Source organism: Rhineura floridana, chromosome 17, assembly GCF_030035675.1.
Source record: "Rhineura floridana isolate rRhiFlo1 chromosome 17, rRhiFlo1.hap2, whole genome shotgun sequence".
Classification (NCBI taxonomy): Eukaryota; Metazoa; Chordata; class Lepidosauria; order Squamata; family Rhineuridae; genus Rhineura; species Rhineura floridana.
The window spans coordinates 29858224-30146581 of NC_084496.1; the positions used below are offsets into that span (position 1 = coordinate 29858224).

The window sequence follows — 288358 nt, forward strand, 5'->3', positions numbered from 1 at the left end:
ACATGTAGAAACTGAATTCAGTAATTCAAGCAATATCTCTGACAGTGAGAAATGGTGACAGTGGTAGAGAACCAGAAAGTATTCAAGCCTGGCCAGATTATTCTTTAATCTTAGAAGGGGCCATGGCCGTGAGGAGGCGTGGCTGTGGCTATCAGGAAGGGACCCCACTCTTCTAAATTTGCCACTGCATGACTGCATGTAGCTATTTCCCATCTAATATGTTGCACTTTGTCTCAATGGGCCAAATCTATCAAATTTGCACTTTCCAACACAATATGAGAAGCAAAACAAAATGTGCACTTCTCTGAATTTTGCTATGCAGTTCTCTATCCAAACAATGTTTACAAAAATGCATATATTAGGGGAAAACTTGCATAAAATGAATATATTAGTCAAAATAGCATACAAAATGCATTATATTAGGTTGCTTGCTTTAATGTGCTGCCATCAGCACTGTTAAAAGAGCGATTTAATAAGACCCCTGTTAATGAACGGATATGTCTGTGTGCAGCTGGAGCAGTAGAACCTGTCGAACATGTTCTTCTGCGCTGCAACCTGTATAGTGAGTGTAAGGGACAGTTAGTTGTCCCCATTAACAGCTTTTCCAGGAAAACCCCTTGTAAGTTCAGTACTGTTTTGTCTGAGGGATGTGTTGCCTTTTGTTACTGAAAGGGTTGCTAGTTTTTTTCTGAGATTGATGCAGATCAGAAAACACCCCCCCCCCTGTTGGTTTCTTGAGTGATGGAATTGTATAATTTGTACTTGGTTTTTAATCATTGTGTTTCCTGCATTTGCATTGAATTTTGCAGGTCTGTGACTGTAATAAATGACTTGACTTGACATTCTATTAGGAGAAAGTTGTACTAAAATGCCAAGGAATTTTCATGAGGGTTTTTAAAAAAATGGCAGAAAAGTGGAGAAGTTAATTTAAGGCTGGAAAAACGAGAAACTGAAAGAACTGAAACCAAAACTGACAGATCTTTCCATCCCTAGCTGCAACTGACCACCTCGTTATTGTGTTTTGGAGTCAGGCTGTGTATATACTCCCCTGTCCTTGGCGTCCAGTGAGCTGGTTTGGGAAGCAGTGTACACACGATGTTAGCCACGTTCCATATTTATCCAGCATCTGCCCTGTTGTTTCTTACAAAATACTGCATTTTGATGTTTTTTCCCAAACCAGCTTCAAACTAAATTGAGAAAAAGAACAACCTTGCTCTGTTTTAAGCCAGTAATATGTGCACAGCCTAATGGCTGATTCGTAAGTCAGCCACTATGTTGGGATCACCTCTTTCATGTCTGGGTCTGCGCTGCCTGGATCCAGAAACCACTTGGGGCCAATGGATGAATGGGTTCCTTCCCGTGGTGAGATGGAGCAGGGGTGAAGCGGCACCACCTATTTCACAGCATGGACTGTGGTCTCATTGCTCAGGTGCCATTTGCCAATCCACGACATGCCAAATCAACAAGCTTTTCTCAGAGAGAAAGCTGCCAGATAAACTAAGGAGAAGGAAAAGTAGTTTACAATAGCATGCATGGCTAAGGATTTAACTGCAATTGTTATTTTGAAAAATTCCCAAGTCCCCATATTATGATCAACCAAAATGTCCCAAAATAGTGAGCAAGCTTTTGAGTTTACCAGAACTCTTCATCAGGCTGAATGTTAAGCAAAGCTGGGTGCAAGGGGAGAGGGGGGGAGGGAGAGAGAAGCTGGCTTGGTGTTGCAGCTAAGATGCCTACCATGGTAAAAATCATTTTCGTTGTATAGTCTTAGAAAGGTTGTGGCTTTGGGGGTTGTTGTGAAGAGGAGCAATGGTCACTTCCCAAATCCCAGGCCAGAGTCTCTCCATTCTGCTGGCACAGAAACAATCACACTGGCCCAATGTGTATTGTTCCAGTAAACAGACGTTCCTTGTGTTCAGTGAGGCTAGATCTGCAGAAACAAGGAACAGAGTGGGATCATATGAGTCACCTCTAAGCCAGTTAAGACTTTGTGCTGGGAACACTGAAATATCTCTCTCTCTCTCTCTCTGTGTGTGTGTGTGAGAGAGAGAGAGAGAGAGAGAGAGAGAGAGAGAGAGAGAGAGAGCGCAGTGTAATAAACATACTGTGCAGGTCTGTTATTATGGATGCTAGATTCAGGGGTTATAGCCTTAATATTATCCTATTAATTTCTCCACATGATGATCAAAGCTTCCTGGAAGAGTTGTGTTGGGGCAACAAACGTGTCAAGGAAACAGAGGCAGAAACTACAACAGTATGATGAATGCGTTAATGCAAACCCACGCATATACCCAAGCTTAGTCCTTGTTATGTCACTACTTAGATCCTAATCTTAATATTCAGAAGTAAGTGCGTGTTCTGCAATTTCAGACAAATTTAGGATTGGGCATTAGGGTGAAAAATTCAGTATCCTGAGAATATCAATTTCATCAGCATTATTATTTTTTAAAAAAGAAGTTTCTAGGCCTCAAGTCTGCAAAGATAGACTTGAAAGTGGAGAAAATTCAGGTCTAAATCTAACGCTGTCTACTTGTGGCTACACTGTGCTATGTCCTTTTTTTCTGTGCTGGGTTAAATCAGCACAGGACACCATTATGGTACCCTCAGCTGATAACTTTACACCTCCGTTGTCAATGCTGCTGACAAAAATTAGCTGAAATAGATTGGAAACCACCCCTCCAAAGTAATTGTGTCAGTCTGCTAAGGGCTGTGACAAACTTGTTTTGTGTTCCTCTATAGAGCAGTAGTAGAACTAAACCACTCTGGATTTTTAAATGAAGAGCAGGTTATAAATAAAAGGAGAAGGAACAGCAGCAATGACTAGTGGGTAGGAATTGCAAGCAAACAGATTTTAGCTAAAGATTAGGGGAAGCTCCCTAACAGTAAGAGAGCCAGTGTGGTGTAGTGGTTAAGGTGCTGGACTATGACCTGGGAGACCAGGGTTCGAATCCCCACACAGCCATGAAGCTCACTAGGTGACCTTGGGCCAGTTGCTGCCTCTCAGCCTCAGAGGAAGGCAATGGCAAACCCCCTCTGAATACCACTTACCATGTAATCCCTATTCATAGGGTCGCCATAAGTCGGAATCGACGTGAAGGCAGTCCATTTCCATTTCCCTAACAGTAAGAGTTGCTAGACAATGGAACAGTCTGCTTCGGGGGGGGGGGGTGGCCTCACCATTACTAGATGTATTTAAGCAGAGGCTGCGCAGCTATCTGTCAGGAATGCTGTAGATACAAGATTCTGCAACGAGTGAGGGAGCTAGACTAGATGACCTCCAAGGTGTTTTCCAGCTCCAAAATCCTGTGATTCTGTTTCCTAATATTTTGATAGTTTTGGTCTATCAATCAAAACGTTTTTACTTCTGGAGTTTGGAAGAATCTAATTCCTGTTTCTGCAGGAGTCACTGATCCGACGTGCCTCCTAGGTCCAGAGGCTCAACTCTGCAGTGTCACTATTATCCAATGAGCTGAGCAGACATTCAAATCACAGAATCATAGAATCGTAGATTTGGAAGGGGCCTATAAGGCCATCAAGTCCAACCCCCTGCTCAATGCAGGAATCCAAGTTAAAGCATGCTCAACAGCTGCCTCTTGAAGGCCTCCAGTGTCGGAGAGCCCACCACCTCCCAAGGTCATTGGCTCTGGTGTTGTGCTGCTCTAACAGGAAGTTTTTCCTGATGTTCAGTTGAAATCTGGCTTCCTGCAACTTGAGCCCATTATTCCATGTCCTGCACTCTGGGATGATTGAGAAGAGATCCCGGCCCTCCTGTGTGTGACAACCTTTCATGTACTTGAAGAGTGCTATTATATCTCCCCTCAGTCTTCTCTTCTCAAGGCTAAATATGCCCAGTTCCTTCAGTCTCTCCTCACAGGGCTTTGTTTCCAGTCCCCTGATCATTCTTGTTGCCCTCCTCTGAACCTGTTGCAGTTTGACATAAGGTGTCTAGAACTGGACGCAGTACTCACGTTGAGGTGCCACATAGTACTTCATGCAAATGTGAATCTGGGATCTGAGCCAGTCCTAACTAGAGACCGGGGTTGGGAAACCTGTGGCCCTCCAGATTTGTTGGAATACAACTCCCGTTACCCCTGACCACTGGCCACAGTGGCTTGGATTGATGGGAACTGGAGTCCAACTGTGGCCCCATCTGCCCTCTATACATTTAAAGCACTATCATGCAGCTTTAAGCAGCCATGGCTCCCCCCAAAGAATCCTGGGAAGTGTAGTTTGTAAAGTGTGCTGAGAGGAGACCCCTCTTCCCCTCACAGAGCTACAATCCCCAGAGTGGTTTAGCAATTCATTCCTCTTCCCAGGGAATGTACCAGTTGCTGAAGACTGCAGGTGGGCACTCGGGTCCTGCTGGTGGGCTTCCCATAATCGGCATTTGGTTCACCTCTGTGAGAACAGGACGCTGGACTAGAAGGGCCACTGGCCTGATCCAGTTTTAGGGCTCTTCTTATGCTCTGAGAACTGTAGCTCTGTGGGGGAAACAGAGACCTCATAACAACTCCCAGCACCTTCCCAGGATTCTTTGGGGAAAGGCACAACTGTAGTGGTGTAATAGTGTGGATGGGCCCTGCATCTAGAGGTCCACAGGTTCCCCCCCCCCAGACTCTGTCCCATGCTAGCTCTCCCACAGTCATCCATCCTTCTTGGGCCGGGGCTTTTTTGTGATCCACATCCTGACAAATCTGATGCCAAGAGCTCGTGAGCCTGCTGCATGGTATGCAATTAATCCAAGTAACTGCCCAGTAATTGAATTTGTACGAGTACATTAATAACATTCCCTCCCACTCCTAGCAAAGACACATCATTTGCTTTGTGGCAGGCAGTGGCCTTGTGGGATTACGCATAAAGCAGTCTAGAGAGGACACTTAATTTCTCCCAGAGCAATTATGGATCCTGCAAGGGGCGGGACGGGGGGATCTTTCCAAGATTCAGGTTTGCCCCTTTTTCCTTTGCAGATATTGTGCCTTGCACAGTGGCATGACAGGCATAATCCCAGCAGGGCAAGCTTCTCCAATTGCTGTATTTCCATACTGGGGTAAATATTTTCCTGAAGCTCAGCAACACAACCCTGAGCTGCTTGGAATATTTCATTTCTTCATCCATTATCTCTGGCCGAGTTCTCTGGAAAAGCTGCTCCTTGAATGCAAAGCCATGTTATCATTGCCTCCAAAGAACCCGGGGAGGGACACGGGGTTTCAGCACATTTCATCCTCCCAACAACCCTGCAACCCAATTATTCAGAAACAGCATAGATTTTCTCAATGCTCAGAAGCACAGGCGGGCTCATTTGAAGCTTATTTAAACTCTTCTTGCTCCCCTCTGTTCCTATGGATGTTTTTGGCTAAGCAGGATCTTCCATATTCACCTTGATTTTCCATAACAGGGATGGTAGCTGTTTTGGGAAATCTGAGGGGAGACCAGGTTTGTCAGAGGCATGCATTGCCCCCTGCTGGGTAGGTAGGAATTTGCAAGCTCAGAGACTTTAAAAGCATCAACCTGCCCGTCTGGAAGACCCAGAGGAGCCTCTCGCCCTCCCTGTTCTTTTGCCACAGGATGGTGCGTTTCAGCCAGACCTTGGCACTGGCTAAGGACCCATATACTGGCTAAGGACCTGTGCCCCCAATCTCATTTTGCACCGGACACCCAGGATGGTCAATGACTTGCGCACTCTGCCTCTTTCCTCATTCAGGTTAAGGGGCCTCACTTTGGGAGACTCCCTCCTCCCAAGGAAACCTGGCCTCCCCAAAATCTGAAGGTTCCCCCAAATCTTGCTGGCACTGCACCCTCCCCCATTGCCATCTGCAGGCAGCAACCGAGAGATTAAAAATTAAATTGGAACATGGCATGCGTTATCTATAGGGAGCACAGTGGTTTCTCCCAAATTTTAATCCCCGGAACTAGCCCAGGTAGCTGTGGCTGATGGGGGTTGTAGTGTGAAACTTCCCAAGGGCATCAGGTCAGAGAAGGCTGCTGAACACCACTTCATCCATGCTGGCAAGGCTTCCCTTTAGTTTCTGCTGACCTCAGAAGCTGCCGCCTTTTTTGTGTGTGAGGTGACAGAGCCTCTGCGTGCCTGGCAGAAATTCGACTGGTGATTTTTTCCCCATAGCACAGAGATGTAGAGATGGGAGCAGGGATCTCCTGTTGGATCTCTACCCGTCATGCAGCTGCTTGAGGCAAAGGAGCCCTGCCAGAGAGATGCTGAGAAAGAGAGAAAGAAAAGAGATACTTTAACCTAATTAGAAATTGAATGCCATGCTGGTTTCATCATTATTCTTTCTGAATCCCCACAATTTCGCTTTCCAGAGACATGGTTTCCTCTAAGCAGTATGTGACCCACAGCCCCAGTTCCTTTGATTTGATATGCTTTGGGATAGTGTAGGCTGCTTTTACTTCCTCTTCTGGTTCTGCGAGATATTAACTCCCGCTGCGGCATCTCGAGTTTTAACTCTGCCATTGAAAGCGATAAGCAATTGGCTGAACTTGAAATAAATGGCACAGCATCAGGCTTTTAACCACAAGCCTTCATGAGAGGCTCATTTACACTTATGGTAGGAGCTGGGATATCAGAGGAACGTTATTATTTTAAGTCAAGGATGGGGAAAGTGTGGCCCTCCCAAAGTTCCTGGATGACATCTCTCATGATGCATTGTTCTTTAAAGACATTTGCAGTGATTTTCGGTACTGTTTTCATTCTGCTGTGTATATTACCCTGAGACTTATATATGGACGGTTGCAGTAGTGGCCTCTTGATGCCGCCCTTCATGGTTGCTAATAGGAGGGGATTGACTCGATGGGTCCAGGGAGTGGTCAGTGCCTCGCTACCGGAGGGAGTTATGCTCACTGCATTGAAAATGGCAGTGGTGTGGCCCCTCTTGAAGAGGTGCTCCCTGGATCCAGAGGTTTGAGAAAACTACATTCCAGTCTCTATCATTCCCTTCCTGGGCAAGGTGATGGAGAGGGAAGTGGCCAGCCACCTGTAGAAATGCCTGAAGGAAGCAGATTATCTAGATCCATTCCAGTCTGGCTTCTGGCTGGGTTTAACCACAGAAACAGCCTTGGTGACCCAGCCTGCTCCACGAGCTAGAGGGAGCCCCAGCTGACGAAGCGTCAAGGCGAGTTAAGCAGCAGAGCGAGTTCGGCAGCAGGGCGAGGAGGCCAGGGCCCCCCACTCTGCCCGTCTGTTCCCTGACCTCAACTAAACCGCAGTCTCCAACCCATTGACGTAATAAACCTTAAACAAAACTATGCAGGTAAGAAGCCAGCAGGGGTGTGGGGGCTTTCCAGTGTTTTGCACCGCCTGCAGCATGTACGACTATCTGCCTGTTGGACAGAAGTCGTGGATGTGCTCTCGGTGCAATGAGCTCCTGGCTCTCCAGGAACAACTTCATTTCCTTGAGGCCAAGGTAGCGGACCTGGAAAAGCGGAGAGAGGCAGAGAGGTGTGTGGAGGAGGCCTTCAGGGACGTTATAGCTGTGTCCCACTCCAACGATGATAGCTCTCCTGCTATCATGGAGAACGATGGTCTCGGGGAAGGAGAGCATCCAGTTGAGGAAGAGGGAAACGATCCCTTAGAAGGGACCCATTCCTTGGGGGATGAGCAGCTATCCTCTCATGCCGAGGATATATCTCCAGGGGGTGGAGGGATCCTTGTAGTGGGTGATTCGATCATTAGGAACATAGACAGTGGGGTGTGTGATGGGCGTGTAGACCGCAAGGTGTTTTGCCTGCCTGGTGCGAAGGTTGCGGATATCGCCCGTCGTTTAGATAGTTTGGTAGACAGTGCTGGGAAGGAGTCAGTGGTCGTGGTGCACGTTGGCACCAACGACATGGGGAAATGCAGCCGTGAGGTCCTGGAAGCAAAATTTAGGTTGCTAGGTAGGATGCTGAAAGCCAGGACCTCCAAGGTGGCTTTCTCTGAAATGCTACCAGTTCCATGCGCAGGACCAGCCAGACAGGCCCAGCTTCGCAGTCTCAATGCGTGGATGATATGATGGTGTCGGGTGGAAGGGTTTGGATTTGTTAGGCACTGGGGAACATTTTGGGACAAGCCGGGCCTGTACAAAAGGGACGGGCTCCACTTGAACCAGAATGGAACCAGACTGCTGGCACTTAAAATTAAAAAGGTAGCAGAGCAGCTTTTAAACTGACTGAGGGGGGAAACCCGACAGGAGCTGAGAAAGGTCCGGTTCGGAATAAACCTCCCCCCTGGGATAAAGACCAAAGAAATGATGAAATTTTAAAAGGGGTAGGCCTAGAAGTAGGCATTGTGAGAGCAGGGGCACAGCATATAAATTCAGAAGAGCAAAATTACCACAGGCCTAACCACAAGTGCCAAAGACACTTGAAGAGAGACACTGCTTACAAGTGCCTGTACGCTAATGCTAGGAGCCTCCGAACCAAGATGGGAGAACTGGAGTGCTTGGTCTTAGAGAAGAGCATTGATATAGTGAGCATAACCGAGACCTGGTGGAATGGAGAAAACCAGTGGGATATGGTTATCCCTGGATATAAACTATATCGGAAGGACAGGGAAGGACGTATTGGTGGCGGAGTCGCTCTATACGTGAAAGAAGGCATTGAATCCAGCAAGCTCGAAACCCCAAAAGAGGCAGACTCCTCCACAGAATCGTTGTGGGTGGTGATACCATGCCCCAGGAGCGACTTAATACTGGGAACAATCTATCGTCCCCCTGATCAAAATGCTCAGGGAGACCTTGAGATGAGATATGAAATTGAGGAAGCATCCAAACTAGGAAATGTGGTAGTAATGGGTGACTTCAACTACCCGGACATAGACTGGCTGCATATGTGTTCCAGTCATGACAAAGAAGCAAAGTTTCTAGATATTCTAAATGACTATTCCCTAGACCAGTTGGTCATGGAACCAACCAGAGGGATGACAACCCTGGACTTAATCCTCAGTGGGGACCGGGACCTGGTGCGAGATGTAAGTGTTGTTGAACCGATTGGGAGCAGCGACCACAGTGCTATTAAATTAAACATACATGTAAATGGCCAATTGCCAAGAAAATCCAACACGGTCACATTTGACTTCAAAAGAGGAAACTTCACAAAAATGAGGGGATTGGTAAAAAGAAAGCTGAAAAACAAAGTCCAGAGGGTCACATCACTCGAAAATGCTTGGAAGTTGTTTAAAAACACTATATTAGAAGCTCAACTGGAGTGCATACCGCAGATCAGAAAAGGTGCCGGCAGGGCCAAGAAGATGCCAGCATGGTTAACGAGCAAAGTCAAGGAAGCTCTTAGAGGCAAAAAGTCTTCCTTCAGAAAATGGAAGTCTTGTCCGAATGAAGAAAATAAAAAAGAACATAAACTCTGGCAAAAGAAATGCAAGAAGACAATAAGGGATGCTAAAAAAGATTTTGAGGAGCACATTGCTAAGAACATAAAAACCAACAACAAAAAATTCTATAAATACATTCAAAGCAGGAGACCATCTAGGGAGACAATTGGACCCTTGGATGATAAGGGAGTCAAAGGTGTACTAAAGAATGATAAGGAGATTGCAGAGAAGCTAAATGAATTCTTTGCATCTGTCTTCACAGTGGAAGATATAGGGCAGATCCCTGAACCTGAACTAACATTTGCAGGAAGGGATTCTGAGGAACTGAGACAAATAGTGGTAACGAGAGAGGAAGTTCTAAGCTTAATGGACAATATAAAAACTGACAAATCACCGGGCCCGGATGGCATCCACCCGAGAGTTCTCAAAGAACTCAAATGTGAAATTGCTGATCTGCTAACTAAAATATGTAACTTGTCCCTCGGGTCCTCCTCCGTGCCTGAGGACTGGAAAGTGGCAAACGTAACGCCAATCTTCAAAAAGGGATCCAGAGGGGATCCCGGAAATTACAGGCCAGTTAGCTTAACTTCTGTCCCTGGAAAACTGGTAGAAAGTATAATTAAAGCTAGATTAACTAAGCACATAGAAGAACAAGCCTTGTTGAAGCAGAGCCAGCATGGCTTCTGCAAGGGAAAGTCCTGTCTCAGTAACCTATTAGAATTCTTTGAGAGTGTCAACAAGCATATAGATAGAGGAGATCCAGTGGACATAGTGTACTTAGACTTTCAAAAAGCGTTTGACAAGGTACCTCACCAAAGGCTTCTGAGGAAGCTTAGCAGTCATGGAATAAGAGGAGAGGTCCTCTTGTGGATAAGGAATTGGTTAAGAAGCAGAAAGCAGAGAGTAGGAATCAACGGACAGTTCTCCCAATGGAGGGCTGTAGAAAGTGGAGTCCCTCAAGGATCGGTATTGGGACCTGTACTTTTCAACTTGTTCATTAATGACCTAGAATTAGGAGTGAGCAGTGAAGTGTCCAAGTTTGCTAACGACACTAAATTGTTCAGGGTTGTTAAAACAAAAAGGGATTGCGAAGAGCTCCAAAAAGACCTCTCCAAACTGAGTGAATGGGCGGAAAAATGGCAAATGCAATTCAATATAAACAAGTGTAAAATTATGCATATTGGAGCAAAAAATCTGAATTTCACATATACGCTCATGGGGTCTGAACTGGCGGTGACCGACCAGGAGAGAGACCTCGGGGTTGTAGTGGACAGCACGATGAAAATGTCGACCCAGTGTGCGGCAGCTGTGAAAAAGGCAAATTCCATGCTAGCGATAATTAGGAAAGGTATTGAAAATAAAACAGCCGATATCATAATGCCGTTGTATAAATCTATGGTGCGGCTGCATTTGGAATACTGTGTACAGTTCTGGTCGCCTCATCTCAAAAAGGATATTATAGAGTTGGAAAAGGTTCAGAAGAGGGCAACCAGAATGATCAAGGGGATGGAGCGACTCCCTTACGAGGAAAGGTTGCAGCATTTGGGGCTTTTTAGTTTAGAGAAAAGGCGGGTCAGAGGAGACATGATAGAAGTGTATAAAATTATGCATGGCATTGAGAAAGTGGATAGAGAAAAGTTCTTCTCCCTCTCTCATAATACTAGAACTCGTGGACATTCAAAGAAGCTGAATGTTGGAAGATTCAGGACAGACAAAAGGAAGTACTTCTTTACTCAGCGCATAGTTAAACTATGGAATTTGCTCCCACAAGATGCAGTAATGGCCACCAGCTTGGATGGCTTTAAAAGAAGATTAGACAAATTCATGGAGGACAGGGCTATCAATGGCTACTAGCCGTGATGGCTGTGCTGTGCCACCCTAGTCAGAGGCAGCATGCTTCTGAAAACCAGTTGCCGGAAGCCTCAGGAGGGGAGAGTGTTCTGACTTCCGGGAAGGGTGACTTAGCCTGTGCCTGCTTTTGAGACGGGCTCCTGCCTCAAAAGAAGCTTATTCAGATATATCAGTCAGTTTTTTCTTTTTTTTTTGACTGATTAAACTTCTCCCGGGTAGGGAGAAACGAAGAGATTAACCTCAAAGCCTATTTTTGTTGGGACGACCAGATCTCATTAATTTATGGGACGAGGTCCAGCCGACGAAGGTGGGACGGATTTTCAACAGCAAGCTCTATCTGTTAAAGCGAACGTTCATCTTATCTTCTAAGAGAGAACGCACTAACAGGCAAGCACCCTTCTTTCTATATTTTTCTTTCACTTGACTTAAATTGTTGCTGTTTAAAAGAGATTTGCCAGATTGATCGGTTTTTGACATCTCACTGGGGAGCCGTAACTTCTCTCTGCTACGCACTAATTAATAGCTTATCTCTGTTTTTGTTGCAAAAAGCTGTCCTGGATTTGCATTCTAAAGATATACACAGAAGAGGGATTTCTATTCCAGATTTTTATTTTGAAAAATATTATACTGTTTTGAGACTACTCTCTTTTTGGTCTATTTTATTTTGACGAATCTGTTTCTTGACGATTGCCATTAATTGTTTCGATCCTGGGAACTGCATTTTGTTTACTTAACTATTGGAGAGATAAGGCTGTCTGCTCTGTTTATACTGTGATGTCACCAAGTTTGGAGTATTAACCCAATTGTTGCTGAAATAAGAAGTGGTTTTCCTATATTTTTCTTTTAAAATGGCAATTAAGAAAGTGGCTGAGAATCTGGAAATAACTATGTTTCAGAAAATAATGGATGAGATTGAGATAATGAAAATTGAATTGAGTAAAATGAAGCAGGAGATTAAAGATATAAGGGTCCCTGTGAGAGAGGTGACCCTGGAAGGGGTCCCTGTGAGAGAGGAGACCCCGGAGATTGGAACAGGGGTCCCTGTGAGAGAGGAGACCCTGGAGACTGGAATAGGGGTCCCTGTGAGAGAGGAGATCCCGGAGATTGGAACAAACGTGGAACAGGAACAAGATTTGGAGTCTATGGACTTTAGAAATAAAATCTATTGTTTGGAACTCAATGTTATCTCTGAAGAAATTAATGAAGATTCTAGAGATAAAGTTATCAATGGCATGGACTATCTTCTGGACTGGAATGATGTGATGGAGCCCAATATAGAGAAAATCTATGGACTTAACTGCAGCCATGTGACAATGGAAAAACTTTTAAGAGATGACCCAGTGTATTTTGAAAAAAAGAACAGAGATATGATTTTACAGCAGTATTTCAGCAACCTATTCAGAATGGATGGCAAGAAAATATTTGGGATAGAGGTAATTCCCATCAGACTCTTACTATATGACTATGGCTTTGACAGCAAGATTATTATGGAATACTGATAATGGAAGATTGGATATTGAAATTACTGGACTTAACAAGACTACTGAAGATGGAAGATGGAAAATGGAATTACTAGAGATAATAGAACAATGGCTACTGAAATTACTGAACCTAACAGATTCTGATGTGATGGATTAATTGAAATGTTTATTTTGACTATGGTTATGACAATAAGATTATCATAATTAGTAATGAGATGGATTAATCGATATGCTTATCTGGAAAAAAAAATTGATAGATATATTTCTTAAAGAATTGAAACCTCTCTTTGACTTTTTGTGGAAAGAATAAAGTAATGTTTATGAGATTTGATGATTAAGTAAGATAACTACTGGAGGAAAGTGATTTTATAATATGACTTAAGAGACAGGATTGTTATATATTATAGACTTATAACTGATTTGATCTTTGACAAATGGGAAGTCAATATTTTACTCTTTATTTTTTATTTTTGTTTTTTTTTTTTTTTTTTCTTTTTGTTTAACTATTTTTTATTTTGTTTTTTGTCTTTGAATGTTTTATGATTTTGTCTTGTATGTTTTATGAAAATCTGAATAAAAATTATTGAAAAAAAAAAAAAAAAAAAAAAGGAGGGGAGAGTGTTCTTGCACTCGGGTCCTGCTTGCGGGCTTCCCCCAGGCACCTGGTTGGCCACTGTGAGAACAGGATGCTGGACTAGATGGGCCACTGGCCTGATCCAGCAGGCTCTTCTTATGTTCTTATGTTCTTATGATGGATGACCTTTATCGGGAGAGAGACAGGGGCAATGCGACACTGTTGGTTCCCTTTGATCTCTCAGCAGCTTTTGACACCATCAACCACGGTGTTCTTCTATAGCAACTGAAGAAGGCGGGAGCTGGAGGTACTGTGTGGTAGGGGTTCTGCTCGTACCTGCAGGACTGCTACCAGAAAGTAGCACTAGGAGATTGTCGCTCGGCATCATGGCTTTGGGGCTGTGGGTCCACAAGGGTCCATTCTGTCTCCTATGCTATTTTACATCTATATAAAACCCGTTGGGAGCTCTCATCTGGGGATTTGGAGCAAGGTATCATCAGTATGCTGATAATATACAGCTCTATCTCTCCATTCCATCTGAATCAGGAGAGGCTGTGAAGATGTTGGACTGGTCTCTGGAGGCAGTGATGGGCTGGATGGGGGCCAAACAAACTGTTTTTCTGATAAGACAGAAGTGCTGTGGGTGGGTGGTTCCTATGTCTGGGAATGAGGTGTACAGCCTGTTCTGGGAGGGGTTGCATTCCCCCTGAAGGAACAGATTTATGATCTCGGAGTACCCCTGGATCCCAACTTGTCACTAGAGTCCCAAGCGGCTTCTGTGGTTAGGAGTGCTTATGCTCAGCTAAGGTTGATTCACCAGCTACAGCCGTTCCTGGACCGGGATAGCCTGGCCTCAGTTGTTCATGCTCTAGTGACTTCCTATCTGGTCTACTATAATGTGCTGTATGTGAGGCTGCCCTTGAAGACAGTCTAGAGGCTGCAGCTAGTAGAGAATGCAACTACTAGGCTGCTAAGTGGGGCAGCCCAATGGGACCATGTGTCACCGGTCCTGAAAGCACTGCACTGGCTGCCAGTGAGCTACTGGGCCCAGTTCAAGATGTTAGTGCTAGCATATAAAGCCCTAGTTGGCTTGGGACCCAAATACCTAAAAGAGGACCTTCCCCAGTATGAACCATCTCAGACCCTGAAATCAAGGCCTTGGTGGCAGTACTGCCACTGGGGGCTGCCTGGTTGGCAATGACACACAACAGGACCTTCTTTGTGGTGGCTCCCCGCTTGTGGAATGCCTTGGGCCGGCCCTGGACATGCTTCAGTTTGCCAGCCACCTCCTTAAAATGTGCCCCTCGGGACTGGACACAGTGCTCCAAATGTGCCCCAACTGGCTCAGCTGCAGGAAGGTGGCTGGGAACTTCCTGCTCTCTTAGGAAGCCCTGCCCTGCCACTGTCAGGGGTGTGACTGACAGGCTCGAGAGACCTGGTGGCACCAAATCTTTGGAATGCAACACTCACACACACACACACACACACACAGAGAGAGAGAGAGAGAGAGAGAGAGAGAGAGAGAGAGAGAGTTCTGTCAGGCTCCCTGGCCCCTTTCCACATCTAGAGGAGCTTGGCTTTGAACAGCCAACGACAGCTGCTCTCTTTGGGTGGAGGTACGTCTCCCCCTCTCTTTTCTGCACACGATGCTAGCCAAACCCTGCCCCTTTTTACGGTAACACCTGGTTGGATCAGCTCGAGTGCTTTTTTTTTGTTTTTAATTCAGCTTCAAAGAGATTTCCCAACTGATCAGCAGGTCGACCCATTGCCTCTCCAGGTGCTTTGCTGTAGGCGATGAGTGTGCTCACAGCTTTTATTTATCTGTCTGAAGCATTTTTCACTCTTCTCTTCAGCCAAAAAGGTCCCAAGGCAGGCTACATAATAAGAATCAATCAAAATCTTATTCCGGCTCACAGTCTGAAAAGCGTGATGCAAAAGAAGGAAGAGGAGCCAACCAAGCCCAGGCACCAAGTCCTTCTGAACATATCAGAGAGGTCCTCACAACAGTCGGCTGGAATCGAAGCAGTGTCGGCGCAGCCGATGGTGTGGGCCTTGCTCTCTCATCTCTCCTTCTCTTACCTGCTGATGGGATGGCTGCTGCCAGCTGAGGGAAGGACTCAGTGGAGCTATTCTCTCAGTAGCAGGGCTGATGAAGTGGTCCTGCTGTTGTCAGAGTTTATGCTACTATTTAATTCGTTGCAATTAAGTTAATTTAATTCATTGCAATTAAGTATGCTTTTTATTTTAAAATGTTTTATGCCTTTGCAATGTGTGTGTGTGTGTGTGTGAGCCACTTTGGACACAGTCTTCTCCACAGAAATGTGGGGTATCCATTTGTCAAATAAATCGACTGCAGCTGCAGCAGCAAATCAAACATGCTCTGTCTCCGCTATAGTTGTCCTAGGAAGCTGCATATGGTGACCTGGTGACACGACCAACCCTCTTGCCAATGCCAAAGCAATTATGTACACCAGCCTTCCCCAACCTGGTACCCTCCAGATGTTGTCGGACAACTCCAGACATCAGCCCTGATCGTTGGCCATGCTGGCTGGGCCTGATGGGAGCTGTGGTCCAAAACATCTGGAGGGCATCAGGTTTTGGGAAGGCTGGTGTGCACACTGACATGAAACCACATACGAGTGCAGAATGAACGCTGTTCCCCCTTATGCAAATGATTTCTGAAGGTTCTGATGGTGTCTTGTGGGCTGTAAGCTTATTCCTTGGGGCTCCGCTTTTTTAGGATTGGCATTCTTTCTGTCTATAGAGCACCAAGGAAGAAAAAAACCACTTATCTTTCAGATCTGGGCGTTCTCTTGACAACAGGACAGAGTGATGGATGTGCTGGGCCATCAATTCATCAGAACATCAAGGCACAGGTTGGCTCCTGCCATTCATTCTTGTCGTTTGAATCCTCTTGATGTGCAAGATTATATTAGAATCCTGAAGCAGAAGAGCTTGGCCTGTCTCCTTGTCAGAGACGGCGCTGCTGGTTCATCCGTCAGGTTCAGGAAACTAGGGGGTTAATCAGGCTGTTTGATCAAGAGGAAGGGAACATGGAAAGAGTCAGAGGAGGGTCCATGCCCCCATTTCTGGTTATGCAAAATGAGGTACATAGCGAAGACAATGTGTATGAGGAGGGGAAGTTTCCCTACATGGCTTCCTAGGCTCATGCTTGGGACACTGAAGCCTCCAGCACTGGTCGATTCAGCTGGTGTGATGTTATGTGATGTCCACAGACTTTCCAACTACTACAGGCTCATCTACACAGTGGTTTAGTGCGTCTTTAGTGCTACTCACATCTCCTTTTAATTTGCATGGTTCACACAATGTTACTGGTAAACAGAAGCTATCACGAAGTTTCCCCCCTGTACATCCGTACTATCCCAATCCACTGGTAATACGAAACGTTTAGAACAATACAGCTCCACTCCACTCCACACGTCTTTGAAGACGGTTTGCTTCAATGGTTTTTAATGGGCAGGTGAATTGTCACTTTCAGCTCTTCCCCTTTCTCCACCCACTAACTCTCCCATGAGTTCCATTTTGTTTCCAGTGGTTTATCCAGCAATCTCTGACTGCTCTGCCCTCCCCTCTTCACAGTTTGCTGTAGCCCTCCCTTCTTTCCTCCCTTCCTCTCGGATTAAACTTCCTTCATTCCTTGTAACTAGCAATGGGAATTGCAATTGGATTTTATCATTCTTTCTCATATTCTCAATCTTTGCAGAGAAAATTTTGAAGTAACCTCTCTGTGACTGGTTTCCGATCCCCCCCCCAAAAAAATCTAAAGTGGATATTTTTTTAAAGTCCCCTCAAAAATATTGATATTTTATTTAAAATATCAATATTATATTGATTTGTTTTTCCAGCAGGGAAAAAATAACTCAGAAAAAGCAAGGGGCAGCAGAGAAAGGGAAGGGCAGATGACTCCACTTCTTTTCATCTGCGAAACCTCAGGAAGCGATGGGCGCAGGAGGGAGTGGAAATACTGTGCAGGTCAAAAATATTTGCACATGCCCAGTAACTGAGCAACCAGGGGGAATAAAAATGTAAAATTAGAGGGCAGGGCCACAAGGAAACAGCAACACTAATCCTTCCCAGAGGAACGCCTACTTGTGTGAATGGAAAAGAACAGATTTGCAGCTACCATTGAGCACGAAGCATGGACCTTGCAAATCTATTATGGCAGTAAAAGCAATGTATTTGCTACGAAGAAATGCTCCCATGTGGATACGTCCTCTGCTATAAGCAACAAAAAGGTTGCATAGAAAGGGGACCATCGAGTCCAACCCCTCTGTTTGGTACAGTCCTCTATTTGAAGGGCTTATTGGCCCAACTCCAGTTTAAAGATAAAGAAGGAAGGGATACCTTGACATCTTGAGGTTGCCCTCCACAGCGAGCACCTGGGCTGTGGACGGAGCAGGCAGGCAGCAGCTCACCTGGCCACAGTGTCCCCCACTGCATTAGATTCCTATGTAAAGTGCAGTAATTATTTTTACATTTGCACCTGTAAATGGTATGTTATTTATCATGTTTGTGAGCTACCTTATCAAATGTCATTGTAGAAATAAGCAGAAAACATAACGAAACCGCAATACACTTAAGAGATGGTCGGCATAAAAACCCATATATAGAACTAGCGCTCTACAATACTTCCTGCATACAGCACAGTACTAAAACAGCGCTTTTGTGCAAACCTGTCTTGTTTGGCAACACACAAGTGGCCACCCTACCTGATGAGCTTCCCTGGGGAGTGAGGTCATAGGAACTTAGGAAGCTGCTGTATACTGAGCCAGGCTGCTGGTGCATCTAGCTCAACTGGCTGGCAGCAGCACTCCAGGATTTCAAACAGGGGACTATCGCAGCCTTACCTGGAGATGCCAGAAATTGAACCTGTGATCTTCTACACGAAAAGCAGATGCTCTGTGACTGGGTTATGGGTCTTCCTTGTCCAAACGGACAGGAGGGCCAGTATGGTGTAGTGGTTAGTATGTTGGACTGGGACCTGGGAGACCAGGCTTCAAATCCCCACTCAGCCATGAAGCTCACTGGGTGACCTTGAGTCAGTCATGGTATCTTTGCCTAACCTACCTCACAGGGTTGTTGTGAGGATAAAACAGGGGGGATCATGCTTGTATGCCACCTTTTGCTCCTTGGGATCTAAATGCAATGAATAAATAAAAGTAGGACTCCATGACAGAAGAAACCTGAAACTGGGTACCCTCCCACCTCACTTAAGGTACACGGCCCTGCAGAAGTGTCTCCAGTAAGGATCTTAATACCCAGGCAGATTTATGTCGAAAGATTTTACGCTATTCTGACCCTAAGCCATTTACAGAACGCAAAATTAAAACCAGGATCTTTGTGCTAAATTTTCAAGTAGCTCGGTAGTATGGCCTCCCATAGAGACCTTGTATGGCTCCCTTAAACAAAGCAAGGATTTCAAACAGATGTGATTTCAAATCACCATTTCAGACTGTTCCAGTATACACACCTTTTTATACAGGGCTCAAGTACGGTAAATGCCATCCCTCTAAAATAAAAAGCAAGGGAGTCAGACCTGCAATTTGGGTCCTGTACTGCCACCTGGGGGTCAATGTTGTGAGCAGCGGAATGAGTGAGCCAAAGCTACGTTCACTGCAAGGCAGAGAGGGTCAAGTGGTGGGACCCCAAAGAGAACCCCTGGGAGTTTTCGCAGCCTGCTTCACAGCTAGATTGAGAGATACAGTATCATTATGGCTAAGCAGCTGTGAACCAGTAAGATCCCAGTTCAAATCTTGACACAAACATGCTATTTAGTTTATGCATCATTTATTCATTATGGGGATTTCTAACCGGCCCATCAAATAATTTCCCAAGGCATCTAAGTGAATAGCTTTAGGCAAGCCACCATTACATTTTTTTTGGTTTTAATTGCTTTAATTGCTTTTAATACTGAATTTTAAACTGCTGTAACAAAGGGCAGGATGACGACGACGATAATAATATCACCCCACACCCCGCTTCTATAACTCCATCAGGGGTGTGTGGCGGCAGCAGCATGGCTAGATGTTATATCAGGGCTCCAGCCTAAGCTGACTCAGTCAGTTGGCCCTTGGTCATTAGAGGCTCTTGGGAGGAGCCTGCAGGTTTGTGTCCCACGTGCTCAGCTGGTAGGATGGGGAAGGGAAGCCTGTGGCTTTCAAGATCTTTTAATTTATCAATTTATTAAATGAATCCCTTGCTTCCCACAACCAAAGGAAGTCCCAGAGCGACTTACAGAAAGAGAAATAAAACATCAGGATAGAATCTATGGCACTGTAACCATTAAAACCAGGTTGTTCTGTTATTTTGTCTTTATGGTATGATATATTCAGTTCTGTTCTTAACAATGTTGCAAGACCTTTTGGGTAATAAATCAAATACATCAAGCAACAAGTTTCAGTTGCTGGCCATTGCTGGACTGGGATATCCTGAGCACTGCTGTTTGTGTGTTGATAATCTCCAGGAAGTTGCAGTTAGTGCAAAATGTGGCTGCTCGACTGCTCCCTGGGGCAGAACATCGCCATCATAGTATGCTGGTGCTGAAAGAATGGCACTGGCTGCCAGCTACTTACCAGGCTATGTTCAAGGTGCTGGTACTGGTGTGCAAAGCCCTCTACGGCTTGGAACCAGGATACCTAAAAGATTGTCTCATCTCCTCCATGCCCAAGCGATCACCGTGTTCCACAGGACAGGGCCTCTTGCAAATGCCAGCACATCGAGAGGTCCATTCCCCATGAGGTCAGAATCAGGCCCTCAGTGTGGTGGCACCTGCCTTTTGGAACTCCCTCCTGTTGTATATCAGACAGATGATGTCTCCATTGTCCTTCCAGCACCTGTTGAAGGCTTTGGCCGCATTCACAAAAGATGACACCGATGTGCATAAAGGTGGCATATGCTGTGTGTCACATGCAAATCTGTGCCCTCTTTTGGAGGTGGAGTGGAGGGCCCAAAAATAAATCAGTGGCCACACACATGTAATAAAATGTCTGACAGGTAGAATATGAACAGGTGAAGATTTCCCCAGAAATCTATTTCCATACTAGAAAAGTCTTAACTTGTTGAACTTCTGCCTGCCACACAACTATTAAAAGCAAAAGGATTTTCCCCAATGTCAACCCCAAACCAAAGTCTAAGTTGCAATCCTGTACCCACTTACTTGGGAATAACCCCCTAAACACAAAGAGACTTACTTCTGGGTAGACATGTATACCATTGTGCTGTAAATTAACTATACAGTGAATTCTTAATGAATGCCTGGCCTTTAGCTCCTGCATAGGAGGAGAATGCCCAAGCCTGTTTGCAAAGTTTCACATTTTGCTTTTGGCATTTTGTGGGGGATTATTTAACATCTACCCACGTTTACTGTGTAATAATATTTGCAGAAAATAACTAAGATCAGGACTACCTGATCTTAGATAACCCCACCACAGGAAATACGCACCCTGGTTGCTAGGAAAAAAGGAAGGGCAAACGATGGAGATTCCAAGGACTGGAAAATGAGACAGAAGCAGGAAAAGTGCACGAAAGGGGAAGGAAAACAGCAGCTGTTCAGGACCCCAGGGATTCCTATTGTCTCATGTTCAAACAAATAACTTATCAATCACAGCTCTGACTTTACTCGTTGGCTAATAACACTGACAGGAAGGAGCAGCCAAGCTGGCTCATCTCACAAGAATAGCTTAGTAGAGTACTTGCACATTGTGCTTCAAAACTTTATTTCTAGGAGGACTAGAGGCTTACTTAAAAAAATTTAAAGAGTCTGGCAGCCCTGCTGGCTCTGATCCCAGTACATTCCCTGTACCTGCCTCTCAGTAGCCCTGCCAATAATGCCAGACTCCACTTGAGTACAATTATAAGCATCTAATTTTGTTACTTTGCAATCAAGGTTGGTCCCCAATGAATCAATGAACACAGCGCTTTCCCTTCTCCAGGCAAGGCTGTGCACTTGTTGCCAAATTAGATGCATCAAATCACATTCATTTTTTCCTCCCTTCTGAATCCAATGAGCAAAGAAAGGGGGGAGCCTTTTCTTTCCCCCCTCTAAACCAGATGTTATTTTCGTGCTCTGATAACTCCGAAACAGCTGGATGGATTTTCTTCAAACTTCTTGCACATTTTTAAAAAAATCACCTTTGGGCTGAGAACAAGCATGAGAGATTGCAGTACAAAGGAGAAAGGTTGTAGAGGGACATTACACAGAAAAGTTTTAAGGATCTGATAGAAGCTCGGAATTGAATTTGGCTGCTGGGCTGTTAACGCCACCATCATGGAGCAGTTGGTGTAATGATTCCTTCTCAAAGGACTCGCCAGGCAGCTCTCTTGTAGGTCCAGCTACTCACATAATTGGTTGTCTCATGAATTAGACAGTTTCATAGAGGTCAAGTTTATCAACAGCTATCAGTCCATGTTCAGAGGCAGTGTAGTTCTGAACAAAACCTTTGTTGTTTTTGAAGAGCTTTCAAGTTGAATAAATATTAACAATGTATTAAATTTTTTAGTCACCTGCCACAGGACAGTTTCTAGGCTGCTTACAATCAAACTTTTAAAAACACAAAACTGTTAAAAACAGCAATCAAAATTTAACAAATCAATGCATAAAACACCAGCAGACTCCACAGAAAACAGAAACATTGGCAACCCAGAGCAACACTAACATAAACCCTTGAGGTAGGTTCCATTAAATGCCTGGGAGGAGAGGACAGTCTTAACCTGATGCCAAAAGGATGTATCAGCACAGGCTTCACTAGGGAGAGTATCCCACAGGTGGGGGCTACAGCAGAAAAGGCTCTGACCCTTGTTGGCATCCTCCAAACCTCTTTCAGGAGGGGACACCCAGATAGAACCCTGAGAGGGCGATCTTAGGGTCTGGGAAGGTTCCCACCAGAAGATAATACTGTTATAGGATTGGGGGACTGGTCTTTGAATTCCCTTCAATCCTATAATTCTGTAACAGTCGGGATGAAGTTTGCATAGAAGGGAGTGCTGAACTAGTCAAGCCAGTTTCTTTACTAAACTAATAGGTCTGGCCAAGTCTGTCCAGTGTCTCCATTAACACGTCTAAGGATTTGGTCAAGGGCAGATGTGTTGACATAGGAATGAGGAGAGCCCTCTCCCCTCACCTGGTTGGATCAAAGAGTAGATTTTGTGTTTTAGTCTGGTGTGGAACTTGGATCTGGAAAGACACAGAGAGGCTTGCCTCGCTCTCTGTGCTGAATCCAAGGCCATGGATTTAGGGCACCTCACTGGAAGCCAAACGGGGAAGCAAGATCAGTTGGGGTGTTAATGTTGAGAGCCCTCCCATCGTACACAGGTTGTATATATGTGTAAATAAAACCATATATCCTAAAGACACCACCACAGTCTCCGGTGACCTTCATTCCGAGGAAGCAGAACCCTGGGTAAGCACTGAAACCCTTGGAAGCCCCACAGCACTTGGAGATTGGGGTGCATGCAACAATCTGTTTCCTTTGTTTCTTAAGGCCTCTTTGGGCAAATAGAGCACACTGTCAGGTCTGCACTGATGAACCCTAAGAGGATGGACCATAGCTCAGTGGTACAGCATCTGCTTTGCAAACGGTCACAAGTTCAATTCCCAATACCTCCCAGTGGGGTGGGGAAAAGACCCCTGCCTGAAATCCTGGAGAGGCACTGCCAGTCAGTGCTGACAATACTGAGCTAAGGCAGCTTCCTGTGTACCTACCTGTATGCAGCTGTCCATGCGTAGGCAAGGAGTAATGGGCAAAGAGGGGCTTTAATTACAGTCTTATCTCTGCTTTTAAAAACTGTGTTACTTTTTTTAGATTGCTTTGGATGGTTTTAGCTGTTTTTATGTCCTTGTCTGAATATCATAAGCTGCTCTGAATATCACTGGTGATCCAACTTTGGCCAAGAAATATTACTGTTCAATAGAATTCCAGGTAGGCTGTATCTTAGGAAGGACTACAAAGGCATCCCGTTCAGGATGGAATCTTGCCTAGGCAATACCAATATATGATCTCCACCATGCCCCCTCCCTGACAGGCTTCCGCCGAGAACTGAAAACATGGTTTTTTAGGCAGGCATTCGAGACCTCTGTCTAATTTAGTTTAAATTTTTGTATGATGGGGGTAGGTTTGGATTGAGTATACTTATTGTTGTTTTATATTATATGTTATATTTTAGTCTATGTACGCCGCTTAGAGTGGCCGTTAATTCGGCCAGATAGGCGGCCTAGAAATAAAATTTTATTATTATTATTATTATTATTATTATTATTATTATTATTATTATTTGCTATAGTTACTTATTTGATTTATTTCCTGCCCTTCCTCCCAGTAGGAGCCCAGGGCGAATTTGCCTGCTTTTGTTTGGCATCTGCCTACAGCCCCGTGCTGATATGTTTGAGCCCAGCAGTGGTAGAATCCTGGGAGGGTGGAGGCCACACTTGTTATTTATTCATTTATTTGCAGATTTATAAACACCATCACAGCAAAAAGCCACCCAAGCGGTGTATAGTCAGGTAAAATGCAAAAGATTACAGACTCAGTAAACGAAAAGCAACAAAACTATCTCTACAATTGCACAGTTTGTATGAAATAAAATGACTATTATCACTGTAGCACTTCAGATTGCAGGTGGGGGTGTGGTCACAACCTGACTTGACACTCTGAACATATAATGTCAGTTCTGACTTGCCTGCACTGGGCACACAGTTTGTTTCTGAGCCCAAGTCTAAGTGCTGGGCTTGACCTATAAAACCTTGTCTGGCTTGCAACCCCAATACCTCAAGGACTGCCTTTCTTCAGATGAACCTGTGCAGACCCTGGAAAAAACAGCTGAAGTTCTTCTTGTGCCTCTTCCAAGAGATGTTCAAAGGGTGGCAAAAAGAGAATGAGCCTTTTCTGTGGTGGCCTCTCCGGTTGTGGAATGCCCTCCCAGGGAGGCTTGCCTGGTGCTGATGTTATCATCCTTCTGGCACAAGACAAGGATGGTTTTATTCTGCCAGGCACTTGGACAGCATAAGGTCCCAGGGTCTGAAGGCACATGAGACCACCACCTTGCTGAAGCTAAGCATGTCTGGGTCTGGTCAGTGCCTGGATGGGAGACCAAGAACGACATGTATGTTGCCTTGGGTTCCATGATGAAAGAAAGGTGGGATATACTGTAAGAAAATAAATAAAACAGTGGTCTGTAGCTATTGGTTGTTTATATTATTTTGTTTGCTTATTTAGTTTTCTGTTTGGAGAGAGATGTATAATGGAGCATTAAAAAATGTGACACGCACCTGCAATCTGAAATCATACAGCCTAGCCCCATCCCACCATCTCAGAACTGTGCCACATCATCACTGCCTCATTCTGTTGCAGGTGCAAATACAGGCTTCAGACCCCATCAAATAATGACCGTTGTTGCATGTCATATGTCAGATGCTATTGCATGTTGATAGCTCCTGCAAATCTTGGGAGGTCAAACGCTTAAAGCCAGGCATTCATTGCCGATTTGCCTACACAAAGAATATCAAGAAATGTTCACTATTAAAAATGGCAGTCAGGAATTTGGGATGGGGGAAGGGCACAAATTAATTATTTGGCTGTCCAAACAATTTCCTCTCTCCATGGCCTCCTCCACTAAGTTTGCATTTTGAAATGCTCCCTTTGACCTCTTTCTGTTGCTGATGCTGACACACTCCTCCTCAGTTGCCTAGCAATCTCTACAATATTGGAGAGGCTCTGCTGCAGTCACAGGTTTCACCAGCTGCTAATTCCACTCGGAAGGTGTGGAGGTGGACAGAGGAGAGGGAGCCTTTCAATGTCAGTTCACTGCAGTCTTTGGAGCAGAAGAAAATATGAAATAATTATGATGGACACAGAACAACAAAGACTCCAAACTGGATTTCTAGGAGAAAAAAGAAAGGGGGAGTCCCTCCCAGGGCTGGGGAGAAAGACGCCCCAACAAATATTTGCACATGCTTCAAGGCTGAGAAAATAAATTCCAAAGGAAAGCAGAGTGATTTGATTGAAATGATCAAGCAAACGGTTGATATTCAGCATTTGCCCTGGAAGTTTTGAATGAAATGGATTTAGATTTTTTAAAGTCCTTGTGAAAAAGAGATTATAAGAGTAATGACTTAGGAAGGAATTAATAGTTCAAAGCGGCGGCTTCTGGCAATTGCTTGTGGGGTATAATAATGGCTTTACCAATCAGCATCATGTGTACATGAAGCCCTGGTGGAAAACAATGCTTGAAGGAAGAGCTTGTCTGTTCCAGTAAATTAGACACAACACGAGGCCTGCAGCCAAAGGTTTGGCTGGTTATTTCCAATCAATATGTGAACCTGCGTCTTCTTCGCCTCTGCAGCTCCTGGCCATGCCTGTAATTCTCCTTTCCCAGCCCAACTGATTCACATCCTTTCAAATGAAGATTGGGGCACCATTTTCGCTGAAATGTTAAGGTGGGAAAATGCTCACTTTGGTGTGGAGCACATGTGTGGGGCCCTTGCTGAACTACAACTCCCAGCATCCTCGGCTGCTTGCTGAGGCTGATGGGAGTTGTAGTTCAGCAACCTCTGGAGGGTGAATGTTTCCCCACCCCCGGTGCAAAAGCATGAGATCTGGTCCAAATGTTGGGTCATGCTGACCAAAATAGGTTATGGGGCCCGTGACTGCCCAGCTGCCATAACCAGCCTGTCACACTCCAACTTAATGCTTGCCAGCACCTCTCAGTACACCCTAACCCTTGAGCAAGAGGAGCCAGGGTGGCATCAAGGGGTGGCATGGCTGGGTACCTGTCAAGGGCCCACATCCCAGCAGGGGGCCCAGTGACAAGAGCACCTTGGAGGAGCTCCTCCTCTTCACCACTGCCAGCTGCGTGCTTGATCATCCACCTTTCACTCTGGCCCAGGAGATAAGCAACCAAGCTGGTGAGACAGAGGGAAAGTAGCTACCACTGCCTGCTTGCTCAGCGCACCCTTCTGCCAGGCAATCAAGTGGTAAAACTGATGAGGAAAAAGCCAGTGACTCATGGTGAGGAGGGGTAGGATCAATGGGGCAAAGGGGCCCATGGAGGTTGCCTTGCCTAAGGGCCTCCCCCCCAAAACTGGAACCAGCATTGAAAGGGACTACTATGAGCAGCAGGCTAATTTGCAACCCAGGAGGTGGCAACAACCATCTAAGTCTCCAGTCACCACTGAGCAAGTTGGTCAGTGCCTCTAGCATGGAAGCTGGATCTGCACGCAAGGAAAAGATTCTTGCTGGGCTGGCTCAAGAGGTTGGCCAGGTTGGGTGTTTGCCTGTGGCCCCAAGACCAACAGAGGGCCCACCACCTTACCTGGGTGTTACTGTTTCCACTTTGCACAGAGTATCTAAGAAGGTCAGATGTAGCCTGATTACAGAGCTTTCATACACCCTTCTGCTAGGTTAGGGAAGGTGCTGTGTCCCAGAGGGACTCCCACCCCACCTAATCTTAGAGCCAGCACCCAATCCTTGACTTGTCAAAAGTAAGCAGTCAATTACCTACCTGTTGGGTTTCAAATTAAGATGTTTTGTTAAGATTAGGGAGGGAGATTTAAGGGACGACAGACAGGTAGCAGTAGAAAAGAACCAAAGCAGTTTACTCTCTAAGATTGGAGGAAAGTCCCACATAGAGTTGTGCTAGAATTCTGCCCAGTTTGGATTTGGTACTGAATTTTCCCTTAATTTGCTTATTCTCGTCGAGGATTGGATTATAACATAGCAAATTTCCACAGCTAATTTTGAAAACAGACTTTAAAAAAAATCTGACTCTATTAAGAATATTGATATTTCCTTTTAAAATATCAACATTAATATCAATATTTTTTCAAGTAGAAAAAAAGGATAAAGCAGATAAAGGAAGAACTCAAATCAGACGGAATGCTTTCGAACTAGCACCAGCCAACGGATCCCACGCCTAGTCCCACAGAACTCAGTAGGGCTTATTTCTGAATAGGCAAGAGTAGCACTGGACTGTAAGTAATCTAAGCAAGACAATCTTAAACTCACCTGGAAGGAGCAAAGATCACTCACAATACTCAACAGTCAACAAATTTCCATGGGAATAATCCCAATTTCTTAACGCTGTAGAATCAGAGGAAGGGTTTGATGGGTAAGGAGAATCCTCTAATCAAGTGCAGCTATGTAGGCTTGCCATCCCTCTCTGGGCACAGTTTTGCCACTTAGGACATGCCATGTCCAAGCCCAGTGGGGAAGAGATGGGCAACTGGAACCTTTACACCGCTCAGGAATGTGTATGGAAAAGCTGAGAACTGAGGGAAATTTCTACTCCTGGCAGACAAGCAACATCAAGAGGGGATTCATAAGAACATCAGAAGAGACTTGTAGCTGGACCAGACGAAAGGCCCATCTAGTCCAACAATCTGCTCCCACAGGGGCCAACCGGATGCCCCAATGGGACGCCCAGAAGCAATAGCCCTCTCCCACTTGTGACTTGGTCCCCAGCAATGGGTATTCAGAAATATGCTGCTCCTACTCCTTCCAGCAATACACCCATCGAGACTAGCAGCCACGGACAGCCTTGTCCTCCTCCATGGATCTGCCCAGTACCCTTTTAAAGCTAAGTTGGGGCCATCTTCTGGCAGTGAATTCCCGCCTGCGTGCACACAGGATGCTTCATACATGGCGGGTGGGTTGCTATGCATTGGGGAAGCCAGGCCGCTAGGCTAGAAGAGCTGCATTTTATCCTCAGGGCCTTTCTCCATAGCACCGCTTTGCCCAACCTGGTGACTTCCAGATGTTCTTGATTGGAACTCACACAGCCCTAGCCAGCACAGCCAACAGGTTGGAGCACGCTGCAATAGAATGGCCATCCTAATTTTGCCAGGTTTGGCGGTGGCAGCCAACTGCTACACAAAACCAAGCTCAAAACGGCGCTATTTATCAGCTTTAAAAAAACCCCACACACACGTTTTGAGTTAAATTTCGTGTTTCTACTAGATGAGTAATTCTGGTTAAATATGACCCTTAATAGATATACCACTTAGTGGTGAACAGATGGGAGACAGCGCTGGCAGCAGGGGGTGCCCTTGTGATTCTTCAGAAGAAGCGCCTACAGCAGGCAGTTCTTCCCACCTGACTGGTGTTATAAAGCATAAGTGGGCTTCCTTGCGAGGTATGCATGCCAAATGGACAAAACCATTCATCTTAAAAGGTGTCATCTGTCCGTGTGACTGTAGACGACCTTGCTATAATTAAAAGCAAAACAAATGCATTGCATTTATGAACATTTCCAGGACTGAGCCTTTGAATCTTGTTGTAAAAAAAAATCTTGCTTCCCTCCCCTCCAAATTTTTTGGCTCCCTGCATATTTGAAATGGTGACAGCGCTGGAGATTCTGGAGGATTAAACCTGTGACATTACTTACGGAATTATAGAAGTGGAAGGAACCTTGAATAATCTATAACCCCCCGATTTCCCAGTTTTTATTTATTTTTAAAAAGTAACATTTGTAGCATTCGTAGACCTGAGGTATGATACAAAATGTACAGAAATTATTCATTTTTTGAGAAGTTAGCCTGCTCCCCCCCCCCCCGCCGGCAAAACATTCCTGTGGATGCCCATTCATGGAGATCTAGTCCAATTCTTTGCTCGATGCAATAATCCTGCAACTACAGCATCCCTGACAGATGGCCATCCAGCCTCCACTAAAACATCTCCAGCAAAGGAGGTATTTAAATGCATGTGCTCTACCGCCGACCTCAGCCTTCTGGACTGGCATGGGTACAGACCCTGCAATTCTGCTACTGCTTGAGCTGAGGCTTCAGTTGTTTGAACCTGCAGCAACCCAAATCACCCAGCAACACAGCGGCTGGAGACACCTTTGATGCTACAAGCAAGAAGAAAACAGAGCCAGAAGAGGAGTGGGCAGATTGGATTCAAAAACAACAACATGCTTTTGCTTACAGTCATCTGAGCAGGCTTTTAGAAAAACTAATTTAGGTAAATAAATCTGTTGGCAGCATATGATTTTTGCAGCTGGCCCCATGCCATTAATATGGTGCATTGTCATTGCGGCGCTAATGCTACTTCACAGCTATTGTAAGAAATTTTGTTGGCCTTCTTTTTGCAGGAAGGGTTTACAAGGTCTTTTAATGCACATTTGGTTCCCTTGAACTCCTTTTAATATACAGTACGTTCCTTTGCCCAATTACAGTGGATCAAGAACGGTAAAATGGTTCATTTCACCATCGCCATACTTCTCTCTCTCTCACTGCCTCCCCCGCATTTTCACTCCTTTTCAACTCCTGTTAAGAGAATTCCACACACACCCCGCCTTTGCACATACACACACAGTATGAAGTCAACACACTTGCATTAAGGAGACAAGCAAGAAACTGTGAAAAAATGTTGGCAAGAAAAGCAACTCTCTGCAGCATTCCAAGTTCTGAACACACGGCTTCTGTCCAATTATTTTACTTTATTTTTTAAAAGAGAACTTATTGCAATAATATATTCTTGATGTGGGTAAAAAAGTTACAAGAATCTAAGCAGTAAAAGCTAAGCAAACTGTCAAATAATATTTTCAGACACTAGATTTTATTATTACACAGCAAAAGCTATTTAAAAATCTATAAAGTATGTTTTTTTTAAAAAAAAGTATTTCTCTTAAAGCTGCATATATAATCATTCTCATATGTGCAGTCACAATGCATCATGGGTACTTGCACATGAATATTTTACCGGAAGTTGCACTGCAACATGGATTTTGTAGCCTTAAAGCTGCAGAAACATTCTCTTCATTTGCACGTGTGCAGTTTACTCTAGATTGTACGTAGGTGTTTAAGAGATAACACAGAATTTGTTGAAATTATAGAAGCTTGATAAAATATTGCAAAAACATAGGTAAGAACATAATTCATAATGCTTGTTACCATAACCAACAATAAAAACTTCTTAAGTCAAAGGCACCAGGTTGGGGAAGGCTAGTCTTTGGGTTCAGCGTCTGAAGCAGAATGGGAGGTTTTGGAACAGCTGTCAAGTTTCAGAGCAGTCTTCGGATTTGCCAAAACCAGCAAATTAAATGGGAATTTTATTTTTTACTACTTCCAACAGCATGTTCAGCTTGCACTTTGAAGATGTACCTTCTTGGCTAATCAGGAGAATGGACTTGAGGGACTGCAAGGTGATGTATGCCTAAATCTGTGGCATCCTTTTACATTTAATAAGTTTGCTGTACATCAAAGTAAGAGTTTTGCTTAACAAGCCTCTTGTGCTTGGTCAACCTGTGCTCATTAGGCTAGCTTCCCTCGTCTAACTAGTGGGGAAATGCATCTTCGCATTGAACTGAGACGCTTTCTTGCAGTGCAGAGGTCAGACTTTGTTTTTGTTGGTGCTGTTCAAAAGGGATTTGAAAATAAAAATACATGTAATTAGCCCTGTTTGCCAGAATGAGCAAATCTAACTCATCTTGGACCATTTATCTCGCCCAAGCATGAGCCTGTTTGCTTACTTAAACATACACACATAAGGAAAATCCTAGCTTTTTATCACTCTTTCCACAAAGCCCTTCTGTTTGCACAGTGCTATGATACAGAGGCACGGGGTACTCAGTCAATACGGTGCAACATGGCACACTTCATCTCTCACAACGGCCAGCTCTACACATGGCTTCAATGCCCAACATCTGGAAACAGCCTTCCTGGCCTTAAGCTGTTTTCAAACCAGTGGGGTGACTCTAACAGTGGCTCCCATGAGTAGGACTGAGGCCCTCAACAGAGTGCCTTCAAGTAAGCCAATGCTCCTGGTAGGCAGCAGTGTCTTTAAGCCACCATTAAAATGTCCCACAATGCCCCTGATGTTGGCTCACTCTGGGCCAGTGTGGGAAATGTACATGGTTGGTGGCTCAGACCCAGCTTCCCAGAGCAGTGGGCCCCACTGGACTGTTACAACAAGAAACCAGATTTCAAGTGAACATCAGAAAAAGTCACCTAACTGTAAGAGCATTACAACTATGGAACCAATGACCTAGGGAGGTGGTGGGCTCTCCAACATTGGAGGTCTTCAAGAGGCAGCTGGACAGCCACTTGGTGGTTATACTTTAAGTTGGATTCCTGTGTTGAGCAGAGGGATGGCCTTATAGGCCCCTTCCAACTCTATTGTTCTATGATTCTATGACCTGGTAGCTGCCCAACCGTGCCATGGGCTAACACCAGGCCTGTCCACCAGCAATACTAAGAGTGCCCCTTAGTTTGGCATGTGTTTGGCTGCCTGTGGGGGTTGATAACACTGCAAACTTTGGCAGATGAGCAATGGTCATCCTTGGAGTAGACTTCAGGATTTGAACCAAGAACCTTGTCCACTTACATATCACAAAAAAGGGCACAGATTTGCATACAATTTGCATATGCTAATTTACATGTACAGGTGCAAATTTAGAAATAGTTACCATAATTAAGTAGAAACACAAGACAGTCTGCTGTCCAGGTGCTCACTAAGGATGGGCAACTTTAAGTCCCTCCCGGCTTTCCCTTTTAAGAGTTCTTTATCTTTAAAGCAGTCTTGGACTGGGCAGCCCTTCAAATAGAGGACTATCCTCTATAGAGTAGGACACATGGCCAGCCACTAGCTTTTTGCTCAATCAACAGAACAACACCTCCCTCTTTAGAGTGCTTCAGGCTTTGCTGCAGCACCTGAGACCTCAGCAAGCTTAACTCAGAACACCTCTGAATTCAGAGACAGCCACCCACATACCCAGCCTAGCTCTGAAGATGCCACCTTCCTTCCTTCCTATGACCTCTTATGCGAGTCAAAAGAGGTGAGCCAGAGGCCCTTAACCTTTGAAGAAAGGTAGGATTTAAATCAGGGCTGTGAAGTCAGAGTCATAGAGTCAGAAGCAATTTTGGGTGGAATTGGAGTCAGAGTCGGTAGAAATGTACCGACTCCAACTATGGCTTCAAAATAAAATTTAATTTTTTTGTTTTAATGTATTTTAAGGTCTTTTTATGATGTCTTAAAGTGTTTTTAGCATTTCTGTTTGCCGCCCTGGGCTCCTGTTGGGAGGAAGGGCGGGATATAAATCAAATAATAAATAAATAAAATAAATAAATAATCTACATTTGCCATTTATGAAGGAGTCGGAGTCAGAATCAGACAGTAGAAATATAGAGGAGTTGGAGTCTTGACGTAATGACTCCACAGCCCTGATTTAAATGTAACAACAGTAACAAAAAAATAAAACAAACATCAAAGACACCAAGACACCAGCACAACTAAATAAATCCCATTATCATTTTGGTAAAGTCAGATGAATACAGGCCTGTTGAAGGGCATCTTAGATCTTGCTCCAGGAATTGTAAAAATCATGGCTTAGGTTTCAACTGCCCTCTTTCTAAAATTAGATCACAAAATATTGTTGGGGTGTGTGTGTTCTGTTTGAACACTCTCCCCAAAATCCAGTTTTCTTGGTGCTCCATTTGGATTAACTTTTTGGATGTAAGTACCTCTAACTGGTACACATGTCCTGTTTGTGAATGGTCTTAAGAACTCCAGTGATAACTAGGCTGCTTGAATGGGATTTTATAAGTTTGGTATTTAAAGTGAGAGCTGTTAAGATGTGTGGTTTCTGAAATGAGCAAAGCAAATTAAAATGCCATCGTGTCCAGCAGGTTCAGTAAGGCAAAATCTGTCCTATGATGCATTCCGATTAGGTGAAATCTCCTTTAACCCTGAGCTTATTTGTGCATTAATCATTTGACTGCCTGGACAATTTACATATTAAGCCCTATTGTGAAAGCCTTTGTAGGCTCAGCTGGTGAGGTTTTGACTTTTAAAAATGATAAACATATATAGTTGACTGCAACTACATTGTAATAAACCTAATTAATTATATTTGCATGTATAATGGTTAGCATTTTCATGTAATTGTGGTAATTTGTTTCACAACTCTGTTACAAATGGAGCATCTATTTACATCATTAACTTTTAAAATCTAATTTTATTGAGAGGCTACCACATTTCTGCACGGTCTAGGTCGATCAAGTCCACAAAATAATCACTTCTGTGTTAGGTCAGGAAACACACTAGCAGGTGTGATATACCGGTCAATGTATATCGGTTGCAATAACCTGGTATCGCCAACATGTCACCCTGCTGCTGAAAGAATTGCACTGGCTACCAATTAGCTGCCGGGTTAAGTTCAAGGTTCTGGTTTCAGTGTACAAAGTCCTATGCAGCTTAGGACCAGCATCCATCTTATCCCTTATATACCTGATATACCTGGCCAATCACTGCAGGTGAGGGCCTCCTGCAGATACCATCTTATCAGGAGGTCTGTCCTGCACAACACTGGAAATGGACCTTTAGTGTAGCGGCACCTACCGTTTGGAATTCTCTCCCCTTAAATATTAGACAGGCACCATCTCTGTTATCTTTTTGGCACCTACTGAAAACCTTCCTCTTTCAACAAGCCTTTTAAGTAGAGACCTTATCCCAGTCTGCATCTGTGTTGGAACTGCTTTTTAATATGTTTTTAAAGCTTTTCTTTTTTAAATATGTTTTTAAATATGTTTTGTTTTAATATGTTTTTAAGGATGTTTTCTTGTAATATATTTTAAAGTCTGCTTTTATAACGTTTTAGACTATTTCTAGTGCTTTTGTTTGCCACCCTGGGCTCCTACTGGGAGGAAGGGCGTGATATAAATCTAATAAACAAATGAACAAACAATACAACTGCAAAATCAAATGGCATGCTTACTTATAGATTACTTAATTTGAGCACTGTGGATGCTGTGGAAACGCATTCCCTGCATTTTGTTCAGACATACTCATCTCTTTGGAACACAAACTTCAAAGGGAGACCAACATGAAATTGCTCAAATTCAATTCATAAAGAGTTTCAGTGCTATCACTTGTGAACTGAATGTGTGTGTGTGTGGCTTACCAAGATGTTTTTTTGTGTGTGTGAGAGCCACTATTAACAAAATAATTATCCCTGCCTGTACTTTTCTGCATGCCGTATCCTTCTGACCTCACCGCTTACAATCTCTTTCCCCACCCCTGGCCAGCCATGAGTACAGATGTACCTGCAACTCAGGATAACACTTCATGGACCTGATGAAGTAAAGGACCATAGTCCTCCACAGCTTATGCTGTAATCAATTTATTAGTCTTTAAGGTGCCACCAGACTGTTGCTTTTGCTGTAAACCAACTAACATAGCTACCCCTCCGAAAATCATCTCAGTGACTGAGCTCTGAAGAATACTCCTGTGAACGTGTGGCAGAAACAGGCTGAATACTGATTGGCTAGATAGATAGATAGATAGATAGACAGATAGATAGATAGATTATAATATTAATAATTGGCTTGTACCTGTACCATCATGACACATGCATGCACACAAACACAGCACATGCTTTTTCAGCTAACCCCCATCTCTATTATTTTGAAAGCACCAAATGAACTTTTAATTGCATTGTAACGTAGGCAGAATATTAAAACAATGGGGAGCAGTGGATAACCCACCTGAAGTGTGGAGGAAAGGGACACAAGGCTAACCAAGCATTCAAACTGTTAACAAATTCAGCTTATGATTTTAGCAAATGGGGGGTCTTCTAGCTTTTAAATAGATTTGTACACACACAGCCTAATTTTGAAACCAGACTTAAACTATACTCTTGCACTTGCTTACCAGACAGTAAGCTCCACTGAATTCAACTGGGCTTACTATTGCATTGTTAGTCCCAGTGGGTTTTGTCCAACTCATCTCTGAATCAATTAGAGCCCTTTGGGGCATTACATGAAGAGTGTTTTCCTCCTCGTAACCACAACTTTCCTCACACTTTGGGATGAAGACAAAAGAGCTTCCAACCAAGCCTGATCCTAGACATTTTAGGGCAGCCTTCCAAAACCTTGTGCTTTTGAGATGTTTTGGACTACAACTCCCATCAGGCCAAGCAGGCTGGAGCTGTAGTCCAAAACATCTGCTTCAGAGATGGCTGCTTGAGGAACAAAGACATTGCCTGTACATGTTCACAGTCATGCCTGCATGCTCACACACGCTACTCAACAAACTGTATTTACATGTTCTGACACCTAAGGATGCAATTAGATAACCGTACACAAAGACTTGTGTAAGCCACATGGGACATTAGGGTGAAGGACAGATAGGAAATAACAAAAATAATAAAATGTATTCAGTGACACCATTGTTCTCATGTGCCCAGATGTGAAGCAATGTGCCTCGTTCTATGCGTAACACTTCAGGTTGTGTATTTGGGACAAGCCTGTGCTTTCAATTCACAAAAGCATCATTTTCACAACCTGGACAGAAATAAGGAAGACACATGGATGGATGTAGTTTTGTGCACCTCTACATGTTCTGCTGCATCCAGGTGTAGGCTTTACACACTGGGGCGACTGAGCTTTACATGGTGGGTCACCTTATCTCCTGGCTGTAATGGCTCCTGTGTTTTTATGGTACTTGTATGATAGGCAGATTGAAACACAGCTTTTCCCAGCATGGAGATGCAATGGTTGACATGGGAGCTTCTCTTGTCTATATCTACCTTTTTGCGAATATGTTTAAAAGCAACGGGAGTCCTGCCATTGCTTCTTTTTCTGGTAGGGCTTCTAAGCTTTCAACTTTCCCAGAGGCGGCAGTGATGTCCATGAACTTGGAGGGTTTTAAAAGAGGATTAGATAAATTCATGGAGGAAAAGGCTATCAACGGCTACTAGCCACAATGACTATCCTCTGCCTCCACAGTCGGAAGATGCTTCTGAATACCAGTTGCTGGAAACAGCAGCGGAGGTGTGCTCAGGTCCTGCTTGCAGGCTTTCCATGGGCATCTCGTTGGCCACTGTGAGACCAGGATGCTGGATTAGATGGGCCACTGGCTAATCCAGCAGGCTCTCATGTGAACTGATCAGCACAAATTCAAAATCCAAAGAGTCTCGTGCTACCTTAAAGATGAACAAATTTCTTATGACGTCAACAAACCAGAGTGCAGTCTGTAAAAGTGCATGCCATAATGTTTGTTTCTAAAGTGCTACAAAACTTTGTTGTTTTTACTCCAAATTCAATAATTTAAGCTTTGCCCAATGAAGAGGTGTAGTGATAACAGTATATACTTCATTTAACAAATTTGTACTGTCTTGCAAGAATGAAATTCTTCAGGCGGTTCACATAAAATGCAGCAATGAAATAGATAACATTTAAAAAAATCTCAGTAAAACAATCCTGCATTAAATCTAACAATCCAGCACAGGAAGGTAGACCTTTAGTGTAGTGGCACTGAGCCTTTGGAATTCCCTCCTCTTAAATATTAGACAGGTGCCATCAGGGCCAGTGTTGTCATTAGGCCAACTAGGCAGCCGCCTAGGGCGCAGACCTCAGAGGGGCACAGTACTGGTCTTTGAGTGGCACAGTTTTACAGATTAGTTTTTTTTAACCCTTAGGAAAAAATACAACTGAAATAAATTTAGCAGTTTCAAGTTTTGTGCTTTTCATTTTTTCTACAAGACATCTGTTTTTTAAAATTGAAGTTAGCAATTTTGGGTGTGTGTGCAAGTAGTTAGCCTTGGGGTGCAAAATAGCCAGCACTGGGCGCCATCCTCTGTTATCTTTTTGGTGCCTAGTGAAGACCTTCCTCTTTCAACAGGCCTTTTAAGTAGAGACCTTATCCCAGTCTGCGTCTGTGTTGGAATTGCTTTTTAAGATCTTTTTAAAGCTTTTAAAAAAATGTTTTTAAAGATGTTTTGTTTTAATATATTTTAAAGTTTGTTTTTATGATGTTTAAAAGTTTTTTTTCGTGCTTTTTTGTTTGCCGCCCTGGGCTCCTGCTGGGAGGAAAGGTGGGACATAAATCAATCAAACAAACATGTAAAAAATACAGCATTATTTCTTAGCCACCTGTCATCAAAACATTCCAGGGCACTTTGTACAAAAATGTGAATAAAATTATTTTACACAACATATAAATACAATTTAAAACCAACAAGGAAACACAACAAAATACAAGTCACACAAACAAAAAACCCCAAAGCTAAAATCAGAACTGAACATAGCTCCAAATAAATAAATAATCTGCTATTTACAATGTCTGCTGGGCAAATAGGAAGGTCTTCACCTAACGTACATGGCAAGCCATCTTACTTGGGGAGGGTTATATATATATATCTTTATTGTTACGGTCGGTGACCAGCATAGACTTGGGGAGGGCTTTCCAAATATGGGATGCCACCACAGAAGAGGCCCTCTCCTTTGCAGTAGCAGAGCACACCAGTACTAAAGAGAGTATTTGCAGCATGGTTGGTACTGTGGCTTCACCAGTATAAGGCTACTCAGTAAGTTCATTGCAGACACAAGATCTGAACCACTCACAGTTCACACTTAGGTTGCAATCCAGTACATATCTACTCAGAAGTAAGCACCATTGGGTTCAATAGGACTTACTCTCAGGTAAGTGTATACTGGATTGCAGCATTGTCACTATAGCAGTGCCACGGGGATGGGGGTGGGCTTAACCTGCTGAATGTCTGCTTGCTTTTATTGTTGTTACATGCCTTCAAGTCGATTACGACTTATGGCAACCCTATGAATCAGCGACCTCTGATAGCATGTTACAAACCACCATGTTCAGATCTTGTAAGTTCAGGTCTGTGGCTTCCTTTATGGAATCAATCCATCTCATTTGGCCTTCCTCTTTTTCTACTCCCTTCTGTTTTTCTCAGCATTAGTGTCCTCTAGTGAATCACATCTTCTCATGACGTGTCCAAAGTATGATAACCTGTATTACCATTTTAGCTTCTAGTTATAGTTCTGGTTTAATTTGTTCTAACCCTCAATTATTTGTCTTTTTCACAGTCCATGGTATGTGCAAAGCTCTCCTCCAACACCACATTTCAGACAGCTGTAATCATGGGGTGGGGTTTAGCCTGCTGAATGTCTGCCTGCTAGACAACTGTAATCATTACCGGGTAACAGCACAAAACCCTTCCCCCTCCCTTATTAACTTTGTAGGCTTTGTTCTCCCTACTGTTGATATGTAGACTGTAAACTCCTGGGGCAAGAGCCTGCCTTTGCTTGCTTATGCAAAGCAATGGTGGTATCATATTACATACCAGGCATTTAAGTCTTTGGGTATGGCAAGCATGGTTAAAATGTGTATGTTGAGCATATGGCTGTACTGATTCTAATTTTTGACAGATGGAGTAATTGTTGTGATTTTTCATTGCATTTTGGTCTTCTGGTTGTTGTATTTTAAATTATTGTGACCTGCCCTAATATCACTTATGATGAGGGGTGGGACAGGAATTCTATAAATAAAGTTTTAAAAATAGATACATAAATAAAGGGAACAAACCCCTGAGGGCCCACCTACCCCCATCTGAAACAACACCTAAAAATGCAAATCCTAAATCCACAGATTTGATAGTCTCATCCCACTGAAAATATGAGGAGTGAAATGTGTAGAATTAGGCTACACCTACCTTTCACTGCAGTTGCACATACTAATTTTGTTTCTTGTCTTTGGCTTTTATTCTAGTGGCTACTTACAATTGTAAGTTCCTCAAGGGCAAAGACCATGTGCGGGTTACTTATGTATGGTGATGGTGCTCTATAAACAAATTATAAAGCTCCACACTAAACATTCACAGGATTTCAGACTTAGATGTTGCCTCTGGGCATGTGAAGAGCCACTGTGCCAACTTGCTCTGTGTGTGTGTTTCAACGTCACGTGGCTGCGGTTATTTCCAATCGCTGGTTGCACAAATGTGCTCCACAGCCACAACCATGTCTTGTTTTCATCTGCAAAACATCTCTTCCCTTTCACAGTTGTGGTGCATTTGTTTACCGCGTTACGCGGATCCTCGACTGCTCCCTTGTCGCTTTCTTGAGCCACTCTCGCAGGAGAAGGAATGCCGTCCGGCGAACACACGCGCAGCCACATGGTTCCACAATCGCATCCTTGGTGGGTGTGCTACGGGGGGGTATCACGCTCGCTTGCTGTCGTGTCCTGCAACGGGAAACCAGGAGGAGCTAAAGCACGTGCTCTCGCCACACAATGTCACAAGCGCCTGTCCCCCCCTTCAAAATTCGTTTCACACACGCGCCACGCTCGTGTGCACAGACACACACACCTCACTGCTCCCCCCCCTGCACAGTCCGCGAGGAAAGGGGGCTCGGGAGAGGGGGTGCGTACATGTGCGCACGCTTGGCTTTGTTTGTTTTCCGTGCCACGCGGTTGCCTTTTCGGCTTCCACCCATTGCACGAGTGTGTGTGTTTTACACCCACGATTGCCCTGCCACAGGCGAGGAGAAAGAAATAGACCGCGGAGGGGAGGAGTGGGGGAAGAAGCCCTTGGAAAACAGCACACGCGCCGGAGCGTTGCGCATAAAAAAATGTGCCAAAGCGCGGCACCTTTCCCTCTCCGCCGCAGGCGTTAGGCTGCGTCGCCGGATCCCGGATCCCAGGCGAGGCTCTCCGCAGCAGCTGGGCCGCTCCCCGCCTGCGGCCCCGCCCTGGAGGCCGGCGGTGTCGGCTGCCTCTGCCTCCGCCGCCGCACGTTGGCTGGGAACATGGCTGAAGTCGGGGAGGACAACAGCGGGGCGCGGGCCTTGCTGGCGCTGCAGCGCTCGGCGCCCTGCAGCCCCGCGCCGCCATCGGCCTCCAGCTCGGGCCCGCCGTTGCTGCTACTGCAGCCGCCGTCGGCGCCCGCGGCCTCCTCCTGCTCCTCGTCGGGCCCGGCGTCGGCGCTGCCTCCGGCGCTGGCGCGCCTGCAGGGCCGCGACCTGGAGTTCGTGATGCGGCAGGCGTCGGTGACGATAGGCCGCAACTCCTCGCAGGGCTCGGTGGACGTCAACATGGGCCACTCCAGCTTCATCTCGCGCCGCCACCTGGAGCTCGCCTTCCGCGCCCCGCACTTCTACCTGCGCTGCCTCGGCAAGAACGGCGTCTTCGTCGACGGCGCCTTCCAGCGCAGGGGCGGCCCGGCCCTCCAGCTGCCCCCGCAGTGAGTGTCGTCGGAAGGGACGGGGTCGACTCGCGGGCGGGCGAGCGGGCAGAGAGGTCGTTGGAAAGGCCCCTTGACCCGCGTGCTAGCTTTCCCTGCCGAGAAACAAAAGCAAAACAAAACAACAAACGCGCGCGCGTGGGTGCCCCTTACAGGGCCGGCCCCCCGCCTTCCAGCCCCGTTCAACCCTCGTGGGCGAGCCTCCCTCCTCCGCGAGTGAGGGCTCCCCCTTTCCTCCCTCTGCCCATAGACAGCCGCACCACAGCGCCACGCATGTTAGCTTCTCCTTTTCCTTTCCACGGCGTGCGCCGCGGGGAAGGTTCCAGGCTGTGGTGCGTGTATTGGCAGGGGGCCCTCGCGTGTACGAGGGAAGAAAGGGAGCCCCGCTGGCCTGAACCACGCGGGTGGAATGGGGCTGAAGGGAGAGGCGCCGGGTCTGTAGGGGACACCCACACGCGCATGTTTTTATGGTTCTTGGCAGGGAAAGCTAGCACGCGGGTCGAGGTGTCTTGGGAAAGGGGGTTGAAGGAAGGAAGGCGAGCCCCACTGTGAGGAGGGGCGTTTATATGCCTGGGTTTCATGTCTGTGTTGTGGATGGGTTGCTAGGTCTTGGGGAAGGGAATGGCGCGCGGTGGGCTCATTCTCAGGAAACTCCGTGGTGGGTTTAACGTGGTTTTTAAAAGCTCACCACGTAGCGAGGGGAGGCATACACACGTGGAGATGGGAGTGAAACTGGCATGCTTTAAGACAGAAAGCCGGCTTTAGGTTTTGGCGCGGGGGGGGGAGGGGTTGGGGAAAGAAAAGGCCCCACGTTGGGGGGATGATAAGCTTGCATGTGTGGGTTTAAAGCGTCTTGAGAAAGGGGGGCAGCCTGAAGGGAAACATACCCGTGGGCAGGGATATTATTATTTTGCTTCTGCAAATATTTCTAGGCTGCCTTTCTGGACTAAGTCCACCCGAGGCGGTAAACAAAATAGAGGCATAAAAACATAGCATATTATTATAACAAAACTGCTACAACATCAACAAAAGCGAGAATTTTTCATTCAACCAGTGTGTGTCTGTGTATTGGCTGGGAGAGCTTTCACGTGGCTTCATTGGTCTTGTGAAAGAGGGTGTGGGGGGAGAAGAAGCAGGAGCGCAGCTCTAGGGAAGGAAACTTCCCCATGTGGGCTGAACTGGGTGTTAAGAAAGGAGTGCCCATCCTGGGGGGAAACGCAAATGGGTGTCTGTGGGAGTGAAAGCACACCCCTGCTGTTAGGCCCACATGTGGGTTTACTGGTCTTGGGAACGGAGCTGGGGGAGAAGAAGGGGCAGCCCCACTTTGGGAGAAATCAGGTGTAGCTGGGCAGGCCTTTAGTGTAGTTTTTTGGAAGTATTCTCTTCACTGGTTAGCAGACTTGGAACAGTTTGTATCCTGAAAGGCAGGATATCAATAATGGCAACTAAATAAAGGGGTCACCCCTCTGTAGGAGTGAAAATGTGTCCTTTGAGAAAAGAACCCACAGGTGAGTTTGTGGGTCTTGAGAAAGGGGAATCTATTTGTGGGAGGAAGTTCACATGTGAGTTTAATGTGAAGAAAGTTGAACCTTCCCTGAAGGGGAGGCTGCATGTGCGTGTTTGTCATATGTCTTGAGGAGGGAAAATTAAGGCCTGTTCGGGGGGGGGGGAGGCTGTGTGGGTTTGTGAGCCACTCTCGGGAGCTTGCTGTGAATTGAAACCTGTGGGTTTCATGGGTCTTGAGATAGAGGTGCCTGTTCTAAAGGGAAATCTAACCACTTGTGTGTTGATGTGCATTTGATGTGCCAGTTGCCATCTTGAATTGTGAGGCACTTGCAACTCTGACCATTTCTGGCATTTAGATGGTGGGTTAAGGACACCCAAATAATCTGTGATAAATTTCAGCTTTAATTTCAAATACCCCCCCCTCCCAAATGGCTTGCGCTGGGCAACAATGAGACAAGCCTGAGCTTGTGGGGCGGATGATGGGAGTGCAGGTTTTATCTAATGAAGAACAAAGACCCATATGGGCATGTGAGAGAGGAGAATTCCAGCAGTGGAAATAGGAGATGACTACTTCTGTTCGAGGCCATCCGTGGAGAACGGTAAACCATGGTTTAGTACTGCATGGCTAAACTGCAGCAAGGCCAAGCAAAGCAATGGGCTCATGAATTCCCCCTCCATTCTTCCTGAGTGGCAGGGTGGAGGGCTTCTGTGGAGATTCGGTTGTGAAGAACATGGTGCCCTACTAATTCTGACTTGCAACAAACCCTGATAAGTTTATGACAAGCCAACTTCAACCTGGGGGTTATGAAGCTGACTTGCCTAAGCAACCAGAGTTTAAGTTTAAGAGATTCTTGGTTTGTTCAACATGACAAGCCAACTTTATTTGAAAATGAAACTAATAATCTACAGAAGTCCTCTTCCCAGCTGCATGGGGTGGGGTGGGGTGGGGTGGAGGGGAAAGCAGAAGTCTGGTGCCCTGCTTGGGCTCAATGCACTTGTCTATGTAGCGCTAAACTGTGGTTTACCATTATGTACAAATGCTGCCAATGTCTTTGAGATGAATATACAAGAAGGAAATTGATTTTTGAGTTGGAGGGAATTTGAAGGAGGAAAAAGTCGCCTTGGGTAGCAGCAATGCAAGATAGCTATTGAAAGTGTGGGGAAGGTGATTATTTCTGTGACTTAAGAGCATAGTTGGTTATCCTTAATTAAATATTAGATGGCAGTAAAAGAACACTCCTGAGGCATGCCTTGTAGCACTGGGTATCTCTGCTCCATGTGGGATAGGTGGTATGTGTTGGAAGAGAGGGATATTGGTTTGTGAGGGTGAGGGGAAAATTCCACCGATGGAAAAGGGGCAACAGCTGTGGGTCTATCCCAAGGGTGCACTTTGCCTGACGAAATGGGAATGGAAAAATAATGTGTGGGATCCCATGGCAGCTAATTGTGTACTTGCTGCTGATCATGCTTGTATGTATGTTTTTTTGCAGTGCCAGCATGATGTGATTTTAATCAGAATGCCATCCCCTACTCCCAGTTTAGCCTATATTTACAATTTCTACATTTAAAAACTGGGCTGTGGAGTCAGAGTCAGAAGCAATTTTGGGTGGAGTCAGAGTCAGAGTCGACAGAAATGTACCGACTCCGGCTTCAAAATAAATTTTGATTGATAAATTTTTAAAAATATAAATTCAAAATGTCAAAGAAGCTTCCCATGAAGTCAGCTGTAGTTGAGCATTTCACCATAACTCAAGATGGAAAACATTTTGTGTGTCAGTGTATGACACAGGACCCAGATGAAGACACATGCTGTGATGCCAAGATCAGCGCATATTCAGGCAGCGATAAAAATGCTCCTATGAGAGCTTCCAATTTAAAAAGACATTTATAGCCCTTTCCAGGGCCTTGTAGTTGGAAGCAATTTTGGGTGGAGTCAGATTCGGACAGTAGAAAAATAGAGGAGTCGGAGTCGAAGGTTTGGCGTACCGACTCCACAGCCCTGTTTAAAAAGAACCGTATTGGACAGTCTGCAGTAGGTCTGGATTAAATGGGGAAATGATAGGGGACGGCATTTTGATAGGGATGAGGATATGTGGACACTACGCAAAACTTGCATGTGTGAGCAACTCAGAGTCCACAATGGAGTGCCATGTCAGAGCGCCTCCCTAAGGGAGGATCAGTAATAGCTGGCAGGCATCACTAGTGGCTGTCCCCTGGTACACAGGTTGTGCATGTTTCCTCAAGTACTCACAGTTCATGCAGGGCGGTGACAAGACCCACAAAGGTTTGGCCAGTGCTCCCTTTGACTTGAACATGAGCCTAAGAACCTGTCCCAGAATCTTTTGTCTTGTGTAGAGTTGCCACAGTTGTGGACTGGCAGACAGACACTGTGGTCGATGTGAAAAGTGTTGCTTGAAGGTAGAATGTTTTTTTGAAAATCCCTGGTGAGTCAGTATGATGAGTGGTATTCAATGCTAATCCTACTCAGAGTAGATCCATAGCACAGTGGTGAGGAGAGCCTGGCTGGGCGTCCAGAGTCTGTGAGTTCAAATCCCCGCTCCTGGGTGTCAAGGGCCAGCTAAAGATCACTCCACAGTGAGTGGCTCAGGGGTTACGTGCCCTGCCACCTGTGCAGCCGTGGGCAACTTGCACAGTCCCAAGGAGCCCAGTTGCCCCCCAGCTGGCAGTTGCGGACAAGGAAGGGGCTGGCTTGTGCAGCTGTGGCAAGCTGAGCAGGCCCTAGCCAGTTGGGGAGGACTAGCCTCAGAGGGAGGCAATGGCAAACCCCCTCTGAATACTGCTTACCATAAACATTCATAGGGTAGCCATAAGACAGGATCGACTTGAAGGCAGTCCATTTCCATTTCAACTTCAGTTCTTTTTTTGACAAAATATTTTGTCAAAAAAAAATATTTTTGACAAAAATTTGTCAACAGATATGGAAAACTAAACAATGGCCCACATACTGAAAGCGTTCAATATACATCCCAATTCCAAAGGGGATCCCAGGGAATGCAGTAATTATCACAGTATTGCGTTAATATCCCATGCAAGTAAAGTAATGCTCAAGATTCTACAACAAAGGCTCTTACCATATATGGAGCGAGAAATGCCAGACATCCAAGCTGGATTAGAAATGGAAGAGGGACCAGAGATCATATCGCAAGCATACGTTGGATAATGGAACGGACCAAGGAATTTCAGAAGAAAATCACCCTGTGCTTTATAGATTACAGCAAAGCCTTTCACTGTGTAGATCGTGAAAAACTATGGAATGCTTTAAAAGAAATGGGGGTGCCACAGCATCTGATTGTCCTGATGTGCAACCTATACTCTGGGTAAGAGCCTACTGTAAGGACAGAAATTGACTGGTTTCCCATCGGAAAGGGTGTGAGACGGGGTGTATTTTATCATCCTATTTGTTTAATCTATACGCAGAGCATATCATACGGAAAGTGGGATTGGACCAAGATGAAGGAGGTGTGAAAATTGGAGGGAGAAACATCAATAATTTAAGATATGCAGACAATACCATACTACTAGCAGAAACCAGTAATTATTTGAAATGAACGCTGATGAAAGTTAAAGAGGAAAGCACAAAAGCAGGACTACAGCTGAACGTCAAAAAGACTAAAGTAATGACAACAGAAGATTTATGTCATTTTAAAGTTGACAATGAGGACATTGAACTTGTCAAGGATTGTCAATACCTTGGCGCAGTCATTAACCAAAATGGAGACAACAGTCAAGAAATCAGAAGAAGGCTAGGACTTGGGAGGAAAGCTATGAGAGAAGTAGAAGAGGTCCTCAAATGCAAAGGTACACTGAACACTAAAGTCAGATCATTCAGACCATGGTATTCCCAATCTCTATGTATGGATGTGAAAGTTGAAGAGTAAAAAAAGCGGATAAGAGAAAAGTCAACTCATCTGAAATGTGGTGTTGGAGGAATGCTTAGCGCATACCATGGACTGCGAAAAAGACAAATAATTGGATGTTAGAACAAATTAAACCAGAACTGTAAGCTAAAATGATGAAACTGAGGTTATCATACTTTGGACACGTCATGAGAAGACATGATTCACTAGAAAAGACAATAATGCTGGGAAAAACAGAAGGGAGTAGAAAAAGAGGAAGGCCAAACAAGAGATGGATTGATTCCATAAAGGAAGCCACAGACCTGAACTTACAAGATCTGAACAGGGGGGTTTGTAACAGATGCTATTGGAGGTCACTGATTTATAGGGTCGCCATAAGTCGTAATCGAGTTGAAGGCACATAACAACAAACTTCAGTTCATTAATTTCAGTGGGTCTACTCTGAGTGGGACTTAGCAGAATACAGTCCAAGGTGACATAGCACTTTTTAATATCTTCCAACATACTTGTAATAAGGCACATGTAAGCAACATTGTGCATCTTAAAACATGACATCTTAGCATTTGGTGGGGTGGGGGATAGTACAATTCGTCTTCAACACCAGTGACCTAAGGGCGTGACTCTTGCTCGCTCGCCTCATATCTAATGGATGCTTTTTTAATAAGTTACTTTTTCTGCAGGCTGTTTTCTGGTGTTTAGTAATTTAGTTATAAATCCCCAGCCGCTTTCTTTCTTTGAGGCACTTGGGCTTTGAAATGTTTCTTTTTAGAAGGCGATACCCTTGCACTGTGTCAGTATAATTAATTTCTCCTTGTAAAACAAGCTGCTTTCTCTCCACCCGCCCACCTTTCCTTTCTTGGGGAGCTAGGGGCATTTTTGTACTCTCCCGTAAGTTGTTGGTTTACTTGTGTACATTTCTTCTGTGCCTTGTTATTTTCATTTACTGAATTGTAAGCGTGGTGGCAAATGACAAGAGCCAAGCAGGCAGCCTCTATTTATGTTTGAGGTGGGAGAGGACCCTTTCTCCTTTTTGAGCTCTTAAAAGGGACGAGGCTTATGCAGTAAGGAACCCTGAACAATAAAATGCCTTCTCAGCCACTGTTTATGATCACAGTAAATAAACTCTTTGCCCCTCCCTTTCTGAGTTGTAAAACAGATGATGCAACCCCCCTTTTTCCTTGAATGGAATTTGCCCTCTAGCTTCTTAGAGGTAAACAGTTCCAGTTTTTCCTGTGTTCTTTAGAGCATGCGAGAGTTCAGGCCTCAAAACGTAGAAATGTTTCTTGCTGCCTGTTGGTTCACTCAGCCATGGATAGTGCATGGGTAGTGAAGTTTGCTTGCGTCTTGCTTGTGGGGAGGTGGGGAGTGCATGGGGCACGGATGATACTGCTTACAGTGAACTGTGCATAGCTGTCATATTTAACAAAGAGAAAAATGTACGGGGGGGTTCAACTTCATCATGTACCTTCCGATGTCTGACTTTGATTTTGGTCTGATCCATGAGACCCCTTCCTGTGCTTTTGAACCTTACCAGTCACTGATCAAGCACCAATTGAACCAAATGGTGGGAGGCAAGATTGACTTTTAATGTGCAAAGTATTATATATGATTACTGTTACTCTGTGAAGTAGGTGATAATTTCTATTGTACAATCTTGGGTTTGGGGCTCAGAGAGGACAGCCATTGAAGTACACAAAGAGTGCATCATCACAGTGCTCATCAGCAGTTCTTGGCTGAAGCTGGTTTCTCATTCTGTGGTTTCCACCATAGAGATCCCATGTGTATTTCTTTGCCCCTGGCATCTTTCCATTTGCGCGAGAAGTTCAGGCTGTGTGTCACTCTAGCCATTTTATGTCTCTGTGATGGAGAAGGGATTTGAATCCAATTCAATATTTTTATGCTGAAGGAAGATGCTGGTTTTGTGTTGGCGTTCACTTACTGTCTCCTTGAGAATATTTGGTATAGTTTGCAAAATGGCAGGTTGCGTACTTCTGGTGTAATCTTATTCTGCAGGCTAAATACTTAATATGAAAATACTTAAAGCAACACCAAAAAAACTACGCTTTAATTATTACTGTAAAGATGTTGTGAATTGTATGCACACTTGCAGGTGTAGTAGAGAAGCAGTATCTGTTTCAAATATGATGCATATACTCTGAGGAAACATTAGAGAATCCCTGTGCAAGTCTAATTATTTGCACGCGCAAACAAAAAAATGGCTGAACTTCAGGAAATCTCTGCCTTGTCATGTTCATAATTTACATTGGCTCCATTATGAAAATTACATTATTTTGCTGTCTTTCCTACTGGAAAGAGTGTCTCTCTGGATACAGCAGAATTTTTACAGCTTGATGGAACCTCAGGAGGCTCTGCTGCATTTACGCTCTGCTTGAGACAGAGTGTCACAATTGATCAGCAGGGTTATCTTTCACAGCTGTGTTGTCATTGGATTTGTCCACTTCGCAAATGAGACAACACAACTGTGAAAAATAATTAAAGCACAATTACAGTTACTAAAGGGAGGCAATTTCCTAGAGGTCATTGATCAATATGAAGCAAGCTCAGCTAGAAGGCAGGTCTTGAAGTAAAAGCTAATGTTTTTAACACTGACGATTAATCAGAAATTCACATTCTGTTGGACGCTATCGGTTCTTTAAATAGGCCTGTTTATATTGTATACAGGGAGCATGGAACTTTTTGTGAGGAATTTCTTTTTGCAACTCTCACCTTCCATTATTCCCCCACAGTTCCCCATTCCCAGCCAAGGGCACAGCATCAGGTTGGGATAGGACATGATGCCTGTGCTGCATATGGCTTCCGTTACATTCTTTAGTCCCAAAGTGGGCAGCAGCTCACACTGATCTTCACTTTTCCACCTTTTTCACCCCTCTGGTGGTGACAACAATATTTTGAACTCTGCAAATATTTGATTCACATTGGTTTGGATTACAAAATTGCTTGATTTTTCTACTCTTGTGGGGAAAAATGGGGCTTGAAACCAGTTTGGGTTTTTTGTGTCAAATTTGTAGGGGTGTTTGGAAGGAGCACACACATGTGGATCATTTGGACATTTTTCTGCAAAAAAATGTGGTTAGCAGTCTTTTGGGTCCCCAGATGTGACTGGACTACAACTCCCATCAGCACCATTCCAATGGTCAGGAATGGTGGGAATTGTAGTCCAGCAACATCTGGGGACCCAAAAGATTGCTGTAAAGCAAGCAAATAACCACTTTTTGGACTGCAACTTCTACCAGCCCCAGCTAGCATTGCAGGCACCATGTTGGAGGCAAATAACCACCTACGATAACCCTGTGTGTATTTTGAGACATAGCTCTCTGTTAATGGATTCCAGAAAATCCTGAAATATATAACTGAATAGGGAGGGTCATATTAGATAGATAGATAGATAGATAGATAGATAGATAGATAGATAGATAGATAGATAGATAGATAGATAGATAGATAGATAGATAGAAGAGGTGTTTCTTCAGAATACAGTATAATGAAAGCTATACAGTGAAGGTGCCAGACCCACCTCTGCCAGGCGCAGACGGGCTGCCACAGAGGATGCCCTCTCTCAGGCCACCACCCTCTGAATATTGGAGACATGTTAAAACTTGTTTTGCAAGCCAGAACTGAGGTAGACCTTATTTCCCATGTAACTTTTCTTTATGGTTTTGACATGAAAAAGCATGACTTTGGAAGACCCAAAATAACTTATGCAATCTTTTAGCTAGCAGGTGACGTCTGCTCTCTTGTGTTTTGATGACCTCACAAACCACTTGGACGCTCTATTCTTGTGGTTAAAATGATGTTATCAGGATGCACACATGTGTGTTTGTGCCCAGGATGATAGAGACTAGCAAGCCTTGTTTCTGAGGAACAGCTTTTACCACATAACCACCAGTGCAAAACCAAAGCTCTTTCTGTAGTACTCTGTACACACCTGTTTTCTGATCTCATTTTCTTCCGCTGTTCTGTTTCCTATGACTGCACAGTAGAAGGTCATGTAGCAAAATTTCAACCCTCTTCTATTTTTCTTCCTCTTAAGATGACTCTGTGTTCATGAGTCTGTTGAAACAAAACTACAACATGATCTTTTGTTTACTTTTGTTCTGTTGATTTCAGCAGAGAGCTAAACATCTCCTTAAATATTTTCCATATGTCAATGGTACATAAAAGTGCTTAATTTTGATTGGACTGTGCCCCCATATTCTTAAAGGTGCACCCTGTGTGTATTTACACTGTCATGGCTGTGTTGTTGATTTGCCAATGCATTGGCATTTTACAATGCAACATAAAAAAGGCAGATTTCTGCCTTAAGGTGCTCACAATATAAGCGTTGATCAGAAAAGCATACAACATAGGGAGGTATTGTAGATCTGGCTTCCTGAACGTTTAAAAACTATTCTGGAAGAGGACTGCCCATTTTTGCAGAGCAAGTGAGGTGATAGTTCTGTTGATGGGCGCATTCAATAATCGTGCTTTCAAAACTGTGCCTTTAGGCAAAAATTGAGATTACACTGTATTGGTATTTCTTTGTATCTTTGTTTTCATTATTTATAAAGTTAAGGGAAGGTTTAGAGCGGCCTCCCCAGTGTGGCACCCTCCATAGGTTTTGGACTTCAACTCCCATCAGCCTCAGCCAATGCTGGATGTCTGGAGGACACGGGTTTGCTGAAAGCTGGGTTGGGTTGAAAACTTATCCAGCAACTTGAAAAATGATGCATGCACCTAGGGATCAAAAATATTTCTTCAACTCTATATAGATCCTGGCTCATAAGAATCTGAAATATTATTTTGTTTCCTAACCCAGTTCTGGAGTGGGGGACTTCTGCAGAAGGTCTAGTCCTGCTCCCTTAATGTCCTGATCTCACTAGGCTCCTAAGGAAGCCGGAGACTTCCCAGCATCAACACCAACGTGGGCCGCATCAAGGCAGTATCCAGAGCCAGTCCAAAGTCAGAGTCTAAACAAGCAGAGTCCACAACAAGGGGATTCAGGCAGGAGGCAAGGTCACAGCAGTCCAAAGGTTAGGGCAGAAGCAGGGCAAGTGCAAGTCAACAGGCAGATCCGGGGTGGCCCGTGGTCAGTTCTGGAGTCAACTGGAGATCGGCAAGAATGCCCAGCATAGGGCTGGTGCATAGGACTGGTGCATAGGACTGCTGTTCCAGCAGCGCTTCCAGCCGACCACTGGGGTTTTTGAGCTGGAGCTGCTGGAACCACACCCTCAGTCTCAGCTGACTCCTTTCAACCATCTTCAGTAAGACCTTTACTCCTGGAGAGACCTTGCCTGCAGTTGGGCCCCTCTCCTGATGGGCTGGGTCACCTGCTGGCATTTGAGGCAACACCTCTCTCTTGGGCTTAGGACTTATCAAGCCTTTATGTCAGAGGCCAAGCACACCCTAGATGCAGGAAGCCCTTCCTCAGCCTCGTCGCAGGACCCTGGCTCCTCACCCCCAAATGGGACCTGACACTTATGTTGTGTGGCTGTGCAACGACAGTGCTTTGGCAAGACCCCAACTCTCATTTCATTTGGGTGTGAGAGTGTGGAATTGGATCAGGCTCCCCAAAGAATTCTGCAACCAAAAATGGATTTTGGGGGGCGGGGGGAATTACAAATTATATGCAATTATTTATTTTGCAACCATAGCTTTTTTAAAAGACAGAAATTGATTTTTCTTGTGTAGAATCTTAGGGTTTAGCCATGATACCTTAAAGGAAAAAATCCGCATTCAAATGCAGTGTACCTCTGAATGACGGGTGTTAGGATGAAATGGGGAGTGGGAATATGGTGTACTCCACCTTGAGTGCCTTGGAGGAAAGGTGGGACATAAATGTAAGAAGTAAAGAAATTAGGGGCAAATAATAGGGCGGGTGCCTTCATACCCAGCTTGTAAGCTTCCCAGAAGCATGTGGCTGGGGCTCCAGCCAGGAAATAATATTCTAACTTAGATGGGCCTTTGGTCCAATCTATCAGGGGCTCTTGTTATGTTCTTTTTGGAAACTACAAAGATTGGAGGAGCCAAGTTTGGAATGTTCTTTCAAGAAAGAAGGAGCCTTTAGGTAGTGGTTAAATAATTTTTGGGAATTGGACAGCTGTTTCTAGCTGTCTTTGTTTGTTCTGGGACGGACCTCTCGAAATGCCCAGCCACCACATCAAACCACCTAATGTGTGTGCTGATCTGCTTTTCAAGTTGCCTCTGGCGCTTCATCTCCGAGCCAGCAGTGTCTGTGCGTTCTCTGTTAGTGGAGCCAGAGGGTGCTGTATCCTGAAACCCATAACAGAGCCAATCCCCGTTTGGCTTAGAGCTGTACAGATGTGGACGAGCCAGTTTCCTGTCTCCAGTTCCGAGTGGAAATGTGGCATCTGTGGTTGAGAACATGTCTTGTGTGCTCGGGAGCGTTTGGGAGTTTCCCTCTGACTCCATTGCCTTGTATGTCAAATAATGCAGCCACAAGTAGCTCCTGTTGGTGAAGTCCCATTGAAACCAATGGATTCGCACAGGGTGAGCCAAATAGACCCTTCAATGATTTGACTTTTAAGAATTATTTTAAAAAGCTAAAGCAACAACAACACAAACAGCAAGTTGCCAGTTAAAATGGGCTGCACATCGCTTCCCCTTTGCCATGTAGCTCTCTTCGGGCTTATAGTAGGGTGCATATTCAAGATGGTTTAAGATATTAGTTACTCTTTAACATCCTTGAATGGCCTTAATTGTACTTGCAGTAAGAGTGGCTAAGGTAGATTCCCCAGCTGCCACTTCTTTGGTGCATGTCAAAAATGGGCAGAGTCTGCAAGGAAGAATTAACTTTGTTAGGTTTACACAGACAACCCACAGGGAGCCTTTGGATTGTGCCATCCTCCTCTTGCATGGCTACAAGAGGGCAACTAGAAGCTTTGCATGCATTTTAGATTAAGCACACTTTAGTGTTGTGTCAGTGGGAGAGAATCTGCAGAAGAGTAATAGAACATGCGCTCTTGCCAATGTAGGCATTGTGTACACATTCTACCTGATTTTAAGGGGGAAATTGATTTAAGTCTCACATTTGAAAATACTCTTGTGGTACATTATTAAATCTGTTTAGCCAGAAGTTAGTTTCACTGAACTCTTTAGGACTTACTCTCTGGTTATAGTACTTAGGATTCCAGCCTTACTGTACTAAACAGGGCTGTGGAGTCAGAGTCGGGAGTCGGAAGCAATTTGGGGTGGAGTCGGAGTCGGTAGAAATGTACCGACTCCGGCTTCAAAATAAATTTTGATTGACAAATTTTTAAAAATATAAATTCAAAATGTCAAAGAAGCTTCCCATGAAGTCAGCTGTAGTTGAGCATTTCACCATAACTCAAGATGGAAAACATTTTGTGTGTCAGTGTATGACACAGGACCCAGATGAAGACACATGCTGTGATGCCAAGATCAGTGCATATTCAGGCAGCGATAAAAATGCTCCTATGAGAGCTTCCAATTTAAAAAGACATTTACAGCCCTTTCCAGGGCCTTGGAGTTGGAAGCAATTTTGGGTGGAGTCGGAGTCGGACAGTAGAAAAATAGAGGAGTCGGAGTCGGAGTCGAAGGTTTGGCGTACCGACTCCACAGCCCTGGTACTAAACAGTACAATTCCAGAGTTGCTCCTTCAAGAGCCCACTTCTTACAGTTTTACAGGAACTTTACAGGGATTTTGGCTTTTGGAATATTTTCTGAGATAGATCCAAATGATTCTGTGCTTTAGGCTTGAGGAGGAGATGAGAGAGGTAGGACATAGGCCAAGCTTTTATAATTGTTCATTTTCTATTATCCGTGAACACTTCTGCACATCAATCTCCTTTTTGAAGACTTCCTCTGAAATGGTTCACTGATGTGTGATTGTACATTCCTTATGGCGGTTAATTTTTTTATGAAGCACACATTTTTATTAGGCATTAAAAGTGTTTTAAAGATCTTAACAGGGTAATTAATATGTTGGGTAGTTGCTCTGTTATTGTCTCAGTGTGATTTCTCCTACCTATTCCTGTTACGAAGCTGTCTTGTGCCCCAGTTGCTTTTATCCTTGATCCTCGATGGAGTGAAAGCTAGATATTACTGTGTGGTCTGTTCCCATTAAAGTCAAGGGGGTTTAGAAGAGTTTCCTACGGTATACTGCAGTGAGCCCAATGGGGCTTACCCTTTAGTAAGCATGTTTAGGATTACAGCCTGTGCACATTATATTAAAAGTGTCTCCATATGTACCAGATTGAGGCACAAAATGGCTGTTCAAGAAGAACATTTTAAGTCACGGGTTCCCAGTATATGTTCTGAAGGAACGTGAGGCCACTTGCCACCTTGCTGAAGCTGTGCGCATCTGGGCCTAGTCAGTGCTTGGATGAGAGACTCAAAAAGCAATTTCAGATCTATTTAGAAATTATTATAAGAAATGGTTATGCTTCAGATAATCCTTCCGAATCAAATATTGATTTTCTAACAATTCTGAAAATACCAAAAAAGTTCTGTGGAAAATAAAAGGCTGTTAGAAGCACCCTTTATGCTTGCAGAACTGCGAGCTATAATAAAAGGCTTTAAAGAAAAATAAATCCCTGTGTTCTGATGGATTCCCATCTGAGTATTCTCAGGCTGTTACAAATAAATTGGAAATACTCTTATTAAAAACAATAAATGAGTCAATATGATTAAAGATGCTGCCTAACTCTTGGAATATGACTAAATTGTTGTATTGCCAAAACCCAGTAAGGACTTTTCTAACCCAAAAGCCTATAGACCAATATCTTTACTGAAATAGGACTTAAAAATATGGTCATCTATGATAACAGCAAGGTTAAAGCTGGTGATTAGAAAATACCTGTGTTAGATCAAACAGGTTTTATAAAGAAAAGGAAAATGTCAACTAATATAAAGTGGCTGATTAATATAATGAGAAGATCACAAAATATGAACTTAGAACAGCATTGCGTTTTCTAGGTGCAGAGAAAGCATATGATAGGGTAGAATGGAATTGTCTCATAAGAGTATTGGATTTTTAACTTTTTAGTCAACAGTTTAGGCAGTGGATCCAGCTTCTCTGTTTAAGCACAATGGCACAAGTGTCTATTAATAATGGTCACTTATCTATCTGTCTTTAAATGTTAAAAGAGAAATTAGGCAGGGTTGCCCCTTCTCTCCTCTGCTATTTGCTTTAGCAATTGAATCAATTTAACGCTGTTTTGTTTTAATGTATTTTAAGATCTGTTTTTATGATGTTTTAATGTTTTAGCGCTTTGTTTGCCACCCTGGGCTCCTGCTGGGAGGAAGGGCGGGATACAAATCAAATAATAAATAAATAAATAAATAAAATCACTTGCTATTAGCACAAGAGAGAATCTTGAAATTACCGGAATCTAATTTGGCTCACTGAGTAAAATTTTTTTGTTAGATGCAAATGATATTGTTTTGACCTTCTCTTGTAAAATCATAAGTATGTTAAAGACATGTTAGACAAGAACGCTAATATATCTAGATATAAAGTCAACTCTAAGAAATCGGAACTGCTGGGTAAGCCTCCCAGAAGAAGAAAGCAAAGGTTAACTGATATAACGAAAAGTCCTTGGTCATATAAACCAGTAAGATATCCTGGAGCCTGGATAATGCCTAATTTGAAACAACTGGTACAATTCAATCATGAAAAATTATTGCTGGAGGTAGAAAAAGAACTTGGATTTTGGCATACTTTGGCATCCTAGATGGGCCTATTGCATCTATTAAGATGAATATTCTCCTGACACTATTACTTATGTTCATTAATATACCACTTCAAGTTAAAATCTTAGATAAATGGCCAAAAGTCATGCTGAATTTTATGTGGGTTAAAAAACAACAACAACCAAGAGTTGCAGGAAGAGTCCTATATAAAAGAAGGTCAGGATGGAGGAATGGGAGTGCCTAATGGGATGGGTTATTATCAAGATTATTTAAAAGATTGGCTTTATATAGATACTGTTATACAAGCAGAAAATTATATTTTCAAAAGGCAAACAAAGGCTGTGTTGTATCGTGAACCAAACTGGGAAAATATTACAGAATTGATGCCATCTGTGAAGACTGGTTTACATGTCTGGGATAAGTAAAAATAAAAACTTTCTTCTGGGTTATCACTTATGCTTTTTGTAATGAAAGTTTGTTGCATATACCAGGCACGTTCGAAGATTTGATGTCATGGTTTCAAGGGGAGCTGGATGAAATATGAACGCTGATGCATGGGAGTATTGTTATGTCGAAATCTCTAATTTAATGGGTAATATTAGTCCACAACTTTTCCAGTATTTTCACATTAGGTATATTGAGCTTAATTAGAAAATTTGGCAAAGTAAGAACGGAATCTAAAGCAGGGAAGTTACTTTTATCAGAGTATGATAAAGGCTTAATTAGTGAGTTCTGTCTGATACTATTGGATCTAGAGAAGTCATCTGTGAATTTTATGTGAAAGTGGAATAGGGATCTTCATCAAGATATCTCTGTAGATGAGTGGAATTGCAGTTGAGCTAAAAGAGAATTGATTATAAGGTTATTATTGTTTATTATATTTAGTCACTTTTTTCAAATTGAAACTCAAAGCAACTTACAACTTTGAAATTATGTATCAATGGTACTTAACTCCATATAGGTTGAATAAAATATATAGTGGGCAGATATTGGTGATGCAACATGTCAAATGCTGATCTATTGCATTTATTTTGGAGCTGTCCAAATATTCAGGTTTATGGGAATTTGATCTGTGACATAATTCAGGATATGGTGGGCTATACAATACCAAACAACCCTAAAACATTGCACTTAGGTTATTCAAGAGATTTAGTCCTTTAAGATGATTTAGAAATTGTACAGAATCTATTGACTGCTGCAGAAATAAATATTGCAAATGCTTGGAAACAGAAAACATTCCCCCTACCATTTTAACATAGCCAGTGTGGCATAGTGGTTAGAGTGTTGGACTACGACCTGGGAGAGCAGGGTTCGAATCCCCACACAGCCATGAAGCTCACTGGGTGACCTTGGGCCAGTAATTCCTCTCAACCTCAGAGGAAGGCAATGGTAAACCCCCTCTGGATACCGCTTATCATGAAAAATCTATTCATAGGGTCGCCATAAGTCAGGATCGACTTGAAGGCAGTCCATTCCATTCATTCCAACATCATCTAAATGGACATTACAAGAAAGAGGAGCAGAGCAAATTGGTTTATGGAACATTGGCTTTTTTTTAATGTACAGGAACAACACATTTCAAGGTAATGTGCATCCATAGAATTTGTTTACTTTATTGTAAAAAGTTCATATATTCATGTAAACTTGTGTAAATAATTAAAAATAAGAAACCAAGTTAGGCAGCTTTACTGAGGAAGGAATCTTCCATGAAAGTATTAAATCCTATCTTCCGGTGGTATAAGAGCCTGCTCCTCCACTTTAGGTTCTTGTTGTTGAATGGCTAAATTCTGCATTCTCCAGGTCACACAAAAAGGAAAGATAGCCATGTTGGTCCATACGAAATATTCCAAAATCCTCATTTGGGTAATACCTTTATTAGGCCAACCAAAAAGTTACAAATAGTGTGCAAGCTTTCATGTTCTCCAAAAATCATCATCAGCCTAGATGGTAAACAAAGCAAGACTCAATGGCTTCACCATCAGCCAACTTTTTTCCTCACCTTTGCTTTGTTTACCATCTACCCAGAGGTAACCAACATTTTGGACTACAATTCCCATGATTCCTGACCTCGTGCCGTGACAGCTGTGGGAGTGATGGGAGTTGTAGTCCTCAGCATCTGGAGGGCACCACATTGGCTACATATGATCTAACCTGATGAAGAGTTCTCAAAAGCTTGCACATTATTTTGTATTGCCCTAATGTAGATTTTGGAATACTTCTTATGGGGCCTGCGCACCTACCTTTTGCTTTTTGAGTGTATACAGTTTTGTTCAGGTAGTTTGGATTACCTGACTTGTGAATGAGGCTATTAGCAACCTTTACTCTATGTAACGGTTAGTTAACTTCTTTCCATGCATAGAGAGAGTGGAATGAGTTTGTGGATTACAGATTTCTCTATTTCTAATTTTACTTCAGGGTAATTCCACAGCTTTTTGAAACCTAAGATGTTTTGGGAGACCTCTGAGGGTGAGCAGCTGGTTCCTTCAAAGCAAACTTTGCAGTGATGAATGGGCCATTAAGAGAAAGTTGATGGCATAGCAAGTGTAATTTACATAACAATTAAACCAGTCTGGTGCATCCAACAAAGATGCTAACACAATGCTTCTCCCTTGGAGATTTTGCTATTAAGCTACTTTATGAACTGGACTCTTTTAAATGGTTGTATTTTCCTTTTCCAGAGTATGAAAATGCCTGAGGTCTGGGGAAGGCTGTATAGTAATAAAAAGTGCCCCACCACACATGCAAATCATTAGAAGCACCATGTTCAAGAATATTATGCGCCCTCTTCCTTATGTGCTTTGGGGAGAGGAGAGTGGGGAGTGCATCCAGTCTTTGTTGGCTCTGGAGTAAGAAGATGGGTAATAAACACTGGGATTGTACCAGCTAAGCTTTGCTGAGAGTACGCCTATTGAAATTAATGGACCTGAGGCAAGTATTAATTTTGAGGGGTGTGCTCTGATTGTGACTTAACACGAGATGCTTTCCACTAAGAGGGCAATGATCCCTCTCTGCTTGACAATAGGCAAGCATGAGCACATTTGCAGGTATACACCTAATGTGAACTGAAAGTCTTAAGTCGCACTAGATGTGCACACGCAAATGTAGAGCATGAATGTCTTGGAGGTGGAGAGCATAGAAGCTGTCTTAATGCCCTACCAGACGGTGCATCCGGATTGCGCACTCTGGCTGGGGGGCAGCTGTCCAGCAGCTCTTTCCCTTCACCTGCTGCTGCCTGAACTGTTTAGCTGCAGATGCCAGGGGCTGAACCTGAGATCTTTTGCATGCAAAGCAGGTGCTCTGCTCCTGAGTTATGGGCCTTCCCTGTTTTGTAAACACATTTTATAGCACAGGAAAGCTCACTGAGAAGCCAGGATTGGGTGCACCTCCTGTCATGAGGGCGGCTGATGGCAATCCAGGCTTTGCTGCCTTCAGGTGTGACATGGTCTTAAGTGTTGGTTTGAATATGTCTTTCCCACTGCCAGTAGGAAGCCAGATCATATGTTCACCGCCCAGAGAGCTATCGCTAGTCGGGCGGTATATAAATTTAATAAATAAATAAAATAAATAAATCATCCATGGAGCTCATGTTCACCAGCTCAAAATCATAAGGCGGTGCACCTCCTCTAGGCTTCCTGCCGAAGCAGTCTAGTCCTCCTGCTTAATCTCTCCCCTCCTTCATCTCTTCTACTTCACTCCTATACTGAGAGCTGCCATGGCGAAGTCAGCTGACTCTTGGAGGCGCAGTGTTCTCCCAGTGGGGCAACAGCGGTTGATTTGTTATTGAGCCCTTGAAGGGGAATAACCCATCACTGTCTTTTCCCAACAAACTTGGTGTGTGTGTGTGAGTTGCGGCCCTTGTGTGGTGGAAGGCGGGCTATAAACCATCAAACTTAGACGTTGCCTCTAAAGCCAATAATGAAAAATGGAAATGGACTGCCTTCAAGTGGAACTTATGGTGACCCTATGAATAGGGTTTTCATGGTAAGCGGCATTCAGAGGGGGTTTACCATTGCCTCCCTCTGAGGCTGTGACTGGCCCAAGGTGACCCAGTGAGCTTCATGGCTGTGTGGGGATTTGAACCCTGGTCTCTCAGGTTGTAGTCCAGCACCTTAACCACTACACCACACTGGCTCTCAAGCCAATAATACAGGCGCAGTTAAATACATACATATACAGAACAGTGAAATCCAGTGTGGTATAGTGGTTAGAGTGTTAAGACTAGCACCTGGGAAATCAGGGTTCAAATCCCCAATCAGCCGTAGGCCAGTCACAGTCTAAACTCCTTCACAGGGTCATTGTGACGACAAAATGGAGAGGAGAATCATGTATGCCTCCTTAAGCTCCTTGGCGTGATATGCATGTAATAAATAAACTAACAGTCTCACTTGCCCAGTTAAATGCGTTGCACACTTTGCAGCATCTTGGTGTACTGGGAATATAGTTTCTTACACAAGGATTACATAGGCAAGGAGCTTTGCTCTGTATATCCAGCTGCTTGAGGGTATGCCGGATGGAAACTGTGCAGTGACCACAGGAGGCCGGGAGATTCTGATAACTGTTTTGAGTAATGGGGGCTTTTGTTGTGTATTTGGACACACAAACTTTGTTCACGCAGCCTCTGAGCACGAGAGCTACTAGCTGCGACATACTATTTCCAGTGTCAGTACTGAGGAGCACGAGTTGTGAGAATAGTGTTGTGCTTTTATCCTGCTTGTGGCTTCCCAGAGGCAACTAGTTAGTCACGGTTAGAACAGGATGCTGGACTTGATGAGCCTGTGGCCTGACCCAGCAGCCTGTGGCTGTTCTTACGTGTTTATGATGCAGCAACCTTGTTGGAGCTCAGCAAGTCTGGGTCTGGAGGGGAGAAACAATTGAGGGCCTTGATGGATGAAAGTAAAGACGTAAATGTATTAAATAAAATGTCACTTCAAACAGGGAGGGGAAACCCTACCATGGAGCACTGGGTTTGTTGATCTCTCTCATTTTGAGCCTCTTGTGTTCGCCTTCAGTCAGAGCCCTTCGTCAGTTCCTGTTCTTGGGCTTGTTTATTTATTTATTTTATTTATACCCTACCCTTCTTTCCAGCAGGAGCCCAGGGCAGCAAACAGAAACACTAAAAACACTTTAAAACATCATAAAAAGACCTTAAAATACATTAAAACAAAACTACGTTAAAAACATTAAAAAAACATTAAAAGCATATTTTTAAAAAAGGGTTAAAGATATTAAAAGACATATTAAAAGCAATTCTGACACAGACGCAGACTGGCTTGTTCAGATCTGTTTATTATTAAACATTGTTCAAACAGCCACATCAAGATGTGTTGACACAGGAAGGGTTGGGAGGCAGAGTACAGAAAGTGATCATGATCTGATATTTCCTGGCTCACCTGAGGGCTGCTGTAGTGTAATGGGTTAACAGCAAGGGCTAGAATTTTTTTAAAAAACAGTTTTAAATCTTGGTTTAGCTCTGTAGACCGAATGAGTGGGTTTAAGCAAGACATCCTTTCTCAGTCTTCTCTACCTCCTCAGTGTGGGGCTTGTACATTACCATTGTTGTAGGAACAACTGAGATAATATCTACAAAAATTGCAGGTAACCGTATTGGTGCATTGTGTGTGTGGGGAATCCAAATGTAACTATAGAGCAGGGTGTACAGAAGATAGAGCAGGATCTGCCAATAGGCATCTCAGTAATTTGCAGTAGACCACCAGGATTTCTGACCCCCAATTGTTTAACAAATAGTGACAACTTTTTCCCCTTAAAAATGAGGTTGCTGAAATGATGAAAGCCAACCGAAGAGTTGTGGTTGCCTGGTCCCGAGGCTTACCAAGGCTTTGGGCTTTTGAAGCTCAGTGCTAAGTTGCCGTGCTTGGAGCTGAGGAGGGGGCTGGGGGACCGATGGAAGGGCAGGGGGTGCTCTCTCCAGCCATCTCAATGTCCACGCAACTGCTGGAACAGCCTCCTACTCTGATATCCAGTACATATTCAGGCTCAAGAGGAGGACCCAGGGTCTTATTTCTAACGTGGAATTTCTGAGATGTTTAGCACGCTTTAGATGTACAAGGGGACGGTGGTGCTCAGTTTCTCCCCAACCCCCAGAGTGGGACATTTGCCATGATGAATATTGCAAAGGGAGTGGTGAATCTTGGTTCTTAATGAGAGAATAAAAAATTTAAATCAGTGAATAATGGTTATGCATTATAATGGATAATTAAGTGCCTACCTATGTGAATGATTCACTGAACGCTTCTCTTTGGCTTTTATCCTGGAACACCAGGGCCAGGCTGTCAATTTTTTTAATTATTGAAATGTAAAACCAAAATAAAGCAAAGTAATAGCAACTATTAAAAGAGCGAAAGTCGTTTTCGAAAGGGGGTTGTGCTAAACGGGCAGCAGGCCAATTTTTCAAGCATCAGCCTGGTGGCTTTGAGGGATACGTGACCATTTATTTTATTTATTTATTTATTTATTTATTTTATTAAATTTCTATACCGCCCCATAGCCGAAGCTCTCTGGGCAGTGCACAAACAGGGTAGCGGAGTATACAGCAAAGTGCAGGATCAGTCAGATCCCAGTCACACACCCCTGACAGCAAAAGGCAGAGTTTACTTCTTCCCAGCCCAAAAGTGCATCTTTGCATCTAAATGATTATATGCAAATCTGTGCCATGGACCTATACCCTGAATATTTTAAATGCCTAGCAATGCCCAACATCATGGGATACACAGATTTAGTTCCTTTCCTCTGCTTGCTAATATCCACAGCTTATTTCCAGCCCCGAGTTACTATTTTCTTCAGTTACCCAACAGCAAATGAACCACTATGGTCAAGACAGTAGGTCAGTTGACGTGTGTCAATCCTAGACTTTTCTAGGTATGGCAATTGAAAAAGCCCAGTTCTGCAGTGTGTAAGATGGAATGAAGAAGGTGCCTTGCAGACCGGTTACACTAGGGCAGCCTTTCCCAACCAGTGTGCCTCCAGATGTTGTTGGACCACAACTCCCATCAGCCTCAGCCAGCATTGCCAATGGTCAGGAAAGATGGGAATTGGGGTCCAACAACATCTGGAGGCACACTGGTTGGGAAAGGCTGCACTAGAGATTGACACTTAGCAGTCCTCCCAGTTGTTGCTGGACTACAACTCCCATCATCCTTGATAGTTGGCCAATCCTGACCGGGGCTGAGTCCAGCAACATCAGGAGGGCCATAAGTTCCCTCGTCCCTGAGTCAGGCAGTGCTAGGTGCAAAATCTCAGGTTGTACCAAAGACTGCCAGGAGAAGGAAATTATTTTTGAAAAGTAAATATTTATTAATTTTACTATCTTGCTTCCTGGCATACCGCTGTTGTCTCGTGTATTGTACTGAATGACAGTTGTCTGGCTGCTTCGTTACATTGTTTTCAATATGTTATCTGTTGCCTGGAGGCTGTAGCAATTGGCGATAAAATTGTAATAATGTTCAGCCTTTTGAAGGAATGGAACACTAAGGATTTAGGGGGAAATGTGATACAAATTCAAAATATTGTTAAATGGGGTGGCAGATGTGGAACCTTGAGACATGGCTCTTTGGTGAAAGCTTGAGAAGGAGAGGCTATATGCTTTAGGAATCAACTAATAAATGCAGTCTGTTGAGAAGCGAGGTAACTTGAAATATCATTTCCCTTCTATGATATCATAGCCAGTCTGGAAGGCCACTAGCCAAATGCTGGTTGCAAGCCGTATACATGGATGGGATAAAATTGCTTGATGGCTGTCTTTCCTCCTCCTTTGTAATTGACCTTTCAGTATATTTTATTTATTTATTTATTTATTTACATTTCTAGACCGCCCTATAGCAGAGAGCTCTCAGGGCGGTGTACAACAAATAAATAAATAAATAAATAAATAAATAAATTTTTATGGCTTTGTATTTGTTTTTTAAAAAGAATAATCATGAGTGTTGTATCTGGTCCTTGGGAATTTGATTTCCAGCTCACCTCAGTCATGATTTCACTCACCTTGTCTGGCTTGCTGCTGTCTGTCAGCTTTTAACTCCCACCTGTGTAAAATAATGACTGACTGACTTGTATAAATTCTAAGTTGTTATTGTTGAAGGTTTAAGGCAGCCTTTCCCGACCAGTGTGCCTCCAGATGTTGTTGGACCACAACTCCCATCTCTCCTGACCATTGACAATGCTGGCTGAGGCTGATGGGAGTTGTGGTCCAACAACATCTGGAGGCACACTGGTTGGGAAAGGCTGGGTTAAGGTGTGAAAAGTACAGAACAGGCAAGGGGTTTGAGGCCGAGTCTGTGAGTTTGAGCCAAAGAATAGCTCTCCTGGTTGTAAGATTTTGATTACTGAACATAGATAATTCTTCTAGCCTTCACCAACCTGGTGCCCATCAGGTGTTCTGGACTACAACTCCCAAGCAGCCCCAGCCAACATATATGAGTACAATTAATGTGTGTGTGCATGCCTCGAAAGGGGTACTGCTGCTTTTAACAGGGGAAGGGATGGAATTGTGTTTTCCTTGGAAGGTGTGTAGATTTTTTTATTTTTATCAACAAAATTTATATACCGCTTGACATTAAACATTAAAATTGACATTTAACATTAAAATTATCAGTAAGACATTTAAAAACAAATAATTAAAAACATTGTTAAAACAGCAACAGACTAAAAAGATTAAAACACATCAACATATATGTGTCTGGATGAGCTTGCCTAAACAGAAAAGGTTTAAGCAGGTGCCGAAAGGAATACTGCGAAAGCACCTGCCTGATGTCAGCAGGCAGGGAGTTCCAAAGAGTAGGTGCTGCCTCTCTAAAAGAACAGGTTCTTACAAGTGCAGAACGAGTACTATGCAGCATCCGTAACAGAGCGAGTTCCACAGATCGAAGCACTCATTGCATGTGGGGTAAGGCGATCCCACAAGCAAATCATAGTAAAAATAGATAGGTAAAGTATTACAAAAAGTTAGGAAGGTAGGCACATAGGAAGCTGGTTGATAGAGACTCGCACCACAGTCTATCTGTATTGCACACACTGACTGGCAGCAGCTTCTCCAGGCTTTCAAATGAGGGCACTCCCAGCCCTACCTGGAGATTCCAGCGCTTGAACCCGGGACCTTTTGCATGCAAAGTAGATGCCCCGGCGACTGAACTGCGGCGGTCACAGCATCATATCTGTGGACTGTTGTGGGAGGTGGCTTCCGCAGTTTTCCTGTATCATTTCCTCTCTGACCCATTTCTTTCTCACTCGTTCGCCTGCACTCTTACTGCTATAGCCAATTAGTTACGGTTACTACTTACTTACCTATATATGCATTTAGGAATATAAGAACAGGCATGCCGCATCTGAACAGGATCCATTTCTTCTGGTGTTCTGCCTCCAATAGGGGCCAACCAGATGCCACCTTAAAAATATTATTGTTATTTATAACTCATCTAAAATGTACTAAGCACTGTACAGATATTAAAGAGCAAGGCAGTCACTGTCTGCAGCCGCTTCATTTAATAAACACAAGAGGAAAGGGGAATGGGTAAGGAAGAGGAAACCAAACAAACTTGGACATTAATTCTTAAACTTATAGCTCTTCTAATAACTAGTTTCAATGAAAAGAGGAGAAGAGCTGAATGGCAGCTGGTCTCTCAGCCAAGCAGATGTTGTAGCCAGCTGTGAAACTAGGTGGATGGATCTGTCCTCAGTGGATTTTGTCCAGTTTGGAAATTTTGGTAAGTTGAAAAAAAAATACAGCTGTTGAATATATTACTACTTAAATTCCATTTACTTCAAAGAAGATACAGGAAGAATCTGCAAACATGGAGACAAACTAGGGTAGGGATGACTCATGTGGGCTTGTGCACACCCGTGTACCTGTAGGGCCCATGTCGAGGGCAAGCATGGCCCCACCGTTGGTGGCTCTCCTTTCTCCTGCAGCAGTTTCCCTTTCATTCTTGCTGTCTTGTGGCTGCCTCCTTCCGCCCCTCCATTCTTTTTTTCTTTTCTTGCATATTTCTTCTCCTCTGTCCTTCATTGCTCACACCAAAAGTCTTCTGTGGCCGCATCTGAGGAACTATGGACCTAAGCAGGAAGGAAGTTTGGTGCACCTGTTGCAGCTTCAGTGCAGCTTCAGATAGGAGAGTGAACACATGTGCAATTGCACTGGAAGTTTCCTAGAAAAGCTGCCCTGTCTGGCTCACCCTTGCTTGTTTCATTGCATTCTCCTCCACTTCCACCGCTTTGAACACAACATTCTCACCCAAGAACACATTGTGCCTGGCTTTTGTCTAATAGCGATGATTCTCATCTTCAGCAAGCACAGTTCTGAATGAATGAAACATGATGAAATTGGTGCTGGTATTTTGAAATCAGACACAAACGTGCAATGCAATTATAGCTCTTCCTCTTCTGTTCCCTTGTGTTGCCACTGATCAGACAGGCACCATAGAACTGCCAAACTGTGATGATGTGTGCATTTCAGAGGGTGGTTCCTCTAACGGCCGTCAGTGAGTCATCACACCACAGTGCAAATCTTCCCTCTTAAGAACTGCTGGAATCTAATGGATTCTGATTTGGTTTTAGGAACTGGGATGACCTTGAAAGGGGTGGTAGCACCCTTCAATCCTATTCCCAGGGTAGTGTACAAAAATCGAAGCTTTGAATGCACGAACTCAGCCTCCAAGAATGATACTATTAAGTGGACCTTTATATATGCAGAATTTCAGCTATTTCAGTGACTTGAGAAAATGGATGACTCTGATTTCAAAGTGTGCCTTCTGCTGCTCCTGGGCAAATAACTTCAGCTAAAGTATGCTGGTGACCTCTTATGTCCAATGGCTAGTGGGGTTCCCAGACCTGCTAATCTGCTTGTCTTGACTTTGGTAGTCCCTGCTGAGGGGTGGAAAAGTGCTAAGCAAGGATTAAAACCCATATTCAAGGTCTCTTCAATGTGAGTCGGATCTTAACACCATGGGCCACCCTTCTGAACTCAAATCAGGGTGAGATGCTGTTCCTCTTGGAGATTGTTTTCTAGTATTTCCTCCACGGCCTACCAAGATAACCAGCAAGTCTGCTTCCTCCTTTGCCCTCTGTGTGGTTTCCCCCTTTCTCTTTTCAGGGTGGAGCACATGCTTTGCATGGAGAGAGGGCCCAGTTCAGCCCCTGGTATCTCTAGGTAGTGCATGGAAAGGCCTTCGTCTGGAGAAAAGAAGAAGCGTCAGTCAGAAGACTTTACTGAGCTAGATTAGATGGACCAGTGATCTGGCTAGGAATAAGGTAGCTTCCTCTGTAAAGATGGCTACTGCATAAAATAATGCTTCATTGATTGTCTGTTAACTGATTAATCAAATAACTGTCCTGTTGTCAAAATCTCAATAATAGGGGCCTTTCTGAGGTAACACACAACTTAATAAAGAGTTGCTGTTTGGTTGGTAGAAATAAATGCCCCTTAATGTTCGTTTCTGTTATTTTTGTTCCCTGTTACGTTTGCACACTAGAACGCAAAATAGCCACAAAGCAAGAAATACATTTACTCTTAAATCAGCTAAAGTTTCATTTATTGATTAACTCCTTTGTTTGCAGTCCTCCTGTTCTGCTTGATCTTCACTTACTGGCTCTTCTGTGGCTAATGTCCAAAGAAATTAGAGCTCCCTCCGACAGAGCTGTAATACTTGGGACCAGTCCTGGCAAGGAGGCCTCTATAGTTTTGAGTAGATCATCCAAACAGATAATGGCTTTGTGAACACAGGGTGGATAAACAGAAGCAAAAATGCCTCCAAGCAGAGCAGAATAATTTTTTTAACAAAATTAACTAAAATATTCCTATCCTTTCTTACGTCCTAACCTAACCCTGAGCCTCAAATCTGCAGTAGGAGGTAGTCGAAAGGAGAAACTTCTCTGTGCTTTGACAGCCAGAACCAAGCACATAAATGGTATCGTTCAGAGGGTGCCCTTGGTGGATCTCTGAGATCATAATGGGCACATGGGAGCAGGAGATCTCTCAGTGCTACAGTCAGGGAACTTTAGAGCTGAAAGGAACCTTGAAAGTCATCTAATCCAACCCCTTGCGCAGTGGAGGATCTGCAGTCTTGCAGTTACCTCATCCCTAGGAGAGACAGCCATCCAGCAAAGGAGAGCCTGCTACCTCCTAAGGTAGTCTGTTATGCTGTCAAACAGCTTTTACTATTAGGAAGTTTCTCATCATGTTAAGTAGAAAGTATGCAATTTCTACACATTAGGTCTAGTTTTGCTCTCTGGAACAAGTTCTTTGTTCTGTATGACAGCCCTTCAGGTATTTGAAGACAGCCATAATAGCTACCCTAGATCTTCTTTTCTCCAGGCTTAATACCTAGCTTTCAACTGTTCATCATAGGATGTGGTCCTCAAACCCCTTGTCACCGTGGTTGCCCTACTTTGGAGATACAGTACTCCAGTTTGACAGAATCCTTCATAAAATGTCGAGCTCAGAAGTGGATGCACTACTGCAAATGCAGCCTGACCAATGCAGAATAGAATACAACTATGAATCTGTTCCTCCTTCGAATTCTAGACCATGGGTCCCCAAAGCATTTCACACTGACACTGAGAAACTTGTTTTGTTATATTGCCTTGTTTGGGGTCTGTCCTGGAGGCAGGAATGGAACCTCACCTACTGTCCCCTGTTACCAGCAACTATCTGTTTCCTGACCCACCCAACTGGCGCTCATGAGCCACCATTTTGTGATCATTGTGTTGGCAGTTGGTTTACAAAATGTCTCTTTCAAGCAAGCTCATGGAAAGTGCTTGAGTTCAAAAAAAAACCTGAGTGGGAAATTTTCATTGCCTCTAACTTAATTGGTGTTCATAAAAGAGAAATTGCTGTGCATAATTAGAACTTATGGAGGATAACATGAAGGCATGCTCACTTCGCCTGAACATGTACATTGCTTTGCTGAAGACTCCTCAGCAATACACAATCAAGTCTTGCATTGTGTGGTTTGTCAGGTTCCTTTTGTGTGTGAACATGTGTTGGGAACAGGGTCTTGTGCTGTATACACACTTTGTGTGTGTCCTCTTCTTCTGGTGAGAGAAGTCAGTAAAATACATTTGAGTAAAAATAATTCGTAGTCCTTAGATTTATTTTTCAGAAGTAAAGATGTGTTCTCAGTTTTGTGCTCTCTTTCCTCCCCCCACCCCCCAAGACTTGACGACCAAACATTGGGTGCTGAATGCTCTTGTGCATATAGTCTGTCGGATCATCACCTCCCAGTTGGAGCTGCACACTGGCACCAAAATTCCTTGCAAACACAATCAGTGTGTTGCTATGGCTGGATTGCTAAGGGAAGATGGTGCATGAATGTTTACGTGAAATACAATACATGTTCAGGTTGGGAATTACGCTAATTCAGTTTGCATTGACCTGTGATTTCTTTTCTTTCTTTTTTTTGGAATCATTGTTACATCAAGGCTTTGTTTTATTGAAGTCAGGGTTCCCAAACATCATTGCACTATATAAAACCTATCTAAGCTACCTTCAAAGATCATTCACACAGCTTAAAAATTCAGCAGAAAAGCAGTGTCACTAAAAGTATAGGGTGGATCCAAACATTTGCTTAACAGCCCAAGAGAATAAAAAGGCCTTCAACTGCAAAGACAAGAAGTGAGCCCCTAAGAGGAGAACATTCCTCAACTGTGGACCTTTCCACAGTAGCCACCCATCATACCTCACTTGGTGGGAGCAACCAGAAGGTTGCTCTGAAGACAACCTCAAGGTCAAGGTAGGTGCCCGGAGAAGATAATCTCATTTCCTTATGATCTTTTTCTGTTTTACTGCAGTTGTTTTTGGCTATTGGATTGCTAATTTTATTAATTTATTCTTTCGGGTTTTTTCCCCTAAGAACAATGATCTAAAATCTTATTTTCCAGGCCACTTGAGCACAAACTGTGGAATGAAAAGGTAAAAATATTTAAAATAAAAAAGATTAAGTCACTATTAATCTAGTGGGCATATCAAGGTCCTATAGACACAACAGGATGTGAAAAGCATACAGCTGGTCAGCCTAAGAGAGAATGGCCTACTTCATACATCATGCTATGCCAAGCCATGGCTTCGCACGAGCGTGTGACCTCCTAGAGAGGAGATTGCAGCAGGTTTGTGCCTCGCTGGCGTTCTCCTGGTTTGGCTTAATGTGTTGTCTGAGCCTGTTTCTCTGGGGCCTTCGCTTCCTATCCTGTGAAGATTAGTTAATCCTTTTAGACTCCAGCCTGTAGGACAGCTGGGTAGGAATAGGAAGGTCAAAACATCTTCCATCTCTTTGAAGGGTAATCCTATAGAGGCGATTCTTGAAACGTGCCAGAGTAGATGTTTTGGTTTTAAAAAAAAAATGTCTTGCATTTTCCAAAGAACTGCAAGCTAATATCCATTTAAAAAACTCAATAGATTTTAAATATGCTTCCAAAATTGCATTTCAGTTCTGATAACCATCCATCCATTCAGTGGCTGGCTGAGAGAGGAGGGATGGAAGCAGGGTGTGTAGGTTTTGATTTTAGAAACTCCAGACTGAAAGCATCCCATAGTATCTGGCACCACCTCTGTTCTTCTCAGTGCCAGGTGAAGGAAGAGCTTTCTGTTCACCAGGCCTTTTGAATAAGTCAGGTAGTCTGGGCCTCTCAGTTCTAAATCATGCCCTTTAATTTTGGGGCTGCAGTGAGGTTTTCTTTCCTTGTTTTATTTATGCTGCCTTTTGGTTCTAGGGTTTTGTGTCTTGTTTTGTATTTTGTACAATAAATGCTTATTTATTGTAATCCGTCTAGAGAACTTTGTTATGGGGTGGCATATAAATGTCATAAACAAGTAAAACACAAAAACCTGGGCTCTTTGGTTTAGCTCTCTTGGACAAACCATAAACTATAGAACAAATCTATGGTGGTTAATCTGGAGAGATGTAAACCACGAACCCAGGTTCAAATGGCACACTAAGCCAAATCATGGCTTAGATCCCCAAGATGAGCAGCAAAACAACGGGGGTAGAGCAAAGAGGCTGCACTATACTCTTCTAGAGAGAAGCATGTCTTGTGGAGTGCATTTGTGCTAAACCATAGTTTTATTTAATGTTTACCAGGCCAGTATTACATTAACTGAGGTGCCATTCCATTGTAGGTGGAACAGGCCTCTTCTCTGGTCCAGAATTTTGTTTGTTGGTTTTTCTCTTTGATATATGTAAACATATCAAATATAAGAGAGACTGCAAACTTTGTCATCACTGTATCTTGTAGGGGTGATAAAAAGAGATTAACGTAGCCCCACAGCCTTTCTGTATGTAGTGTACGTTGTCACTTGGAAAGCTCTGCACAGTGTATGGCGACTTAAGAAAGAAATGCTTCCTTCGACTGTTAAAACACAATCAGAACAAAGATGATCTTTCAGAGTTGAAATTTTGTTCTGTGTGGCCCAGATAAATAGGTCACCTCCAGGGTTGCTAAATTTTGCAGCAGTCGCTCAACACAGGAGGAGGATGCTTGAAGATAAATGAAGATCTCATTGCAACAGTTGCCTCATCTCCCTTTTGGAAAGCACTTATTTTTTATTCTGGCAACTTTAACTATGAGTTTTTTTAACGTTGATACTAACAAATTGTGCTTGTGGCATTTAAAAAGGGGGGGATACGAATCATTGTTTGACTTGCTTGATTAAACTGGAATGAGTGCATGGTAAAGGACAGTGATATTCTTAAATACCTTTCCTCACAGAATAACTTGGGAGCGGGGAATGGATGCACTCCTACAACAAAATATAAAATTGCAACTTTCCTCTTAACCCCTTTCAGTTTTATTCCTTTATCTAATAGCACAGGAATGTAGATAGCAATCAGGTTCTGTGAGATTAGAGGCTAATTTAATGGCAGACACCAGAGGCCCACCTTAGCCAAGTAGGCATCCTCCAGATATTTTGGACTGCAACTCGCATCAGCCCCAGACAGCGCAACCATGCTACCTAGACCGATAGGAGTCCAAAACGATGGCCAAAACATCTGGAGGGCAATAGGTTTTTGAAGGCTGGATTAGGTATATAATTCAGCAAGGCAGTTTGTAAATTTGTAATGGCCATCCAAATCTTTGTCTCCTACTAAGTGCTTTGGTAACATGAAAAGGCCCCTCAGTAAAACAGCATATTAGCGTGTTTGCAGAATTCTGCATCCCAGTGGCGTTTCTCTATTTACAAATACTCCCATCGAGGATTTAATCTTAAATTATCTAACTAGAAGATGTAGACCTTTCTAGACCAGAGGTTCCCAAACTGGTCTGTGGGCCACCAGTAGCTGGCGAGCTTCATTCAGGTGATCTGTGGCTTGTCTGAATTAAATACTCATACTTATTTTTAATTGTATTTGTATTGGTTCTTTTATGTCTTGTATGTTTTGATGGTGGGGGAGCTGTTATCTAGAGCTGGCTTCTAAAACTCCTATGCTGGCTGAAATATACTATAGCTGGTGAACAATTGCAGTAGCAGAACATGAATGCAAAGTTTATTGTATGCAGCATTTGCAGAGTGGTGTGTCCACACGCTAATATCTACTTTGCCTAACTGAGAAGGGGGCATGCTTTACCCTTGCAGGAAAATGATATGCACACCCCACTCCCAAGCTATAAGGGGCCAAGGATGGCCCATGTGCCCTGACCACCTCCTGCCATGGATATCCCTCAGAGTAGAGTACATGTGCTTGAACCTTAAGCTTGCAGGGCTTTGGGATTCAGGAGACTGAAAACAAGCAGCTCCACTGGATGGCTACTTGAGGATGCGATGGAGGCAGAGAACTGGGCCTTCTTCACTGCCCTCACCGCCACACAGTAGACATGGTTATGATGTTTTACGTGTACCTGCTACAAAAGCTTCCTTTAAGCCTGGGAAGAGACTTTGCTATTTTGAGTCTTTTGGGGGTTTGACTGAAATTATCCTTTCAGCCAGAACTTTTTCCATGCTTAGTTTCAGGCCAAGAGCAATTTTTTTTTTGCCAGATTGAACAAAAATGTAATTGGAATGCAAAAAAGCAAACAGTTTTGCACTTCGCTGTATTTCAGGTTTTTTCCTTTCCCCTTCAGGCTTAGATCACAAAACTAGCTTTGTGCTGTAGAATGTTCTTGCATGTCATGTGCTTTTATCAAGGCCACATACATTTTGCATCATTCTAGACTCTAGAGAGTAAAAAGGAATGAATTTGATCTGTCAGCTGTCTGCTTGAGGCATGGAATATGCACAACTTCCCATAGTGGTCAAAAAGTATTAAAATTTGACAAGTTTAAAAGTGGAAGTAAATCAGTGATGTGTTGTGGAGTTTGGGGACCTTAATCTACTGCATATTGATCTTTTTGAGTTAGGGATAATTATTTGGTCTGCCTTTAAATAAGCACCAAGCTCCTAGTGATTGTTTACCGTCTCTTGAATTAAAGGACTCTGGATGTTATGTTTATGTAGTTAGCCTAAATATTTTAAATATATTACAGATAATTTAAACAAGAGTACACACAAATGCTGCAGCAGCATCCCATTTTAACAGTAAAAATCACTTCCAAGTTACCTAATTCCTGCAACTGAGAGAGCTAAAACCTTTGGCAGTGAAAACTGGAATTCTTAGTAAAGTAATTGGACCTTAGACACTGTCTTTTTAAATGTCCCATGTATACATAAATCTGAGACAGATTTCTTCCTCATCATCTCAGTAAGTTGACTTTCTGTTAACCTATAACTGTTAGAATGTTCTTTAAATCAGCAGCTTAACTTATGTGTTTGAGTCGCATGCCATCACTACAGTAATTATTACGGTAATTAAAATGCATTGGTCAGTTCACAATTCATACAGTGATGGATTCTGTTATTCAAGGGCTCACACATTTGTTGCCTGTTGGTGCCATGGCCCCTATGAAGTTATTCAGTGGCACCCTAGCAGGTTGTCCAGAATCTCAGCTTTCATTAAAAATAAGAGTAAGTCTCTAGCCCTCTAGAAAGATGTTCAGGTACCCTTCTAAGCAATTTATGTGAAATGAGCCAGCCTTGCTGCTCCTGCCTGTTAGTGTTACTAGCCACTGAATGAAGTCAGTCAGAGCTGTCATTGATCAGTGAGTTGTTTGGACATCAGGTAGTAGGAATCTGGGGCCCAAAACAGCTGCTTTTTTGCCTTCCTTTTTAGTGAACTTGCTTCCATTCCCCCCCCCCCCCACAGTCCATGGAATCGGCATAATTTGCCCTTCTTTTTCCCTAGCAACCAGGATCCATCTTTCCTGTGTTGAGTTCATCTGAGATCAGATAGTGACTAGAAATAATTTCTTGCAAATCCTACTACACAATAAGTGTGGGTGAATGTTAAAGAATCCCCTTCCCCCCAATAAGCAAATATGAAAACATAAGACCAGGAACTCATTATGAATTCACTATATAGTTAACTTACAGTACAGTGGTATACATGTCTACTCAGAAATAAGTCTTTTTGAGTGTAATGGGGCTTACTTCCGGGTAAGTGGGTACAGGATGGCAGCCTGGGCTTTGGTTTAGGGTTGGCTTTGGGGGGGGGGAATGGGGTTCTTGTGCTTTTAACAGCTGTGTGTCAGGCAGAAATTCAACAGGTCAAGCTTTTTCTAGTATAGGAATACAACTGTAGGAAAAGCTTCACCATGACTACTCTCTAATTTTGTGTTGTACCACACCACCATGGCAACCATTTTGTGTTACAGCACACTCCCATGGCAGTCATTTTGTGGACTGGTGCTCCCCCAGCACTCTTCTCAAAATTTGAAATGAGCCTTCTGGCCCAAAAAGGTTTGAAAGTCTTTTGTTTTTAAGATGTGTTAAGAGTGTTTTTAGTGGTGGTGTTGGCTGCCCTGGGCTACTTCTGGGAGAAAGGGCAGGATACAAATTTTATTGTTGATGATGATGATGATGATGACAATGATGATAAAAAGAAGGAGGAGAAGGTTGGCAATCCCTGTGTTGCTCCATTTTATTTATTTATTACATTTATATACTGCCCCATAGCCGAAGCTCTCTGGGCGGTTTACAGCAATTAAAAACAATAAAAACAAATACACAAATTTTAAAACACAAAAAACAATTTAAAAACACAATTTAATTAAAAAAAAACACAATTGCTTTATATCATTTTATATTCCCCTCCATATTATGTTGTGGCCCATATAGAATTTATTTGAAGTAACTGCCTGCCAACAGTTTTGAGATAAGTTGTAGAAGCAGCTTCCTATGACTAGGGCACAGAGGATTTCCCCTCCACTTGTCATACCTCCTCACACCTTGCATAAAAAAGAGCCTGCTGGATCAGGCCAGTTGCCATCTAGTCCAGCACCCAGTTCTCACTGTGTCCCACAAGGTGCCTATGAGAAGCTTGCTATCAGGACCTGAGCACAGGAACACTCTCTCCTCCTGTGGTTCCCAGCAACTGGTATTCAGAAGTGTACTGTCTCTGACAGTGGAGGGTAGAACACGGCCATGATGGTTAGTAGCTATTGATAACCTTGCCCTCCGTGATTTTGCCTAAACCTTTTTTGAAGCCATCCAAGTCGGTAGCCATCTCTGCCTCTCGCAGGAGCAAACTAAGCACTGTGCGAAAAAGGAGTCCTTTCTTTTGTCCGCGCCGAGTCTTCCAACATTTGGCTTCATTCAATATCCCCAAATCCTAGTGTCACGAGAGAGGGAGAAAAACCTTCTTTTCTGCCTGCCAGTATCTCCCAAGTCTATAGTTTCCTCTTTCAATTACATTTCCAGCATGCTCTATTTTGGTATGCTGACCATACAATCCAGGCTGTTGTTTTTCTCGGTCAAAAAGTCTTGGGACCCATTTGCCCAAGCGCTGGTGTGTGTGTGGAATTGAATGTGGAGGCAAACTCTCCGGGATGTTTGGTTTGCTCCAGCCCCCTGTCATTCTGCAAAAGAAGGGAAGGTGCATCTCTCACAGCCCATCCCATAATTTTAGTGTGGGGTTTAAATAATCTGCACCATAGCAACCTTGCACTCAAAAATGGAGTCATCTGTTTGCTAAACTGGGATTCCACAGCTTCATTCATGATGTTGCTGTGAAGGTAGACCGTATGCAGTGCAAATGCATCAGATAACTCAACTGGAAAAATGGTAGTCCTTGCCCAGAGACGTCAATAAAGGGTACCGTTTGAACACCCCCAGCATAGGTCCGGCAAGGATTTTTGTCTAAAGATGACATTACTGAGAGGGACACCTTTGAAACGGCCTCTAGATCCTTGAGTGTGTAAACAAGCTTTTACAGTGCAAATATTTTCAAGGATTGAGCAATGTAAGATGCCTGTAGAATTTACAGTTCCACAGTGATTTATAGAAGCCTTCCTATTTAGACAGTCTTGTTTATAGCTCCTGTTGCTCAGCGAACTGTAAAAAGGTGTGCTTTTAAAAATAATAGTGGGGTGGGGGAGGCCCTGAGTCTTTTTGTCATTTGATTCGTTTTTAGCTTCTTAATTCCCCCTCCCCCGGGTGGTATAGTTAGTTAATTTTTTAAAGTATTACTTTCTTCCATTCTTTCTGATCTGTGGTTTTCAGGCACTGCTATTTTCTCTTACAGCCCAGTCTTGTTTTGTGTTATGCATGCATTCCTAGCATCAGTTGCTGAATTTTGAACATTGCACAGAAGGAGTTCACAAAGAAATCAATTTTTGCAATTTTCCCAAAAAGCTCTTCTGTCGCTGTCTTCCATTATGTTGCATTAACCTTGATTGATCCTATATTGGTGGGTATTTTAAAAGGGTAAATTGTACTGCTTTGCAAAGTTAGTAGGCACAGGATTTTTTTTCTTTCTTTCCAGTGTAACAACTGAGAACGAATGACATATGAGGTAAAAATGCATACTTCTGAAATAAATAAATAAAAAGCAAAGTAGTTGCTGCTTGTTTTAACCCATTAGCCTAATTGCTTCATATGATGCTGTTCTGGAGCATGTGGGCCTGTGTATTAATGTTATTTGGGTTTTTAATTTTGGGTAAAAAGATGGTATTTTTCCAGCACTAATTTTCCCCATTGAGGGATTGTTTTGTTATTTTATGCAAAAGTGCCTTGCTGTTCATGGGTACTTCTGTCAAATAGGAAACGGAGTGATAGGGAGCAGACAGGCTCATGAAGTGGTGGTGTTCTGCAACCAGAACATGTGAAACCAGGGTGGCATTGTAGTACCCTTCGTTCCATCCTGTCCTACAGTGGTATCACAGTTTGCTGACTGAAGTGTGCAAACGACTGGGAAGTTGCTGGTGTGGTTGGGATTAATATGGGGGAGGGGCTATTTCATTCCAAGGTCCACATTCCCTCATGAGCAACCTTCTGGGGGCCACATGCTGCTGATGGATGGGGCCAGAAACTAATGTAGGTGGAGCAGTAGATGCATCTTGTAATGTTTGTACAGTGGGCTGCATTTCATACATGCAAAAGCCAGAGGTTTACACATACACCTCTCCTTCATGCAGGCAGTCAAGAGGTTCAGGGATACATTTCAGCCAGGGAAAAGCACTCAAGAGGGTGCAGAGCACGGCAAGTTAGGGTGTGTAAACTTGAAGGGTGGGTGTGGTTTGGGGGATTAAGATGCCTGGAGCGTAGAATTTGGCCCCTGGGCCTGAGGAAGCTAATTTCACATATTGATTTATTTGGCTATGGACTTCTATTAATTATGAAATATTGCAAAAGCAGTAAGTTTAAATTGAAAGCCTTCAGGTGTTCCTTATTACGGAGGTCCAGTATTGCATGTTTTGGAAAGCATTACTGTATTTTGGAGTTGAGAAGGGTATGTATCTACAAAAGTTTCATACTTTTTTCTGTTTATAAATAGTCTACTTAACAAGATGACATTATCGGGAAAAGGACGGGGGAGTGCGGCCCAGTTATTCTTACATGATCTCTCAGCGGCTTTTGATACTATTGACCATGGTATCCTTCTGGGCCGACTTGGTGAGATGGGTATTGGAGGCACTGTTTTACAGTGGTTCCAATCCTATCTCCAAGGTCGTTTTCAGAAAATAGCATTGGGTAACTGTCTTTTGGCCCCATGGCAGTTGTGCTGTGGGCTGCCTCAGGGTACCATCTTGTCCCCCACATCTATATGAAGCCCTTGGGAGCGGTCATCAGGAGATTTGGAGCGAGGTGTCAGCAGTATGCTGATGATACCCAGCTCTATTTCTCTGTAACATCTGAATCAGGAGAGCCAATGCAAGCCCTGGACCGCTGCCTGGACTCGGTGGTGGGCTGGATGAGGGCCAATAAACTGAGTCTGAATCCTAGCAAGACGGAGGCACTGTGGGTTGATGGCTCTCGAGTTCGGATAATTGGTCAGTTGCCTGCTTTGGATGGGGTGGTACTCCCTCTAAAAGAGCAGGTCCATAGTCTGGGGGTACTCCTGGATCCACCTTTGTCACTAGTGGCCCAGGTGACCTCAGTGGCTAGGAGTGCCTTTTACCAGCTTTGGCTGGTAAGACAGCTGTGTCCGTTTCTGGACCAGGGTAGCCTGACCACTGTTGTCCATGCACTGGTAACCTCCAGGCTGGATTACTGTAATGTGCTCTATGTGGGGCTGCCCTTGAGGTTGGTCTGGAATCTGCATCTGGTGCAAAATGCTGTGGTGAGACTGCTCATTGGGGCAGAGTATCACCAACATGTCACCCCGCTGATGAAAGAATTGCATTGGCTGCCCATTAGCTACCGGGCTAAGTTCAAGGTTATAGTTTTGGTGTACAAAGACCTATACAGCTTGGGACCAGACAGATTGTCTTACCCCTTATATACGTAGTCGATCACTGCGCTCTGCAGTTAAGGGCCTCCTACAGATACCATCTTATCAGGAGGTCCGTTCTGCACAACTTAGGAAACGGACCTTTAGTGCAGTGGCACCCTTTGGAATTCCCTTCCCTTAAATATTCGACAGGCGCCATCTCTGCTATCTTTTCGGCACCTGCTGAAGACCTTCATCTTTCAACAAGCCTTTTAAGTAGAGACCTTATCGCAGTCTGCGTCTGTGTTGGAATTGCTTTTTTTTTAAAGATGTTTTTAAATGTGTTTTGTTTTAAGAAGTTGTTAAAGTCTGTTTTTATGGTTTTAGAGTGTTTTTAAGTTTTTTGTTTGCCACTCTGAGCTCCTACTGGCAGGAAAGGCAGAATGTAGATTTAATTAATTAATTGATTAAAAATAATTTGTTAAGCATAATAAAGGATGCCTAACAGAAAAAGGATTGTGAGTCCAAGAAATTGGAGTTCTACTCTTGGCATTTCTGTTCACAAAATATTACTTTCTCTGCTATTTTTACCACTTAGAATCTCTCAAATCTGGAATTTCAATCTCACATTCTTTAAGAGGCTGCCGTTGGAGAGATGCATACGGGTAACAATAGCCTAGGCAAGGCGCTCTTAGCAGTCTGGCAAGGAAAATGCATCGGCAGAAAATTGACTTGTATGCTATAATGCCCATGATAACTCTGCTTACTTATAGCATGTAAGATGTCTGTGCGGCCAGTTACAATCAGACACAACTGCTGGTGGAGAAAATACCAGCTGAAACAGAGTAAGCCTTTTCTTGAGCAAAACAGCACAGTGTTTTGGTTTCGTAGCAAGTGTGGCTTTTATAGGGGATTTTACAGTGATGTATTGCTCCCAAGGTGGTGGTACAGGCTGAAAACTTGCTTAGTTTGTTTGTTCTTTGCTTTTTGGAAAATGCCTAGAAATGCTAAAAAGTTCAGACAAGTGCCGATTTCATCAACTTTTGTTCCAAACGCATAGGCAGATCTACGCTTCTGCTGGGATGGAACAAACAGCTCCATTGCTGCTTGTAATATTGTGAGACAGTATGGCAGAAGAGGGCTTATTACACAAAACAGTTGTTGCGTTTACTGGCTCAGAACCTTACTCTGCAACACTCGGTATGGATTATAAAGCTTTCACGTTCTGGGAGGGAAGTTGTGGAGCATATAAAAGCTTAAAAATGCGAGTGGCAATTCAGGAAAAGCTTATAGGTCGAACTGTGCTGCAGCTAGTAGGCTTTCCGCTGCCTGCTCCCATTTGCAAGGGTTGATCCCGGAGCCCTGTCTTCTTTTTTTCAATCCCCAGGCAAAATGAATGGCACTAACAACAGCATCCTTCCCTGAGGTCCGAAGCACCCGGCAAATCTCCTGGGGATAGAGGGAGCTTATGTCAGAAGGATAGATGGAGGACAGCCAGGCAACACTGAGGAGGCTTTATTTTCCATTTGATGGGCCTATTCTTGAAATGATTTTGGTGCAAAACAAAACTCTTGCCACGCTCCTCTCCTGAACAGCTGAGAGAGCTTCTTCAAGATAAATTGGGAAGCAGGGTAATTTTGCAGAATGATGGCTCTGCATCAGGGTCCGAGGAGAACCCTCCTCCTCCTAATTGCTGCACCATGCTGGGTGGAGGTGGGTACTCCAGTTCCTTGCTATAGATGGAATGGAGCTGCACTGACACTTCCTCGCTAGCACTAGGTGCAGAGGAGGTAACGGCACAGGAATCCGCGTCTTCCGAGATTTTGCTGCTCATGCAGCAATTGGGACAGGCTACAAACAGCAGGGAGTAGAAAAAGAGGAAGGCCAAACAAGAGATGGATGGATTCCATAAAGGAAACCTCAGACCTGAACTTACAAGATCTGAACTGGGTGGTTCATGACAGATGCTCTTGGAGGTCGCTGATTCATAGGGTCGCCGTAAGTCGCAATCGAGTTGAAGGCACATAACAACAACAACAAACTTTTGCTTTGCTTGACCCACCAGCGAAACTCAGTTTGAAGCTGCAGCGAGGGTTTACAGAGGGCAGGTCTTCACAGATATGTTTCAGGATTCTGATGTGCAACTTAAATAGAGCATATCCCATCGCTCCAGGCATCACAGGGATATTGTGTGGCATGGCCTGGAGTGATGTGGCAAAGGGCTTCCTTTGCAGCTCAGAGGATTTGTGCAGTCAGTGTGAGTGAAGCAAACGGAACAACAAACGAAGAGGAAAATCCCCCCCCCGCCCTTTAGGCATGTTGCATTAGGGGAGGGGGCATGACTCAGTGGAGGAGCCCCTGTTTTGGGTGCAGAAGGTCCCAGGTTCAGTCCTTAGCATTTCCAGTTTAAGGCTCCCAAGATGGTTAGGAGTGTAGGCCATGGATAGGGAACCCTCCAGATGTTCCTAAGCTATAACTCCCATTTCCCTGGCCATTGGCCATGCTGACTGGGGCTGATGGGAGTTGTAGTCCAACAGCTTCCGGAGGGCCACAGTTTCCCCATCCCTGGTGTAGACAATCGTGAGCTTGAGAGAGCACTGGCCAGGTTTTGCATATAGCATCCTCTTATTATCCTATGCATTCTGAAAGAGGAGCCTTTCCAGAGCCACAAATGGAGACAAATCAGGGCGAAGGTGAGACAGGGGCTCCTTGTGGCTGTGGGGCAACAGTGCTCGCAGGAGGAAGAAGGATGCTTTACCTGTTCATCAGTGCACTTTGGGAGCCAGGTTAGGCGTTGCTGGAGCAATGGCAACTACAGGAAGGAGTTCATTGGGGGAGTGGATGGGGAGAACATACCTCTGTTGTAGGAGAGGGTTTTTGAGGTGGGTGTTTCAGCAATGCCGGCTTTCGCACAGACCCCAGATGTTCCACCTGTTAATCTGGGCCTCTTTAATTTGTGTCAGATATTTGACAGTCTTTCCTGTAGTGTCAGGAAAGTTAGATTCCCCCTTCCTCCCTGCTCCAACTTAATGGGAGTCACAGAATCAGCAGTTTTGAATGACTTCTCTGGCTGCATGTTCCAACTGTTGGCTCTTATATTTCGCAGGCCGCTTGACCCCTCTCTTTCTCCTCCTCCTCCTTCCTCCCCAGGTGTACCTTCCGGTTCCCTAGCACAATAATCAAGATCCAGTTCACATCGCTCTACCACAGAGAGGACGTGAAAGAGGAAGCTTCGTCGCCTCCACTTCAGCCGCTCTACCCTCAAATATCGCCTCTTAAGATACACATTCCGGAGCCGGACCTCCGGAACTTGGTCAGTCCCCTGCCGTCCCCCACTGGCACGATCAGGTAAGGGGCTCCATCCTGCAGCAGCATGTTGTCATTGCAACCTGTTTGTAGACGCTGTCGTGGCTGCCTCTGCTTTCCTAAAAGATGGCCATCATATGCTCAGTGTGTCTGATATGCAAAGCTGGAGGAATGCCTATTGTTATGATTGGGGGGGCAGTGGAGAGAGGGTTTACGTTGCAGGGACCAGAAACTCAGTTCTCTCCCTTCCCCTTGGGGGAGGCTGGGCCTCTTGTCCTCAGGTACAGCCCTCCCCCCATAGTAGTGAATAGCAGAGCTGCATTTATGTGGGGGGAAAGTAGTGGGCTGTTCTCAACGACGCCATTGTACTGATGGTTAAAGTTGCCCCTGCTAACTCCACTTTCTTCTGGCAGGGGGAAAGCAGGCTTTACCATCTCCAGCTGAACAAGATCCATAGCAAATCGTGATCATGTTCTGCTCCTTGGTCACACACGAGTGTGACGTTCATGTCTGACCAGGAGATGGGATCTGGGGACTGCCTTTTCTATAGAGGATGTCCCGTTAAGACAACTTGCTGGATGCTTTGGTCTAATTCAGCCCTGGAAATGAGCTCATAAAAGTTGTTACCTTGAAAGAAAACAAAATTGACTTAATCTGCTAAGAAGCTAGTAGCCTGTGTTTGCATAGATGGGAAGGAGGCATCTTCTCTGAAGCGCTGGCTAGTGTGTGAAATGTCTCAAGTGGACCAGCAGAGGAGGGACAGTGCAATTGGCCACTGGCCTGCTTGATCTTTGTGCTGGTTGAGAAGCTGTAGACGTTCCTTCCTCTTTGATGGGGAGCGAGGAGCCACTTTCATCATGAGGGCCGCATTCCTTCCTGGGCAGCCTTCCAAGGGCCACATGTCAGCAGTGGATGAGGTCAAAGGCAACAGTGGGTGGTGCATCAAATGTAAACCATACCTTTCTACAGTAGGCTAGGTTCTACACACTCACTCAGCCCTCCCTCTGTCCTTTATCTAGGCAAGCCAGAGGTGCAGTTTGAGTTTAAGGCCACATTTTGGCCAGGCTAAAACCTCCAAAGAGGGTGCAAATCGGGGCCAGTGAGACGTGTGCGCTGGGGAAAGTTTCGAGGGCCAGACAGAGAGGATTAGAGGATCACATTTGGCCCTTGGCCAAAGGGTAGAGTTCCCTATCCTTGTTCTTTAGCTAGCATGGAAACTAAGGGGATTGACTGACTGGAGGAGGAGGAGGAGGAGGAGGAGAAGACAACATTCATGATACATATTTTGTCTGTTCTTGTGCCCTGAAGCTCTCAGGCCCCGCTGATCAGAAGAGCGAGGTCTAAATAGATTACTTTGACTGTATCTGCTAACATTTTGATAAGTAATCCAGTAACAACTCTGACCTACTCTGTTTCGTTTTTTAAACCGCTTCTGCTTTGCATGGAGGATGTGATTTGGTTTGAACCTTCACATGAAGAGGGCTCTGTGTCAAGCTCTGGTTTTTAGCTGTTGGCCCTTGTACACGACTAGGTTTCTCAGAACTGCTAGGAAACGGGGCCCATCTGCATCTGGTGCTTGTGCGTGGTGGTGGTGTTAAGCGAGGGGAGTATTTTCTGTCACAGTACTGAGCCAGTGTGAGGAAACAGTTACTGAGGATTGTTGGACCTGAGTTCAGACCCTCACAAAACCATGAAATGTGCTGAACTGCTATCCCTCCGGTTAAGTTCTTCTGAAGATAAAGTGGAATAGTTCCTTGTATGCTGCTCTGACTTCATTGTGCGATACAAAGGTGATAAGATGAAGGGGTGTCAGAAAAATGACACCTACCCTTCATGTCCCTTCTGTGCAACACTTGGAGGACCAGGAGTCTTGTGAGTCTGACTGGGCAGTACTGGCTGTCAGTGGGAGAGGACATGCTTTGCATTGAGAAAGCCTCAGGTAAAGGCCTCCACTTGTGAGGCTTTAGAAAGCCACTGTTATTTTATTTATTTATTTATTTTATTTATATACCGCCCTAAGCCAAAAAGGCTCTCTGGGCGGTGTACATCAGAAATAAAACAAGCACAATATATAAATACAATAGATATAACAGAATCAAAAAAACAAACAAACAAGCAAGGAACCAAACTACACCAAAATACAACAATAATGCAATACTGTTAAAATACACTATAAAATACACATAAGATACAGTTTAAAATGCCTGGGAGTATAAAAAAGTTTTCACCTGGCGCCGAAAAGATAGCAGCGTCGGCGCCAGGCGCACCTCATCGGGGAGACTATTCCACAGTTCGGGGGCCACCACTGAAAATGCCCTAATTCTAGTCATTACCCTCCGAGCTTCTCGATGGGATGGTACTCGGAGGAGGGCCTTAGATGTTGAGCGCAGTGTACGGGTAGGTTTGTATTGGGAGAGGCGTTCCACCAGGTATTGCGGTCCCATGCCGTGTAGGGCTTTATAGGTCAAAACCAGCACTTTGAATTTAGCCTGGAAACAAATAGGAAGCCAGTGCAGACGGGCCAGAACAGATGTTAGTTAATAAAACAATCCAGAGCCACGATCTGTCACAATGTAAGGGCAGCATTAGATGGCGCAAGTCTTGCACAAGTAATGCAGTATGAGACTGAGGTAGTTAAAATCATCCATTGCTGCCATTACCCTTTCCCAAAATTAATGCGAGAGCCACAGTGGCCAAGCTTGAAAGGCAGAGGCTGCTGTTGCTTTTTCTTTCTGTGATTTGTCTCTTGCAATTCAGCATTTGCACATTTAAGGTGGTCCTTCCCTTGGTTTGCTGCTGACATGTGCAGGCCTGCGCTTGCTGGGGCAAGCGGAGTCAGAACCCTACTGTGGGCAGGACCCTTGCCAGCCTGCAAGAGGAAGGGGCCTCAGCTCCATGGCAGACCCCACGCTTTGCTGGCTGAAGGTCCTGGGTCCAACCCCGGCACTCCCAGTTAGAAGGATCAGGTAGCAGGTGATGGGAAGGATGTTTCTCTGCCAGAGACCCCGGAGAAAGATCGCTAGCCAACCTGGTGCCCTCTAGATATTCTCGGCTATAATTCCCACCAGCCTCAGATCAGCACCGCTGTGCTGGCTGGGGCTGATGAGAGTTGTAGTCCAAAACATCTGGAGGGCACCAGGTTGGCGTAAACTCTACTGGACTAGACTGACCAGGAGTCTGACCTAGTATAAAGCAGCGTTTCCACTTCTGGCTTGGCTGGTGGGAATGAAGAAGCCAGAAGTGGCCTTTGTCGCTACATTTCGGAGCTTGCATGTGCCCTCAGTAAAAACAGGAGAAAAGGGGGGGGGATTAGGTTCTCTTCTTCTTTTTTCAAATCTACTAGTCACTTGACACCAGAAGGTCCCCAAGCGACTTGCACACTGTTAAAACAAAAGCCGATAAAAGACAAAAAGGAGCAATAGGACTAGCACCCCCTCGCAGCCACAGGAAGATCTGGCAGCGTACTAAAACAAAATATCAGTCCCTTTCACAGCAGCAGCAGCATTTGTGGTTTTTATCATCCGACACCCTCCCTTTCTCAAGCATAGCTCTGTCAAGAATTGCACCTTGCCAACATGCGGTCATTGGTTTCCATGTTACCACTTTTGGGGGCAAAGCAACCCAGCACGTGCCCTGTGTCCTTGATGCTGCTCTGTACGCTAATGCTAGATTCCCCCCCACACACACACACACTCTCACACCTGCAAAGAGAGAGTGCAAGGTGCCCTGACTTCTGCCCAGTCCTGCAGAAAGATGCCTGACTCTTTAACATCCGTTGGGGCTTTAGCAGAAGCAAATCTATCTCAGCTTCTTGGAAAAAGGAAAACCTCAAAAGGCTTGCTTGAGGTTTTCTTCTTCCCCCCCCTTTTTTTTTGTTCTCAGTTCCTTCTTGCAGGGGAGGGGCTGCCTTGTTTATAAATATCCCCTCGCTGTGTGCACCTCACAGGATTTTTTTTTGTTCCCTGACTTGCTTTCTTTTCTCAGGAAGTGAATGAGATTGGTTGCTTTCAGGATATTTGAATAATGTGTTATTTATATAGCACTCTTTGTAAACGTGCAATCCTTTTTTTTATATGTCACCAGCTTATGCAGGCAATTGAGAAAATATCTTTCTACAACAGTTAGTGAACTGATTTCTGATGTAATTTTTTTTATATGGTTTTATTCTGTGTTTGTGTATGTTGTAATGTAAACCGCTTTGTGAGGTCTGCCTGAAAAGCAGCATATAAATGCCTTAAATAAATAAATAAATACTCTTTAATATCCTTTAAATTTTACTTACATGGCTTTGGGCTGGGAAGGGCATAGCTCAGTGGTAAGGTCCCAGGTTCAGTCCTTGGCATCTTGAGGTGAGGCTGGGAAAGGCTTCTTGTCTGATACCCTGGAGAACCTATCCCAGTCAGCTTCTTAGTCAATTATCTGTCAGACTAACCTACCTTGCAGGGCTGTTGAGAATATAAAATAAGGAGGAAAGCCCAGAGAAGATACTGAGCTCCAGAGGTTTTGCAGTATGCCTGGGGCTGAAGTGGCACAACTTTCTTCTTCTGATTCTTGCATTTCATTGTTTTTAACTTGCAAAATTGCTCCCCTAAGATCTGATGATGGCCACTGACTTTGATGGCTGTGGAGAAGATAAATCCATGGGGGAGTAGGTCTGTTCAGCTGCTATTAGGCATGCTGGCTCAGTGGGGCGCCCACATTCAGAGGCAGTGTTCCTCTACATGCCAGATTCTGGAACTAAACAGAGTAAAGACAGCTGCTGCTTCCATACCCTGCTTGCAATTTTCGGGGTGCTTTCGGCTGACCAGTGTTGGAAACAGAATACTGGGTTCCGTGGCCCGATCCAGCAAGGACAGTCCTTGCCTGCTGAAGCCCATCGGCCCTCCATGCTTCACAGATAAACCAGACTTTCACAACGTGGCTCTTTGGGCCCAGCTGCTGCCAAGGCATCGCCTCTTCAGAGGTGGTTTCATAGCAACATCTACATGACTTCTTTGAGGAATGTCAACAATCCTTCTAAGAAGGCAGGGGCGCTCACAACCCTCCCACCCTATTCCCACCCCACCCCACCCCTGGGAGGCTGATCTCGCTAGCTCAGCTTTCCTCTCTCTTCCACGCACACCCTTGCTGGGGCAGCGTTCACTTGCCTAATTTGGTGCGCGTTTGCCTCGCTCTTCCCTGATTGGCTGTCGGGGAAACTTGCTGTAAACTTTTGCAGGTCCTAAGTTAGTTTCCTTTTTGGAAACTGGAGGCTGCCCCTCCCTTCAGCCACTTCCCAACTCCCCCCCTCCCCAAGTTAAGGGGCAGGTTTTACTGTGCGAACAGGAACACGAGAGCGCAGCAGAAAGAAAACAGGCCTGGCCCAGCCCAGCCCCGTTGACCTCTCTGCCTCTTGCAGCCTGCCCGCCTCTCTGTTTACTTTCTGGCTTGTTTCCCCAGCAAGTTCTCCCCTGTGAAAGAAGCCTTTTTAGTTTTCGTTTTTATTTTCTCTCTCTCTCCCACCCCCCCTTTTCTATCATTATGAGGGGGAAGGTTCACCTAGAGAAAGGTTGTTAACTAAACCAAACATGATCTGCCCACTTCAGCAGTTCCACAATGTGAAACAACAACAACACGGTTGCTTTTAGGATATAATAACCTTCATCCTTCTCCCCCCCTTTTTTTTTTTTGCTTAGTCAATTAACTGCTTTGCCTTCAGGTGACACTGTTTAAATAATCCCATATTGTTGTTTACTGGGTTTAAATGGGGGGGGGGGGTGATCAACCCTTGCTGGACTTAGTTGTGATGTCAATATTTTGCCCCATTTTATTTCGAATTTGTATTTTTTTTTAAAAAAAGCTTCCTTTTAAAACTTATTTTGCTGTCTTGCACAACTGAGGAATATGGGATTCAGCCCTGTGTAGAAAGCCAGTAGAAACATCCTGTCTATGAGATCATGCATGCTGAGAATAGCCAAAACAGCAGCCGGTTTCAAGCAAAGATTCTGTAGAAATGGTTAGCCACTGTAAGACTTTGCGGTGGGGGCTGATCAGCCCCTTTTGGAGTCTCTAACTGTGGCCTGTTGGCATTTCTCCCTCACTCCAGCACTAAATCAACTTTAGGGCTTGGTAGTCGATCTGTTCTCAAGGGCTCACTCATCAAAGGCTGCTAATGCAAACCACAGCATCAGCCCTCCTGCTCAGTTTGTTCCTTGGACTGGTTGTTCCATGCAGCGAGCAGGGCTGTGGAGTCGGAGTCGTGGAGTCGGAGTCGGGAGCAATTTTGGGTGGAGTTGGAGTCGAAGGTCTGGCGTACCAACTCCACAGCCCTGGCAGCAAGCAGGGGTGGGAATGAAGTGGTAGAATGGGTGCTGGTGGAAGAGGTTGTCACTTCCCCCCCCCCACTCTCTCCAAGAAGAAAGCCAGCACATCTTCCGTGTACCTCCTCCAGAGGGAGGCACACAGGGCAGCAGCTAGAGAGCAGGCCTTTTCAGTGGTGGCTCCTTGTCTGTGGAATACTCTCCCCAAGATGTTTGCGTGGTGTCAGCAGTGCCAGCTTTTAGACACCAAGCAAAGGCAAATTCTTATTTCCCTAGGCATTTGCATCTTCATGTAGTTTGAGTTTTAGCTCGTTTTTGGTGTTCACCGATTAGTTAGGTGTTACTGATTCCTGGTGGATGAACAGTTTTTAGTATTATGTATGGTTTTAGTGCTTTTGGCTATTTTATGGTAGTTTGGCATTCTCTTACATTGTAAGTCACTTTTTTCTGTAAAAAGCAACTATTACATTTTATAAATAATAATAAATAAATAAATACCCACAGGAACCAGAAACAGGTTGAGTCTAGAACCTTTAAACCTAAGCTTTACTTCCAAGGAATGTTTTCTTTTTCATTTTTTTTACTCACAATGGACAAAAAAACATTTATAAATGTTTTTTATAAATGCTCTGAAGTGGTGCAGTCCGCTCTGCCTTCTCACTCTGCTGCTTGTGCAGATCAAACCTGTACTGGCAGTCTTAAACGTGTGGCCAGTAGAGGAGGGCGGGAAGGGATTTGCTTGCAGCAAGCAAGGATGAAGACTTGGATGATGGGGCAGGTTAGGTTGGGAGACCAGGGACAAGGGGCAGGCAGGGGGATTTTGGAGGGAAAGCAATGGGCGGGTGGCATGACAGGTAAGAGAGCAGAGTTTGGAACTGCTGGGAGGGAAGGAAGGAATTTGTGTGCTCAAGACCAAGCAAGAGCCTGAGGGGTGACGGTGGTACTGGAGGACAGAAGAGGGAGCTGATGCGTTTCCTCTGATTGGACTGTCTAATTGACGTAGAAAAGTTGTGGGCATAGTCAAGGTGGGGATTGGACTCTCATCTGTTTCACTCAGGACAGTTCTGCTGTAAGAATGGAGAGACCCTGTAGTTTAGCTTCGAGCTCTCACACTCCCCCCTCTTCCTCCAGTGCAGCCATTGGAGGGACTGTGTGTGATTGAAAGCTTCCCATTTTAGATTAACCACAGTTCAGTGTTGCATCTGAAGCCTAACGATGACTAACCCTAACTATGGCTAGTGAAAACATGTCAGCTTCATGAACTCCAATTTTGAGAAGTTGGGTGGCTTCCATTAACCATAGTTAAGACTAACCCAGCTTATCTGGGTGCCGATGACATGACAAGCTGGGGTTGATCTAAAATGGAGGCAAAAGCTCTCAAACCTTGCCTCGACTGCTGCGCTGGATGAGGAGGGATAACACACAACTGAGACTTGCTGCAGCTCAGCCGTGTAATGTTAAATCATGGCACCTCACTCCACCAAAATAATGAAACACAGAAAAAGGAGATAAAACAGGCAACCTCCCCTCCCCACCAAATAACCCCCCAAAAGATTTTTTTTAAAATCCCTCAATTTGCCACAGACATGCAAAAAAAAATGCCCTGGGATATGTCTGAGGGTGCGTGGTGCCACAAGCACCAGCACATTGGGGTCCACACAATTAAATTAATGCAGTGGGGAGCAGGGCTGTGGAGGTGGAGTCGGAGTCAATTTTGGGTGGAGTTGGAGTCAGTAGAAATGTACCGACTCCGGCTTCAAAATAAAAACTTTCATAGGAATTTAGGAAAGTTTTCTTTTTCAGAAATTTTAATCAAATATATTTTATGTTCTATCAATTTAGCCTGATGATTCATGTGGTGGTGATGAAATGCCTTGTGCTACCATTTTACTACAGTAAATTTGTTATTACTAGTTAATATACATTTGCCATTTATGAAGGAGTCGGAGACGGACAGTAGAAAAATAGAGGAGTTGGAGCCGGAGTCAAAGGTTTGGCGTACCGACTCCACAGCTCTGGTGGGGAGGAGAGCCTGGTTGGGAGTCCAGAGTCTGTGAGTTCAAATCCCCGCTCGTGTCTCCTGGGGGTCAAGGGCCAGTTAAAGATCCCCCCACAGTGAGTGGCTCAGGGGTTACATGCCGTGCCACCTGGGCAGCCGTGGGCAAGCTGCATAGTCCCAAGGAGCCCAGTTGCCCCCCAGCTGGCAGTTGTGGACAAGGAAGGGGCTGGCATGTGCAGCTGTGGCAAGCTGAGCAGGCCCTAGCCAGCTGGGGAGGACTAGCCTCAGAGGGAGGCAATGGCAAACCCCCTGTGAATGCCGCTCACCATGAAATCCCTAGTCATAGAGTCGCCATAAGTCGGGATCGACTTGAAGGCAGTCCAGTCCAATTCCAAACGGATTCTGCGTAACCTTGAATGTTTACCTGCAAGCTCTGAGAAGGACAGGTAACGATCCCAACCTGGAATCCTCAAAGGTGCTTTGCGGGTATTGTACCAGCAACTGTATGGAATATAGGGAAGTTCCCTGTGTGGACCACAGAGGGTGAATGCATTGCTGGCTCGTTAGAAATGGGAAAATAAAACTCTGCAGATGCTCACCAGAAACAGAAATGAGTGACTCAGAACGTGAAAGGGAGAAGGTGGGTTTAAATGTGTACAGCGTCAGTCTCAAGTATAGATTTGATTCTGGGGATATCGTAGGCTCCAAAAATATGCTTTTAATCTAACTGCATTGCTTTCTCTTCAGAGATGTGCGTACTGTTCAAATGGGTTATGCAACTGTTTTTTGCAATCTTCCAATGTATGTATTCTGTTTTTCATAATGTACATCTAAATTGAATGCTGTCCTAATTGGAAACAGCATGTTTTCATGGAAAAAGCATGAGGCTAGAATTGCTCGAATTATCTTCATTGCTTTTTTATTTTATTTGTGTCGCCTTGGCAAAGCCTCCTAAGAGGTTCTGCAGTTCTGTGGCCAGTGTGTTGCATTTCAATCTCATGGATCCAGGCTCACAACCCTGCTCAGGTTTGCTGTTGGCCTTGGGCAAGCTTTTGGCCACAACCTGATGAAGAGTCGTGCGCCTTTAACCCTACCAGTTCCCATAGCCTTAAGCAAACGTAATACTGTGCTGGGATTGTAGATATTGTCTTTGGGCCTTAGTTTTGCAGCTCTAAAGTGGGAATAAGGGGAGCCTTTGCAGAGTTCATTGTGAGGATTTATTTATTTATTTAGAAAAATAGTTGTACACCACTCTCTTGCAAAAAACCAAGATAGTGTTCAACAACGTAAAAACATTTAAATAACAAACGATCATGAAAATGAATGGCTTCTCAAACAATTTTAAAATGCTGTGTAGGCCTGTCAGCACAAAAAGAGCCTTCAAGAGATGTCTGAAAGTCAAAAGCGAGGTTGCCTGCTGAATCTCTCCTGGAAGAGGGTTGCACAGCATGGGACTGGCAACACTAAATGCCTGACTTCTGGTTGAGGCCAGTTGGGCCTCTGGAACACAGGGCACAACTAACAGCGCTCCTCTGGAAGATCTCAGTGGCTGGGCTGGGCTGGGATAGGATAGAAGGGTTCAGACAGTCCTTAAGGTATCCTGGGCCCAAGCTGTTCAGGGCTTTGCATATCAACACAAGGACCTTGAACTTGGCCAGGTAGAATGAATGAGATCATGATAATGTACTTAACACTCTGCAAGTATTATATAACTATTATATCAAGTTTCTGCATGTAATTAAAGGGGGGTCATCTAAATCAGGGGGGAACCTGCGGCCCTCTAGAGGTTGCTAGACTACATTTCCCATCAGCCTCAGCCTGCATTACCAATGGTCAGAGTCAATGGGACTTGTAAGCATTCCATATAAATATGCTGTCTTATGAGTTGTGTTAATTTTATTGCAAGTTTTCTTTAAGCTTATGTTTGGTAAGGCCTCAACACTTTTGGCTGAAGTCAGACATAATGGCAAAGCACGGTTTGATGTTGCATGCATGCTGCAAGTCTCAAGTTTGCAAATTGGCTGTGCTGAGATGTAGTACTAAACTATGGTTTAGTGTTAAGAGGACTAGACTATAGCAAGCCTTAGGTTCACAAGCTCCCTCTCCCACACGGATATCAAAACTTTCTGATTCTGTGTTACATTAAATTCAGTTTAGCATGTCATCTGAACCCAGACAAAACCTTAACTGGGATTAGTTGAAACAAGCCAGATTCATAAATGACGTTTTGAAGTTGGATTGTTTCAACAAACCATAGTTAACATTAAGTACGTTTTGTTCAGGTTCAGACATCATAACAAGTTGCTGTTAATCTAAAGCAGAAGCAAAAGCTTCTGAACTCCTTCCTCAGAGCCATGTCGCTGGAGGAAGAGCAATTGCATAAGCCCAAGTCTCACTGCTGCTCATTCTCATAACTATGGTTTACCATTGCATGTAAATGAAGCCACTCTCTTCTTCATCCATGTGTGAGGGGCGAATATTAGAAGCTTCTGGTTCTGGTTTGTGGTAAACCATAGCTTTGCCATTTCATCTGAACGTGGCAACTATAATGCAAACAAACCATAATTTCCCCACAAATCAGGATCTTTTGTGTGTTCCCCCTTCTATAGCTACTAGCAGTTTAATGAGGCAATTTTAAATCTGAGAAGCAGCCGTGATCATGTCTGCTTCGCTCCCCCTCTAGTACCGCTATGCTACCCACAGCAAAGCCATGGTTTGACTTAGCATTAATGTGCAAGCCTTGGCTCACAGTTTGTCTCCCCCAGACAAACCATAAGGAGTAAACCAAGAACAAATCTTGGTTACAGCTCATAGTTTGGAGAGAGAGTGACTGACGGACTCTCTAAGCCAGGGGTTCCCAAACTTTGGTCCATGGAGAGCTTCATTCAGGTGGTCTGTAAGAATACCATTAAATACCATATACCATCTAGCACTGCATACTACAGTTGCTACAACAGGCAGAAAAATAATGAAGTGATCCGCCAAGACCCTCAGCAATTTTCAAGTGGCCTGTCAGAAACCAAACCTGGGGAATTCCCTACTCTTTCCTAGCCATGGTTTGGCTTGGCATGACATGTGAACCAGCCCAGTATTAGAGCGGGGGAGGGCCTATATGTACCTGAGTGCAGCACATACTTTGTATAGCAAAGGCATCTGCTTCCCTTGCCAATGGGAAAGTCTTCTGCCTGAGAAGACCCAGAGAGCTGCCTCCGTTCAGGGCAAGTGGAAGAACTAGGCTCGAAGAACTATTGCTCTCACTTTGGTATAAAGCCGCTCTTACAGGTTGCTCCTTCAAGAAGCGGGGGCTGTGACTTCTCAGGTAGCGTGCTCTTGTTTTTATGCTACATTCACTTTATTTATCTGTTCGTTGCATTTATGTCCTGTCCTTCCTCCAAGAAGCATGGGGAGCTTTTGGAGAAGGGCTGGAGCTCGACGATAGAGCCCGCATTTCGCATGCAGGAGATCTCTGGTTCCATTCCCGGCATCTCCAGGTAGGTGGAGAGCTGCTGCTAGTTCTTCATACTTGGGTCCCCAGATGTTGTTGGACTAGAACTCCCCTCACCATTGGTTAAACCGGCTGGGGATGGTGGGAATTGTAGCCCAACATGGAAAAATACTGGTGCAGACATCACTGAGCTGCATGGACCAACAGGCTGCCTCTGTATGAAGCAGCATCCTATGATCCTGTAAGGTGTTCATGGGGTTATTCGTGGGGCTGTGGAGTCAGTACGTCAAACCTTCGACTCCGACTCCTCTATTTTTCTACTCTCCGACTCCTTCATAAATGGCAAATGTATATTAATTTATTAATATTAATAAATTAATATTAAAATATTAATTTTATTTTGAAGTCGGAGTTGGTACATTTCTTCCGACTCCACCCAAAATTGCTTCTGGCTCCACTACTCCGACTCCACAGCCCTGGTTATTCCATTTCCTATTTTATCTGCACAACAACCTTCTGAGGTAGGGTTAGGATGAGAAAGTGGCCAGGGTTGGACGATTTCCCCCCAGGCTTCTTGTGCATGTTTTGATTCTGGTTTGCAGCTTTTGGGAGGTATTTTTTCCCAGGTTTTTTTTTTTTGGTGTGTTTGGGTGCCCACATGCCTGGCAATACCTCCCTCTTGTGTATATAGAGTGCCATTTTTTGAATAAAAATAAGCACCTTGATAATAATTTGGTTATTTGGTAATTTGGTAACGTAGGGCTGCCCTTGAAGACTGTTCGGAAACTCCAGCTAGTGCAAAATGCGGCAGCCAGGTTGTTGATGAGGACCTATCGGTCTGCGCATATAACACCTGTCCTGGCCCGCTTGCACTGGCTACCCATCTGTTTCCGAGCTAGATTCAAGGTGCTGGTTTTGACCTATAAAGCCTTATACGGTGTGGGACCGCAATACCTTGTGGAACACCTCTCCCGCTATGAACCTACCCGTCCACTTCGTTCAGTATCTAAGGCCCTCCTCCGGGTACCAACTCATCAGGAAGCCCGGAGGAATGTTGTTAGATCTAGGGCCTTTTCTGTGGTGGCCCTCGAACTCTGGAACAGCTTACCTGAGGAGATACGCCTGGCGCCTACGGTACTTTCTTTTAGGCGCCAGGTTAAGACCTGGCTATACTCCCAGGCATTTTAATGTTTTTACGTTTAATTTTTTGTTAGTTAATTTGCTGCTATGTGTTATTGATTTTATTATATTATTGTATTTTAATCCAGTTTTGTACACCGCCCAGAGAGCTACTAGCTATGGGCGGTCTAGAAATGAAACGAAATAAATAATAATAATAAATATAGGATTGTTGATTAAAGATTAACCTTTCTATCTAAATCTCCCCCCCCCCCCGATAATTTTCTCTGATGTGTTTTTAATATGTACGGCAAGCCTGTTAACCTGTAGAATTATTCAGTAGTTAATGCCGGGTTTATAAGAAGATCCATCCTAAACCATATGGCTCTTGATTTGGTTGGGGCTTCATGCATTTGCTTGTTTGCTCTATGTAGCGTATGCAAAAGCAAGTGTGTCTGTGTCTCATAGACCAAGTTTTGTGCATGAATGTGCCTAATTCTTGGGCAAACTGACACATGCAGGGAGAAGCTAATCATAGCTGCCTAAGTGTGTTGTCAACTTCTAGTGTTTTTCCAACAGTATGGATTCCAGGAAAGCGTGTCTTGACAGTGAGCAATAGTGCTTTCCCACCTAGCCTCCTACTCAGACTGGGCAACCAGACTGGCAGCCTTAGGCCACTACCCAGCTGATGGAGAGAACCAGAGGGTGAATACAGCCAGTAATACAGTTTAGTGGGAAACGTGGTGTTGATATTGATGCACCGCCTGTTTCCTTGCATGTTTGCATCCTGCATGCCACATAGACCCCAAATATCTGAAAGAGTGCCTCCTTCCCTACCTCTTGGGCAAGGGTGGGGAAACGTTTTGGCTCCATGGGCCAGATCCTTATTATGATGGGCCTCGTAGATGGGGCCACTTGACATCATTTTGACACCAATGACTGATGGGTAGTTTGTCCCGCCCACCTGGCAGAATCCCTTGGTGGGATTCCCAAGCACCCACTGCTGCTGAGGGAAGCCCGAGAGAGTAGTCGTTGTGATGTCAGCTGATTGACAGGTGAGTGGAGTTTGAAGAAAATGGCCTTGTGGGCCAAACTGGACCCCCTGGCAGGCCAAGATTGGAGGTTTCCCACCCCCTACTCTGGTTAAGATCAGCAGAGGGGGGCCCTTTTGGTAGTTCTGTCATCCTTAGATGTTTGGGGGTGGCGATCCAGGAGAGGGCATTCTCTGTGGCAGCCCCTAAACTGTGAAATTCCCTCCCTACAGAGGTACATGTGGCACCTTCGTTATGTTTTTGTGATGTGTGGAAGACACACCTCTCTATCGTGGCCTTTGACACCGAGAGAGAGAGAGAGAGAGAGAGAGAGAGCGCAGTTGATGAAGGCAGAAGCCGAAACGTTTTACTAGTAACGTACAAATCTCTTGTTTCGTTAACCATTCTTATTGTGGACCCAGCCCTATTTTCTTGACTCTCATTTGTTTTAACTAATTTTAATATTGCATTTTTAAATTGTCGTAACCTGCCCTGAGGCCTCATGATAAAGGGCAGGTAAGAAATCTATTATGATTACTATTACTTTTATTTTAATAATCCTATCACTGTTATCATCATCTGGGAGGCTAATAGCTCAAGAGGAGTTGAAGCCCCTGTTGAAGAGGAGGACGTTGAAGGAAGGAAACGAAAGCTAAGGGGGGGGGAGGGGGCAAACTCCTGCCAAGTCCCAGTGTGCTCCCTACTAGCACTTTCGGTATGCACTGAAGTGGTTGCCGCTCTGACTGCCAATGCCTGGCATGTAGGGCTTTCATCATAGAGATGCAGGGACAGAGTGACACCCCATCTGTGTTCATAAAGAGTCATGGCTATTGGTGGTTTTGAAAGTCTGGACTGTGTCACTTTGATATTTCCTTCATCCCTATGGCTCTTGCAACCTGTTTAGGTGGGAGGATTTGGGAATTGGTCAGTTTACACTGTACCTTCTTGCACGACCAATTCCGTGCTGTTTGTTTGCAAACCTTGATCTGTCAACATATCCCGTTATTCCTGATGAGAGATGACAGGGCCTTCTAGAAATCATTTTTCTCCAGTTAGAGCCTTGCTGCTTCAGTCTCTGAGCACCATTCGCCATCCAGACTAACTCGGATGATCTAATCTCCAGCTGTTGCGTGCTGCGAATCTGCCCTGTTTTCCTGCAAGCTAGTAGCATCTATCCTTTGCTCATGCATAATGTCACAGGAAGCTGCCTTGTAATAATCAGGCTGTATGTCCATCTAGCCATACACTGTCTTCTCTGAGTGCCACCGGCTCTCAGGTAGAGGTCTTCCCCATCACCTACTTCCTGGGGTTTAAGCCTGGGATCTGCTGCATGCAAAACACATGCTTGGCCACTAAGCTGTGGCCTTTCTGGTCCCTGCCACGGAATGGACAAGGCTGGTTCCCAGTTCCGTTTTCAACACCAGAGGTGGTATAAACAGCCTGAAGCCTGGACGGACACCTTTTGCATCCCAAAACAAGCGTTTGGACCAGCTCAGGGGAAGGCCTTTGTCTCAGTGGAAAACCATGTGCCTCTGCATGCAGAAGTTCAACCCCCAGCATTTCCAAATATGCTGGAGGATACCAGGGGTGTGGAGTCAGTATGCCAAACCTTCGACTCCGACTCCTCTATTTTTCTGTTGTCTGACTCCGACGCCTTCATAAATGGCAAATGTATATTAACTAGTAATAAATTTACTGTAGTAAAATGGTAGCACAAGGCATTTCATCACCACCATGTGAATCATCAGGCTAGATTGATAGAACATAAAATATATTTATTTGATTAAAATTTCTGAAAAAGAAAACTTTCCTAAATTCCTATGAAAGTTTTTATTTCGAAGTTGGAGTTGGTACATTTCTTCCGACTCCACCCAAAATTGACTCCAACTCCACGACTCTGACTCCGACTCCACAGCCCTGGAGGAGACTCCTGCCTGAAATGTTTGGAGAGCCACTGCCATTCATGGACCAATGATATGTTCCAGCAGAATCTCCAGGTATTTTTATACAGTGCATTTTAACATGTGATTTATGCACACCCCTCTCAGACCGATGCGTAAGCAATAAGGATTTGGACATTTTTATTTTTTACTTTTTATAAAACTTTTCCCCCATATGCTGTGTATAGGTAAGTCACCGATACCCAGAGCAGGTAAGTAATGGAGTGCACATACAGGCACATGATGCAGCAATAATAATCCAACATATATAAGCAGAAGGTAACAATAGTAACAAATGTCATAGTCCCCTTCCCCAAATTCAGCTGGATAGAGAGCAGGGCCGGGGGGGGGACTGCTACCGGGTGGGTGGGTGGGAGTATGATTTGGGGCGGCCTAAAGGATGTAGAAGGATGTTTTTTATCTAGGCTGCTTGTGCGCATACATTGCATGAGGAGAAAGGAACCAGGAATTGGCTTCATCCTCGTATGAAATGTCAAGATGTTCTTTGGGATGGTCAGGATTGTGTCTTAAAGTTATGTTGAGAAAGTTAGTGCTGTGGGAAGCAGCAGCTTTTGTCTGTTGTTGGCTGGGTTGAAAGAAAGAAACTGCAGCAGCTGAAGCCAAAAGGGGAGCCGCACAGATTCCCCTCCTTCTCTTCCACTGGATCCCTTTGTCAAGGATACATCACTTTTCTCTTCCGAGAACTCTCAGACTGCACGGCAGATCCCTCCTTCTAAACATGCGCGTGCGCAGACACCCCCTTTGAAGTGGGAACGTTGGTCTTGGAACCCTCACTTCCTCTCTGGGGTTTAGCAGTTCTTCTTTGTGTCTTGCCATTTGTAGGCAGAAGTATTTTTTGCAATACTTACCTGTGTTCCTGACTTCTTTCTCAGACTTCCATTTTGCTTAGCTTTTTAAGTGTTTGTGTTGAAAAACTGAGGTTTGTGGGGAGAGAGAGGATATATCAGGACAGACAAAAGGAAGTACTTCTTTACTCAGCGCATAGTTAAACTATGGAATTTGCTCCCACAAGACGCAGTAATGGCCACCAGCTTGGATGGCTTTAAAAGAAGCTTAGACAAATTCATGGAGGACAGGGCTATGAATGGCTACTAGCCATGATGGCTGTGATCTGCCACCCTAGTCAGAGGCAGCATGCTTCTGAAAACCAGTTGCCGGAAGCCTCAGGAGGGGAGAGTGTTCTTGCACTCGGGTCCTGCTTGCGGGCTTCCCCCAGGCACCTGGTTGGCCACTGTGAGAACAGGATGCTGGACTAGATGGGCCACTGGCCTGATCCAGCAGGCTCTTCTTATGTTCTTATATTGCATGTAAGTTCACAGAATAAATTTCAGATTCTTTCTCTGGTGGTGCCATTTAAACAGTGGCAATCTATTTTCCTAATCCTATGTCAGATGCATGTAGGAACTCAGAATATGCACAGCTGTCCTGGTGTTCCATTCAGACTTGTTAGCTCTGATGCTGGGGCATGTGCCTTTGCAAGGTCATAGGCCAAGAAAGTGCTTGGCACATGGACTTGTCCCCCTGCAATCCAGCCCCCTAAAAGCATTCTTACCCGGTTTGATCTTCGGTCTTTACTTGCTTATTAATTGTCCTGCAGCATGGCTGCTCCTGTTTTTGTCTGAGAGATGCAGGAGTTTTAAGCAAGCGTTCATTATTTTTCTCTTTTGTTATTTAGATTTATAGCTTGTGCCATGAGCGCCATCTTGTGGCACGTCAGTGATTCTCCACTTTCATTAAGCTACTGAAAACACGAGTAGCAAAGGAGATGGTTGGAAGTTGTATCAACATCTGCAGTCCCCACTGATGAAGCTTAAGGAGTCAGGCGTCTGTTTAGGCCTGTGATTTTCAAATTCTGTTCAAGGGATTCTTTTCACATCAGCTTGTCTGCCATGCATGTCGCGTAGGTTTTTGAGGCACATACTATTTCCGATCTCTGTATGGATGTGAAAGTTGGACAGTGAAAACGGAAAATCAACTCATTTGAAATGTGGTGTTGAAGGAGAGCTTTGAGCATACCATGGACTGCTAAAAAGACAAATAATTGAGTGTCAGAACAAATTAAACCAGAACTATCATTTAGAAGCTAAAATGATGAAACTGAGGTTATCATACTTTGGACACATCATGAGAAGACATGATTCACTAGAAAAGACAATAATGCTGGGAAAAACAGAAGGGAGTAGAAAAAGAGGAAGGCCAAACAAGAGATGGATTGATTCCATAAAGGAAGCCACAGAGCTGAACCTACAAGATCTGAACAGGGTGGTTCATGACAGATGCTCTTGGAGGTCACTGATTCATAGGGTCGCCATAAGTCGTAGTCGACTTGGAGGCACATAACAACAACAACAACATCATATTTTGGAAACATCATGAGAAGACATGATTCACTAGAAAAGACAATAATGCTGGGAAAAACAGAAGGGAGTAGAAAAAGAGGAAGGCCAAACAAGAGATGGATTAATTCCACAAAGGAAGCCACAGACCTGAACTTGCAAGATCTGAACAGAGTGGTTCATGAGAGATGCTCTTGGAGGTCACTGATTCATAGGGTCGCCACAAGTCGTAGTCAACTTGGAGGCACATAACAACACTCAAGTTACACAGTGCTCTGGCCAGATCTATTGGGGATTGACCTGTGTGAACCAGAGTTCACCCTAAAACACACCCAACATTTCCCTGTGGCTATGAATTTCATGGGAGACCTGTAATGAGTAGGCAAGCTGTCTTTTAGGAATGCTTTTCTGCCTTTTTTATCTGACTACGTCATGGAGTAGAGCAGCCTTCCCCAGTCTGATGCCCTTCAGATGTTTTGGACGACATTCCTGCGTTGAGCAGGGGGTTGGACTTGATGGCCTTATAGGCCCCTTCCAACCCTACTATTCCATGATTCTGTGAACTCCCATTTTTCTCAGCTGTATGGCCAAAAGTCATGGATGATGGTAGCTGTAATCCAGAATGTCTGGAAGACGAGGCTGGGGAGGGCTGAAGTGGACTCACTGAAACCAGTGTTTCATGTTGTACACTGCCTTGAGCTCCTTGGAGGAAAGATGGGATATAAATGTTGGTAGAGCAGAACCCAGGGAATCATAGAATCGTAGAACAGTAGAGTTGGAAGGGGCCTATAAAGCCATCAAGTCCAACCCCCTGCTCAATGCAGGAATCGCACTAGTGGGAGTGGAATTCTGAATATGACTGGTCAAAAAAGATTTGGTGAATTAACTGGTTAAATATTGTAAAATTAGCATTTGTTAAACCGTTAACCTTTTTAGAACAATATGTATTTTTTGTTAAATATATATATATCACCACTAACTACAAAATCAAATTTATAGCTATGAAACAATGTAATGGACTTTAAAAAAAAGAATAAAAAAGGCAGTGTGGTGTTATAATATTTAACACAATGTTAGGTAATGTTTTCATGAATGTGAATGATTCACTTAACAGTTCTTTCCTTGGCTTTTATCCTGGAGCATCAGCATCAGCCTGCAGGTCCAAAATGAATTTAAAGCAAAGCAGTTGTTGTTATTGAAAGTCTGGTGTACTAAGCAGGGAGCAGGCCAGTTCTTCAGGCATCCATCAGTGTCATGGCTTCATAGATAACATTTAGTTGGGCATGGTTTCATGATAGTTGGCGATGTTGACTGGTCAGTTGATGAGTGTCCCAGCTCTGAGCTAGTCACTTTGCAACCAAGGCGATTAGCAGAGCAAAATGCACTGGGTGCTTTGAGGCATCAAATGGCAGCTGCTAGCTTCATGATTAAAGGTTAGAGTTTTGGAGAAACTTTGCTTGGGATTTACTTAGGCAGTCGGAAGCTTCCTGCTTGACAGTCCCCGTGACACCATGTAACACCTACCCTGGCAATGTCTGCTATTTACCAATTTGCTTCTGGGCACTATTCAAAGTATTGATGATTTCCTTTAATACCCTCTATGGCTTGGGTCTATCCAGGACACCATCCTGCTCACTCCCTAAGATCAGAAAGAGAGGCCCTTCTCTGTGTCCCTCCGAAGCTGATAGTGAGAAGAGACAGGGCCTTCTCAGTGGCTGCACCAACATTGTGGAACACCTTGCCCTGTAAAGCATGGAGGGACCCAGTGATGTGGGTGGAAAATGTTTCATAAGTTCATTAGTAACATAAGAACTTCTTTGTTGCTGTCCTGATTTTGTTTTTTAAAAAATGAAGAATGAATTGGAAAGCAGGCTCAGAGACCCGCTATTTCAGAATTATCTCTGCAAAGAGAAAATATCAGAAATAATAATGAATCTGATGGCAAATCCGATTATTGCAGAAACGGAGCCCATCAGTCTGGGAGCAGGGAGACCCAGGTTCAAAGCCCTGCTCAGCCATGACACTTCCTGGATGATCTTGAGCCAGCAACACTCTCAGCCTAACCTGGATCATGGGGTTCTTGTGAGGATAAAATGGACAGGGGGGAGGGCGGCAGTGTATGCAGCCCTGACCTGCTTGGAAGAAGGGCAGGATAGCAATGGAATACGTGACTATTATTTCATTTATGTGATAGTTTATAAAGCCCTAAACAACTTGGGACCCAAATGCTTAAAAGTCAGCATCCTCTCATATCGACCTCCTAAGATCCTTGGAGGAGGCTGTCTTAGCTGTGCCACAGTGGAAGGGCCTCTTGTTACGTGGCAACCTTCAAGGGGCCTTCTCCGTAGTAGTGATCTGTCTGTGAAGCACCTTCAAGATACTGTTGCTGTTGACTTTTAGAGTTTTTTATGTCTGTTGACAAACGCATCAGCGTGCACAGGCTTGTGTTGATTTGGCTGGTTGGTATTTGGATCATTTTCGCTTCTTTGTTGCTGTCCTGATTTTGTTGTTCTGTCTGCCTTGTTGATAGAGATGATACTGTGCTCATGGTCTCCCTTTGTTTTGTTTAAATGTACCCCACCTTGGAATAATTTGTTCAGTGCAGGAGAGGGAGTTAAAATATTTATAATAAATAATATAACAATGTTGCTTATAATAATAAATAAATAACCTAAGAATATTTATTGCAGATCATTGCGTTTGGGAACACAGGTCCCCTACTCAGCAGCAATCAGGCTTTCAAATTCTCTAGATTTGCTGAAGCGTCTTGCACAAATACTGCAGCGGATCATCTGATCCCAAGCAGGAACCTGTGTTCTGAAATGCGTTGAGCTGTCACCTTTGAGGACAAGTTTGCATTCTTTCTGGTTCTGTGCCTCTTCCTGATTTTTGTCTTGTGAACATTAACACATACTGTTCTTTCTCTGACAGTGTTCCCAACTCGTGCCCGGCCAGTCCTCGTGGTGCTGGTTCCTCAGGGTATCGCTTTACACAGAATATTACCTCGGATCTGCAGTTGGCAGCAGAATATGCGGCAAAGGCGACATCTGAGCAGCAAGCGGATGCATCTGGCGGGGACAGCCCAAAGGTTCCAATAAACTTTACCTGCTCTTTTGCACCCTTGCAAAGGCCATTATGCCTGGCATTGCATTAATCGCTGTACATGCATAGCTGTCACTTTCTCCATTATATGGTCAAGGGGTGGGCTCCTATTCCAGACAGTTGAGTAAATTGTAGATAAATTCTTGCCAAAGGTTTCACCCCAAGAAATGAATAAGAGCTGCTTATTCTCTGACTAGCAAATTATAACATTTAATACAAGATTTCCAAGGGTGTTAGACTCAGTGGCCTTGCAGCTTTGCCCCCTTACTAGTTAAAATCATCACACGTGAAAAATATTGAAAGCACAGTATCTAGGGTCATTTCTGCAGGAGACATTTAAGCTGTTACATATCTGCATAAGAGTTGCTGTACAGGACCTGATCAAAGGCAGTCTAGTCCAACATCATGTTTTTCCACAGTGGGCCAACAATACCTTTTGAGAAGCCCACAAGCTGGCCACGGAGACATTCGTCCACACCTACTGCTTCCACCACTAAAAGATTGTATGTGATACCCTTTAAAAACAAAACAGATTTTTTCAACCAGTGGCTCTGTGGTCACGCGGAGGATTTATGAGAAGGGGAATTATGATTTGGCCTTAGAAGCAGCGATGTGGGGAATTTTCCACTGAGAAGCTGTTTTCTGGGGATGTTTTGTTTGTTTTTACCTTAGAAGGCATCTGCTTGGCTGGCTCCTACCTTGTTTGACAAGCTGTGTCCCAAATTATTAATGAACTGTGAAGCTGGTTAAAAATTCCCTTGTGTGTCTGTGCTTGTGTTGCTTGCCTGCAGGATGAGTCCAAGCCGCCGTATTCGTATGCCCAGCTAATTGTTCAAGCTATCTCGTCAGCCCAGGACAAGCAATTAACACTAAGTGGGATCTATGCCCACATCACCAAGCATTATCCATATTACAGGACAGCTGATAAAGGGTGGCAGGTAAGTGCCTTCCTTGGGGATCTGCACAGTTCGTTCATATTTTTAAAAAACTTCACTTTGGAGTCACAATTTTTCCTCCCTCTCCTCCCTGCAGAATTCCATTCGGCACAATCTTTCCTTGAATCGTTATTTTGTTAAAGTCCCACGTTCTCAGGAGGAGCCTGGGAAGGGCTCTTTCTGGAGAATAGACCCTCCCTCGGAAGGCAAGCTGGTGGAGCAGGCATTCCGGAAACGTAGGCAGAGGGGCGTGTCCTGCTTTCGAACACCCTTCGGGCCACTCTCTTCCCGGTGAGTTTAGTTTGACAGCAGAAGAGAGGAGAGATGGCTGGGTTTGGTGGGAGTTGTAGTCCAAACTGTCTGGCGGCACCAGATTGGTGACAACTGGGGTAGCTGCAAAGGGAGAATTCTGGGATTATGTACCAGATGCAGACTTTTTTGGGCTTTTGCTTCAGGTTTTGTAAACTGAAGTTGGGGACTGTGGAAAGAGAAGTAGAGCAAGAGCCCGTCGAATATAGGTGTGAGCAGCTGACAAGGCTCATGTTTGCTCTGCGCCTTGAAAACCAGGAGCCTGCTTTAGGAATGCACATTCCCTGTCTGGTGTAAAGTCCCTTCCTTTATCTGCCGGAAACGAATTAGCATTATATCTGAGTTAACCTGAACCATGGTTTACTCTAACCAGGGCTTGAAGCAGATTTGCAGACCCAGTTCAAGAGGGAACCTGGTAAGCATTAACCATGGTGTAATGCTAAATCATGATGAGAACGTTAACTTTGGGTTGATGGAAATGGTTGTTTTTGACATGAACCCACCCGTACACTACGCTCAACACCTAAGGCCCTCCTCCAGGTGCCTACTCCAAGGGAAGCTCGGAGGATGGCAACAAGGGAGAGGGCCTTCTCAGTGGTGGCCCCCAAATTATGGAATGATCTTCTTGACGAGGTGCACCTGGTGCCAACATTGTTATCTTTCCGGCTCCAGGTCAAGACTTTCCTCTTCTCCCAGGCATTTTAGCATGTGTTTTAAATGTTTTTTTTTATTTTAATTAATTGTGCTTTTAAATTGTTCTTTGTGTTTTAACATTTGTATATTTGTTTTTATTGTTTTTAATTGCTGTAAACCACCCAGAGAGCTTCTGCTATAGGGTGGTGTATAAATGTAATAAATAAATAAATTTACTGTATCAATAGATAAAACTGGGTTCCTCAACCTGGTGCCCCCCAGATGTTGGTGGACTAAAACTCCCAACATCCCCAGGCACCATGGGCAAGGCCGGGGAAGGCTGTCCTATGCTTTAATATTCCTTTAGCCACCTTAATAGATGAAAAAAAGGATATTAAGTTACAAAACTAAGCAACTTTGGTTACCATGAGTACTAGACCCTTGGCTTTGTAAAGTAAAAAGGTGAAGTTCTCAGGCATTAGATGAATGTAGTGGTTCTGTGCTGTAATTTTGATTACATGATTTATGCCATAGTCAGACCCACACCAATTATGAACATCAGTAGAGTGCTGCCAAGGCCAAAGGCCCATGTCAGCCAGCATCCTGTTCTCCCAGTGGACCTACTAGATACTTGTGTTTTAATTTAGATCCCCCGTGTCCTCATCTTTGGTGAACTATTTTCCTTTGGCTCACTACCCTCTTGCCTTCCAGGAGTGCCCCCGCGTCTCCGACTCATCCTGGCCTGCTGTCCCCTCACACTAGTGGCCTGCAGACTCCTGAGTGCCTGTCAAGGGAGGGCTCACCCATTCCGCATGACCATGACTTTGGCTCAAAATTAGCTTCTGTTCCAGAGTATCGGTATTCACAAAGTGCACCTGGTTAGTAACTTGCGGAGTTTATTTGCAGGAAAGAACAGTTGACAACATCGCTTGATGTGCTAGGAATTCTGTTCCACAAATGGGGCTGTAGAAGCAGCAAATAATACTTAAGAATATGTCATATATAAAAAAGAGAAATAGAAAACATTACATTTTTTCACGATAAAGAATTTTCAAAAACAAAGATCAGAGGGCTGTAAAGGGAGGGGAGAACTCAACGAAACCAGCCCTCGGTTGTCTCCCAGCAACCCAAGACACCTTGTGGGGGTGAGGAGTTGTAGCCAACCTGTCTCCTGAACGATCATCTGGGCTTCCTTGGGCAAGGAGATCCACATAGAGGGTGCCATGACAGAGGAAGTCTTGGGCTGAGCATTAGTAGCCACTGGCTGGACTGCCAACATTGGGGGCAGACTTTTCTGGATGATTGCATGTAGGGAGCGATGAGGAACATGCGGGGGGGGGGGCGTTCCTTCAGATATCTTCACTTGTTACTCGTAATTGGTTCTGCTTGCAGTAACCGGCTCTTGTTGTTGTTAAGGATTCAAGGAGTGAATGGATGGGAAGGTGATGGTACCCAGTGTGGTGTAGTGGTTAGAGTGTTGGACTAGACCCAGGGGGACCTCGGTTCAAGTCTCCATTCAGCCATAAAGCAACCAGCCAGCTCTTTATCAGCAAAAGCTGAAGGGTGGGACACTGGACTACGCCCAGAAATATTTCCCACACCAGCTGCAAGCACTCCAAGTCACGGAAACAGTCAAACTGCAAGCAACCTGGGAAAACACTCTTTCCAGCTAGCTAGCAATGCAACATTCAAACCTCCTTGCAGCTAACAGTCACTCATAGCCAGCCCAGTGAGAGCAGGTCGAGCCAGGGGGCACTGGGACAGTATCCGCGGAGTCTTTCTCGCCTGAGTTATTTGACTGTGTGCGTTTGCAGGAGGGATAGCTGTTGGGCGTGGGCCTGATCCAGTACTGCTAGCACCTCTCTGATTTTAAAACGTGGCCCAAATTGCCCACAAATCTTTAGAGTTTTGTCTGCAAATATGAGGGCCACAAACTTGCTTTTTCTTTCACAACAGGATGGGAACCTGTGATCCTCCAGATGTTGTTGGCCTACACTTGTCACCACTGGCTGAGGCTGATAGGAGTTGGAGTCCAGCAATATCCGTTTTACATGAATGCTGAAGCCTGTCTGTAGATTTGAAGCCCCTCTCCTAATTCCTTATTTTTCTTCCTTTTCAGGCTCACCTGTAAGCGCTCAGCCAGTGATCATGGCAGTCCCTCCTCGGCCCTCAGCCGTCATGGCCAAGCCGCTGGCCTACATGCCAGCCTCCATAGTGACCTCTCAGCAGCCGTCAGGTCATGCTATTCATGTCGTCCAGCAAGCCCCCACTGTAACCATGGTCAGGGTGGTGACCACCTCTGCAAACGCGGCTAATGGTTACCTACTGACCAATCAGGGGCCAGCAGGCGGTGCCCATGAAGTAGCAGGAACAGTCTTGGACTTGGCCGGTGAGCCGCGAGGTAGTGCACTCGCCATGAGAAGACCTCGGTCTCCTTTTGTTCTTAATTGGGCATAGTTTTGCATAACTTTACTTTTGGTAAACAAGACACCAAAATATATATATATATATATATATTTTAAAGCATGGGGGGAAACAGCTACTTTTTTGCTTCCTTTGTTGAAGTAGCGCTGGGTGCCTCCTGCAGTCTTGAGGCTAATTCGGTTATATATAACGCCACCTGCACTCCATCTTAAGAGTCTTATGAACGGGGGCGGGGGGCGGGCAATGTCATAGCAAACTTTTTTTCTCTCTCTCTCTTCCCCCCCCCCAGTTAACATCCAGCCTGATGAACAATTCTAAGCTTTCTTGTAACTTAATGTTATTTTGGTCAGTCCTAACAAACATGTTCACCATGCTGTGGCTTTTAGACTTTGAGTCACAACTGAACATACAGGTTTGCCACTGGGTGGATGTTCACACGTTACATTATTGGCATTCCTTGGAATTCTTTGCCTTCCAAAAATAGTTGGAGCCTTTCTGTAACGGTTCTTGCATTGCATTTGTGGCAGCGCATGTGATCTTATGTAGCGCCAGGCAGTGCCGCATTTTTGTCTGTATGTCGTCACAGGAGAATAATGCACAATGGATCAGATAAATAATTAGCAAAAGACAAAACTGCAGAGCTATAAAACGAACCATCTCAAAGCAAAAACCAAAAATATTGCATCGCATAAACTGAGTTGTCCAAATAACTCTTGTTTGTATCCAAGTAATTTTGCTGCCGCTTTCTCTAGATACAAAGCCTTTCATTTTTGTCAATTATTGTCACTTGCAAGCAAAAAAAATATATCAGATTTTTGTAGAATCAGTCGGTGTTCATTTCACTTGAATTCTGGGAGGAGAGATTTACTCCAACTCACTTTGAGAGATGGGATGTTCAAATATACACTAAAGAATGCCCTCTGTTTCTCCCTTCACCATGGAGGCAGTGATGGAAATTACAGGGATTATTAAAAATAATATTTCGGTATCGCTCATCCAGTATTGCCAAGGCCACTTGTTGAAACCTGAGAGGAGTGAATGGTCTCCTTGGTGTCCTGGGTTGAAGGGGAAGTCATTGCCACACACAGAGAGAGAGAGACTATCCCCCACTTTTTCCCTACGAAACCACCTCACCAGGCAGCAAGCACAAAAGGGTGTTCCTCTCTGCCTCTGCAGAACAGAAAGCAAGAAAGTCGAGCCTTGTTGGCTGATCAGAGCAGTGCACGACTCTTACTCCCAGGCAAAACTTGTGCCCCCCTCCCCCACTCACAGACGAGGGAGTAAGAGAAACAGGGTGAAGGAAATTTCCCAAAATATGCCTGTTTGTGTGTGCAGGTGTGCATGTTCACTAACAATGAAAATTCAGCATTATGCTCCCACTTTGCCTGCAACAAATAGGAAATAAAGCCTGCTCATGAGACTGCAAGATTGTGTGTGACAATTGCTTCTGGTTTTTTTGTAGGGATGGAGGAAAAGCCAACCATTGCGTTTGCCGCCATTCCCACGGCCAGCCAAGTCATTCAGACAGTTGCCAGTCATATGGCCCAGGGTGTCCCAGGACAAACAGTCACCATCCTCCAGCAAGCAACACCCATGACCCTTGGACAACACCAGCTACCTGTCCGGGCAGTGATGCAAAATGGGAAACATGCCACCCCCACCAACAGCATATCTGGCAGTGCTTATGGTAGGAGCAGCTTTTCTTCTTCTTTTTTTAATTATCTGGATACTTCTTGAATTTTACTCTGGGAGGTCACTGATATGGAATTGGGGAATGGTCAGGACAAACCAGTTGTGTGTCGCAGCTGTGTTCAGCCTCTGAGGACCGTGTTTTAATGTTGCATTCTGCAGCCACAGAAGCAATACCTGAAGAAGTGCCTCTTCCTGTGTTGTCGTGCCTTGCCCCTTAGATCTTCAGGAGAGGCTGTGCTGGAGGTCCCACTGAGCCACTTGGGACAGGACCTTTTCGGTTGTGGCACCCTGGCTTTGAATAGGCCCTCACTTGGGAGAAAACCATAGCTCAGTGGTTTGTGCACAAAGTCCAAGGTTCAATTGCCGGCATCTCTGGGAAGGGCTTGGAGAGACCTCTGTCTGAAATCCTATGCTGCCAGTTGTCATAGACAATACTGAGCTAGATGAATGTCTCAGTATAAGTCAGCTTCCTTTGGAACTCCCTCCTGTCAGAAATTTGACTGGTGCCTACATTGTATGGGTTTACCAAGGCTTTTGGGCGTGGTTGATTAGTGTCGCCCATTGCCACTGCTTCTGTGGCTGGCTTGGTATGGAGTTTTAGTTTTAATGCGTGCATGATTGTTTTAAGGATAAGTTTTTCAGGTGTAAATCTCCTTGAGATAATTCACAATGAAAGGTGGTGCAGAAATTGAATGAATAAATAAAGCAAACCACAATGGGAACCTTTGCCTCCCCTTCCATTTGATACCAAATACATACTACACTTGAAACCTTTTGCTCTCTGATCAGAAAATCTTGCTCAGCCCAGCTTCTGAGATTTTAACAGATACTTCCCAACCAAATCATTATCCATTTGAGGTTTGTGGGTCTCTGCCTCCTTCTTTCTGGTGCAATAATTCTATGCAATGTTCTTTAACAATGGTGATCTGTTTTAAGAAGACCCCTTACCCTTTTTCAATCTCAGTGAAAACCTCAAGAGTTGCCTTAGCTCAGTGGAAGGATTTGGCTTTTGGTTTGGGGGTATGCTTCTGTCCTTGGGGTATTTTAACATCTTTGTTTTCCTAGTAAGAGAAAGCTGACTAATTTATATTTAAAATATTTTTTAAAAGGGAAACCTGCAGGCAGCCATTCAGCAGTCCAGTGAGTCTGGTGGAGTGTAGGGCACTAGATAATTGCTCATTGTATGGGAGGCCCTCAAATGATCACCTGGAACTTGTCTTGAATTATTTCCGTGAGCAGAAAGTGGTGATAGGCAAATCTCCAGTGAAATGCATCCATTCTCCTTTGAGTGGAGGGTAATTCTCTGGGCTGAAGATTAAAGAGACCATTCTTTTCCCTTTGACACTCTTGGAAATTTCATTTTTCTGTTACAATACAACCCTAACAGTGTTCCCTCAGAAGCAAGTCCCCTGAGTTTAATGAAACTTGCTGGAAGATGAGTATTGTTAATGATATTGATGTTTGCTTTTCTATGTAGTGAGATTGGACCTCTGATTGCCGGCTAGTGAGTCTGCTTTGTTTACTTCTGCTCATCTGGGGAGGGCCTGTCCCAAGGGCTCCTTCTTTTCAGTAAATGAGTTTGGTAGAACTAAAGCCTTTTTGACAGTGGGCCCACACTCTTCTTCCTAAGGAGGTCAACCATGCCACAGCATTTATTACTTTTAGATAGTTAATGGACATCTTTCTGCCGCTTCAAATTCCAGCAAGACTGCTGCTGTTAATGCGTTACAGCAAGCACTTGGAATCATAAATGTTAGAAGGACTTTGGAACTTCCTACCCACTTGAGACAGCCGAAAATTACTAAGGCCAACCAGTCACAAAATAGCAGTGCAGGGGCAGAGCCATTCGCAAAGTGGAGGCTGAGTCTGGCATAATCAGCTGGCCATTCTCTGGAATAGTTTTCTGCTGATATGTAATCCATCTTTGGAAATTGGTAGATTCTTTGCCACACCATTTTCCTTGTGGCAAGGAGTTGCATAGGTCATCTTTCCTCAAACGAACTACACACGTTTGCTCTGTCAGCCTCGACAGTCTTCCCACCCATTTAGGCACAGTTTGCTGATCCAGAGGCTCTAAGTGGAGAAGGCTTTTTCTTTTATGTTTTTCCCTTCCCACCCCCTGCATGCTTCTCAAAGTATTTTTATACCATTCTCTTGTAGTTCCTCGCTCTCCTTCCACACTCAGCCTGTACCATCTTTTCCCCCTAAACTCCCAGTTTCTTTCATGCTTTTTCTCTGGTCCTTTCACCTTTACTTCTTTATCCTATAACAGCTTTCCTCTCCTATCCCCTTCCTTTCTGTTCCCAGTTTATTTATTAATAATGATGATATAATGAGGAAAGCTTTGTGCATACCATGGACTGCTAAAAAGACAAATAATTGGGTGTCAGGACAAATTAAACCAGAGCTGTCACTAGAAGCTAAAATGATGAAACGGAGGTTATCATACTTTGGGCACATCACGAGAAGACCTGATTCAGTAGAAAAGACAATAATGCTGGGAAAAACAGAAGGGAGTAGAAAAAGAGGAAGGCCAAACAAGACATGGATTGATTCCATAAAGGAAGCCATAGACCTGAACTTGCAAGATCTGAACAGAGTGGTTCATGACAGATGCTCTTGGAGGTCACTGATTCATAGGGTCGCCATAAGTCGTAGTCGACTTGGAGGCACATAACAACAATGGTGATCATGAAAATAAATGGCATTCTGTCTTTCTTTCTAATCTCTGCCCACCTTTACTCAGTATGCAAGGAGCTGCTGGTGCTGGCATTGGTCCGAAAGGCTACGGTTTGCCTAGGAGGTGGGGCCAACCCTTGAGGAGCCACTGGGCAGGCTGTGGCACTGAGACCCACCTGAAAGTAGCCAGCTGGAGGGTCTCAGCCCACGGCTTGAGGAACACCCATCTAGTTCAGCCCCTTTGCTCGATGCATGATCTTGCAGCTACAGCATCCCTGAGGGGCGGCCATCCAGCTGTGCTTCAATACCTCCAGCGAAGGATGCTTTCCCTCCTTCTGAGGCAGACTGTTCCTCTGATGGGCAGCTCTTGCTGTTAGGAAGCTCCTCATAATGATAAGCCGAAATCTGCTCCCTTGCCATTTCCGCGCATTAGTTTTAATCCTGCTCTCTGGAGCATGTCTGTTCCATCTTCTGCGCGACAGCCCATCAGATATTTGAAGACTGCCATCATGTCTCCCCTAAATCATCTCTTATCCAGGATGAGAAGCCATACAGATGAACTGATAGAGAAAATCTTGCCCTCCTCTGAGCCCTAAATGAACGGAATCAGACTTCTTTTAGGGCAGGCATTGTGCGAGATTCAGCCTGCTTTTGCCAGTCTGGTGCCCTCCAGAGGTTTTGCACTATTATTATTATTTATTATTTATTTATTCGACTTTTATTCCGCCCGACTGGCAATAGCTCTGGGCGGTGAACACAAGAAATACACAGTATGATACAACAAGGACATATAAAAATAAAACAATCTAAAATCAATTACAACAAATTTAGAATTAAGTTAGCTTAAATTAAAATTAAATTAAAATTAAAATGAGAATGCCTTGGAAAAGAGGAAGGTTTTAACTTGGCGCCGAAAGGATAACAATGTCGGCGCCAAGCACACCTCCTCGAGGAGCCTGTTCCAGAGTTCGGGGGCCACCACTGAGAAGGCCCTAGATCTTGTCATCACCCTCGGGGCCTCTCTGTGAGTCGGAACCCGGAGGAGGGCCTTCGTAGTAGAACGTAGTGAACGGGCCGGTTCGTATCGGGAGAGGCGTTCCGCAAGGTATCGTGGTCCCGCGCCGTATAGGGCTTTATAGGTTAATACCAACACTTTGAATCTGGCCCGGAAGCATATTATGCCGCCCAACTAGATCAGCCACACAAGGCCTTCTCTCAATCCCGCCAACCAAAACAGCTAGGTTGGTGGGTACTAGGGAGAGGGCCTTTTCTGTGGTGGCCCCCACTCTCTGGAACTCCCTCCCATGTGATCTTCGACATGCCCCTTCCCTAGATGTATTCCGCAAGGCCCTGAAGACGTGGCTATTCCAGCAAGCCTTTGAGGTCATTGGGTAAATCACCATGACTCTGTCATTTATCGTATGTTGTTAATATAATTGCTTTTATATGTATTGATGACTGTCCAGTATTTTACCTATTGTTATTAATGTGATTACATCTGTTATTATTGTATTTTATCTCTTTTAATGTACGTCGCCTAGAGTGGCTAATTGCCAGATAGGCGACAAATAAATTAAATATTATTATTATTATTATTATTATTATTATTGGTAGCCAGTGCAGGCGAGCCAGAACAGGTGTTATGTGCTCAGACTGCTTGGTCCTTGTTAACAATCTGGCCGCCGCATTTTGCACTAGCTGTAGCTTCCAAACTGTCTTCAAAGGCAGCCCTACGTAGAGCACATTGCAGTAATCCAAACGCGAGGTTACCAGAGCATGTACCACTGATGTAAGGTCCTCCTTGCTCAAATAGGGACGTAGCTGGGCTACCAACCGAAGTTGGTAGAACGCATTCCATGCCACCGAGGCTACTTGAGCCTCAAGTGAAAGGGAAGAGTCTAAGAAGACTCCCAGATTACGAACCTGCTCCTTTAGGGGGAGTGTAACCCCATCCAGGACAGGGTATATATCCACCATCCGATCAGAGAAACCATCCACCAACAGCATCTCAGTCTTGTCAGGATTGAGCCTCAGTTTGTTAGCTCCCATCCAGTCCATTGCCGCGGCCAGGCAACGGTTCAGCACATCGACAGCCTCACCTGAGGAGGATGAAAAGGAGAAGTAGAGCTGCGTGTCATCAGTGTACTGATGACAACGCACTCCAAAACTCCTGATGACCGCACCCAACGGCTTCATGTAGATGTTGAAAAGCATGGGAGACAAAACCGACCCCTGCGGGACCCCACATTGGAGAGCCCACGGTGTCGAACAGTGTTCCCCAAGCACTACCTTCTGGAGACGGCCCGCCAAGTAGGAGCGGAACCACTGCCAAGCAGTACCTCCAACTCCCAACTCCGCGAGCCTCTCCAGAAGGATACCATGGTCGATGGTATCAAAGGCCGCTGAGATCAACAGAGTTACACTCCCTCTGTCCCTCTCCCGACATAGGTCATCAAACAGGGCGACCAAGGCCGTCTCAGTGCCAAAACCGGGCCTAAAACCCGATTGAAATGGATCTAGAATAATCAGTTTCATCCAATAGCGCCTGGAGCTGGCCAGCAACCACTCTTTCCAAGATCTTGCCTAGGAATGGAACATTCACTACCGGTCTGTAGCTGTTGAAATTTTCTGGGTCCAAGGAAGATTTTTTCAGAAGTGGTCTCACCACTGCCTGTTTCAGACAGCCAGGGACCACTCCCTCTCATAAAGAGGCGTTTATCACTTCCTTGGCCCAGCCAACTGTTCCATCCCTGCTAGTTTTTATTAACCAAGAGGGGCAAGGATCCAGTACCGAAGTGGTTGCACGTACCTGTCCAAGCACCTTGTCCACGTCCTCGAGCTGAACCAACTGGAACTCATCCAATAAAACATGACAAGACTGTGCTCCGGACACCTCATTAGGATCAGCCGCTATAAATTGGGAGTCTAAGTCCCGGCGGATGCATGAGATCTTACGCTGGAAGTGCTCAGCAAACTCATTACATCGGGCCACCAATGATTCTACCGTGTCCTGAAGGCCAGAATGGAGTAGCCCTCGGACAACTCTAAAAAGCTCCGCTGGGCAGCCAAGAGATGACTTAATAGTGGCAGCAAAATGTTGTTTTTTCGCCGCCCTCACCGCTCCTACATACAGCTTGGTAAAAGCACTAACCAGCGCATGATTGCATCCGTCAGGAGTTCGTCTCCATCTCCGCTCAAGCTGCCTCCTATTTTGTTTCATCGCTCTCAGCTCTGGCGTGTACCAAGGAGCTGTATGAGCTCTACAGAGGAGAGGGCGCGCAGGAGCGATCGTGTCAACAGCCCGGGTCATCTCCGCATTCCACAGATCAGCCAGGGCTTCAACAGGAGCGCCAGTCCTATCGGCCGGAAAAACCCCCAGAGCCCTTTGAAAACCTTCAGGATTCATTAGTCTCCGGGGGTGGACCAATTTAATAGGTCCCCCACCCTTGCAGAGGGAAAAGGCTACTGAGAGTCTAAACTTCAACAAGCAGTGATCTGTCCATGACAAAGGGAAAGATGTAAGATTCCCCACATCCAGATCACTATCCCCATGTCCAGTAGCAAAGATAAGGTCTAGAGTGTGCCCCGACATATGTGTTGGACCACTAACATATTGAGACAGCCCCATGGTTGTCATGGAAGCCATGAAGTCCTGAGCTGCCCCAGACAAAGTAGCCTCGGCATGGATGTTGACATCCCCCAGTACTAATAGTCTGGGGGATCTCAGCAATACCTCCGAGACCACTTCCGTCAGCTCAGTTAGGGAAGCCATTGGGCAGCAAGGTGGGCAGTACACCGAAAGGATTCCCAGCCTGTCCCTCTGGCCCAGCACAAGGTGCAAACACTCCAGGCCAGTAACTGCATGGACATGGTGCTTGGTGAGTGAGATGGAACTCTTATAGACCACAGCAACCCCACCTCCCCGACCCTCAGATCTACCATGATGCTGGACCAAGTACCCCAGTGGGCAGAGCTGGGAGAGACTAACTCCTCCCTGCTCACCCACCCAGGTCTCGGTTATACATGCCAGATCAGCTGCCTCGTCCACAATCAAATTGTGGACGAGGGAGGTTTTATTATGTACCGATCTGGCATTTAGGAGCAGCAACTGGAGATCTGAGAGTTGGCTGAGAGGACAACAAACATCCCTGCGGGTGTGAGAAGGACCGGAACAGGGCACAGCCACTACATGTCTGGGCCGCGTTCCCCTTACCTGGCACGTCCTTCTCACAACGCCATACTTCCCCCTGCCCGTCACTACGGTAATGGGGCCTGTGAGGCGTCCTTCCCTGGCTCTCCCTGTCAGGTTCCTACCTGCTCGTGGTTACTGCCTGTCTCTAGGCACCACCAGGGACTCCACCAGTCCGGACCGCTCTCTCTTATGATTTCTCTCCCCGCTCTAGCACAGATCTCAACAGATCCCCCTGCTAGGCAACCACCAGTAACGTCCCAATACTAGTATTCCCAGAGACTCTGAATACTGGTATTGTCATTCTCTTCACCGCTGCCACCATTTGTTACAGTTCCCCTTCAGCCTTGGTCATTACCTTACCCTCCCTTCTGGTCTGTGAAACCCCAGCCAAGGATCAGGCCTTTGGTAAACCAAATTAAGTATTTATTACAGATAACAAAGCTCACAAGATTAACAAGATTTCTTCTTAAGGCACATAAGCATATGGTTTTACTCAATACTAATCCGAACTCCACCCCCCTCCTTCTCCACTCTCTCCTGGCAAACAACTCTCTCAAACCCACCAAACAACCCACTCTTTCTCTTCTCCCCCCTATTCCACAATTTACTACCTCACATTCCCCCAGATTTACCTGTCATCCTTTCATTTATACTGTCAGCCATTTTAAACATTCAGCCAATCATCAAGCATTCTATTGCCCATTCACTCCCCCTCCTCTTTCACTACTTACCATGTATACTCTAAACAACCAGCACTTACCATATATACACTAATATATAGGAACATCACATTTCCCCCCCCTTAAACAATGGCAGAGTATTATTCCTGTTCCAGGATTTATACGTCGCGTTAACAAATAAAAGTCTCTATGGGGAAAATGTCTTTCTTTGTTCCTCTGTCTGGTCACGTCACTGCAGTCCCAGCCACTTGCCTGGAAAGTCCATCGGCCAGTACATTGTCCTTGCCTTTGATGAACTGGAAGTCCACTTGATAGTCCTGTAGGGCCCAGGACCACCTCTGCAGCATAGTGTTATGGTTTTTCATAGTCTGCAACCATAACAAGGCCCGATGATCCGTAGTCACTGTGAATCTTCATCCCCACACGTATGGGCGCAACTTGTTCAGTCCCCACACGACCGCTAGGCACTCCTTCTGGACCGACGAATAGTTTTTCTCCCTCGGCGTCAACTTGCGACTCAGATACGCCACTGGATGTCTGGTGCCTTCTCTCTCCTGCAGCAAGACGACTCCCAGCGCGAGGTCTGACGCATCTGTAGCCACGATGAATGGTTGCTCATAGTCTGGTGCTATTAATATGGGTCCTTGGCACAAGGCTTGCTTCAGCAGATCAAAAGCCTTCTGACATTCATCCGTCCATACCACACGCTCAGAACACTTCTTCTTGGTCAATTCATGCAAGGGGGTTGCTATTTCCCCCAAATTTCTCACAAACTTCCTATAAAATCCAGCCACACCCAGAAATGCCCTTACTTGTTTTTTGGTTAAGGGGATCGGCCACGCTTGTATTGCCTCCACCTTGCTCCATAAGGGGGTGATTTTCCCACTCCCCACCTTATGTCCTAAATAGATTACTTCCTTTAGTCCAAACTGGCATTTCTTAGCTTTTATTGTGAGGCCTGCTTTTCTTAAGGCCTCCAATACTGTTGTCAGGTGTTGGACATGCTCAGGCACCGACTTGCTAAAAATGGCCACGTCATCGATATAGGCCACTGCAAAATCTTGACATGCCTCGCAACACAGTATTGATTAGCCTCTGAAATGAACTTGGTGAGTTCCTTAGTCCCATGAGTAAGGTCACAAACTCATATAACCCATCTGGTGTACTGAAGGCAGTTTTGGCTCTGGATTGCTCGTCTAGTTCCATTTGCCAAAATCCTTTACAGAGATCTAGTGTAGAGATAATGGTTGCTGCCCCCAATAACTAACATAGCGTCTACCCTAGGCATAGGATACGCATCTGGGACAGTAATTTTATTGATTAGCCGATAATCAATGCAAAACCTTGTCGTTCCATCTTTTTTCGGAACCAGGACAATACTTGAGGCCCAGGGACTGATGGATTCCCTGATCACTCCTAATTCCAGCATCTCTTCCACCTCCTTTTTGATCTCATTCAAAACTTTCCCATTCGCACGGTACGGAACAGATCTGATTGGGGCATGATCTCCAGTATCAATGGAATGTATAACTATACTGGTTCGGCCAGGTTTGTTGCTAAAGAGATTCCTATAGATTTTCAAAACTCTCAGAATCTCTTCTTTTACTTCCTCCTCTACCTCCTCTGACCATTCCACTTGATCTACCCCTCCTTTGTCTTTGCTTTCCTGTACCAAATCTGGAAGTTCAGGCCCACTTCCCTCAGGGAATAAGGTAACTTGCAACACCTGTGCATCCCTGGTATGGTAAGGCTTCAACATATTTACATGAACCACTTTGCTTTTGTTTAATTGGTCTGTGGTGATTACATATGTCACTGTGTCAAGCCTTTCTCTGATGGTATATGGTCCTTCCCAGTTAGCCTGTAATTTGTCATGTTTCCTGGGTATGAACGCCATAACCATATCTCCCACATTATACACACGTTCTCTGGCTGTTCTGTCATACCAGTAACTTTGCTTCTGCTGAGCTTGACTCAGATTCTCTTTCACCACTTCCATCATTTGTTTCACTGGTTCACATTCATCCTTTCTCTCAGCAGGCATCCACAGTCTATATAAAATCCCATTCTCACACACAACTTGATTCCTCAGTTTGTCAGTGAAAGGAATCTGTTGGGTCAGTGCTTGTTCCTTTATCTGCTTCAGACTTATATCTTTATGCAGCTCTTCCCTGAATTGATCTGCTTCTTCCCCAGAGACCACTTGATACAGTTTGTCTTCTTCAGCAGGCCTGCTAGTGGTTGCTATGGTGACCTGAGGCTGGTTGACAGATTCCACCCTGTTTGTTTCAGCCCCCCTTAATATGGCTTCTTTTTCTCTGCCAATTTGCTGTCTGGTCACTACATAGATCTTCCCCTGTGCCCCCATAACATCTCTTCCCAGTATTACTGGTTCTTGTTGCTGGGCATTAATACCAACTTTATATTGGCCCTTTCGGCCTCTCCATTCCATTTTCACTAGGGCCACAGGCAAACTCTCTGGTTGACCCCTCACTCCTTGGATAGTCACAGTTTCCTGATGTAATATTACCTCAGATTTTATTAAATCTGGCCTCAGTATTGTCTGAGCGGTACCAGTATCAAGCAATGCCCAATAATTTGCCCCTTGTACTCTCACTTCCTCTCTCAGACTTGAATCAAGGTCTGTTACTTCTGTCCAGTTTATCTGGCAAAACTGAACCTTTTTCGCTGTTTCTAAAGCCTTGGGCTCTGTTTTCACTGCCCTTGTCTGAGCAGGATTACTAATGGGGTTGGCAACCTCACATTGAAAACGTAGGTGCCCCGGTCTACCACATTTGTAGCATAATTTCTCCTCACTTTTAGGGTACACAGATCCACTCTGGGGTGTCCTGTGCCCTTCAGATTTTAATGGAAGACTCAGTCGCTGTGGTACCACATCTCTTCTGCCAGCACTATATGGTCTGGGTTTAAACTCTCTTGATGTTTTCCCCACCCAGCCAGTTCTATTAGAGGCGAAGTGATCCGCCATCTCTGCGGCCTCCTGCACAGATGTAGGGGAACGGTCTTTGACCAGGAGCCTTATTTCTGGTGGTAACTGATGGTATAATTGATCCGGTATCATGAGGCTTTTCACCTCTTCCACTGACTGAGCTTTGGCACAGCTCATCCACTTTCCAAATATATCCATCAACTTTGCTCCCAGTTCCACAAAAGACCTCCCTGTCTGTATCTGGCAATTTCTGAAAAGCTTTCTAAAATAATCAGGCCCCAGTCTGAATCTTTTAAACACTGCTTCTTTGAATTCAGCATAGGTGACGGGCCTGTCTGAGGGGAAATATTGGTATACCTCAGCCAATTCCCCTTTAATCAGGTTTGATAAATACTGCATGTATTTATCTTCAGGTAGCCCCCACAACTGAGCTGCTTTTTTAAAGGTGCTGAGGTAAATTTGAGGATCTTGACCAGGCTCATAGACAGCAAAGTCCTTTGGAGTAATTTTTATTTTTGCTCCATCTCTCTCTTTCCTTGTCTCCTCAGAGTGAAATTTCTCTATCAAATTTTAACTTTTCTACTTGTAATTCAGCATCCAATGCTCGTTGCTTCTCCCTCTCCTCAAACCCCAATCTCATCCTCTCAATTTCCAACTCCCTGTGTTTTTCCTTCTCTGCACCTTCCATCCTCAATCTCTCAGCTTCCAACTCCCGCTGTTTATCTTTTTCCTCAGCCTCCATCCTCAATCTCTCAGCTTCCAACTCTGCTTGTCTTTTTCCTCAGCCTCCATCCTCAATCTCTCAGCTTCCAACTCTCTCTGTTTTTCCTTCTCTGCACCTTCCATCCTCAACTTCTCTCTCAAGTACTCTATATAAGCGGGATTGCTTAAATATCCTTCTGGGGTCTCTTCTCTGACAGGTTGTTTTTGCTGGGCAGTTGCAAATCCTATAAGTGCTACCCTCAATTCATCTACCCCTTTACCCTCATGAGGTAAATTGAATGTTATGCACTTCTCCACCAGCTCCTCTCTTTTCATTTTTATGTATTCAGCCATGGTGTTTGAGTTCACTCACTCTCTGCCACACACTCTTTGCCAGTCACTCTCACAAGAAATCTTGTTTTGTTATTTCTGTTTGCCACGCAACTATTAGGGATTGTCTAGTATTCGTATCTCACTGCTACAGCCAACACCTGTGACGTAGTCTCCTTTGTCACCACGTGTCTTTGGGACTCTCTTTGGTTCGTATCTGGATTCTCTGTTGTTCGTATCCCACTGCTACTGACACCACATGTGACGCTCCTTCCCTGGCTCTCCCTGTCAGGTTCCTACCTGCTCGTGGTTACTGCCTGTCTCTAGGCACCACCAGGGACTCCACCAGTCCGGACCGCTCTCTCTTATGGTTTCTCTCCCCGCTCTAGCACAGATCTCAACAGATCCCCCTGCTAGGCAACCACCAGTCACGTCCCAATACTAGTATTCCCAGAGACTCTGAATACTGGTATTGTTATTCTCTTCACCGCTGCCACCATTTGTTACAGTTCCCCTTCAGCCTTGGTCATTACCTTACCCTCCCTTCTGGTCTGTGAAACCCCAGCCAAGGATCAGGCCTTTGGTAAACCAAATTAAGTATTTATTACAGATAACAAAGCTAACAAGATTAACAAGATTTCTTCTTAAGGCACATAAGCATATGGTTTTACTCAATACTAATCCGAACTCCACCTCCCTCCTTCTCCACTCTCTCCTGGCAAACAACTCTCTCAAACCCACCAAACAACCCACTCTTTCTCTTCTCCCCCCTATTCCACAATTTACCACCTCACATTCCCCCAGATTTACCTGTCATCCTTTCATTTATACTGTCAGCCATTTTAAACATTCAGCCAATCATCAAGCATTCTATTGCCCATTCACTCCCCCTCCTCTTTCACTACTTACCATGTATACTCTAAACAACCAGCACTTACCATATATACACTAATATATAGGAACATCACAGGGCCCCCTCAAGTCCCCCCGCTTGATGGAAAAACCTCTTTCCGAGGCACATAATAAGCTCATATATACAAACACTTATATATGCAAACAACTTATATATACAAACATACACACTCACTCACAACACACACTCATATACACAGCCACTCATCCAATTCAGACCAACACGCCAAACGTAATCCCGCACTCTGTGCACGCAGACGCCAGCTCCAAAATCCCTCTTCTTCCCACAAAAAACGCCACCCTCGAAAGGTCCAGATGATGGTGGTGGCAAGGAGGCATGGGCCACCGATGAAAGCGTGAACCGCAGCGGCGGAGATGGAAGCACGCAGGCCGCAACAGCGGCGAAAGAGAACACCAACTGCAGTGGGAAAAGAAGCCGCAGCAGCAACGGAGCACAAGCCACGACAGAGGGCACTACAACTCCTGTCATCCCCAGCAAGCATGGATTTCTGGATTTTGCATTATGTCACTGTCAACTTTGTTGTGGTTGAAAGACTTTGTATTGTACGCAGTCCTGGGTATTCCTGCAGCAAGGAGATCTTATTTTTTAAATAAAATAAATATATATTACAAGTTATAGAATTATGCATGCTCAATAAATTTCATGTGAGTATTTGGAGAAGGCAGAGCCACCTGCTTTGCATGCAGAAGGTCCCAGGTTCAATCCCTGGTGTGTATGTTTGGGGGTGGGGACTGGACTCCTGCCTGAAACCTTGAAGGGCGGTTGCCAGTCGGTGTGGAAGGTACTGAGCTAGATAGACCAATAATCTGACTCAGTATAAAGCGGCTTTATCTAAAGATTTTACATCATCATCAATAATAATAATAATAATATACTGCATTTTCCACAAATACACGTGCTCAAAGTGGTTCTCACAAACAGTCCAAATGCTGTAGCACAACAACATATAATAAAAAGTATAATCACTACAACATTAAGAAAAAAAATATTCATCAAAGTATAAATGAGCATAAAGCTCAACAAAAAAGCTTGTAAAAATACTGTGGCATTTTTGTGTTTTAATGTTTTTTTTAGTTCCAGTACTGTTGGTATTTGACCCCACAACACTTGGGGTGAAAAGAGATCCTAATATTAGTAATACATGTTGGAATAATACACTGTCTTGACAAACCACCAGCTGTAGCCAAAGTCTGAATTACCACTTGTGATTTATCTGGAGGAGACAAACCATGAGTTTGACAGCCAAACCATGGCTTAGCTTTGGGTAGCATTGCAGCAGCACGACTGGGGGAAGAGTGAAGCAACTGCCACTTTTGCTGTGAGTACCCACCAGTTATTTGCTCATGCTTTGCCATGGTTTGGCTTGGTGTTGTGTGCAACTGGGCCTATTATTATTGGATATATGTACAGCCATTGACAAATTCTTCTTAGGCTATTTTTACAATGATGTGTGATCGGAACATTATAATTCAGTAGGAATTTTGATAACTGCTGCAAAAATATTACTAGCCGTTAAATGGCACATGCATAAAATAGAGTTGCTGAGTGAAATGTGCTGTAGTTACTGAAATAGTACATTTAAGAGAAGGAAAACAATCAACAATTTGAGAGACCTCAGTCTTCTCTTGTATTAATTACATGAATCAGAAATTTAATGTGGAATTATATAAAACCTTTTCATTGTTGACATAGTATGAGGGTGGTGGTTGTTGTTAAATGCCTTCAAGTCGATTGTGACTTATGGTGACCCTATGAATCAGCGACCCTCCAATAGCATCTGTTATAAACCTTGTTCAGATCTTGTAAGTTCAGGTCTGTGGCTTCCTTTATGGAGTCAATCCATATCTTGTTTGGCCTTCCTCTTTTTCTACTCCCTTCTGTTTTTCCCAGCATTATGGATAAATAAAGCTTCTGATGAAATGGTCAAAGAAAGAATTATCTCTAGATATTGTAACTGTAAATGTGTTTTGTATGTTGACAGAATAAAACTGGCATTTGCAGAGCTCACTCTCTTCCTTTTCTCTCTCTTCTGCAGCCCTCGCAAATCCATTGCAGCTGCTTGCTGCCCAGGCCAGTTCTTCGCCTCCGGTGGTGGTCAGCCAGGGAGGTGAGGCAGGGAGAAGAGATGCCGAAGAGCCTCAGAGCGAGCCGGATGTCAAAAGGCCTCGGATCGAAGAGCCAAGAGGAGCAGCTCCAATGCAAACTGGTGTTATCACTTCAACAGCCCCACAAGGACAGGCTGCCAGCGAATAAGGAACAGGGATGTTCTGAAAGGTGGCAGCACAGGCTTTGGGGGGGTTTCTTTTTAAAAAACAACAACACACCTTGACATTTTCAGAAAGATTTTTTTAAAGCTCCTTTCAGAATAAGATTTTAAAGGACAGGCCAGCAGTTCTTAGAATCTTGAGGTGCCAAACGAATGGGCAAACCTCCTCTATCTGTACCCAGAAGTCTGCTCTGCCTTTTACTTCAGAGATCTCTTCCCCTTCCCCCCTTTTTAGATTAAAAAAAATACAGACAATTTGATTGTATGACTGCTGGGGTATTTTTTTCTATTAATTTTCTCCTCTTCAAAGAATGGGAGTTATATGTGAGCATATTAAATGCAGGGCAGAGGCGTGTCCTCTTGGGGTGGCGGGGGGGGAGCGTTCTGATCTCCAACAACTACTTCTGTCTCTTTTATACAGAGAGAGAGAGAGAGAGAGAGAGAGAGAGGAATGCACATCCTTTCATCTCTCAAAGCTTTGAAACCTAAAAGCCAGCCTATCCATAAAGGTATGTGCAAAAAGTCTGGAATTAGACATGGTAATAAACAAATATGTGCCACCAGAAATGGCTGGCAGGTGTCTGCTTATCTTTTCCATCAGCTTCCCCATGTCTTGATATCATTGTGTTGTGCACTTTGTTCTCCCCTCCCCCCCCCCAAAAAAAAAACCGAATCTACCCATTCAGGAACAAAGAAACTTGCAACATGGGTTGTTGGGATATTGGTAATTTGTCTTACCAGTCAGTCCCCTAATCAACAAGGACGATCAGGGGACTGGAAACAAAGCCCTGTGAGGAGAGACTGAAAGAACTGGGCATGTTTAGCCTTGAGAAGAGAAGACTGAGGGGAGATATAATAGCACTCTTCAAGTACTTGAGAGGTTGTCACACAAAGGAGGGCCAGGATCTTTCTCAGTCGTCCCAGAGTGCAGGACACGGAATAATGGGCCAAGTTGCAGGAAGCCAGATTTCAACTGAACATCAGGAAAAACTTCCTAACTGTTAGAGCCATACGACAATGGAACCAATGACCTAGAGAGATAGTGGGCTCTCCGACACTGGAGGCATTCAAGAGGCAGCTGGACAGCCATCTGTGGGGAATGCTTTGACTTGGATTCCTGCATTGAGCAGGGGGTTGGACTCGATGGCCTTATAGGGCCCTTCCAGTTCTATGATTCTATGGCATTGCTGAGTTGGGGAAGTGGAGTGGTTTAGACATTTGACTGCATTTTTGGCACTTGCAGTAATGTCTAGCTCCAGGCTTGATTTAACACTCGGAAGCTGCGCTCTTAACACAGCACAACATGAACTACAAAGGCAAGGTTTTGGTGTGTTTGTAAAAAGTCTCTTACACAGAGATTTGTGACGAGGGGGCAACCAGCTGGGATTCCTGTGCATTGATTTTTGAGAGAGGAGGGAAATTTGGGGGTAGAATAAACTTAACCTTTGGAGATAGTGCAGCTATGCTGCTCCTTATACCTTAAAAGTCAAAGTTATGTGTTAATTACAGTAGTGGACTAAGTCTCAGGCAGCCCTCCCCAACCTGTTGCCCTCCAGATGTGTTGGACTGCAACTCACATTAGCCGCAGCCAACACATGCTGGGGAAGGCTGGTCTACGGAGAGCATGGTTCAAATCAAACCAAGGTGAAGAGAGGTCTCCTCTCTGAAAAAAAGTTGCTCATCTAAAAAGAATAGTTTGCTTCCTTCTCCCTTGACGTTCTAAGTATTTTGGAGCTAAAATCTGCCCCATAAAAAACCAATACAATTGAAGGGGAAAAAATAGTACAATGAATTATAGTTTGGTTAAAAGGAGTTTTCTCGGTACCTTTTTTCAAGGAAGTGTGTGCTTCCGTGCTGTGTCACTGCGGAGGCATAAGGGGGTTCTGCAGCCTGGGCCTGTGCTGCATGCATTGGCTTCCTGGTGCAAGTACCCAGGCCAGTGTACTTGGGTAGGAAATGGTTCGTAGAAGAGGAGGAGGACCCCAGACACCTGCTGATCACATCTGCTTGAGTGAGGAAACAGGATGGACTTTTGTTCGTCTCCATAACCATCCAGCTGCACATCAACCTGCCAGCTTCCTTTCCTCCCTTGCAAACACTGAGGGCTTTTACTAAACTCCCAAGCCAGCTGTCTGCTTTGATCACAGTGAAAATGAACTGACTGTGAAGACACCTTGTTCCTTTGGAAGAGGACTGTTGGCTCAATGTAAACGGAATTAAATTCCTGGCGCTGCTGTCCTCATTGCAGTATCCCCAAGACAGTATCGCTGTCTTGGGGAAGGGATGAGCATGCTCAGCTTGGGGGGGGTGGGGTGGACTTGAGGCTTCTCCAAGAAACAGGGTGGATCTACCTTCATCCACCCTCATCTGGGTTTGCACTCTTGTTTTTGCCTTGCGCTGTAATGAGATTCACAGGTAAACAGCTTTTCAAAAACGTCTTTTAAGCACTTCTGTCCCCATTTAATATTTGAAAGCCACTTTTTAAAACAGGACACACCAAGTTTTAGTGGCTTTGGATCAAGGTGAGGCTCTAACATTTTGTTCTCTTGAAGCAAATGACTATTGAGCTCAGTAGAAATATTATTGCTGTGGACGCAGGACCAACTTAAGACTGTGTGGGGTGTGTTCTGAACCCAGGGGTAACTTACCACAGGGCAAACGATGCCCCTGATGCCTCGTATTGCAGGACTGCTGTAAGGCAGGGTGAAATTCCCATGTTGCCTGCAGCAGTGGTTTCCAAAGCTCGCTATACACAGGGGTATCCTTTCCTTACTGATTTGTCTGGAGTGGTGGTGAGGACTTTTATGTTGAAGAGGACTCAGGGATGCCGTCTAATGAGTATTGTATCTAGCACTAGCCAAAGCCTGGTGGACTTCACCACTACCTGAGCAGGGAGTGCCTTACTAGAAGGCGAAACAGTTGCCGTGGGCTATAGATTGTGAGGTGGCCATTCAGGCTGTCAAGGGAGCTGGATCTAGCCCATGGGGCATACAACCCATGTAAGTTGTAGTGCAGCAAGATTTGAAGAAGGCTTCAAGCTTTGTTGAAGTTGGCAGGAAAGTCATTACTGGCATGAGGATTTTTGAAGACCCACAGTGCAACTACCCTCTGCCAGCTGTCCTTACCTGAGCACAACCCAAAAGTCTCATGTTGACTGTGGCCTTTTTGGGTTCTCCATGGAACGTGACTGTGGCACAGTGGTTGGAGTGGTGGGCAATGTCTGATCTGGCCACTTCTTGGAGCTGTGCCTGCTTAAAAAGTTACATCAAATGTGGAGAACCTTTGGCCCTCTAGATATGGTGGAACTACAACCCCCATCAGCCCCAGCAAGCATGGGACGATGGGAATTGTTGTTCAGCAACATCTGGAGGGCCAAAGTTTTGCCACCCCTGCTTTTCATGAAGGACTCTTGCTTTACCCTCCATTGGCAGGGACTAGAGTTCTAGCATACCTGGAAAGGAATGTTACGAGAGCCCTGGGGCTAGATCAGACCAAAGGACCATCTAGTCCTCACAGTGGTCTACCAGAGACTGCCAAGCAAGGGATGACGGCCGTAGCCCTCTTCTTACTTTCCCACCCCAGTAAAAGTTAGCGAGTGAGCTACTGCCTCTCACCATGGGGACTCCATTGATGGCCTCCATGAATTAGTCTAATGTCATTTTAAAGGCATCTGAAATAGCAACCATCCCCACATCTGGAGACAAAATTCCATGTATGTTTAGAAGCACTTTGTCCTGAATCTTAAAGGCAGAATGTAGAGGTGGAATAAGGATAAAAGAATGATGATTTTGAGTTGTGATCTGTCCGGGTCCCGCAGTGCTTTAAGCATTTGCAAGCTTTACTGTTGCCAAGGCCAGCCCTATCAGGAGGCAAAGCGAGGCAGATGCTAAGGGGCAGGGGCTGGACAGATGTGTGTGCGCATGGGCCAAGCAATCTGGCCCTGCACCCCTGAGTGGGTCTCCTGTCACGTGCCATGGAGGATGCTGAAGGCAGATCCAACTGCCAGCCTACTCATCTTCTGCAGGTGGAATGGGGTCAGGAGCCAGCTTGTCTGTTGCTTTTGGCAGAACTTGGGCCAGCCTTGGCTGTTGCTCTTCTTGCTTATAAAGCACCTGAGAATTGTTTAGGGGCTTTACATGGATTACCTCACTTCAAAGCCAGATTTAGAGCAGTTTCACTTTTCTTTCTCTTAAACAGACATTCCCAGATGATGATATCCTCTTATTGTCCAGGATCAAGAGGGACACAAATTTAAAATGGGTGTGTTAGAAATTCATTTTTGCATATGTGGTAGGGTAATTAGAAGCGTCAAAATCATGCCATGCTATTAACAGAATATATTTGACAGTAGTTTTATATTAAATGGGGGGGGGAACAGAATATAACTTTCTGGATTTTAAACACCTGTCTTCCTAGTTTTAATTACAGGTTACTTCATCAATACTGAAGGTGTCCAGGGGTTCCTGCAACACAGCTGATAAATTGCTTCCATTTTTAATTGCAAAATGTCTGGAGGCTATTGTTCTTTAATTAATGACACAGTCAATTTGAACGAAGATGTAAATGTTGGAGCTCTTAAGTTATGATGGACAGATGCACTTGGAAAGTACCATGTTCGCATAATGGAACATTTACTCCAGTTAAAATTTCTACATCTAAGTGCAGCAGAGGATTGACCTAGAGGCACAGCGGCAGTAGAAAACCTGCTTGTACCAGCATTTTCTTCCACTCGTGATTTCCATATCAAAAACATAACATTTTAATAACATCAGGACATAAATCTAATGAGAGAACTTGCTGACCTCAATTTGCATGAAGTTTGTGGAGCAAACTCTTGAGTTTACCACAGGTCAGTGGGCCAAACTGGATTTGATTTTGCTTGTCCCTGCAGTCTCTTGACTGAAAACTAAAAACAGGGATTTATATAGGCACCAGCAGAGAGGATATTGCATGGATAATCTGGTGGATGTAAACTAAAGAGAGGCCTACCAAAGCCTGGTGGCTAGGGCTACATAGGCAGACTATGGTGATTAAGATGTTGGGAGAGGACCCAGTTTCAAAACCACACTCTGTGACTGGGGACCAGTTGTTTTCTCTCAACCTAACTTACCTTGCAGGGTAGTTTTGAGGATAAAAATGGAGGAGGGGGAAAGAACTTTATATAGCAATAGTGATGGTGGCAAAGATGGACGCTGCTGAGGATGACACCAGCCCAGTTTCCTCCACCACCACCTGGAACCGGCAACAGGAAGGATGGGGAAAATAATACAAACAAGAAAGAGAAAATATAAAAGAGCTGAAAAGATAGAAACATCGTCCCTTCCAAGGAGGAGGTGGCATCATTGACCAGGAAACCACGTACATTCTTTGTAATGACTTTTTTAAAAAATAATGTTTTAAAAATAACTTACACAACAGTGAGAGAAAATAGCTCAGTTATCTAGAAGAGTAGTTATACATATAATGCTCTAGGGAAGTAAGTGTGAATTAAATTAGTTGTCCTGTATTATTTTTCAGAGATTATCCCAATGTGGATCGCCAGATCTGACCATGTGAGGCTGGAGGCTTGCAAGCCCCATCACTTTGACTAACAAATGCAATAAAGCTGTACCATTGTTCATAGAATTTACCTGCTGCTGTTCCTTGTCTCATTGCTTTTAAACTATGTGTTAGTTTTTCCATAAGTGCTAATTTCCATATTTCCTGATACCATTTATGGATCAAGTGTTTTCCAGGAAGCAACTATCACCAGTCATGCTGCTATAAGAAGAAAGCTTGTCTGGGTTGTAATGACTTTTGTTAATTATTTTAGCTGATGGGAGTTTTAGGTGCACGTCGTGGCTTCGATTCAGGACAGATTTTTAGGTATGCTATCCATTTATGTTTTATTTTGTAAATTACTAGTTTGTTGTATGAATGGATTGAACATAGGCCTTTGGCTCTCTGCACATTGCAGTAAAGCTTATTATTGCATCCAAGGAGGGCAAAGTTGAAGAAAACTCACTCAGAGCTAAAGACAAGAGGACAGCCACGGGGAACCTTTTTTCCAGCCCAAGGGCTGCATTCCCTTGTCATGAGTAACCTCCCTGGGGCCATGGATCAGTGGCGGCTGGATGGGAAAATGAATATAACTCTTTGCCATTTTATAGAAAGCTACATTCCACATACAAAAGCCAGAGGTTTACAGCCTCGCCGGCAAGTGAGAGGCAATCACAGGTGGCTGCAGGACCCCTTCCAGCCAGGCAAAAGCACTCGAGAACAAGAAGCCAGTGAAGGGGGACAGTCCTAATGACTGGGCAAGAGAGGCCGGGAGGGGCTATATTCAACCTCATGCCTGAGGTTTTCCCCCACCCATGATATACAGAAACGTCTGTGGCTCAGTAGTAGAGGTCATGCTTTTCTACGCAGAAGGTCCTAGCTTCAATCTCCAGCAGCACCAGGTAGGGCATGGGAAAGAGGGCTGTGCAAAGGCCCCCAATATGGTGCCCCCCAAATCAGGCCAATCTGCCTTGGGCTGACCAGAGAGAACTACCTGCTGCACCCCAGATTCCATCTCAAATTAGTTTTGGGGGCAGTAGGACTAATGTTTAATTAGGTTTTTTAAAAAAAAAAAATTCTAATTAAACGTATGGCTGGGACCTCCTGACTGAGCATAGAGGAGTTTGATTCTGCGGGGTGCTCCTTTGCAAGCATCTTCTCTGCAGGGAAGCCCCTGGCAAAGGGGGCCCTGCAGGATCGATCCTTCCATGCAGGGAAGAGGAGGCAGCGGCTCCTCCTTCCCTCCTTTTGCTCATCCTCTCTGAGCACTGCAGTGGGAAGGACTGGGCCTAGAGAGAAAGGGAAGCAGCCCTCTGTTCCCCCACAGTCCTGTGAAAATGTAATGTATGAAGGGTAGCACAGGAGTCTGTGTCAGAGAAAACACTGTCCTGTACTCTTCACATGTCACCAGCAGTGCGCAGTTTCCTTTGGATGTTGGAACCCCGAAGGTGTATGGCAATTTGATAATATTTTTTTTACTAATGTATCAGTGTGGTGTAGTGGTTAAGGTGTTGGACGACGACCTGGGAGACCAGGGTTCGAATCCCCACACAGCCATGAAGCGAAATGGGTGACCTTGGGCCAGTCACTGCCTCTCAGCCTCATGAAAACCCTATTCGTAGGGTCCCCATAAGTCGGAATCGACTTGAGGGCAGTACATCTCATCATAAGTGGAGTGTAAATGGAGGCAGATCATCCTACAAAATCAGCACCCTTGTGGCACATTCAAGACTAACAAATTTTACTATGATAAGTATTTGTGGGCTGGAGTCCACTTCAGCAGTGTCACCCTCAGTTGCATACTTGCTGTTACGGGGTTGGAATTGGACTAAATAGGTGATTTTATTAGCTGTAAGAGTGGATTCTACAGAGGAGGAGAACTGCTAAAATGGCCAAGCAAGTGGCTCATATTTTATCGTATAATCTAAAGATGGCTGTCTCATCTTAGAAAAGGGCATTGCTGTGACGGGCGTGATGTGGCTATCATGAAGGGACCCTGCAATTCTAATTTTGCCATGACACTAACATATATGATAGAAAATAGACTAACAAAGAGAAACATGCTGAACAGATGCAAGTTCACTCAGCAGTAAGAACAGAAAAATGTAGGCAACTGCAGCATGACAAAGTTCATGCAGCTGGGGGCACTCACAGTATGAGAGATGATTTACAGGAGACAAAGAACAAAACCCTAGAATGCTTTCCAGAATCCGCCGCAGTCTGCAAAGGCTCCTCCTTAGGCAGGCTGCTTAGGAAAAGGTTCCCTGAAGAGGCAACAGATGAAAATCTTCATGATGTTAAAACCTTATGAGAAAATAGCTTTTCCCTTCAGGGCCCTTTGGCCAACACACTCTTCCAATCCTGCTTTTAAAAACTTTTTATCGTGCTTTTAAAAAAAATAAGACATTGTTGTGAACCACTTCGCAGATCGTGGAGTGGGAAAGTAGCATATAAATATTCAAATAAACAAATTTGGTGTGTTAATTATTCCAGATTCATTTGGAAGGTTGCTCTCACATTCCTGAGACTCCCTCGGGGCCAGGCGCTGAATGGAGCTCTCCAGACCTCTGTCTCTGGGCATTGGGACCATCTGGAGCACGGCCCCTCCCCATCCCCAACCCTTCTCATTGCCATCCTCCTTGCCGGCCGTCCTTGAATTCTAGTTCTTTTGTTTGGCTGCGATGTGCCCTTGAATTGTGGGAATGCCTCTTGCTTGCCTGGAGATACGTAGTGGTGGTTGTGAGGAGTGTCACTTTTTGTATTAAGGTAAGAGGTATGCTCTGAAGGTACATGAGGCCACCACCTTGCTGAAGCCTTGCAGGTCTGGTCTTTGCCTGGATGAGAGTCCACCTGGGAACCACATGTATGATGCCTTGGGTTCCATCATGGAAGGTGGGGTATAAATGTAATAGTGAAATAAAAGGTGGGATATAAATGTGATAGATAAATAAGAGCCACATCCATTGCTATGTCCACTTTTACCTCTGGCCCAGCCTATCCCTGGGAATGTGGGCCTTGGGCTAAACAGAGTTCCCCAACCCTCTCATAAGGGCTCATGAAGCTTCACCACTTTAGCTCTTCAAGCTCTCTTTTAGAACAGAAAATGTTTAGTTTGTTCAATTGTGGTATTAGGACTACCTGAAGTATTGTCTGTCCACACACTAAGGCCACCTGTGCCAACCATGCTGGCTGGCATGGATGGGTATCCAAAAGAGTTGGCAGGCACCAGCTTGGTGAAGTCTGCACTAAGGTCTTCAAAAGAGGCCGTCTTCCGCCTATTTGAAGGGCAGTGGAGGAGATGGTCCTCTCAGTGGTGGGACCCCAATTAGAGAAAGCTTTCCCTAGGGAGGGTTGCCAAACGCCAACTTTGTGGTCTTTTTGGTGTCAGCTTTGGTGCCTCTACACAACTCTACTGTGGCTGCAAATACATTGGAAAGCTTCTATTTTCAAATAACTGCAGTTTAGCATTAAAGGACCAACCCTAAACTGTGGTTAATCCTAACTATATTGTAACAAGCCAGCTTCATAGGTGGAAGTTGGCTTCTTTCAGTAAACCCAGAGCTTGGAAGATTACTTTTAAAAAGTAATAAATTACAGTTACAGTTGCATGGCCTAAAAAAGTAGTAATTACCGTTACAATTACAATTGCTCTGAAAGTAACTGATTACTTTACTTTTCCTTCAAAGTAGTCGCTACAATTACATTTCGGTTACTTTTAAAAAACCCGCCTATGAGGTGCTGCCTTGGCTGCTGTCTAAAACAACATTAAAAATAAACACATACAGAGGTAGTAGAATAATTATTTTTATTCATAAGATAGCAATGGTGGTCTCTCCACTGGTAAGGGTGGTGGGGAGGGAGGCTGAGGCCACTACTCAGATCTTTGCACGTCAAACCAAGTGCAACCCCCCCCTCAGCCAGCCAGCATAATCTCTCTCACTTAATCACCTCCCGGGCCCTGCCCTGCCACCAACTAACGGACACTCACTCAAGCAAACATTTTCCCCTGAGATGCAAAAAGGTTTAAAAAACTGCAAATGCAGCCCAGTAGCCAGAGAGGGTGGTGGAGGCCACTTTGTGTGCCATGTGCAAACACAGTATTCACACACACACACACACATTTTTTCATCTTTCACCTCCACAGTTCTTTATCTCCATTCTGCTGCTGCCTCCTTCTCCTTTATCCATGTTCTTGACCTCCAGATCCTTTCCCCCTCCACTCCATTCTTCACCACCACTATCCTTTTTTTAAATAATTGTTTTCTCCACTCCACCCCGTCTCACTCTCTGCCTCCTCCCTCGTCGCCTCCTACCCATCCACAGAGCAAGAGGAAAGAGCAACACTGCACAGAAGCCCAGTTTGAGGCACAGATTTTCATCCACAAATCAGAGGAGCAGAAGGCTTCCCCTGCTCCCCCCCCAAGTAATGCCCCAAAGTAATTCTGGAAATGTTACAATTACTCCACAAAAGTAGTAAAATTACTCCTAGTTCTATTACAATCACAATGTAAAGGAATTACCCACTCGTTACTCAAAAAAGTAATGAATTACAAGTAATTCGTTACTTGTAACTAGTTACTTCCAAGCTCTGAGTAAACCATAATGAAGATTGTGGTTATAGATTGTCCAAGTTCTGGCATTACATAAACTGTGATTAGTTAAAACAGAAGCAAAAGTGTCTGAGATAAGGTACTCCCTACCACTTTGTTTTCTGCAAATGTACCTACACAATACATAGTTAAAGTCCAGGCAGTCATTAGGAATTCAGTGTACACTTGCACTAGGGATGGGGTTCACTGCCTACTTCTGATATTCCGATAGCCCATCGTTCCACCCGGATCCACCCTGTTTTTGTTGCCACTTGCTTTGGCATTTGCCAATTCAATCCGCTGTTTTTTGCGTTGTGAAAAAAATTGCGTAATTTTTAATGTAAATGCCTATGGAAATGAACACGGTATTCACCGTGGTTTATTTTTTCCTATTTATCACACCTAATGTTATGAATGCATTAACTTAGAGGAAATTACAAAGATAATTACATGAAATTGGGAATTTCTGTTTTAAAAAATCCGTGCCAATTACAGCCGTGGCCCACCACAAGAAATCGGTGCCAGTCCCAAAGGACAGCAGACTGTAGAATTCAGGCAGAATCCGGTACTAAGCCCAATTCAGCGGATATTCTAACTTGCACTACAATGGTTTACATCTCTACTTAGAGCGAGTGAGTGTGTTTATTGGGGTTTCTCCCAGGTAGATCAATACATGTTTATGGCCTTGGCTTTCTTGTGAGGTTCATGGTGAAGAGGTCAAAATCAATGCAAAACAAACAGATCTTAAATGTAGGCAGTCCACTAATATAGCCTAACGTTATTTTATAAAAGAGGGATAGAAAATCAGCAACAACTTTTAACACAAATAATTATTAATTTTAAAAAAATATGTAACAGTTAAAAATCCTGTTATCTCAGTGGTTTTGCTGTTGGGGGCAGGGTTATTGCTGTTGTTTTTTAACTGGGCAGGTCGGAAAAATACTGTCTCCTTACTATTTTACCTGTATTTTTTTTTAATTACATCACTCTGCTTTCCACAGTCCCTCCGCTCCTAGTGGCTACACGCCTGAGATAACTGCTTTTAGAAATCAATCCTTTATGCAATAGCTGGACTTTGGCATCCGTAAAAGTAAGATTGGTTATTAAATTTCTATCCTGGCCTTCCTCCCCAAGGAGCCCAAGGTGGTTGAAGCTAATTTGCAGGGGTGGAGTACTCAGAAAAATATGGACCTTTACAGTACAAAGATGCATCACTCTGGTTAAAGGAACTAAAATTTGATGCCATTTTATATCTCCTTCTATATCTCCACAACAGCCATGCGAAGTAGGTTAGGCTGAGAGTTGGTGACTGACCCAAACTGTGAAGTGAGCAAAAACAATGAGCAGTGAGTTTAAAATATGAAACTGCACATGCTCACAGTATCTTCTTTTTGTGTGTTAAGGTTGCCAAAATGGTTTTTGACCATGTTTTGCTGAGAGTTGTGAAACTCCTCAGGGTATTACCTGTAGTCCACAAAAGCTTATGCAATAGTAAAATTTAAGACACCACAAGTTGTATTTCCTGGTATCTTATTTTGTGTATTCTTTAGGGAAAGGGCTCCCTATTTTGGGGACTGCACTAGGGCCCCCAAACACCTTAATTGAGACTTAAACAGAGAAGAGCATTGGATTGTATGTTGATTCCACTTTCATAGTTGGCAACTAATAGTAGCATTGCTTGCCCTGCAAATCAGGATTGCAAACCAGGCTTTGTTCAGGGAAAGTGGAGACCATAATGTGCCACAAACCAGGAACGGAAAAAGAATTGCAGTGCACAAAGGGGAGAAGATGGCGCGTGTGATCTTCAAGCTGCATTCTGCCCATTCATTAACATCAAACCAAGGTTTGACGTTATGTCTGTCTCAGAGTAGCAAAGATATATTTATGCAATTCTATCTTACAAGAAAATGATGATTAATTTGAAGTGATCTTAAAGTTGTCAGTCATTTTCTGATACTCTTTTTTTAAATCCTTCAGTGAGTAAGTTTTTAAGATATTTTTTCCTAGTCTCTACTTGATGGGCTATGGCAATGTGTGAAGGTTTTCTTCTTGCTCTGAGAGAAATCCAGCTGTAAATGTCATGCAGTGTCAAGGCACTAAAATAAAACCCATCTCTAGCCAACATGCTTTGCATTTATATTATCTTTACATTCGCAGAGGAGAGGATGGCTGAAGAAGACACAGCCAGACTCCACACAGCCAGTCAGCAGCCAGCTATAGAACATTTGTATGCTTTAATTTGGATTCCTGCACTGAACAGGGGGTTGGACCTGATGGCCTTATAGGCCCCTTCCAACTCTACAATTCTATGCTGATCTTCCCTGGCGTCTTAGTTTGTCCACAAGAGGCTTAGTTTGTCCACATGCTTCCCCGCTGGTCCTGCTTCACACATTCCTTGAGTGCTTTTGCCTGGCTATGAGGTGTCCTCAAACTGCCAGAATGCCTCTTGCCTGGATAGAGGATGGAAAGGAAGAGAGAGTGTGAGTGTGTGTAGAAAGTAACTTCTGGCTTTTGCATGGGCCAAAGGTCCGATTTGTTGCTCTACCAATCTTTGCATCTGGCTATGCCCAGCATATGAATGCAAGAAGAGCCTGCCAAATGCCCATCTAGTCCAGCATCCTGTTCTCACAGGTCAGCCACATGCCTCTGGGAAGCCTGAAAACAGGACCTATCCACAACAGCACTCTCCCGCATCCCTTGTAATTCTCAGCAGCTGGTATTCACAGGCATACTACCTCCAATAGCAGAGGTGAAACATCTGCCTTGTCCTTCATACATTTATCTAATCCTCTTCTAAATGAAAAGAGCACACGCTTTGCATGCAGAAGGTCCCAGGTTCAGTCCCTGACCAAGAAAAAAAAAGGCCCCTGAAGAGCTGCTGAGCAAGATGGACCAAAGATCTGCCTTGATAGATTCCTGTGTCCCTAACTTTCTGGCTCAAAGCTATTGTACTTCACTGGCTTTCAATGATGTCTTTTAAATTCATTTGGGGGCTGAAATGTTACAAGGAGATCATACAAAACAAATCAATTAAAAGGGAGAAATAATGCAGATTTTGTGGCACAGCCCCCCCTAGCTTCTAGGAACTTCTGACTCGTATGCATTTCTCACACCAATGTACAAATGTATCCTTGCTCAAACACATATCAGTCTCTTTCTCTTCCCAGGAGGCAGTGATGGATTTCTGACTGGAAGACAGTGGGAGGTATTATCCAGTTCAGTGGATAATAGACGGCTTTGTTTCCTTGTAATGACCTTCCCTCAACTTGCTCCATGCTGACAAGTGCTTACACACCTCAGGGAAATGCCAGCACGCTGACTTTGACAGCACAGCTCCTTTCTGATAAAATCTCTCTGATGCTTCTCATTGCAAGCAGCAGCTTGTGGCTAATTAGCAGTCAGAGTGAAGTCCGTCTCTAACGTGAAGACATTAATGCCTTTTAACCTTTTCTTTTAAAGCAACTGTGTACCAAGCAGCTATTTTTTAATATCTTTGCTTAAGCTTCCAATTTCCTTAATGATTGCTCCCTCCACATCTCAGAGTCGGAAATCTGTAATGAAAAGGACCATGGACTGGAAAAGAGTTGAAACCCAGTCCCACAATCCAGTGGGGGGGGGAAGCCTAATCACTTCTATAGAATCTACCTCGAATGGTAGAGTTGGAAGGAGCCTGGAAGGCCATCGAGTCCAACCCCCTGCTCAATGCAGGAATCCAAATTAAAGCTGCCTCTTGAATGCCTCCAGTGTTGGAGAGCCCACCACCTCCCTAGGTAATTGTTCATATTTCTCTAACAGGAAGTTTTTCCTGATGTTCAGCTGAAATTTGGCTTCCTGTAACTTGAGCCTATTAATCCGTGTCCTGCACTCTGGGATGATCAAGAAGAGATTCTTGCCCTCCTGTGACCACTTTTCAAGTACTTGAAGAGCGCTATCATATCTCTTCTCTCCTCCAGGCTAAACATGCCCAGTTCTTTCAGTCTCTCCTCATAGGGCTTTGCTTACAGTCCTCTGAGCATCCTTCTTGCCTTCCTCTGAACCTGTTTGTTTGTTTGTATCCTTCTTAAAGTGCTGTGTCCAGAACTGTACTCAAGATGGGGCCACACAGTGCCGAATAGCGAGGAACTAATACTACACGTAATTTGGAAACTATACTTCTGTTAATGCAGCCTAAAATAGCATTTGCCTTTTTTGTAACCACATTGCACTGTTGGCTCATTTTCAGCTTGTGATCAACCACAATTCCAGAATCCTCCTTGCATGTAGTGTTGCTGAGTCAAGTTTCCCCCGTCTTATAACTGTGCACTTGGTTTCTTTTTCCTAGGTGAAGAACTTAGCACTTATCTCTGTTATGTATGCTTTCTCAGGCTTTAATCCCCGCTGAGTTCAGTGGGACTTACTGGCATGTAAGCATGCAGAGAATTACAGCCTCATAGGGGGAATGATTCTAGGCGAGCCACTGCTAGCCTTGCTTCTGCCTAGCTTGGCTTGGCTGTGCTTGCACAGCACTCTTGCAATGTGGGCGAATAAGAGCACTTAAGCTAGCGAGTTCAGTGGACTTATTAGATGGTCTTGTGCATGCCTCGCTCAGTCTTAGTCATTCCTCTCTGTAATGTAGGGGTTAATAGATACTAGCCTACCTTAAATGTTTATTGTAGGCATTGAGGAGAAAATGTTGAGCATTTAGGAAAAGCATTATATTGCCATCAGACTGCAGGACAGAGAGAAGGAAGGAAAGGAGGGCTATTACGTTGGCTCTGCTAAAAGACCAGTTGCCCTTAAACATCACCTAATGGCAGCCATTCCATCCCGCTACCTAAACTGTTTCCATCCCAGCTGGCTATATGAGCAATAACTTTTAAGAACTGGTGCACAGATTTGCTTGCTCCTCAGTTTGCATCCCTTTTTTATTTTGTGTTGTGTCTTTTAAATTATACGCCCGAGGGCAGGGAGCCTCCTGTTTTTTAACTGAACTGCAAGCTGCTGTAGGAAGCTTTTCTGGCTGAAGAGCAGGGCAAAAAATAAAATAAGCAAAAGGATTGCCTCTGGTAAATAGAATTAAGAACATATTGTGAATAGCTAGATAGCATATGCTGTGACACGAGTCCCCCAGTGTATTGTAGTAGATGGCATACTGGCCTTTTACTGGTGAAAACTGGGTTCACATTGGTAGTAACCATCAAACCCTTGGGAGTGTGACCATGTATCAATCATCTCTCAGCCTCAGCTACCTCACAGGTTGTTGTGAGAACAAAGAGGTGGAAGAGGAAGGCCATGTTGGTCTGAGCAAGTTGGAGAAACAGGTGGAATAAGCATGGAGCAATAGCAACTTTTTAGAAGACCTTTTTCTGTTGTGGCACCCAGAAATTGGAGCACAATGGCCCTGCAGATACGGAGTTCCATGCCTCTGCAAGTTCAGTCGCCTCCTACTTTACTGGTGATCTTCTGGCACCTCCTGAATCTGTTCCTTTTCTCACAAACTTTATGTTTACCTGTTATGCAAGATTCTCACTGGTTTAATTTTGGATCTGTTCTGTATTTGTTTTAATGTGTATTGTTTTAATTGCTGCTTTCCATTTCCTTTTAACTGGTTTGTTTGTACTTCTTGATTCACTGTATTGATTTATTATTGGGTTGTCATTTAAACCAGCTTCAGAGTTTCCATTTTGCAGGTGGCAGAAAGGCAGAGTATAAGTCAACCTTAATACATCAAATGTATTATCCAAGTGGCCACTTTCCTAGACCAGAGCTGGGAGAACAGGGTTCAAAATTCCAGGCAGCTGTGAAGCTCAGGGCCTGTCCCTACCACTTCTCAGCCTAACCTACCTCACAGGGTTGTGAGGATTAAATGGGGGTAGAACCATGTACACTGCTGTACTGTGAGTTCCTTGGAAGAAAGGTATAAATATAATAAATATTATGAAGGAATTATCATTAACCCAGCAGTGCTAACTTCTGCAATGATGCTATAACCCGAACTCTGTTATTTTGTCCTTTCCCAGCAATGCCACTTCTTTCCATCCCAGCACTCCCAAACTAAGGCTGCAATCCCATGCACACTTACCTGGGAGTAAACCCCACTGAACTGAATAGCGTTTACTTCTTTGAGTAAGTGTATTACAGGATTGCACTTTCAAGTTCCTAGTCCTCTGTTCATTCTGAAACCCCACCCGCAGCTAGTTTTTAAGGCGGTGCCTCCACTCAGCCTACAACGTCCCTTTCTAACGACCGAGGCTCTTTCCACCCCCTTTTCTCCCCATCTCCAAAACAGCAACCGCCTCTCCGTGGAAGAGATGCCGCACCAGAACACCCTCCGCTTTGCGGAACCCTGGCGCTAAGGGAGTCGTTTTCCACACGGGCGGATGTTAAAATGGATCCATGCGCATGCCCGGAAGTGGCCGGCGGGGAGGAAGCGAGAATGGTCCGGAAGTAGATGGGGGAAGAGTGAAGTGAACGGACCTCGTGTTTAGGGCTGACTGTGTCCCTTCCCCCCCCCCGTAATCTCGGGCTTGGTGGGGAGAAACAGAAGGATGTACACGGCGGGCACCGAAAGCTTCCTGCGCCAGGCCAGGTAGGAGAGGCAGGCGGAGAAAGGAGGCTCCAGTCTCCCGTCTCCTCTCTTCCTGGCAGGCGCTGAGGGGACGGGAAAGGGGAAGCAGCTCTGGCACCTGGGGCAGCCTTCCCCAACCTGGGCTCCCCTCCAGAAGTCTTGGTCGCCAGCCCTCCCCCTCCCCCGTCAGCCCCAGGCCAGCAGGGTGGGAGTTGGGAGTCCAAGACCTCTGGAGGGCGGGGCTGATTTGATTTAAACCGAATTGAATCAAATCACTTTGATTTACAGAGTGGTTTAAATCGTGATTTAAGTCGCTTCTCTGAAGGACTCGTTTTAACGGTTTCAATCACTAGAAGATTCTATTTAATCATCGTTTTTTAGTAGAAGTAAATTATGGTTTAATGTAATCTTAATATGTATTCAGAGATGTAGGTTTCATTAGAAGGTAGGTTCATTCTAAGCAATGGTTCTGAATTGTTTTCAGATTAATTTTCATTTAAAAATGGGATTATAATTTGGTCATTTTAGTACTAAAGCAGAGTGAACCTGTGAAGTCATTCAGGAGATGAATTGGCTCCAACTGTTAAATTAATCATGATGTTTTTGTTATGATGTGCCAGAATCACCATCACCAAACAGGCTTTTAAATTGTACTAATAAATTTGTTTTTCTGGTTAGTTTTACAAATGTTTTTACAAAACATGCATATGGATTTTTGAGACTGGAGAGACCCTTCTTTGAATCCCACACTCATCCAGGAAGCTCACTAGGTGACACTTGAACCAGGCACTGTCTCTCTCAACCTCATCTACTGTACAGGGTTGTGAAGACAAAATGAGGAAGTGAGGGGGAGGGGATGCATGTACAGCACCTTGAGTTCTTTGGACAAAAAGTTGGATATCAATGTAATAAATCAATGCACACCAGCTGTCTTCCGTTTGATGGCATTTTGGCCCCACTGACTGATTCTTCTACCTTCCTCCAAGATCACTGGCTTCTAGCCATGATGGCTACATATTACCTCAAGGATCAGAGGTGCCATGCCTCTGAATACCAGTTTCTGGGGATCATGGGCGGATAGGGTTACTGTGCTAATGTCCTGCTTGTTGGCTTCCCAGAGGCATCAGGTTGGCCGCTGTCAGAACTGGACATTAGACTAGATGTGCTCTTGGTCTGATGCTGGGGTGGATGACTTGTGGCCCTCCAGATGCTTGGACCACAACTCCTATCATCCCATATTTTGGTTAGGATTGATGATAATGGACATCCAGAGAGCTGGAGGTTCCCACTCCCTGGCATACATGATGCTTTCCACCCATTTTATCCTCACAGCAACTTCAGAGATAATAATTGGCCCACACACAAGGGGGATTTTAGAGAAAACTAGTTTAGGGGAGTGACACTAATGACAAAGACCATTATTAGGGTAAAATGATTTTGTTGGAATACACCTTAGGATGGATCCAGACTTAGCCATGCCTAAAATAGACCCACTGATTAAGCCCCACTGATTTCAGTGGATCTTCTCTAAGTATGACTTCATCTGGATTCAACCCATTTGATGCACATGTAGCGTGACTAATTATTTTGGGGGAGTACTACTTTGAGCCATTATTCCCAGTGAACTTTATGGCCTGGTGGAGATTTGGACCTGGGTTTTCCCAGTTCTGATTTTCAACTCCGTAGTATGTGTGTGTGTGTATGTATATGTATGCCACATACAATTTTAATGCATCAAACAGTACTTGTACACAAGCTTACTCTGAATCCTGGGATGGTGTGCGTGTACCATATGTCTTTGCATATGATACAAGTATATATAAAAACATTTCAGCTTCTACCTTCATCAGCTGGTAACATACAGATGCTGCTACCAAGGTGACAGTAAAAGAGCTTTGAGGATGGAATGCTCAGAGGTCTTCATTTAATGATGAAATGATGAAGGCAGAAGTCAAAACATTTTGCTAGTAAAATAAAAACCTCTGTTTTGTTAATCACATGTATGTGCTTCTAGGTGATTAACGGAATCCTTATAGGGATCCAGAGCAAGCTTGGGTGAAGTTTTGTCTGTTGCTTTCAAAACTCTGTCTCTCTCTCTAATGCATATATGTTTTGCCAGCTGAGCATAATAAAAGTTTAAGTCACAATACTTTTGCCTTTAAGGTGCCACAAAAGTGTAATGTTTGTGGTAACAGCCTAACTTTTCTGGAATCGATGACTTACTGTTTCAGCAGATGTTGGAAACATTCCAGTTTTAAGATAACTTTCATTATCATATTTATCAACAGTTGGCTTCTGATTTGTTGTTGTTGTTTGTTGTTGTGCTGAGTTGCTGAAAAAACTGTGATAATTTCATGTAGCAAATTTTATGTTGAGTTAGTTTCACTTTGATCTTCCTCAAATAAGTTACTTTTTATCTTTTCACTGAGAAACTTGGAGAGTTCCCCCTTACCTTCACACCCGGGACCTAAGAGCATAAGACAAGCTGGATCAGGCCGCAACTCATCTAGTCCAGCATCCTGTTCCCATAGTGGCCAACCAGATGCCTCTAAAAAGCCTGCAAGGATCTCTCATATACATTGCCCCCACATTGGTAGATAATGGAATTATAAGAATATATGGGACTATCTTGTACTGTGTCAGACCATTGAGCCATCCAGCCCAGTGCTGCCCAGTGCTGCAGTTGCTGGCAGAGTCCTTCCCAGCCCTGCAATTTACGAACAACAGACTAGAATGACCAGGGATTGAACTTGGAGCCTTACATTTGCAGAGCATGTACTTTGCCAGAGAGCTACTGTTGTGCTTGGAAAAGCTCTGACTTGGGCTTTCGCAAATTTGGGATTTCTTCACCTCTGTATTCTTCTTTGCTATTAGGGAGATCCAGGATGAAGAACTGAGAAAATTCATTTCGCGAATCGCAGGCTTTCTTCAAAATCAAGATTTCGGAAATGAAACTGTTGATAGCTTGCAAAGACTCTTCCTGATCATCTCAGCCACGAAATATGGGCGGAAGTAAGTGAATGCAAATGTTCATTTCATTGGGTCCAAGCAGATGCCTATGGTATATTCATAGCTCAGTTCACGAAATGCCATCAGTGGTTCTATAGATCTGCAATGTGAGTGGCATTCTTTACTTAGGGAAGGCTTTCCAAATGTTGTTCAACTGCTGTGCTCCTCAGCCAGCGTGGCCAATGGTTAAGGGTGATGGGAGGTGTAGTCCAACAACATCTGGAGGGCCACAGGTTCCTCGTCTTTGTTTTAGAGTAGACTATAGATATTTCCCATAGGCATCTGGTTGGGCACTGTGAGAACAGGATGCTGGACTAGATGGGGCCCCTTTGGCCTGATCCAGCCTCAGGGCTCTTCTTCTGTTCTTGTATTAAGATTTTTTAAAAAAAATTCAAGCAGAAGACTCTTCTCTTAAATCATATGCCTAACATATGTTAATATGTATGTTTCTGCACTTTCAACATATAAAAAAATACATAGGATGCAATAAAATTTGGCTTTTAAAGGGTCTGTCATTTTTTCCCTGTGTATGCCCATGTATTCCTAGAATTGGGAGCAGGCTGCGTTTCTCATAAAAAGGAAGGTATGGAGTTTGTCTTTCTGAGGACTGGCAGTGCAACCCTGTATGAGTCTACAGACCCATAGGGCTCAGTGGGTTTTACTCCCAGGTCAGGGGATACAGGACTGCAGCCTGGGCAACTGGAAGGCATTTCTGGTATCTATTTTTAATCAAGGTTATGGAGGCTGAAATTTTGTTTATTTCTTCAGTGGTTGAGGGCTCCCATACCTGTCAGTATTTCTCAAATCTAAAACCAAAGTTGTACTCAGCCTTTTTCAGGAAGCTTACTTATTTCTGTGCACAGCTCTTCAGGTATTCTGCAGTTAGTGGGTTTTATCCAATGGTGCCTTTGTCTTAGCTGAAGGATAGAAAACATATTAAATATTTCAGTTCAACTGTATTTGGCTCTCAGGAAAACTTTCCAGATACCTATTTAGAGCATAATATTAAAATGACATATTTTTTGTTTACTAAATCAGATAACCATCCATTTAAGGCAGTGGAAAAATATACTGGAAAACTGTTGGGACTGACACTTTTGTTGGGATATAACTGGGCTTCCCAAACTGGTCTGTGAGCCACCAGTGGCCCATGAACTTCATTCAGGTGGTCCACGGTTTGTCTGTGGATCTGTGGTTGAAGATAGGAGCTAGCATATTCATTGCATTAAATATCCATAGTGATTTTTATTGTATTCTTCTTGATTATTTTATTTCTTATATAGCATTACAATATAATACAATATGTTTAAGAAATAAAAGAATCAAGAATACAATTAAAAATCACACAGTATCTAGCACAGCGCATTACAGTTGCTACAAGGAGGAGGAAATGGTCTGCCAAGACCCTCAGCAGTTTTCAAGTAGTCCATGGGGGGAAAGGTTTGAGAGCCACGGGGGTATAAGATCCAAAAATGCCTCTTGCTGAGGAGTGTCCATGGGAGAGCATCACGTAATAACGTAACAGTTTTCACATTTTTCTATATGTTGAAAGTTAATAAAAATAATATACAAAAAAAACTGTAGTCACATAATAGTGATGATTATTTATTTATCCCACTCTTCTACTACAAGTACCCAGAGTGGTGTGTACAACATAACAAAACATAAAATGTAATTAATAATAATGCAAGTTCAACAAACAATTTCCAAAAGCAATCACAAAATATGACTAGTACTTCCAATACATCTTCGTTCAGACATCTCAGGCAACTACAGTTAATCGTTTGCTATGTGCAAGCCAATTGTACCTTCCTCACTTCTCTCCACTAGTGCTGGGGAGAAACAAACCATGATCCCTAGCTTAGCAGTATGCTCGAACCAGGGATTATGGTTTGTTGGGAGCAAAACAAACTACAATCTTTCATTTGAACTCAGCGCTAAGGTGATGTCCACACATGCTTCCATTAAATTAGATGTTACACTGAAATAAAAGTGTCTTCCCTTTCAGGTGACAAATGCACAGGCAAGGAGCCTTGTCCATTTCAGTTGGAAGGACGTTCCAGAATTGAGGCATCGCCACAGAAAAGGCCATCTGTCTCTCATACTCTCTTGCCAAGTTGGCACTGAGAGCAAGGCCTCTGATTGATCTTAATTCCCAGACAGGCCTATATTGGTGTTAAATCAGTTGAATATAAATAGAAATGTTAAAGCATCTCACATGCAGTGATATACTATAACTACTCAGATATAAGACACATTGCATTTAGTTGGACTTACTCCCAAGCAAGTGCATATGGGATCATCGCAGCTTTAGCTTTCTTTTGTTTTGTGTTGGCTGCTTACCATGATGATGTTTTTTTTTGTAGGGTGGATGGCAAATTTGTGGAACTTCTGCAAACTGTGTTGTATCTGCCAAAGTCTCCTGAGCAAGTGCAGTTTCTTTGCGCTGCCATCCTGAGAGAGATGTCTCCTTGCAATGATTTATCTATGTCTTGGGATAAGATCCAGGACACCAAGCTCCTGAGTCTAGCATTCTCCATCATGCTAGCCCAAGTAAGTGAGCCATGATTTTGGAAAGCACAGAGTTTGGTTCTTTGTTTTCGTTTCACTTTGATTGTGGCCCGCTTCACATCTAGATTTTTGATATGGTAAAGTCACTGTGAAGGGCCTTTTCTTCTTGGCATTTTTTAAAAAATCTCCCCCATGTGGTGAGATCTGGTATTTGCCAAATTCTGGACCTCCTAAGCTTTTTAAGGTGTTCACTGGGCTCCTAAATACAAGGCCAGAGGACAGATGCCTTTCTGGTAAACTTCAAATAGTTTAACCCCTGTGGCTCTTGTGCCTTCAGATGTTTGCTTTATCCAAAGGGCAATAAAAAGGCAGAGGCAGAGGCTGTGGGACACCATGTGGTGAAAATCCTTGAAGGCAGGCTTCCTGAAGGTCAGAATGCTCTGCACCTTCTCCCTCTCCTGTCAAAGGTCATCAGCTTTGCACCAATGAGCCTTAGTGAAGGTAAGTACAAGAATCCTAGAACTCCATCAAGCAGGGATGGGCAGACGTCAGGCTTGTGGGACCTACTTTGTTTTCTTACCACAACCCTAAAATCTACTAAAACAGAGCCAGGTGCAAAAGACACTCACTCAGAATGAAAGGATGTCTCTGAGCCCAAGAATTTGTTTTCTGTACCAGAGCTGAACTGAGCTGAAAGTCCTTTCACACACTTCAGTCCTAGTTAGCTTTCTTCATTTAAACAGCTTCATTTGGGTAAGAAAATCCATCTTGTTGTTGCTGTTGCTAGACAATTGGGAGTCAGAGACCCATGCCAATCTACTGCAAATCACCAGTAGATCCCAATCTACGAGGAAGCAGTTAGGAGGCCAGTTAGATCAGCCTTCCCCAGCATCGTGCACTCCATACGTTTTGGCCGTGCTGGCTGGGGATTGTGGGAGTTGTAATCCAAACATCTGGAGGGCACCAGACCGCATAAAGCTGGGGGGGGGGACCTAAACACTGCCAATATATAAAACAGGTAGCTGCTCTGTTCAGTTTGTCGCTGTTAAGAGTCACCCAATATGTTTACGTCAGGTTTTGTTACAGCAACAAGCTTTTAGAGGTACAGGGTGAACGGTTTTGGAGGAGCAGTTCTGCACCTTGGAAGGACCTGTGGAGAGAAAGAGGGAGGGAGTGGCAGCATGCACAGAAGTGTTGTGCAAATCTCAGTTGCAAGTGTGGTGCATTTTTTTCTCAGAAATAAATCAGAGTAAGCGTTAAAAGGCTTGTGCCCTTGGAAAGGGCTTAAACTCTACGGCTAGCTCTGCTTGTTTGTTTATTCCCCAGTTTTCACCCAGTATTGGCTCTTGAAGCATCTTACAGTTAAAATCCATTGCCAGATACACTTTTAAGTTAGATGAAATTAGCTCCTGTTGAAACAAACAAATGTATGCATTGTTTATTATTAAACAAATCGCTTAATCAAAAGAAAAGTATCTAAATAGTAGACAACATAAATTAGATAAAAAATATAAAATGGAGCATGTATATAAAAACCATTCAGACATCAAAACTCATAGCTGATCAAAGTGCAGGAACAGCTTGGGAGAAGAGGCATGTTTCCAGCAAGTGCCTGGAACTCAGTCCAGAGGGTGCCTGCTTGATGTTCAGAGGGAGGGACTTAAGACCTGACTAATGGCACCTAAATTCAACCAACTTGGACTGGATCCAACCCAATGTAATTAGGAAATGCTGGGGGTTCTTGCAGAGGGATAGTCTCTTCTGGTCCCTGACAACAGTCCCAGTCCCACCCTCTTATTTCCAGATATTTGGGGTAGAAGGCTCTGATGTTAAAGATGTATATCCACAGGAACTGCCCTTCCGTTGATCTGCAGAGTTTTCTGGCTCCCGGCCCAAGGACCAGATTCTCCCTTTGGCAGAGCAGGGGGAGACGAAGCTGCAGGGGGAGCCAACACTGGCTGATGGTGGGGTTCCTAAGCCTCCCCACGGTTGTCATCATTGTGTCTTTGTGACGGGCTGTGTTGCTTTGGCTCCATAGATCAGATCAATCTGCTCAGCAAAAGGATGGTGGATTGGCTGAGGTATGCCAGTGTTCAGCAAGGAGTTCCCCACTCTTCAGGAGGCTTCTTCAACCCCAGAGCAAGACAGGTGTGGAACTGTAGTCGTAGGGGGCTCAGGCCCAGGCTGGGGCTTTTTTTGAGAGGGTATATAGAAGAGTCACCCTCTGGGTCTAGTGCATGGGGCATATGTGGGAAGGCTGAGGTTTGGCTGGGCATGAGGGACTGTGCCAGAAACGCAGAAGGTTAACTCCAGGTGGGTTTGGTGCAGAACGTCTCTCTCGTTTGGTGGCAAACGTGTCCTTTTCCCTCTTCTCAGAAATTGTAATGTTTTGTTTTGGCCCTTCCCTCGTGTTCTGAAAGGGAGAACGACTCAGCAACCAGAGCTATCGATGTGGTCCATTTTGATGCAGATATTTCCCCTGCCTGCATAAATTCAGCACAGAGAATGAAGGGGGGGCATTCTTTACAACCTTTGTCCCCTCTCCCTGGCCTGGCTGTGATCTCCCCTTCCACTGTGCATTTGCCAAAGGCCAAGGCCAAGCACTTGCTTCGGCAGCTGTGTAAGGGTTAAACTTGGCAGTGAGAGTTCAGGGAGCCTCATCAGCTGTTCTCCGCTTCAGCCTGGGTTTTTGCTTGGCCTCTGCGACCTGCTCCAAGCCTTTAGAACTGCAGGTTGGGAAGGGAGGCTTTGCAACCATTTGAGACATTTTAAAAATGACAACTTAAGTAAAGTAGCCTAATAAAAGATGGTGTGTGTGTAGCATAAGTTAGATAGCACATATGTGTTCGATATATCTAAAATCATAAGACATCGGTATATTTTTATATAGCCTCAAGCTGCCTGCTGTCATTAGGCTATTGTGGGTATCGCTTAGCAGAAAACTGCTGTTTAAACCTGGTCTTAGGCGTCCTACTTCTCTGCTTTCTGCGTTGTGGCTTAAAAAGTCCTGCAACTCACCCTGCCTCTTTCTTTCTCTTTCCCCCCAGCCTGGTCCCATCATGGAGGTGGATGGCACGGCCACCACAGATTTTTTTACCGTGCTTTCCCTCGGCCAGTGTTACACAGAGGACCAATGGCTCAACATGCAGGCCTTCTCCATGCTGCGAAAGTGGCTGCTGTGCTATGGAAGTGATGGAGCAACTGGACCAAATTCAGGTAAGGGTCTGGAGAATTAAAAGTGGAGAGAGAGCATGACTTTTCCTTTGCTGTGGCTGATTTGACCCGTGAGTCTCGTGACCCTTGTTTCAATATAGGGCCTTATAAAACGTTATACTGTAATCTGGTTATTCCCAAAACAGTCACCTGAGGAAACTGCAAGTGAAGGGAGTTAAGTAGCAATTTACTCCCATGAAACTCCAGAGGAGGTTACTTCTTGGCAGGATATTGCTCTGGCCTTGGTGGCCTCTTCCAGGCAGGCTGTGCTGGAGGTGGATGCACCCTGCCATATCTTTCTTTTGAGTGTGGCTGGATCATTCAATCACTTCCTGTGCAGAGAAGCAATAGAGTTACCTGCCCTTGCAGGAGGTTGCCTGTTGCAACTCTGCACAAGTCTCTGCTCCTTCCAGTTGGCTTCTCACAGGGGCGGCTAAGCTACGCCTTGTGTCTGCACTGGGTGGGATTGGATCATTAAATTGCAGCTCTGCCGTTGGAGGAGCCACACCAAGAATAGTGACTCATGCAGAAACATTGGGGTGGGTGCAAAGGATTGGCTTTTCTGAGGCTGGGTAGTTTTTACCATCCAAGGGTCTTAAAAGTAACCTTTCTTGGGTGAAAGAATGAACTCTGCTTTCAGTTTTAATTCAGATAGAATGTGTGTTGCTAATCTATCACTTACGTGACTTGTTGCCCCATCTTGTCCCTTTCCTTGCAGATGATAAATCAGAGGTGGATGGCTCTGTCATGTCCATGGTCTCTGTCACCTCCACCTCCAGCCGCCTGCTTCCTCCAAAAGAGCGCTTGCGGGAAAAGGCCTTTGAGTACTGCCAGCGACTTATAGAGCAAAGTAACCGCCGTGAGTCCCTTTTCCATTAAAACAGTCAAAAGTGTGTGTGGCCTATAAATAGCCAGAGGGGTAGCCTTGTTAGTCTCTTGCAGAAAAAAGAATCGGAGAGCCTTCTGGCACCTTAAAGACTTAAGAAATCCATCATGGCAGAAGCTTTCATGGACTCCACCCATGAGGAAGTGCATCTCAGGTGCCTGGCAAAGTCGGCTTCTGCCATAATACGAAATGTGTCCGCCTTTACGGTGCCACAGGGCATTTTTCCTCTTTATGACGAGGTGGTGCTGCTGTCCGCTTGCCGCATTGGTGGCTGCTCCTCCCCCTTCTGTGAGGGGAGGGAAGTTCCAGCCCATGCTGGAGAGGCGGCGGCAGCCGGAGGAGGCAGTCACGGCGGCAGCCTCTCCTTCTCCTCACCACCTGCAGCTTGTCGTGCCGCTGAGTCTGGTTTTCTTCTGCCTGCCAGGAGCTGTGAAGAAAGCTGATGGGGAGCTGCAGAAAGCCGTAAGTAGTCCCCGGGAGGGAGGGGCATTTTGGGGAGCCATCCTGGAGTTGTGGATGCAGAGGCCGTTCTCTTTACCCCCCGCAGTGCCTGATCGAAGCCATCACCGTCATGGATATCATTTGTAGGCAGGACTCCTCCTACGTCTACCGCTCCCTCTCCTGCCTAAAGAACGTGCACAGCCGGATCAGCGGAGATCTTTCCTATGCAAGGGTGCTGCTGCCTATTGCCCAGTTCTTCTTGAATCACAGTGAGTCAGGACGGGGGGCTGTAACGAAGCTGTGCCCACAACTGCCCTGTGAGGTAGGCCAGTTGTGCATGCGTCTGCATTGTTCGTAGCCACCTTCTGCCATCTCCCTTTCCCTCTAACTCTGGCCAGGGAGGAAGTCCAGAGATACAAGCCCAAGACCTGGCTGGGGAGAGGCGGCAACCTCCTAGAAGCTTCCTGGCCCTGGGGTCAAGGGACAACTTCCTTGCCTTTGTATGTCGCTCTAGGCAAAAGCAGGAAGCCTACCAGGCGGGGAGATGGCTTCCCTTGGGTTTGTCACAGACATCAGGCCTAAATTAAGAAAGAGGTTTCATTAGAAAATAGCAACAAGGGACAAAGGGGAAGCAGACAGATGCTTTGAGAAAATAAACGTTACGAGGCTTGCTAACCTATGCTGAGGCCCTTAGAAGAGAGTCCAAATCCTTGCACATGCAGGGGTCACTCAGGTAGATTAAGCATACAGCGAGCTTGGATGGTCAAAAGTGGTGGCCATAGAATAAAGGAACTGCATTCCATATTTATTAATGCTTTAGCCTGGGTGGCCGTGAGTGACAAGCTGCCAGGTTCTGCCAATCAGCTCTCACATAGCCAGGAAGGTGCCCTTAACACCTTCTGGAGCTGGAGACGAGGCTGGGAGGGTGTTGATTAAAAAGGAGATTGCTCCGTCTATCTCTGGTAGACTTGACATGTCAAAGGAGTTTTCACATTGTGGACTTGAAAGGGATGGGAGTTAATGTGCCTCCAGGCTAGGTGTGTTGGCTAGGGATGTTGTAGTTTTCCAAGAGATGTATACCTTAGAAGGGCAGGTCTATGCCACCCTGAGTTTCCAGTTCCCCAGGGCTGAATACAGGAGGATGAGGCACACTAACGGGTGGGGTAAAGTTGTGTGTGCATTTGTGCTGTATCTTTGACACCCAGGTGAAACAGCAGCTGTGGACTCCGAAGCTGTTTACAAGCACCTGTTCACCAAAGTCCCGGCTCAGCTCTTCCACAGTCCGATGCTAGCCTTTGAGTTTCTTCAGTTCTGCAGGCACAACATTCGGTTCTTTACCGAGAACCTCAGCATCTTCCAACAGAACATCCCAAACCTCTTCAAGGTACCATGTAGCAAGACTCTCACCAGGCCTTGTTGGGAGTCCCCAGCCCACCCTCAGTGGCAAAGGTCAGAACCTGTTGGAGGATATGCAAGTGGCTCCAGCTTGTTCACAAGATGGCCGCCTGGTGGCTCGTTCTTAGGGCCCTGTTAGGAATGATGAAATCTGGGGGAAGGGTTGCTGAAGCCTGTGTGATTATCTATAACTATCAGGGAAGAGCCATAGATTGGATAGTTCAGTCTGCAACATCTCTAGGTAGGGCTGGGAGAGACCCTTGTCTGGGACCCCCGATAGTGCTCTTCAAGTGCTCGAAAGGTTGCCATACAGAGGAGGGCCAGGATCTCTTCTCGATCATCCCAGAGTGCAGGACATGGAATAATGGGCTTAAGCTGCAGGAAGCCAGATTTCTGTCGAATTTCCTAACTGTTAGAGCAGTTAGACAATGGAACCAATGACCTATGGAGGTGGTGGACTCTCTGACACTGAAGGCATGTGAGAATCCGTTGGACAGCCACCTGTCAGGGATGCTTGAAGGTGGATTCCTGCATTGAGTAGGGGGTAGGACTCATTGGCCTTCTAGGCCCTTTCCAGCTCCATTATTCTATGATACAGTGACCCTGGAGAGATGCTTCCAGTTAGAGTGAGCAGGGCTGGGCTAGATAGACCAAGACACAGTATAAGGAAGCATCATTCAGTCATAGGGGAGGCACTCTCCCCTCCCACCCCCCACATTAGCACTGCTTTCTGCCTACAATGGGACGTGAAGGGAGAGGAATCTCAGTTGTTGCTGTTTCTCGTGCCTCCCCTTGTAGTTTCTGGCATGGAACAGCCCGGCCCTTGTCACTGAGTATATGGACCTTTTGCCAGCTCTGCTTCGGACCGACACGGCCATGGAGATCTTCCACTTGCTGCTTGACTTGCCTTGTTTAGCAGCGGCGCTGGATGTCCAGCTGAGGTGACTGTTCTCCTCCCCTTGGCTGAGTCCCTGATAGCTCAGAGCAGCAATGCCTTGTGCAGACTCCTTTCCCTGCACTACAGGCTGTGGTTCAAGAAATAGCGCTTGTTCTTGTCATCTAGACTAGGGGCTGGTGGACTTTGTGAGGGCAAAGGTTGGTGTTGGAAGCTCATGCGGCCATGCAAATAAGCTAGCAAAAAGCCCAATTTTCTGTGGCCTGTGTGGACTCATGGGCTTCTTAACTCTTAGTAGGCTAGTAAAAAAACCTTCTACCAAACTGGCTGCCACAGGAGGGGGGGGAGCAATCTGCATCCCTATGCTGGCTGCAGAGAAAGGACCTTTCCTTTCTCCATGGCTAGGATGGAAGCCAAGTAATCCCCTCCTGTTAATTTGGGGGTCCAGTCAAGGCTAGTGCAAACCACACCTAGGCCTGGTTCTAAGCAGACTACACAGATAGGACACAGAGTCGTCCACTGAGACCCATCGTGGCTGCTCTGCTGCGTGCTTGTAGTTTGTCAGAGTTGCTGGTTCTGGAGGCCTGGGAAGGTTTTCTGCATCAAATTCCTGGCCAGCACTTAAATGCAAGTCTGAGCTAATATGCCTTTATAGGCTTATAGGAATGGTTTTTTTTTTTTCTTCTCCTGGCCCAATTCCTCTGCGTTTTTAATGGATGGTGCAGAGTGTACTGAAGCGTGTGTGTGTGTGTGTGTCTTTAATCTGTCACTAGGTCTGTCCTGACTCCCATGTCGGAGAGACCTGCCTTGGACCCCGCTTTGAAGCCAGCCACGTACCTGGACGCTTTCCGCCATCCCGACTACAGGGGCCTCTTCCAGTATCTCCTTCAGGTCGAGTCAGCTCCTGGAGATCCTAGCCGGTAGGAGACTATCACTGAAATGAAGTCCTCTTCTTATTTTATTTGATGTTACTTGTATCTCGCCTGCTAACCAGAGTTTTCAAGGCATCTTACAGCAGAATAACAAGGTTACTATTGCTGAAGTCTTTCACAAGGAGTAACTGTGATTTAGACATTGACTGGATCTAAGTCAGCTCACTGTCAAGTTCTCTAGCAAGCGTAGGCAAAGCAGCCACTCACTTTTGAGAGTTTAAGGGTGAGCCATAAGCTATACAAACCAGATGTGAAGGTGGCAGAGCTGACATTCAGCTATGGAAATTTAACAGCTGAGCTTGTATTCTAACCTGAATGGTAGGCCCAACCCATTTGTGCAACACAAGCAACAGGTAAAGCCAGTACTTTGACAGAGCACATAGTTAAACTATGGAATTCACTTGCACAGGAGGCAGCAATGATTTTAAAGCCATCCAAATCCATGGATGATAAGGCTATCAGTGGCTACTAGCGATGATGACTATGCTCTGCCTCCCTCCACCGCTGGAGACAGTATACTGGGAATCACAAGAGAGAAGAGTGCTGTTGCTTGTGGGCCACTGTGAGAACTCATTGCTGGACTAGAAGGGCCTTTGGCCTGATTCAGCCAGGCTCCTCTTATGTTCTTATGAGACATGGATAACATAGGTCACTTGCTGCACAATGTAGCCCAGCTGGTCCCAGCTCGTCCTTCTTATGTTATTACAGTTCTTTTGGTCAACAGGTTGACTGGCCTCCGCCAGCTCCTGGCCTCCATGGCCAACTCCCCTCGTGTTGTTCAGTGTGCTGAGAGTGTCCCTGTCTTATTGCAGCTCTTCTTTGGAGTAGTAGCCGAGGTAAGGTTTGGTTCCTCCTGCACAGGTCTGCTTCAGTTACATTCCCGCAGACGTGCCTGTTACAGTGAATGTTTTAAATTAAGGCTATAAAAATATAGGGAGCCAGTGTGGTGTAGTGGTTAAGGTGCTGGACGTCGACCGGGGAGACCAGGGTTTGAATCCCCACATAGCCATGAAGCTCACTGGGTGACCTTGGGCCAGTAAATGCCTCTCAGCCTCATGAAAACCCTATTCATAGGGTCGTCATAAATCGGAATCAACTTGAAGGCAGTACATTTATATTTTTTTATAAAAATCTAGTTAGGCAACAGCATCCAATACTTAAGGTGCCTAAGGGTTTTTTTGTCGCTCTGGATTCAGCTCTTGTTTCAGACTCTAGTGTGTACACTAGGAAGGTGTTTGCTGTGCACAGCATGATGGCACTACTCCTTCTACAGCCCTGTGAACTACTTGGGTTTAGAGAGAGTGAGTGGTGCTGCTAATCCTGCATGTTTACCTGGGAATAAGCCCCCTGAACGTAATGGGACTTGCTTCTGAGTAAGCATGCATAGGATTAATGGGACTCGCTACACTGGATTGTTCTGTTACCAGCTTGCTTTGGGGCTATATCAGGATTTGAACTTGGAGTCTCCTTAGCCGAAGTCTGATACTCAAGCCACTAGGCCACACCACCTCTAAACATAAATGTGATTTTCTTGTTCACTTCTGTATTGTCGAGAACATCTACAGCTGGAGTTGCTAGGAGACGCCCTGTTCCCTTCACAGAGCTTTAGTCAGAGCAGCTGACTGTTCAACCCCTCTGGCCACTGGCGATCTGTCAGAGGAATAGGAGTCTCCTCTCAGCACCCTTTGCAAACTACACTTCCCAGTATTCTTTGGGGGAAGCCAGGACTGTCTAAAGTGGAATAAAGCCTGGCGTGGGTGTGGGCCTCTGATTAGGCAAGCCCAGCAGCTGCGAGTCTGGCTTTTAGAACACTGACAGTTGGTTCTTACTGAGCATGCCCGACGTTATCATTGAGTTCAATGCTAAATTTCTTAAATTAATTAAAAATCAGCTAGGCATTGTTTAAACTTTTAAATTGCAGAAGGTGAAGGTTAGAGTATGGGGCAATGTCAGTAATTGGATTACAGGTACTCTGTGAACATGGCTGATTTTTAATTAATTTCAACAAATTATGAGAATGACAGTAAAAAGTCCCAAAGGGGTCTGGTTTTTTTCTCTCTCTCTTTTTATACTTTGAACTCTTGATTCTCTTATATCTCTATGAAAATTTAGAGGGTTGTTAAGCAAGTGTTTCTAAGTTCAAGACTATAAGTTTTGTAAAGTTTTGTTTTGAAATGAGCTTATGGGAAGCATCAGAATCGTATTGGGGAACCAATGACAATAACATTGCGGAATGCAAAAAAATCCATGCTGCCTATAGTATACAACCACTCTCGTGGCTGTATAATATCACTTAACCATGATGTAATTGTTAGTGAAGAACTGGCCACCAACCAGGATGTGAAACTATAGTTTGAAGGGTGTTGGTAAAGCCTGGTTTGTATTATATCTGCACCAATCAAACCTCAGATAAAGCAGTTTCCCTGCTTATTTAGCCACTCTCCTTGCCAGATAACAAGCAGTTGTCTCTAGTGTTGCCTTGGACAAAGCCCTCCGGGTGCAGTGTTTACCATGGCACACTAAGCTAACTTCAGTGTACGTTTGGGATCTTAACCAGAGTCAAGGTCATAAACCAGGATTAGTGCTAACCCTAGTGCAGTGGTATGTTTTCATCAGGCCAAAATGGTGATGCGTGGTAGACTGGTCCAGTAGATTTTTATTTTAGTAGTCAACAGGATGAGTGCCAGAGGTGAAGCTTCAGAATTCCTCAGGCATCTCCAATCTGCCCTTGCTAAGTTAAGTCACTGGAACAGTCCATGCTCTTCCCTGCTTCTCCAGTTTGCAGACAGGGCTCTTGCAAGCAAGCTGGTCCTGGCAATCCTGGAGAGGAGCGACCATCTTTATGAAATCCCAGCTTTCAAGGCAGAGATGTACAGGTGAGTGTAAGCTCAACTCAGGCTGGGAAGGGCAAAACATGTCATCTCCAGACTGGGGAGTTTTCAGCCCTGATAGCGACGGAAGCTCCTGGATGAAATAGGTCCGTAGGTAATGCTGGAGAAACATTAGGGCTGCAACTTGATTTTTAAAAATTGATTCATCATACGAGTTTCAATCTGTCATCCACATTTGCATATTGGAAAAAATATTTCTGAAATAAGAAGCATGCTTTCTTCGTTTTTAGATCATGTGTACATATGTTGTAGCATGCAGTAGGAGCATCTTAAGAGGCATTCGCTCCTGGGTGTGACACAGAGAGAGAAAAGGGAGAATGCCTCTTATTTCATTTCATTTAAAATATTTCTTAGCTGCCTTTTGTGAAATGGTTCCAGGGTGGTGTGTACAAATGTGTGAATAAAATCAATGTATACAACATATAAATATAATTTAAAACTTGGCAAGTATGCATGACAAAATACAATGAAAGAAAACAGGCAAACAAAATCACCTCAAAATTACAGTCCAAAAAAATTTAATCTATAATCTAAAATGCCTGCAGGGCAAATAGGAAGATCTTCACCTGGTGCCAAAAAAACTTGCCTTTTAAGATGGTGCTTGCCCTCTGCAATTTTGATTATTTGGTTTGTATCCCGCCCTTCCTCCCAGCAGGAGCCCAGGGCTCCTTTTTGATACACTCTTACATTAAAAAATAACAATTTTTTAAAAAATCTGCTCTGCCCAATTAACCAAGCACACCTTTCTTCGTTGATCAAGGGTGTTTCAAATCAGTGAATGCAACAGATTGATCCTTTGGGCTTTGCAGTCTTAGCAATCAGTCAAAGCCATTCTCGTGCCCAGAAGCAGAAGGGTCTCCATTCTGAGAGTTGTGGCAAGGCCTCTGCTTCCATGAGGGCCTTGCACAGGCCACCCAAGGCGTCTCCTGCTGAAAACTTCTTCAGAAGTAGAAGCTGATCCAAATGCTGTATTGGGAGCCTTGTTCTGTGCTGGGGGCTGTGAACCTGGGTTCCATGGAGCCTTTGGTATCCTGGCTGTCCTTTTTACGTGGCAGGGTAATGAGCTGTCAGCTGCCGGTTCTATGCAAGCTGCACCCTTCACTGGTGGTGGAACTGTCCAAGCAACTTTTGGAGTTTTCGGGAACAGTCACCAACATTCAGAGCAAAGAGGACCTCTTCACCCACGTGGTAAGGAGAAATCCACCGGCTCTAGCAGATAGGACTTCCCTCGCCACCACCAGCACATTCTTATGTAGGATACAGATGGCATTTGTTAAGTCAGGGGTGGGGAACCTGTGACTCTTCAGATGTTGTCAAATTCCAGATCCCATCATCCGTGATCATCCCTGACCATGAGGCTCAGCATGGCTGGGGTTGATGGAAGTGTGAGTCAGCAATACCTGAAGGACTACAGGTTCCTCTTCCCTTGTTTTGTGCACATTTCTTGGTCAATATACACTAGGGTGTAGTTGTCCAGGGTCTCAGGGGGTCTTAGCCCTTACTTTTTTGGGAGCAGGGTCCCTATTTCTCCAGCATCCTGTGAATCAAGCAACATGAAAGGGGAGTGTGTTAGCCACTGAGAAGAATCTTCTAACATGCTTCCTTGTCCTTTCCTGCTGATTGGAACCAATCAGAGTGAAAGGAGGTGAGTCAGCCACTGAGAAGACTCTTTTTAGCAGCTAACACTCCCCTTTCATGCTGATTAGCTCTTAGGAACATCTGTTGTCATGGGAGAAGGCATTAACAAGGACCTCATTCTCTCAACCCAGCAGCACAAAAGGGGGGAGTGGCTGTGACTATCATGAAGGGACCCTGCACTTCTGAATTTGCGACTACACAACTGAATATACATCTCCAACAGTTCTTGGCAAATGTGCATGTATTGGTTGGATTTTGTACATTCTCTGGCCAGTATGCATAATCCCCAACAGACGTTGGGCAATGTGCATATCTCAATTTTGTAAGCTACTTCACTTGCAAAAAAGAGTGGAGCAAAAATAATCAGAATATAGTTGACCTTTTGGAGTTTCTGAACAATTTGAAAGTTTGCCTCTGCATTTAGTGGACTTGCTTATTATTATTTAAATTCTTTCTTTCTCCCAAGGACCTCAGGGTCCCAATCCTTTATTGTCCAAACAATTGTGTGATGTAAGTTAGGCTCAGAGAGAGAGTTGAATGGCCTAAAGTTGCCCAGTGAGTTTCCTAGCTGAGTGGGGATTTGAGCCAGGGTCTTCTGAATTGTAGTCCACTACTTTGACTACTACACCACCCTGGCACTCAACTTCATTGGCCAATTAAAATCTTTGGTTTGTGTAATTTATATATATCCTTTTGTTCAGTTCAGAAGGATCCCCAATGCAGTTTACATTTTTAGAGTACAGTGCAATAGTGGCGGAACCGCTTATGTCTCCCCTGGCACATGGCCTCAGAAGATCTGCCTGAGGCCCTGGAGAGTTGCAGCCAGCATCATCTCCCTTCCCCTAGGAAGACTACTCCTACTGTCCAGCGTCAGAGAAGGAGGCACCAGGTGCAACAGTTGGGCCTTCAGTTCGATTTTCAACCCTAATGGCATAAGCTTTGTTAACTGCTTCCTTATCAAGTTTCTAGCCCTTAGGGCTGTGAAGATATGCATGCAGATGTGTATCCCCCCTGAATGGCGGTGTCTTCCAACAGGTGTGGGCTATTGGCGAATATGCGTCTGTGTTGCATGACAAGAGGTGCACTGCTGAGCAGATCAACAAGTTTTTCGAAGTCCTGGAGGCCATGCTCTTTGAGATCACCCAGCTGCGGCCTTTAGCCACCATCCCAAAGTACTCACCCCGCATTATTGCTGTCCTCATGACCGCACTGACCAAGCTGGCATCGCGCAGCCAGGACTTGATCCCAAGGTTTGAAATGGGGACCTGAGGAGGGGCATGGCTGAATGTTCAGTCTAGCTTGCATATCCGCACCTACTCCTTGGTGAGAACTGGTGAGGATGTCGGTTGTTAAGGATGGGCCACAGCCCAGTGAGAAAGCATACAGGCCAGCCAGCATGATACAGAAGGTCACAGGTTCAAGCTCCTGGATCTTAGGGGACAGGAAAACAGAGCCTGGAAAAGTTACTTTTTTGAAGTACAACTCCTATCAGCCCCAGCCAGCTGGCCACTGGATTGGGCTGATGGGAGTTGTAGTTAAAAAAGTAACTTTTCCAAGCTCTGCAGGAAAGCTTGGTCATTTTACTAATCCAGGGACAGCTGTTTAGACTTGGCAGAAAATGGATCTGGTGGGAGTGTCAGGTTGGTTCCCCCGCTGCCCCCACACTAAGCTCCCTGCTGCCCTTCCCACCTCCCCTTTGGTAACCAGCAGTGGCCTGTGGTGTGAGGAAGCCAGGCCTGCGCAGCCCTGTGGCTGCCACTGGATCAGGGCCTAGTGGTAGATCTCTGTGTGGCTCGGAAGGATCTCTGCCTCCCTGCTGTTGAGCAATGGAAATAACTAACTGCCCCTCCCACTTTAAGTTGCTGGAAGCCTGGCGCTTCTTTTCCTGTGAAAGAACTTTTGCTCTTGTTTCTGTTACTGCTGAACAAATTCCTGGACAGAGGGGGGCTCAGAGGCACCACGGCCCTTCATCCTCAGGGTGTTTGCTTGCCTGCCTGAGCTGCTATTTTGCACCTGGCTCTGCCTGGTGGACCTCAAGGTTATAGTAGAATACAAAGTAGATCCTGCAAGCCTGAAGCCTCCCCACCACAGTGAGATATTGTTGGACTAGATGTGGCCAATGCCTTGCTGTAATATAAGCCACCCTCATATGATCTTTTGCCTGAATCCTTGCTCCCAACTCAATCCTGGTTCTTGAGGGCATAAGGAGAGCCTGGCTATTGGACCAGACAAGCAGGGCACGATCTCAAAACTATAGACCGGGTTGCAAATGCAATTCAGCTGGCTTTGAGGAGACTGGAATTTAACACAGAAAATGCAGTTACTTGTACCACCATTAAGAGCTATTATGTGTATTATTTAATTTTTGCAGATTGTATTTTATATTTTGTATTGTTTTATTGATGCATTTTTATATTTGTGTTTTTTTGTAAACCGCCTTGAGGGCCTTTGGCCAAAAGGCGGGGTATATAATAATAATAGTAGTAGTAGTAGTAATAATAATAATAGCACACACACCCCACGTTCCCCAGCAACTGGTATTCGGAGGCACAGCAGCTCTGATACCAACAACAAAAAATTCTATAAATACATTCAAAGCAGGAGACCATCTAGGGAGGCGATTGGACTCTTGGATGATAAGGGAGTCAAAGGTGTACTAAAGAACGATCAGGAGATTGCAGAGAAGCTAAATGAATTCTTTGCATCTGTCTTCACAGTGGAAGATATAGGGCAGATCCCTGAACCTGAACTAACATTTGCAGGAAGGGATTCTGAGGAACTGAGACAAATAGTGGTAACGAGAGAGGAAGTTCTAGGCTTAATGGACAATATAAAAACTGACAAATCACCGGGCCCGGATGGCATCCACCCGAGAGTTCTCAAAGAACTCAAATGTGAAATTGCTGATCTGCTAACTAAAATATGTAACTTGTCCCTCGGGTCCTCCTCCGTGCCTGAGGACTGGAAAGTGGCAAATGTAATGCCAATATTCAAAAAGGGATCCAGAGGGGATCCCAGAAATTACAGGCCAGTTAGCTTAACTTCTGTCCCTGGAAAACTGGTAGAAAGTATGATTAAAGCTAGATTAACTAAGCACATAGAAGAACAAGCCTTGCTGAAGCAGAGCCAGCATGGCTTCTGCAAGGGAAAGTCCTGTCTCAGTAACCGATTAGAATTCTTTGAGAGTGTCAACAAGCATATAGATAGAGGTGATCCAGTGGACATAGTGTACTTAGACTTTCAAAAAGCGTTTGACAAGGTACCTCACCAAAGACTTCTGAGGAAGCTTAGCAGTCATGGAATAAGAGGAGAGGTCCTCTTGTGGATAAGGAATTGGTTAAGAAGCAGAAAGCAGAGAGTAGGAATAAACGGACAGTTCTCCCAATGGAGGGCTGTAGAAAGTGGAGTCCCTCAAGGATCGGTATTGGGACCTGTACTTTTCAACTTGTTCATTAATGACCTAGAATTAGGAGTGAGCAGTGAAGTGGCCAAGTTTGCTGACGACACTAAATTGTTCAGGGTTGTTAAAACAAAAAGGGATTGCGAAGAGCTCCAAAAAGATCTCTCCAAACTGAGTGAATGGGCGGAAAAATGGCAAATGCAATTCAATATAAACAAGTGTAAAATTATGCATATTGGAGCAAAAAATCTGAATTTCACATATACGCTCATGGGGTCTGAACTGGCAGTGACCGACCAGGAGAGAGACCTCGGGGTTGTAGTGGACAGCACGATGAAAATGTCGACCCAGTGTGCGGCAGCTGTGAAAAAGGCAAATTCCATGCTAGCGATAATTAGGAAAGGTATTGAAAATAAAACAGCTGATATAATGCTGTTGTATAAATCTATGGTGCGGCCGCATTTGGAATACTGTGTACAGTTCTGGTCGCCTCATCTCAAAAAGGATATTCTAGAGTTGGAAAAGGTTCAGAAGAGGGCAACCAGAATGATCAAGGGGATGGAGCGACTCCCTTATGAGGAAAGGTTGCAGCATTTGGGGCTTTTTAGTTTAGAGAAAAGGCGGGTCAGAGGAGACATGATAGAAGTGTATAAAATTATGCATGGCATTGAGAAAGTGGATAGAGAAAAGTTCTTCTCCCTCTCTCATAATACTAGAACTCGTGGACATTCAAAGAAGCTGAATGTTGGAAGATTCAGGACAGACAAACGGAAGTACTTCTTTACTCAGCGCATAGTTAAACTATGGAATTTGCTCCCACAAGATGCAGTAATGGCCACCAGCTTGGATGGCTTTAAAAGAAGATTAGACAAATTCATGGAGGACAGGGCTATCAATGGCTACTAGCCGTGATGGCTGTGCTGTGCCACCCTAGTCAGAGGCAGCATGCTTCTGAAAACCAGTTGCCGGAAGCCTCAGGAGGGGAGAGTGTTCTTGCACTCGGGTCCTGCTTGCGGGCTTCCCCCTGGTTGGCCACTGTGAGAACAGGATGCTGGACTAGATGGGCCACTGGCCTGATCCAGCAGGCTCTTCTTATGTTCTTATGTTCTTATGATACTGCAGACAGTACACAGCCATCGTGACTGGGAGCCATCAATAGCCTTATCTAATTCCCTTTAAAAATGGGCAGCCACAAATTCCATAGTGTAACAATGTGCTGTGTGAATAATTATTTCCTTTTGTCTGCCCGGAAGCACCATGCTCAACTTCTCAAAGTCCCCTTTCTTGGCTCAAGCAAAGGCATGCAGCCAAGGCCTCCCTCCGTACGGAGCCCACAGCCCCACTCCAAAGGGGGGAAGCACCAGGCTTGGTGAGCCAGCTTGCCCAGAAGCCTTGAAGAGCTGGCATGTTCCCTCCATGCCTCTTGCAAGACCGCTCAGTGCCACTGTTCTGTATCTCCGCACAGGGTTTCCCTCTTCTTGTCCAAGATGAGGACATTTGTGCAGAACCCAGCGATTTCTTCCATCTACAGTGCTGAGGATGCCGACGCAATCCTGACGCGGGCCACAGAGCTGATGAATGTGCTGAAAATGCCCAGCGTGGCTCAGTTTGTGCTGACACCATCCTCCGAGGTCTCAAGCCCCCGGTTTCACCAGGACACAAACGTTTCCCTGCCACTTGCCATGAAGACAACCAGCCGGCTATTAGAACAAGGAACTAGCTTTGCTCCTGGCTAAGGCAAGGGCACCTGAGTCCTTTGGACAGAAATGCAGTGTTAAGGGCTATCCATTGTGGGGGGCTACTGGGAATTAGGCAGTATTTGGAAGAATGTGGGGCAGATTTCCCCGCCGATGGAAAGATTTGTGAACGAATGCAGAGGAGTGAAATCAACCAAGCTGAACAATTTCCCCTTCCTAAACTCGGTTGATTTGTGCTTGTCCCATCGTTTCAGGTAACTCCTCCCCCCTCCAACTGACTTCCTGGGTACTTGGGAGTGCCTGGCTGGCCAAATAGTTTGCAGACTTCCCATCCCTATAGATGGTTTCCTTGTTCAGTAAAAGCATTGCTGTTGGAGCTGGGCTCTCCTATAAATAAAACATTGATTTGGCACGGGAAGGTGACATGAATGTTCCTCCTTTATCTGTTGCTTCTCAGCTGTGTCTTTGGGATCTGAGCAGCCAGACTCTCTTGTAGGAGGCCAGCCTGTCCGGCTCCCGATAGCAAGGGGAGGCATTTCTACCCTCCAGTTAACCACACCGGGTAACTCTCAACCAGCCCCCCTCCCTGTTCCTTTTTCTGCTCTTCTTAGCTTGAGCTGATTGAGAAAAGCAGGAGTGTCAATCCAGCTAAAGTTACTTGTGACTAACAGAAACCTCTGCAAAGTTCTGTTCACCAACCAAAAAAGGCTGGGGAAAGAGTGAAATTGCTCTCCTCCCCAGGCTGTTCCCCCAGCCGCTGCCCAACGACAGAGCAAATGCAGAAGGTTCCTTTTGAAAGCAGGACAGCAAGAAGCCGCTGCCCAGGACCACAAGGAGCTGCTGCCAGTCAGAGCAGTTGGCGCTGAGCTAGATGGTCTGATCCTCTGACTTGGCCTAAAGCAGTTTCACATGGAGGCGTGTAGCTCAGTGGCAGGACACCTGCCTTGCGTGCAGAAGGTCGCTGGTTCAATCCCCAGCAGCATCCTCGGGTCAGGCTGGGAGAGGCTTCCGCTCTGAAGCCCCGGAGAACCGCTGCTGACAGACTCGTGGCTTGACTCGCTGTGAGGCAGATTCCTTGCTTCTTGTGGAGGGTGAGGGGAGCGAGGGGGAAACTGCCCGTTGATCAGTCCCCTGGCCCTTTAGTTGCCAAGTAAAACTGCAGCTTCTTTGTCTGTTCTGCCTCCCTCTGCACGGCTGGAATCCTCTCAGGCTGCCTATGTTCAGCAGTTGCATCATCTCTTCCGCTGGTTTTCAGCCGGGGGCTCCTCAGTGAGGCTGTAGCAATGGCCAAGCCTGCCCACTGTTGCGGATAGCTTCCGTGCATTCCCAGGGATGTTCTGGCTCACATCCTTAGTCTGGGAGAAGCAGCAGCGAGGGAGGCCCATGGGGCCTAACTGCCTTGCTTCACGTTGCAGGTGGGAGATCCAGTTCTTGGAATTTTTCCTCCCAATTCTTTCCCACAAGTTTTTTTTTTAGAACAAGTGTCACTCCATAGCGAGAACTTCTAGCCCAGGACTGGGAACTCTCTGGCCTTCTAGACATTGTCAGGGTACAACTCCAATCATCCCTGGCCATTGACCACACTGACTTCAACTCCTGTCAGTCCTAGCCAGCGTGGTCAGTGGCCAGGGATGAAGTCTGACAACATCTAGAGAGCCAGAGGGCCCATCGGGGGGGGTGCGCGCACAGCATCCCCATCTCTGATATAGCTGATAATTGTGTTTGTCTGAGGCTCTATTTTTTGGCTTTCAGGCAGGGATTGGGGAGCTATGACCCTCCAGATGTTGCTGGACGACAACTCCCATCATCCCTGACCATTGGCCAATGCTGACTGGGCCTGAGGGGACTTTGAGTCCAGCAACATCTGAAGGCCACCAGTTACCCAACCCTGTTGTAGCCCAACCGTCTCCCATGGTCTACGTGCGTATCTATGTGTTTAAAATACAAGAGAATCCATTCTACCACCGTGGGACTCTTCCACCACATTTTGCTAACCATGGTTTGCTTTCTGGCAACAACCCATGGTGTAAAGTCATATTTTTGTTGTTGGCATATGAGCCATGTTTAGTGCTGCGTTTGAATCTAACAGTGTTGTTTAACCATGGTTTGTTTGGCCATCCCACCCCAGGCGCTTAACCAAGCCACAAGGGCACGAGGGAAGGGCATCTGGGAAGCAAACCAAACTTTGGAGAAACAAGCCAGGTGGTTGGTTAAGCTACAGTTTAAAAGAAACCACAGCTTAGCATTATGTGCAGAAGCAGACAGTTTGGAAGAGGTTCCCTGAACGAATGTGCTGGAGTTGCAAGGTGTTTTAAAAAGCGCAGCCTGCATTGTAATCAAGAAAGAGTGACTATTACAACATGCCTCTCAGCTTCAGCCCATTTCCAACACTCCTTTGCCCGTTCTTTTGCATAAATTGAAGCGAGAGCTTAGAATCAGACACAACGGTCACCTGCTGTTACGATGGTTGCTAATTTTACTATGTCCAGTTCTTTAACCCAGAGGGTAGTTGTTTGGACATACCAGCCCTATGTGCATGGCCTTGGTCTTTATAACATCTGTAAGATTATAATGATAAACATTTTTAAAGATGCACAGTATTAACAAAGAAAGGTCGTTGTCCCTCCTAGCGCCAGAGAGCAAGCAGGCATCCTTCAGCCAAACAAACCAAGGCCGCTCATCCTGTGGAAAAGGACTGAAAATACTTGTCCGTGTTTCAGTTTTAGATAAATGCTGAATGAATGAATATTGTTCACCTAGAAAATGGAAGCTTCTGTTCATGGAGGCTTTGGGGGGATGTTTTTGGAGTGAGTCTTATAAATGAGTTAAGCTCGTTTCCATGAATGGGACCATGGAAGAACCCTTGCTTGTATGTTTCACTGGTATATTTCACCACCTGTCTTGCTGTGCTGCCTGGGATACAAGGAAGGGCAGCTGGGTGGGTGGGCTAGTAGCTGTTATACAGAGGCTTCGCCATCCTAAGTTGAACTGCCGCAAATTGTGTGAAGGGCCAGTGCTTTTACAAAGTGACACATCCCTTCAAAGAGGATTGCTCTGTCAGTGGCTATTGGCTATGACAGCTCAGCTGAGCCTCCGTGTTCAGAGGCTGTGTGCTACTGAATACCAGAAGCAGGGTGGGCTGTTCCCCTCGTGGCCTGCCTGTGAGTTTCCCGAAAGCACCTCATGGCCACTATTGGGTGCTAGTAAACCAGCTGCTGGGCTCAAGAGCAGCAGGGTGTGTTTCTTCAGGGTGCTGCTTCAGCGGGAGCCACAACAGTCCAGCAAATTTGGAGGGGTTCCACTTTACTGGGACTGCCCCAGAGTCCATTGCCAGGTTTTGGATGGATCGTCAAAGCTAACGTGGATCTTAGATCTGGCTAAAGGAGTGCATTTGGGTGGCCAGCAGCCATAACGTTGTGGCCATGGCAGTTAAGCCCCTTTGGAACAGATCCACGACCTCCTGCCTCTCTCCACCGCCTGACACGGATGCAAAGAAACACATTTCCCCTCTTTAGGACCTTGTCAATGCAGCTGCTTTTCTTTACTCCAGGCCTGGGGGAACCTGTGGCCTTCCAAAGGACGTTGGGCTCCGGTTCCCATCAGCCAGGATGGCCAAGGGTCAGGGATTGTGGGAGTTTTAGCCCAACAACATCTAGAGGGCCACAGGCTCACTTGCCTTACTCTGTAGCCTCATCTTAGTCGGCCAGTCGGGTAGCTTCCCTTGGGCCCACAGTGAGGCATACGTTGGTGGTCGCTAAGGAACCGCCATTCATTTTCCCCCAGGCCCTATTTTTGCAGCAGCAGCAGCAGGAATATGTGTCAGTTGAAGTCTTGATAGTTGCTGGGCAAAGCCTGGAACTAATGCCCCATCCATCCTAGATGGGCTGGGCATGCAAACAGCTGGTCTGGGCGTTCTCTTTTGGTTGCAGTGAGAGCAGGAAGCCACAAAGGGGCAGTGTTGCCTCTCTTAGCTGCAGTTCATGAACTGTTGCTATTGGCATTTGATGGCAGGAAGAGCTAAACCAGTCTTTTGGCTGTGGGACCTCAGCAATTCAAACCATCTGACATTCCAGAGGAGAGGACAACTTTTGGTTTTGAAGCCAGGCATAGTTGAATGTCATCACCTGCCTACAAGTCAGTTTGCAAGCACTTCTGAGTGACTGATGGAGCTTGCAGATGATAAGCTCCCCCATGGGGAAGCCAAAGAACACTGGCCTGGACCCAGGACCCCAGCTGGCCACCAGGGAGTCTTCTAAAAGAGGACAGGGCTATCTGTGGCCCTCAAGATGTTGGCGGTCGGCCCCAGTCAGCATGGCCAATGAGTTGGGGATTACGGGAACTATAGTACAACATCTGGAAGGCCACAGGTTTCCCAGCCCGTTCTAGAGTTTCATTGTTTTTAATGTGTCTCTAAGAGCTGCATAACAAGCAGAAATCAGCTGGTGTGTTGCATTTTTCATTCCTGCACCTCCATGATGGGGAAAAGTATAAGTATTTAACTGATTCATTTGTGCTGTTGGTTGATTGCATTTTTTTTCTGGAAGGTACCCTCTCCTACCCTTTTAGCCTCACAACACCCCTGTGAGATAGGCTAGACTGAGAGAGTGAGCGTGAGTGATCTGAATGGTTGGCTTAGGATTTGAACCCAGGCATCCGGTATCCTAACTGGACACTAACCGCTGCTTAGCAAACCTGCAAAGTTACCTTCCAGAGCTGCATCTAGTGTTTGTTGCCCTGATACACTGATGGTATAAAACATGGAGCCTCTCTAAAAGGCAAATAAAAAGCAGCATACCTGAATATGTGCCGGCAGCTTTTTAAAGACAGGCTAGCAAACAGACTGTGCCCAGAAGTTAATAGCCCACATACTTAAAAAAAAAAAAAAATTCCCCACATAACAATGTAGTCACTTGTGACCTAAATTGATCTTTCATAAGGCTTCCAGCTCTGGCTTCCTGACAGCATGTCTTGCTTGCCACTGGTGCCCAGACGAAGTGGCTACTTCCCATGCCTTTTTTTAAAAAAAGTCCCTTTTGCAACCTCTGCACAGTAGGAGGGCAGTGGCCAGAGAGCACCTTTGAGCTTACACAGGAGCGAAGGGAAATGCAAGCCCCCAGGAGTTTTTGTCCCTAATTTGGGAGGGATAGAAATTTGGACACATACTTGAAGTCCACTGGCTTTACCAGCAAGGCTGCTGGCCTTCAAGCCCATTTCTTCCAAAATGTGCCCGATGGCTCAATGAATGTAGGGCAGGCCAGAGTGTAGGGAGCAAACAGAGAGATGAGCAGGCAAGGTTTGGAATGACCAGCCAGGAAGCAGGGCACATGTTAAGTCCGGATTCAAAGGCCTGTGTGGGGCACAGATGGCATACACATTTGGGGGAAAGGGCTGGATCATTCCAAGCCGGTACAGTCGGGTATGGCTGCTGTGGAAGATGACACCTGCTGCCTCTTCTTCAAAAGTGCTGTATGATTTCTGTTGGTCTGGGGACCCAAAGGGCACCGCCTGCCTCCTGCTCTGGCTGGGTACAAGCTGGGTCAGCCTTCCAAACGTTCCAGGTGTGTCACCTGTCCTCGCCCACAACCTTGCTCCCGTGTGCTTGATGTAGCATTCATTGGAGGAGAAGATGGGAGGGCTCTTTCGGAGGCACCGTTTTTATGGGGAAGGCGAAGCGCTGGAGCTCATCCTCTTGGCGATCTCCAAGTCCGACTTGGCCACCAGAAACCGCACCTGCTTTCCCCCTGACCGGATGAGGTCGACAGCGCTGTTGGGAAAGGAGAAAGGGGTGAGGGATGGGGAAACCCATCAGAAGAAGTGGCTGAGAGCCATCTTGAGCTGCTTGGCACATGCATCTCCCTCATTCCCTTCAATGAAGGGCAGCTGAATGGCTGAAGGTCGCCACTGAAAAGTAGCTCAGCCGAGGGTGACCTGCAATGTGGTGGATGTGCTTCTGTGGACCGGCCCCTGGACTCGTAACCCGGCAGCTTATGTACTGTAGTGCTAGCGTGGCCAATGTGTATTTTGAGCTGCAAGCCAAGGACGGGCAGAAGCTGAAGCCAGGCAACCCCACCTGATATCTGGCAGGGCGGCATCTGTGCTGCGATTCCCAGCGTGACCAAAGTGAAGAATGGAGCTTCCTGAAAAATCTGTTTTCTCTCTTAAAAAAACCACATGTTTACAAAACAAGCTCTCTTTTGAAAAGAAGGACTCGTGCCTTAAAGCTTGTGGGGGACTGCTGTTGAAATCTCACAAGCCAGAAGGAAGGCTGAAATAAAATGATTGGGAGTGGGAAAGCGAGGCCTGGCATAACTATTTGCCTGCCTAAGCAAGGTGCACTCTCATCGCCCATCAGCTGACTGCGCACATTTCTTTGGGAAGGGGAAGAGGTTCCATTGAAACAGCTGTTAAAATGAAGGGAAAAACCTCCTTTTTAGCAGCAGTTTCAATGAAAACTCTTCCCTCCCTGCAAAGCAAGGTTAACTCCCACCCCATCAGAAACCAGGTTCCCCACCCCACCACCCCCTGTCTGAACAGGGCTTTCAGCTGCCCCTCCCTAAGTAAGGTGCATCCTCATCAACCATCAGCTGTTAGGTGGGTGAGGAGTGAGGCTGCCTGGCTGCCTGCATGGTGCTTTGAAGCCCTGCCAAATCACCTGACATCATTGTGATTGACACCTGTCAAATTTGGCCCACAAAGCCAATCCTGATAAGGATCTGGTCTGTGGAGCCAAAAAGTCCACACACTTACCCCCACTCCAGTATATAGGTTGCATAATTCAGCTTGGCATAATGCAGAATTTGGATTTTTGGAGGGTTGAATGCACACAATCCCAGTAGCAGGGAATGGTCTAGAGTCAGAAGCGTTACAGGCGCTTTGAATGGGAGGGGACTGAAAATGAGCAAACTGACACCTGGCTGTGGAAGGTGCAGGGCAAAGTCCTTACGACACTAAAGCCGTTCAACTGGCAGTGCTTGCCCCAGGCCCCAAGCTTCCCGGCTGCCACTCCGAAGCCTGTAGCCCAAGCAGTGCTTTGCTTTCTCTACCTCTGGTAATCGGAGCCAATGAGGCTGGTGCCATTGACAGCGAGGATGCGGTCCCCGATGGCGAGCCGGCCATCAGCTGCTGCAGGGCTGTCGTGGATCAGAGTCCGAATGTATATCCCGGAGGAATTCAAGGGGGTGTGCTGTCAGGTAGAAGGAACCAAAGCAGGAGTCAGCAGTGGGGCCGGAATGGGATTTTAGGAGGCGTAGGGTGTGCGATGGGTGTATTTCATCACCCTACTTGTTTAATCTATATGCAGAACATATCATATGGAAAGTGGGATTGGATGAAGGAGGTGTGAAAATTGGAGGGAGAAATATCAATAATTTAAGATATGCAGATGATACCATACTCTTAGCAGAAACCAGTAATGATTTGAAAAGAATGCTGATGAAAGTTAAAGAGGAAAGCACAAAAGCAGGACTACACCTGAACATCAAAAAGACTAAAGTAATGACAACAGAAGATTTATGTCACTTTAAAGTTGACAAGGAGGATATTGAACTTAACAAGGATTATCAATACCTCGGCACAGTCATTAACCAAAATAGAGACAATAGTCAAGAAATCAGAAGAAGGCTAGGAGTGGGGAGGGCAGCTGTGAGAGAACTAGAAAAGGTCCTCAAATGCAAAGATGTATCACTGAACACCAAAGTCAGGATCATTCAGACCATGATATTCCCGATCTCTATGTATGGATGTGAAAGTTGGACAGTGCAAAAAGCAGGTAAGAGAAAAATCAACTCATTTGAAATGTGGTGCTGGAGGAGAGCTTTGCACATACCATGGACCGTGAAAAAGACAAATAATTGGGTGCCACTGGCAAGCAACAAATAGTTTTGAAGAGGTGCAAACATGGATTGTTGCTCTTGCAGGGGGTGAGAAATTACACCCCGTTAGACTAGCATCATCTGCATGAGCCTGCTTGCTCTACCTGCATGTTTATAAATAAGTGTTTCACACAATGATTGCAAATCTCCAGTGCACTCTCCTCACAGGCCAACTGGGCTGCCTGTGGAGCATCCATCCAGCTGTCAAAGGTCTCAAGAACCCTTCTGCATGCAAAGCATCTGTTGTTCCGCTGAGTTATGCTCCCCTCGCCCTCCTCCTCCCACGACCATTCGCAGAGGACCCTGGAAACCTGTAGGTATATCTGATTTCTAGGTGGCACAAAAGCTACTCTTAAGAGGCACTATGAGGAGTGGATGGGGGGGATTCGTATGCTGCCAGGTCTCTGACAGCGTTCCTTATCGGCTTTCTTTGGGAACAGGCAAAACTGACTTGAAGCAGGGAGGTTAAAGGCCCCGTCGCTTACCATGCCGTCGATCAGTCCCATTCCCAAGCCAATGGGGCCCTTTTCTAGCTCCACCACAAAGACGTAGCAGAAATCATCCGTGGCTGAGCTGCGGCTTGAAGAAGCAGGAGTTGGAAAGTCACAGGGCGTTGGCGAAGAGCCTGGGGTCAAATGGAAGAAGGCCTCGTGAGCCTGTGTGTTCCTGCAAGTGACACCTTCTAGTGGAGATCGCTTATTTTCTCCTTCTAATAACCAGCTAAGAGGCCAATAAAAGGCTTCCTAAAGGGCCTCTGTGCAGTATCACCCTGGAATGTTGCGAGCTGAGAATTGCAAACTGAGCCTGCTCCAGACAGACAATCTAGTGAGCGTGCAATTGCAATCTGAATGTAAAAATGTGCTTGAAAAAGAAGGCCCCCAATGGGAGGATTCCCTGGGAAGGGAGGATATTGGAGGAGGACCACCTGCTTGTCACAGAAGCCTCACAACAGCAGGGGTGTTGCCTAAGCAGTGTGCCTCAATTTCCTCTTCTTTCCACTCCCCCTGCCTTGCTCTTGGGGTCGAAAGAGGTTGGCCCCAGCACCTACACCTGCCCAGGCCTGCCCAACATTTACCTGGGAAGTGGAATATACATAAGTGACATTCCCAAATCTACCTGCCTGGATGGGCACAAATGGTCACACAATTAACTTGCGCACATAGGGATCAGCCTGGCAGTATGGCAAACCTTGTATTCTCACACTGGGATGAACTGCTACGTTCATGCAGGACGCAATGAACTCTGTCAGCCCACAAAGTACCTTCAGAAGCCACTGAGCCCAGCCCAGTGTCCAGGCTGGAGTCATGCTGCTCCAGATGGACTTGGCAAGTGCTGCACCCGTCTGCTTCCACCCAGTGACTATATGTATCTTGTTTTCCTTACACTCCTAGCCACAAGTGGGGACCAATCTCCATTCATGTCATTATTTAAGGGGAAAACAACATTATGTAGCTGCATGCTGTGTATTAAGCAAATGTCTAGTTTGGACATGACCTTCACAGCCTCACCTAGACTTCAGCGACCCTCTTTTTCTGCTCAGAGAGCCACGCTGTATGGCCACTCTAGCCTTTTCCCTCTCTCTTTGGCAGTGCCATCTTGTCAAAGATGGTGCTGCAGCAGAACCATCAACCATGTCAGCTTGGGAAATGCACCAGGCAGGAGCTGAGAATTCCTTTGAGCATATTCAAGCCGCTTATAGTTTGGGACTAACCCCAGGAGTTGCCTTCTTACCTTCGGGGGTTGTGGTTTTGGTGCCATTGAATCCGTTCCTCCGTGGATCTGCCATGGCTTTTCCGGGGGTGGCTTCTGGGGTCAGTTCGAGACCTGTTGGGTCAAAGGTCAGAGGTGTGTTCGGTGGGGTCAGCAAGCAAGAGGGATCCGCTGGTACCACAACAGGCTTGGTGCCGTTCTTCTCTTGCAATTCCTGCAAGTGAAGCTGCTGGAGCGTCTCATGGAGTTGCAGCTCACAAGCATCGTAATTCTGGGCAGAGCTGTTGGTGCCTTCAACTGGAGAGAGCCCCACGTCTATCCTTGGTTCTACACAACTCACTGGTGGCCTGCGGTTCAGCCAGCCGTAGGCGCTTGCGGTTGTTGGCAGTGCTGACGTAGTCTCGGAGTCCACCTGGGGGCTGGTTTGGCAGCCGATCGCTTCTGTCTTTAAAAGGGAGACATAGCAAAAGGGCCAAGTTACTCTCTCACTTCCTTCAGAGCAGGGACGGAACTGGCAGCCCACGGGCCAGGTCAGGCCCACAGAGCCTTCTAATCCAGTCCCAGTGCATCTCCTCCGCGACCCCACCCTTGCAATAGGGGTGGCCAACTCCTCTCTCCTGCTCGTGGTGTGATCATGCTTGGAACTGTCCAGATGTGTACCAGGTCTTTCTGAGACAAAGAACCTGACAGGTGCCCAACCCAAAACAAGATGTTCCCCCAGAGGTCTTGAGAGGGCAGGCACCGGCTTTCACCATGGGGGTCAGAAGGAGTGCTCCGGGCTGCAGAAGGAAGAGTGCTCGCACGTAGCCTTCAAGGTATCCTCCGTCCCTCTTCATGGGAAGAAGAGGGAAAATATATGTCTGAGCAATGGAGGCTGGTCCACTGGGCACAGCCCTTCTAAGGAGAATGTCAAACAATTTTTTTAAGCCCCCTCCAAATCTCAAAGCTACACACTCTTTCCTATTCCATATGCATGTTATGCTTCTACTTGAACTCAGAGAAGTTCTGCAAATATTTCTCTCAATCTACTGTTCTCTATGGTCAATCAGGTCCCTGCAGCACTTTGCCAAAAGTATAGCAAAGAGGTCCCTCCCTTGTGTCTTGAGGCAGAAAAAACATGTGAAAACTGAGAAATGGGGCTGCCAGCTTTCTAGCCAGTCTGGGAAGGCTCTTACTCCATCTGTTGTTATGAGGACTAACTGGGAGTCTCAGTATAGACCTAGTAAGGCTGTCTTGAAGGACAGTCTGAGCATGCTCAGAGCTGTTTTCTTAAAGGCCACACCTCAAAGCACATTCTTTTTAACTAGCCAGGAGAAGGGTGCGGTTGCTAGTTTGGACAGCTTGGTTTTCTAAAATTATTATTTCTTGACAGAGGTAGACAGAGTGTATATTTCTATAATATCTGTTTTTTACTTAATTGTTTCCATTTATTTTGTGAATGGGAAAAGAGAACTGAGAGGAGAAATGGTGGGTGGCTTCTGTATGTGTTGCAACTTTCAACACTTGTGTGTTAGAAATGTAACATTTGTGTGTGTCTAGGTCTGAAAGAAGTATGGAGGTTTTGCATTTATTTTTTTAGGTTTAAAAATGCTGTGTGTGTGTGTGTGTGTTTTGGCTACTATGAAAACAGGATGTTGGACTAGATGCGTATTTGGTCTCTTCAGCTTTGGTGATTATAAGCTGTACTGTTTATTCCTGCTGTGGAATCACCCACACACTGAGGTTTCTCATTGCTGAGGCAGATGCACCCTGTGCACACTCATGCCATTTATTTCTTTTTTAAAAAGAAATTTAATAATAAACATCAAGACAAACGTAAGAACAAGTCTCAACTAATACAAATAAATTAAGTTATAATGAGGGTATCAGGAAAAAAGTCTAGAGCAAATCAGGGGTGTAGTCGTCCAGGGTCTCAGGGGTCTCAGACTCTTTACTTTTTTGGGAGCAGGGTCCCAATGTCTCCAGTGTCCTACAAGCCAATCAGCATGAAATGTTAGCCACTGAGAAGAGTCTTCTAACTTGCTTCCTTGTCCTTTCCTGGTGATTGGAGCCAATCAGAGTGAAAGGAGGTGAGTCAGCCACTGAGAAGACTCTTTTCAGTAGCAAACACTCTCCCCTTTCATGCTGCTTGGCTCCTATGGACATCCGTTGTTGTGGGGGAAGGCATGAAAAAGGATCTCATTCTCAACCCACCAGCAAAAAAAAGGGGGGAGGTGGGATGTAGCTGTGACCATCATGAAAGGATCCTGCACTTCTGAATTTGCGACTACATTACTGGAGCAAATGTACATTTGTAAGTCACTCAACTAAGAAACATTCTACAAAAGTAGAACCTTATTTGCCCTGGGCTCCTGCTGGGGGGAAGGGCGGGATATAAATCAAATAAATAATAATAATAATAAATAAGTCTCTGTGTGTATGTGGGGGCTTTCTACCTTCAATAGAAACATTAATGAATGAAAACAAGGAAAACCAGGTAACCTCAAATTGTCCTGGTTTTGGATGGCCTCATGCCAAATATACCAGTGGTTCCCAACCTTTATGAGTATGGGACCCCCTGTGAGCTCAAAAAGTTTTGTGACACCATGCTAATTGTGATTTTAGTCTCTGTTAATTGAAAAAATGGTGCAATTCCCACAAACTATCTTGGGCTAATCTAGCATGGGATGTGGAGGGACACAGCAGTGTCAACTGCTACAAAATAAACCAGTAACAGCAGAGTGGGCTGGCAGGACTCAGAAAATGAAAAGCGTGCATTCGTCAGTAAAGTCCTTGCTAATGAGATTGGTTTGTAGCGAGCAGCTGGGAGTTACACAGTCTGGTGTGGAAAGCAAAGGGGCAGCTGGGGACCAGAGCTTGAGATGTGAGCTGTTCCTGAAAGTTCGTTTAAGGTGGCTGGCTTCGCAATATATACAATGTATGAGTTTTCAAATATATTTCACTCCCTCTAATAGTGGATACAGGTGGTGACTTGGCCAAAAGAAACAAGAGCATGCTTGGGAACCCCCAAGTCTTGCAGATGTACACAAAAGCCTAAGAGCATCAAAACCCTCCCAGACAGCCCAGTGAGGACTGAAGATGCATAGTGGCTCTGGAATGCCGGATAGTCTGTTTGGGGGTGGGGAGAAGCAGAAAATCAGCGAGGACTGGGGAACAGAATAGAGTGTCTTGGAAGAGGGCATGGCTGGCTGGCTGTCACCCTGAACAGGAGCACTGCACACAGCCACATTTTCTCATCTGCCACAATAAAAAAAAGGTAGTGTTTAAAGTGCCACAAGTCTCTTTGTTGCAACTACAGATCCTAGGATGACAAGAGTATCACCTTTGGGGGTTCAGCGTTAGGCGAATCGCTGGGGTGGGGGCTTCTGCTGTGCAAGCTCCACAGGAAATGGCGAATGTAGAGAAGGTGCTGATAAACATTGTCGTCCAGGTGCTCTGCTTCCAAGTCCACCTTGAACCCTCCACTAGGCAGCATGATGGGAGGGTGGCTGTCAAACGACTCCAGGACATCCTCTGTGGCAGGGGACAAGAGGACGTTGGTTTCAGCCTTCACTGGTTTTGTGACTCGCATCAAAGGAAGCAGCCAACAGGCTTGCTCCCGGAAGGCTCTTACAACGGCTGCTCATTTGGGGGGTTTTGTACCAAATTTCCATAAAGATCTATCTATATATAAAATCCTATTCAATCATGCTCTGACAAAGAAATGTAAAGTGGAGTAGAGCTATGCAGGTTAAGGGAGAAGGCTGTGGCATTGCGTGTGTGAAGGGCACTCGCCCTCTATGCAGACCACTGGAGTTGGCGGGGTACAGGTCCCCACCCCCATCCCCTTCAGTGAACTTTTTCACTTTCTCCTTTATGACAGAATGGCTGCCAATCACTCAGCCACAGGGGGCCTTGTCTCTCTCCCCTCATCCAACAAGGATATGCAAAGCCCCATCTTAGAATGTCCAGCTTTCCATTGAAATACTAATAATAGTATGCAAGTCTCTAGTGCTTTTGCTTGCAGAGATAAAAGGAGAAGTACACAGAAGGCATTTCTCCCCAATTGCTCACCAAGAATTAATACAGTTAAATCATCTCCCCCCGCTCCCAGGACCACAAAATATCTGGCAACAGACTCCCATGAAGGGGATGCAGACCCCTGGGAAGAGGGAGCTGCTGACATGCACAATGATGCATTGCCCCCTTGCTGGCCCCTCTCCAGCAAACAGGCGCTCCTATGGTTTGGGGCGTCTTTCAGCTACGTGAGGAGTCTGGAAGAGCTTTTGAGTGCCAGTCGCACATCTGTAAGGCTGATTCAGTCATGCAGTCTGGACCATAACCTGAGATGACACCATTAGAGGGGTGCTTGTGGTGGCGGAAGCATGCGTGAGTCCCAGGCTTCCGTTATACAACCCCGACAGACAAAATTATAATGTGCCCCAGAATCCTCTATGAGCTTCATTGGTCCACACCGTGTCTGTGAAGCAGAAACAGCAGCTATGAACTGCAGGCACAGTGTGTTGAATATTCACATTGATTTTTAATTGTACCTCTATTCTTTCCTATATTGCATTATATATGGAATTCAAATCACAAGAAACACAACACAAGAAATAAAAGAATTAAAAACCGTGCTGCAGACCCCTCCATGATTCTTTTCTGCCTGTTGTCACAATTGTCTGTGAAGACCCTCAGCGATTGTCAAGTGGTCGGGGGGGGACATTTGGGAACCCTGCTTGATGATGTTTCAAGGGATGCTGCTGCACACTCTCAACATTTGCATGGGCTGGGCTGCCCAGTGCCAGCAGGACAAAAAGGAGAAGCCTCTTTCTCCAGATCCCAGGGCAATTGGTTTGACAGCGATTAGGCTGTCTACTTTGCGTTCTGTGGCTCCGCCTGGGGATTTGACGCAAAATCATTCCTAAAAGGTTGATTTAAAAGGTTGCCTTTGCTGGTGGGAAATGCATTTTCCGTAGTGATACTTCAGCAGCCTTCTGTTTGTGCCCTTCTGGCTGCCTGAATGCTCCATGGGGAACAATTGCCATTCCTGCTCTGAGACAGTCGATGCAGAAGACTGTGGCTGGTATAGTTCCCCTGCTATGGAATTTGGGCGGGACTTCATGCATCACACGCCTCATGCTTTCAGTGTGCCCTTAAATGCCTCACATTAATCAACATGTGTGATGGGGGAATAATTTAGCACAGCGGTTGACAAACTTTTTCCCCACGTGGACACAGCTGAGGGCCTCGGCAGACCACTGAAAGATTTCTCTGCCTGTTGTAACATTTGTAACACACGGCAGTCGATACCTTTAGTAGCATGAGTACGGCTTCTTTTATTTCTTATGTTGCTTTATATATTACAGTTTGAATTTCACAGAAGCGTGACCTTCACAAACACACCACAGGCCACCTGGATGAAGCGCGCGGGCCACCTTTTGGGAACCACTGATCTAACAGACTGGTCAGTGAGACCCTGTCTACAACTTAACTTTCACCTACAGAATATGAAAATGCAGCTGGGACCTGCAACAGAATGGCGCCATGTGTGCTCCTGTTCAGGGGTCCAGCCAGGCTGCCATTCCCTTTTCCAGAACATTCCATATAATCCCCCCTTGCAACAGTCAGCCAGCATTCTGTGGACACTGAGCATGCTTAGCTTTCACTGGGCTGTTCTGGGTTCCCTCTCGTCATGGGTCTCTCTTTTGTGAAGTTTTACTGTTTTTCGGCAAACGTTGGGTTTTCCCCCAAGCCTGCTGACACCTCCCTCATATCTGTGGAGGGCGCCTTTTCTGCTACGTAATAATCCAGACTCAAAGATGGCTGTTAGCATACAGTAGGATAAGTTCATCAGATAAGAACTTATCCTGAGTCAGACCTGAGTGGTCCATCTAGCTCAGTGTCTGATTCTGCAGGGTTCCAGCCGGGGGCTGAACATGGGACCTTCTGCATTGCAAAGAACTTGCTCCGCCGTTGATCTATGGCCTTCCCCCACCCCCGAGTTTGTATCTTTCATTGGTCCATTCACTTGATATTAAAATCTACACATCTTTAAGTTAAACAGAACTCTTGAGAAAATCTTCCACATCTACACCAAGAGAAAGTAATCCAAAAGAGGCTATCAGTTTAAACCAGCCTTTGCCAACTTGGTGGCCTCCTGACGTTTTAGACTACAGCTCCCATCAGCCCTAGTCAGCAGAGAATGCCTTAAACCAGCATCCTTCAAGCTTGGTTCCATCGTCCTTAGCCAGCTTAGTCAGTGGTCAGGGATGATGGGAGTTGCAGTCCAACAACATCTGGGACCCAAGGTTGAAGAATCGTGCCTAAAGCCATTCTGAGGGCCACACAGTGGGAAGACCAGGATCAGACCTCCCTCTTTCTTCATTAAATCTGCAAGGAGACCTCACTCTCTTTCTCCCTAGGCAAATCCTGCCCCCAGTAAGTGACACCTGTATGTAGCAACTTCATGGGGCACTTCACTGGCATGATGGAATACAGGAGAGTAATAAATACACCTCTCTCTTTTCCATGCCCCTAATCTGAACCCCCCACCAAAAATAATCATGTCTGCATTCACCTTTTTCTTAAAAATGTAGGTGACCTGATCATATATCTCCAGCCACCCGGTTTCACCCATCACATGCAGCAAATGCCTCTGTGTTCCCAAGATGAAAATGAGGGCACTCAGTGGCAATGGAGGGCACTCCCTCCTCCTGAATGCTTTGGGGCAATGAGTATTTTGCTGCACAAGCCCTCGGGGTCCCTTAGCTGGTGGGTTTGGAAAAGCAAGGAAATGGAACCCCAAATAAGGATGGAAGAGGAATTTGTTTGATCCACTCTTCACAGTAGGGCAGACTGATCCCAAACTGACAGTCCCCCACCCCACTCCCACACCGAGCTGAGCAGTTTTGGTGCACAAGGAGCGCACACAAAAATAACTTATTTGACAGTCAAAGTGTGTGTAAAGTCCATATTTTGGGACTTTACATTTGGGAACGTGTGTTGAAAAACATTGAAAAATACGTATTTTGGGGAAATGCGTACAAAAAATAAGGCATACAATAATGCTTACCGTTTAAATGCCACCTTTTGACTGCCAGTGGGAATCAAACGGGCTTGAGAAGCCCATCTGCCTAGCCATAGCCACAACCGACATTTCCCCAAGATTCTAGAGAAAATCTGTCCCAGGCCAACCCAGCCATGCTCAGTCTTGAGCCTTACCTGTCCTGAAGGCGGCCAGACTATCCTCCTTGCTGGGCTGCCAGACTGGTACACACCCCACATCAGACGAGGCTTGGTACTGGGTGAGGATGTGGTGCAGTTGGGCAGGATTCAGGGCGGGGAATTCCGCTCTCAGCACAGGCCACGTCATCTGAGCAAGCCAAGAAAGGAGTGGGTGAAGCGTGGCTGTGGGCTGCTCTATACGACCGCCAACCAGGTGGCCATTCAGCAGGCACCACAATGGCATGCACATGGAAACCAGGTTTCAGCCAACACTGCAGCTCAGATTAATTGGCAGTGTGCCACATGCTCGCTTTGTTGGCCATGAAAAAGCTTCGCATGGGCTCAAATTATAATATGGGCTAGAGGGGTTGTCCTGGCTCACGGAAGTGACAGGACAGGGCAGTGTGTCTCCTCTGGGCATTCCTCTTTGTGCTGCACTGCATTCTGGGAGAGCACAGAGGATTCCAACCCTAGCTCCTTCCCACAGTTATTTTGCTGGTGATGCAGAGGGTGAGTTTTGGACACCGCTAAACAGAAAAGCATCTGTCATGCGCTGTTGGAGGATCTTATTGTCAGCAACAGGCAAAGAACCCTGCAGCAGCTGGGTCAGGCTAAAGGCGGCCCATCTGGCTCGACATCCTATTTTCCAGAGTGGCCACCAGTGCGCACCAGTGGGAAGCCCACAAGGAGGACTAGAGCACAACAGCACTCCTCTCCCCACTCGTGTCCCCAGCAACTGGTACCCAAGAGGCACAGTGACTCTGATCTGGAGGTAATATAGCAGCCACTGATATCCTTAATCAAGGTGAACACCTTTATGTTTCAAGGCAGACTGATGGTTTTACTGGGCCACTGATCTGGTGGCACGTCCCAGCCTCCCTCTTCCTCTCCTAAAATATCTGATCACATGACTCGGCCTTTGGCTCTTCTAAGCAGCCAGCATCACGTGATAGTGAGGCTGGCTGGTGGCCTCGACTGCATGACTCATAAGATGGGAGTCCTGTGCACACAAAGCTCAGCACTGCTCTCAAGACACCAGACTGATGGGGTGGCTACTGAAATATTCGACAGGTGCCGTCTGTTATCTTTTCAGCATCCATTAAAGACCTTCCTCTTTCAACAAGCCTTTTAAGTAGAGACCTTATCCCAGTCTGCGCCTGTGTTGGAATTGCTTTTTAATATGTTTTAAAACTTTTTTTAATGTTTTTTTTAAAAAAAGATGACTTGAAACCTTTTTAAAAAATGTTTTTAAAGATGTATTGCTTTAATGTATTTTAATGTCTGTTTTAAAGTGTTTTTAGTGCTTTTGTTTGCCGCCCTGGGCTCCTGCTGGGAGGAAGTGTGGGATATAAATCAAATAATAAATAAACACATAAAATACTTTGGGCCAAGAGGCTCCCACTCTGGCCCAGGCCTCACCTGCACAAGCTGGGAGTTTGGCATAGCCAAGAGGCTCGCTACACTGGAGAGCTTGCTGAAAAATTCATGTGCCAATTGGCCAAAGCCCATGCTCTGGGCCCATTCCAGGAGAAGCCGCAAGGTGGCCCGGACCCTCACTCCTTTCGACCAGTGGAAACAGCCCAAGGAGCACCCTGAAGGACAAAAGAAAAAGTGTGGAAGGGTCAGCACCTCCTGGCTCACCTAATCAGATGGCCTGGTTCCTACGCAATGGTGCAAGACCTTTTATTTATCTTTCTCTCGTAAATAAGTGTCAAGTGCTTCTTAGATTAATTGTACCAATGCTGTTCTCCCCTGCAGGTTTTATTCTGTTGCTGATTTTATTCTGGTTTTAGATTTTAGGTCCACACTGCATTTTTGTAATTTTTTCCCCTTGTAGACCACCTGGTTATTGGGTGTGTATGTGTGTGTATAAAATAAATAAATTATTATTCATTCATTACCTTGCCGCCAGCATCCATAGTGCTCAGCACAGTACAAGAAGCACAAGTCAGTTCCCAGCCTGCAAACACTGCAAGCTAAAAGTAGGCTAGAGGGGAAAACAACTGAAGGAAGGGGCAAGGTAGCAAAATACTGCACGCATGCATATACACACACACAGTCTCTCTTCCTTGAGTGATGCGATTAGAAGTTCCTATTGCTGTGAGGCTCCGAGAGGCCTGCACTAGTTCCTGCATCTCCTTCCCTCCCCCCCCTCCCCTTTTACCTTTTTGAACCATGAGTGCCTTCAGCCACCACGTATTGGAAACTCTGCAGTCATTAGGAATGATTAATGAGCAAATATTTCTTCCATCTTAAGCCACAGGAGGCAGCATTTTACCACGTGTTGCTTCAAAGCAAACTGGACAGCAGCAAATCCTGCGGCAAAATTATCCTGAGCAGGATGGATGTGCCCACGATGAATTCTCGGAGGGAGGCTGAAGAAGGGTTGGTGGGGGGAAGGCACAGAAGACCTGCTGCCTTTGGAAGGGGTCCGACCTGAATAATATTGGCACAGGAGATATGCGAGGGGCAACTTTGCATCAGTTCCCACCCTCCCGAAAAAATTACAATGCAATTTGCACCTGATTCTGGATGGATTCACTGGCCCACCAAGCCGTTCAGTCCTGCGCTTGGGACTCTCCTCCACTTTTAAAAAAACTAACAGCAGCCACAGGGGCCACTGAGTCAGATCAGGGCAGGATTTGGGGGGGGGGTTCTACTGAAAATTGCCTCCACTGCTAAAGCTGCTGTTTGGCTGCCTTTTGCTCCCACCTGCCACAGCTGGCTTCTCCTTGAAACAAGGATGACGAAGTTGCTCCTGGGCTCAGTTTATATGAAATTTTGCTCACCTGCCCCAAACACAGTGTTTGCAGATCCACAGTAGGCTCGGCCCTCTCCCACCACCCCCAAAAAGCTTTGCACTGTTGATGTCTCCCTCATCTCCTAGTCTGCAGGTCTGTTGCCCAGAAGAGCTTGCGCCAGGGCCATTTGGGAATGCTGAGCTACCTCACAGCAAGCCACTCGCCTTTTTCCATGAGCTGGTTGAAGAGGAGGGTGTTGGTGAAGAAGAACAGGTAGGCGAACATCTGAGAGGCAATTTCCAGGTGCACCTCATACTGGTGGAGGAGGTCCAGGGTGGCCTGGTAAATCAGCACCACTTTGCGTACTTCCTCGGGCAGTGGGGGAGACGTGAGCCAGCTGTCCCGCCCATCACTTTGGAAAGGGTTGCATTCCAACAGGGTGGGCAAAGACACATACAGAGACTGAACGAGAGAGAGCAAAAAAACAGCATTTACTCATTTCTGATTGCAAGCAAAGACAGGCTGGTCAGTTTCAGCCACTCCTAGTCAACTTCAGTTAGCAAGCAAAGCAGGCTGATCCATTTAAGTTATATTCAATGTAGTAAAAATCCGATGTCTGGAAATCAGCTGAAGTTCTCAGGTTTCAGGATCTTTCCACATAGATAGCATACCTGCAAATTATCCGGGAGTCTGATGCCAATTCCGATTTTATCGAAATCCTTGCTCATCCCTAATTCGGAGAGAGATCATATTCCTCTCCAGCTTGCTCTGCGTAGTAAACACAAAGCCCTTCACTGATCTGCTAGTTTATTACATACAGGGAGTTAAGTAGAGTGGTAGATTTGTGGTCCTTGGGTCTCTGTAGCCCCTCTGGGGGTCCTTTTGGTTCACCTAAAATTTAGGTCCTAAATACACATGACTATATCTAAAACTATGGAACTAAATGCATAAGAATGAGTTCGTTAATAACGTGGGATACTTTTTTACCCTTACATTATTAAACAGTAGTTTTTGTTTCTAATTTATGATGTATATACATATGGAGGTAAAAGGAAAAATACTAGAATTCAACCACGGCAGATCATTGTTTGTAGCCACATTCCAAAGTTATCACTGCAGTTAATGCTGTAATAACTCAGACTGTGCATTCATATAAACCTGCCGGAGGTTAGGTGGCCGGCATAAATATGGCATCCTAGTCCAGCACCCCCCAGAATTCTACCACTTCTATCTACCACCTCATTTCAGTAAAAAATGGTTAGAAGGTTGGACTTAAAAGAGGAGACCTGAGATTGCTTGCGGTCAGACTCCTGCACAAGATTGTTGTGAGGATAAAATGGGTGTAGGGAACATGAGCTTCTTGGAGGAAAGGCAAGAGAAAAATGTAAGGAAAAAAATACAATAAAATCTACATGCGAATCAGAATGAGTTCCGGAGCGGTAGAGACAGGACTGTACCACTTCTGAGAGCAACTGGAGAATAATTCCAAACAAGTAGGCCAGTTTGGATGCTCTTGGATTTGTTTCAAATGAAACCCGATTGGCTAAAGGCTCTTATGCCTGGAGCTCATTTGCTCTGTCATTAATTTCCCCCCTTCTCAAAATGGCTGGTTCTACAAATGCAGCAGCCTGAGGTGGTGGTAGACTGTGCCACTTCAGACTACAGGCGAGGGTCATCCCTTTCTCTCTGATATGCTTGTTTTGTTCTTGCAATGCAAAGAGGGATTGTTGTTGCTTTGCATTGGGGTGGGAGAAGCATTTAAAAGTGTTCACCCTTTATTCTATGGGGGGGGGGTTGCCCGTCTTTGGTCCTCAGGAAACACCTGGAACAAGCAGAGATGATGTACTGGCAGAGGTACCTTGGAGATGTAGTAAACACACTGCTGAAAGGTATACATGATGACTTCCTCGAGAACCGTCATGGCTTCCTCACTGGCAGTTATAGTCAGGGAAAAGAGAGATTCCTTGGACCCTAAAAGGAGAGGAAAGGGAAGGGTTAGGAGACTGAAAAGGAACATTTGTTTCTTGAGAAATGGCATCTTTGCAGCTGAACGAAAGCCTCCATCTTGGAGGGCTTCTGTTTACAGTATTTATTGACAGTTATAAACTGTCCCTCATGCTGCGGGATCCCACACATAATAAACTCATAAAGCAGTTAATTGAAACATCGATAAAAGATCACATTAAAGCAATGGAAGCAGTTCAGCAGCAACAACACCAAAAATAGCCTGGGTGCATTTTAAGTTGTTGTCTAAACACTTTCACTGAGGGGGTCCTTGCCTTACAGGGAGCTGCAATAGATGAGGTCAGACCATCTGTAGATCTAGCTCAGTATGGCCTAGAGATGCAGCCGGCAGAGGCTTTCTAGGGCTTCAGGCCTATCTGGAGATGCCGCTGGGGACTGAACTGGACGCCTTCTGCATGCAAAGCAAACATTATGGTCCTTATCTCCATAGAGAGGGAGGGAGTTCCACAAATGTGGGGATGCCACTGAAAAGTCCCTGCCCTGTCTCACCACATAGGGAGCTGTGCAGATCCAGGGATCCATCAAGTAGCTGGGTTCTAAGTTGTTTAGGGCTTTATTTGGTCAATACCTCAAACTGAGCCCTGCAGCAAATGGTCAGCCAGTGCAGTTCACGTAGGACTGGTATTATGTGATTTGTTTTAGCTGCACCACTCACAACACATACAGCCATATTCTGCGCCAGCTGCAGCTTCTGTACCATCTTCAATGGTTGCCCCACGTAGAGCACATTGCAGTAGTCCAGCCAGGAGGTTGCTAGAGCACAGGTCACTATCGCCGGGCTACCTCAGTCCAGGAAGGGCTGTAGCTGGTGAACCAACCATAGCTGGAAACAGGCACTCTGAGTGACTGAAGCCTCCTGGACCTCAAGTGATAAATCTGGATTCAGGAGTATCCCCAAGCTACACACCTGCTCCTTTCCCCAATATGTCAGTGTCAGAGTCTTACGGTGCTAACAGCTTGGTGTAGGTCAGCAGCAATCAATGTGGGGCTCTCCAGAAGCTGCTGCGCTGCAACCACATCATCCCCAATCATTGGCCATGCTGGATGGGGCTGATGGGAGCTGGAGTCCAGTAACATCTGGGGGGCATCACTTTGACTACCACTGGTGGAGGTACCAGGGTAGGTGTTTGGCCCTTTCAAACACAGGCCTCACTGGCAGTTACCTTGGGTAAATAGCCGGAGTGTTTGAGGAATTATGGAAACAAATTTGCTGTAAACTGAAGCCTCAGATGAATGCGATTTCAGCCAGTAAAAACCATTCTCACCCAAACTGTTGTTTGTGAAGGGTGCTGAGAGTTGTCAGAGCTACTGGGAGGAAGGGCAGGATATAAATCTAATAAACAAACAAACTCTAGGAATTGCAACTCTGTGAGGGGGAAAGGGGGGTTCTCAGAACCCTTAACACTTCCCCGGATTCTTGGGGGGAAGCTGTGACTGTTTAAAGTAGCATAATGTTGCTTTAAATATATAGTGCAGATGGGACCTAAATTGTCACTTTGCCCTTTGAAAGCTTCTGGTGCCAAAAGCTGTCTCTTGCTTCTGTGGTGGAAGAACCCTTCCAAGAGTCAGATCACAGCTATCTATGGTAACTGCGACATATAATCTGCATAGTTTTGGCCAAGTTAGACATAACCTTTTGTGAACATAAGTCCAGGCTACACATTACATAAAATGCATATTTGTATTTTAGGCTGTCATAAATTGGTTAGTCTTTAAGGTGCTACAAGACCTCTTGGCCGTTTTCATTTACAGGAAATGCACATGCTATATTAATCAGCTTCTTTAAAGTTGTAAACGTTGCCTCAGTAGACAAGCGGCCTGCACCTTGCGTTCAATCGGAATGTCATTTGTTTATTTATTAGTCAAATTCACGCACCGCTTCACATAAAAATATTCACGCAGTATACAACATTAAAAATATAAAACCAACTACGTTAATGTAGCAACTACATTAATGTATCAGGGAAGCCTGAGCAAACAAATGCATTTTAAGCAGGCGTCGAAATATCCACAAGTCAACACTTGCCTAATGTTAAGCGGGAGGGAAATCCACAATTTTACGTGTTTTAAATACCTCACTGAAATTTGCTAAACTTTTAAACTGCCCTGGTTTATGACCTCCATACATTAATAACGGCAACAAGATGCAGGAATGTAAAAAGAGCCCCTTGTGGGCTAGGCTCAAGCGTCTTGTTTCCCATAAGGGCCCAGCAGGCAAGACATGAAGGCAACCGTTATCCTGGACCTATAGAGGATATAGGTGAGTCATATCACTCAGGCTGCTATGGGACTCCCTAGTTGCTTGTCTCCAGGTCCTGCACCCTGACAGAGCGGGAGTAACTAATTCTGACCGAGGTGATCTAATCCATGTCAGGGCTATACCACTTCAGACTGCAGGTTGGGACTCACATGGCTGAAAGGTGCAGCCAAAGCCACACGCCTGAGGTTCGGTTGCCCCCCCCCCCGGACCAAGCCTTGAGTGTAGCAGGCCCTGACCTGTGGAACTCCCTACCAACAGAGGTTCGGCAGGAACCAGCCCTCCTCTCTTCCAGCAGTCTTCAATGCAGTATTTATTGATGCTTTCATTGTTGTTTTTAATTGGTTTTATTGGTTTTTAAATTTTATTGTGTCTTTGTACGTTGTAAGCTGCCTTGATGTAAATCTATGAAAAGTGCAGCTTATAAATACTTTAATGAATAATAAATAAATATACAAAAAGTTCCCTTTACGCAGAAAAGTGGATGTCAGGAGGAAGGGGGTGACTCATCTTCTCCCTGACATACTAGTTTTCTATATGTGGGGACAGGGGAGGATTGCGTGGAGAAGCATTCAGTCATGTATGCACACCCCCACCTTACAGTCTCAAGTGGTACAGCCTGTAGACACAAGTTGAACACCTTCATGTTATTATCATTATTACTTGGGTATAAACCTCCTAAAATCTTCAAAGCACTTATACAGAGATTAAAGAACAAAGCAATCCTTGCCTCCAGGCGTACAATCTATTAGATTATGATACAAAATGAAAAAAGGAATGGGCAAGGAAGAGGAAAGCAGGCAATTTCAGGGACCAATTCTTAATGTAACATTATTTATTTACTATTTCATTTTATTTTGTTAGTTGCCTTATACCCAGTGGTCTCTAGGCAACTTACATTTTAAAAACATACAATATAAAACGAATTTAACACATACAATAGACAAAATTTTAAAATGACTAGGACAGCATCCCAAAGGCCTGAGTCTTTTTCCAGCACCTAAAGATGGAGAGAGAAGGCGCCAGGCATGCCTCCCTGAAGAGACCATTCCACAGCCTTGCCGTCTGATCTGTGCAGGTTCGCCTCCCAGTCTTTAAGCATCCAACTTACACACATAGACCAACAGCCCTTAGTCTCCTGGCTGACGATCACATCCTAGAGTTTATCATGTGTCTTTTCCACAGGCTTCAACACACACACACACCCCTGTCCCTTTGCCAAGACATCTGTCCTTACAAAGTGCATGAGCGGAACCCTCCGCTAAATATGGATTCTCCCCGCTCCCTGCCAGCTCTCTATTTTTGACCTTCCTGCTTGCTATCAGCATGGGAACCGAGATAGGCAGGAACATGGAGATCCCCCAGATCCTGGCTTGGCTTGCTCCCCCTCCATTCCCCGAGAGAAAAGATGCAAGGAGTCTGCATGTCCAAAGAATTAGCCGGCCTTCACCCATGGCACCAGCCTCCGTCGAGCCGAGAACTGTCACCACTCATTTGAGAAAGGGGATTATTTCTCTTCTCAAGGGCATCAGGAGGTCATGCCTTTGTGTGTGGGGGGTTCCTCCCAAAGATGCAGTGCTGTACCGCACTTGGAGAATTGTGTCACTGTCTGGGTGGATCAAGTTTAGGAAGCATAACACAAACCTAGGAAGCAGATCCAGCCAGCCCAGGATTGTCAACACTGAGTGGCAGCAGCTCTCCAGCATTTCAGAGCAGGAACGTTTCCAGCCTTGCCTGGAAATGCCAGAGTCCTGGGACCTTCGGCATGCAAACGTTACTCTTATCAATAAACTATGGTCCTTCCCATGCCTTATCCAGCTCTCTCATTCCATAAAATGTTCAATAATAATAATAATGATAATTTAATTTGTGGGTCGCCTATCTGGCCAATGGCCACTCTAGGCAACGTACAATTTAACAACAATACATTACATCATAATAAAATACATCATAAAATACAATATAACAATAAAACAATAAAACAATTCCAGTACAGAGTAGTAGGCTATTCGTCGTAAAAATTTAACCCTCCCCGTAAGTCCCAAAGGCCTGTCTGAAGAGCCAGGTCTTCAAAGCTTGGCGGAATACATTCAGGGAAGGGGCATGCCGAAGGTCATACGGGAGGGAGTTCCAGAGAGTGGGGGCCGCCACTGAAAATGCCCTCTCTCTTGTCCCCGCCAACCTAGCTGTTTTAGTTGGCGGGATTGAGAGAAGGTCCTGTGTGGCTGATCTTGTTGGGCGGCATGGTTGGTGGCGCTGGAGGCGCTCCATCAGGTAAACTGGGCCGAGACCGTATAGGGATTTAAAGGTTAATACCAACACCTTGAATTGGTCCCGGAAAATAACTGGAAGCCAGTGTAGGTCGAACAACACTGGAGTGATGTGTTCCCGGCGGCGACAGTTTGTAAGTAGTCGAGCCGCAGCATTTTGTCTAAGTTGTAATTTCCGGACCGTTTTCAAGGGTAACCCCACGTAGAGCGCATTACAGTAATCCAACTCAGAGGTGACCAGGGCATGTACCACCAGTGGGAGCTGATGAGCAGGAAGGTAGGGCTGCAGTCTACGAATGAGGTGTAATTGATACCAAGCTGCCCGGCTCACTGCCGAAATCTGAGCCTCCATGGACAGCTTGGAATCAAGAACAACCCCAAGGCTGCGGACCTGGTCCTTCAGGGGCAATTTCACCCCGTAGAACACCAGGTCAACATCTCCCAACCTTCCCTTGTCTCCCACGAGTAGCACCTCAGTCTTATCAGGATTCAACTTCAGCCTGTTCCTTCCCATCCATCCACTCACGGATTCCAGGCACTTGGACATGGTCTCCACAGCCGACTCTGGTGAAGATTTAAACGAGAGATAGAACTGAGTGTCATCCGCATATTGGTGACACTGCAGCCCAAATCTCCTGATGATTGTCCCCAGCGGCTTCATATAGATATTAAATAGCATGGGAGAGAGGATAGAGCCCTGTGGCACACCACAATTGAGAGGCCAAGGGTCTGAAACCTCCCCCCCCAATGCTACCTGTTGATGCCTGTCGGAAAGAAAGGAATGGAACCACCGTAGTACAGTGCCTCCTATTCCCAACCCCTCCAGGCGCTGTAAAAGGATACTGTGGTCAACAGTATCAAAAGCCGCTGAGAGATCGAGGAGGACAAGAAAGGTGAATTCTCCCCTATCTAATGCCCTCCTCATATCATCTACCAGAGCGACCAATGCTGTTTCAGTTCCATGTCCAGTCCTGAAACCCGATTGGTATGGATCCAAATAATCCGTTTCATCCAAGTGTGTCGACAACTGATTAGCCACCACTCGCTCAATGATCTTGCCCAGGAATGGTAGATTCGAAATTGGGCGAAAGTTATTCAAAACTTGGGGATCCAAGGAGGACTTCTTTAAGATGGGCTTTACAATTGCCTCCTTGAGTGCCAATGGCATTACACCCTCCTCCAAGGATGCATTGACCACCGCCTTAATCCCCTCGCCCAATTTCTCTTTGCAGCTCACAAGGAGCCACGATGGGCAAGGATCAGTTAGACAGGTGGTAGGCTTCATAGTCGAGAGCACCTTGTCCACATCCTCAGAAGGAAGAGGTTGAAACCGATCCCATTTGACCGGGTTGCAACTGGCCAACTCTGTTTCATTTACTGTATCCACGGCGTACGGAATCGAGCTCCGTAAATGTTCGATTTTGTCGGCAAAGTGCTTTGCTAATTTGTCACAGGAGGCCTTAGACTGTTCCAAGGGTTCCTGAGCAACTGGACCGACCAGGCTTTGGACCACTTGGGACAACCTCCTGGGACAGCACTCTGCGGACACAATAGAGGCAGCAAAGAACCTCTTCTTTTCTGCCTTTATTGCCACTTGGTAGGCAGTTACTGCTGCTCCAACCTGTGTCCGGACATCTTCGGAACGGGATTTCCGCCACCGGTGTTCTAGTCGTCTCACCTCCTGTCTCAGATTTCGCAACCGTGGAGTATACCAAGGTGCTAACTGAGTTCTATTCAGGGGGAGAGGACGTTTCGGCGCCACGCGGTCCAGAGCCCTGGTGATCCCCTCATTCCACTCCATCACCAGGGTATCGACCGTGCGGCCTTCAGCAGGTTCCAATTCCCCAAGCGCAGTCAGGAATCCTTCTGGATCCATTAGGCGTCTGGGGCGGACCATTCTAATAGGTCCTTTTCCCCTACGGAGGGTGTGTGGTATCGAGAAGTCTATATTTACCAGATAGTGGTCTGACCATGACACAGGGGTGGAAGAAGCCACCCCCAACTTCAGAACACTTCCCTCCCCTCCCAGGACAAATATAAGGTCGAGGGCATGACCGGCTACATGGGTGGGCCCAATATTACTAAGGTGCAGTTCCCAGGAAGCCATGGTTTCCAGGAAATCCCGAGGGGCTCCTACGAGAGTGGCCTCAGCATGTACATTGAAGTCCCCGAGAATTAACAGCTCTGGGGACAACGCCCGCACAGCCGAGACCATCTCTAGCACCTCGGCCAGGGAGTCTGCTGTGCAGCGGGGTGGGCGGTACACAAGCAGGATCCCCAAACTGCCCTTCGGGCCCAACCTCCAGTACATGCAATCAACAAACTTAGTCCTATGAAGAGGAGGTCTGGTAAAAACTAGAGACTCCCGATAGATGACTGCCACACCCCCTCCCCGCCTTCCCACCCTCGGTTGTTGTGCATAACGGAAACCCGGCGGACACATGGCCTCAAGAATGGGAGCTGAGGCCTCATCCAGCCAGGTCTCCGTAATACATGCCAGGTCTGCTTGCCCATCCAAGATTATATCATGGATATGCGATTTTTTTGTACTACAGACCTGGCATTACACAACAACAATCGAAGGTCGGTAGGAATCCTGCATCCCCCAGTTGTCGTCTGGTTCTGAACAGACCAGGAACATGGGATGGGTATTACACATCTATCCCGTGTTCCCCTCATCTGGCATGGTCTGCCAACAGTACCATTCCAGCATCTGCCGCCCACTCTTTCTATAGTTTGGCCCCTCACCCTCCCTGTCACATCCCCCCCTGACTTGCACATGCCCCTGTCCCTGTTCGCCAATTAGACAGGCCACCCACCCTAAAACAATAATGAGCCGGAGACCCACCTCTAACACTCTGATACTGCTAAATTAAATTTAAATTAAAATTAAAAGTCATTACAATTCCCCCACAACCACACATCCACACATCCATACATCCCCACAGTCAAAATCAGCCCCAAATCAACACAAGTAGTCCTAGTCTTGGCAGTGGTGGCAATAATAAAGATGACCATTCTGTGCAATGACAAGGCAATTCGTAAATAATGCTCACAGACAGTTCAAGGAAGCAGCTGACAATATTGCAAAGCAGTTCAAATCTCCCACCCATTCCAGATGCTTTGGACTACACCTCCCAACAGCCCCAGGCAGCTGTGCAGGCTGGGGGTGATGGGGAGTTGCAGTTCAAAGCCTCCGGAGGGCCTCAAGTTGGGGAAGGCTGCCGGAGAGGTCTCACCTTTGATGTCCAGCTCTTCCTCCATGCTCTGGATATAAACTGGGGATTTCTGCTGGACAAAGTAGAGGATTTCAATGGAGTTTGACATCCAGAAGAGAATGTGCTGCAAGTCCGGCAGCAGGTCTTTGATGGTGAAGCGGGAGAGGGAGGCTGGATCCTGGCTGACGAGAGAAGCCAAGAGTTAAAAGACATCCCAGCAGAGGCCGTACCTGCCCACTTGCCATCCTGCTCACCCCCAGCCCCTCCTGGCATTGAACTTTGGCCTGCAAGTGGAATCTTTTCTTCTCAGTTTCCGTGGCAGCATAAAATAGTCTCCCTGGGAATATTTTCATTGTTGCATGGACAAGCAAACCAAGAAACCACAGCAGGAGACACTTGGGCCTTGAAGCACAATAAACACTGAAAAGAGGCTGTTAACGCAGACGAGCTCCACACCTGAGGCTGTAAAGATGCAAGCTGCTTTTAATCTAAAGGCTAATGAGAAAACAGTCCCTGTGCACTCTATTTGTAATTTGTTGGCTTAAATGTGGACAGCAGCCTCTCTTGGACTAAGTTTGGGCAGATTCCCACAATGCATCTTTGGGCATACATATGTGCCCTTGACTGCTGCAAGGACACATGCATTGTGTAATGTGGGAATGTGCCAAGGTTCCCTTTCGCTCTCTGCCTCCTCCCCCATTCTAATGTAGGACTCTGAACGTAAGACGATACAGAGAGCTGTGCTGGATCAGACTAAGGGCCGCCTAACCCATTGTCCTGCTTTCTACAGTGGCCAGCCAGCCAGATACATTCAAAACATTTATATCCCACCCTTCAGCCACAAAGGCTCCCAGATCACCATTGCATGTCAGTGAAAAGAACTGAGTCCCTGCCCTCAGGTTTACCATCTAAAGAGGCATAACACTACAGGAAAAAAGGATGATGAGGGAAGCACAAAACAAGCAAATCCAGACACTAGATTCTTACAAGGTTTTTATAATAAATGGCTGAGCAACAGGCCACTCACAGTTAAGAAAAACAAGCACAGACATCTGAATGCAATAGCCCTCCTCCTCGGTTGACGTCCAACAATTGGTACTGAGTGGCAGGCCGAACATGGAGGTCCCACATAGCCATTGTTACAAGCTAGAGATTCAGAATTATTTTTAATAGCAGACTTTGCCCACACAGTTCCTGCTCATGCTTAGTTAGTCATTTAAAACATTCCTGGGCCACTTTCCAACCAAATATGGTATTCAAGGTGGGTTACCCCTCCAAAAAATAAATGTTATTCACAAGGCATAGAAACTTGGGTTTATTTAAGTGGAAGCTGCAACTCTTGGAAAGCTAAATTAATCAGATGTTTCTGTGGCCTTTCTGCACTTGCGCAGAACTGCAGGATATTCACATCAGGAAACGGATTTGGATGCAAGACAGTTTACTCCACTCTGACCTTTTTTATTCCCTCTTTCCGAAGAACAGGTTGTATTTTGTCCAGAATTATGCAAATGCATCAGCAAATATAACTAAGGACTATTCATATTAAATGCTAACTTCTGTAGTTCATTTTGGATATATGAAAAGCATCACCCTTGAATCAGGCATGCTCAAGAGCAAGTCAACCATTGAATTTTGAAGTTACCATCATTTAGGGGAACCGTTCAGAGCTGCAACGCCGTCTGAAAGAAAGCTAGTGCTACACTACCACATAAGGCTGGGTCATTGCTTGTTTTAACCATGGTTTGTTCAACAACCCACAGGTTGTCTCACAGACAAGCAAAGAAACCATGGCTTGGTTCTCCAAAGCTTTGTTTCTTTTCCAGCTGCTCTTGCTTCAGGCCTCTGAAGCTTGGCGAGCATATGAGATGGGATGTCCAAACAAACCATGGTTAAGCTGTTGGGTTCAGACATAATGCCATACTATAGTTAAAGCAAGTCATCATTTGCAAACCAACAACAAACAAATCACGCTGTGCCAGAAAACAAACCAAGATTGGTCAGTTCAGGCATTCAAACAAAGCACATTTTGGCTAAATAAACCATGGTTGCTGTACTGTGTGAACCAGGCCCATTTATCTTTAGCTTTGCATTTGAATAGGTTTTGTATGAGTTAAAATACTTCTTGTTATATGATGTGTTTGCACGATATACAGTATATACCATGATGACAAAGACTATCGTCTGGGTGATGTGCAAGCACAATCCTATATGCTCATTTTTTTCTCAATTCTCACGGTGAGGCTTATTTCTGGGTAATTTGGCACACGACTGCAAGTCTTGAGTGTCAAAAGAAGCAGAAATTCTGGATGCAGAAGAAGACTTACTGTTGGGACTGCTTCTCAGCTAGTTCATTCGTTTTCTCCTAGAAGTGGAAGACACCAAAAGTGAATGCATGCCACTGGCACGGGAACGTGAACAGAAAGGGCCCAAATCTACACAATCCATTTCCATTTGGCCAGCCACACTTTCTCACACCGTTCCCTCTATTTCCAGTGTACAAGCTGGGAGGGGCCTTGCAACAGGCTCAGGGGAACCCTGAGGTTTGCAGAAGTACAAGCAATCTCGAGAGAAAATAAAACCCCAAGGGGAAGGGAACCCCACAGGACATTCCAAGGCAGACTGAACATGCTCAGTGGCCATGACTGTTTCCCCGGGGGGGGGGGCAGAAAACAGGCGGATGGAGTGGAGCGGCAGGAATCCTGAGCAGCGGCAACTCCATCCTGCAACATCTCCTGCTAGCCTTGTTCATGAAGCCCTTATACTAAGAAATACAGTCATACATCAATAAGTCAGACTGCTGGTCAATTTAGCCCAATATTCTCTACTCTGACTGGCAGCTGCTCTTTGGGGCCTCAAGCAGAGAAAAGCTTTTTCCAGCTTTTCAAACACTGGAAATGCCTGGGACGTTAGAAACTGGTTTCTTCTCCGGTGTACAAAGCAATCACTCTGCCGCTGAGCTCTGGTTTTAAATGGGGAAGTATCCTAGCTCAGTGGCAGGGCCCATGCGACCCATACAGAAGGCCCCCAGTCCAGTCCCTGGCATCTTCTCTCTGCCTGAGATCCAGGACAGCTGCTGCCAGCTAGAGCAGGCAAGATGGACAAGCAGCCGGTCCTGGTATAAGGCAACTTCCTCACTGATCAGGAGAGTTATCAGAATTTCATTCCTCTTCAGGGCTACTTTACATCTTTTGGGGCGTTTCATATTTCCCAGATGTGCCTAGAAGGGTAAAATGTGACGGTGTCAGGCATGTGTTCTCTGACCCATCACACTTCATTGCTGGGGTCAATAGGACCCACTGCCCCCCCCAATTCAAATCCCATCGTCTTAAACCCTGCGCCTTCACACACGCCCTCAACAAAAGCCTACTGACCCACACGGTCCTCTGGATCATCTTGGCTGACTTGAGGAGCAGCTGACCAAACTCTCCTGGCTTGAAGCGGTTGGCACAATGCTGGATACAGAGACATAAAAGGAAGGCCGGCGTCAGCTTGTGGTCATCGCTCGTGGGCTCAATGAGCGTGATGATTCTCCTCAGCAGCAAGTCTTCACTGGCCTTGTCAAACTGCAGCTGCAGCTTTCTTCGGCTGCTTCTCCGGCCGGAGGGAGTCTGCACCCCCTGTTTCTTGGAAGAAGAGCCCTTGTCACACACGCTGCAGGGGGAAGCCAGCTCTGGCTCAAAGGCCTGGTGCACGGCTTTCAGCTTCATCAGGGTCTGCGTAGGCAGTGGCTGGGCTTTCAGAGGGTCCTTGTAGAGAAGCAAGTAGTAGAGGCCAAAGGAGAGGAGGTCTCCGTGACGGAGCACAACTGCCCTGCCCACCTCAGAGAAGTTTATGGAGACACTGGCTCCGGGGATGGGCTCGAGGAGGAGCTTCTCTTCTGAGCGGCCAGAAGACTTAATTCGCCGAATGGTGCAGTGGAGTGGGAGGATGTCTGGAGCGGAAAGGCTAATGGTAGGCTTGCTGGCTTGAGTTCTTTGACTGACAGTGTGCTGGTCACGGTTCAGCAAATACACCAAACTGTCCTGCATGGTAAAACACACACCCCAATATTTATTGATTATTTCCTTCCTTCCATTTATTTCCCACCTTTCTTCCGTCATGGAACCCAAGGGAAAGGTTGCAGCTCGGTGGTAGCTGCTGCAGAAGCATGCACAGAAGCCATTTGGCTTAACAGATTACTAAAGGACTTTGGAATAAGGGTACAAAGGGCCAATTCAGATGACGGAAGACAACCAGAGTTGTATTAGACTTTCTCAGACTGAGAGAATCACACCACGCACTAAACACATAGGGATAAAGTACGGTATCGTTCGTGAGTTGACTGAGAAAGGATTCATCAAGATGATCTACTGTCCAACTACAGAGATGACAGCGGACATCTTGACAAAACCATTGCCAAGAGATTTTCCAGAGACTTCGGGTCAAGATGGGACTCTTGGGATCTTATATGCCAGCTTGAGGAGGAGTGTTGGAATAAGCAAGCTTGCATGCCGCCCCCTTAGATAGGGAGATGTTCCCTCTAACCAGTATTGGGGATATCTCTATATGTTTACCATGATGTAACTTCCTTAAAGGGTGGAGTTATTTCGAATCCCCACACAGCCATGAAGCTCACAGGGTGACCTTGGGCCAGTCACTGCCTCAGCCTCAGAGGGAGGCAATGGGAAACCCCTTCCGAATACCGCTTACCATGAAAACCCTACTCAGAGGGTTGCCATAAGTCAGGATTGACTTGAAGGCAGCCCATTTCCATTTTTCAATTTAGAGAAAAGGTGAGTCAGAGACGACATGACAGAAATACATAAAATTATGCATGGCACAGAAAGAGTAAATAGAGAAAAGTGTTTCTCCCTCATAAACTAGAACTGGCGGGCATCCAATCAAGCTGAATGTTGGAAGATTCAGGACAGACAAAGGAAAGGTCTTCTCCCCACAGCACATAATTAAACCATGGAATTTGCTTCCCAGGAGGCAGAGATGACCACCAACCTGTGTGGCTTTAAATTAAGAGAATTAGACAAATTCATGGAGGGGAAGGCTTTCAGTGGCTACTAGCTATGACGGCTATGCTCTGCCTCGGAAAGCTGTATGCACCCGAATGCTAGTTGCTGGAAATCGCAGAAGGGGAGAGTGTTCTTGCGCTCGGGTCCTGCCTCCAAGGTTCCTACAGGCATCTGGCTGGCCACTGTGAGGACCGGATGCTGGACTAGAGGGGTCATTGGCCTGATCCAGGAGGCGCTTCTTATGTTCTTGTAGCAATCACCAATACACTAATTAACAAAACAACCACCTCAAGAAACACAGCAACAACAGCAATTAAATCATCAGCACTGTATACACCATGACAGCCCATCATAATCCACCAAATGCCTGGGAGGAGAAGGGCTCCATCTGGCACCAAAAAGATGTAGAAAGTCAGTGCCAAGTAGGCCACACTTTTGGGGGGCCACAATCAAACAGGCTCTCTCCCTTGTATGCCATCACCTTCTGGACCTCGCCCAACGTGACATCAGAAGGGAATGTGCGGATATCGAAGGGCCTAGGGAAGCAACATCTCCTGTGCTTACATGCTGCTGGCTATAGCCTTGCAGGAGCAGGAGATGTGGAGACTGGTACAGCGAATACCGCATGTGGCTGCCATTCTGCTCCTCCGCGGGAATTGGCTGCCCGTCCCTGGTGTTCCCCAGACACTGGAGGGTCTCAGGTAGTGTGGAGTAATGCCTTTTAAAGGGCTCCTCCTCTCCTTCTCCCAGCGCGCCAGCCTGGCTGAGGCTGGTCTCACTGACAGTGCGGCGAAGCTGGGGTGGCGTAGGGTGGCTCTTGCATCCCGTCAACAGGGTCATGGTGCCTTTGGTGCGGTTCCGCTGGAGTTTTCGGGCCTGGGCGTTAATACCTGGGGATGAATGAGAGAGAATTTACGCCAGGCATCAAAACAACACTTCCTCTTTAATGGAGAATGTAAGAAATCTATGCTGGACCAGACTAAAAGCCCAGCTAGCCCAGAATCCTTGTTTTCCATAGTGGCCTGAAATTGGTGTGCACAGGCAGACTGCTTCTGCAATGGGAGGCTCTACTTAACTATCATGGCTAAGACACCATTAACAGAACTCCCCTTCTCCGTAAATTTGCCTGTTCTCATTTTAAAGCCGTCTGTGGCAGTAGCCATCATCACCTCTTGTGGCAAGGCATTCCATAGATTAATTGCTTGAATCTTGCCTGTGAACAGAAAGGGTCCTTTTGTTCATATACATGACTAAGGTCCAGCAAAGGATCCCCTCTCCTCAGAAGAGGGGAGGACAATTTTTGCCGATCCTCCCTGCAGCCTCCTGGCCTACTGCCCCAGCTGCTCCAGAGAGTCCCTCGACCCTCTGGGGATTTTCAGGGCCCCCAAAAACTGCAGGGGGAATGGAGGAATCAGATAAAGTTGCACACCCCCATGGGATGCTCTGACCAGCAGAAGCTTAGTTAGGATCCAAGCCATTATACAGTATATTGTGTGATTTGTGTTTTGGACAGAAACTGTATGAGGAATATGCGGTCTTGGACCTTTAGAGCAGGCTGCAGATGAGAAGAGATGGGAGCGGGGCCCGACTGGGCCATTGGCTCTGCTGAAAGATCAGCTCCATCAGGCGCCTCCTATCCCTGAATAATCTCCAGTCCAGCTGGTCATTATATGAACTACTGTGCTTTTCCACAATCAGCTGGAAGTGGAATTAACAGGTGCCTGAGTTTGCTTTTTTCTTCTTCTCTCCCCACACCCATTTCCTTTTGTGCCCTGCCCTTTAGACTGTGAGCCTATAGACTGGGACTGTCTTGTTTGAATTGACTGCATGCAAGCCACACTAGGAGCCTTTTTGCAGCTGAAGAACAGGGTACAAATGCTCTCAATAAATATCCACCAAAAGAGATACCATTTTGAATGGTCTCTTAAGGCTCCCATCTTGCTCTGAGGGATGTATTCATCTAGCACCATAACATCCTTTATCACCCAAGTTCATTACATTAAAATATAGATGTCAGGACCCTTCCTGTCAGGATCCCACCTCAGGCGCCACCTGCTAGGATCCCGCCTGTGGTCACCACCTTGTCACGGTCCCACCTCAGGGTCCTGGTCTTTAAACAGTTCTCTCACAAGCTCTAGCAAAGATCTGACAAGATCCCACTGCTAGGCAGCACCACCATACACTCCCTGTAAACAATAATGCCTTGAAACTGTGCCTTAGTCTCCTCTTGGCTTATTGCTACGTTGTATCTGGGTGCACTTACAGGCCACAACCCCCCTATATCTTTGTGCCTATAAAGATTACAGCCCTGGGTTGTTTTGGATACCTGATGATGTTACACTATCTCTTCACCGCTGCCACCATTGATACTGTTTCCCAACCTTGGTATATGCCCTATCCACCCTTCTGGTCTGTGAAAGCCCAGCCAAGGATCAGGCGTTTAGGTAAACCAAGAAATATTTATTTATATACCCAGGGAATAACAAGATTACTTAAAGATATAGTCAACAAGCGTGTGGTTTCATAAGATGCGTTACTCTTTATGTTTCTAGTCATCAATAACCTGCCTCACTACCCGCCTAATCCAATCCACCCTCTAAAACCCAGAACCAACCAACGAACTCCTAAACCCACCAACTCAAACACACCAAACGAACTCCCTCTCAACTGTCATCCTCTCATTTATACCTTCACACCCTCAAGCGCTCAGCCAATCATAATACAACACGCATCAACATTCCAACCCATGTACTCCCCCCTCTCACTCAGTCCACTTACCTCATTTACTCTAATAAACCCACACTTACCATATTTACAGTATTATAAATACAGGGGAATCACAGTACACAGTACTGTTAGCAATGTCCTCTTCCTCTATCGACAAGCCTTTTAAGTAGAGACCTTATCCCAGTCTGTCTGTGTTGGAATTGCTTTCTTAGATGTTTTGAAACCTTTTTTTAAAAAAGATGCTTTTAAAGCTTTTTTTTTTAAGATGTTTTTAAAGATGTTTTGTTTTAATATGTTTTTAAGGATGTTTTGTTATAATATATCTTAAAGTCTGTTTTTACGAAGTTTTAGAGTGTTTTTAGTGCTTTTGTTTGCTGCCCTGGGCTCCTGTCGGGAGGAAGGGTGGGATATAAATCAAACAAACCAACTTGAGTATGACCCTGCTTAGCAAGACCTCCTAACCATACCAAAGTGCACTAATAACTGTCTACATTGTAAATCACTTCAGGATGCTTCATGGGAAGCGATTCACAAATGAAATAAATAAATACATCATTAACTACCATGCAATCATTGACCTAGAATACCAGAGCACCTCTGGGACCCACAACAGGAGATCCATTAATGAGTTATTTATTAATATCTTGCCTCTTCATAAGAAACCACCAACCTACCAAAGAAAGACACTTCAGCTGCTTCCCCATCAGAGCCCTTTCGTGCTGCTACGGCGTTGCTTTCCCACAATCGGCTGGAAGTGGAATTAAACTAAACACACCCCGCACAGCACACAACACAGCATCGTCTTGTCCAGCAGTCCTTGCCCATGGCCAAGATCTATCTATAATCATAGAATCGTGGCGTTGGAAGGGGCTGCCTACAGGGCCAGCGAGTCCAACCCCCTGCTCAGTGCAGGAACCCAAATAAAAGCATCTGCGACAATAATGTTTGATTGCATGTTACGTCCAGCTCTGTAAAGGTCCCCTGCAATGTTTATTAGCAGCTTCCTCCTGATAAGTAAGTCAGAGACCTGGCAACCCTAAGTCACACTGATGTCAATAAGAGGATTTGTAGGACTTCTACACCTTTCCTGTCATCTGGGACTAAAGCAGCAAGCATCACTCTGCTCCTTAGGGCTGCAGAAGCCCAGGGTGTGATTGTTTTTATACCAAGAAGAAAAGTTCAGGAATGGAGGGGACGGAGTCACGGATACCCTTCAGAATCAAACAACATTTGCTCTCTTTTCCAAACCATACAACAATGGGGAGCAAAATGTCATATATCAAGGATGCAAAAGAAACAAACAGAGAGAAAGATACAGAGAATCATTTTCACCCCAGCTAACTGTCCGCTTGGCTAGGCTGTAAAAACAACACATCAGTCCACCCTTTCTCTCCACATTCCATATTCCCTCTCCAAATCGCCTTGTTCTCTTTCTTCTCAGCTCCCCCCCCCCATCTTTCATCTTGTGTAGCATCCTTTCCCAGCCATCTCACGTCAGATGGAATGAAAAGTGCTTTTAAAAAAAATCAAAGCAAAACATTCAAATCAAACGCTGGAATCCAGAGAGGATGGGATCAATTGCTTACCATAAAGGAGGGGTCTGCAGAGTGTCCCGGACCCTTTGACATACGCTAAGGGCACCTGCCTCTGCTGCCTGTGCTGGCTGGCTGGCGGGACATGCAGACTGCAGTGAGGATTCTACTTGCTTGCTGCAGAGGCAAGAAATAATTAACTTCTCCACAATGTCTCTCCAAAAAATGACGGCTGCCAGGAAGACAAATGTGGGACTCTGAGCAGCTCGCAAGCTCAGAGACACAAAAGCCCAAACTGTATCCCTGCTTCAAATGCAACCCAAGTAGTGGAGTCTCGTCCCCGCCCCAAAGTGAAATGACCCTCTGGCATATATCCTTCTTCTATGCTGGACTTGACTCGCTAGCTGTAAAGTTGAAGAAAAGAGCAAAGTGAGGGAGGCTACAGGCAGTTAAGAGGATAATATAATAAGCAACTAAATGATTAACGCTGTACCCACAAACCTGCCTGCCACGCCCTGCCCAATGGCTGAGTCTGTTGGGCAATTCTCAAACCTTATTTCCACTGTTATCTGGGATAAAGACACTTACACAGTATGGAACGTTACTTGATGAATGCCTAATTTTTCCATTCCCATGCTTTTAATTTTTTTTTTAAAAGCCAAAAAGCATTTTTCTTAGATTCCCTCTGCAATTTCCCACTGGGTGCAAAAAGCGACAGCTTGGACATATGTGGAAAACAAATCTTTTCCTCTGCGCAGCTTGGACGGGGAAAGCAGGCATCCAGACATCCAGTTCACGAAACAGCAACGCCTCTTGTCTAAAACAGGCAAAACCCTCCAAGCCAGCTGCGTAAAGGGTCCGTCCGCTTAGAGCCCAACATTCAAGCTACCTTATTTGGTGAGGAACTGTCGAGGGGTTCTGAAATACATTTTTCTGTTGTTGTTGTTGTTTTAAGAGTTATCCTTCCTTTGCTGGGAAAATTAAAGAGGTGACTGGAGAAGGGCAGGGGAGGGGCGCTCATACTGTTTACAAGCCTCCGGATTACAAGCGGTGGACAAACAGAGCAGAGCGTTCTAGCGCAAGGGCCTGCAGCTATTTCAGGCCAAACTGCAGCCTTAGATGCCGGCACATGGCTGCAAAGTACCATGATCGGATAGGCTGTGTCATGTGCCAAAGGCAGGCAGTCGCCTTCTGTACACGCAAGAGTCATGTCCAGGCAACGCAGCCAGAAGACAGACAATGTCTGGATGCCCTCTACCTAGGAATGCCATGCGCACCAAAGCACAGGTCATGTTCCTGCAGTGACCCCTGAGGAGGAAGGGTGTCCAGCCTCCCTCCAGGGCTCTGCCTCTGCCAGGCTTCGTTTCAAAACAGGAAGGTCAATGCCAGCAGGCCAGAAAGCCGGGCTGTGGAGTCGGTACGTCAAACCTTCAACTCCGACTGCTCTGTTCTTCTACTGTCTGACTCCGACTCCTTCATAAATGGCAAATGTATATTGATTTATGTTAAAATATTAATATTAAAACATTAATTTTATTTTGAAGCCGGAGTCGGTACATTTCTACTGACTCCGACCCAAAATTGCTTCCGACTCCAACTCCGACTCCACAGCCCTGCCAGAAAGGGAAGGGTGACTTTGGGCAGGGCTGGTGGGGATGAACCTGGGGGGGGCCTCCAGAGGTCGTTGGGCTTCCACTCCCACCAGCCAGCACAACCAGGGGTCAGGGGAGGTGGGAATGAAGAGCCCAAGGTTCCACAGCACAGAGATCTGGAAGATGAGCATTTGGACTGCAGCTCAAGATTATGTGCCAGAACTCTGATTTGAGGGCTCTAGGGTGCTCTCTTAGCTTGCACACTCCCTCCCCTCCATCCCTTAATGGTAGCAAAGCAAATGGGTGGTGATCTGTAGTAGCCCAGCCCCCCCCCAAAAATCTTGAAACCAGCCCTGCCTTGTCTCCAGTAAAATTTACCAAATGACGGCTGAAAAGGAAATACTCAACTGAAGGTTGTTTCGGCATTCACTCTCATGCTCTCCTACCAGAGAAAACAACCGTCAGTTTCCTTATCTGTCAGAAAGGAAGCTTCTGTATTTACTTTGCATCGCAAAACCCACATTTTGGGGGGGGGGCAAGGAGAATCACAGTGTTTTACGCTAGAAAGAGGTCCAGTTGCAGGCACCGTTCAAACTCTCCCTGCCACACTGGAAACATAAACAGAGGCCTTTTCCTGAACATAACAAAGTCCTTCTATATACCTCTTTTTGTTGAGGTCCCCTTGGCGTCACTTTCCCCTCCACCTCCCACGGGTCTGAACGAAGTTTGGTATTTCTGCCAGTGTTTCACAAATAGGGAAAGGCTTGTAAGCAACGCTCCTCATCTCATACCAAAGCCTATTGCTGAGCTGCAATGCTGAATACGATGGTGCCATGCCAAACATTTCTCCGGTCCTTCTTTCCACCATTCTCCATCAATTGATCAGAAAAGAAAGTGCATTCAAAAGTGATCAAAGGAGAGGGAAAATGTTTGGTGAAATTTTCAAGGCTGGGGTGCAGGTTTTTTTGCTGGGCTTACTTTACTTTGAAGGTGGCCAAGGGGTGTTTGTGACTCTGGGTAGAAGCACCCTTGCAGGTTTAGTGGCATCAATGCGCTTCCACTGAATATGAGGAGACACCACACCTGGCAAACGCCGCCCCCTTTTACTCCAAAACTTTGGAAGTTGCAGCTCCAGCATGCTTTACCTTGAAGTCAGCTTCACACAGGCTTCAAAACGTGATTGGCCCCCAACCCCGTTGCCACTCCAATGAAAATGCTTTGCTGTTGGCTCAGTCTGACACGGCCCGTGGGCAGAGTCATTTCAAAAGGCTGCCAGAGAAAAGGGCCCAGCTGCTTTGAGAGCAACCAGTGTGTCTGCAGCCTGAGTGTCCTTTCTTTCATTCCACAAACCATCTCTCTGGCGGTCTGCCTGCTGCAGCCTTCCTGGGTGCCTCTTCATCCTGAAAGCCCCATCATGTCCTTGGGCTTTCCTGAAGTCCCAGGAAGGTGGGGAGGTGACCTATCACACCTGACAACTGTCCATCATTATTGTTTTTAAAGCGAAGTCTGTTTACTGTTGAAGACATCAGTGCAGAACTATTTTTGGGGGGGAAAAAAATGGCTTAACTTAAAAACCAAATCAGCAAGTGTTCCAATTGCAGGTGCATGATAGCCAGCCTTCCCCCCCCCGAGCCCCCCCCCACTTTTCCACACTTCAGTGAAAGCCCAAGGAGCACACAGCAACACCCTCCTATGAGGGGTTTTCAGTCAGGCAGCCGGGGGCGTGTGTGCTGGAGAAAGGGTTAATGGAAAGAAAAATGCACCCTCAGCCGCCTCACAGCACTAAGATAAGCTCAACCCCACCAAAATTATAAAGAGATTCTAAAGCACCCTGCAAATGAGACAAAAAAGAAGAAGCCTCTTTTGGGGGGGTCAAAAACATTTGAGAAATTTTGGAGGTCGGGTTTCAGCACAGCAATAGAATATGGCTCTAATCTCTTGGTCATAATAGTTTGCTCTGCAATGACATCTCCATAGATTTAAAAGCCAAGATAGTCAAGGGCATATTAGCAAAAAATAACCCTCTGGTGATGATTTACTCTCAGCGTTCACAGTAAACTTCAGCATCTACAGTGCATGAGATGTCCGGCTGGCATAGTGGTGCCGTCGGGGCAGGGCCATGGGGCATAGGTCCAGGGCCCTACTGTACAGAAGGAGCAGGAGGGCTAGCTTAGTGCATCGAGAAGGGAGTGACATGTTATGCATGTGTCCCTCCCAAGGTCGCGTGGGGGCCTATGAGATCATTAAGTCCAGATTCTATAATTGGCCTAACTGCACCACTCAGACTAGAATCAGGGAGACCTGGGTTCAAATCACAGGATGACCCTGGGCCAGTCTTTCCATCTCATCCTAACTGGGCGGTTGCGAGAATAAGATGGGGTTGGGGAAGCCGCATATGCCACCTTGATCTCCTTGGAAGAAAGGTGGGATATAAATGAAATGAATGAATGAATGGTACTTCAGTGCTCATGTGAATGCACTGGCATGTGCCAGAGACACAGAGCATACTCATATACACCCCACTCAGACATGCTTTGTCCACGGCCATCAAAGCTGCACAGCCCTCTCCCTGTAAACAGGGTTTTAAAAAGGCATCCTTTGCTGGTAGGCTCTGGGGGCAAGGGCAAAGGTCGTGGCGAGCGAGGCCTGAAGACAGCACCTTGCCCAGGGATGGGGGAGAAATTCGATTCAGTTCGCGTTTGAATCAAATCCGCATTTTCCAAAACAACATGAGAATTGAAACAGCCATCCTTCAAACGATGCGCTACAGTGCATTACAAAATTCTGCAATGCAGTTCACCAATCAATGTTTACAAAACTGCCCATTTTAGGGGAAAGTGCACGTAAAAAAGAATATATGAGTGAAAATAACATACAAAGAGGCATTATGTGATGAGAAATGGCTTGCAGATACACGTGCGTTAGTCAAAACTGCCTAAAAAGTGTTTATTTGGAGTTTGCACTACAATACTAGAGAATTTTCACGAGGATTTAAAAAAAAATTAAAAATTGCTGCAGAAATGTGGAGAACTGAATTTAAGATTAGAAAACTGTGAAACTGAGAGCACCAAAGGTGGCAGAACCTCCCATCCTTTCCGCCGGCTCCCATAAGCCTGCAGGCAGACTTCTTTGTTGAGGACACTCTAGCTCAGCATCTCCTGCAAGGGACTATGGGACCCTCCCAGCCCTGTGATTCAGACTGAAATGTGAGGCCTTTCAGCCTCTGTGTCACTCTTGCAAACACCAGCCACAAAGCTCTTGGTCAACTCTAGAGCATAGGACTGCCTTTTAATAATTAACGCAGCAATTTCTCAGCACAAGCCTTCCCGCCAGCTCTGTATGCACCCTCTTTCCGCCCACGGGTTCCATTCACACATTTCAGCTGAGCACTTGACATTTCACATTTTTGCATGATAAAATCAGCAACTGGAGTGCGGCGGGGTAAGCTGGAGAGGATGACGAAACAACCAGTACCTGATAAAAATAATTCTTTTCAGCCTTCCTACCACAAATATTTTAGCAGGGCTCAACCCCCAGCTCCACATTTTAGTGCATTTCGTTTCAAAGTGCTCCGGGCAAGCCCTACTACTGGGTGGGCAGTAGCCCCTGGTTGTTCCTCCTGAGCCCCCCAGCCATTTCCCTTTCTTGCCAGCCAAACAGCCCCTCTTGCTCCTGCCTCGGTGGATGCATGCAGGGGGCCCCATCTTGTCCTTGGCCATCAGGCAGCCAAAGGTCTTGGTCTGCTTCTGTCTGAGAAAGCTTCTTTCTGAGATTTTGGAAAGCTGCCACTGGATGGATGTCTGGTCTACCAACCCTGTAGCCTTCCGGTGCCTCCATCATTGTTGGGGAAGGTTGCTTCACCTTCTCTCTCTGTTCCCTGCCTGGGAGCTAATGGGAGCTTCCTCCCACCTCCCCCAATGCAAATAGCAGGCACAAGGGTCCCGATCCAGACTGGAACTGTTGCAAGGGTCAGAAGGTTAATGCCCCTGTCCTGGCCCCAATGCTAAGGTCCCAATGGGGATCAATGGGCCTGTACGTGCAATTTACTTTTTAAAAGCCACTCACACATTTGCTAATTGCATGAATGACAGCGTGGTCACTTTGGCCTTGATGGTTTGCTGTTCCTTAAACAAAACTGATAAGACTTTCTGAATACTGTACACTTTTGAATGCAGGAGTTGTGCAGTTGTTGTTGTTTTAGCACAAATAGACCTGATTTCAGTACCCATTTTCTGTATTTATATACAAAAATACTTGTAGACACAATTTCATTATAAATATCAGCGCTGTTTACAATATGTGTGTATACAAACATACACACAATTTTAAAAGCAGCAAACAGAACTTTACCCAAGCTTGCTCTAGATTCTTACAAGGGTTCCGTTAATCACTTTTAAAATATACACATAATTGTGATTAACAAAACAGATCTTTTTAGCAAAATGTTTCCATTTCTACCCTCATCAGCTGCTAGTGCTAACACACACACAAATGTCACAATACTGTTACCAAGGTGGCAGTTATAAAGCTTTGAAGGTGGAATGCTCAGAGGGACTTCCTTCGCAAAAGCTAAGCTGTGATGGTATGATGATATTGTCCTCCAGAATGAGATCGTGTGGTGCCAATGTGTCCAGGGTGCATAAAGTGGAGCAACCAGTTGCAGAACATTTTAACAGTGAAAACCACAGACTGTTAGACTCATCTATAACAGCTACAGACATCCCAACAGAACCAGCAACATTACCTAAGAGGGAGACTCCTGTACATAATCACAATTACATATATATATAATTATATATATAATAAGAATTTGCTTACAGGAATTTGGAATTGGGAAGGGCCACAGCTTAGTGGCAGAGCATCTGCTTTGCATGCAGAAGGCCCCACATTCAGTCTCTGGCATCTCCAGGTAAGGCTGGGATAGACCCCTGAGTTGCTGCCAGCCAGTGTAGACTGTATAGAGCCAGATGGACCAATGGCAGCTTCCTCTGTTCCTGAATATTATACGAATAAAAGTAATAGAAGTAGTAATAATAATTGGTTTTGAATTTTAAATTGGTGAGTCTTTTTGGAAATAGTTTACGTTCAAAAGATTGGATATTCATATTTTAATAGTAGTAACTATAATAATTATCTACATAAAATTCAGCAGAATCACCTGGTACAGAACTTCCTGGACTAAAATACATCTGATCCAGAATAAAATACATAAAACATACAAATGTTGCAAAATTCTTGCAAATTCTTTGCACCGTTTGCTGATTCTGCATTCAAGAATCACATTGTTGTCACTGCACAACTGAGGTTCCCTCTGTGCAGATTTTCTTTCTGCAACAAAGGCCTGAGCGTTCCATGATGTCCACTGGAAATCATAAGAAACCAGCATTAGAAACTTAACAAGCGCTGCACAGTTACCGGATCATCTCAAGTGCAGGCACATAGCAGCTTAAATACGAGGACTGGCAGCCCGCCATTTTCAGCTAGGAGAACAAGAGCCGCCTGGCGGACATCTGTTTCTTGCTTGGGTAACTGTCCCTCCCCAGGTCATCAGCTCGTGATGCATCAGTGATACTAGATGTGGAACATCTGCTGGTTGCTCATATAAACATATAAGCAAAGAAGGGCACTCAGAAAACAAAAGCCCTTGAACCCTTCGGCACCCCACACTTGAATGTGCTAGCATCAAGAGTAAGGGACAAGCAGGAGGTAAAATCTATGGATGTTTTGTAAGGAATAGCTGCTGCCAGTCTGTGCCAACAATATTCCCGTCATCTTCATTCAGGTGGTCTGCGGTGTGTCTGGTTTGCTCGGTTATTGTGACTTTTGTGCACACTTTTTTGACAAAATGAAAGCTAAGTGTCTGGGCCCGGTAGAAATGGGCCCTTCCGACCCATCTGTTGGCAGCTGCCCAGGCCATGTCATTAATAACTCCTGCAGTTCTCTCAGCGGTGGGAAGTGCAGGCAGGGGGAGCCCTGCACGCCACCCCATCGCAACACTGACCTCCCAAAAGTAATGGCACAGGCCTCCAGCTCCCTGCTGCCACCCCACACATTCTGAAGTCGGCTTGCAATGGGAACAGAGGCCCTAAGAAAAAGAGATATTTGGTCGCCACAGCAAGGCAACAGCATTGGGGGGGGCGGAAATAACAGGGTGTGAAATACGTTCCTCAGCTTGTAAAACACTCATTCCACAAGAGACCCTTTTTGTCAGCTATCACAGTCACATCAACCCTCTCCTACAACAAATTCAAGTTACTATACACAGTCTTTCCCAAGCTGTATCCTCACAACAACTTTGTGAGGAAGTTTAGGCTAAGAGAAAGTAGCAGGTCAAGGTGATCCGTGGTTGGGTGTGGATTCGAACTGAAGTCCCCGATCTTAAGTCTGATGCATGATCCACTAGCCTCTATTTGGGTCCTGGAAGTTAAATATACCCACTATATTTGGCCAGAGATTATTTCTTCTTGGGACAGATTCACTTGTGCTTTAGGATAGTTGCAGGAAGGAAAAAAGAAAGCTTTTGTGCAAAACAAACCAAAAAAGCAAGGTGTAGCAGGGGGAGAGACCCTAAAGATGCACTGAATGCAATATATCAAGACTTTCCTTCAAGGACACTTTATGTTAGATATAGGTTAGCTTTACTTGACTCAGCCTCTTCAAGGGAGAGCTAGAACAATTGTGTATGCTACTAGTTCTCTCTCTCTCTCTGTCACACACACACAGTGGCTTTTGTTTCAATCAGATGAAATGAGAAACCTGTTGATGTGTGTGTGTTGTTGCGTGAAACAACATACGTTACATTGGAGTTAAGTTGAGCAAGAAACATCACAGAGGCATTAGATCAGGTTAAGAGTCTTTACTACAAGACATTATGACTTAAGGCTTTAAGATTACATGTAGAGTTGCTCCCCCCCTAGGAGAGAAGTTCTCAGTTCAAAGACATGACACAGAAGACTCAGCTCAACACAGATAGCTGCTAGAACTCTCCCAGTCTGTCTTGATGCTACCATGGCAACGGCCTTGGCTGTCCATTCCCAGACTGGGCAAAGACATAACTCCTTCTAGCTACAGATTTCCAGACTTGCAGACTTGATGGAAAATAAACTCAGTGACAGTACAGTTCAATGGTCAACAAAACCAACATTTGGCAAAATATTCATTGCATTACAAATGTCTGCAACTTTCACACACGCACACCCCTCTCTTGTAACAACTCCATGGAGACGCTCCGGTTCAATTCTCAAGACAGCATGGCTATCCTTGAGGGGCGATGTCTTGATCCTGAGCAGCAGCGCCAACAGCAAATGAACCACCACTGCGCCTGTTCAGGCTATGGCTACAAGCAGGTGGCCCACCCAGACAAAGGGGAGGGATGTCCAAGCAAGAGGGAGGTTCCCAAATATGCTTGATCACCACCATCTCCCTTTTTAGAATTCGGACACCATCTAACTCCCCTGTCCACACAACATAAAACAAACGTACTTATTTCTGTGCAACGCACTTTCAAATCAAATGCAGCAGAGGTCACTTTTCCGCTGTAACAGAAACATAACTCAAGTTGCCAACAGACAACTTGGCCACAAAGACAGAACTACAGTTGCCTGCTAAAGAAATAAAAACAGGCAGAGAGTCCCGTTTATTCAGCTTCATTTCCTGAAAATATGTTGATAGTCTTCATGACCTAGAAGGGATGGGGAGGTGACAGGAAAGTACAGTCTCTTGGTGGAAAAAATGAACAGGTGATGTTTTCACTCTGGGTACAAAAAGGGGTCAAGGTCGACATCGAGGCTCTCTGATGTGTGCGATTCTTGTGGGAGGAAAAGGCCTGAAAGGTTGGAGCATGCCAATTCCTAGCAAAGACAAAGCAAACAGGCAGAGTCCGCTACATCCAGGGATGCTGGAGGAATTAGATCTTTGTGAATTCTATTTATTATTTATTTATTTAATTAATTTGTATCCCGCCCTTCCTCCCAGCAGGAGCCCAGGGCGGCAAACAAGGCACTAAAAACACTTTAAAGCTTCATAAAAACAAATCTTAAAATACATTAAGACAAAACAGCGTTAAAAACAGTTTAAAAACTTTTTAAAAGGTTAAAAACATGATTAAAAACATATTAAGCAAATCTGACACAGAGACAGACTGGGATAGCTCTCAACTTAAAAGGCTTGTTGAAAAAGAAAAGTTTTCAAAAGGCGCCGAAAAGATAGCAGAGATGGCGCCTGCCTAATATTCAAAGTGAAGCAGTTCTAATATGAATTGGCCTGATCCACACTCCCTGGGTTAACATGCAGCCAGAAGGTAGACAGCCACCAGCCAAATGTTCCAATTTGGATAGTTCTCTGCTCAAAATTTAGAAACGTGTATTTAAATTATTTCTAAATTGTATTTTCTCTCAAAATGTGCATTTCCAAACTTACTTTATTTCAAAATATGCATTTCTGTACAGATATATATATATTTTAAACCTGCAGATTAACGCGGATCAAAGCACATGTGGCATGGACTGGAAACCAGCTTATTGCTACTACAGCCTTTACTGGTATCTCTGGTCCAAACCTGAACTGCTTTTCCACCCCATCTTCCAATGAAGGTAGGTTTTCACCATAGATATGCCAAGGCCTAGAGCAAAACCAATCTGCACAGAGAACACAGCCAATGGGACCTTTTCCATTTTAATGGGATTTCAAACTGTGTGTCATTCTAGTCATTCTGTGCAAAGAACTTCCACCTTGAACTGCTGTTCCTGTTTGTCTATATCCTTCTTAATGGCTTCCAGTGCTCCAGATGAGGTCCAGTTATTGTGGTGTAAGATGGAACTGTTCATTCCCACAATGAGGAAATGCCGACAGCAGTTGTTGGATTCCAGCTGCCCTCAGCCCCAGCCAGCACAGCCAATGCTCAGGGACAATGGGAGCTGGGAGTCCAAGAAGATTCCTGGAGGGCCCCGACAGGTTCTCCAGCCCTGGCTGACAGCTACTGCTTTGTGGTGGTGGTTGTGGTTGACTTTGAGGGAGACAGCTCATTTGTGGGGATAACTTAGCTACCTAGTAAGCTGTTGCCCCTCGCCGGCAGCTTTGGCAATGTCAAGGTGTCTTAATTTACCAGCTTATTGTGAAATGGCAGGACAGCTGGCGAAAATGGTTGCATGCTACGTTTGGATCAAAACAGCTGGGCTTTCCACAACACCAGTGGCCAAAAGCATGAGATATAGTGTATCTGTTTTATCGTTTGAAGAGCAATAAGTGGTTATGATTATTATTATTGCACACCATCAGTTTGCACGACACTTTACAGAGTACAAGAGGGCAGGTCCCCGCCCTGAAGAGCTTACAATCTAAAAACTGTCACAATGGAAGCAACAGAGGAAAAAGGGGAGACAAAGGGCAAATGAGGAAACAATAATTATTTTCCTTTCTGTCAATTCTGCCCATTTCTGCAGTGAGGCTGGCCACATTTGCTGACTTACTGTGGCTTACCATGAACAAGCCGCATGCCTTATCACTCCCGCTTTGCTCTTTCCTGGGCATGAGCAAGAGAAACAAGCCACAATTCAGTTTAGTTTCTCACAATGTCCTGAGATCTTGACTTGCTGCTCCCAAGCAAGCCAAAGTTTCCAAGCTAACGGCAAATCACAATTTAGGTCTGGCTGGCAATCCTACCTTGTTTGGCAGTAACAAAGTAGGATTCTGGGTTCAGACTCCCCCATTTCTTTCTCCCACTTATACCAGGGGAAGAGGGACATGGAAGCAATCGGCCAGTATGTACTAGCATGCTGCTCATTCATGCTAAACCATGATAAGGCAGCAACCTTGCCTTATTGTGACGTTTGAATGCAACCATGGCCATTCAACCACGCACGTGGGCTTAGTTAAGCCTGCCTACTATTGCAATGCATTCTAAAGGGTGAGGACTGTTGCTGTCAGGCTGATAAGTGCATCCCTGACCCTTAAAGCACTGCACTAGCTGCCTCTCGGCTACTGGGCCCAAGTGAAGGTGTTGGCATTGGGGCCCAAGTACTCAAAGGTGCACATTTCCCCATATCTGTCAGCCTGTGCTTTGGATAGGTAGGGGAGGCCCTACTCGAGGCCCCATCAGGGGGTATGGCCTGCATTGCGCTGATCAGAGGAAAGGCCTTGTTGGCGGTTGCACCTTTGTTGTGGAATGCTCTCCCAGGGGGAGTCCGGTTCTTTCCCCCAGTGTCAGTGACATTTGTTTGTCCTGGCTCGTGGAACATAGAAATTGGAATCTCAACAGTCTCAGTATTATGACCTGCTGTATTAGGTTTTTAGTTTAGGAACACACTTTTAATATTTTTAATTATTGCTTTGTTATCATTATATTTTATTATGCTGTAAACCATCCTGGGCTTCTATGAGCAGAAGGGCAGTCTAAAAATGCCAGTAAATAACAGCAGAAAGAAAAAGCACAACAACTAAGCCTAAGAGTGCCTAACGGAAATGATCTGACATTTCTCACCTGCTGTGATGGTGTCTTTGTCCTTGGAGGCCAGCTCCTCCACTTCAGATCGCTTCCGGAGCTCAAACCTCCTGGAGAAACCTTCTCGAGCCTTCCAAAGGTCCTGGATCAGAAGTGGCTTCTCATTGTCCCGGAGGACTCTCAGCCCTTCCATCTGCCACTGCCGGTCCAAACCCCCAAATGTCCCAATGACATCACAGAGCACGTAGTGTCCGGCAACCACCTTGCTGAGCCCATACCGCTCCAGCGCCTCTTTCACCAGCTCTTGGGCACTGGAGCTGGCTGTGGCCAGGACGCTCTTGTAGTGGGCACCCGCACAGATGTGGCACCCAAATATTTTGAGCACCCCCGGGGCCGAGACCTGAGTGGAGAGCTCCGACGGGTCTTCCCTGCTCTCCACTGGGTAAGCAGCCACCGAGCTGCGGTCTTTGTAGCTCAGCGTCCGATACAAGACCTGCGAGAATATCCGACTCTGTCGCTTGAGCTTGTTCTTTGACGGCGGGGACATGGCCGAGGGCGACCTGTAGAACATAGCGCTGGAGGTGGTCATAGGTCACGCCTGGAGAGGTGAGAGAAAAGGAGTCAGCATGTTCAGAAGTGAAACAAACAGCTAGCATGTGGTCGCAGACCACCAAGAAATGAAAATACGGGTGGCTTCAGGATCCCAAACGTGGCCAGTGTCTCAGACACCAGTTGTGAACATTTTTTGGAACTGTGCAGAGAGGACTAGAGGGAGATGCTACGGAACCACCAGCTGGCACCCAAATATATTGTGCTGTGTGAAGGTTTCCTTTGGAAGAGAGTGGACTAGAGCCTTGTGGTGCATTTGTAATCTGTTCATCTACAAGTTAGCAAAAGTGCCCTTTGGTCAGACAGACGGGATTTGGGTCTCTGGGGGTGCACTCCTCTCTTTAGTGAAAGGAGGCCAGGGAAAGGCTTTTCCCCCAACAGGGGACACCAAACTGTGTGGAGAAGGGTGGATCGGAGGCGTTCGCATTCTCCTTCCCTCAGAGTAGACTAATGTGTCTGCTCACTGCATCCAGGGAGCTAAGCCATGTGTCAAGGACAACAGCGGTGGAGAGCTGTTGACAGATCTGCCGTGATGCAACTGCAAGTGGAAGCAAAGGGTTTCTCTACAGAGACATATTGCTTCCCCCTTCCCACTGGGGTTTCTGGTTTGTGGATTACCCTAGAGGACAGGAGGGCTAGGAACTGTTTCATATATAATTGGGACCTGTAACAACAAAATGTTGCAGCACGTCTACCCTCCTAACATAAATCTGTTCAGGATACCAGCCAGCAATTCTACCCAAGCAGGGCATTCCTTCTTTCTCATCCTGCCCCCCCCCCCAGTTTTTCTGTTATTCCTTCCCAAATGAAACCAGTTCTGTGGCTTTTGAGCATGCTCAGCCCTCACTGGGCTGTTTATGTTGATTGAGGGTTGTCTGTGTAGCTTTTCTTGTGCTTCCACCGAGTACTCTGTTATCTCAATGGCTTCTTTTTTGACTCCATTTCTGTCGGCACTCATAATCTTAGTTCACTGTTAGGAGGAGTGATGTACATTTGCAGCAGGTATCGTGGGAAATCCAGAATTCCCATTATCCAATAATAATAATAATAAATTTAATTTATGTGTCGCCTATCTGGCCAGTGGCCACTCTAGGCGACGTACATACAATAAATATAGCAAAATACAATACAAAAAATACAGTGTAATAGTATAGATTATAAAACAAACAATACATAATGGGAGGCATGTAAACAAAAAATATTAAGCCTCCCCAGAAATCCCAAAAGCCTGTTGAAAGAGCCAGGTCTTTAAGGCCTTGCGGAACATATTCACCACAGAGCTAGGCATTTCCTCACTGTCACAGATTTGGGGTGTGTGTGCCGAAGATCTTGTGGGAGGGAGTTCCAGAGGGTGGGGGCCGCCACTGAAAAGGCCCTCTCTCTAGTACCCGCCAATCTAGCTGCTTTCCAATATTGTTATTATATGTTTATTGATAACGTTCTTTTTATTTTGACTGTAAGCCCTTTTGGATTATTTCAAAGGAAAGCAGGATCTTTTTTAAAAACATGCAAGCAAGCAAATAAATGCATTGGCCATTCTGAAGGGTTCATGGGTGTACTTGTCACTTTATATAGAAGCAAGAACCTGGAAATGATTGCTCCCTTCCCCCCCCCATTTTTGTAAGGCTTAAATCAGAAAGGGCCAAACATAGCACATGTGTGTACCTCACAAAAGTGATGTGCTGCATATTTTATTTTGCAATTGCGTATTTCTTCTCAAATCCCCTTTTTTTGCACAAAAATCCCAGTCATTGAGCATTTGGATACTGCACGTGCACATGTGAAATCGTTCCTAAGCTTGTGCGGAAGAGAACCTAAAGAGATGAATAGAGGAATGAGAAGGTATCATTTGGCATAAGCAAGGCTGTGTGTACACGTAATTCCATGCAAGGTAGAATGTGGGCTGGGCACAGAATTCAGCATCCTGAGAACCTCAACTTGCTTTTTTGAAAAAACAAGTCCCTATGGATATGAAGATTTGCTTCAAAGTGTGAGAGATGCCTAGTGAAATCTTAAAAGCCAAAGCGGTTATAGAGGGGCGTCTGAAGCTGCTGAGTCAGACTATTGGTCCATCTAAGTCCTGTGCTGTCCACTCTGACTGGCAGCAGGTTTCCAACACCTCAGGCAAAGGTCCTGCTGGAGATACCAGAGCCTGAATTTGGGCCTTTCTGCATTCAAGACAGATGGTCCACCACAGAGCTAGGCATTTCCTCACTGTCACAGATTTGGGGTGTGTGTGTGTTTCATTTCAGCCTGGGAACAAGAACATTCCAGAATGCATCATGCAGGGGCATAAAGGACATCATCTCCCCAGACACAGCTGGGAGGTTAATGAAATCCGTGGAGTGTCAGCTCTCTGCCAGTGTTGGCTGCTTCATTGCAATCCTGCCTTGTTCAGAGCCACAGCTTATGGCGACGTGCAATTATGCCAAAATCTCTGCTTCTATTTTTACAGAAGGAGAGACACCCATTTCTATCCCTTGTGGTTGCAAAGTCAAATTCGAAAGGAGACTCATAAAGGAAATAAGAAAACTCAAGGGAAGCTGGCGAGGGGAAGGGAGTGTTAGGATTTCGATTGCTCCCCAAGCCGGCAGCCCTAGAGCTGCTTGTTCATCTTACGGCCAGTTCACACTTGTGAATTACTTGACACGTGACATGCAGGCTGGACGCTGAGCCTGTGAGCCATCCCCATGGCAAGGCATCCTCTTTGAGGTGACGCAAGATGAAGTGGCTGCTCAGTCTGTCATGGTTCCATCTGGCTCCCATGGCAGCTCACTCATACACCATGCTATTTGATGTAGTTAGGACCAGCTCCAGGGGTTGGTGTGGATGGGCTCCTGCTGTGGCTCATATTGTGCAAGGGGCCTCAAAGCGTCAGGGCTGGGCCGTGGGCAGCAATCCATGTGAGCCAGGAACCAGAAGTCATGGAACACACCAGTAGCCAGAACCAAAGGAGAAAGCAAGTCAGGAAAACAACCAAGACTACAGAAACCCCGGAATAAGCTCAGGAAGATGGGATGGCTCAAGCAAGTCTCCACTGGAACAGGAGGCCCCCACATACTCCTTCCTGTCCAGAAGGGTGCAGTCCTCACCTGGATGGGTGGGGCCAGTCTAGGGCCTGTAGGGTCCCACCTGCCACATGCAGGCAGATGCACCCAAACTGGAACAGGTTCAGAGGAGGGCAACAAGGATGATCAGGGGACTAGAAACCAAGCTCTATGAGGAGAGACTGAAAGAACTGGGGATGTTTAGCCTGGAGAAGAGAAGACTGAGGGGAGATGTGATAGCACTCCTCAAGTACATGAAAGGTTGTCACACAGAGGAGGGCCGGGATCTCTTCTCGATCGTCCCAGAGTGCAGGACACAGAATAATGGGCTCAGGTTGCAGGAAGCAACTGGACATCAGGAAAGATTTCGACTGAACATCAGGAAAAACTTCCTAACTGTTAGAGCCATACGACAATAGAACCAATTACCTAGAGAGGTCGTGGGCTCTCCGACACAGGAGGCATTCAAGAGGCAGCTGGACAGCCATCTGTCGAGAATGCTTTGATTTGGATTCCTGCATTGAGCAGGGGGTTGGACTTGATGGCCTTATAGGCCCCTTCCAACTCTGCTATTCTATGATGCTATGACCTGTCAGCGTCAGGGCCCCAGAGCCCCCAGGCCCTGCTCTGTCTCCTCTCCCTTGTGGCTGGTGTCTGTCTTTTCGCCCACAGAGGCTGACCGAGGGAGCAGCAAGGGCTGCAAAGTGAAGGCACAGCAGAGGCTGACCCCTGGTGACACACCAGCTCCCCTCACTGGAAAGGCTGCAGCATTTGCAGCTTTTTAGCTTTGAGAAAAGGCAAGTAGGAGGTGAGCAGGGGTGTAGTCATCTGGGGTCTCGGGGTGTGTGTCTTAGACCCCTTACTTTTTTGAGAGCAGGATCCCAGCAGGGTCCCACAAGCCAATCTGCACGAAAGGGCAGCCACTGAGAAGAGTCTTCTAACATGCTTCCTTGTCCTTTTCTTTTGACTGGAGCCAATCAGAGTGAAAGGAGGTGAGTCAGCCACTGAGAAGACTCTTCTCAGTAGCTAACACTCTTCCTTGTCATGCTCATTGGCTCCTAGGGATGTCTGTTGTTGTGGGAGCAGGTTGAGCATGTCATTCTCAACCCTCCAGCAAATAGAGGGGAAGGGAGGAGGCATGACTGTGACCAATATGAAAGGACCCTGCACATCTGAATTTGCCACTACAGTACTGAAGTTGACATCACACAAGTATATACAATTATGCATGGCATGGAGAAAGTGGATAGAGAAAAGTGTTTCTCCCTCTCTGATAACACTGGGCTCCTGCTGGTAGGAAGGGCAGGATATAAATCAAAGAAGAAGAAGAAGAAGAAGAAGAAGAAGAAGAAGAAGAAGAAGAAGAAGAAGAAGAAGAAGAACACTAGAACTGGGGGAAATCCAATGAAGATTCAGGACAGACAAAGGAAAGGACTTCTCCACACAGCACATAATTAAGCAAAGGGGCACTGATGGCCACCAACTTGGACAGCTTTAAAGGAGGGTTAGACAAATCCAGGGAGGATAAGGCTACTCAGCCACTCTCGGAGGCAGGACGCCTCTGCACACCAGCTGCTGAAATTTACAAGTGGGGACTGTTGCTCAGGTCTGCTTGTGGGCTGTACTGAGCTGCCTCCAATCATAGCAGCAAAAACTGAGCTAGCTGACCAAATGGTCTGACTCAGGGTAAGGCAGCTTTGCATGTTCCAGATTTACTTGTGAAATTAGGGTGTGTGTGTCAGACAACCCCTCTTATGTGATCAAAGGAGGCGTGAAGGGACCATGCCCTACCCTGATGCCCCAGCAGCTAAGCTGTCCACCATCCACACATTCAGGGTCTGTTTACTTTCTGGCATGCAGGCATTGGCGGGATGTGTGATGGGGTTAGACCCCGTGACCCTCTCACGTGTTCTCTGAATGCATGAAGACTGTTGTCTGAAGTCCCCAATACGCTGAACTTAAAATATAGAATTGTGTCCTGAACATGCACCCCAACATTCATTCTGCTTTCTTAGTCTTCAGCAGAACAATCACACTGCAGTGTTGGTGGTGCGCTCTGTTTTGGTGGTGGTGGTGTTATTTTCCATCTTTCTTGGGCCAGCTTTGAAACTCATATTCTCTGTGTAACTTCAGAAGAGTAAGTTCTGCGTGCCAGACGGGATTATCAATTACACAAGCAGCCACGTCTCTTGCAGCTCTTTCAGAGCCAAGGGCAGAGGGGTGGGATCAGCATTTCGGGACAGTTTTATGAATCAGTGTATAGTATGCAATCCATCTGGGACTTCCATGAAATGATTTCCTTCTGTTAGGAATGCTTCGCCCAGCCAAGCAGAATATCGCTAGGGCGGTTGGGAGAGAAACAGCAACTTTCAATATCCAATGGCAGCAATTCCTTTTCTCCTTCATGCTGGATACAAGCTGTGACATTACTCTCCAATACCTAACAAAGAAGAATAGGTGTTGGCGGGTGTAGAACAGGTTCACAGAATAGGACTGAGCAAGCCCAAAAAACGAGCTGTTTTCATGAGGTCTAGCAACATGCTAGGTGCTGTACAAAAATAAGAACAGCAACAACTGGCTGGCCCTGTAGGCCAGGGGCAAGGAGACACCAGGAGGAAGGGAAAGGATCGTCTCACCAACCTTTACAACAATCCTGCAAAGTAAGTCAGCCCTGTTATTCCTCCGTTGCAGACATGAGGAGCTGAGGATGAGGCTGGCATAAAGCTGTTTAGTGAGTTAACAGGAGAGTCAAGATTTGAACTGAAATCCTAATAACATCTAATAAACATGTGACTGTCTGGTTCCCACTCAGCCTCTTAGCCACAATGCAACCCTCGCTTTCCATGCAGGGTTTGCCTTTGCATCAGTCACTGATCAATATAAACACAATTAAACCGATTTATGTCTTCACACATTTGGGAGGGGGGACTGGCTTCTTTTATGGAGCACAGAGCTCAGCCCTCACTGGCCAGCCAGCCTAATGAGACAGGGGTGGCCAGTCAGCTTGTTCAGGTGGGGCAGCATCCATTCAGAGTCCAGGTGTCTGAGGGGCTCATCTGCTGGGGCAAACAGTAGGCCTCTCCCCCAGAGAGCACACCGCTCTCGCCTCTCAGCATGTCCACAATTTGTAACCCCCTCACACCCCAAAAGAGAAATCACACCAAATCCAGGGCTTGAATGGGAAGAGACACAAAGGTCATCTAGCCCAACCCCCTGCCAAGGCAGAAAAACCCACTGCTACGCCATCCCTAATAAGGGCCATGGAGCCTCTGCTTAAAAGCCACCAGTGAAGGAGAGTCCCTCACCTCCCAAAAGGGTGGCCATGAGTCCTACTTTGCAGAGGACAATCCTCTATTTGAAGGAGGCCTCTACCTGAAGGGCTGTCCAGTTTTAAAGATGAAGAACCATCTGCCCATTTCGCTTTTTACTTTTGTGAGCATGTAGGGGCACTTTGTCCCCTGAAATTTTGCTGGCCCTGGGAACTTGCAGAGTTAATTTCCCTCCCGTGGTTGTCAGGGGAAAGGGGGGAGGGTAAAAAGCAGGCAGGGCTTTGGATGTGGCAGAATCGCCACATCCCTCCGTCAATAGCTTTGCCCAAACCATGAAGCCAGCCATTGCTCACCTGCTGCCAGGTGTTTTGGACTGCACCTTCCTGCAGCCCCAGCTGGGATGGCTGGCTCAAGCAGGGGCTGCAGAGAGTGGCAGAGCAAAAGGTCTGGCAGGCACCAGGTTGGGGAAAGCTGCCCGTAAATCTCCTAGAAAAGGCTGCGTGGCTTGTTTAAACCCTTTTCAATTACTCTGGACATTTGTGCTGGCTCTCTCGGTTTATTTACTTCCGGTTTGCCCTCCTACTGTCGATTCTGTTATTTTTGTTTTGTTATCACTGATGATATTATTTATATTGCCAATCCAATCCACCTCACCCCCACCCCAGGTCAAATGTGTGACGATGGTGCGGGCTATACAAGCAAAGAGATGTGATGGGTTTGTTTTTACACTTTTGGAATAGATTGGGCCATTCCCGTGTCGTCCCCTCAGATCTCCTCTTTTCCCACCGCATATTGCGGGGGAGAGAAATGAAAATTTGGCCGTCTTAATGTAGCAGAAAGACACACAGAGAAGATCATGAGGAGGGGAGGGGAGGAGCAGCAGTTCTGTCACATCAGCGTGGAAAAGATTATAATGGCAAAACTGCAGAGGAAATGGGGGAAAATGTGGATCCAAAGCAAAGCCTCGCTTTAAGCAGTTCAGTGTACACGCCCTGCTTTTCGCCTGATCCAAGCTGGGCATTTCAAGGCCGCACAAGAACCCAGCACAAGCACTTTGCTCCAGTCACATGGCCACAAAGACCCTCCCTGCCGCCTGCCGCCCTGGGTCTCCTTCAGGCCACCACCTCCCTGATCATGTAGGCTGGATATACGTGGCATGTTGTAGAACTGAAAAGGCCTGGGCTGTAACGAGCAACGCGATGAGCGTCCTGCAGGCTGGTGCAGATTCGAGCCAAGGGTGGTGCACATGGAAAGTTGAGCAAGGCGAGGAGGGTTCAGCAGCTGCTTTCACAGTGAGATACCTAATGGAAATTTCTTGGGCCTGTTTCAGTGAACGGCTCCTCTAAAACTGCCAGCGGAGTGCGAGGTGCTGAATGCATTAAATGAGTGGTTAGTTCAAAGACAAGAACATGAAAAAAGCAATCATGAATAGCCTCTACAAGTCTCAGCTGCTCAGAACATTTCAGCGAGGGCTGGCTTCCATTAGAGATGCAAAGTTTCACTGGGAGTCGAATCCACTAAACATTGCCAGAGTCTGTGTTTAATTGGCCAGGGCACACTTTAAGGTGGGTGGTTTTGCACATGTTGTTGGCCTTCAACTCCCATCAGCCTTGACCCTTGGCCATGCTGGAGAGGGAGTCCAAGAGGATCTGAAAGGCCACAGAAAGTTCTCCCTCCCTGTCCAAGCTGGTCCTTCTGTTTCTGAAGGAGCTTGGCCTTTCTCAGTCCAGGACCTCACCATGACACAGTCCCCAAAGTCAAGGGGTGTGTGGGTGTCCCTGAGCATATACAGAGTGCTTTCCCCTCCTCACCAAGAACCACAGCCTCCTCCAACACAACCCAGAATGAAGGTGCAAGGCGTCTGCGAAGAGCATGTGCTCTGAGAAAAGACTCAGCCTAAGCACTTTTTAATTAATTAATTTATTTATTATTTGATTCATATCCCGCTCTTCCTCCCAGCAGGAGCCCAGGGCGGCAACTTTCCTACTTTTAGAAAGTAAACACTGGCTGTGCTCCCTCGACAGCCTCCTGAGAATGGAAAAACCTATTTGGAAATGTTTTCACAGTGTATAGCTGTGGTGGTACATCTTTGAGCGTATTGGCCAAAGCAGGGAGAGTCCAACTCCCAGCAGCCCAAACAAGGAAGCCAGCATGGCTAAACTGGTCAGGAATGACGAGAGACAGAGCCCAACACCCTCTGGGGCTCTCCACAGATTGCCGTTCCCTAACTGAAAGTATTCTGATTTTGGTGCATTATTGTACCAGTGAATGAAAAATAAAATACTAGCGAGGAGCTTGTATTCTAATTTTAATAGTAGCACCGGCATTAGAAATTTAGCTGGTGAAGCTTTTCCGGCATAAAGTGATGGAGAAATCTTCATCAGCTTCACTTCTGCAAACCAGGCTGCTGTTAAAGGCACAGAAGCAGGGCCAGTAGAACGAGAAAGAAAAAGTTGGCAACCCTAGGCCAGCCCTACTGGCAGGAAATGCATCCAATCTTATGCATCCCATAAACCAGGCCGCAAAAATCCAGTCACCTGCAAGCCTTAAAACCGGATGCAGGTGCCTAGAAATATACTCCAAATGCATTCTTTTCTTTTTCCTAATACAGGGCTGATTCCTGAAATACCACATCGGCGCCTACAAAATCCCCACCACTGTGTAGGACTTGTCAATGCTTTCGCAGAGCAGGTGCAAGCGGGAAGAGGAGCAATGCGGTTTTGCTCTCAAGAGACAACATGGTGTGTGGCATTTGCTTGTGTTCCGGCTCTTCTGGGCTGCCTAATGAAGGTTTTATTATAGCAATAACGTCTTTGTAGTAATTGGCTGATTACACAGAGCTCTGGGAATGGATGCTCCCACAGCAACTAAGTATCTGCCTTCTCTGCCGGATTTACCAAAGAGACAACATGTACTAGAAGATAGAGCCCTACAATGACAACAAAACATATTGCAAACATTTCCCAGGGAAATCCAGACCATCTCAGAAGAGCAAACTCCCCAAAGGTGAAAACAAAGTTATTGGGTCCCATTTTCCCGCAGTCCTCACTTCCCTCACACAAAACCATCTTTACTTCGGGAAGGCCTCGGAAAGGCCTCGGAAAGTCAAACAACGAAAGAACAGAAAGATCCTTGTGGTAACTGGAGGCTTCTTGTGCCTGAGTCGAGCAGAAATCCAGCAGATGAAGTAGAGGCACCGTGACAGGTAAAACTTCACCTGTTGATTCTCTGCCTTGTTGTGGTACAAAAGCCCTGGCCAACCTTTTTTAAGAAGTGGACAGCTTGCCTTTTGAGAATGGAGGGGGTGCATGGACTTTAACCCCCCCCCCCATCTTTCATTATCTCCTTGATCTAGGCCCTTTACACGCCACAAAAAGTGCTTTGGGGGGGAAATTCAGCCCACGAGAGTCAAGTTGGCCACCGCTGCCCTATAGGCCATTGTTTAGATCCCACAAACAGCAGAAAGCCCCTTCCTCACGAGCTGGCCCCCTGAGGGGGAGAGCAGGCCGCCTTCTGCAGCTAGGCCCGCTTTGGTCACCAATGGCAACCAGACAAGCCTCAACGCACTCGCTGGCTATTTTTCCTGGCTCCACTTTCAGTGGGCACGGAAAGTAAAGGCGGCTGCCTCCCGTGCTCCTGTCACAACATCTTGTTGTGTCCGTGCGTCTGTGGGTGTTGTGTGAGGGGAGGAAAGAAATCTACTTTGTGTGGTTTATTTCCCTTTTCTCCCTCTGGGTCCGGGTCCCACTCCCTGTTTTGCTCCGCTGCTGAGAAGCTACAACTGCCCCTTGGTGTGTCAAGGGTGTTTGCTGCCTTCGACCCATGGCTCTGCCTCAGCTCCTCTCCTTGCGTTCCGCATGGCAGGTCTTGGTACCCCGAGATCCACCAGCCTCTCGCTCGCTTGCTCTCCCGTCGTTCCTGGGCCTGCATGGGGGGCAGAACCCCCCACCAGCCAGTGGGGGGTTCTGCCCCCCATATCTGTCTCTGCCTCTCCCACCTGTGGGGCTTTTATGCTGGCATCTGTGTGAGGTCACACTGGGTGGTTTCAGACAAGGGTCTTCCTCAACACACAAGCCCTCCTCCAGCATGAACCTTGCACTTAAGTAACCCTGCCCCTTTGCATCTGCGCGGACGGAACAAATGGAATCCTGACCGCCTTGGGTTCAGGAAGACATGGAAGCCTGTATACGCTCAGGCTCCTGATGTTTGTACGGTATGCATGGAGGCCGGGAGGAGCTATTCAGCACAGCTCCACTCCCCATTTGCATGCTCTGAAGAGGTCTACTCAGACTTATGCTACTTATTCTAGATGGCTTTGCTATTTCCGCATGCCATCACGCTTTATCAACTACATATGGGAAACTATACAGAACAGGAACAGAGGAAGCCACAATCTACAAGGTCAGACTATTTGTACATCTGGCCCAGTAGATGGAGATGCCAGGGACCGAACCTTGGACCTTTTGCATGCAAAGCATGTCCTGCTGTACCACTGAACCGTGGTCATTCCCCAAAGGCTAATGATGCACGACTCCCTACGTGAACATCATCACACCTCTCTGGGGAAGGCTTTGTGCGGGAGTGATTTTGCCACAGGCCCATCCCACACGATTTCCAGCATAAAAGATTAGCAGGGAGAATTCTGGGAGGAAAGGCGGGATGTAATAATAATAATAATAATAATAATTTTAAAAGGAAGAAGTCATGGCAAAGCGGCAACTGCATCAATCCTAAAACATGAGAATGTGCCTTGAGTCGCTCACTGCACAACAGGGTTCACATGTGGAAGGAAGGTGCAACACACACAGCCCCTTTCAGACAACACAATTCTGCCTGGATCAGTCTCCTTGGCAAGTGACTACAAATGGCAACTGGGAGGAAGGGCGGGACATAAATTTTATAATAATAATAATAATAATAATAATAATAATAATAATAATGCATCTGCGTTCCCCAACCTGGTGCTCTCCATACACACAGTGTATACACACAGTGCATTTAAAGCACATCGAAAGAACATTCCCCCGAAAGAATCCTAGGAACTATAGTTTGTTAAGGGTGCTGGGAATTGTAGCTCTGTGAGGGGTAAACTACACTCCCCAGGATTCTTGTGGGGGGAGGATGTGCTTTTGATGTATGGTGTGTATGCATCAGCCCCGGCATCAGATGGCTGTGCTGGCTGGTGCTGATGGGAGTTGAAGCCCAAACACCTGGAGGGCACCAGGATGGGGAAGGCTGCAACAGATAGAAACACCAGCCATTTGAACCGCCACCATGCACATCTGAGTATGCCTCAAGTGGTGTTGAACATAGGCAGGAACATGCACAAAAGAGAATGTGAGCTCCAGAAAAACAGTTCCAACTTTCCCACATTGTGAGCGGAGTCCAGATACATTATGCCATGGGTTCCACGGGGACCCTTCATCCACTTTCATCCCCGGCACCCATATCTATTCCAGGGTCTGTCTCTCTGTCCTCGGGGCTGTGTGCGTGTGTGTCTATTAAGCATCCAGAGTCATGAAAGTCAGCTGCACTGTCCAACTGAGCTGCTCAGTCAAAAAGGTGTTTGTATTAGCCACTTCATTAACCCGGGATAACTACCGGCTTCCAACTCCAGCCCACAAACCCTGCACTTCATGGCAGTCGTGTAGTGGCCAATTCAGATGTGCAGGGTCCCTCCATGATAGTCACACCACACCCCCTCACAGCCTCACCCCCTTTCCCTCACCTCCCTTGCTCTCCATGCCCTCTCTGAGTCCACACTCCACTAGTCATGCCTAACAGCCAATCAGCATAAAAGGGGGGGGGCGCTGTGTGTTAGCTACTGAGAAGAGTCTTCTCAGTGGCTGACTCCCCTCCTTCCCCTCTGAATGGCTCCCATCAGCACAAAAGGACACTGAGCCACTCTGCTCAGTGGCTAACACGCTCCCCTCTCGTGCTGAGTGGCTCATACATAGGGACCTGCCTGGGCCACTGCTCCCAAAAAGGTAAGGGGTCTATGATGCCCTCCCACACGACCCAGGATGACTACACCCCTGGCTGTGAGCAACTGTGGCGGGGGAAGACCTCTGTCCTGCCCCTCTTCAACCGCTTGGGAGTGTGTTCCGGAGGAGCTAATCCTCTTAAAATGGGTGCCAAGCGAAATCAAGGGCAGGGCAGGCAGGGCAGGGCAGGGCAGGGCAGGCAGGGCAGGGCAGGGCTCCCCCACCACCACCCCCGCAGTTTCTCGCAGGTCTCCCTTGCTGTGCATCCCGGCGCAGTTTCTGCCTGCCTGTGTTGGCGGTTTCCTGCTAGCTCCGCCTCCACCTCAACCTGTCCCAGGTGGGAGAAGCTACTTTGCAGCCTGTATGCCGCTGTCTGCTCCCTGCAGAGCGGACTCGTCCCAAGTGGCTTGGCGGCCATCCCTCTCCTCCATTGGGGAGGGCCGCCTTCGCCACCCCCTCGCTGCTTTTCCTCTCTTTCTTTCCCCAAACTGTGCTCAGGCAAACACGCACACACACACACACACTACTTTGAAGGTGGGGGGGACACTTTGCTAGCTCCGTTCCGACCCCCGCCCCGGTCGCCTGCGAATCCGGATTCCAAAGTGGACCGAGTGAGGCACTCACCTTCCCCGGGGCTTGTCCTGCAGCACCCGGGGCATCGTCAGCGCCTTGCGCCCTTGCAACGACTCTCCCGGCAAGCTGAAGGCGGAGCGGGAGCAGGCGGCGAGCCCAGCCGACTCTGTCGCCCTCCCTCTCCGGCACATCTCGGCTGCCGGGGCGGAGATGTTTCAGGCGCGGAGGCGGGAGCGAAGGAGCTCCAGGGCACCACCTCGTGGCGAATGGGCCCTAAAACCCGCACATACACCCCCCAAAAAAGCGTTGCCTATGCAGAATAGCTCTTGTCGGGCGGCTTCACACGTTACGTAGCAGCCTATGCGTGTTGGCGCACATATCCACACGCAGACAGGCGGGTTTCCTTTAAGTCGTCCAAGCCTACTTCGTGCATGCGTGCACATCGCTGGATTGCTTTGCCCCCTACTTTTTATGATGTTTTTAAAGTTTTTTTTTAAAGGGTGTTTTAAAAAATGTTTTGTTTTGATATATTTTAAAGTTTGTTTTTATGATGTTTTAGAGTGTTTTTAGTGCTTTTGTTTGCTGCCCTGGGCTCCTGCTGGGAGGAAGGGCGGGATATAAATTTAATAAATGAATGAATAAATTATTTGTCTGAAGATAGAAACTTTCGGTCTTTCTCTGTCCTGCTCACACGTCCAAGCTGCCACTGGATGTTGCTGCAATGCATGGACATGCAAGATGTGAACCAGCTCCCAGTTGGGGACCTTTCCCTGCCCCCAGAGAAGGCTTCTCCATCTCACCTGCAGGACCTGAGCAGACTGGCTGCTGAACCTGCCTCCAAACATGGCCAGGGGACTACGGCCTCCCCTGCACCTGAAGGTAGCCAGCAAATTAACAGATGGGAGGGAGGCTAAATGGGTGCGGCTAAGGAGGAAGAGGTGAACGTACAGCAGGCTGTTTTTCTCGCTTGCAGCAGTGGGATTAAAGATGCGCGTCTCCAATTCCTGCTGGGTGTGTGCCTGAGGACAACGGGGGCTGCTCCAAAGGGAGTGGGTGGCCTCCAACTGACTGTCCCTTAGTTCCTAAATGTAAATGTACTGCCTTCAAATCGATTCCGACTGATGGCGACACTATGAATGGGCTTGTCGTGAGGCTGAGGGGCAGTGACTGGCCCAAGGTCACCCAGTGCTCTTCATGGCTATGTGGGGATTTGAACCCTTCCAGGTTGTAGTCCAACACCTTAACCACTACGCCACACTGGCTCTCACCCCTTAGTTCCTAGTCAAAGTAAATTACTTTCCATAAAAAACATTTTACAGTGTAGAATTATCAGGACAAGAACCACACCAAAACGGACAGGTAGCATGCATGCATGGAGGTGGTGCCTTTTAAAAGGAGATCATTACTAGTTGCTGTCGCTGTTGCATTTAAATCCCACCTATTTGCTCAGAGGGAGGAGTTCCAATTGGCATTCACTGCTTTCTGGCCATTAAGCTTGGCCCCAAGGCACAATGCTGTGATCCCCCTGCCATTTCACACATTGAACCCCCAGAGGTATATTTTGAACTGTTGGCAAAATATTGCAGGGCCATTTCATTGCCATGCATGATAAAGAAAAAAACATTTCAAGGGGAAATCAGGTTAGTTCAGGGGTGTAGTGCTTCAGGGTCTCTGGGGGTCTTAGACCCCTTACATTTTTGGAAGCAGGGTCCCAATGTCTAGCATCCTATGACCCAATCAGCATAAAGGGGAGTGTGTTAGTCTTCTAACATGTTTCCTTGTCCTCTCCTGCTGATTGGAGCCAATCAGAGTAAAAGGAGGTGAGTCAGTCACTGAGAAGACTCTTCTCAGCATCTAATACACTCCTCTTTCATTCTGATTGGCTCCTAGGGACATCTGTTCTTGTGGAAGAAGTTGCATGTGGGAAGAACTGAAGATTGTGGAGATGACAACTGAGAGTAAGCGAGGGGGCATGGCTGTGAGGGAACATGGTGTGACTATCATGAAGGGACCCTTCTGAATTTGTTACTACACGACTGGGTTAGTCAGAGTGTATTTCTAGATTTGACACTATCAGACTTGGGCTCAAGAGAGACAAGGAAAAGTTAGCTCTCGACATAAAGGAATTGTAGGCACTTGAGAGTATGATTGTCAGTGCTCCCCCCCCCCAAAAAAAACCCACCCTTACTTTATCTATTTTCTGAGCTCAGAAGAATAATAATGTCTCCTTGGACATGAAATACTTTTCACTTGATATGTGTGTGGAAGGGAGCCCAAGAGGCAACCACTCCGCTATGCAGCTGAATGCCCAGCGGGGCCAGTGACCACTTGGTATAGGATACGCAACGGATTAGCAGTGAGACCAGAGAAGAGAGAGAACAGAGTCACACATCGTTTAGATGGATGTAGAGACGCAAGTCTCCTTGGCTGTTAATGGGGCAACCGCGTTTGGAATACTGTGCTCTGTTCTGGTCGCCACACCTCAAAAACAATGTTGCAAAACTGGAAAGAGGGCAGGAAAGGGCATCCAGATGGGTTGGGGGGAGGGTTTGGAGCAACTCCCCTATGAGGAAAGGATGCAATGTTTGGAGCAATCTGGTTTAGAAGAGAAGGCAAGTGAGAGGGGACATGCTAGAGATTTATACAATTACGTATGATGTGGAAGAAGTGGATCGAGTGAGTGGCCCATGACCACCCAGTGAGTTCAGCGACTGGAGCTGGACCTCCCTAATCGAGTCCTTTTCCTGATGATGAAGATAGAAACACAAATAAGGCATCTTTTTGTTATTTCAAATCTTATTCCACAAGAAACAATCTTCACTATCATGGTCTTTATTATAATCTGTATTAAATAATACTGCATTAAATATAAAATACTTAACAAGATACAAATAGTTTAAAATACAGGATTTTTTGTTTTGTTTTTCTGGGTGTCTGCATTATTATTTTTATTTTGTATCACCCAGAAAGTTTCATTCACAAACCTTCTTCTCTAAAGTTACAAATTTCATGAAAAGTTAGTAGAAAACATTTAGGGCAATCATAAGAACCCATCCTCAGCCCTGACAAAGCATAAAAATAGCCAGGAGATTGACACTTCAGGAAATCCAAGGTTTTCTGTGTGCAATATAGCATAAGGGGCAGGTTTGTATGAGTGGGAAGGCCATAAATCAGCCTTCCTAAACCAGGTGCCCTTTTGGACTACAACTCCCATCATCCCAAACCATTGGATATGGGGGACAGAACCCATGGGAGTTGCCATCCAACAATATATGTAGGGCACCTGATTGGAGAAGACTTGTATAAATTATGCCCCCCAGTTTTCAATTATTATAATGAGTGAGAAGACGATGGAATGCTGAAAGATATAAAGGCTACAAGCCTAAGCATATTTGTCAAGAAATAAACATTGCAGGAAGTTGTTTTTGAGCAAATGTGTTTTCAGGAATGGATCAAAACAGCTTCAGTTCAGCCTCCAGTTTACCTGGTTCATGGATTTGCCTTGTGAGAAATCAGAGCAGTAGCAGAATGATGTGGTCAAATCCAGATGGGATAGAGTGGCCTTTACCACTTTAGACTATAGCTGGAAGGAAGTCCATTTTTTAATGTTTCCCCTACATTTAAAAAAATAATTAAATCCATACATGTTTTAAAAAATAGCACATTGGGAAGAAAACTCTGAGCCCAGCACTCTCCCCGCTGTCGGTTTCTTTATGGTATGGGAGAACTTACTGCTGTCCAGATGTTGTTGGTCATCAGGTCCCATCAGTCCCTGCTCCCATGGCCAGCGATTACAGACGATGGAAACTTTAGTGCAGAACTATAGGAAGAGCCCTTTTGGATCACAGCAGCACCCTCCCACTCACGTCATCCCACAACTGGTATTTAGAGGATCACAGTTCCACACATCTGGGGAGCCACAAGTTCCCTAATGCTGCTTTAGGTAAAAGCATTCCAAAGTGTGAGTCCCCCACACGAGGTATAAAGTGGTGCACAGGTGCAGTGCAGAATGCTCTCCCCAGGGAATCTCACTTGGCACCAACATAGACATTTTTAGTCCCAGTTGAGCACATTTGGGCAAAGATACGGTTTTGCTTCTTACGGCTAAATATCCACCCATTGAGGAGGAGGGGAGGATATTTTTGATTAATAATCCATTACTGTGGATGAATGCTTTTAGTATTGTGTTACTGTGTTAATGGATAAGTTTGATATTTATCATACTTTGGGATTTTTACTCTTGTTGTCAGGGATGTAGTCATTTTAGACCCCTTTTTAGGGAGCAGGGTCCCAGCAGATCCCTCTGCCTCCAGCATCCTATGAGCCAATCGGCATGAAAAGAGAATGTGTGAGCCACTAAGAGTCTTCTAACATGCTCCCTTGTCCTTTCCTGCTGACTGGAGCCAATAAGAGAAAAAGGAGGTGAGTTGGCCACTGAGAAGACTCTTCTCAGTAGCCAACACTCTCCTCTTTCATGCTGATTGGTTCCTAGAGGTGTCTGTTGCTGTGGGAGAAGGCATTAACAAGAATCTCATTCTCAACCCTACAGCAAAAAAGGGGGGGAGGGGTGTGGTTGTGCCAGTCATGAAGGGACTCTGCACTTCTGAATTTGTCACTACTCTACTGCTTGTTGTAAGTCATTTTGAGATTTCCTTGGATGTGGAACGTGACAAATTAATTAAACTACAAAAATAAATTCTACACCCCATTCTGCTGCATCCATGGAGCCAAGCTCACTTACCGTGTCATCCTATGCATGTCTACTCAGATGTAAGACCCACTGTACCCAGTGGGACTTACTGCCAGGTAAATGGGTGTAGGATTGTAGCCTTAAAGCTAATTCACACAGTATTTTTTTTCTCCACTCCAAGGAGCATTCACAGGTACAATGTAACATGTAAATTGGACAGTTCTTAATCATATCCATCAGTGATTCTCATGCCAATAAAATTGGAAAAGTGATAGGGCAAGGGATGCAAGATTGCAGTGAGGGTGATAGCGGTTCTGAGTTGGTTGTCCAACAGATATGCCCGTGCCACCCATATCAGCATGACCATGAGAGGCAAAGAGGCTGGAATTCCAAAATGACTGAAGACATACGTCTTCATTTATGTGGTACTATAAATCCATACAAGGCGTGTGCATGCCAGTCCCCCAGTGTCCTTGTTTACTCCACTCCCAACCTTCACATGGTGAGCAGGAAGGTTTGAAGGGGGCTTCTAGGTGCATTTGGCTGACACACCTAGAAGCTTCCCTGTGATTTGGAATCCTGATATACCCAGGCTTGGGTTCCGGGCACAGGGTACATTCAGCTGGGCATATTTCAAAGCCTTCAGACCTTTACCACTCAATGCAGGCAAGTTGGGGTGAAGTAAGTTAAGAGAATTTGTCATGGGCTCCACACTCACCCCCTGTGGGCCCTGTGGGCAGTAGGGAAGATCTCTGTGGGATCATGCACCGACTGGTGAATCCTGTCCTACACAATTTATGCCCTCACACATTTCTTTGAATTCCTGAACCGGGCTATCAAAAAAGGTTTTTTCGTAGAAAACTGGAAATGTTGTTGAGGCTACAATATGCATTACATCTTAGATATGTCTGTATAAAATAAGAATTTTTGACATTTCAAATACCATTAGTTTTACAGAGAGATTTTTGAAGAGATATGTTGATTAGTAGTAAAGGCTAAAAACAGTTTTGTGGAGGGATACAGGGCAGCGGGAAATTCCTTCTACACTCTACCGCAGGTGGAATGAATGTGCACAGTGATGGGAAATGGATTCATATGAATCCTGGAGATTTGTGTCTTGACTCAGTGGCCAAAATCTCAGTGCCACAGAGAACAGGCAAACAGAGAGCATCTGCCTGTCACCACAGGACACTTCCATTTTCCCTCCACAGTTGGCACATCTGCCTCAGAATATACAAGGAGATGCCCTTGTCTACACACACAGCAGAATGTGGTGGTGCAAACCCTGAGGCTGTTGTTGTGCATTATACCATTTCATGCACCAGGTAGGGACACCATTTCCCGCCCCCCCATGGGAAAAGATCTGCCAAAAATTGTATACCAGAGAGATTCTAGTCTAGCTCATTGCCTACTATGGCAGGAAATTTATCACATAAATGTAAATGTACTGCCTTCAAGTCGATTCCGACTTATGGCGACCCTACGAATAGGGTTTTCATGAGGCTGAGAGGCAGTGACTGTCCCAAGGTCACCCAGTGAGCTTCATGGCTATGTGGGGATTCGAACCCTGGTCTCCCAGGTCATAGTCCAACACCATAACCACTATGCCACACTGGCTCTCTATTTATCTCATAGGGAAGCATTAAAAATGTGATCTCCCCACCCCACCATCTAAAGCAGTATGGTTCATGCTACTTCCTCAGGACTCTACCTCCTTATTGCGCTGCTTGTGTTGTGGGATAAGGCATTAACAAGGATCTCATTCTCAACCCTGTAGCAAAAAAAGGAGGGGGGGGCATGGCTCACAAGTCAGCATTTTCCTCCATTATTTTTGGCCTTGGTCTCAGGGATCACCTGAAAGAGCATCAGGGACCTTTGGTGGTACACAGCCAGCAGCTGAAGAATCATCAGCATTGGAGTTAGCAAGGGATTAGGTGGACAAAAGAGTGGGGGGGACCTTTGGATTTCAGACCAACCTGAATATAGGCAGATGGCATTTTAAGACCGGAAGTAGAAAAATAAGCAAATACCACATATAACATAGAAACTTTTGCTCAGTGGCAGCATCCCAGCTGTGATTCACCCCTTGGTTTATTGTCTCATAAACCCAAGCTGTTTGGAACAACATCTTCCAGCCTTTGTTTGGGACAAAGAAAGTTGGGTTTAGATTCTGGTACGAATCCGTTGCCTGTCCATCAAGTGAGCTCAGTCTGGGAAGGGTTGCGCCAAGCATCAGAGGGTGCAAGATGCAACCGCAGCGCCCGCAGCAAATGACTGAATTTGGCCATGTGCTGTTGTTGTTATGTCCCTCCAAGTCGACTACGACTTATGTTGACCCTATGAATCAGCGACCTCCAAGAGCATCTGTCGTGAACCACCCTGTTTAGATCTTGTGAGTTCAGGTCTGTGGCTTCCTTTACGGAATCAATCCATCTCTTGTTTGGCCTTCCTCTTTTTCTACTCCCTTCTGTTTTTCCCAGCATTATTGTCTTTTCTAGTGAATCATGTTTTCTCATGATGTGTCCAAAGTATGATAGTCTCAGTTTCATCATTTTCGCTTCTAGTGATAATTCTGGTTTAATTTGTTCTAACACCCAATTATTTGTCTTTTTCACAGTCTGGGGATTGAACCTGGGACCTTCTGCATGCAAGGCAGATGGTCCACCGCTGAGCTACGCTGGCTGTTCCCTGACAGTACTCCCAAATCTGCTGCCTAGGTGGGCTGCCAATGGTAGGTCAAACAGGTCCTTATCACGGGTAGATGATTGCTCTGCTGGGGTATGAACATACAGTATTATACATATAATTGTTTGAACATAGAAAGCTGCCTGGTACCAAGTCAGCCCAGCATTGAATGCTCTGGTTAGTCGTGATTTAACAGAGCTTGACTGACCAACAGGGATCTCTTGGGGGGGGTGGGATGTCTTCTGACTGCTTCTTTGATCTGGAGAGAGAAGGACCCTTCTACTAAAGTACTGTCTGAATTGGCCCTTATTTCTTTGGGAAGAGGATTCATCCTTCCCCCTCTGCTGGACAAAGATCCACAAGGGGCAAAGGGGCTCTTTCTGCAACTCCAGCTGGGAGGATGTGTAGAAAGGAAGATTGAAGTGCGCTGTTTTACAGAAAACAGCCAGAATGGACCGAGTTTGTTTACCAAAGAGTAGCTCAGAGTGGCTTCCCCAGTGTATGCAGATTCCGGGTTAGATTCATGTTTCTGAAATGTAGTAAGGCGTAATGTGACACCTGATCCATTCCTGCAATGACCCAACCGGAGCACTTGCTCTCTCATCCACAGCTGAGTCTCCTGTCACCGTAGCCCAGGTCTTGATGCTGCTTTCAACAGTGCAGCGCTAGGCATGCCTACTCAGAAGTAAGTCCTAATAAGTTCAGTGTGCTAAGCCCGTAAAGGACTGGAATCTTACAAAACACTTGGTTGGGAACAAACCCCATTGAACTCAGTGGGGCTTACTTCTGAGTAAACATGCTGTTTACATTTTAGAGATTGGGCGTCATTTCAGATTATTGGACACCCTTACATGGACATCAGGTACCTAATGTCTAGGCCCTTGTGGCTGGTTTCCCCGTCTTCACTCAGTTTCGATCACAGATTGTGTATTTCTGTTCTTGCCCAGCCCTCCCAGTGTGGCAAGTAGGGAACACTTCAAAGGCCCCAGTTCAAGTCGAGTGGTACCCAGAAACCACATAGGGGCTACGCCTGCTGGAGTGTCATGGGCTGACTGAGGCTGATTTTACTAACCCCCAAATCTCCACATGACAGAGTGAGCACAGTCGACTTTGGCTGTGGAAAGAGCCGCTACCTAGAGAGACAATGCTGATTGATGCCTCAGCATTTGATCCTCTACATGAGAAATACTAAAACTCCTACAGCAATCTGAGCTGCAGTCATCATCATCAACAGCAGCATATTCCAACTATGTCGGGGTTTCAGGGAGTTGGCTAAATGGTTAGCCGGCTGACACTTTTACATTTTTGCTTTCCATTTAATCAGCAAGAGTAAAGGTTGTTTTTGTTTTGTTTTTTAAAAAAGGTGTTCCTCAAAGTCACATTTCAAAACGAGAATCTGAACATGCCTGAAATTTTCAAAGAATGTGGAAAGTTGCCATTTTGCTGAATTTTGAGTTCATGTGAAATTTCTGCTCTGTCTGGTTGTCATTGGGAATAGGCAGTAATAATTGCCTGAGACAACTTTTTGCAGTGAAAGGACAGAAGTCCCTTCTGAACTTCAGCAGCTTTTAGCACATTACCCAGAAGTTTACACGGCTTGATTCAAAGTGCATTAAAGTGAACAGCACTAAAGTGCATTGGAGTGCATTATGTCATTCTTTCTCTAGCTGTCAGTCATTTTCTTAGTAAGTATGGCCTCAGGCAATTGGTCTGGTTGATCTGACGGTAAACTTGGTTGGTAGGAACCAATGAGACGACACCTGTGCTTTTGACAGCTACCAAACCAAGCCCCCTCAGCTTTAATCCTCACAGGATGACTTCCAGGGAATTCTGCTTCTGCCCCAAGCAGGCAGCCTTTTGTAGAAATTGCTCATACTATACCACAGGCAGCTGCTATCTGTCTATCTTATCTATCTATCTGATCAGACTGGTGTCTGATCCTTTTTCCAACTGGAGATGCCAGAGACCTTCTCCATGCAAAGAAGGTGCTCTGTCACCCAGCTATGGCCCCTGAACTCTTCAAACATGAAGGCTGTATAGAAGGATGACATTTTTTGTTTTTGTTTTAATGAAAACTAAGGCTTAGTTGTCACTGAGGTGGTAAACTTATCAGGGCTGTGCTGCTTCAGACAGAAAGGGGCTCAAATTAAAGAATGTTCCTCCATATCCCTGCACATAGAAAGCAAGGATGTCAGGGAGAAAGCTAAGCTAGGCACTTTTCCTCCTGATCAACTAGTTTTCTACCTGCAGAGGGCACTGCTCTCATCTGAGTCCTCACATCCAATCTGAAGTGTGTACCAATTCATCTTCTTGCTTACTAGAATCAGATTTAAGATTTTAGGACACTGTGGAAACCAGTAGGTGATGTACTTATGACTGCATCCCACCATTTATGGGTTAGGGATTATTAGGTCTTGACATCGTACCTTGCTGTCATTCATTACATTCAGAAGTTGCAAAGGGGACCAGTGTTGTTTCCATCAAAAAACATGGAAACCCCTTGGCTACACCACAATGAAAGTCCACAAGGTCCAGATGAAGGATGCAGATTCTGCAGCTTCCACAAATCTAGCCTAAGCATTTGGCTGCCTGTCCCTTGGTTGTCCAGGCAGAGCCAGTTGTAGCCACCAGGAACAGCGGGTGTGTTTTTGGGGTGGGGGTGGGGATGAGACACAGTCAGTCAATGCTGATGGGCCCTCAGCTGACTGGGATTCATGCAAATCTCTTGCCAGCTTCTGCTTTCTTGCTATCATGTCATGCCAAGGAATTCTCAGGACCCCAAGAGCAGAGCGCTTCCCAGATGCTTCCAAGTCCCACCAGAAAGAGGCTCTCATTTACCCTCCCCCCTTTGCAATAATGCCCATTAATTGTTCATTTCATTAGAAAAACTTTGCCTAAAAACACTGATTTGTAACAAACAAAAGCAAGCCTTCAGGCTTTGGGGCCTGTGCAAGTTTGGCCAGGAAAATAATACTAAAGACCACCACCTCCTCTTGTCGGGTGACCAGGAGAAGGACAAATCAGTGCAGAGCTCGCCTTCCAGCACAAACGAAGGGATGAGAGTCCATCCTTCTTAAGGCATCTGTCTACCTGGAAGTTTTTGCCTCAGCAGCATCTGATTGATAGAGGTACCTCCAAATGGCATAATAATGGATGGCAGCTCCAAGGGCCACAAAGAGGTGCCAGATGGCGTGGGCAAAGGGGATGCGCCCATCACTCTTGAAGAAGACGGTGCCCAGGCAATAGAAAAAGCCACCAGCCACCAGCTCCGAGAGGCCATCTGTGTTGGGCTGCAACAAGCAAACAAAAACAAAGACCCACCGTCAGCAGATTGGGCACAAGCACTTGTGGACTTTTGGTGGGCACAGGATCTTACAAAGAAAACACAGGAGTTCCCAGTCCTACCTAACACGAATGCTGGATGGACAACAGCAAGAAAAGGAAAGAAGTCTTGTGGAAGGAGGGGAGGGAAGACTAGCCTGGGAGGAGTTATGGGCTCAAGTGACAGGAAGCCAGGTTTCGGCTGAACATCAGGAAAAACTTTCTAACTGTTATAGCAGGACAACAATCGAACAAATGACCTAGGGAGGTGGTGGGATCTCCAACACTGGAGGCATCCAAGAGGCAGCTGGACAGCCACCTGTCAGGGATGCTTTAATTTGGATTCCTGCACTGAGCAGGGGTTGGACTCGATGGCTTTATAGGCCCCTTCCAACTCTACTACTCTATGATTCTAAGAGTTGTGGGAGGAAGGTTAAGTACACACCTTTTCCATCCCACTTCTCCTCGGCAAATACATACTTGTCCCCACATTCTTGTCTGTTGTCAAATAAGGGGCATGTTCACAGCATCACCTCTAGATTCAAAGTCATCCAGGTTGAGAGTGCTAACACCTCCTCCTGTCCTCAGTTTACCAACTGTGATCTGTTACCTGCCCTTCCCCATCCCCCAACCCCAGGTGTTTTTCGCATCAGCAGAGCTCCAATACCCCAGAAATCCTTCCACATCCCACTGGTGGCATTACTAACATTCCCCACCCCCCTACAAGGAGCAGTAAACAAAGCAAGGCCACCAGAGGGTGAGTGGGGGGTCCCAAGGAGTGACGCCCTGGGAAATGCTAATGCAATGACATCACACCTCATGTTTCTTCAGGAACTCTTCCACATTAATATGGTGACATCGCAGTGTGTAGTTTTCAGCTGCACTTGCCTGGGGAGTTATGGGTGTTGATGTGCAATTTTGGGATTCACGCTCCACACTTCTATGGGGCTTAAGAGCATAGGAGGCTGCCAAAGCATCCATCCATCTTGCTCGGTATCACTGACACAGGCTGGCAGAGGCTCTCCAGGGTTTCAGGCAGGGAGCATTCCCAGCCCTGCCTGGAGATGCTGCCAGGGAACGTGGGGCCTCCTGCACGTGAGGCAGATGCTCTCCCACAGAGCTACGGCTTCCATCCAGGTTGTTGATGAGGCCCACCACGCTTGCTTGCCCTGATCAATGCTGCAGTATCAGGCAGTTCCCTGGCCATCCGCTAGAGCCTCAATGACCCTCCTCTACTTTAAACGCAAGGACAGGATTGTAAGTACAGAATCAGTGCATAGTCAGCATAGCATCCCATCAAGGATATGGATAACGTACCATGGAAAGGATGACCACTGCAGGGAAGAAGCCCATGATGACATAGCACACCAGTTCCACCAGCTTGTACCTGGAAGGAAGGAAGGAAGGAAGGAAGGAAGGAGCAGAACCTCTTTTGAGAAGCAGCCAAAGCACTGGGTCTACAGACACCTTGTATTCAGGCATGAGACAGCCAGGTTCAACATTCCAGACTTTCTCCACAATCAAAGCAGGAGGCATGGCCAGAGGATAAAAAGCTGTTTCTGTGAAAAATATTTCATTCCACAAGGGGGTGCTGTAAACCAGCCAGAGATCATTATACTGCCTTCAAGTCGATTCCGACTTATGGCGACCCTATGAATAGGGTTTTCATGAGGCTGAGAGGCAGCGACTGGCCCAAGGCAGTGAGCTTCATGGCTATGTGGGGATTCGAACCCTGGTCTCCCAGGTCGTAGTCCAACAACGTAACCACTATGCCACATTGGCTCTCCAAAGACAAAAGGATTGTCAGGATAATTGGGAACATCTAAATGGGTTTAGACTGCAGAAGAAAAGAGACTTGCAATATTCTGTAGTGCGAAGAGGTGTAGTCCAGCAACATCTAGAGGCTTCCCTGTCCCTCATAGTATTCCATTTTTACAAGTGAATGAGAACCAGTAAAGAACTCCTATGAACACACAAAGCAGTGGCTTTCCAGGATTTCATCTCAAGAACATAAATACTTAAGAACAGAAGGAGAGCCTGTTGGATCAGGCCAGAGGCCCATGTGGTCCAGCATCCTGTTCTCACAGTGGCCAACCGGTTGCCCACAGCACTCTCCCCTTCTGCAGTTTCCAGCAACAGCGCAGGCAGAACATAGCCTTTGTAGTTAGTAGCCATTGCTAGCCACATCCTCCATGAATTTGTCTAATCCTCTCTTAAAGCCATCCAAGTTGGTAGCCAACGCTGCCTCTTGTGGGAGCAAATTCCATAGTTTAACTCTTCACTGTGTGAAGAGGTACTTTCTTTGAAGATGCTGAGGAATGAAGCTCGGAACTTGCTCACGCAAAGCATGCGCCGTGCCACCAAGCACCGCCCTTCCCCTGTGGCTTCCCGTTAGAGTTCAGTACACTTGGTGGCAAAACGGGGTTTATTGCTGGGCAATCTACAGGACGGCGGTGCTCTAGTACTGTCTAATGGCCCCTTCCCCAACTCACCGTTCATGGAAAAAGAAAACATAGATGGTTCCAACGGATGCCATGATCCAAATGATCCAGCGCATGTGGGAAGCCCATGGACCCAACTCCCGCAGATTTAGCCTGGGAGAACAGAGACCATTGTTGTTGAGAGAAACAGCAGCTGGAAAACGACATGTGGAAATCAAAAGAGAAACACACACACAGAATTCCAGAGCGGCCCTGGAGGAGGGACACGGGGTTCCTAGTTTACTGGGAAAATGCCTGTTGTGGAGGGAACGGTTCACACAAACTGAGTTGCCCTGTTTGATCATGCGAGTGGCTTCACGCAGGGCCTGATAAGATTGTGAAAACTCTTTAGCACAACTCACTGCACGCTAAACAGCTGCCAGGAAAGCTAACCCAGGTAGCAACAACTCTGCTGGGAGTTCCATCTAATCTAGCGTCCTGCTCCAAATAGTGGCCAGTCAGAGACCCATAAGAAGCTCACTAGCAAGGTTTGAAGGCAATAGTCTTCTCCCACTGTTGTTGCTCCCTGGTGACTCATAATCAGTGGCCTACTTTCTTTGAAGCTGAACATTCCATATAGATGCCATCATTTCCCTCTATTTCCAATGTTCAGGATACGAGTGCCCTTTAATTACATAGCTAAAATGGCACTATCCAGAGGGAGACATCAGCAGGCTTCTGGGAATCCTGACATTTGCAGAAGAACACAAAAAACGTTACAATAAAACTACCCTAAGAGGGGGGGGGTCCACTGAGGAGTTGTGAAACTGAATAGACCAAATCACAAGCAACTTCTGGACTAATCGGTTTCACCCCTAAGGAAAGATATGCACTTTTCCTCTTTTTTAAAGGGCTACATCCGCAAATGTATGGATCTGCACCCATACTTTCAAGTACTAATCAAAAACACACAAAAAAGTTGCAAATCATTCCAGAAGGGTTGCGGCTGCTGTTCAACAAGCATCTACAACAGTTACAACAGAATGTAGACACGTGTATTCAGCAATGTTGACTTAGTGTTCCACAATGTTACTAAGCGTTATGAAAATAATTCAGTTTCACAAACAAGTGTGAAATGGGTAATGGCAATGTTTACACCATCTTCAACTTTCTGAAAAGCAATGGGCTGTATTCAGCTGGTGCAAACTCACCAAGGGGCATAGGATGCCGCAATGAAGAAATAGATGACCATTCTGTCAAACATGTGTAGGCAATGTTCCACAGTCCTGCAGAAGAAACAAAGGGGATGCGGATGGCGGTTCATATATGCACATATACAGTATGTTACTCATTACTTGATTGAGCGGCAGCAGCTAAATGTGCAAACTGGCTCCGTTTACACAGTCTTGCATTTGACCATCAGAGCTAGTGGCCATCACTGTATCTGGTGGCAATGGATCCCATACATTAACTACTAAGCATACTTGCGTTTTATGTAAGGCACCGAGGGATGTTTTACAAGTGTACCCTGGCAGTACTACTCTTTATATATTTCATTTATGAATTGCTTCTCATAAAGCATCTAAAAGCAATCTGACAAAAAAAAAATCAACAACAAAAAACTAGTTTCAAGTTCAACAGAGACACAGGCTGGGATAAAAACCTCCACTGAAAAGGCTTCTTGAAAAAGGAAGGTCTTCTACAGGAGCCAAACAGTTAATAGACAGCACCTGTCTGATATATAACGGGAAGGTCTTTCCATTTCTGTCTAGGTGGCTCTATTTGTATGTTGAATGGTCCATCTGAGCTGCCTGTTTTAAGCAACAAAAGCTCATTGTGCTAGTGCCCTTCAGCACATCTCTGAAAGATTTGTGATTTGGCATCTCCAGTGAAGAAGGATCTGGCAGCATTTGATGAGAAAGACTCTTCTGTGCCAGAGACTCTGGAAAGCTACTGCCATTCAGAGAAGGCAATACTGGGCTAAATAGGCAAACAGTCTGATCTGGTATGAGCAATTTCCTATGCGGAATCATGAACATCAAGCCCCAGTGATATATTTGCCAGTGTCAGAGTTACCTTAGATGCCTCTTCTTCCAAGAGATGGTGTGGAAGACGGTAGAGACGAGAAATAATCCTGAGAGGCCAAAGCCATAGATCCACGCAGAGATGGTCTCCCATTGATTGTCAGAGAGAACGTAGAGGATGGAACTGCCAAGGATGCTTGGAATAATCCAGAACTGGAAGGCAGGGAGGCTGAAGTAAATGCCTGATTTGGCTATAATTGGCAAATTCCTCATAAGACCTTTCCCCAATACTTTGCTTTTCAAATTGCTCATTACTGACATATTCAGTAGGCTCATCACAATTCAATTATGCATGGAGAATAAAGCTACCTTTATACGAAACTATGGTGCAACTGCACTCAGAATACCGTGAACAGTTGTGGGTGCTGCACCTTAAAAAGGATGTGGCAGTGCTGGAAAAAATTCAGAAAAGGGCAACCAAAATGACCAAGGGGATGGAGGAATGCCCCTGAAAGGTTACAATGCAGCACACAGTTTTCTGCTTCTGTTTTGGAACTGCTTGTTAAAATGTTTTTAAAGATTTTTTTTTAAAAAAGATGATGTTTTGTTTTGAAAATGTTTTTAGTGGTTTGTCTCTTGCTTGCCACCCTGGGCTCCTTCCGGGAGGAGGGGTGGGACAGACATTTAATAAATAAATAAATAGTAGCTGCTAAACAGCTATGATGGCTATGTTCTCCCTTCACCACTGGGGGCAGCATGCCTCTGAGTACCAGCTGCTGGGAATTACAAATGGGGAGAGGACTGTTGGGCTCAAATCCTGCTTGCAAGCTTCCCGTGGGCATCTGGCTGGCTGTTGTGAGAACAGGATCCTGGGCTAGATGGGCCTTTGGCCTCATCCAGCAGCCTGGCTCTTCTGATACACTTAATGCAATTGCATTTCTATCAGGGCTGGGGAACTTGTGGCCCTCCAGATATTATTGGACTCCAGCTCCCATCGTTCCAGACCATTGGCCATGCTGGCTGGGGCTGAAGGATGTTGGAGTCCAATGTCTGGAGGGCACCAGGTTTCCCACCCCGTCTGTAGACAGATACCTCCTGAATGGTCCAGATTAGTAGAAAGTGATTGCAAAGATGTGTACATTAGTCAAAACTGCCTACAAAAATGCATTTAGGAGGAGAAATTCACTCTAAAATGCTGTAGGATTTTCATGAGGATTTTTAAAAAATCGCAAATCCCTGCAGAAATATGGAGAACTGAATTTAAGATTGGAAAAATGAGAAACTGACAGAGAACCAAGATGGACACGTCTGCCCACCTCTACGATGCACAAATACAGGTATATGAGATACCCCCAACCAATTAACATCACCTAGTGATAGTTCCTACTTCACAGGAACTTGGCTACTACTCTGCTTTCATCTCTGCCCACCTGAACTTCCTCCCTCTCTCCCACTCGCCAGGGAAATGCAAATACAACTCACCGCATGTGTGGCACAATTGGCCGCATGTTCATATTCTGTTGGCTGGTACCTCCGGTTGGGTGGAACCCTGTGGTTCATGAACCTTGAACGAGAGATGGAGAAGAGAGACCATCAGCAAATGGGAGTCTGCAAGAGGGAGATGGGGCCCCAGGAAAGACAAAGAAAAGGAAGCTAGAAGCCCAGCTACACACACCCGGGGCGCTGCCACACTTCAGCTATGATGATCCACCTACAGGCACATACAGCAAGGCTGTTGTGCATGACTACAGGTCAGAGAGCAGGTGAGACATGCGTTCATATCACCTTTACATGGAGGTCGTGGACATGCATCAGCAATCTTGCCCTAGAGTGCCAATGCAGTTTGGCTATCTTATCCAAATGTGCATCGTGCCATAAATGCAAATTCAAACCTGTATCAGGGAGTAAGGCGGGGGGACAGCAGGTTGAGCAGGCGCACAGTAGGTCACTTGGCCACAGTCTTCCCCATTACTGCAATATGTATTCCATTTCTATTTAAATCTATCTATACATAAATTAGCACATACAAATCTTATGCTAATGTGCGCCCTTTTCTGTCTTCCTTTCTGATGATACATTTCCTCTTCTGTGGCAATGTAGAAAGTAGACAGCCTACCCATGGAAGAGGTCATGCACACAGGTCCCAGTACAGCTTTGTCCCTTCCCTCTAGCCCCCTGTGAGCTTCAACAGGGGCCCTGATTCATATCTCACCATTGGCTGAAATGTGACAGATGAGCTCATGCAGGGCAGAGCCTCCTCTGTGGCAGCACCAAGACTGTCTAACTCTTTGCCTTGCAGCTTCCAAGTGACATCTTCACTATCTCCCTTTAGATTATGCCAGATGGAGAGATTATGAGTTTTACCAAGTTGTTTACATGGAAAGAAGTAAGTTCAAGAATGGAACAAGAACATACCCCTTTGACCAAGATGGACACTAAGAGTGTGCACAGGGGTGTCCCTCTTGTCCCTGGGCTTACTTGGCTTTGTTGCTGCCCGTGATGAATCGTGCCGAATTTTGCTAATGGGAACTTTATTTGTAATCCTGACGACAATGTTTTCTTTATTTTTCAATGTGTGTTTTAAATGATTGAGAGCCACCTTGAGGGTCCCGCATGTTTTAACAACCCAATAAATAACCTTCGTACCTCGTGCCCCAGGATCGGGAAAATGGCAGTAAGGATCAGCGCGCTGACATTGATGGAGCTCAGAGCCTCCTGGTTAACCCCCACCCTGCCCAGTTCCCTCCCTTTCCGATCCACGTCTCAGTAAACAAAGAGACCTTTGGCTGAGCTCTCCTCCCTCCCTGAGCTTGGGTTTGCACATTTCTTCTCAGTGCAATGCAACAAACAACAGCGCATTATTCCCCTGTTGTGGTTGCTGAGCAACCCCCACGTGCCTCACTAGAGCCCCCCCTCCAACTGTTCATGGGGTTGGGTGGGATCCTTTCTGCATATCCTGGGCGTTCAGGACTTCAAGTGATGTTTTAGTTTCCACAGAAATAAACAGGAGAGCCACAAGTGGTCCTGGGGTGGATTGTCTACAGCCTGATCCAACAAATGGAGCCATGGTTTAGTCCTTGTCCGGGCTCACAGGAACAGGCCATAGCTTAGTGGAGGGGAAATGGCAAGGTTTGCAGTAGAAGGTCCCCCGATCAGTCCCCACTCGACACCTTCAGGCAGAACTGGGACAGACGCTTCCTTAAACCCTGGAGAGATTCTTCCTGCCTGCCAGAGATGAGAGTAGGCAATATTGAGCTGAGGGTCTGACTTAGCAGCTTCCAATGGCCTTTACTTTGGAGAGCCCTAAAATAATACCAACAACAGTCACAGATCATCATCAGCAATAAAAAGACCATAGACGTGGCAACAGTTCACAGGTCTTAAAATCCCCCATATGGACTGGCTGCCTAGTGTGACTATCCCCAAAAGACAGCCATGCTTGTTTCCCAAAGGGCCAAACAGACAGTCTTCTGTGAACTTGTCAGGCAATTGGATTGCCAACCACCGATGTGGCAGGGAAGGTACGGCGGAGCCTGCTCTGGCTGTCCTCTCAATCATTCCCTCTATTTCTGATGTTCAAGTGCGATGGTCTGAAGGCACATGAGGCCAGCTCCCTGCTGAAGCTAAGCAGGGTCAGGTTTGGTCAGTGCCTGGATGGGAGACCGCCTGGGAACCATTTGTAAGCCGCCTTGGGTTTCTAGCATGAAAAGAAAGGCGGGGTAGAAATGTAATAAATGAAAATGGAAATGGACTGCCTTCAAGATGTTCCCGACTTATGGCTACCCTATGAATAGGGTTTTCATGGTAAGCGGTATTCAAAGGGGGTTTACCACTGCCTCCCTCTGAGGCTAGTCCTCCCCAGCGGGCCAGGGCCTGCTCAGCTTGCCACAGCTGCACAAGCCAGACCCTTCCTTGTCCCCAACTGCCAGCTGGGGGGCAACTGGGCTCCTTGAGACTATGCAGCTTGCCCACAACTGCACAAGTGGCAGGGCACGTAACCCCTGAGCCACTCCCTGTGGGGGTGATCTTTAGCTGGCCCTTGACACCCAGGAGACACGAGCGGGGATTTGAACTTTGGGCAAGGTTCTGGAACGGGTGGTTGCCAGCCAGCTCCAGGGGCTCTTGGATGACACTGATTATCTTGATCCATTTCAATCCGGTTTTAGGCCCGGTTTTGGCACCGAAACAGCCTTGGTCGCCCTGTATGATGACCTTTGTCGGGAGAGGGACAGGGGGAGTGTGACTCTGTTGATTCTCCTTGATCTCTCAGCTGCTTTTGATACCATCGACCATGGTATCCTTCTGGGGAGATTCACGGAGTTGGGAGTCGGGGGTACTGCTTGGCAGTGGCTCCGCTCCTACTTGGTGGGTCGTCACCAGAAGGTAGTGCTTGGGGAACACTGCTCGACACCCTGGACTCTCCATTGTGGAGTCCCGCAGGGATCGGTACTGTCCCCCATGCTTTTCAACATCTACATGCAGCCGCTGGGCGCAGTCATCAGGAGTTTTGGGGTGCGTTGTCATCAGTATGCTGATGACACGCAACTCTATTTCTCCTTTTCATCCTCTTCAGGTGAGGCTGTTAACGTGCTAAACCGTTGCCTGACCGCAATAATGGACTGGATGGGGGCTAACAAACTGAACCTCAATCCAGACAAGACCGAGATGCTGTTGGTGAGTGCCTTCACTGCCCAGATGGAGGATGTTCATCCTGTTCTTGATGGGGTTACACTCCCCTTGAAGGAACAGGTTCGTAGCTTGGGAGTTCTTTTCGATCCTTCCTTGTCTCTCGAGGCCCAGGTGGCCTCGGTGGCACAGAACGCTTTTTACCACCTTCGACTGGTAGCCCAGCTACGTCCCTATCTGGACAGTGATGACCTCGCCTCAGTTGTTCACACTCTGGTAACTTCTAGGTTGGACTACTGCAATGCGCTCTACGTTGGGCTGCCCTTGAAGATAGTTCGGAAACTACAGCTAGTCCAGAATGCAGCGGCCAGACTATTGACGCGGACCAGAAGGTCCGCTCATATAACACCTGTTCTGGCCTGTCTGCACTGGCTTCCTATTTGTTTCCGGGCTAAATTCAAAGTGCTGGTTTTGACCTATAAAGCCCTACACGGCATGGGACCGCAATACCTGGTGGAACGCCTCTCCCAATACGAACCTACCCGTACACTGCACTCGACATCTAAGGCCCTCCTCCGAGTCCCATCCCATCGAGAAGCTCGGAGGGTAGTGACCAGAACCAGGGCCTTCTCGGTGGTGGCCCCCGAATAGTCTCCCCGATGAGGTACGCCTGGCGCCGACGCTGCTGTCTTTTCGGCGCCAGGTGAAAACCTTTTTATTCTCCCAGGCATTTTAAAATGTATTTTAATAATTGTTTTTATAGTGTATTTTAAATAGTATCTTATTATTGTTATATTTTGATGTTGCTTGGTTTTTGTTGCTTGTTGTTTTGATCTTTGATTCTGTTATATTTACTGTATCTATATATCTTGCTTGTTTTATCTTTTATGTACACCGCCCAGAGAGCCTTTTTGGCTTAGGGCGGTATATAAATTAAATAAAATAAAAATAAATAATAATAAACTCACAGACTCTGGACTCCCAGCCAGGCTGTTCTGCCCACTGTGCTATACCAGCTGCATAATAAACAAACAAACAAATAAATAATTTCTTTGCCACAAGGGTAGGACAAGAGCGTCGTAACCCTGACATCTTCTGAAAGAGTACCAAACAAAACGTCTTGGGAGGAACCCTAAAAGGGGGAAGGGACCCCAGAACAGCCCCACAAGGTCTGAGCATGCTCAGGATGCTGACTGACGACTGGGATGGGAAACAGACAACCAGATATGCAACCAGACTGCAACTCCCATCAGCCCCACCAGCACAGCCAATGGGAGTTATAGTCCAAAACATCTGGAAGGCATCAGGCTGGGGACGGCTGCTCCAAGCACTGCAGTGGTGCACCAGCCCTCGAGCAGCAGAGAAACGACATTGTAAAATGCCAAGCGCAACAAGAAGCAGAGCCCCCGACTCACTGAGTCCCTGCATGTCACCAGCTGTTTACAGTGTGCCGCTTAACAGCTGGCAACCTGCTCTGATGTCAAAGATGTCAAGGAGACAAACCGCCTGCTGGCATTAGTATGCCCAGGCGGTTAACTCTCACTAAAGGGCTTCTCACAACCCTGTTCAGCTTCTCCAAGTCCTGCTTCCCAATTACCACGGGTTCCCAGCTTTCTGGAGTCAGAAACAAAGAGGTGCTTGTCTCACAAAAATCAAAGAGACGTTCAACACCAGCCTCTCCCTCTCTCTTTCCCTCTGTGTGTGTGTCTTGCTCACTTGGATTCAAGAAGAGCGCTCTTGTGCTGAATACCAGACAGACAGCGGACTGGGTTGTGCGTTTTTTGTAGCTGTTACACTCAGTGGAGAACGAATGGCAAAACACCGTAGCTCAGTAGCAGAGCACCTACTTTGATTGCAGAAGGCCACAGGTTCAGTTCCCAGCATCTCCAGTTGGAAAAAGGATCAGGCCACAGCAGCTTTGTCTGAGACCCCAGAGAGCTGAGAAGGGGAACCTGGCGTGGCCCTCCAAGTGTTGCTGGGTGGCTGCTCCCAAATCCCATTGACCTGTCTGGAGTCTGCAGGACCACAGATTCTCCATCCTTGTCACTTGTCAGTCCAGACACCACAGGGTGGAGATGGGCCTGGTGACTCTCCGGCAGAGGGACATACTTTGTGTTCAAAAGGGCCCAGATTCATTATCCAGCATCTCAAGGTAGGGCTGGGAATGACCCTTGCCTGGAACTCTGGAAAGATGCCATCAGTCATTGCAGACAACACTGAGTGTGGTGCAGTGGTTAGAGTGTCAGAGTAGGACCTGGGAGACCAGGGTTCAAATCCCCAGTCAGCCACAAAGCTCACTGGGTGACCTTGGGCCAAATGCCTGTATAAAAAGATGGCTCTTCAGCAGCTGTCTAAAAATGGGAAGATTTATTAGACTGAGCTCACACTTCTAGCCTTCAAGAAAGATGGCTTCAAGCAAATTTCTGTTGGCAGCCAGTTTGCTGTTAGAGGGAGTTAGGGTCAACAAAGAGGAAGGTTATCATGATTAATTATTACATGTGATCATATTTTTAAAAAATACCACAGATCTCCAGGGCGCTCTCATTCAAGAAACCAAACCCACAACTTGGTAGGTGTCAAAAGAGGAACACGAATTTTGTGAGTGTTTGTTGGAGTTTTTCTGTTACTGTCTCATAAGAAGCAGCTCTTTTCGTATGTTCAATGTGGGTAGAATGAATGTGGCCAGAGAAGGCCGGTCAGTGTCACATCAGCAGGCTCCGCCCCAGAGCTATGCACACACCCAATTCAAAGATTTATAGAGAAAACTAAGTGCTGTGCCAATTTAGGGGAGGGGTGTGATTTTTCATGCCTTTGGGATTAAAGGAAGAGCTAGGGAAGAAAAACAACCCTGCAAGCTGCAAGTAACAGCTTGTTCAGGCCTAGAAACAGAGGATACCACGAGGAGAACAGCAGCGAGGGGGCAGGATCTGAACATTCAGACATCTGTCAATGGAAGGAGTTGCCAAGGAAACAGAGGCTTGAGGAAGCAAAAACTGGAAAGATCCTGCTGCAACAGGAAGCTGGGAGGATGCGATGGGCAAAGTGATTTATATTCAGTGCCCAGTTGCTGCTACAAACAGAAGAGGAGCCTTTGGAACTGACTTCAGGGGCTCGGTTGCCGGGCTAGGATGCAGTCTTGAACTGCGGTGATGGTGGTGCTTCTTGCTTCCCTGGAGGAAGGGGGGTGCAGAGTCATGCCCATTGCTCACCACTGCCATGAAGCTAATGATGGCAGGTGCCCACTGGGACAGGTGGGGCAGGAAGCAGCAAGGCCCACAGAAGGTGCAGCCAGAGCCAATGACAGATTGCCAACTCACTCCAGTTTGGTCCTCGTCTGCCTCCTTGCTGGGCAGCCCAGAGATGCAGGAGGAAGGAGAGACCGGCAACATCACCCCTGGAGTGCAGTTTAAGTGGGCAGGCTGGGAGAGGTTATGGGGCAGTGCCTTGTTTTCCCAAATGGGCCAGCCTCCACTCCCTGTGGCTCCCAGAAGGCTCTCCGACAAGGGAATGTGGCCCTTGGGCTGAAATGGTTCCCCCCTCTGTGCTCTTAAGTGGTGTCTGGTGTGGGGTAACGATCCTCCTACAACCCCCAGGTTGTTAAAATGCTCATGGTGTCCACAGGTTTGTACCCAAGCTTCAGCAGTTTGTGCATAGTGCTGGCCCTGGATAAGGGAATGCTACCGGTTGGACAGATCCAAACTGTAGCGGGTTCCCCCCCCCATTATAATTGCATTGTTTATGTCATTTGCCAGTCACCTGTCATGCACTCTCTCTGCTGCTAATGCTCAGGGTCACTCAAAGGCAAGGAAACTGCAAGACACCAAGGCGTCTGTGGAATTCCAGGAGAAGTAAAAGCTCCACTGAAGACAGGCCTGCACAAGCGGGGACCCAACACCAGGCCAACTGTAGTTCTTCCTGCTTGGCTACAGTGGGCAAACTGGGGCTTGGCAAGTGTGCCTGCCTGGTACTTCAGAATTAGAAGGAGGCTGGCAAAGGTATTCAAGGCAGGTGGCTTCATGATCCATACCAAGCAAATGCTGGATTACTGTAATGCATTGTATCTGGGGCTGCCCTTGAGGTTGGTCCGGAAGCTGCAGCTGGTGCAAAATGCGGCAACGAGACTGCTCACTGGGGCAGGGTATCGCCAACATGTCACCGCACTGCTGAAATAATTGCACTGGCTGTCCTTTTGCTACTGGGCCAAGTTCAAGGTTCTAGTTTTGGTGTACAAAGCCCTATGCAGCTTGGGACCAGGATACCTGAAAGATTGTCTTACTCCTTATATACCCAGTTGATCCCTGCGCTGTGCAGGTGAGGGCCTCCTGCAGATACCATCTTGTCAGGAGGTCCGTTCTGCACAACATAGGAAATGGACCTTTAGTGTGGCAGCACCTACCCTGTGGAATTCACTCCCCTTAAATATTAGACAGGCGCCATCTCTGTTATCTTTTTGGTGCCTATTGAAGACCTTCCTCTTTCAACAAGCCTTTTAAGTAGAGACCTTATCCCAGTCTGCGTCTGTGCTGGAATTGCTTTTTAAGATGTTTTTTAAGATGTTTTTAACAATGTTTTGTTTTAATATGTTTTGAAGTCTTTTGTTTTTAGGATGTTTTAAAGTGCTTTGGGTGTTTTTGTTTGCTACCCTGGGCTTCTTCTGGGGGGGGGAAGGGCGGGATAATAGTAACAACAGCAAGAACAATGGTAATAAATGTAGGGGCAGGCCTGATTTCAGATAGGTAACGTTCTTTTTGTTGTCTGAAACTTTCTTCTTTTCCCCTGCCTCTCTCTTACCATGCATTGAAGTTTGAATAAGAATATGAAAATGCCATAAAATTATTTTTAAAAAGAGGAGTTACAAGTGCCTTTGTAAAATGTAAATATACTGCCTTCAAGTCAATTCCGAATAGGGTTTTCGTGGTAAGCGGTATCCAGAGGGGGTTTACCATTGCCTTCCTCTGAGAGGCAGTGACTGGCCCAAGGTCACCCAGTGAGCTTCATGGTTGTGTGGGGATTCGAACCCTGGTCTCCCAGGTCGTAGTCCAACACTCTAACCACTATGCCACACTGGCTCCCACAAGTGCCTTTAAGTTCCTTAAAAGTCACTTAAGTTTGTTAAAGCATATTTAAGTTCATTTCACAAACTGTTGTGACTTTTAAGAAGCTTTTAAAAAAAGCTGTTGACCTAGGATTGCAGAGCTGAAGAGAAACAAACTGTGGCCTCTGCCACCAGCCAGGGCACCAAGAGGGGAAGGAAGTTCATCAGGGCAAGAGGGAGACCAGCCTGGCTGGCCCCATCCATTGGGCAGAGAAGGAACAGCTGCTGGGAACTTGCTTCTCTGCCCCCTGCCTGCAAACACAGAAGTCATCCTCCAGTTACGTGGGCCTGCAGAGCTACAGGGAAACAAGAGGGCCACACTGGGAAGCTGCACCTCCTGCCTCCCAGAAGATGACCGTGGCAAGGAGGAGACCAGCCTGGCCTCATTCATTGGCCATCAAAAGTGCAGGCTTGTTTTACTTTTTCCTCCACGTTCCTTTTTCCTTCTGTACTGTGTCTTTTCAACCGCAAGCATGTGGGCAGAGACTTTGAATATATGTATAGCACTTAGAACATTTCACTTGCTTTATAAGCACTAAATACTAATATCAGTACTACTAATAATAGCCTTTTCTTGCTTGACATCTGAAGCAGTCAGTTGGTTTTGCACAGCTGAGTAGGAGGAACGCCACTAAATGCTGCACTCCAGGTAATAAAGCCTTGATTTCAGAGAGCAGCTCTGAAATGAAGGTACAAAAAGGTGCTTTCTGAAATCAAGGTTTTATTACCTGGAGTGCAGCATTTAGTGGAGCCAGCAAGTTGCCTTTTGCTAATTCCTTTCCGTTTGGACCCTCGGACTCTTGATCCCTTTGATCTGTAATCTTACAATGTTCCTGCTACAGTCTTTGGTGATAGGATTCCTGTCCTCTTCTTTCCCTCTTGCACGTACAAACAGGCCACTTAGTGGTAGAAAATTATGTTATGTTCCAAAGCAGCATAAAATGCACGTCACACACCTATGCTTAAAATTGGCCTCAGAAAAGCTGCCCCATGCATGTCAGTTTTGGGCGATTGCCAGTAGAATGTGGCATAGCCTCCATTTTGTATGTTAACTTGGTTGTCTATGTTGGCATATGGTTTCTTTACTTTCCAAGATGTATTTTTTTACGTGTACTCTTGGTGGGCAACTTTGGACTTGCTCAGAGGTACTCTTTCATGCATCGATTTAAAAAAATCCCCTTCAGAAAGCTCTGCATATGAGGGCCTTCTCCTTGTGCCTCCTCTGAAGGAGGCGTAGAGGGTGGCCACAAGAGAATGGGTCCTTTCAATGGTTACCCCCTCTTCTGAAATGCTCTCTCCAGGGAGGCACACCTGATAACATCATTATCCATTTCTAGGTGCTAAGCAAAAATGTTTCTAGACACGCAAAGTTTTGGCCCTTCATCTAGAGCATTAAAGATATATTTGTGGCCTTTTTCTTCCTCATCTTTTAGTAGGGTGGGTTACATCTGCCTCTTTTATACACGTTACAGATGTGATTTTAAGGATTTTATTTTATCCTTTTTTGTTTTTAAGTTTTGCTTCACTTTGTAAGTTGCTTTGGGTCAATTTCAGTGAAACAAGCAAATAATAAATGTACTTAATTATAACTCAATTTTTCAAAAAGGAGCAGAATATCTCAAAGGAGAGGTAGTCTGATCATGGGCGGGGGGTGTCTTTTGATCCTTAAAACTACCCACCCATACATCTCTGGTCCCCACTGTGAAGCAGTCCATTCAGAAGCACACGAATCCAAAGTTCCAGAACCGAACAAAAACACAAATGTTCAAACCAACACTTGGCAACTTGATGACAAAGAAGTTACTGAAGCTCCCACCCCCAATATCCACATTTTAAGTAATGTTGCAGAAAGCTAAACTGTCCACTGGCTCGAATTTTGTTTTAGGTAGGTCCCTTTTTTAAAAACAGCCATCTTGCTTAATTGGTTAATAATAGTCAGCTTAATATAAAATGATAAAGTTACAAGTCAGTGTAGTCCCAATCCCAAAAGCAAGGAGAGAGTAAATAAGCAATAAAATAAAAAGCTCCTAATTCTGCTGCAGCAGAGATGTGTTGGATCCACCCTTGCACTTCTTTGCCACTTACTCTTGTTGAGTGTAACGTACACTTGACTGGGCATTCTTGGGTCATGCAAAACAAATGTAATTTATACCTCCAAGGTGGCAAGACCAAAAGCAGGAAACAGCCAGAAAAACAGCTAACCGACAAGAGGTAGTAAGATTAAACCCTGGGGAACCTGATCCTTTCATGCCTGGTGTGTCATTGACACTGCAGTTCTATTGACGTCATGGCTGAATTTGGGCCCACAGTGCAGGAGGTAATCCATAATCCTTGCCAGAGAGGAACATGTGACACATGTTACAGCATCAGCCAGTTATGAACAATGGAAGCTTCGCAGCAGCTGAACCATGTTCAGAAATGAGCTGGGACTATTTGCCTCATTCCTCCATGTGTGCATATGTGTGGTGTGTGTATGTGTGTATGCATATATATTTGTTGTTGTTGTTATGTGCCTGCAAGTCGATTGCGACTTATGGCGACCCTATGAATCAGTGACCTCCAAGAGCATCTGTCATGAACCACCCTGTTCAGATCTTGTAAGTTCAGCTCTGTGGCTTCCTTTATGGAATCAATCCATCTCTTGTTTGGCCTTCCTCTTTTCTACTCCCGTCTGTTTTTCCCAGCATTATTGTCTTTTCTAGTGAATCCTGTCTTCTCATTATGTGTCCAAAGTATGATAACCTCAGTTTCATCATTTCAGCTTCTAGTGATAGTTCTGGTTTAATTTGTTCTAACACCCAATTATTGGTCTTTTTTGCAGTCCATGGTATGTGCTAAGCATTCCTCCAACACCACATTTCAAATGAGTTGATTTTCCGCTTTTTTCACTGTCCAACTTTCACATCCATGCACAGAGATTGGGAATACCATGGTCTGAATGATCCTGACTTTAGTGTTCAGTGATATATCTTTGCATCTGATGACCTTTTCTAGTTCTCTCATAGCTGCCCTCCCCAGTCCTAGCCTTCTTCAGATTTCTTGACTATTGTCTCTATTTTGGCTAATGACTGTGCCGAGGTACTGATGATCCTTGACAAGTTCAATGTCCTCATTGTCAGCTTCAAAGTTACATATGCATATATATATGCGTATGATATTTCATATTGCATAGATATACATATTGCACTGGAACATTTCAATGTTGCTCTTCTCAGCACTATTACCTGCCCCCATCTCCTTTGCCCTCATTCTTCTGGCCATCATTTGCCCACAGAGCTGTATTCCCATTGGCAACAATGCGCCCCACAATGTCTGATGTGATGACATCAGAAATGCTAAGAAACAAAACCGGTGAATGGCACACGGAGGAGTAACATGGCACCAAGAAGCAGCAAAGATATGATGGCACCAAAGAGCATCCAACACAAGTGACAGATGCTTGGGGAGCAGTTTGTTTTTGCAGTCCCCCACTCAATGCAGCCAAAATGAATGTCAGCATTAGAGAATGTTCTGCTCAACGCTCACTTCTCACACAGGACAGCTGCAAGTATTTGCTGGCCCTCCTGCTCTTTGCTGCAGAAGTGGTGAGGCAGTCCTTGCGCCCCTTATGCTCAACTGCTGCTGCCCTCGGGTGGGGTGGGAGAGGCTCTCCTACTGTCCCTAGCACTGAAATGAGATCCAGCCGCCAGCCTAGTCACTCTCTTGGCTTTCACCTCTGCAAGCACAGCGTCTTGCCCTGGCCCCTGCAGCCGCTCTTCACATTTTGGGGGATGACTTCCTGGTGCTCAGAGTCTGGATACTTTGTTTCCTTAATTAATCTTCTGTTTGCCCCTCAACTGCCAGCTTTAGGGCTGTAAGGCCTCAACCCTCTGCACACGTGTTGGAAATAAGCAGGGGCTGGACCCAGGCATGATTCTCCTTCAGGGAAAGGACAAGATGGTTCCTTCTGCCTCCCCCCCCCCCCAAGTTCAGAAGCCAACTGGTCTGGCAAATGAATCTTGCTGGAGTCAGGCTGCCACTGCCTTCCCACAGCATCTGCCACCGGAGGCAATAGCCTCATTCTGCCTAAAGGCAGGACCGGCCCTGGGAGGAGCAAGCCTCATGGAAAGCAGCGTGACTTAGACTGACTTCTAACGTAAGCGGTGCCTAGAGGAGCACCTGAGAGATGCAGAGCTACCACTTTGGCTGTAGCACTTTCTACCTCGCCAGCATGCACTTGAAGTGCTTTTAAGCTTGCCACTGTCACTAATCCTCAGTAAATGTTCCATTTTATTGTTTTAATTGAGATGGACGCCATTTGAATCTGTTGGTTTTGGTTGTTAGCTGCCCTGGGAGCTCTTTCAGAATGGAGGCGCAGGTGGCAGAAATTTTTGTAAAATCAATCAGTACATCAAAATGCTGGACTGCAGGTACTCTTGCACTGGGCAGAATCTGATGCCTGATTTCTGGTTCCTAAAAAGAAGAAGAAAGCCCCATATATTGACAAATGTTGAATAAATTTTATTAGAGGAAGGAAACCAAGGAGAAGGTGCATTAATTAAATAGGGCTTAAATACACTGTAGAAGCTGCTTCATACTGTGCCTAAGACAGGAACTAGGGGCCACCACGTGCCACTGATACTGCTCAGCAGACCCGTAGTGTTGTAGCATCTCTGGGGCCATCTCTGTTATCTTTCCGGTGCCTACTGAAGACCTTCTTCTTTCAACAAGCCTTTAAAGTAGAGATCACATCCCAGTCTGTGTCTCTGCTGGAATTGCTTTTTAAGATGCTTTCAAAGTTTTTTCAACAACAAAAAAACTTTTAAATGTTTTGTTTTAATATGTTTTAAAGTCTTTTGTTTTTAAGATATTCTAGAGTGTTTTTTATAAGAGAACTAGGAAAGGTCCTCAAATGCAAAGATGTATCACTGAACACCAAAGTCAGGATCATTCAGACCATGGTATTCCCGATCTCTATGTATGGATGTGAAAGTTGTACAGTGAAAAAAGTGGATAAGAGAAAAACGCATTTGAAATGTGGTGTTGGAGGAGAGCTTTGTGCATACCATGGACCATGAAAAAGAAATAATTGGGTGTTAGAACAAATTAAACCAGAAACTTCCTAATATTCTTCCATATTTCAACTGCATTGGACACGTTTTCATTCACAGTGACTGAGCTGCACTTCAGCATCTGGGGGGATTAATGTCTGCTTTAGAACTATCCTTCTCCGGGATGTCCAACAGAGCCAACCTTTCCGAGGGCTACGTTTGGCCATTTCCCCCCTCATTGTTCATTTAAAGCAGGACTGAGAAATGTGAAGCCCTCCAGATGTTGGTGGATCTTAGCTCCAGTCACCCTTGGCCACTGGCTGTGCTGGCTGGGGCTGACCCGAGTTGCATCTGAAGGCCCACAGGTCCATAAGCAGGAATGGCTTACTCTGTAGGGTGGCCAGGTGCCCTACTTTACAGAGTAAAGACCTAGAATTGGGGGGAAGCAGTGAGGCAGCCAAGTTTGCTGATGCTACAAAATTGTTAAAACAAAAAGGGATTGCTGTCCCTTCCGTTTGATTCTCTAGTCCTTGGAATCTCCATAATTCTAAAGACCGACTAGATTCCCCCTTTGCCCTTCCTTTCTTCCTAACAGCCAAGGTGCATTTTTGCTCTGGTGGTTTTCTCTAAGGTAAAGTAATCCCTATAAGTTTATTTTTTGCAAATGATACTACACAATATGCAGGCGGTCGTTAGGAATTTCCTGTATATTTAGCTTACAAGTTTTATAAAAGAAAAAGTTTTATAAAAGAGGGGTATAAAATCAACAATAATTTTAATACAGATCCATTATTAATAAAATAAAGATGATTCTATAACATTAAAAATCCCGTTAGTTATCTCAGTGGTTTTGCTGTTGGGGCAGAACACCGGAAAGTAGGTGCAGGTTTTATTCACTGGGCAATCAGGAAAAAATCTGACTTCTTACTATTTTACCTATACAATTAAAACAGTAAGCAGTAAAAATTAAATAAAATAAAAGTATATAACTCAGCTTTCTATAGCCCCCACCCCCAGTAGCTACAGGCCTAAGGAATCAATCCCCTGTGCAACTGAACACAAGTAGAATGATGTCTTGGTAAAACATGCAATAATCAGGATAGATTAAGATTGGTTGAAGCCTTAGAGCTGTACTATATTGTACTATACTATAATGGAGCTGTATTATAATATTCAGGGGTGGATCCCGGAAAAATATGGACCTTCATAGTACAAAGACCTTCACAACAGCCATGTGAGGTAGGTTAGGCTGAGAGTTGGTGACTGACCTAGCATAGGAAGTGACCAAAAACACTGAGAAGTGAGTTTAAAATCTGCAACTACACACACAGAGCATTTTCTTTCTGCATATTAAATGGCTTTTGTTAATAAATTTGTTAAGTCTTTAAGATACCTCAAGGTGTATTTTCCGGTACCTTACGTCATGCACTTCTTTTATGGGGAATGGGGACCCAGTTTGGGGAAGGGGACCAGGGCCCCCAACCACCTTAATCCAGCCTTGGCCCCTCCAACCCCCACCTGCCTGCCTTAACCCACCCAAGGGATGGCTCTGGCTGCAGCTTACTCCTTTTACTTATCATATCATTACATTTAAATCCCACCTTTCCTCCAAGGAGTTCAAGGTGGCATATGTGGTTTTCCTCCCTCTCCATTTTATCCTCACAACAACCCTGCGAGGTAGGCTAGGCTGAGCTTCTGCTACTGTCGGTCTTCCTGCCATCTGCCCCGCCAGTCCACCACTGAAGGCGTGGTTAGGCATCAAACTTGGCTGTTGCTTGCCATGTGCATTGTAACCTCTGGGTAAAGATGCCACCTCCCTCCAGTTGCAAAAGGCTGGGGCATTGCGACAGGGGAAGGACCGTTGTCTTCAGGTCCTTTTGCAATTGGCCAAATGAAACTTCCCGCTAGCCCTAAACAAGCAGGACCTAGATGAGCTCCAGAAAAGAGAGTCCGCAGGTCTGCCAGAGGAATTTGCAGAAGACCTTGTGACCCCAACACTTTCTCTCCCATCCACAGCTCAAAGCAGCCTTGCCAACCTCCTGATGTGCTGCAAGCAGCCTATACCAAATCTGGTCCATCGAGCTCCATTGTCGCCTATTATCTATACACTGACCAGCAGTGGCCATCCAGGGTTTCAAACGGGGTCTTTCTCAGCCCCGCTGGGAGGTGCTGGGACCTTTGGCGTGCCCAGCATGTGACCCCTCCTGTGTGCCTCCTCTAAGGCCCGGCCTGCCATCAGCAGCTGTTATAAGTACTTATTGAACAGTAATTTTGGTGTTGTTTTTTTAAAAAGAACATTTTGCCCAATCAGCAATTCCTAGTCTCACTGATCAATCAATAAAAGTTGAAAGCTCTAATTTTTTGATATCATTTCAGCAGGTGCAGCGGGTTCCGCAAGTCACACCTGTGGAAATTCTTTCTACACAACAGGTGCCTGAACCCGAAGTCTTTTCCTTGACAGAGGACAGCTGACGAGGTGGCTGGGCTTGTTGCCAGAGTAGCCGCCCGCCATCTCCATTTGCCCAGAGACCCACATTTGCCTCTCTCCACACCTGTAGATGTGTGTCCAGGGCTCTGTGAGCCCCCGGTCTTTAAGTGCTCAGCAAAACCCCTGCGACGCAACTATTAAAAGTTGCAGGAGACCTGAGCCCCCCCCCACCTCCTTTGCATCGGCTCACCCTGCCAGGGAGCTTTAGCCGTGCGTCTTCTCAGCTCAGTCGTGTCCCTGCCCCAAATTGCCAACATAGGCTAGCCTACCTTACAAGTTTGTTGTAAGGATAACAATAAGCACTACCAAGAACACCGTGAAGCTCCTTGAACCCTCCAAGGCTGCGATCCTAAGCACAGACACCGCGGAGTCCTGTTCAATTCAGGGCAAAGTCTGCGCAAAGAGGCTTAGGATGACAAGAGACATTTCGGGTCACTGGAACGTGCAAATCTCCCTTACGCGGGAGCAAGCAGTCCCGCACTCAGGGAACTGACTCCTGAGGAGACCTGTCTAGCCTTGCCCTGTCTTTACCTGGCATATCGGGTCTTCTGGAAATCCAGGAGGCTGGACACGACCATCTTTTTGGTGCCATCAGACTCCAGCTTGGGGAGAGGAAGAGAGCGGCAGTCGGGGGCCAGAGGTGAGGGGGAGCGCGGAGCCGCTGCGGGGGTCCCTCCTCAGGGCCTGGGCGCCAGGCGAGGGGCTCTGGGGGCGCAAGTCTCTCTCGGGGGCTCCCCGGGCGAGGAGAGGCAGCCTCCGCCGCCTCCGCCGCCGCCTCCTCCGCAGCAGCGCATCACCCGCCCGATTAACTTCATCCGCGCCTCCAGCCGGGACTGCCGGCGCCGGCATCGGCGGGCAGGAGCCGAGAGGCGCCCCCGGGAGAAAGAAGGCACGGCGGGTCCCTCGAGGTCCGCGGGGCTGACCTTTGAGGGCGAGGGGGGCTCCTGGCCGGGCGGGGCTTCTGGCTCTCCCTCTGCGCCAGCCCTGTTGCGGGGGGGGGGAGGGGGGATATCACGCCAACCCTGGAACCGACAGGCAAGGCGGGCGTCTAAGAAGCACCCTTGGAGCAAGCAGGAGGGGGAGAGTGCCTGTGCCCGTGTCGTGAAGCCGCTTGACACTCCGGAGAGGGGGGAGAGAAAGTTCTGCCCCCGCTCGCCTCGTGCTCCAAGTGGCCCAAGCCACCAGTCCAATCGCCTGTTGGACCAGAGGCTGCTGGGGCCAGGGCTAAAAATACACCGCCGAGGCGCGCGGATCAAGTAGCCCCGGACTGGAAGCAAGGAGGGGAGGCTCTGGATCGCCTCTCTCCCGAAAGTCCTGCTATGCCTGCAAGGACGCCCCTCTCTTCCTCGTTGCATATTTACTCAGGTGTAAGCCCTAGGAAGGCAGCGTGTGCAGGCTTTAACTGCACAATCCTAGGCGAGTCTGCTCAGGAGTAAGCCCCGTGGAGCTCATTGCTTACAGGTAAACAGATAAGGATTATTGCAGCCTTTACCTTAGAAATTAGTTGTATTATTAATTATTATTATTAATAAATAATAATAATAATAATAGTTTGTCAGTGGAACATATCGCTGTGGGAAGTGGTGAGCTCTCCTCCACTGGAGATATTTAATCAGAAGCTGGATAGTCATCTGTTAGGGATGGCGTAGTTGCATCATGCATTGAGCAGCGGGTTGGACTAGATGATCTCCAATACCCTTTCCAACTCTATCATTTTTGCTGTGCTGGATTTGGCATGGTCTTCACTGAAGATGACAATGTATACAAAAAACCCTAAGGATCAGGATGATGCTTATATGTTCATATTGTGGGACTGAACAACCAGAGTTCACTTACACCCTCTCCCCCCTTTTTCAGTTAGGCATATCCCCCCCAGCACATTTAGTGCAAAGTTTTTTAACTTCAGAATTTTTTTAATAGAATAAAATAAAAGCCCTAAGGTGCATAATGATGTAGTACAATATACTGATTATTCTTTACCTGATTATTCTTTACATGCATATTTTTAATTTAAATTTTAATTAATTTATTTTTTATATTCATATTCCACCTTTCCTCCAAAGAGCTCAAAGTGGTGTAGAGTACACAATTCTCCCTCTTCCCATTTTATCCTCACAACAACCCTGAGAGCCTGAGAGATGCACAAGGCCCCCAGTGAGCTTCATGGCTGAGTGAAGATTTGAAACCCAGTCTCTCAGGTCCAAGTCCAGCATTCTAACCACTCTACGCCACACTGGCTCATCACAAGAACCCTGTGACCCTAACCCTAACTGTGTCTGGCTGAGAAATAGCTCTTGGCCCAAGATCACACCCAATGCATGGATTTGACTTCCTTTCACTTGATCACTTGATTTCTCCACAGTTGATTACTTGACAGAGATTCTGTTGAGAAGCATTGTGCTTGAAGGGATGGCAGAGAATGCGGATGTTGTGTCTGAGGTGGAGTGTCTGATGGCCATTCACACTGGCGCGTTTGCCTTTTAATGTGTCCTTCATGAAGTCGGGAGCATGTGTGAATACAGTTTGTAGTAGACACCATGCAGAGGTGGTTTGCAATCTACAATAGGAAGGAAGTCTATTTTGCCCTGAGTTTTGCAGGCAGAACTATTCAACAGAAGCATAAATATGGACCCAAACTGTAGCATGTATACATAAACACACTCTCAGGGGGGAGTCTACAGTGTTGCAACCGCAAGAGTAGCTGCATCAGGCTAAGGCTCCATTTAGGCCAGTGTCCTTTTCCGCATAGTGACCAGCCACATGCAAGAGTGGCCAGGAAGCAACTCCCTTGTGAGGAAAGGTTTGGGGCTACTTAGTTTAGAAAAAAAAAAGACATGATAGAGGTGTATACAATTATGCATGGAATGGAGAAAGTAGATATAGAGATGCTTTTCTTGTGATGCTAGAATCCACGGGTCCGTCTAATGAGTCTGAATGGTTGGAGATTCAGGACAGAGACAAGAAAGGAAATCTGCAGGGAGCCAGATTTCGAATGAACATCAGGAAAAACCTAACTGTTAGAGCGGTACGATGATGGAACCAATGACCTAGGGAGGTGATGGCTCTCCAACAGCAGAGGCATTCAAGAGGCAGCTGGACAGGCACCTGTCGGGAATGCATAAGCTGGATTCCTGCATTGAGCAGAGAGTTGGACTCAATGGCCTTATCTCTACCATGCTATGATTCATGCAGTGCAGAGTGAAACTATGGGACACACTCCCAAAAGATGCAGCTATAATGGCCACCAGCTTAGAGAGCTTTAAAAGAGGTTTAGACAAATTCATGAAAGATAAAGCTACCAGTGGCTGTTAGGCAGGATGGCCTGCTCTACCTCAAGGGTCAGGGATGCCGTACCTCTGAACACCAGTTGCTGGGGAACATGAGCACAGAGCCTCTGAACATGGGATATACATGACCCTCATCATGTCTAGTAGCCATTGACAGACCCCTTCTCCCATCGCTTGTTTAGCCTCCCTTTCAGCAAGGGCTGGTGGCCCAGAGGCTCTCCAGATGTTGCAGCTCTCATCATCCTTGACTGTTGGCCATGCTGGCTAGGGCTGGTGGGAGTTGGGGTCCAATGATATTTGGAGGGCCACATGTGCCCCCAGCCCTGATTGAATTAGCGCCCCTGGTTGAAAGAGGGGGCAGACAGATATTAGGAATCCTACTGGTAAGAAGGCGAGATGTATTGGAGTATTTTTTTACCGTCGGGGAGGGGGAGAGGCGTTTGTGGAAACGTTCTGCCTCAAGGTGCCCAAATAGCTTGACTCAGCTCCGGTACGACTACACCCCTTGATGTGGATGTGCGCACCTCTGCCATTTCCTGCTCCCCTCAGGCAGCAGAGTGCCTTGGGACAGCTCCATGAAGGGGGAGCAGTGATGGTGGCAAAGAGGGCGTTGGCCACCCAGGAAGGACATGGCCTAGTCAGGGCACTTGGCCCAAGCGCCCCCCTCTCCTAAAAAGCCTGGCCCAAGCACCAGGGTGCAAAATGTTCATAGGTCTGCATTCAAGCCATGTTTCCTGTACTCTGCCTTTCTCTGCCAGCCAACATATATTCTGCCCTTATATAAGCACACACCAGTGGAAGATTTCCAGCTGAGTCCATTGGAGGTTTTGTATGTCACTTCTGTCCTTTCACTTCAGCAGCCTTCAAATGGAGGGCTGTAAAGCAAAGCATTCAGGGTATGAATTTTAGAAAGCTTTCCCCCTCCCTCCCTCCCTCCCTCCCTCCCTCCCTCTTGGATCCATCACTTCTGGGAACAACGCCGCACTCTCTCTCTTCCCCCCACCCGCTCATGCACATTGTGTGGCTTGCCTCTCTCAGCCTTCCAGGCTGCTCAGCAATGTGTGATCCATCGCAGAAAACAGCACAATACAGAGTGGCTGAGAACATGGTGAAGGGTGGGGAGGAGAAAGCAGCTCCCATTCATTCAGCAAAAACAGGTCAGTTTTCTCCTGGCACGTTCAACAATAAACACTTTCCCAGGCAAGGACAACCCAGCCCACTTCAGCTTCCACAGGAGAACAGGACTGCAGGTCACACACGGTATGCTCCAAGAGTTCCTGTTTAGCAGGGACAGTCCCTAGTGATTGGTCCCTTGCAAATCTTTCTCCCTGTTGCATCCCTACCTTTTCTCTTCTAAGGAAGCCTTGTTAAAATTTTGTGGGCATCATGGGCAGGGAGAACACTATTTTAATAATATTCTTGTTAATCATAAACTCCTCCTCCCAACATGACCTCTGCTCCACCAGCGCTCGACTTCTTTGCTGTCGAGTCTCTTCATGACACTAAATCTGATGTTGGTTTTGTGGTGCAATCCTGTGCTGAGTGCTAAGTACTCTGTTAAGGCTTTCACATTCATTTACCTCTTGGCATCCGCAGGATTTAAACCCTGGATTCTCACGGCCTGCTAGCACAGCTTAACTTGCTCCTTCAAGGTGGACTTGGACTTTCCCAGGTGCACCTCTCTCCGTTTTGATCAACACTGCGGCAGGAACCTTGGCTACAAACCTGCAAGTCAGCATAGCCAGGCACCATGCGGGCAGGGAATACTTTGGCTCAGGTTCCTGTTTCCTAAGATGCCTTGATGGCAGCTTCCTTAATTGTCAGGAGGGTCTTTAGGAATCAGTATTATCTACAGCCTTCTTTATGAGCTGCAGACCCCGCAGAAGATAATCTCTTGCAGGTGCTCTTGATATTGCAACCCCACCCCTCCTCCCTTTAACCATGTCCATTTGGCATCATTCTCACCCACCTTTGACCACACTTCTTCTTTAAAGAAACAGACTTGAAATAAAATGACAGAACAAATGAAAGCACTCCTAGTCTGAAACGTGTCCAGTTCCACGGACACTTAAGGTTCACAGGGGACGCAGCAGGCAACGTCCAGCGAAAGCAAAGCAGGTCAGGTCAGGTTAGGAGACAGAGAAGATCAGGACCCTGGACAGCTCCAAGAGTCTGCTGGTAGGTGAAGGATTCTCCTCCCAGAGGCAGCTAGAGCCTTATATAGGTTGGCAAGACCTGGAGTGTGGTAGGCTCCACCTCTCTGGAGGAACTGGCTGGCTGGCTAAAGGGCCCTTGCCTTGTTTTGCAGACTTCTTTGAGACTGAGGCACTGCCCCTGTGCTGTTCTCATCAGGCTCCTCAGGAAGCAAGAGACTTCCCAGCACTAATACGGTTGAGGGCAACACCAAGGCGGTATCCACGGCCAGTCCAAAGTCAGAGTCCCAGCAGCGTCCACAGCAACAAAGCAGTCAGGCAAGAAACAAGGTCTGATTAGCTGCCAGGTCGTAGAATCATAGAATAGTAGAGCTGAAAGGGGCCGACAAGGCCATCAAGTCCAACCCCCTGCTCAATACAGGAATCCAAATCAAAGCATTCCCGACAGATGGCTGTCCAGCTGCCTCTCTAGGTAATTGGTTCCATTGTCATATGGCTGTAACAGTTAGGAAGTTTTTCCTGATGTTCAGCCGAAATCTGGCTTCCTGAAACTTGAGCCCATTATTCCGTGTCCTGCACTCTGCGACGATCGAGAACAGATCCTGGCCCTCCTCTGTGTGACAACCTTTCACATACTTGAAGAGTGCTGTCATACCAGGTCAGGTACCAAGCTGGTATACAGACATTGTTCCAGCAGCTCTTGTAACCTAGCACTGGAGTTTTTAGGCTGGAGCTGCCAGAGCCAGACCCCAAGCCTCAGCTGATTCCTATAAATCACCTGCAGCCAGCCCTTTCCTCCTGTGGAGTCCAGGCCTACAGCCAAGCACTTCTCTGGATAGGCAGGCCTCCAGCTGGTATCTGAGTCATGTTAGAAGCTGTTAAGGCAGAGATTGAGCTGCCTCCAAAGCTAGGAAGCTGGGACTGTCAGATCAGAAGCTGGGAAGATGGGGCAGAAGTCAGCGAGGTAGAGGCGGAGCTGGGTCAGAAGCGAGGAAGTTGGGGCAGAGTCATTATGCTGAGAAGTCAGAGAGACAACTGTATAGGGAGCCTGCAAGTCAGAGGTGGAGCAAGGGCAAAAGCTAGCAAATCATGGAAAGGGGCAGACCGAATATATGAAGGAGTGAAAGGAGACAGAATGGAAGAATGTCAGCTCAGGGGCAGATCCTAGCACAATCTGGAAAATCAAGGGTGAAACCTGGAACTACCTGGAGTTCATTAGTTCTTCAGATCTCAGTACTGGTTATCAGGCAGCACAGAATCTGGTCAGAGCAGTAAAATATTGGATTGTTGCAAATTCCAGCAATGTCCATTGTAGAACCCCCAACCATCGTGTGAACAGCACTTGCTGTTCTCACAGGCAGAACCTTGGCAGAGGCATTGAAGGAACTGGCAGAGGAGATATGGAGGGAAAACAGGAAAGAAGACCAGGTCTGCTGCGTTTAAAAATTTCGGTACCTCTGGATGAGGCTCTGAGCATGTGCAGAGTTCCTTTCCTAAGAGTGGAACAAAGAACCTTGAGGCTGCAATCCTAAACAGATTTACTCAGGATAAGTCCTGTTGAATTCCACAGGACTTACTTTGGGGGGGTGTATGTACACATACACACACATACACAGATGTGCAAAACCTCTGGCCAGGTGGAAACCCTAGATGCATGAAACCTCTGTCCCTTTGCGAAGCCATCGCTTTGCCCTGGGGGCCACAGAGTTCACCAGGGTGAGAAAGACTCTTGAAATAAACCACCAGGACAAAAATAGATTTGGTCCTAAGGGCAGAAGACGAGCTGAATGAAAAATAAGTTACTATTTTTAAAGCCTGGATGTGGTTGTTATGGAAACGAGTGTCTCTTGAAGCACACAGCAAAACCACCACAGAACAGAGCACTTCTACTGAGCTGCAGACTCTCTTGGTAGAAACCTTCCCACAGCCAATTGATCAAGAATGCCAGTGGTCATCCCACATGTCTGTGGTCTTGGGTCCAGTTTCTTCCAGGCATCCCCAAAGGTAGCTTGCCCATTGTATACATGAAATATGGAATTCATATATTTTTAATATTCTTATTCTCACATCAGAGATCCTGTCCACGCCCATATTTTAGGGTAGCCATTTGTCCTGCTTTACAGAGGACAGTCCTATATTTGAAGGGTTCTCTAGTGCAGGTCCAGTTTTTTTAAAGATAACTAACTATGGACTGCCTTCAAGTCGATCCCGACTTATGGCGACCCTATGAAAAGGGATTTCATGGTAAGCGGTATTCAGAGGGGGTTTATCACTGCCTCCCTCTGAGGCTAGTCCTCCCCAGCTGGCTAGGGCCTGCTCAGCTTGCCACAGCTGCACAAGCCAGCCCCTTCCTTGTCCGCAACTGCCAGCTGGGGGGCAACTGGGCTCCTTGAGACTCTGCAGCTTGCCCACGGCTGCACAGGTGGCAGGGCACGTAACCCCTGAGCCACTCACTGTGGGGGTGATCTTTCGCTGGCCCTTGACCCCCAGGAGACACGAGTGGGGATTTGAACTCACAGACTCTGGACTCCCAGCCAGGCTCTTCTCCCCACTGTGCTATACCAGCGGTGTAGTTTAAAGATAAAAACATCTTCCAGATAAAATAAAACAAAAATGCAGATAAAAAGCATAAGGGCAGGGCTGCCAGTCAGTGTAGACAAGTCTGAGCTAGATGGACCGGTGGTTTGTCTTGATATGACGGCTTCTTATATTCCTAAGGGAGGACATGATAGGCATTTATACAATTATGCATGGAGCAGAGAAAGTAGATAGCGAGGTTTTTCTCCCTCTCTCACAAGACTAGAACTCATGGATATCCAATGAAGCTGAATGTTGGAAGATTCAGGACAGACCAAAGCAAGTACACATGACAGTGAGGGGCTTTTGTGCTGCAGGCTGCAAGTCTTGATTTGCTACATGTTAGTGCCCTCCAGTGGTACCAATTGGAACAATAAAAATACAGCAAGGAACATGCCTGAGAGCCGCAAAAGCTTGAAGTGTGGGAAGTGTACCTAAGGAGTAGTCATGGTATGTTATACAAGATGCATGGTACGCATGGACTGATGCCTGATATAGGAAGAGGCAGTTTCTCAGGTTTGTGGGGCCCCATGTCTTTAAATGTTAAACTAGAGCCTTGAATTGGGCCTGGAAGCACAGAGGCAGCCGGAGCGAGAGGCACAGTAGCCCAACTTATACACAACACCTGATGAAATGTGGGCAGCTGCGTTACACTCCAGCTGAGACTTCTGAGTTGCGTTCAAAGGCAGTCCCATATGAAGCGCATTGCTGTAGTCAACTATGGAAGTCAGAAAATATAGTTTTGAATATAAAGCAACATTTCCAAATAAATAAATAAAAGCACAGTCAGCCCTGTCCAAGAAGGGATGGATTCTCTGCAACATGAAGTTAGTTAACAATTGTTTTAACAATTGTTTTTTAGCAATTGTTTTCACCAGTTTCTCAAAAAGCAGGCCTGGCGTTCATTTTCATCTGATCAGAAAGTAAAATGGTTATCTCATCATCTATCACTCCACTCCAAACTTGCTATTGGTGTGTTATTGTTGTTGTTATGTGCCTTCCAGTCAACTATGACTTATGGTTTTAGGCCCGGTTTTAGGCCCGGTTTCGGCACTGAAACAGCCTTGGTCGCCCTGTATGATGACCTTTGTCAGGAGAGGGACAGGGGGAGTGTGACTTTGTTGATTCTCCTTGATCTCTCAGCGGCGTTTGATACCATCGACCATGGTATTCTTCTGGGGAGACTCGCGGAGTTGGGGGTACTGCTTGGCAGTGGTTCCGCTCCTACTTCGCGGATCGTCGCCAGAAGGTAGTGCTTGGGGAACATTACTCGACACCCTGGACTCTCCATTGTGGAGTCCCTCAGGGGTCGGTTTTGTCCCCCATGCTTTTGAACATCTACATGAAGCCTCTGGGTGCGGTCATCAGGAGTTTTGGAGTGCGTTGTCATCAGTATGCTGATGACACGCAACTCTATTTGTCCTTTTCATCTTCTTCAGGTGAGTCTGTTGATGTGCTGAACCGTTGCCTGACCGCGATAATGGACTGGATGAGAGCTAATAAACTGAGACTCAATCCAGACAAGACTGAGACACTGTTGGTGAATGCCTTCCCCGCTCAGATGGTGGATGTGCATCCTGTTCTGGATGGGGTTACACTCCCCCTGAAAGAACAGGTCCGTAGTTTGGGGGTCCTTTTTGACCCTTCCTTGTCTCTTGAGGCTCAAGTGGCCTCGGTGGCACGGAACGCGTTTTACCATCTCCGTTTGGTAGCCCGACTACGCCCCTATCTGGATGGCGACGACCTCGCCTCAGTTGTTCATGCTCTGGTAACTTCGAGATTGGATTACTGTAATGCGCTCTACATAGGGCTGCCCTTGAAGACAGTTCGGAAGCTTCAGCTAGTGCAGAATGCGGCAGCTAGACTATTGACGAGGACCAGTCGGTCTTCGCACATAACTCCTGTTCTGGCTCGCCTGCACTGGCTACCTATTTGCTTCCTGGCGAGATTCAAGGTGCTGGTTATGACCTATAAAGCCTTACATGGCGTGGGACCGCAATACCTGGTGGAACGCCTCTCCCGCTATGAACCTACCCGCTCACTTCGTTCAGCATCTAAGGCCCTCCTCCGGGTACCAACCCATCGTGAAGCCCGGAGGGTGGTTACTAGATCTAGGGCCTTTTCTGTGGTGGCCCCCGAGTTGTGGAATAGCCTCCCCGAAGAGGTACGCCTGGCGCCTACATTATTATCTTTCCAGCGCCAGGTAAAGACCTTCTTATGCTCCCAGGCATTTTAATCATTTTCATCTTTTTATCTTTTTAATCTTGTAATACTAATCCTTTTATCATCTTATATTTTGTTTAATTGTATTTTGTTTTCATTGTGTCTTATATGTTTTGTGATTTTATTATTATGATGTATGTATTTTATCCTATTCTGTTTACCGCCCTGAGAGCTACTTGCTATGGGCGGTATATAAATGCAACAAAATAAATAAATAAATGGCGACCCCATGAATCAGTGACCTCCAATAGCATCTGTTACAAGCCACCCAGTTCAGATCTTGTAAGTTCAGGTCTGTGGCTTCCTTTATGGAATCAATCCATCTCTTGTTTGGGCTTCCTCTTTTTCTACTCCCTTCTGTTTTTCCCAGCATTATTCTCTTTTCTAGTGAATCATGTCTTCTCATGATGTGTCCAAAGTAGGATAACCTCAGTTTCATCATTACTCCCCAAATGTCTGAAATGTCTCATCCCTAAATTGTGTACCTGTTTTTACACCAGGCCAGCCTATTTGACCAACAACCCCAGTATTGCCTACTTTGAGTGGCAGCAGTTCTCCAGAGCCTCAGGCAGAGGCCTTTCCCAGCACCTGCTACCTGGATCCTGTTTTAAATGGAGATGTCAGAATTTGAATCTGTGACCTTCTCCACGCAACACATATGCTCTACATGGAGCTACAGTCCCTTCCTTGTTCTGTAGTCAGGGTTGTTTTATAGTAAGAGCTGAGCATCAGTGCTGTTTGGCTTGTGATGTTTGGATTTACCTTGATTTTTTTTAAAGCACACAAGTGTAGTACATATTGTTTATTGTTTATTTATTAAATTTCTATCCCACCCTTCCTCCCAGAAGGAGCCCAGGGCAGCAAACAAAAACACTAAAAGCACTTTAAAACATCTTAAAAGCAAAATACTTTAAAACACATTAAAACAAAACATCTTTAAAAACATATTAAAACAAAATATCTTTAATGTGCATGCTTACTGGAATGTCAGCCCCACTGAATGGGGATTACTAGGAGTGTGTTTAGGGTTAGAGATTTAGACACCACCTTGGTGAACAGTGAATCAAGTCCAACCACTGAAGTACAATCAGGAGCCTGGGAAATTAACAAGCTCTTAGTGATGTTTTTCCTCAGCAAGGCTTTCAATTACATTTTGTGGCTCTTTAATATCCATTCTCTTCCACCGCTGTCTGTTGTACTTCATGCAAACCAATCCTGACATCCTCACAAGAGGCTCTGGGGTAAGCAGATTGCCCTGCTTACTAACAAATGAAGAAGCCCACAGAGGCAACCCATCTGAAGGCCAAGAGGAAAGGCTGTTTTTCATCACTTCACTTTCCACTGCCTCATCTTCTCCTCTGTGCCTGTCTCTTCCACAGTCAAATTTGTCTAAATAATTAAGTTAGAAATGGCCATAAGGAATAAAATCATCCCCCCTTTTTTTGGTAATGAACATTAAAGCTTGTCTGGGACTGGAAACTCATTCAACATGGAGGGATTACATTTTGAAAGACAACGTTGTACACATTAGTTGTAGTGCTGTAATTTTCTGTATTGCCCATAGGGATTTTGGAACTTTTCTTATGGGCCAACCCAACACAGCTACCCTTACTTTTCTTGAATAAGCCCCTCTGAACTTTGAGGGGTGTGTGTATGAGTAAGCTGTGGAACAGGGGTGAAAAAAATTGATTTGTCAATGCCCACCTTTCTATAGACAAGACACTTGCATTCTTCTTCTAGGGACCACTACCCAGAGGAGAGAGAGGAAGGTACAGCAGCTCCTCCTCCTCCTCCTCGCCATTGGCACTGCTCACGTGCTCAGAAAGCACAGATGAACAAACAGTGACAGCAAGGAGGAGGAAGACCACATCTGGGGACTTGAAGTCAGCAGTGGGCTACCTACTGGGGTACGGGCCTTGGCAAGTGCCTTATGATGCCAACCCTTGGCACTGGTCCTGATTGTAGCTTTTTCTTAGGTGCATCCCATCCCTGTTTGTTCTGTACAACTTGACACCCACCCAGGCCCATCAGCCAGGTATTGTGGTCTGCAGGTGCTGCTGATATGCCTTTTTGAAGACATCCTCTATTTGAAGGGCTGTCTGGTGCAAGTCCAGTTGATTTTTTAAAAAAACCTCTTAAGAGCAGAGAAAACCTTGAAGTTCCCATCAACACTTAGCACCTGGAAAACAGATGGCGCAGGCACCCAGCAGGTCACCTGGTTGCAGTTTTCCCCACTAGAGTGAGATTGTATTTAAAGTAATTATTTCTAAATTTGCATCTATACATCTAAATTACCACGTGAACATTTTGTGCACATCTGTATCATCTTTTTATCTCTTTTTGGCCTGGCTGGCATGACATGGTAAGTCAAACTATGCCTTACTGAGATCGCATGAACATGCAGACTTGCAGCCCCGTTCCTTTTTGCTCCCACGCTGTGCTAAGTCAAGGCTTGGTTTAGTGTGTTGTCCAAACAGAGCCACGCTCCTCACTAACCACAAGCTGTAGCCAAGTACAAACTTTGGCTCATGGTTAATGAGGAAGGAGCTCAACCACACGCCCTCATTCAAACAACACACTGAGCCAAACCTTGATTTACCTAAGTGTGACACGGAAGGAGAAAGGACCTGCCTGGGGAGGAGCAGAATGTCTGCAAACTTCTCTCCAGGAACCTGAATGTTCATAGTTTGGCTTGCCGTAAAACCAGGCCTGTGGGTAACACCTTTTCTATTTTTTGGTGATACTGTATATAAGTAGTGGCCATCCTAATCTTTTTTCACTGGACTTGCTCTCCAGGCCCCTCACCGTGTTTGTCATCCTGCTCTGGACTCAATTCAGTCTGTCAATATTCTTCTTAAATTACAGAGTCCACAACTGGGCACAGTACTCGTTAAAGGGTGTTAATTTTTCTCCCCTCTTCATTTGTTTTAATACATTGCTAACAATTGTGCTTTAGTAATAGGACATGTAATTATTTCTAAAAATAAAATACTGATTTTATTAAGCAATAGTGAATTAATAATTCCTTGCTTTGTTTTTATTTCATTTTGTCAGGCACGTTAAGCTACTTAATGGATCTCTTTATTTACTATTGTTGTTATTACTTTTTTTCCTCCTTTAAATGCTTTGTTGAAACTACAGCAAATAAGAATTGGGTTGGGGGGCGGGAATAAGGGTTTAAACGTTGGAGACCCACAAGCCTCAAAAGCAGCAGAGGGACCACACCACGCAGGCGCAAAAAAGCACGCACACGTGCACGTACCAGTCTTGCTTCCGGGAAACGCGCAGGCGCACCAGCGCTACAGTATCCGGCCTGGGACACCACCGGCTGCAGAGCGCCTGCGCCGTGCCGAGGAGGGTTATGGGGATGGCGCAGGCGCATTGAGGCTCCGGCCACTACCGGAGCGTAAACAAGGCACTTCTGAGAGGGATGAAGAGGCGGCCGGAGCCGAGCGAGGCCGGGAGTCGTCGAGGCTGAGCCTCCGCCCTGCCCTGCCCTTCCCGCCGGCCGGCCGGCCGGGGATAGGGGGACACCCGCGAGGGAGCGCCATGAACTTGGCTAGTCAGAGCGGCGAGGCCGGCGCCGGCCAACTCCTCTTCGCCAACTTCAACCAGGACAACACGTAAGGCGAGGGGCGTGGCCAGGCGAGGGGGAGGGGTGAAAATTCGAAAGGGGGAGGCGGAGCCCCCCCCCCCACAGTCTGGGGGGGGAGGCGGAGCGGGTGCCCCGTGCCCCCCCGGCCCCAGTGCATGTGCCTGGTTATCCCTCGAGTGAGAATCCTGCGCGTCATTCATTTGGGGATGGAGGGGCAGCCAAAATTTCATGAAGTAGCGGGCAAGCTTCCGGGTTCCAAAGAGCTCTTCATCAGCCTCAGTGGTAAACGAAGCGAGGATGGAAAGAGGGGAAAGCTTGCTGCTGCTGTTGCTGCTGCCATATTTATCAACCAGCTTGGGCTTCCCATCAGGGAACAGCTGGAGGGCACCAGGTAGGAGAAGGCCAGGCTAGCGTAATGAAGAGCTCTCGATAACGCCAAAGCTTGCATTCTGTTTTGCAGCGTTACAGCTGGGGTAATATATTCTTCTGATGTGGATTTTGGGATTTTTCTTATAAGCCAACACAGCTACCATTGCGTTTATTTCATTTTGTTTTTCTAACTGTGAAGACTGCATGCTTTCTAGAATTTACTGAGTAGAAAATGCTTTGTTATAAGTCAATGTAGAGGTAATGAAGGAGGTTATATCACTCCCCAAGAAGTCGGGTGCATGAGAAGGTGTTTTTGGCAAACAATAGTAGGAAGTGGTGTATCCTTTTAGGGATATGAGTCCTTTTAGGGAAGGTGGCAGGTCAGGTCCGATGAATGGATTTGAAGAGTGCCAAGAAGGGGAGATTGAGGCAAAGCCAATTTGCTGGGCCAGTCAACTTCCTCTGATTGCAGCTTCTGGTTGTGGGTCCTTGGCGGTAGGAGTTCTTCTCTGAGGTGAGGGGGTCCTCCGAAGGTGTTCTCTGCAGTGATTGCTGATGTATCCGGCGCAGTCAAATGACACGGCAGTGTAAGTTGTGTGAGAATGTCACACATAACAGTTCCAGGAGTGCAAGGTTACGCGATAAGCAAAGTAAAGATGTAGTACTACATTTTAGACAGGTAGGGGGTAGGATGTAGTAGAAGTATTTGGTATGTAAGTCTTTTTCTTGGGATTTGTCTTGTTAAGTCCAAGACAGATCATCAGATACAGAGCCTGTGGCTGGGGAGCGAGACAGGGCCCAGGCTCCTTCTGTGGGTGCTGATTGTGCATTCTCTGTATTGTCTGAGCCATCTGGATTCTCAGGTGTCTCTGGTCTCCAAGAGGTTTTGGCTTCCACCTGTGGAAAAACTCACTGGGCTTGGCTGCAGCATGGTCTTGACTCTGACCCCATTTGGGGGGAAAGCAAAGAGGCTGGGGTCCCTCCTCATGGAAGAGGAGGGAGAAAGTTGTGGCTTGCACCCTCTGGGCATAGCAGGGCGAGCGTGTGGTGACTCCCCTCCTCTGGGTTAGGAGGACAAGCTGTTTACTCGGGATCTTGTTGGTCCATCTCCACAGCAATTGTGAGGATGGACCAATTGTGTCCTCCCCCCAGGGCTAGGGGGGTGAGAGCTGGTTCCTCATATGGGCGGTGCCCTGTGATGTGTTCAAAATATATATATTGCGCATGAGTTTTGTGTAGCATTTGCCTATGCCACGAGCTCTCAGTATGGACTCATTGTCAGGGTCCCAGCCTCCTAGGCTCCAATAAGGAGAGTGTGAATGGAGACTTTGTACTCCCTCTCCATGAGTGCCAGAGGGGCATACTTGCGTTGTTTATGTCCCCTGGCTTCCTTCATGGCCACTTTTCTGTTCTCAGAGGGGATGGTTACATCTTCCATGGTGATTTGCATCTGTTCTTCATGGCAGATGATGATCTCCATTCTCAGTTGTCACTCCCTGTATCGGGTATGGAGCAGTTCAGGGAAATGGTGCCCATTGAGGCAGGGATGGCTTTGGCTAGGTGGTTTGTCACTGCGTTGTGTCGATGCTTCCATGCCGTCTAGTGGGGCTGGCAGGTGCAGAACACATGCGGAAGGGATTTGTTGGAGTGTTCGCCGTGGTGGCAGCCCTTGTCTTTATTGCTGGATTTGATGGCTCTGTTGAGGGGTGCCAGTAGGAGTACTAGAATGAAGTGGAGGAAGGGATATGGGGGGCAGGGGGGAGATGGAAGATGGTGTATTGTGCCTGGTGTTATATCTAGTCAGTTCTGTTGTATTGTTATGCCTCCCTCAATACCCCAGTGGCAGTGCTAATAAGATTTGGTGTCTTTTGGACAACAGAACGATGGATGCTTGAGGTGTTCTCGTAACATTTGCTTTAATTACAAATATGCAAGTGAGGTAAGCAGGCATTTCTTCAGGACAGCACTGAAGCTCAATTGCCTATTCAGGGAAGTCCATAGCAGTTTAGAAGCATTGTCACTCGCACCCGTCCCCAGTAAATGGGCAGTATAGTCACAAGCGCCTGTCCCGTCTTACGTCAGGGGTGGTGATCTTCTGGCCCTTTGTGTTGAGGAACTCTTGAGTCCCCGTGGCCCCAGCTGGCATGTCCAATATTCAGGGATTATGTCGTCCAGCCTTCAGTACATCTGGAGGACACCAGGTCAGGGGACTGCAGTTCCCATCGGCCCCAGTCAGCACAGATGTGCTTGCTGAGTCTGGTGGGCATTTTGAGGGCACCAGGTTGAAGAAGGCTAATGTAGTGCCATAAGAACTGGAGGGCCACAGGTTTCCCCACCACCCCATCCCCCTAATGCAGAAAGTGTAAGGAAAATCATGCAGTCTGGTCTCTGATCTGGCTTTTCTCTTTGCAATTGTATGTGTACAGGTATTGAAACACACTGGACAGGAACCTCAAAAGCCCTGGAGAGCTGCTGCTAGTCTGTGTATACAATACTGAGCTGATAATTGGCCATTGGCCTCGCTCCATAACAGGCAGCTTCCTGCTTTCTTACAGCTCTTAATTATTTGTTCTAGTTCTGAGTCAGAGGTGAATGCCAGTTGCTGGAAACCCCAGGAGAGAGGAGAGTGCTCTTGCACTCAGGTTTTGCCTGTGGGAAGCCCACAAGCATCTGGATGGTCACTGTGAGAACAGGATGTGGATTAGATGAGCCCCTGGCCTGAACGTGTATGTTGTGGTCCTAGCCTGCTTGCTGCTGCATGACTTCTGTCTTGCTGGGTCTTATCTGGGGGCGGGGGGGGTTCTTCTCCCTCAGAGGGGCCTGAAACTTTTATTGGGGAGAAGAGCAAAAGTCAAGGAACTGGAGGGAGACTTGGGCTGCAGTCTTAAACCATCTGATCTGGGATTAACCCCATTGAGCTCTATAAGAGTTGCACTGGAGTAGATATATATAGTATCATTCTGCTTGGGTTTGCACTAACTTGCTCTACTCTTCTGCTGATGTAGTCATATGCAGCGTGGGATAGAAATACCTGATCCTCGTGTATTCTCACTGGCAAACTCTTACAGGCAAGGAACATGCTTGTTTGTTGTAATTTATTTTGTTTTCTTTGAGGTCTTAGCTTAAACTGTCCCCACCCCCATGTCTTTCTCTCTCTTGAACAGCCTTCCTTAACTTGGTGCCCTCCTGATGTTTTGTGCTGCAGATCCAACCATTCCTGACCATTGGCCAAGCTGCCTGGGGCTGATAGGAGTTGGAGCCCAAAACATCTGGAGGACCCCAGGTGCAAGAAGGCTGCCCTAACCTGTCAGTAAGATGGCTCAGCAGTCAGTCCTGTGCATGGTTGTTCAGAAGTCGCCCCCACTGATTTCAGTGAGACTTGCTTAGGATTGCAGCCGTAGTCTTGACTGTTTCTGTCGTTCTTTCATCCTTTACGTGCTTGTTCAGAGGCCAGGTTATCCTGAAATAGTAAGGAGGGCCACAGGGTAAAGTGAAGCAGAAGGGCTCATGCCTGCCTAAGAATTTGAAGTTTTGACTTGGTTCTGCTTTAAGTCATGATGCAAAGCAGTGGCTTTAGACTTTCTATCTTTAAGGCAGCTTTTCTCAACTTTGGGCCCCAGACATGGTTCAGCAGTTTCCATCTTTCCCAGCCAGCATGGCCAATGGTCAGGAATGATTAGAGTTGTAGTCCAGAACTTCTGGATGGCACCAGGCCAAGGAAAGCTACTGTATGGGGTGCCTCTCCACATGGCCTGCTAAGGAATCTTTAGCAGGCTGCAGAAGGTTCTGAAGCATGAGTGTTTATCAAACAGGGATTCCTCTGATGCTTATTGAGGGTTCCTCAGGATAAGATCATTTAATGCAGGGATGGGGAACCAGTGGCCCTCCAGATGTCCAGCTCCCATCAGCCCCAGCCAGCATGGCGGATGGTCTGGAATGATGAGAGTTCTGGCCAGCAACATCTGAAGGGCCACAGGTTCCCCATCTTGGCAAATGTCTTATTTTAAGGAAGTCTTTCACCATCATGGATGATTGCTTCTGCAATTCTTATTTAACAATCTGCGTATACCACTTCTCAACCATGAAGGTTCTTATGTTTTTCACACTAAGAAGAAGAATTATGGGAAGATGATATTGTGCTTTCAATTACAGATCAGGAGTACCAGGTGCTGTTGATTATGATTGTACAGTGGTGCAACGTGGCCCCTGGCTCAGTTGTCCAGAAAGGTTGTGGCACCAGCAAAGAGAGAGGTTTGGCGGGGAGGAACTGCAGATTTCTTTAGATCCTCTTTCTAGTGGCACAAGCCTCTGCACATTTACTCGGAAGTGAGCCCTGCTGTGTTAATGGACCATACTCCCATGTTAGTTGCTTAGAGCTACAGTGTAAGTCAGGGATGGGAGCATCTGCGGCATTCCAGATGTTGCTGGACTACAGCTCTCATCACCCCTGACCATCAGGGGAGAGTGTTCTTGCACTCGGGTCCTGCTTGCGGGCTTCCCCCAGGCACCTGGTTGGCCACTGTGAGAACAGGATGCTGGACTAGATGGGCCACTGGCCTGATCCAGCAGGCTCTTCTTATGTTCTTATGTTCTTATCTGCCATGCTGCCTGGAACTGAAGGAAGTTGGAATCCAACAGTATCTGGAGGGTCTCATCCCCTGGTGTAATGAAGCTGTTATCCTATGTATGCAGATTTGGGATAACCACACCGAAAACAAGGTGTGTGTGTGTGTGTACGTACACACCCGGGTCTTCCCTTTCCTTCTCCTTATCCCCAGATTTGTGGCTTTCTGGGCCAGATCATCTGGCTATGGTGTGGGGGGTGAGGGACTTCATATAGTGGGAACAGAACAAAACTGAGATAATGCAGAGCTCTTGCCTCTTGAATTCAGAGGACGGCTAATGCTGAAGCACACAGAAATGAAGTCAGAGTAGGAAGGTTTTGAAATACTTAAGAGGCGATTGATTGGGGCAGCGATAAATGGGCCATTTGCAGTTAAGGGAGGAGAATCACCTGTGGGAGGTGAGTAAGAGGAAATGATCAGGAGAACTGTGCAACTGGGTTGTTTTTTGAATGACTGTGCAAAGAAAGCCACACAGCATTCCCTTCCTTCATGACTCACTGAGATCGAAGGGCTAGTAATCTCATCCCTTCCTCAAAAGCGTGACCCTCAGCCCCTCACTCTCTGCTTCCAACCTCTACCCTGCCACAAATAGACTTAAATGATTTGGCCAGTGTATGGAATTCTTTAAATTGACTAACTGTATGTTATGAGGAGTTACGTAACTTTAAAGTTGACAACGAGGACATTTAACTTGTCAAGGATTATCAATACCTCGGCACAGTCATTAACCAAAATGGAGACAATAGTCAAGAAATCAGAAGTAGGCTAGGACTGGGGAGGGCAGCTATGAGAGAACTAGAAAAGGTCCTCAAATGCAAAGATGTATCACTGAACACTAAAGTCAGGATCATTCAGACCATGGTACAGTAGGGCCCCACTCATACGGCGGGTTACGTTCCGGACCACCGCCGAAAAGCGAAAACCACTGAAAAGTGGAAGTATTGAATAGAATGGTGCGTGACGCCCGAAAACTGCCATAAAAGCAGAACAAGCACCGTATGAGTGGGGCTTTAGTCTAATTGTGTCTAATTGAGACCGCCGCATTAGCGAAGCGCCCTAAAGCGAAGCGCCCTAAAGCGAAGCGCCCTAAAGCGAAGCGCCCTAAAGCGAAGCGCCCTAAAGCGAAGCGCCCTAAAGCGAAGCGCCCTAAAGCGAAGCGCCCTAAAGCGAAGCGCCCTAAAGCGAAGCGCCATAAAGCGGTGCCCTACTGTATTCCCGATATCTATGTATGGATGTGAAAATGGACAGTGAAAAAAGCAGATAAGAGAAATATCAACTCATTTGAAATGTGGTGTTGGAGGAGAGATTTGTGCGTACCATGGACTGCAAAAAAAGACAAATAATTGGGTGTTGGAACAAATTAAGCCAGAACTATCACTAGAAGCTAAAATGATGAAACTGAGGTTATCATAGTTTGGACACATCATGAGAAGACAATAATGCTGGGGAAAACAGAAGAGAGTAGAAAAAGAGGAAGGCCAAACAAGAGATGGATTGATTCCATAAAGGAAGCCACAGACCTGAACTCACAAGATCTGAGCAAGGTGGTTCATGACAGATGCTCTTGGAGGTGGCTGATTCATAGGGTCACCATAAGTTGTAATCGACTTGGAAGGCACATAACAACAACTGTGTATGCAGTAGGAAACCCCTCTTACTGTACAAGAAAGGGACCTGAGTGCATATCACTAGAGAGAATGTAATAGGTAGAAATGCATAATTTTAGGCAAGACTCTTGGCTTAACCTTGTTCTAGGGAGTATTAGGGACTAAAAATGCCATCCTGACCTTGTTGGAGGAAGGCATGAGAGATAACTAGGAACTAGAGCATTTATCCAAGACAAGGCCTCAGCTTAGACATCAGGCCTAACTGATGTTAAGGAAGCTTAACTGTAATAAGGTGTGATGTCTGAATGGGCAAACAAGAATTGGAAAAGGTGGTTTTGAGGTGAGTTTGCAAAACAATGGTGTGGATGCCTAAACACCCCTGCTGCTGGCTTGAAATCCGAAATATTTGTCAGTCGTGCTCATAGCCGTAGTTACATGCACAATAGCATACTATAGGCCTTCAATAATATTGGTGGTGATATAGTTATTCCTGCTTAGGATTTTTTTAGCAGTGTTGTGTGGACTTAAGAAATAACTGAATTTTTGATTAGGCAGAATTCTCCCCCCCCCCCCCCGGTGAATGTCATTCGCTGCAGGTTCACACTGGGGGGAAAAGTTTTTAAATCTTCCAAGGTGTGGGCAAGGTTGGAGAATTGTTTTTTGTAATTATTGATAATAAATTCCTCAGCAGTGAATAAAGCTTGCAAAGCAATAAATAGGAAGTTGTATGAAGAGAAGTGTGTTGTCTGTGGTAGAAGTAATGGTTACCTTGATAGAAATTTTGTGGTTTCTTGTTCCTATGTTGTGTTCTGTTCTTGTATTCATGTGGACTCAGCATAGAAATGTCACAGCCCCACTGATCACAACTGGAGATAACGCTCCATGTATTTGACAAAAAGGGGCTATCATCCATGAAATTTATTGATGCCACAAAAAATCCATTGAACTCTTAAGGCATTGCAAGACTTTGTTACCTGTTGCAAATATTAGCACAGCAGTTCCAACCCTCAATGGCCATGCCATCCATTCTTCTAATAAGGGAGAAAAATGGGCAAATATTTGAATGGACCTTGACTACCTTGGCAGGTGTATTCACAAAGGTGACTAGCACACTTGCCTGCATTTTTCCCCCTCCAGGTTGGGTAGCAATGCAACTCAGTGAAATTTTGGTGCCACACCTCTTATTTGTCCTGGTAAAACCAGCAGGCCTTTCTGTTACTATTTTACATGCAGGCTTAAAATACAAATAGACGTGAAGTATGTCAAATAGCGCAACAAAGTAAGCAAAAACAGTTACATAAATAGTAGTTCACTAATGAGGATGATACTTTACAATGACCTTTCTTGGGAACTTTCTCTCCCAGTATGATCTTTTTGAGGGCAGAACTAGGCAGTATGGTAACCACCTGCAAGATGTCCAGATTTCCCCCTTTAAGTTAATGTTCCACGTTGTTTCCTGAGGCAGGAGAACAGATAAGGCTCAATGACATCAGGACAGGAGTAAGTTTTCCTTTGTGTTGTGGGAGGCAAATCCAAACCAAGACTGACTTCATCCCCATGTTTGTTGTAACCATATAGATAGAGCTCAAGTTTCAAATCTACATGATCTAGTAAGGAAAAACTATGGCTGGTACCCAGTGATAGTCCTACTCAGAGCAGACCCACTGAAGTTAAATAGACATGGCTAATTTAAATCCATTAATTTAAACCAGTTTACTCTTAGCAGAACTTAGTTGCAGACAAACCTGTACTTCTGTTGCTCTGCCTCATAGGAGAGCCACGTTCTTCCGTATTTGCAGAGCTTTGCTTTATAGATCAGAAAGTTGTTACAGCCACTTTGGACCAAACATTACTGGGGCAGAGTGTGTGTGTCTGTGGGGAGAGTGCCTCTTACTAGAGGAAGATGCTCAGAGGAAGCATTTTGAAACGGCAACGTGTGCTTTGTTTTCTGACAAGTGTAGCCTTAATTATTTATGCTCATATCTCTCAGCTGATCTTTGGTGCAATGATGTATGAATATGTATCACCGAGGAGCAGGAAGAGGCTGTTTTGTCTTTCAAGCCAATTCTACAGATCAGACCTCAAAACAGAGGCTGGGTGTTGCATGTTTCCTGATTCATATTTCTATCTATAGCTGGTGTTTACGCAGGCAACGCAATGTCATTGCTAGCTGAAAGATGCTAAGGGGAGAGGGGTGGGGATAGACAAAAAATGCGTAGAATATGGCATAGACACCAGGATTCCTAATTCTAAGAGGAATACCACCCCAAGACATTTGCCTTGATCCACGTAGGTGCACATTGGTAGAGGAAGTGCATACTTCTAACTGGACAGGGAACAGAGCATGCCGATGCAGGCTGTGAGCTGGTTGAATGTCAACTTTGGGTCAGATAGGGAAGGGTACATAGCTCAGTGGTAGAGCCCAAGCACCACATGCAAAATGTCCCAAATTCAGTCCCTGGCATCTTCAGTTAGGGCCAGAAGACTCCTGTCTGAAGTCCTGGAGACCCAGTCGGTGTAGACAACCCCGAGTTAGGACCAATGGTCTGACTTGGTGTAAAACAGCTTTGTGTGATGGCTTCAGCCATCTGTTTGGGAGAGGGGACAAGGCCTGGGCTCTGTCCTCTCCCCCAGTTTGCCATGTCAACACTAGGGCTATGCATACAGACCTGTGTTGAGGCAGTCGGGTTTTGTAACATTGTGTACACAACATCTTCTGGATTCTACCTTCCATTCCTTTTTTTTTTAACTGCATAAACACAGCTGCATTGTTAGGTCTGTTTGAATTACCTGTCATAAAACAACATGCAACTATATTATGTGACCTCCAGTATATGAAAAAGCACACATATGTCACGTTGAATTGAATGATTTCTCTTGTAGGTAATAAAAATGATGCAGTACATCTCTGCTTGTGATCCCTGGTTGCCAAATGGCAGGGTTATCATTAATCCGCTTTGCTCTCCAAAAGTCAGACCTTTTCACTAGGTCATTGTCACAACAATTTGTTGTGACGTTTGGTCACTTGATTTAGCATCTGTTACAATTGACAATGGGCCATGCAAGTTGCAAAATCATCTCAAAATAAAAAAGCCTTTCCCTTTGGGGCACATTACAACTAAGCATTTCAGCTTTCCTAAAGAATTGCATCTCTTAAGGGAAAATGAATTATGTGATTTGTGTTCATGCTGAGATGCAAATTATTTTGTCTGCCTCTCTCTTGAGGATATCATCAGCCTTAGCAATAACTTTGGGGGAAGCACTCAGTTTCCTTTCTCAAACCACTCAAAGAGAAACAGTTTGCCTCAAGCCAGGAATGCAACAAGCAAACAAAGGACTATCTTATGAGTGCAAACAAATTACACAGCGGTTATCTAGATGCTCATACGCCTTGCTGTACTCTTTCTGCTCCTTGCAATGTGTTCTTTTTGAACTTCAGCCTGTAGTTATTTCTGCCATAAGGGGAACACAGAAAAAGAATCAAACTACTGTTTTTGTTTTGCAAGTGACTGTATGTTTAATGATGAAACTGGCGAGCATGTGGCAATCCAGGACAAATAGTGACATGCAATGTGCTTGTCCCAAACTCTTGGGGCACTCTGTTAACAGTCTTCACCAACCTGGTGCTCTCCAGATGTTTGGCACTCCAGCTCCCATCAGCCCTAGTGGGCAGAGTCATGCTCAGAGGAGCTGAATGGTCCAATACGTCTTGAGGCTGCCAGTTCGGTGGACTGCCGCCTGCTCTTTCATGTGAAATAAGGAGCTTGCTCAGTGTCCATGCTTTATTGACCTGGAGTCTCACTTTGCAGGTCCTTAGCTGTTGGCAGCAAATCAGGTTACAAATTCTTCTCTCTTTCTTCTGTGGATAAACTGGAGCAGATCTATGAATGCAGTAAGTGTACGTTTTCATTCCCCTTCTCCCCACTCCACTTCTCAGCCTTTATGTTGTGATCACATTTTGGACTAAGCAGGTAGTTCCTGGGAGGAATCCATCTACTTCTTCAGTCGCCTGCCACTTGCTTGAGCAGCCTTGTGGCCAGGTTGGATTGATCCCTGGGCTTGTCCTTCTAGCTGCAGCTGGGAAGGCAAGGGCTGAGGCCAGTTCCTCAGCCTGGCCGCTGTTCTTTCACATCTCACACACAGCTGTCTCCGTACCTCTGATTCCAGTAGCCTTAAAGGCAAAAGTGGCAGCAGCTCATCCCAGCGCACACAGGCTCTCGAGCAGCGCCTGGCCGACTGCAGGCACAGTGCCCGTTTGTAGCTCTGATGCCCACTGGGAACAGCTACTGTTGCTCTACTGGCAAGGAGCACACCTCTCTTGAAGGACTGTGGCTCATGACTTCAACGAGAGATAGTAAAGCGCAAGTCTTAGTAGCAGCTCTGCCACTACCAAGGAGGTCATGGATCTGTGGTTAGTGGGGTTTTAAGGTATCTTGCTTCTGGGCTTGATTACTGTGCTCTGCTCCCTCATTTAAAAAACAACATTTGGCCTCAACAAGAATCCAGCAGTTCCTTTGTTCTGCTCTGCCAGGGTTAAAAAAAAAAGCCCCAAAGCCTGCAGCTGGAGCCCTTTCTGTTTCCCCGTCACTCTTACGCTGTACAGTTGGTTCATATATATATATATATAGATACAGTAGGACCCAACTCATACGGCAGGTTATGTTCCAGACCCCCGCTGAAAAGCAAAAATCGTCGAAAAGCAGAACGCCGTCAATAAAATGGCAGCCAACGCTCAGCTGCTGAACGTGTCATGCCGAAAAATGCCGTAAAAGTGGAACAAGCGCCGTATGAGTGGGGCCTTACTCTAATTGAAAACTGCCGTATTAGCATAATGCTGAAAAGAGGGGCCCTACTGTATAGAGATAGAGAGAGATGTTGATATATGAACCAACTCTGTGTGGGTATATATGAAAATGGAAATGGGCTGCCTTCAAATCGATTCTGACTTGTGGCAACCCTATGAATATATATATATGCATGCTGCCATAGCCTCACCCCTTCCCATATGAACTGCTCACCCTCCCTGGGTCCTGACTTCCCCTTTCCCTGCACAAATGTGTTCATACCCTATTTTTAGTTGCGTCAGCCACCAGACCCAGCCTCTCTCCACTTGGGAGGTCTCCGGCATTTTGCCAGCTCAATGTGTTGCATCAAACCAGACGTGATGAGGCTCTTTTGAGTTTCTCGTGATTTGGAAGCTTTGCTTCTAAGCTGTGTGTCTTTTGGGGGGTGTATCTGTCCCCATTTGTCTCTGCTACCTCTTGGATACCTGATGCCATTTGCTGCTCAAGGTGTTGTCTGATTTTCAGCACAAAGATGCTCTCAGGCTGCTGTGTGGGCAGAGTCACAGCTAGGCACCACGGTATGGCCTCAACTGGAGCTTTGCTGGACACACACATGCTTGCAATCCATTTTCTCACATTACCAAGGGACACTATCACTCTCCTGCAGATACTTGGGTGTGTTACATTAATGTGTCTGCACAGAAATACAAGATTATTCATGCTTAACTCTTTGTACAAACGGTGCCCAAGTTAAAGGATGGCTTTGCACTTTACATGGAAAATATCCTTGCTGCTTGTTCACTGGTATTTTCCCAGAGCAAGCGCAAACTTTGGGCAACACGCAGGCAGATGTACATACCTAGGGAACTTGGATGCATAACAGTCTGCAGCTGTTCACACTCCACATGCAGAAGGCAGATTTATCGCACATAAGTGTGGAGGTGTCCTAAACAACAAAATGCATGTGTTTTGCTCCAATGGGGTAAGTGGGGGAGGTTTCCCCTCACTCGACTGGCAAGGAATGATCAGAAAATGATTGGGCACCCACCTCTGTATTTAGTATGGGAAAATTCACCCACTTAGCCACACATACACAAGTTACAGTGGATGTCTTTTTCTTCTTCCTTTTCAAGCTCAGCTATTATATCGGAGATTCTAAAAGGTGTGATTTGGCTCTGGTCATGGAAATGCTGTCTCTTGCTCGATAGGGCTAGTAGATGAACCAGAACTCCTAATGGTATTAACTTCCTGGCAGTTTTCCTAGTTGGCAGACGTCAACGATTGCACTGCTTGATACAGTTAGATAGATTTATACTAATGGTTCTGGCCAGAACGCCTCTGTGGCTGCCTGAAACCTGTTTCCTGGCACAGGCCTTAGTTGCTCCTTATTTACAGCTTTCACATCTTCTGCAAGCAGAAGGTTGGCCCCCTCCTGTTCTGTTGCCTTCCCCCACTTAGCAGCTTCGCTCTTCCTGCTGTAATATTAAGGTCTATTTACGGCTAGCCTTGCTGGGATATGTCAGTCTATTGACCCACAGGGAAGAACTAATCTCTAGTCAGCTGTGGTTTAATCATGCACTTCCATGTTCTTGCCCTGTTCAAAATGGCCTCTCTCGCTCAAACTCAGGAGCCTACCATTTTTTATTTTTAAGAAATGTTAGTAAAGAACAGAAGAGGGATTTCTATTCCAGATTTTTATTTTGAAGAATATTATATTGTCTGAGACTACTCTCTTTTTGGTCTATTTTATTTTATTTTATTTTGACGAATCTGTTTTCTGACGACTGCCATTAATTGTTTCGATCCTGGGAACTGCATTTTGTTTACTTAACTATGGAGAGATAAGGCTGTCTGCTCTGTTTATACTATGATGTCACCAAGTTTGGAGTATTAACCCAATTGTTGCTGAAATAAGAAGTGGTTTTCCTATATTTTTCTTTTAAAATGGCAATTAAGAAAGTGGCTGAGAATCTGGAAATAACTATGTTTCAGAAAATAATGGATGAGATTGAGATAACGAAACAAAACCTGCGACAGGGTTGTAAGGAGCTGAAAATTGAATTGAGTAAAATGACGCAGGAGATTAAAGATATAGGGGTCCCTGTGAGAGAGGTGACCCTGGAAGGGGTCCCTGTGAGAGAGGAGACCCCGGAGATTGGAACAAACGTGGAACAGGAAAAAGATTTGGAGTCTATGGACTTTAGAAATAAAATCTATTGTTTGGAGACACAGGAGATTAAAGACATAGGGGTCCTTGTGAGAGAGGAGACCCTGGAGACTGGAACAGGGGTCCCTGTGAGAGAGGAGACCCTGGAGACTGGAACAGGGGTCCCTGTGAGAGAGGAGACCCCGGAGATTGGAACAAACGTGGAACAGGAAAAAGATTTGGAGTCTATGGACTTTAGAAATAAAATCTATTGTTTGGAACTCAATGTTATCTCTGAAGAAATTAATGAAGATTCTAGAGATAAAGTTATCAATGGCATGGATAATCTTTTGGACTGGAATGATGTGATGGAGCCCAATATAGAGGAAATCTATGGAATTAACTGCAGCCATGTGACAATGGAAAAACTTTCAAGAGATGACCCAGTGTATTTTGAAAAAAAGAACAGAGATATGATTTTACAGCAGTATTTCAGCAACCTATTCAGAATGGATGGCAAGAAAATATTTGGGATAGAGGTAATTCCCATCAGACTCTTACTATATGACTATGGCTTTGACAGCAAGATTATTATGGAATACTGATAATGGAAGATTGGATACTGAAATTACTGGACTTAACAAGACTACTGAAGATGGAAGATGGAAAATGGAACTAATAGGGATAATAGAACAATGGCTACTGAAATTACTGAACCTAACAGATTCTGATGTGATGGATTAATTGAAATGTTTATTTTGACTATGGTTATGACAATAAGATTATCATAATTAGTAATGAGATGGGTTAATCGATATGCTTATCTGGAAAAAAAAAATTGATAGATATATTTCTTAAAGAATTGAAACCTCTCTTTGACTTTTTGTGGAAAGAATAAAGTAATGTTTATGAGATTTGATGATTAAGTAAGATAACTATTGGAGGAAAGTGATTTTATAATATGACTTAAGAGACAGGATTGTTATATATTATAGACTTATAACTGATCTGATCTTTGACAAATGGGAAGTCAATATTTTACTCTTTATTTTTTATTTTTATTTTTATTTATTTATTTATTTATTTTTTGTTTAACTATTTTTGATTTTGTTTTTTGTCTTTGAATGTTTTATGATTTTGTCTTGTATGTTTTATGAAAATTTGAATAAAAATTATTGAAAAAAAAAAAAAAAAGAAATGTTAGTAAAGAACAAATAATATTCCAAAATAACACATACAGCATAAACACATCTAAGCAGTATGCCTGCCATTTTTAATAAGGTAATTGGGACCACACATGCTTAAAGTTTTGGAGACCTTCAAGAGAAATCTAACACCTTGATCCTAGGCATGCTTCCTTGGGAGTAAGTTCCATTCGATTTCCATGCGGTTGGATCCAGTGCTAGTCCTGCTCAGAGTAGACCCATGTTGTTTTTCATCATGCAATTACTGGACCTGACTAACTTGGGGTCCATTAATTTCAGTGGCCCTTACTCTGACAAGAACTTAGCTGGACACAACCTATATTTAGTTTATTTATAGTTTATTTCCAGCCTCACATGCTAGGACCCTCATGTGAGCATTTCAGGTTTTGGCCCCCTGTCAGCAAATGGTTTTCAGACTTTTCTTCCCTCAGGGAATCTTTCCCATATGCTGAGATGCTTCCTGGATGCTTGCCATGGAATTT

General features: G+C 45.8%; 5 protein-coding genes across 20 annotated transcripts in view; 3 read left to right on the forward strand and 2 right to left on the reverse strand.

The window, feature by feature from the left end:
* Positions 1 to 39342: 39342 nt before the first annotated feature.
* FOXK1 (forkhead box K1) lies at positions 39343 to 123839 on the forward strand. 3 transcript variants are annotated; one of them, XM_061599356.1, is made up of 9 exons: positions 39343 to 40210; positions 81099 to 81296; positions 102376 to 102532; positions 103338 to 103484; positions 103579 to 103772; positions 105135 to 105301; positions 106543 to 106812; positions 108310 to 108534; positions 123042 to 123839. In XM_061599356.1, exons 1-9 carry the CDS (start codon positions 39777 to 39779, stop codon positions 123257 to 123259), a joined length of 2010 nt encoding a protein of 669 aa, XP_061455340.1. In that variant the 5' UTR covers positions 39343 to 39776; the 3' UTR covers positions 123260 to 123839. The 3 variants fall into 3 exon arrangements, with proteins under 3 accessions (XP_061455340.1, XP_061455339.1, XP_061455342.1); XM_061599355.1 differs by having other exon boundaries at positions 39344 to 40210; positions 106543 to 106824; XM_061599358.1 differs by lacking the exon at positions 39343 to 40210 and adding an exon at positions 40469 to 40542 and having other exon boundaries at positions 106543 to 106824.
* Positions 123840 to 139751: 15912 nt separating this feature from the next.
* AP5Z1 (adaptor related protein complex 5 subunit zeta 1) lies at positions 139752 to 163295 on the forward strand. Its single transcript, XM_061599793.1, has 17 exons — positions 139752 to 139967; positions 142821 to 142958; positions 145322 to 145508; positions 145823 to 145967; positions 147505 to 147614; positions 148514 to 148682; positions 149398 to 149538; positions 149990 to 150027; positions 150113 to 150275; positions 151212 to 151390; positions 152200 to 152342; positions 153070 to 153216; positions 153953 to 154064; positions 156007 to 156104; positions 157175 to 157307; positions 158793 to 159007; positions 162623 to 163295. Exons 1-17 carry the CDS (start codon positions 139927 to 139929, stop codon positions 162891 to 162893), a joined length of 2430 nt encoding a protein of 809 aa, XP_061455777.1. The 5' UTR covers positions 139752 to 139926; the 3' UTR covers positions 162894 to 163295.
* A 4359-nt stretch (positions 163296 to 167654) lies between these two features.
* RADIL (Rap associating with DIL domain) lies at positions 167655 to 227774 on the reverse strand. Of its 10 annotated transcripts, XM_061599656.1 has the most exons (17): positions 226978 to 227258; positions 218892 to 219540; positions 215719 to 215867; positions 213484 to 214042; positions 197720 to 198045; positions 195524 to 196174; positions 194477 to 194514; positions 192174 to 192334; positions 184241 to 184353; positions 182607 to 182844; positions 181061 to 181233; positions 179639 to 179789; positions 175758 to 175948; positions 172457 to 172880; positions 171211 to 171350; positions 169898 to 170037; positions 167655 to 168618 (listed from the first exon to the last, which is right to left on the reverse strand). In XM_061599656.1, the coding sequence occupies exons 4-17, from the start codon at positions 214031 to 214033 to the stop codon at positions 168510 to 168512; spliced, it is 3405 nt and encodes a 1134-aa protein (XP_061455640.1). In that variant the 5' UTR covers positions 214034 to 214042; positions 215719 to 215867; positions 218892 to 219540; positions 226978 to 227258; the 3' UTR covers positions 167655 to 168509. The 10 variants fall into 10 exon arrangements, with proteins under 10 accessions (XP_061455640.1, XP_061455641.1, XP_061455643.1 ...); XM_061599657.1 differs by lacking the exon at positions 215719 to 215867; XM_061599659.1 differs by lacking the exons at positions 215719 to 215867; positions 218892 to 219540; positions 226978 to 227258 and adding an exon at positions 227727 to 227774.
* A 2094-nt stretch (positions 227775 to 229868) lies between these two features.
* Positions 229869 to 254001, reverse strand: MMD2 (monocyte to macrophage differentiation associated 2). Of its 3 annotated transcripts, none has more exons than XM_061600017.1 (7): positions 253940 to 254001; positions 243549 to 243630; positions 242119 to 242279; positions 241254 to 241328; positions 240115 to 240216; positions 238940 to 239009; positions 229869 to 237591 (listed from the first exon to the last, which is right to left on the reverse strand). In XM_061600017.1, exons 2-7 carry the CDS (start codon positions 243624 to 243626, stop codon positions 237388 to 237390), a joined length of 690 nt encoding a protein of 229 aa, XP_061456001.1. In that variant the 5' UTR covers positions 243627 to 243630; positions 253940 to 254001; the 3' UTR covers positions 229869 to 237387. The 3 variants fall into 3 exon arrangements, with proteins under 3 accessions (XP_061456001.1, XP_061456000.1, XP_061456002.1); XM_061600016.1 differs by having other exon boundaries at positions 253873 to 253946; XM_061600018.1 differs by lacking the exon at positions 238940 to 239009 and having other exon boundaries at positions 253873 to 253946.
* An 18744-nt stretch (positions 254002 to 272745) lies between these two features.
* The window catches only part of WIPI2 (WD repeat domain, phosphoinositide interacting 2), a 31127-nt gene continuing 15514 nt past the window's right edge, over positions 272746 to 288358 (forward strand). For 2 of the 3 annotated variants that reach the window (XM_061599435.1, XM_061599436.1), the window contains exons 1-2: positions 272746 to 273168; positions 283551 to 283633. In XM_061599435.1, coding sequence (XP_061455419.1) covers positions 273095 to 273168; positions 283551 to 283633 — 157 coding nt within the window. In that variant the 5' untranslated portion in view covers positions 272746 to 273094. Of the gene's footprint in view, positions 273169 to 273331; positions 273532 to 283550; positions 283634 to 288358 lie in introns of those variants that run through there. The other variant, XM_061599438.1, reaches the window with a different exon arrangement.

Excerpts from the sequence above, each read along its gene's own strand:
- FOXK1 (XM_061599355.1), top strand. The coding sequence starts at position 39,777 with ATGGCTGAAGTCGGGGAGGACAACAGCGGGGCGCGGGCCTTGCTGGCG. Across the intron at positions 40,211-81,098 it reads GCCCTCCAGCTGCCCCCGCA|GTGTACCTTCCGGTTCCCTA; the intron begins GTGAGTGTCGTC and ends CTTCCTCCCCAG. Across the intron at positions 103,485-103,578 it reads CAGCTGATAAAGGGTGGCAG|AATTCCATTCGGCACAATCT; the intron begins GTAAGTGCCTTC and ends TCCTCCCTGCAG.
- AP5Z1 (XM_061599793.1), top strand. The coding sequence starts at position 139,927 with ATGTACACGGCGGGCACCGAAAGCTTCCTGCGCCAGGCCAG. Across the intron at positions 152,343-153,069 it reads GCGCTGGATGTCCAGCTGAG|GTCTGTCCTGACTCCCATGT; the intron begins GTGACTGTTCTC and ends ATCTGTCACTAG. Across the intron at positions 153,217-153,952 it reads GCTCCTGGAGATCCTAGCCG|GTTGACTGGCCTCCGCCAGC; the intron begins GTAGGAGACTAT and ends TTTGGTCAACAG.
- RADIL (XM_061599659.1), bottom strand. The coding sequence starts at position 214,033 with ATGACCACCTCCAGCGCTATGTTCTACAGGTCGCCCTCGGCCATGTCC. Across the intron at positions 179,790-181,060 it reads CAAACTCCCAGCTTGTGCAG|ATGACGTGGCCTGTGCTGAG; the intron begins GTGAGGCCTGGG and ends TGGCTTGCTCAG. Across the intron at positions 172,881-175,757 it reads CTAACGCTGAACCCCCAAAG|ACAGAAGCGATCGGCTGCCA; the intron begins GTGATACTCTTG and ends TCCCTTTTAAAG.
- MMD2 (XM_061600017.1), bottom strand. The coding sequence starts at position 243,626 with ATGAACCACAGGGTTCCACCCAACCGGAGGTACCAGCCAACAGAATAT. Across the intron at positions 241,329-242,118 it reads TGGAAGAAGAGGCATCTAAG|GACTGTGGAACATTGCCTAC; the intron begins GTAACTCTGACA and ends TTTCTTCTGCAG. Across the intron at positions 239,010-240,114 it reads GTTTTCTTTTTCCATGAACG|GTACAAGCTGGTGGAACTGG; the intron begins GTGAGTTGGGGA and ends CCTTCCTTCCAG.